The sequence below is a fragment of the Pongo abelii genome, chromosome 12 (assembly GCF_028885655.2).
Source record: "Pongo abelii isolate AG06213 chromosome 12, NHGRI_mPonAbe1-v2.0_pri, whole genome shotgun sequence".
Lineage (NCBI taxonomy): Eukaryota > Metazoa > Chordata > Mammalia > Primates > Hominidae > Pongo > Pongo abelii.
In genome coordinates, this window is record NC_071997.2 from 129,107,353 (window position 1) to 129,342,090 (window position 234,738).

Genomic DNA, 234,738 nt, shown 5'->3' on the forward strand with positions numbered 1-234,738 from the left:
TCTAGTGGGAGAAACGCATATAAAGGGAAAAATATATAAAATAACATACATAGGGAGGTGTATTTGGCCTGATCTCAGATTATTACAGGTGATTTTCTGGCTATTTGGAATTGGGTCCAAGAGTGGCAGCCTCCATGTGCCTGTGATTTGTTAATGGAAGAGATGGAGCTCTGGAGCTGAGCGTGGTTCCTGAGCTGAGGTGGAAAAGGAGTGAGGTAGCCACCAGCCGTATGTGGCTATTTAAACTTGTTAAAAATAAATGAAATCAAACACTTAGCTTCTCTGCCAACTCTCAACTTCTAGAACGAGGTGAAAGCAGGGAAGAAGTATGGATCTAGATCATTCGGAAGGTATTGACACAAGAACCGGAGAGAGAGACTCAGCTCCATCCACGAAGTGGGTCTGAACAGTCAGTAAAGGACAGGGGAGAAGCGGGCTCTCCAGGGCAGGGGCAGGACCCCCAGTGACTGCAGTCCCTGCCGAGGAAGTTTTGATGTGGCTTTGAGCCTTCCTTCCCTCATCTGGAAAGTGGAGACATAACACCCCACAAAATAGTTACAAGAATAAAATGTTGGCCGGGCACCATGGCTCATGGCTGTCATCTCAGCACTTTGGGAGGCCAAGGAGGGAGGATGGCTTGAGGCCAGGAGTTTGAGACCAACCCTGGTAATATAGTGAGACCCCATCTCTACAAAAATCTTTTTTAAAAAATTAGCTGGGTGTGGTGGCACATGCCCGTTGTCCCAGATACTTGAGAGGCTGAGGTGGGAGGATTATTTGAGCCCAAGAGTTTGAGGCTGCAGTGAGCCATGATCGTGCCACTGTACTGCAGCCTGGGCGATGAAGCAAAACCGTGTCTCAAAACAAAAAAAGAAAAAAGAATAAGATGTTATAATGTGCGTAAAAGTGCACTGTCACATACAAACAGCTATGCAGACTTCACTTTCACTCTTTTTACCTGTTACTTTTACACTTAGGCTGTTAGGTCTAAAAGCACATATTTGTTTGTATGTATTCCAGCTTATTAGAATAAATTCTCCTTAAAGACAAGGACTCTGACTCAGGTCCATTCACTAAAACCCAGCACAAGCCTGGCATCTGGAGGGCATTTAATGAATGTGATTGAATGGATGAGTGAATGAATTTTGCTTTTGTTACTCAATGGGAAACTAGTGCCTTTTCAAAATAAACTACTCATGTGTCTGATTAAATTTTTTAACCAGACTAAAGTAAATGGTGAAATATGGTTTATTAGATTGCATTCTCTGCTTAAGTCATTTAAGTTCCATGTTTGCGTTCCAAAGATTTCCATTTTTAGGGCTCAGGGATGTGTCTCTTAAGATGTACGATGGCACCTACTTCTTCAAAGGTACCCACCCACTTATGTCATCAGAACTTTGGGGTCAGGGGAATTAAGTTCCAACTGTGTCCTGAGCTTTTCCAGCCATTGGAAAAGCAAATAAAATATATCTGTAAGTGAGTTGAGGAATGTTTTACATGCTGAATGCTGAGATAAAACTGACGGGAATACAGCTCATCGTGTTGACACAACTGAGAAAAACATGTTGAAAAGAAGTAAAACAATATAAAATATAGCTAGAACTCGCAAATGATAAGTAATTTATTTTCCTCTCACACCATATTGGATCACAGAGGAAAGTGATGTCATTATTTTATTATTTATAACAACTGGGACTTAGCCATATGATATTTGGCTGAAGTATCTGGATTTCAGACCATTTTTTTTCTTCTTTTATCATTAATCATTCCTCCAGCCAAACACTAAAGCTATGGAAATGCAGAGAGCCCAAACTCACAGCTGTTGTGAGTGTTGAAGACTGGCTGCCAAATACCATGCTTGCATGTGCACCATTTGGGCCAAAGATGGTGCAGAGAACCCCGTGCAGTGCTAGCAGCAGAAGGGACGTGGAGGTCATCCAGTCCCACTGCTCATCTTCCTGGTGGCCAGAGGGCAGATGAGATGGGTGAGGACCCATTCTGCAGTGAGGACATGAGCCTCCGTCCTGACTCTACCACCTCCTAAATGCACGACTTTGAGTGAGTAATACGAATGCTCCTGGTCTATTTTCCCACTTGCCAAACCATCCTCCTCACCCTCACTCTCTTCCTCCTCACCATGATACCCCTTTCCAACAGGTGCACTACAAAGACAGAGATGGTTTGTATGAAACATTCTGCAAACTGTGCGTCACTCCATAGAGGCCAGCTCAGCCAATGGGCTCCAATTGTTGGGGATTTGTTCACTGATGTTCAAAGATGGCACAAATCACTCGTCTCAAAAGGCATGCCTTCCAGTGCTACCCCAACACGGCACTGCCCAATATAGCAGCCATTGGCCACGCGAAGCTACTGAGCACCAAACTGAGAGGTGCTGTAAATGTGAAATATACACTAGATTTGAAGGCTAACTACAAAAGGAAGAATGTCAAATATCTCATTCATATTTTTATATTGATTACACATGGAAATGACAATATTTTGATAAATCAGGTTGAAGAAAATATATCATTAAAGCTGATTGTACCTATTTTATTCCATTTCTTTTAATGTGACTACCAGGTTTGAAATTGTGTCTGTGCCTACACTCGCGTCCTTCTGGATACCCAACCTCTCTGTCACGCTGCATTTTCTCTCTTTCAATGGTGCCCACCGTAAGACAGCAGGCCCGCTGGGATAGGGTGTGTGGTTGTACCAGGCAGTCAAACCCTTGGCCTCCATCTTCCTGTTATTGGAATCTTGCCCAATAGTAAGAGCTCATCCAGCCATATCCTTTCTTGCCTTTCGTCCTTGAAACTTTTGCTGGCAATTTTTGGACTTCCTGTGGAAGGTATCATTTAAAACAAGCATCCCAGAGATATTTAGAATCTTAGAACCAATGACAGAACTGGGTGTTATGAGGTGAATTGTGTCTCCCAAAAAGATGTGTTTAAGTTCTCACTTCTGTTACCTGTGCATGAGACTTTATTTGGAACAAAGGGTGTTTGCAGATGTAATTAGTTAAGATGAGGTCAGATTGATTATGGGAGACCCTAAATCCAACAAACTGGGGTCCTTAGGAGAGGAAATACCACACAGAGACACAGACAGCAAGAGTGGAGCTTGGAGAAACTGGAGAGGCTGGCCGAGGAAGGCCGTGAATGGACAGCTAGCACCAGCAGCTGGAAGAGACAAGGACGCCTTCTGCCCAGAGTCCCAGAGGGAACACGGCCCTGCCGACACCTCAGTTTGGGAGTTCTGGCCTTCAGATCTGTGAAAGAATAAATTTCTACTGTTTGAAGGCACTCAGCCTGGGGTGCTTCATTCAGCAGCCCTGAGACATGAATACATCAGGACCGGAGGCAGAACTCCATGTATAGTCCAGCGTGCTCTCCCAGATGATAGAAAGAATTCATTTTGCAGATTCACACCCAAATAACATGTTTCTGAAAAAATACATATTGTATCAGCAAGTGCAAAATGCCAAAAGCAAAACATAAAAAGGACGTTCTGTAGAGTTCTACTTATGAATGTGTAATTGAGGTACAGAAAGCTGACCAGGGGCTCCCTGGGGCCAAGGGTAGAGCAAGGAACGAATGACAAGTGAACAGGAGGAACATCTGGGGCTGAGGAAAATGTCCTGTGTTTTGACACTTGTGGCAGATTCATGAGTATATACATTTTTCAAAGTTCTTCAAATTACACTTTCAAATAAATATAGTTTATTGTCAAATAAGTTGATAAAAATCTAAACATGGTATTACAATAAACTTTAATATTATGCTATAAATTTTAAATAAATGGTAAACTAACAGAATATTCAGTATCATGATTTGACATTAACAAAGGCACTGATAAGGTGTATAATTTCCATATGTTTAGCGTCTAGAGCGGGTGTCTATGCTGAGTCGTGAACACCATTAAACCTTGAGTTGCTGTGCTCATGGCATAGTTTTAAATTATTTTCAATTTAAGGAAAGATTTTTATGCTGAAGACAATATGAAAGAAATTGAAAAATTGTTAACAAAGAACGCACTTTTAAAATTGCATTCAGGTAATAAATTTTTATAATAACTTTTTAATATATTTATAGTTACTTTTTTCACTGTTTAAATATTTCACACCATGTATTGCATAATTCTCGTAGGTCACTTAACATTTCATTTACACTTTCTGAACCTTTTTTCACAATTGATTTTTTAATCCATTTGAAGTAACAAGTGGAAATAAGCAATGCAAACAAATCATCAAGTGTATTCATCTTTAAATCTCGTGCCTAGATGGATATCTGTCACGTTATGAAAAATGACTAAACACCAGTACTTCATCTTTAAAAACTGCTAAAAATCAGAGGTTAATCATAAATGTTCTCAGCTTATCAACAGATTAAGTAAATGATGCAAAAAAATATTTTAAGTAAAATCAGATTTTGATGAAATTTTGGCTATCCAAGGGAGTTTTTCAAAGTAAGACACACACATCCAATTTCCCCTAGCTTTGCAACAAAGACACTGTCCACCACTGGTATAAGATCTCAGGAAGATTCCTGCACCCTTTCAGCTAAACAGTGACCCCATCTACAGGACTTGCCAGTTGGCATCATGAGCCTTTGCTGTTGCCAATGATCCCAGAAGAGCTATGGCACCTTTCAGGAATAAAAAGAAGAAAAAAAAAGCTGTAGAAGGTCAGATAAGCTTTGATAAAATCTCCCTGCACATTATCATAATCCAGGAATTCCAATAAGCACGGTTAGAAATACCTTAAAGATTTTTTTTTGAAAAAACAGAAAACATCTGGATGTAAAAGGATACATTTGACAAACATAATGATCTACAATGAAATTATTTACATGCTTCTGTTTTTTCTTCCATACTACACAATTTCACTTTGCAACTGCTTAACCAATTAGAAATTGGGAGAAGGTAGGACTTAGATATTACTTGGTAACTGATAGAATGACTGTTTGCTCCATAAATTGCCAAAATTATACATGCATTTCAATGTTTATGGAATTTCACCTACTCTATTGTTACACAAGCCCAATGTGTGCATGTCAGCATTATATTACTATGGTCAGATTTTTAAGAGAATTCACATAAGATAGAATTCTTTTAAGTAAAATTATTTGTTAGGAATATCATACTGGATATTTAAAATGCATTAATTTTTCAATTGCCACGAATCCAATACCATTGAAACTTTCAAACCACCCCAGCCCCTGGAACACAGGGCACGGCTGGCCAGGACCTCCTAGGTTTGCTTACCTAAGTACACAAAACCAACCTAACCAGCTTTGGCTCTAATAAACAAAGCCTGTCATTAACACATAGGTTACCCTCCTTTACTTTGTGACTCACGGAAGTTTTACTCAAATGAGCAAGACTCTGCCCAGAACTGTGTCTCTGCTGACATTTATTTCACAGGACTTCTGAGTACAGCTATAGCTGTCCACCTATCATCTTAAAAGATTCCCACTGCTAACTGCAGTTCCTTCAGCATCTAAACAAAAGGAAATTCTTGGGCCCAACAAAGCTGATCTGATGGTTTTATCTTTGCCCTGCGAAAGCTGTGCGGCTCAACTTCAGCAGCACAGTTACCCTTCGTCACATTGATAGCCTGGCTGTAAGGAATTCTCCAGGGTGATACCACCCACAGGGGCTATCCTGATTCTCAGTGTGTCATTTTAGGATGCCTCTAATATCGTTTGAAATAAAAAACAAACAAGATTACAACCAAAATGGTGACATAAAAGCTCATTGTTTCCGTGTTTGGCAGGGAGGAAGCTAAGCTGAGTCTTGATCACAGTTAACAACTGCAAAACGGGGGCTCTTCCTTTCCTTGTTAGCTCACCGTACCAGGAAAATACAGGAGAACCGTGACCTTGTCAGAAACTGATTGGAATGAAATATAATTGGGAAGAAATATGTGTCCTTACTCTATCTAGGGAAACTAACCTACCTATCTGAAAAGTCAGACAATGGAGGCTATTCTTGTGAGTAGAGTAGGAAAACAGGCTGGGGCCCTGATTAAAGTGCATTTAGAAGGAAGCTCGGTCTGTCGAGTGACCATCATAAGCAGACCAATCAGCCTGCTCTGCTTGTCTTGTGGAAGAGCACTGCACGCCCATAACGGGGAGTGAACCCAGTTTTCATGTTTTAAATTACAAATGAGTGCAGTTTCCAAGACTTCACGTTGCCTCCATGGTGCTGGTTAATTAGGAACACCTGGATCAGTCCACACATAAATCACCCCATTTTTGAGGATTATGAAAACCAGAGACTAATTCAAAATTTCCTGCTGATCATGAGCTCTGGCAGCAAGATTCTTATATCTCTTCTTTACCCTGAATTAATACATACTCAGGAAATACAAACAGACTACAAAACAGAATATTGCTAGCTTTTGCCACAGAATTGAGATGTCATCAGCAGAGACTCATTCAACAAATATTTATTGAGTGCTAATTATGTGCTAGACATAGTTCCGGATGCTGAAGATACAACAGGGAACAAAACAGACCAACATCCCTGCCCTCCGGGAGCTGATGGAAGGATGCTGTGTCTGGATCCATCATTAGGCCCGGGGTCCAGATCATATTAGAGATAGATCCCAAATTCAAGACTATGCATTGAGCACTTTCTGAATGCTTGGCACTAAGACAAAGACCCATTCCTAAAAAGCTTATTAAAGTCAATCAAATAGCCACTATTTACTGAGCAGCAACTATAAACTCTGCTAGGCACTTTGCAGTTTATCATTTAATAACAGTGTTACATAGGTTTTATCATCCCCATTCAAACCTAGAGAGGTTAGTCAGCTTGCCAAAATGGCCAGGAGTGGATGGACTAGAAGAAAAGAGCAAGTGCAGATCTTATGTCAGAGTCTGTACTCTGTTCCCTCACTACCACCGCCTTCTACCACAGGGGTCCCCAAGCCCAGGCCAGAGACTGGGACCAGTCCCTCACCTGTTAGGAACCAGGCCGCACGGCAGAAGGTGAATGGGGGCGAGTGAGTGAAGCTTCATCTGTATTTATAGCCACCCCCCATCCCTCGCATTACCCCCTGGGCTCTGCCTCCTGTCAGATCAGCCCAGGCGTTACAGTCTCATAGCACAAACCCTACTGTGAACTGTACATGTGAGGGATCTAGGTTACGCGCTCTGTACGAGAATCTAATGCCTGATGATCTGTCACCGTCTCCCATCACCTTCAGATGGGACCTTCTAGTTGCAGGAAAATAAGCTCAGGGCTCCCACTGATTCTGCATTATGGTGAGTTGTATAATTAATTCATTATATATTGCAATGTAATAATAATAGAAATAAAGTACACAATAAATGGAATGTGCCTGAATCTTCCCAAAACCATTCCCATCCCCAACCATCCATGGAAAAATTTTCTTCCACGAAACCAGTCCCTGGTGCCAAAAAGGTTGGGGAGGGACAACTGCTCTGTGTAAAGAGTGGGGGCACTTTACCTATGCTAGCCCATAGAAATACAGTCGACCCCTGAACAACTTGGAGGTTAGAGGAACTGACTTCCTGCACACTCAAAAATCCAAGTAAATTATGGACTCCCCAAAAACTTAACTACTAATAGCCCACTGTTGACCAGAAGCCTTACAGAAACATAAACAGCTGATTAACACATATTTTTAGGTATGTATTATATACTGTACTCTTACAATAAAGTAAGCTACAGAAAGGAAAATGTTTTTAAGAAAATGATAAGGAAAAGAAAGCACATTTAGAGTTCTGTCCTGTCATTATCGATCTTGTAAGTTTATGTCTCCTGCTTAGAAGATGAATCGTCTTTATGAAGTGCTGGGTGACTGGAGCTACAGACCTCAAGCAATTCAACTTTTTCTAATAATGTCATGACGTTTCTGCTTCTTGGGACCAATTCCAGCATCACTAGAGGCACTTCCTATGGGTCCCATCGTGTTACACAACGTGTTCGATATTGCATGAAGCATGAAGAAAAATATGCGAGACCTGCAAGGATCACTTCTTACTGCAGTGAGGAACTTACTGGAGAGACAGACTTCTCACACAGAGACGGTGCGTGTCGCATGGTGCTTTCAGCGAATACTCCCGTCACTGCAACGGCAATAGAAGGTAGCTACAAAATTACCATGGTATGCACTACAGTTAACTTTATGCAGTTTTGATTTAATTTTACATCTTTATGTTTGTTACATTTTTCTCAACTATGAATGGCATGCTGTATGGTCTGTGTTTTTATGCATAAGTTTTGAGATATTTTAACTTTTTATAATAGATTTGTACATATTTATGGTAGTAAATGATAAAATAGAGTAGTATCGACATATATTTTATGCATTCATGACATCTCTAACTTTTTCTTAATTTTTTTTAATATTTCTAGGCCATGCAGTTTGTCTACAAGCTTTTCCAAATTGTCACAAATCTCCAAAAAAGTGTTCCATTACACTTATAGGAAAAAAATGCACATACATTTGGATCCACACAGTTCAAACCTGTGTTGTTCAAGGGTCAACCGGATATCCAAATTAGAAGTTTAAATCGAGGACAGGAGAGCAAAAATGTAAAACTGAAAAAGTGTTTTCAGTTGTCAGAGCTGAGAGAAGAAGGGGTACATGCTTGAGGAGTTGAGGGGGGTTATGTGTGAAGAGCTGAAGAATGAAGCATAGGAGCTCAGACTCACAGGCAGGTGAGTCGCAGTGGCTGGGGGGGTCAGGGAAGCACTCAGGCTGACGTCATACACAAAGCAAGGACTCAAGAGCCCGGATGTCATGTGGGGACAACAGGCATGCCGAGGTCAGGTGAGCAAAGTTCATAAAAGGAAAGGTGATTAAAAACACAGCTATGGGATAAACACTCTTTTTCCTATAGGGCATTTCAGAAGATAAGTCCATTAACATTTGAAAAGTGTTCAACAGCGTAGAAGGGATACACAGTCCCAGCAGCACAGCTTATAATTATGTCAAAAGGCAAAGAAAGTGCTAGTTTATCTCTTGAAAGCCAAGGTACATGCAAGTGACCCTTGTATTATTACACCCACATTCAGATGATGGCATCAACATTCTCCAGGACGGCCCCACCAAACACCCTCCAGACCCGCGATCCCCACCAGGTACTGAATTCATGTTCCCATTCTTATAACTACTTTCAAACCTGGAACAGCATCTACTCATTCAAATCCAACTCTCAATAATATAGTTATAATTTTGTGTGATATTCTGGCATTTTTTAACTCACAAGTTTGAGATAATGGGCCATTCCTCAATATTCAGTTACTCAGCTAAGTAGCCACAATATTAAACATAGAAGAACTTCAATAGTTGAGATTGTGAAGCCAAATTACTGATTTTATAAAATTCAGATTTTTAAAGTTTATGTTTGAGTCTTGCTATTCTTTTTTTTCACTCTTGTTGCCCAGGCTGGAGTGCAATGGTACAATCTCAGCTCACTGCAACCTCTGCCTCCCAGGTTCAAGCGATTCTCCTGCCTCAGCCTCCCAAGTAGCTGGGATTACAGGCATGCGCCACCATGCCCAGCTAATTTTGTATTTTTTAGTAGAGACAGGGTTTCTCCATGTTAATCAGGCTATTCTTGAACTCCCAACCTCAGGGGATCCACCTGCCTTGGCCTCCCAAAGTGCTGGGATTACAGGCGTGAGCCACTGCGCCTGGCCTAGTCTTGCTATCTTAATATATAAAATGTTTTGAAAGTACTTACACTTTTAAATAAGTATATCTCACTTTAGTCACTAGGTGTTTTCATATTAAAAATGTGTAAATTGAGCCACTTTCAAATGCTAATGGCCTTCTTTTCTGAAATACCCTATAGAAAAAAGAATGTTTATTCCATAGTCCTTTTTCATCACCTTCCTTTTATGAACTTTGCTCACAGCAAATACAGCAGATGTGATCTCAAAGGACAAATACATGTGAGCAGGTTTGCATTCCTGCTGCTCTCTCCCCAGCACCAACACAGAACAGGCTCCAAGAAATGGCTGATCAGGTCAGGCCATGCAGCAGAGCCCCCACCCCACAAGCCCAGCTCTGCCACCCTAGGACGAGGCCTGCAGAAAAGGCTACCTGGAGGACAGAGGTAGGTGGGAACGGGCCAAGCGTCAGATCTGAAAGAAATATCTGCCCCAGAGTCCAAAGCACTTGGTGCCAAGCTGTCCTCTCCTAAGTAGGATCCACCTTTCAGAATTCGGGGGTCCTGGTAAACCTGAACATAGGGTGGGGGTTTGTGCACAGGAGGGGCCAAAGTGAAGCCACATCCCCTGACTGGGACAGGCGTGGTGAGCCCTGGTATCCGGGCACTCCCAGTCCATCAACACACACTGAAGGGGAAAGCAGGCTGTCACGCGTTTGGAGCAATGACTTTCATTTTCTACATGTAGCCCCTGTTAGGTTGAGCCTAAAGCTACCACTTTACATATTTTAAACTCAGCCAAAGGGACCTTCTGTACTGGGTGAGCTGTCACCTAGCTGGATGTGTAAGCAGGCTGTGACCTACTCTTGTGCCCATCACCGAGTTTTGGCAAATCCTAGGCAGCTGACTGTTCAAACCGTGTTCCAATAAGGCAAACCCTGAGCTGTAACCAATCCAGCTGTTTCTGACCTCACTTCCATTTTTACCTCACTGTCCTTTTTCTGTCCATAAATCTTCCATCATGAGGCAGGCCGGAGCCCCTCTGAACCTATCCTGGTTTCGAGGGCTGCCAGATTCACAGATCATTCTTGGCTGGGTTTTCCTTTTAACACCAGGCTAGAATTCAAAAGGATTTTTTCAAATCACACTGTAGGAAACCCTCTTTTTTCCTTAACACTCACAGAGTTTCTACAATTCTGTTTTTGGCCCTAAACGGCCACCTGGCACAGCTGCATGGCAGAGAACAGGGATGGGCCAGGCCAGCGCTTTCCAGCTGGGACCTCAGCGGGATCCAGGTCAAGCCCCTGTCCCAGGATGAACGCTGCATGCCCAACACTCCTGGTCCCTTGCCCAGCCATCCTTTGAGAGAACAGGTGTGAGATAGGAATGTTGGGTGGTCATAGGAGACATGGGAAAATATCAAGCAGCAATTTCTCACAGCAGCAAGAAATGAGAGCTGTTAAATCAGCTACCAGAACAAGGGTAAGCCTGGGCTGATGGGACTGTAATAAACAGGAAGGGGCTAAGTGGCTGAAATGGGCTGAGTCCAACATGGCATTGGGTTTGACCCATGCTCTACCCCACTCCTAATTATATGCTCATTACCATCCGAAATCACACACCCTCCAGCACCAAGAGAGATTGGAGCATGGCCATATTTAGTATGGAAATGAGTGGCACCTGAATTCTAAGAAATCTCTGCCTTTTTCCTAGAAGACCTCATGATTATTGTACTCCCTAATAAAAAGATCCCATAAAACTAGAAATCCAGTCTCCCTAGTGCACGACTCACTCTCCCTAGCTGGCCTGCACTTCACTCTCAAGTGTGTGTTTCACTTTGCAATAAAAGCTTCTTGTCTTTGGCCTCATTCTGACTCGTCCCTGAATTCTTTCTCATGACAGTGTCAAGAATGTAGACACTGGCTGGGGCTAGGGTCTCACTGACATCTGGAGACCCTCCTGAGCCCTCTGGAAACAGATGAAGCCAACGTAGACACTGGCTGGGGCTAGGGTCTCACTGACATCTGGAGACCCTCCTGAGCCCTCTGGAAACAGATGAAGCCAACGTAGACACTGGCTGGGGCTAGGGTCTCACTGACATCTGGAGACCCTCCTGAGCCAGATGAGGGTCAACGGAGCAGATGAAGCCAACGGAGCCAACGGATGCCAACAGATGAAGCCAACGGATGAAACAGATGAAGCCAACGGAGCCAGAGCCCCCATGATGCCATAATGGGACTGGGCACTGCCTCTTGCACTGAGGACGCATTGCTCATCCCTGTGCAATGTCTTCTTCTAAGGAAATGGCAAGGCTCCCTAGATCCCACCTTGGTCTCTAATCTCCCAGTGGGTTCTTCCTGCCCACTGCGTAGACAAAAGCAATTCACTGGGACTGCACCAGCGCAGTAGAGAAATAATTGAATTGACAGGAGGCTCGCCCACGTGGGAGAACTGAGTTAACACTCAAATCAGTCTCCCTGAAGGCTCAGAGCTTGAAATTTGTATGGACAATTTGGTGGGCAGGGGGCTAAGGAATGGGTGCTGCTGAATGATTAGGGATGAAATCATCAGGGTGTGAAAACGGTCCACACCCCCATGCACGCATTCCACCTCTGGATGGGGCTACAGGATCAGCTGAGTCATGAATCACAAGTTTAGGTAAAATCAGCCTGAAAGCTCCAAACACCAGTCTTAGGTTCCATGACAGTGATGTCATCTATAACAGCAACTGGGAAAATCACAATTCTTGTGACCTCTGGCCACATGACCCCTGAGCTATAAGGGATTATGGAAACTATGCCTACATCTTAGCAGAGTTCAGGCCCCTCTCATAATCCTTACTTTATGGCCTTTTATTGGTTTTACAAAGGTGATTTAGTTTTGGGAAGGGCTATTGTTATCCTTGCTTTAAGGTTAAACTAGAAACTAAATTCCTCCCAAAGTTAGTTTGGCCTACACCCAGGAATGACCAAGGACAGCTTAGAGGTCAGAAGCAAGATGGAGTCAACCATGTCAGCTTTCTCTTGCTGTCATAATTTTGCAAAGGCGGTTTCATATCTAGCATATATATCGAGGGTTGTTTAGTACAACAAGGCCTTTAGCTAAGGTAGATCTACGAATCTGTTGAAGAATCTTAGGGAAAAGACAGCCTCTTTTTCAGATGAGTAAACTGAGGCTCAGAGACTCCAAGCTGGTTGATGAAGGTCATGCAGCCAGGCACAGAGCCGGACCTGAAACCATGTCCTCTGACTCCAGGTCACTTCTTCCCACCCAGCTGCACTACAGCTAGATCAAGAGTGGAGTGTCCACAGCCTTCCCCTCGCTGAGGCCCCAAACTCATCTTCTCCCCACAGGTACAGCCATGAACAATGACACTCAAGGACTTCAGAAAGACCAACCCAAGGCCTCTGTCCTACTTGAATTGGGTGACAAGGGGCTGGTGGGTGTCCAAAGGCCAGAACTGATGTTGTTGGATGATCTGTTAGTTTCAGGTGCCCATGGCACTCTGACCTCATGCAAATCATAAACACAAGCAAAACCTCTGCATATTCGATTTTGTCTCTAGCTGGACTAATGTAACCTCTGTTAGCACAAAAACTCAGTTCATTTCATAAGACACGAGCAGCTCAGTACAGTGCCTCACTGAACATTAGAAATGCAGGAAACAATTGAAGGGTAAAAGAGAGGCGAGAGGAAGAGGCAAACAGACAAAAATGACATGCTTCATACCACCATTGGCATTTTGTCAGAACGTGAATTGTTTCAAAATATTTTCCATTCATACAAGTGGACAAGCACACAGAGCAGCTTAGCCTAGGCTTACATTAAATTAGACTTCTATCTTGGTCTTTCTGATCTAACATTTCTAAACATCCAGAATGATTAACTCTTTTTATTTTGTGGTGAGGTTCTAGAATATAAGCAACGAAGACAAAAGGCTGGTTTACCCTTGCAAAGGAAACCTTTCTGGCTTTTTGCTCACTGCAATGTAATGTAGCATTCATTGAAATATTACATGCAGTTTGCCAGAGCAGCCCTGAATCAGAGCTAGCAATGCTTCAATGAGCCAGGGAGAGTCACAATTCCAAATTCCCTGTAGGGAATCACTGGGAGCTGTTCTGTTATTTTCTCTGGAAACCAAATATTCTTGCCCTGTCTCTCTAGAGCTGCCTGCAATTACCTCACTAAGGCAAAAAAGGCTGAACTGGAACAGAAGGACTGACCATCTCTTGTTATTCAGTCCTAGTGAAGATCTATACAGCAAGCCCTTTCTGAGAAATTTCTCAAGAGATGTTAGCCAGCCAACCAGAGGGCAGCGCCGCCTCCTCCCTTCAATTTATTGTATATTGACAGTCCATGCCAGCCATGGTCAAATGGCAGATTAAAACTCAGAATAGCAATCTGTGGTGCTAAGCCAGATGGAGATGAAAAGGTCATTTAAAACTAGAGTTAACTCACATTCTTGCGAGAGGCGGGGGTCAGGGCCGGCCCTGCAGAGAACAAGCACCGGGAAAATAGCCGTATCCCAGCGCACAGACAGCCTGAGTCCCAGGGGTCAGCAGAGCATTGGCAGCTGCTCTGCCGTGTAGGCCCAGGGAAGCAAGACCCACACTTCTGCTCTTCATCCTCCAAACAAAGGCAGCGCACCTGAGTGCCCTGAAGGTGCGAGCTCTGCACCTGCCACGTCAGAGACTGGAGCCAGGACCCGAGCTGCACGGGGTTCAGGCCGCTCACCTGCCACACACTCCCTTGGAGAGCCTGAAGCCGAGCTCCTGCTGAGGCTTGTTCAGGTTATTAATTAGCATTGCATTAGCAACGGCTGTGCATGGGGGCTGAGGGCGATTCTGTAATATTCTGTAACATAAGCAAGTCATATGACGCTTCAATCTGTCTATGTAGGTCTAAATTCACCATGAGGGAATTATAACACGGATTCTAGGTGTAGCATTTATCAAGTATGATAATGATTCTTTATAACCAAAACTAGATATACATTAAACACTAGCATCAGGAAATGCATTCATTTTTATAAAGATATTTAATTAAATTTTGTAAAAATTAAATTTTAAATTTTACTTTATTGGAATAATTTTGATTTTTGAATACTCAATTAAATTTTGCCTTTTAATTTTAATAATTTTAATTATTTTAAAAGAAAAATAGTACTATTGAAAAATATGAAAAATAACCTTAATTTTTTAACCTTAATTTATCTAAATTTATATTTTATTGGTAAAATGTTCAAATGTCCTATTATGAATGTAACTACATTTTCCTTTCTAATCCTTTAGATTAGGGATTGGTTGGCAAGCTTTCCCTGCAAAGGGCCTGCTTCACATCTGAAGAATGCATGAAAGTTGGTATTTTGCTATAAATAGAAATTATAAAAATGCAGCTTAAAGAAAAAATGGAAATAGTAAGAGAAAATATGCAGAGAGCAGCCTGTTTAGATTCTTTAAAACTGAAAATAGTAAATATGAACAGACTTTTGTCAAGCATGACCCACACAAAATTTGAGAACAGGGCATTAACAAGTTTATTTTGTGAAAATTTAACTATTGATCAAAACAGTAAATATGAGCAAGAAAATTATTCTAATCAAATCCACAATTTGAATGATTTCACATTTCCAACTTCAGTCATAAAACATATACTTTTACATATATTTTTACTTGTTTTTATGAACAAATACTGATTATGGACAAATGTTAAGAATTTTTGTTATAGTCATTAATAGGTTGGTTTATAACTTTTAAATGTTAAAAAATATATAGTGTGTGAGTCTCCATCTGTACCCCTATCCCAGGCCCTGCAATGTTGATGGCAGGCCTGTCATAAATTGCAGCAGAGGCTGTTTTCTGGATGAACACGGATGAAATCTGCGCACTCTCATCAGATTGTTCTTCCTTAAAGACGGTTTTTGATCATAGAAATCCTAAACTCAGAAGGTTTCTATATATCCCCATTGTCTCCAGTTCAAATTCCTCAAACTGACAAGCAGCGACGTCCAGTTTCTCCAGAACCTACTTTTCCTTCCTTACTTCTTGACATTCTCTATCCAAATTTTCTACTCCAGTAGACTGGCCTTCCCCAGGGCCTCCTACCCAGGCATTGCACAGCCATGCCCATCTGCAATGGCTATTCCCGCCCACTCCACCCATTTCAACTCTCAGCCCAAGGCTGCCTCCTTGGTGACACCTTCCCAACTGCCCATGCATATGGGAGACTTCTCTCAATCCTGTGGCACATGTTCTCTGTACCCCTCGGAGGTAGGTTGTTCTGTAGTTATGTTACCCATGAATAATGTCTTACTTGCCCAAGCAGATTATTTTCTTAGATTATAACCTGACATTTTTTTTGAGGCACTGATACATGCCAAGTACTGTAAGGAACTTACATTCACTATGAAAGCAAATTCACTGAACCGAATTGACAACTGTCATGGTTAAGTTTAGGTGTCAACTTGACTGGATTAAGGGATACCCAGATAGCTGGTAAAGCAGTGGTCCCCAACATTTTTGGCACCAGGAACTAGCGTGTGGAAGATAATTTTTCCATGAACCAACTGGGGGGTTAGTTTTGGGATGAAACTGTTCCAACTCAGATGGTCAGGCATTCATTAAATTCTCATAAGGAGCATGCAACCCAGACCCCTCACATGCGCAGTTCACAACAGGATTCGTGCTCCTATGAGAATCGAATGCTGCTGCTGATGTGACAGGCAGCAGAGCTCAGAGGGGAATGCCCACTTGCCTGCTGCTCACCTGATGCTGTGCCTAACTGGCCATGGACCAGTTCCCAGTTCCTACCTGGCCAGGGACCAGTATCACTCTGTGGCCGGAGGGATGAGGACCCCTGCAGCAAAGCATTATTTCTGGATGTGTCTGTGAAGGGGTGTCCAGTGGATATTAGTGCATGAGTCTGAATGGACTAGGTGAGGAAGATCACCTTCACCCAGTATGGGAGGGCACCATCCAGTCAACTGAGGCCCACACAGAACAAAAAGGCAGAGGAAAGAGAATGTGCTCACTTCTCTCACTTTTGGAGCTGAGACACTCTTCTCCTGCCCTTGGACATCAGAACTCCAGGATCTTCGGCATTTGAACTCAGGAACTGACACCAGTGGCCTCCTCAGGCCTTCAACCTTGGACTGAGATTACACCATAGATTCTCCTGGTTCCAAGGCCTTCAGACTTGGACTGAGCGACACTACCAGCTTCCCTGGTTTTCCAGCTGGCAGAAGGCCTATCGTGGGACTTCTCAGCCTCCGTAATCCTGTGAGCCAATCCCCCTAATAAAGCTCATATATAGATATCTATATTTATAGATATCTATAGATATCTATCACGTATATATAAACATATATATAAACACACACATATATATGTATATATATATATACACAGAGAGAGAGAGAGAGATACATGCCAAGTACTGTATCTATATATATTCCTATATAAACCTATATAGGTTGCATATATAAACCTATATATATGCAACATATATACATGTATGTTTATATATATATACATTTATTTTATATATATACATTTATATTCATATATCCATGTGTATGTGTGTATATGTGTGTATGTATATATATTTATATATATGTTTTATTTCTCTGAAAAACCCTAATATGATAACTGGTATCCACCACAATGCTAGAAGAACCAAATTTTTTCCACTCTCTTATGTGTGTGTGTGTGTATATATACATATATATATAAAAAGAGAGAGAGAGAGAGATACATGCATATATATAAATCTATATATATGCAACCTATATATATACGTGTTTATATATATATTTATATTCATATATATGTGTGTGTATATATATTTATATATATATATGTTTTATTTCTCTGAAAAACCCTAATACGACAACTGATATCCACCACAATGCTACAAGAACCAAATTTTTTTCCACTCTTTTATGTTCCACAAATTCCTGCTCGTCAAATCTGTGTCTTATACAAGCCAACATATTCCACAGCACCTCATAGGATGCTGAGAGCAGAGTGGCCACTCAATAAAAATGCAGTATTGTTGTAGATGTCAAAGAAAAGGAAATCATAGCTAAGCTTCTAGGTAATCATGTAAAAATTACAGCATATATGTTCATATTTCATTCTTAAAAACAAACTCCTAGACAACCTTACTCACTTATATATGATGCATACAAAATACTTATATTTTTCTGCATCTAAAATATAACAAGTCTTAGAAAATTATTTCTCAAATTAACAATTCTCCTATAAACTCATTAGAATCCTAGAAAACATAGTAAAAGATTAATTATGATATGTAGATATTATGCCATTTTTTAAAATTTCAATATACACAGATGAGACCAGAAACAGTTTAGACATCTGGTTACTATTTCTCATTGACTGCTAAGCTAATTGTGGTAAAATATGAACGAGAACTCTAAAGTCTTGACTGTCTGCAATCTGTAGGACTCTTCATTATTTTGTATAAGATCTCTCTTTGCCATAGAAATACGAGTACTCACAGTAAAAAGATAGTTTGAGATCAACTATTTCAAGATACACAGCCTTTAATCCGAAATGTTGAGTTTGCCCCACATTCAAGATATTTAAAAACTGTATCTTGAAATACATGGACCTTTGGGGAAATAAATACAAGAAGCTATATTTTTCATCTATGCAGTGGTGAGCTGGAGCCTGCTCTATGGGGCACAGAGCCAATTGCACACAGCTCTTCCCAACAGCGTGGTCAGTGATGTCACCTTGGTAGCTGGGTGTCCACGTGGGTGAGATGTTTATACCACGAAGGCAAACAAATGTTTTAGTAGGGCTTCCCACCCCACCCCCGAAAGCTGGTTGTTAAACACTTACTTTTTGTTTTTTGCCAGAATATTTTTGGTGGGTAGAAACATATGGAAAGGAGTGAAGCAATGATATAACTATTTTGAAATAACTTCAGAACTCATTAAAAAAATATATAAAAGGAATTATCACAGGGAAGTTTGTAAAAGGACAATGAGCAGCCTCAGTGACTTTTGGTTAACAAACTAGGTTGTTGATAGGATAAATACAAAGTCAGCTTTCCATGCTTTCATTGACTCATGTCTTCCACCAACCCCAACCTCTGTGTTGAAACTTTAATATTATCATTAAAAGTATAAACTATTTTTTGAGGTTTAAAGAATATGAAAAAGTGAAAACATACCAAAAATAAGCATTTTGTGAGAAATTCTATGTTTTCATTGGTTTAATTTTAAAAAATGTTTAAAGGAGATGTCATGACATCCAGGAGCTGTGCCTTGCTGGCAGCTCCTCTGCAGATCTGGGGCAGAGCTGGAGTTCCCTGGCCTTTCTACCACAGTGATATGGTTTGGCTGTGTCCCCACCCAAATCTCATCTTGAACTGTAGCTCCCATAATTCCCACGTGTCGTGGGAGGGAACCGGTGGGAGGTAACTGAATCATGGGGGCAGGTCTTTCTTGTACTGTTCTTGTGGTAGTGAGTAAGTCTCATGAGATATGATGGTTGTATAAATGGAAATTCCCCTGCACAAGCCCTCTCTTGCCTGCCACCATGTAAGACATGCCTCTTTCCTCCTTTGTCTTCTGCCATGATTGTGAGGTCTCCCCAATCACGTGGAACTGTCAGTGCATTAAACCTCTTTTTCCTTATAAATTAACCAGTCTCAGGTATGTCTTTATGGGCAGCGTGAGAACAGACTAATATACACAGCCATCAGGAATTTGCCTACTATGCAGAACATCAGAAATAGGTCAAAATATGTCACCATGAGAAATAAGAAAAAAAAAATTGTCAATTTTTTAAAATTTTGAGTATTTCCTATATGTCCTTTTTTTCTCAATTTTCAGAGCAGGGATCAGCTTAATCAGTATGTAAACTTGTTTTCCCACCTAAAAATATGAGGCAGAAACTTTTAAGCTAATGTGTGTTGATAGTGAGAGGTGAAGCCAGCTGGGTTTCTGGGTCAGGTGGGGACTTGGAGAACTTTTCTGTCTAGCTAGAGGATTGTAAATGCAACAATCAGTGCTCTGTGTCTAGCTAAAGGATTGTAAATGTACCAATCAGCACTCTGTAAAATCACACCAATCAGCATTCTGTGTCTAGCTAAAGGATTGTAAATGCACCAATCAGCACTCTGTGTCTAGCTGAAGGATTGTAAATGCACCAATCAGCACTCTGTAAAATGGACCAACCAGCGCTCTGTAAAATGGACCAATCAGCACTCTGTAAAATGGACCAATTGGCACTCTGTAAAATGGACCAATCAGCAGGATGTGGGTGGGGCCAAATAAGGAAATAAAAGCTGGCCATGGGGGAGCCAACAGCAAACTGGCTTGGGTCCCCTTCCATGGGGTGGAGGCTTAGTTCTTTTCCTCTTCAGAATAAATCTTGCCGCTGCTCACTCTTTGGGTCTGCACTACGTTTATGAGCTGTAACACTCACCACCAGGGTCTGCGGCTTCATTCCTGAAGTCAGCGAGACCAGGAACCCACTGGGAGACAACTCCGTGTGCGCCACCTTTAAGAGCTCTAACGCTCACTGTGAAGGTCCGCAGCTTCACTCCTAAAGTCAGCGAGACCACGAACCCACTGGAAGGAAGAAACTCCAGACACATCTGAACATCTGAAGAAACAAACTCCAGACACACCATCTTTAAGAACTGTTACACTCACCGCGAAGGTCCTCGGCTTCATTCGTGAAGTCAGCAAGACCAAGAACCCACTGGAAGGAATAAATTCCAGACATGATATTACTGGTAAATGATGCCAGAGTCAAACCATATCTAAAATTGCTTTTAAAAGTTATCTGGGCAGACAATGCTCAACCCCCAAGTTCCTATTCCAGCCTCATATTTTTTGCTAAGTATTTTATGCAAGCATTTAAAATGGGAAACGCTTATTATGGCAAACAAGGGATCGGATAAATCCATGATGTGCACTTACAGCTGGGCTTTCTCTGCACTTTCTTGTCAATTGTTTAGCAGAGTCACCAGATGTTAATTTTTCTAGATATACCTTTGGCATGATAAGCACAGAGACCACTTAAAGTCAACCATCCTCTTAGTGATAAATTTACCATCTCCAAATACAACTGGTATTTGACATCTGCAAATATAACTTGTGCCCAACTGTTTCTGAGTCTATTCAGCCATTACTGGTATGTCATGAAAAGACATGACACACCTATGGACAACCCCAGAAAGGCAGCAGGAAATGGCCAGGAAACCAAATAAAGCCAGCTGCCTATTTCACACATACAGAAGACATACAACTTCCTGCTCTACTATGACTCATCCAAGATGCACCAGGCACGCCCCACAGTAGCTGCAACAGTGGACACTAAATCTATGGTTTAGACAAATGAGAACTTCCGCTGCTTGCACCACCCGGTCTCTGCATTTACCCTGGTCTTCAGCACTCTTGATTTGCAGGTCCATATAACAAATTTTGTTATCTTGTCTCTATTCCATATTGACTTGAAAGTAGCTAATTACAGCCAGGAAGAGGGACTATCTGGACAAGCATCATGCAGGTGGTGAGAAGAACTAGCTGGCAGGGCAGAGCCAGAAAAAGACCAGCTGAAAAACAGCAGACCAAAGACCTGAAACACGCCATAAAACATTAATTTGTCTTTTTAGTATTCATCCTGAGTCAAGGCAATTATGTTTAATGAGGATGCATGATGCCTTTTCATAAAGACTCACATGCCAAGGGTTTACATTGTGTATAGGTGTGCATACAGGTGTGTGTGCAGGTGTGTGTACTCTGGTGTGAACAGAGCTCAGTGAAGAGATAAATCTCCACCCAGGACTCTGTGTCCCACGTGTCTGCTGCAGAGTGATTAAAAACAAACCCTGCCCTGAATTTGACTGCATTCGTGCCCGCTCATGCTGTGCCTCTGCAAAGTGGCTGGACAGGTTCCAGCGAGGGTGGATTAAGTGGGGAGAGGCATCCTCCCCTCTGATGCCTTCATCTCAGTTTCTCAGGGAAGAAAAAAAAAACTGACTCAAATCACCCCAGGAAGAAAAATAATTACATATTCTATCATTGTTTATCTTTACTTGGCAAAATCTCTCCACCTACTTCTCGAGTATTTCTTACTCTACTTATCTATTATCCTCCAAATCCCCTTATCAAAAGGGCAAAAAGATAAGAGAATGTTCTATCTTTTGGACAGACATACCTTGCCAAGAAATCAAGCTCTTTAAAACTACCTATCAAAAGGCAAAACCTAAGACATCCGTTTCAGGCAAAGATGGAGTCACAGGGACTGGATTTACTCTCTTCGCTTAAATAACTAGAAAACCAGACAAAAATGTAAGATTTTCAGACAGTTGGCTTTGCAGGACCACACTCCCTAAGCGAAGGAAACAAAAAGAGAACCCAGGATTGCCCATCGGCCACCTGGAGGAGGTTCCAGGCCAAAGGGCAGGGAGGGAACACCCAAACAGACCCCAGACATCTTGGTGAGCAGCAAAGGCAAAAGACAGAGGGTCAGGGAGGTGATGGGCGCAGAAATTTTCAGGGCAGAATAGCAGGGAGGAGGCAGCTGCCTCAGGAGCAGGCTCTGCAGAGCTGTTTGTGGATCTGCACATCCACGAGAAATAACCACGCCCAGGAAAGGCCAGCCACCATGAAGAAGCAGGCAGGTGGGTTCTCAAAGCACACATGGGGTTTGGAATAGCTCGTGTTCCTGCCAAAGTGGGAAGTCTGCATAACATACACACATAGCATACACACGTTACTGCCCCCATAGTCTGGAAGGCCCAGCCAAGTGCCTGCCTGCGGTGCTGGCTTCGTTAGCCGGATGCTGTACTTAGAAGCCTCTGCTCCAGACCCAGCCCACGGAGCAAAGGTGAGATAGTAGCCCAAAGACAGTAGCCTGTGTAGGCTGTCCAGGGAGCCATGACGTGTCCCAGCCCTAAAGCTCCACCCTGCAGGAGTGCTAGATACCCCATGGAAACTGGCCACATTATCACATCTTCTCCCTTTGCATCTCAACCATCAAACGATGATTTTTCTAAGTTAACCTTGCTCCTTCTGAGCTTTCTTGAGCAAGTTCAGAATGTGAAGCCACAGCTGCTGGTGCCCCAGCTCCAGAAGAAGAATATGGAAAGAGTTGAGCTGTGCCAGTTTTGGATCAGTGTCGCCAGGCACTTCAAACAGAAAATCAGCTTAATTCCAATAGCGGTTTATTTTTTTCGTTCAACTCACGGAATAAAATGAATGTTTTTAGAATTTGGTTCAGTTGAAGATGTAAGCACCTGACATGACTGTGAATGATACGGTAAATTCAGTTAAGACATACGGTAAATTCAGTGAAGACAAAACTGTATGTTTTGTAGGGATCTTATGAAGCTACATTTAAGTTGAGCCCTGTGCTGTGGTTTAATAATATTTTTACCAAATTTAAAAACCTATGGAAAAGAAACATACTTAGAATTGGTTATGATATGCATGTATTTTCCTAACAGCCAGAATAGAAACTGTCATTGTCAAAACTGATATTTTTTATATAGCGAAGAGCACACGAACTACAAAATGTTTTGGTAATTTTTAAACAAAAAGCAACTTCAGCATGACAATAGGCTCTTTTCTCTCTTGGCTTCCTGTTGTCTGTCCCATTGTAAAAATGTTTGCGCTTTGAAGAAACACTCTGTAAATCAAAATAAGCGTTTTACAGCAGATTAAATTTTTTTTAAGTTTTCCAAATTTTGGTTGCATTTAGTTCAAAATCAGTTAGGTTTTGATCAAATTATTAAACAATTAAACAAAACCTCCAACCATTGAAGTTTTGGTAATTTGTAATTATAAGAAAGAAAGTTTGAAAATAGGAGTTCATTGAAATTTGTTCTTTCAAAAGCAAGTGAGGCATTCAACATATCCATAGAATGAGGCGAGTGCAAGTGGATTTTGAACTTCTATAATCTTGCCTGGAAATATTTCAACTTGTAGAATTTTCTGATAGAGCACCTATTTTTAATTGGATAAGTTCATGTTTTGTACCACAATCAGATAAAACCAAGAGGCTCTATGATTTTGCAGCATATAAATTTAACAGAAAATTAAAAGAATATCAATAGAAACAACTTCTTTAATTTTGTCTTGTAAAAATATTTGTCAATAAACGACATCTTAAATGGATACACAAAGACAGTATCTACAAAAATATTTGCCTAAAATATTTACAATTTTAATATTTTTAAAATAGTATTGAGAGTTTCATACATTTAGCAAAATTTGCTCTGAGCTTACCAGGCCCCTCAGCACTTCCAGAGACGGTTCTTCCTCAAATTAAAAATCTAATAGTAGAGCATAGAGAGGAGAGTCCATGGGAGACATGAAACATTTTCAAATTTACTCATCACAAAATTCTACTTTGAAGAAGATTTCAAGAAATTTCGTAAAAAATTAAAAATAATTAGACTATATTAAAGCATATGTCTTTGGGAAAAATACCAGAGACAGTGTTAAATAAAGATAATTTTAAGACTATAATAAACACACGAGTACATATACAGAATAGTTATTTTGCTTTTTTAAAATTTAGACAACCCATATTTAAAACGTCTATTTGTTTTGCCTTAATGAACGTAGATATTTTGTATTTACTTTATATAAAAACTTGTTTTGGCCAGTCACACTAGCTCCCTCCTGTAATCCCAGCATTTTGGGAGGCTGAGGCGGGTGGATCACCTGAGGTCAGGAGTTTGAGACCAGCCTGGCCAGCATGGCGAAACCCCGTCCCTACTAAAAACACAAAAATTAGCCAGGCATGGTGGTGCACACCTGTAATCCCAGCTACTTGGGAGGCTGAGGCAGGAGAATCGCTTGAACTCGGGAGGTGGAGGTTACAGAGAGCTGAGATTGCGCCACTGCATTTCAGCCTTTGCGACAGAATGAGACTCAGTCAATAAATAAATACATAAATAAAAACTTGTAGTTTAAAAAAAAACTATCTTCAGAGGCACCAATGTTATAAAATTGATTTGGTGGTCAGGAAATCTCTTTCCCTGTCCCCGCTTCCCTCTCTCCTTTTCTCTCTCTCACTTTTCACACACATACATAAATTATTTTCAGTATCCCCTTCTCACTATCAAAAGCATCCTGGCTCCAGTGATAAGTTATATAGTCATCCTAATCACTGGCTCTGTGGAGAGTGCTTCAACTTTCCCTTCCCTCTTTCCCATAAGCAAGGGGAAAAAATACCTACCCAATGTCAGGGGAAGGAGGCTGTCATGTATATCAGTCACAGAGATTGTGGGTCTGTGGGAGAGAGTACCTGATGTGTCATCCCCAGTGAAATTGCTGTCTGGTCAGCCGACCTGCCAATCTACTTCTTGTACTTCTATGAACCAAGAGAGAACAGAATTAAAAATATGTGGCAGGTACATCACCAAGGAAACCTGCATTCCCACCATTTGTCATGTAATTTCATGGGGAAGCACTTCTGAAACAGCAGAGTAATGACCACCCAAAGCCCACTCCTGCATAAAAGTAAGGAGAATACCAGATAAAAGGGCCCAAATCACCTTTTTTGGAACTCCAGAAGTTAATCAAAACGTTACAGCTACCAAGGAGAATTTATTTAAGAAAAATAACTGAATGTCAGTAATAACAGCAACTTCTGTGACATTTTAACTTGCCTGTTCCAATCTCTCTCTCTCCAGCTCAAGGGTAGCCTTGAAAACTGGTAGCCTTATAAATACAGTAGCTGTGAAAACTGAAGCTCGGCACCCCCTGGGGAAAGAAGAGTGGGTTTGGAGCTCCCTAAGCACTCATACTCAGAAAACTGTCACTATTTGACCTGTCTGGCAGTGTTATGAAAGCTCCACTCTCAGGGCTTGTTTTTATTTGACCTCAGAGTTCTCTCTGTATGAATGGCCCTATCCCTGGGACATTTGTCAAAAACAATTAGTGGCAATTGTTTAAACATCACAGCTACCTGACATGATAATACCAGTTGGAGCTAATAAGAGTCTGACCAAAAAAGCTTTTTAGTACTAAGGAAAAACAAGGAAGTAAGGTGTTTACAGGGGGCTTTGCAAAATTCTGACATATCTTTGAGAATTGAGATGGCCATGTACATGTGCATAGCTGTATGCATGCCCAGGAAAGACCTGAGGAGGCCCTAAACCCTCACCTCTAGCTGACCTTGAGGCTCTGCACAAGCAGGAAGTGAAGGCTAAGGCAGAGTTGTAAACTCACTGCTGGAATATTGAAGGTGTGCCCCAACACACATACGGAACCCCCTCAGAATAGACTAGAGACATTGAATCAAAACATTTCAGGAAATCTCTGTTCTATCATTAGCTTAATACTAAGCTCAACAAACTCTAAGTAGAATAAACAACTCAAAGGGATCTGTACCCATACACATCATCATCAAACTATCAAAACACAAAGTGAGAATCTCAAAAACAACAAGAAGGAAGTAACTCCTCACAAACAAGGGAATCTCACTAAGATTCACACCCGTTACTAAACACTATAGTAAAACCAGAAGCTCAAAGAGAATCACCACTGGGACAGCAATCACAAAAACAGTCACCATAAGCATGAAAATAAGAAATATCTGAAAAAAAAAAGAACTCCCAAACAGCAATCCTTGGACAACATATGCTCCTCCCAGAACTTTGGAAGAAGCCTTTTGATTTTTCCCAGCCTTCCTCTGCCACTTCTATGGTAGCGAAAATAGTTTCTTTGCCCATACTTTTTTCTGTAAAAGGGAAATATGTTTCTATTGTTTCTTTTCTTTCTGGTTTCTGCTGCTCAGCTTGGAAGCCTCAGCAGACATTTCAAATACCCCTCTTTACTTACTTTCTCACTTTCTCTTGTGTGCTCCAGGTAGGTTCTGACACTGTCAGATCAGGGTGCCTTCTTTGGTTCCCTTTTTTTTCTGACACAGATATTTGTTTTTTGACATTCTTCTATAGTTCTTGCCTTATGGGATCTCCCATAGTAAGACATGTAAAATTGATGAGTTTTGATTCTGCCGAAGCATCTATTATTCAAACACACTTTGTGTGCCTTCTCAACTCTGATGTTGTATAATTCCACCAGGAAATATTTGCTCACCAAGCCTCCCTTTACCCCAGGTGAGACTTAACGTATCATTATCCTGCCTGCCTCTCTTTCAGTAGCTCTCTTGCTGTCTATACCTTTCCTTAGAGACCTAAGTCTATAAACTATCCATGCATATTTTCCAAAGGCAAATGCTAAATCTGATGCCCTGCCTAAAATATTGTATCATCTTCAATTAGTGGAATAATACTTGAAGTACTCTATTCTTAGTGTCTCGGTCCTCTCAAATCTGACTTGATATAATCCTAAGTCTTTAAAAGATGATGTCCAACAGTACTTACTACTGACTCCATGCCAGTGGCTTCAAGGAGTGTCCTCCCAGAGGCTCTTCACTCAAGAACCCCTTTAAAGAAGTAATCCATATTATCCCCTTAAACTTTCTCTTCATGTTGTACTTCATTAGGCCCCATCATTTTTCCTGATATAATAGCAACTTACAATCTTTTTCCTAGTCTTATATTTTAAAAGCAATTTTATAACTATCAACCCTAGCCTTCATTATTAAAATATTTCCTGAAATCTGAAAATATCACATACCCTCTTTCATGCCTCCCTAAGCTGTCCTCTAAGATTGCCAACTTTGTCTCAAAGAATGCTCTCTCAGTTTCCAACTTGATGACATTTATCATCCTTATTTTCCCTTCCATTTTTTCTTTTCAAATTGTCAGAAGCATTCAAACAAAAGCAACTCCATCTTGAATAGGGGTTGAGTAAAATGAGGCTGAGACCTACTGGGCTGCATTCCCAGATGGTTAGGCATTCTAAGTTACAGGATGAGATCAGAGGTTGGCACAAGATACAGGTCATAAAGACCTTGCTGATAAAACAGGTTTCAGTAAAGAAGCTGGCCAAAACCCACCAAAACCAAGATGGCAACGAGAGTGACCTCTGATCGTCCTCATTGCTACACTCCCACCAGCACCAAAATAGTTTACAAATGCCATGGCAACATCAAGAAGTTACCCTATACGGTCTAAAAAGGGGAGACATGAAAAATCCGCCCCTTGTTAATAGCATATAATCAAGAAATAACAATAAAAATGGGCAATCAGCAGCCCTTGGGGCTGCTCTGCCTATGGAGTAGCCATTCTTTTATTCCGTTACTTTCTTAGTAAACTTACTTTCACTTTGCACTGTGGACTGGTCCTGAATTCTTTCTTGTGCAAGATCCAAAAACCCTCTCTTGGGGTCTGGATCAGGATCGCTTTCCAGTAACAAAATCTCAAGCTGTAACTTTTAAATTGGCACTCATCATTGTCCATTTTTCTTATAAGTTTACTTAACCTTTTATTGCATACTATTTACTCTCTCTTAAAATTTGTTACATCCTCTCTTCACTCTCAATTGCTGACATGACTGTATGCTTCATTTGAAAATGTGAAAGCAACCAGAGAGATTACCACCATCTAACCTATGATTGTGCCTGCATCAGTATCAAGATCTCATTCTGTCCTGTTCAAACAGCAGTAGTACCAAGTGTCCATACAGCCCTCCCTCCACATTTTCTTATATCCTGTCCCTGTGGCTTTCTTAAGAATAGAAAACCTCACTCTTTCTCTGGCATATCATTCTAATAATTGCCTACAACACATTCTAGTATCAATCATTGAGAGAAGACAGAAAGAAGAAGAAAGAGGAAGCGAAGGGAAATTGAAAACCCTATCTTGAGATCCCATATCTTGGTCCAGCTGCTGCCCCATCTCCCTGCTACATTCATAGGATAATTTCTCCCAAAGTTTTATTTGTTCTTCTGCCACATTTTCTCTCTTCTCTCCTTCTGGGGCTCCAATTTTATCTGTATTATGCCTTTTCACGATGTCCACACATACCTTATATTCACTTGGGTATTTTCTGTTTTTCTTTTCTCTGTGTTGGGTTTGGATATTTTCTATTGATCTGTTCACCAATTTACTAATCTTGTTTTCTTCTGTGTTTGGTATGTTGTCACCTCCCTTTATAATTATCTTCAGATATCATATGTGTCTGTTCTAAAATTTCTTCTTGATCCTTTTTTGCAGATCCTCCTTCTTCAGTGAAAGTCTTCCCTCTATCTTCCTGAACATATTATTGTCATTTTAAAATTCTTTTTGCTAACATCTGTACACCTGTGTGATTGCTGCCTCACCTGTGTTTCTCTTGTCTGTTTAGTCTCTTGATTTTCAGTTATGTATTCCTGTGTCTCATCATACCTAATAATCTTTTATTGAATGCAAGGCATTGTATTTAAGACAATGATATCTTCCTCCAGGGAGGAGTCTCCCTTTTCTGATAAACAAGAGTGAGACTGATTATTTAATCCCATTGAGAACTAAGCCAAGAGGGAACTGGACTGCACTGTTCCTAAGACCCACCTACCTTTTCTCTCTCCTTCTAGAATATGAATTCTGTGAACACAGAGCTATTACACGTCTTGCTCATCATTTTCTTCTTTTGAGGGACAAACAAAATACTCCAAGGGGCACTGCAGAGGCACACATCAATCAGATCATTGATTCAAATTATAGTTTAAAAAGTGAACAACCAGTAAAAATAAACCATTCATTGTTCTGAATACAAAATTACAAGAAAAAAAGTTTATATGTGACTTTCACCAACCTTCTCTAATTTAGACATCAAGTTAATTCCTGAAAATACAATTACATTTTTCATATATGGCCTGCTGGTGGGCACTAAAATATTGAAATAATTTATGAAATAATTAGTTAAAAGTTTAATTCTTACCAACATAGCTTTACATCTTATTCCATTTCTATTCATTCAATTAACAGATAATTGAAAATTATGTTGATAATTGAATTGAAATAATATCTGATTGAAATAATTATCTGATAATAATTGAATTGAAAGCACCTAGCAAACATATCAGGCAACTGAAAGGAGGAAGGTAACAGATTCCAGACATAATCGTGTTGGAAAACCAGGCACTCTGCAGCCTCACTTTCTGTGGGAAATCTTTCCAATGGTCATCTTGTATGAGACTAACGTGGTAATAAGATTTCCCATATTTTAAAGTGCTTTATATGAAAAATAAAAGGTTGATATAAGAGAAAATGACTCAAAAAATGTGCTAACTATTGCAAATGCATGCTCATGTATAAACACAAAAGTGCAAGTTGGTTTCTTACCCACCAACTCCTCGATGCAGAGTGGAATCTGTATGATTTCGACGAAATCAGTAAAGTGACACAGCAGTGCTTTCAGATACAGGCACTATGTAGAGACGTTCATTAAACTGAAGAAAACAGCAAATGAGCCGCATTGGGGAGAAATATTATGTCCATGGTTCTTAGTGTTTTTGCAACTCAAAAGAAAGTTAATTCTCTCCAAGTTTTTGTTAGTGAGCACGCGGTAGGCTGACTAGAGCAGGAATACATGCAACAGCATTCAAACCTGCTCCACAGGCTGGCTTTTAGAAGACAAAAAGACTTTCCCATTTTAACAATCTCTTTCCCACAAACATGCACTAATTTTAACTATCCTATTAAAAGAGAAACAAAAGGGGCCTAATACATTTTAAAGTTACAGAAACATTCCTAAAAGCCTTGCAACGTTTTCAAGAGCTTGAGATATTGTGTCGGGGCTGTGGCATTACTGATTGAGGTTTTGGGAATTAACATGGCAATCCTGAACAATCCCAACAAATAAAATTACTTTACGGGAGAAAAAAGTCCCATTCAGCTTTTCATAAAAGACTAGTTGGATTTAGAATATATGAACACAGGTTGTAAGCTATTGAAAGTCTTTAAAGATTTTGGAAATGGGTCCACACAATACATAAAATCTGGCTATTTTCAAAAGTCCATATAAGTTTCAGAACAATCTAGAGTTAACACTTGGAGTTAAATAAAAATAAATTGTAAGGCAGACCAACTTCTAAAACACTTTTAAGCATCAGCAAAAATATAAGTTGAAACTATTGATCCTGCTGCCAATAGTTAAAACTATTGTAATAATAAATATAACAGTAAATACATTTAAGCTTTTAATATGACAATGTTGAGTGCCTTGGAGATGAAGACATTTAAGTTGCTATTGTGAATATTTAACCTTGTTGATAGCACATAAATTTTTACCAAAACATAAAGGTAAACAATCTACACCATCTTTAAATATGACTAGAACACAAACAAAATAGAGAGCTAAAAGCTATATGTGTGTCTCAGCAAAACAATCTTCAAATTCCTAAGACAAACAGAGCAAATTGAAGGCACACATAATTTGCTGAAATGAAAATCTTTGCTAAAGAAAGACTGTCAAATCTCCCCAGACTGGTAGATTATATATGTGTGTGCGTCCCTGGGAGAGATATATGTATATTACGCCATGTGTACACACACACACACACACACATGCACACACATAGTCTAATGAAGCCACATGGGTACTATTTTTTGCCTTCATAAAAATAAGTAAATAAGTTAATAAAATCCTTTTCCCAGCTGTATTAGTCTGTTCTCACACTGCTATAATGAACGACCTGAGACTGGGTAATTCATGAAGAAAAGAGGTTTAATTGGCTCACAGTTCTGCAGGCTGTATAGGAGGCATCTGGGGAGGCCTCAGGAAACTTACAATCATAGCAGAAGGGCGAAGGGGAAGCAAGAATCTTCTTCACATGGCAGAGCAGGAGAGAGACAGTGAAGGGGGAAGTGCTAAACACTTTTAAACAACTGGATCTCGGGAGCACTCACTCACTACCATGAGAACAGCAAGGAGGAAGTCCACCCCCATGATTCAATCACCTCCCACCAGCCCCCTCCTCCAACACATGGGGATTACAATTCGACACGAGATTTGAGTGAGGACATACAGCCAAACCATGTCACCAGCGAACCCTGGATTGTTTTCCTTTTCACTTTGAACTAGTTATTCCGAAGGTAAAACATTTTTATACTTTGAACTTTACATAGCAAAGGTTATCAGTACCTGCTTTTGTGACAACCTCCAAGTTACATATAAATGAGATACCTTCCCGTACACATTCCAGGAAAATATCACGATGGGAAAATATACACAGGTTTTTTCAAATTCTTCTCATTTTCTGAATGACCTTTTGGGGGCTTAATGATAAAGAACCACGTTTCATTCTTTAAAATGTTTACTAAAAAGAAATATCACCGAGAAAGGGAATAAGAAGAATATGGAGCTCAATTAGGAAACCTCGTCTTTGGCTTTCGAGAAGACACCACTGTGTGGGGCTTTAGTTTCACCCAACATGTGATTTTCTTGCTGTTAAAATGTCCATATGTGACATGGAAGCCCCACGGTTGAAGAAAAGTGGACTTCAGGTAATAACAAAGGTGGTTTTGTTAATCTACAGGTTTCCACTCCCGGGCCATCTGGAAGACATAGACAAGCAGGTTAACAGAAAACATCTTCAAGCTGTGATCTGGCCACAGTTTGTTTCTGGTTCTCTCAGGAGCTGGCATTTCTGTTGGATTCTGGATTCTGGGTGTTGTTCCTGGGAGGGGTGGGGTGGGACCTGGGACCTGCAGCACACACAACTCCTCACGGCACACCCAACGGCAACATGCCACCGTGCAGAACCGACACAGGAAACCTGGAACACTGACTTCAAAATTAGCTTTTGTGCAGTTCTGGTGGCCACTCCATTTCAGTTCATCTAAAACAACCCTTCCCATTCCTCTGCCCCTTCCTTCATCTTCTCCCCCTTCTCACTCCGCAGCCCCCATCCTGACCAACCAGCATTGAGTGTGCTGAGTCTACAGCAGTGTTTGAATCTGGATCATCTGGTTCAATCATGGTGCTGAATAACCCTCCTGAAGGTCTATTTAAGCCATCCTCCTAGTACCAAGACCACTCTAAAACTAAGCCCCAAAATGTGAACATCATCTAGAGGCAACATTTTAAATTTTTTAAATTATGTATCCATTAAGTAAAATGAATCTCTTTTATCTCTAGTAAAATGTTCAGAGTGTTTAATTTCATTTGATTCATATGACAATTCTATACTAAGGAAGATAGAGTACTGTAATAGACCTGAAATCAAATTTTATAAAAGAAGAAGCCTAGGCAACATAGTAAGACTCCCTCTCTCCAAAAAAAAGAAAAGTAGCCAGACGTGGTGGCTCATGCCTGTAGTCTCAGCTACACAGGAGGGAGGTGGGAGGATGCTTGAGCCTGTCACTGTGCCACTGCACTCCAGCCTGAGCGACAGAGCAAGACCCTGTCACAAGAAAAAGGAGGAGGAGGATGAAAAGGAGGAGGAGAAGGGAGGAGGGGAGGGAGAGTGGGGAGGAGAGAAGAAGAGGGAAGAACAGGAGGAGGGGGGTGGGGAAGAAAGAAGAAGGAAGAAGATGATGAAGAAGAAGTAGGAGGAGGAGGAGGAGGAAGAGGAAGAGGAGGGAGGGAGAAAGGAAGGAAGGAGGGAAAGAAAAACATGAATTCCAGTCCCATCCCTGCTCCCTCCAAGCTACAGGTCTCGTGTGACTTCAGGCCAGCCACCTAACCCCTATGGGTACTTCACGGTACGATGTCTGTTGGGAATTCTGTGATCTCTAAATTTGTTTCCGGCTCTAAGAAACTATGATCCTACTGTCATTGTCATTTTCCAGAAGACAACTCATGTTCAGGGAGGAAAAGTAAATCGTTCAAGACCCTGTGGTCAACAAACGGCCAGGCCAGGGCCTGGCTCTCTTAGCCCTAATCCATTCCTTCCGCAGCAGCTTGCTGCTCTAAACCACAGGCACTAGGGCAGCTGGAAAAGAAGTCATCAATAAAAGTAATTAGAAATGCAGTTTCAAAGTTCTTTTTCCAGCACTAAAATATATACTTAGAATGGAGCCAAATCAAAGTAGATGTGCTCTCTACCAGAAACTTATTAACTAAAAAATGCTCAGGATGAGATGGTGATGGATCCTATTTGATTACAAATTTCCCCCTTAAAGTGTTACAAATGTTCTAGTCAAGTCTAAAAACAAATCAAGAAGCCCAAATATGGTGAAATAATAGCTTTTCTTTCTCCTTCCATCTGCAACACTGTATATACCACTAACTGGCAGATAGTGTGAAACTGGTCTGATCTTTAAGAGGACTTGGACCATCCTAGAATCCCCGTTGCCATCTTTGTGCTAGCCGGCAAGAAGCTCAGCCAACCTGGAGTCAAGTGCAGGCCTCATCTTAGTAGGGACTCTGCCTGTCTTCTCTGGCTTGGTAATAGAAACAAAAAGACAACTACCCAAATGGAGTAACTGGAGTCACCAACATTTCTTAGTGCCTTTTGTGTGTCCAGTATGGTTCTGCTTATGGTAAGTAATTTTCCCAACAGCCTATGAGTTAATTATTATTATTAGCTCTAAACTGAGCCACAGACCTCATGTACACCCTTAATGAGGAGAGAAGCCAAATCTGTGTACTGACTTAAAAGTCCATTCTCTTAGCCACCAAAAATGTACATAGGATTCTACTGCTCATTTAGGACATATAAGGCATATATACACCTATATCGGCAAATGTATGTACAAAGATGTGTGTGTTGTGTGCAGATAAAAACAGATATGTATAATTATTATAATATGCCTTAATTCGCTTTTTAAAAGGGGGAACACGTTAGAGATAACTATGTAAACATGTGCCATTCGCAAGGTGGCGAAGTCACTCTGGAATGCCAAGTGTGGGTTGACAGTGTAAGAAGGGAAGGTCGGCCCCAACGGGCAATGATTCACCCAGTCTCGCTAACGAGCCTCTTCCCTCCCAGACTTGCACAGTTAGGGAATGGAGGAAGGAATTCCACATGAATTTCAGCTTACAATATGTGTTTAAAAACGTATAGTCTTGCAACCAAAATATGAAATTCACGATTTTTAATATTCCACCAGCATACCTCTTTAGCATAATGTGAAAAAATGTCCACTTTTATTTTCATTTGTCTTGTGATCCTTTCTAGTTTTTGACTGTTTTCTTCACAACATGGTTGACATGTTGTTCTCATGGTATTTGTTGTTTTATTTGTTACCCCTGAATCATGTGTTTCTGAGACGGTCGTGCCAGGCATGGCTACGTGGATGACTCCAGCGTCTCAGGTGGCTGCTCTTGGCATGACTGTCCTGAGGACGGCTGTATGGGGGACTCCAGTGTCTCAGGTGGCTGCTCTCGGTGTGGCTGTCCTGAGGACGGCTGTGTGGGGGACTCCGGCATCTCAGGTGGCTGCTCTTGGCATGACTGTCCTGAGGATGGCTGCGTGGGGGACTCTGGCATCTCAGGTGGCTGCTCTCGGTGTGGCTGTCCCAGACATGGCTGCGTGGGGGACTCTGGCATCTCAGGTGGCTGCTCTCGGTGTGGCTGTCCCAGGCATGGCTGCTCAGAGGACTCTTGTTCCTCAGGTGTTTGTTTTTCTTGTCTTAGTGACGATTTTTCTTGTGATTGTCCCATCGGTGGTTCTCTGTGGGCTTCTATTTCTACTGGGGTTTCTAGTAGTACAGGTGTATTTTCTTCCTCTAGAATGTCATATGATTCTTTTTCTTGTTTTCAGTAAATAAAATAAGACAAAATCACCAATAAATCTAGTAGCCACCTAAATCAACTGAAATAAATCATAAAAAGACAAACATTGCTGCTATATCATTGACTTAGTAGCGACAGTGATAATGCTAACGAAAATACTCTTCACATAGGGTATTACATGTGCAATGTGTTTTTCCATGCATTATCTCAAACAAGCATAAAATACGACGAGATAACATCAGAGAAGCTAGAATCAAAGGTGTGTTACCAAATGCTAATTACACAGACACAATCCATTAGTCATTTAAAAATTGAAAAGTCACAGGAAAGATTCTTGCTTTTTCTGAGTCAGTGAAACAGAAAAGGCATTTTTAATAAAATGAAAAAGAAAGAAATCAGAGTGCAGGAGAATCCAGAGGCCATGCCCTTCACAGTAGACCCCAACACATGAAAACCAACTTTCAGAGCTCAGGAAGAATACCCCACAGCGATCAACCTTTCACCGGCCAAACTACATTTCCCGATGCTAACATTACCTTTCCTATGGGGATGAATGCCATTTGGCAGAGGAAATTAAAAAGACGCTCCTGAAAACTGAAAACGAAACTGTTTGAAATAACATTTAAAAAGATGTCTTCAGCGAGAAGCCTTGCAGAGACTGAGAGGGGCCAGGTCACTCAGCTGACATGGAGAACTCGGCACGTTCACATACTGCCTTCCCCCAAAACCTGCTCATCCCCTTGTTTTCAGAAGCAGTGCACAGACCCAAACCAGAAACCTCAACTCCAATTTCATTCTCGCCCCCCATATCCACTCTGTGGCCAGTGCGGTCAATTTTGTCTACTCCCAGGAATCTGTCACTTCCTGTCTGGGTCCCTGGGTCCCACCCCTGCCTGGGTCCAGGACTCCACACCCGAAAGATAGAATATGATGCACACACATAATACTCTCATCCCTTTCCCTTCTCCCCCTGCTATCACAGCCACTTCTTAGAAACATAAATTTGATCACATCATCTCCCTGCTTCAGCATTACCTACAGGATAAAGAACAAAATCCTTACATTGACAGATGAGGGCATGGCGACAATGGCCAGGTGACCACCAAAGATGTAGAACTGCCCGAGACTGTGTTACCAGACAGAGAACAGCTAAACAGAGCCAGGTGACTAGTTCAGACCAAAGGGATGTGAAACATGATGTGTCCCTTCTGGGCTGAGATGGCTGGGTATCTAATGTGGCTTCCTATGTCTTTCCTTCTCCTCCTGTAGCAAACTCAGAGACCGTGTGTTGAGGACAGCAGCATGACAAAATCAAGGATCCCTGAGTCACCGTGTGGAGGAGAGCCACCCAGGAAAGCCTCCAATCCACAGTAGGCTGCTGTGATCAAGAAATAAGGATTTATTGTGTAAAACCACTGAGATTTGGGATTGATTTTTTTTTTTTTTTTTTTTTTTTTTTTACTACAAATTAGCTTTGCGTCTTCTCACTGATGGACCTTAAAAGCTGAACCTTGTCTGTATCTCCATCTTCCTCACATACTATTCCTTCCTCAGGCACATTCACTTTTTGCTCCAACTGCCCCAAACTAGTTGCACTCCCCCAATGCACCCTCACTCTTCCATGCACTTGACTAAGCTGACCTCTCTGCCCACCACCCCCTTCCTCACCCTGTCAAGTTGGCAAATTCCTACAAGCCCTTCTCAATTCATTTTTGCAATCCTCTCCTTTATAACACATTCTATAAATCGCTGCGGCCTCCCTCCCAGGCCCTGACAGTCAATCGTTCTCTCTGTGGTATATTTCCAGGGTATCCAGTACACACCTCTATTTCAACACATATCTCTCTTATGAGACTTTCTTGTCCATAGATCTGTGCCCAAACCCCAATACACATGAGCTTCTTGAGAAAAACAAAACTGAGTCTCATTCCAATGGATTCCCTCCACATTCTGGACAGCACTTGGCCCAAGGTCAGCAGTTCCATATTGTCTTTCTATTTTTAAAAAATGATTAACAGCACATGAGTCCAGCTGCCTCCGTCCACTTTCAGATTCATCTTGAACAAGGCACCTCCCCTTCTGGGTTTCAGTTAATTCTCTCTTTGAAAATAGGGGTAAAAATATGGATCTTTAGGAACGGTAGGATTAAGATGACATGACAGTGAAAGCACACTGTGAATGGAAAAAATGGATACATACATGATATGATACTCATCATCACATAAAAGCTTAAACAGAAAAAAAGGGGGGGGTTATAGAAGAAAATACAAAGACTGTCACACAGTGATGTATGACTATGTGCCAAGCAAAAGGCAGGGGCTGAGTGCTCTGAGGGCGAAGCAACCCTCTGCTAATCCCACAGGAAGACCTGCCTCGCTGCTCACACCTCATGCTAACTTAGCGCCCTCCTGCACCTGGGCATGATTCTCTGCATCAAGTCTGTCTCCCCCACTAGAGGTCAGGGATTGCGTTTACTCATCTTTGTTTCTGAAGTGTCCAGCTCAGCCTGGCACATGAAAGAAACTCAGAAAATGTTTGATAAATAAAAGAATAAAAAATAAATAATGAATGAACCAGCAGTCTGCTAGTCCCACACATAAGCATTCCCAAAAACACATAAAATTAGAATGCGCAGAATTAAAAATAGATTTAAGATATTAAAATGTATGTATATGAATATTAATATATTATGTAATATAAAATGATATAAAATATTAATATAAAATAATATTTGTGCTGTGTAAAATGCATTTTCAAAAACTTCTGCGTTTACCTTGCCTTTTAAATCCAATCATCTATGAGACATTCCTGGCAGTGCATCTGTGTGCTCTGTTGGTTTTCTTTCAGAACTCAACCTGCAACCCACCAGGCACCTGAGTGTGGCTGAAAATGTCTCCCCTAAGGTTACTCATGTGTGTCTAAAGCCTCCCATCTGAAACTTGTACTTCTTATCACAAGCTTCACGAGCTTTTCTTTACAAAATATTATAAGAATAAATGCAGTGAAAGATTAAAATAATTGAACGATGGAAAATCTGCCAAAACTGCATTGTTGACTGACAGATTGTGCCACCGTACGGTACACCAAAATCTTCATTTGTCAGCTGACCTGGAACCTGCCATATGCAAGACGGTTTAGAGGGCTCCATGCATAGTCATGACAGCATGGTTTACTCAAAGTCCACATGAGCACATGGGGAAGGCTGCCTGTCAGTGGGAAGCTTGGCGACATCCCCCACGAGGTAGTGAATCACGGGGCCTCGCAGCAGACACTTTCACTGCGAAACTCGCGGAGCGGCCACCCGCACTGTGCCCTATGTCACAGAGAAGTGTCCGTGAGTGAGCACTGGTCATAGGTTCTCTAACCAGGAAACAGAACCACTTTTTTACTCTTGCTGAGGTTCTTGACAGATACTGGAAACAAACAAACAAACAAAAATCCAGACATTAGTAAGCTGACCAAAATGTGTAAAACCATGGCATTTTAATGTAAGATCTATGGATAAAAGAATTACTGGAAAGTAACCATTTTGACTAGTTTAGGGAGCATTTAGGGCCGATTTCAGTAAAAAATACAACTATGCTTTTATTATGCAGAAAGCCATGCCAACATTATGCAAATTGTACCTTCTGAAATTACAGGGCACTGGCAGAATTTTGATCTTATTTTTCTTCCCCCAACCCCGCCGAAAAGCATATTTTACTTGAATTAGGTTCTTTCCCTTCTTCCTCACAGGAGTTCACAGCAGGCAGCGAGCTGCATGCAGTGGCATTTCCTCTGCTCTATATGAGATTTAGGAGGTGACAGGGTCTTTCCAGGTGACCAGTAAAATGCAGGTGCTGGGTGTTCTCTGCAAACAACCAGCAAATGTAAACCAGCTCGGCTTACACAGCAGCTGCTTTGTAAAATCTCAATAGTAAATAGCAGTAAAAGCAGAATACTCAGTCTAAAATGAAAAATACCAAAACTAAAAATGTACACTTACATCAACACTCGCAAGATAAAACACACAAATCCACACAAATATAATATAAATAAATGCAATACAACTTTTTCACAGATCTGCCCCATTGAACATCTTCTCCGACAATTCTGCCTTGATTTCAGGTATTGGGAAGTCCACGGGCTTCTCTGCCAATTCAGCAACTTAGCAGGAAAAGATTTGTTCTAGTCTAGATATATGCCCATAAGTGTATCTGTGTGTCAAAGTTTCTATCGGCATAATTAACACAGAAATCTTTTGTTAATAAGCACTTCAGTTAACTGAACTCAGTAGCCAAATAACAAGACTGAGGCTGTTCTGCAGCCCTGACATTTTGGCGAGTGAGATGAAAAAGACGTGTGGGAGCAGATGCGGGAGCTGACAGCTGGGGAAGGAGGAATTCGAGAAGCCGTCAGAAGAGCTGGTTGGAGAGATTAAACTGCCAACAGCAGCAGCTGGGGAAATCTGAAAATTGGAGCAGAGGGAAAAACGAACAGTAATGAAGAGTTTCAAGAGCAGGCTGGTTTTGATTACAATCGTGTGAGGTCAGAGTCCACCAAGAACCAGACTTACGATAACAGCTGGATGAGGTCAGAAAAACCACTGCCTTTCTCCACAAAGAATTTCCTCAATTGTACATTTTAAAGTATTATGTGATTTGAATATTATGTAAGTACCGTATTCGATACTCGGTTTAAAACCCAGTTTTTATTTTCATTTATTTTTGTGGCTGCCAGAAGCCCCAGCAGCTGCTAGTTATGAATTAAGATGTCAGGCTCAAATTTGTGAAAATAAATCCAATGTTTTGGTTGAAGGTATAATTAGTTTGTGAAAAGTTAGAAACCCGGAGATAGATAGCATTTAATTTCTGTATTTGGTAACTATTACCTAGGCAACTGATTTCTCTGTGGGCTAGACGTTTTTAAATAAATCAGCAAAGACCTTACCAAGTCCTTACAGGGGACTGCAAGTTACATCAAAAAGTAGTTTGAATTCACAAAATCTCTGATGGTGGCTTGAAGGCTTTCCTGTCCCCCTGTGGCCCTAGATTAACGGGTTAACCTAATAATCTCTCTTGTTTTATTCTTAAAATATAAAAATAATTCTATTTTCTGTGTTCAAACATGCTCATCATAGAAAATCTGAAAAACAGAGCAAAGCCAAAAACCGAAATAAATATAAATCATAAACCCACCATTTGATATAAGTTGTAACCTAAATAAGTCTAGCAATAGGGAATAAGAACTTAGCTCTAATTTTGTAGCCTTGGGACAAACTTCTAGATGTGGACAGCTGGTTCAAACGGCATATGTGTTTTTCAGACTTCTAAGACATACTTCAGAGTGTGACTCTCCTGAGGACACAGCCCCACAGTACCCTCTCAAATGATGTCTTTCTCTTCCACACACTTGAACCACCAGCCATGGAAGTGGGTAGGGGCCCTTCTTGCACCCACCACTGTCTCCAGATCTTTACCCCATCCTCCTCCCTAAAACCCTTCAGCCTCTTTGAAGTTCCTGTCATCAGACTCTACCATCCATCCCCCTTTCTTCTGAGTGTTGTCTACTGAGCTCCAGGCCACACCTCTTACTCTTAGCCCATGTCAGCCTTTGGTGTTTGGTGTCTCTCTCTCTCTCTCTCTCTCTCTCTCTCTCTCTCTCTCTCTGTGTCATGATCCTTGGGGACCACAATAGTTACTCAATACAAACCTTCCAATTGTGGTTTCTCAGTGCCTTGGCCTCATCACATCTGATGATCCTGCTTCTTACCACAGACCACACCCTAGACCCTATGATTACCAGGAATTCTGACCCACCTCATTCCACCCTCCCATCTTTACAGCCTTCTCCCTCTAATGCCCCACTCCAATTCTCCTACCTCATCAGCACCTCTGTGCCACCAGCCCTGCCACCATTTCACCCTCTCACCCCTGACTTGTCCACATCCTCCTTTACCAACTCTGGAGCCACTGCCTGCCCCTGGACATGCCTTCCACTTACGATCACCACCTTCAAGGGCTCCTTAGTGCCACGACATAACCCCAGGTTATTTCTCCAGTTCTTTCAGTAGCTGACTCTTCCAAGTAACTATTCCTTGTTTCCTTTTTCTTTAAAGCTCCACCTCCCCACTCCACACTCATAGTTCACGGCCCTGCCTCTGTGTATGAAAATAAGAGCGCTCAGAAAAAACGTCCACAGGCCCTACCCCACACTTCCTCGCCTCCCGGGATCTGTGTCTGCATCCTCTGCCCTCTCCTGTACTACTCCAGAGGGGCTGTCCTGTTCCTGCATAGGACCAACCCTCCCACGGCGCACGGACTCCACATGGCTGGCTGACTGAGGAAGGTCCACCCGGCAGTTATCGCCTCTCTTGATACTATATCCTCAGTTTCTTCCCCTTTAGATGAGAACAGACATGCTGTAATAGCCATGACTCCTCAAAAAGAACCCAGCCTTCACCATGTGCCTCCTCCAGAAAGAACCAAGCCTTCATCATGGGCCCCCTCCTAAAAGAACTGAGCCTTCACCATGGGCCTCCCTCCCCCAGAAAGAACCTAACCTTGACCATGTGCCCCTAGAGCCACTGACCCAGTGTGTGCTCCCCTACGGCCAAGTTCCCTCCGAGTGTTCCCTGTGCCTGGCATCTCCATTCCCACTACTTCCATTCTTTGGACCAGCTCCTATCAGGCTCATGCTCATCTTGGACCAGCTCCTATCAGGCTCATGCTCATCTTTCTACAGGAACCATCTGTTGTTAGGCTATGAATGACTTCCATTTGGCCAAATACAAGTCGGTTCTCAGCTCTCACTTTGCTTGATCAGCAAAATTCAACTCGATTGATTGAGTTCTCTGATTGCTCTAATGCCACTCCTTAGCAGATTTAGCAAAACTCCGAATACCGTTTTCAGCTGAAAAGGCCCTTAAGAGATTGGCCAGTGTACTTGTGTTCCTACTATGCTCCATGGTGCCCTCATGCTCCTCAGAGGTGTCTCAGGGGTCCAGCAGGAGGGCCCCAAAGAGACGCAAAGGAAGGCTGAAGGATTCCAACCAAACAATTCCTTTTCCTCTGCTCTGTAGGTGGCAGGTCCTTAATCATATTCCACTTCAGGAAAAAGGAGTTCTGGTGCTTCTTTTAACATTTTATTTTGAAATAATTTTAGATTTATAAGATAGTACAGTATCACAAGATAGTTGCAAAGATAGTACAGAGAAAACCAGTGTACTCTTTTTTTTTTTTTTTTTTTTTTTTTTGAGACGGAGTCTTACTCTGTCGCCCGGGCTGGAGTGCAGTGGCATGATCTCAGCTCACTGCAAGCTCTGCCTCCCAGGTTCACGCCATTCTCCTGCCTCACCCTCCCAAGTAGCTGGGACTACAGGCACCTGCCACCACACCCAGCTAATTTTGTGTATTTTTAGTAGAGACAGGGTTTCACCCTGTTAGCCAGGATGGTCTCTATCTCCTGACCTCGTGGTCCACCTGCCTCAGCCTCCGAAAGTGCTGGGATTACAGGTGTGAGCCACCGCGCCTGGCCAACCAGTGTACTGTTTAAGCAGCTTCCCCTGATGCTAACACCTTACAAAATCATGGTACTTTATCAAAACCAAAATTAACATTTGCGTGATACTATTTATCTGTTAATACTATTTAACAGACTTTATTTGGATTTCCCCCAAACTAACGTGTGTTTGCTGCCCCAGGATCCAGTCCAGGACAGCATGCTGCATTTGGTTACTATGTCTCCTAGTTACCTCCAAACTGTGACAGCTTCTCAGTCTTCCCTTATTTTTCATGGCCTTGATATTTTCAAGGAGTACCGGTTGGGTATTTTGTAAAATGTCCTTCAATTTGGGTATAGCTGATATCGTGTCATAAACAGACTGGAATTATGACTGGAGGGGGACAGTTCCACAGAGATAAAGTGCCTGCATCGTACCAAGAGTTATATTACATCTACATTAATTCATCACTGCTGAGATTAACCTTGACCACAGGTGGGTGGTGCTGGTCACATTTCCCTACCATAATGTTTTCTGATGCTTTCTTTCAAATACTAAAAATCAATGATTTTGGCTGGCCACAGTGGCTTATTCCTGTAACCCCAGCACTTTGGGAAGTCAAGGTAAAAGGATCATGTGAGGCCAGGAGTTCAAGATCAGCCTGGGCAACATAGCAAGACCCTGTCTCTACAAAAATAACAAAAATTAGCCAGGCATGGTGGTGTGCACCTGTAGGCCCAGCTGCTTAGGAGGCTAAGGTAGGAAGATCACTTGAGCCCAGGAGTTTGATGCTGCAATGAGCAATGATGGTGCCACTGCACTTCAGCCTGGGTGACAGAGTCAGATGCTGTCTCAAAAAGAAAAAAAAAAGATCTTGTCCTTACCTTTTATTTTAATATAAAAAATGAGACTCAAATAAAGCCTCAAATCAATGCCCTGCACAGTTTCACTGTGTATTAATATTAGTGGGAGTAAAACCTCTGATGGTTTCAGACTTCTTTTCACCAACTAGAAACTCAAATATTCAAAAATGATTAAACCTAGAGACAGATACGGAACAGAAATGCCGCAGGGAACTAGAGATTTCCACGGGAAGTGAGAGCCACGCTCCCACCTGAACGCTTCCTCCAGGATGTCTCCTGATGTCATTTATTTCACACAAATGCCCTGATTTTCCCTCTCTCTTTCTAATTTATTGCTTGGTGTTTATATTTGTATTCTTCTTTTAAAGGATTTCCATATTCTTTTATCTCTGTTTTTATTGCAAACCACCTCAAATCTCCTTGGCAATAAATAAAAGTTGCTTTAATAACTCGAAAAAGAGAAAGAGACCCAAGAACACCACGAGTGGGCTTGGCTGTCCTCTTCACACTTCTTAAAAGTAAGGGAATACGCCGCATTTCTTAGAAAGATTTTAAAAATTCAACCCAAATCATGCCTGTGTGAGCCTTAGAGTGGCTGGTGTCACAGATGGATTACATGGCAAGTGGAGAAGCACTTCCATTGCCTCTGGGAAGGCAAACTTGTGTATTTATGGGAATAATGGAAGCTTTGGAGCAAGACAAATCTGGATTTAAAACCTACTTTCTAGTTATGTGGCCATGGGAAAGTAATTTACCTCTCTGAGTCTCTCTTAGTTCAAATTTAGAAAACTAATACCTACCATTTCAACAGCAATCCTCACATGAGGATAAAAAGAAAGAATATAAATATGATGCTCAGCACCATTCCCAGCACATAATGTGTGATGCTCCCTCCCTTCCTCAGCCATCCTCACTCCATCCCACTTGATGGACATTTGATGATCCCCAGGGCCAGACTCTCTTCATTCTGCCCAAGTTTTTCACCAATTTATAGATTGCTCCCTCCCTTGCCAAACAGTCACTTGCTTAATAGCCCTTTGACATGTTGACAGAGCACTGGAATGGGAATCTTAAATACTAGGTTAAGTTACAGATCTTCATGGAAAACTGAGTGAGCTCACGATGATGCCAACCTCAGTTCCCTCACGTGCAATGCAAGTGACCTCCCAGGTGATCTCTGCATTTCCTCCCACAGACCCTGAGCAGGCAAAGACACCAAAGATATGTGGAGCAGAAAGATGTCTGGAGGAAGTCCCCGCTAAGCGTTTACAGTCTGAAAAGGTACACACTGTACGATTCCAACTCTGTGACATTCTGGAACTGGAGAAACCATGCAGATAGTAAAGAGACCCCTTGTAAAGTGATTACAACAGGTTCGGAGGGGACAAGGGAGTGGATGGGGGGACACAGGATTTTTAGGAGAGTGAAGCTACTCTGCACGACACCATAATGGGGAATGCATGTCATTATACATATGTCCAAACTTGTAGAATGGGGAACACCAACAGGGAGCCCTAATGTGAACTGCGGACTTGGGTGATGATGATGTGAGGGGTCAATGTTGGTTCATCAGTTGTAACAAATGTATCACTCTGGTAGGAGATGCTGACAGCAGAGGAGGCTTAGGCCAGGGATGGGGGTGGGGGGGGGCGGGAGGGGGAGTAAATAGGAAATCTCTGTACTTTATGTTCAATTTTGCTATAAAACTAAAACTGCTCCAAAACATAAAGACTATTTTAAACACAAATAGAAAATAAAGAGAGATCAGACTCTTTCAAACATTCTGTACTCAAAATCAGTGTTGTCACATAGGGGCAAACCCTGAAAAGACAGAGAAGACTGCTACTTATCTCCACTCCTTAAAGCTAATGGACTACAGCCAAGCAATGATGCCTTATGATAGGAAAGGGCTTCTGAACATCTAACCTCAGCTCTCTTCTGCAACTTACTATGTTTCTTTTTATTAAAAACTTTAATATACATTTCATTTATTTTCATTAGTCCTAATGATAAAGAAGTATTTAAGTAAGCTAGACCTCCTACATGGCTGGATAAGCTTTATGTTCATCTTTTGGCTGCAGTAACATTTCTAAATTGAGCTGATAATCAATATATAGTCTCAGTTTGGGGTACACTTCCAAAGGACGTTATGGTAGACATGCTCATAAAATGAGGCTTAAAGGTGAGCCAATATTTTGAAAGACAAGCTCTGAGCCCTGAAAGGCTGACACAATGGCAATGGAAATGGTATATGGCACACAGCACACAAAACGAGTAGGACAAAATGTGTCGGACGCAAATGAAAGACCTTCTACATGTGTCCAAAACCTCAATTTATGTGACTACAAGATACAGAAGCTTAGCACATATAAGACTCAGTGGGTAAGGTAGGCAGAATAACAGCCCCCAAAGATGATGACATCCTAAGCCCAGAACCTGTGACTATGTTAGGGTGCATGGCAAAGGGGAATCAGGTTGCAGCGAAATTAAGGCTGCCAATAAAGAGGGAGAGTATACTGGATCATCCAGAGTGCCCAACGTAACCACAAGGATCCTTAAAAGTGGACGAGGAAGACAGAAGAGAAGAGCCAGAGGGCAACGTGACGGCAAAAGAATGCTCAGAGGGATGCAGGGTTGCTGCCTTTGAAGACAGAGGAAGGGCCCACAAGCCAAAAGATGTGGACAGCCTACAGGGTCTGGAAAAGGCAAAGAAACAGATTCTCCCCAGAGCCCCCAGAAAGGAATGCAGCCCAGCCGGCAACTTGGCTTTAGCCCAGTGAGACCTGTGTTGAATTTCTGACCTACAGAACTGTAAATCATAACCTTGTGCTGTTTTAAGCCACTAAATTCATGGTAATTTGCCACAGTAGCCATTGGAAATTAATAAAAGCACTCCTGCCATCTCCAACGTCGTCTGGGGAAGTGCAGTGTAGGGAGGTATACACTAGACATTGGGGGAGAGAAACTGCATGGCTCACTCTCACCTTGAGCCCTGCGCTCAGTGCTGGGGCCACATCATCAGAGGCATTTAAATAAATGTGAAGAAAATGACTACAAATCAGGCCATATGCCGAATATTGGAGGTTCTCAGGTGTTTGACTTGGTTTGGAGAAGAGAAGACTCAAGCGGAACATAAAAGCTCTCTTCAAATACAAGATAGATCTGCCCTAATGGAAACAAAGCTTTGATAGGAAGAGTGGCAGAGCAGCCAGCTTCACTGTGTATGGCCTCGAGCGGCTTTAGTTCTACGTTATCAACAATCTCAGAGCACCCAACACTCTCCTACAAACACAAAGGTTCTTTTGAGGAAGAATGAAGCAGCGGGACCACCCATCTGAAGAGAAAGTGCAAAGGAGATGGGTAGATTGGCTACAGGATCTTGATGGTTCTTTCTTAGTCTGAATTTCAATCAGGTGATAAGCTATTTATTATTCCTTTATTCACACTGACAAAAACATATTGGAGTCTACCTTTGAATGGAATGAAAACTTGTGCTATAGGTGATTTTTCCTATGAAATTTGCTGGGAAATTCAACACAAATGTATGGTGCAAACCGACAAGAATACTTTCTTAAGCCATTTAATGTTGGCAGATGTTTCGATTTCGATATTGTTTGGCATACAGTAACCATCCAACGTCAAAGAGAGGCACAATCAAAATCAGGTGTGCAGAGGGGACTGGAAATTACATTAGGACCCAGATAAAGATATGCAAGTAGAAAGAGCCCCTCGCCATGCCAGGAGACGCTGGTTCCTGCACATGACGCAGCAGAACCGACATAGTGAACTCAAGGAAAGTCCAGAAGAGGAAAGTGAAGAAGGCAGGGCTACCTTCCATTTGCACATGGTTTTCATTTTCAGCCTTTAGATCCCTTTTCTCATTTAACATCACAACACTGCCATGTGCAGTTCCTTTTGTAGATGAGGGAAATAACATTCAGAGAGGCAGAGTGCTTTGCCTTAGACATCACAGATGTCAAGCAGGAAGAGCTGGTGTTTGATCCGAGGACTCTGACTTCTACACGTTCCACCACACACATGGCTGAATTCAATTAGGAAAGTTTGTTTGGGTGCCGAGTTCCTCTGATTAACATTTTGCTTCTCCTCTTTCCATTTTCAAGCATTTTTAAATGATTTTTTAAACTCTGTCATATGCAGCATAATGATGTTTCCATCAACAAAAGGCCACATGTACAATGGTGGTTCCTTAAAATTATAATACCTTATTTGATTGTATCTTTTCTATGATTAGATATGTTCAGATGAACAAATACTCACCATTGTGTTACAGTTGCCTATGGCATTCAGTACGGTCATTTGCTGTACAGGTTTGCAGTCTAGGCAATAGGCTACACCACATAGCCAAGGTGTGCAGTAGGCTCTGCCACCGAGGTTTGTGCAAGTCACTCTCTGACGTTTGCACAAGGACAGAATCATCTAAAAAAGCATTTCTCAGAACACATCCCATCATTGAGCAATGCACAACTGTAAGTACATGTTAAAATCCTCTTGGCAATTTTAATGCATCCAATGACAACTTTTTAGGATCATTTGGAAGAGGGCTGTCTACAAATAGGAGAAAACTACCCCAAGTTTTTATGGCTACCAGCAAGGCAAAGGAAATGTTCCTTCTCTGTGTAGTCATATGTCCAAAGCACACGATCTTTGATCACTACTGAGGAACGTCGCCAAGTAAATCCTACTTGGAATTGCTCAGAAACAATTTTACAAAACTCAAAAGATCATTTTATCAGGCTGAAATTATCTACCCCAAGAGACTGAAGAAAGGCTGTGTTTAAATCAAATGCCATACAGGAAGTGAGTGAGTTCGGCCAACAAAGAAAGAAATAGAAATTTGAGATTCTCAGAAAAGAGTTACATTTAGTAGTAAGCAAAGTATCTGAGGCAAAGAAAAATGTAGTGAACACTCTTCTAGAATTGTTTGGATCTTGTTCTGTCTAAAGGCAAAGAGTCTGGATTCAGAGCTCAAACAACCACCCCCAGTGAGTCAAGGTCAATCCCACCACAGAGCCCAAATGGACCACCAAGCCTCTGGCCCCATGGCTCCCCTTTAACCTGCCCAGCCACATGGAGTGGGGTCGGGGCTACAGGGTGCAGCTTCCTGCTCATGCCCATCAGGCTCAAGAAGACAAGAGGAAGGGCTGAACCTGTGTGGAGTTCACAAATTTCCCAAGAGTTGGAACTGAGAAGGAGCATCTAATTCCTTGGCCTCATCTTACCAATGAGGACATGGGGCCCCTGCAATCGGCCTGAGTGGATACAGCCCCTCAACAGCAGGTCCAGGGCTACTGCCAGGTCTTGTGGATGCAGGCCCAGTGCTTGCTCTCCTCTGTACCACACTGCAGTCCTAGGCATCATTTTACACCTAAGCAAAAGATCACAGAACATCACTAATGGATGAACCAAAAAAAAAAAAAAAAAACCCTCCAATAAAAGCACTCATTATTTCCAAGATCACAAGAAACACCAAGTGGCTAAGTTGTCACCTACCAAATATTTGGGAAACTGCAGAGATGCATTTAGGTAAGCTGATTGATATGTAAGCGTTCTCAGCACAAACATCAGGGCCTGAACCACCAAACAAATATTAACCATTGGGTGTTCTGTCAGCTCTCCTTATCCTTGGGTAAAATAAGACGCATATTCAGTGAAATAATTTTCTGCATGGCCAACATCCTTATCTACAGCCCAGGGCTGCCCTCACAGCCTATACGGCACTAACATTCAGATGCCCTGGCGGCTTCTTCACCGAGGGCAGCCACTTCCATTCCACAACAGAAGCTAAGACTTACAGCGGCAAGCTTCAGAAGCTGACACTGACTTAATTTCACATTATGTGTCAATAACTGATAACAGCCATCAAAAGCAGAGGTTTTATCCACCAGCCACCTAATAGGAAGAGGAAAAGGAGGGACGAAAGGATTCTGTAAGGGGTGAGAGAGAACCGAAGGCCCCGAAACCCAGAGATTTCCTACTCTGCTTGGGGTGGTCTTAATGAAAATCTTAAAAACAGCAGGGAGAATGAGCAGAAGCCTGGTTCAGGGGAGTAAATCTCTGTAGCTTTACCCAAAGATATAAAAAGAGAATTAAAAAATAAACCATTATGATTAATTTTGCTTGGAGCAGGCTGTTATCACAAGTCAAAAGAGGCTGTCAAAATAGACAGGAAAAGATTATAGGAACCGCGCAGCATGGCCAGGATGTGCTTTTGAACTGGGAACATGTGATCAGAAAGGCAGGTCGGGCACGCAACTGTGTGCTCCACTCTCCACGAGGGCCCGCCCTGCCTGCTAAACTCTGTCACCAACTGCCAGTAGCTTTCTGAACGACAATCAATAACAGTTCATCACAGAGCCAAGCTAATTTATGATCATAAAAAAGTTAAAAATTCATTTTTAACCATTCCTTAGTTGCCATATTGACTAAAATCAATGCAAAAAAAAAAAAAAAAGACATCTAATGAAGCCTTATGGAATGAGAATCCAGCCTGAAAATGCTATGCATCCGGATTCTCAGGCTCACAGCACACAAAGAAACTGAGAAGAAGCGGTGAAACGGTTGCATTGCACACACACTGCAAAAGAAGAAGGTTTCTAAAGCCAGCATCATAGGCCCTGTGCAGCGTAACCGTGTGTTCCTGTGCCAGGGCCACTGGAACTGTGAACACTCCAAAGCAAAGTAAAGCAGACTGAAAAATGATAGTGAAAATAAGTGGTATTTTTTGGTTTCTTTTGTCCCCTCTTTTTGAATACCCCTCCGCTTCCTAATTCTCAAAAACAAACAAAAATAACTTCAATAAAACAGCCAAAAATGATTCCCAGTGAGCAAAAGAAAAACTTACTACTGCCTTGAATTAAACTTCAGGGACTTCACATTGCCTTATTCTCCCAGAAAAATGAAACTTGCAAACTCACAAAATACCAGAAGGCACTGCAATGTTTCGGAAACAAGGTGTTGCAAGTGGCAAGAATTCCAGGACTTGGAAGCACCTGATTCTACAGAATTTGGTAGGATTGATGGCCACTAACAGCTGTAAGCATTCAGCAGGAAAGGTAACATGTTTTAAGTGAAGTGTGAAATGGGCTCATTCCCTCCTCCCAAATAAATCTGCCTGCTGGGCCACAATTTCTGGTGGCCTCAGACTGGCTGATTAACTTCAACAGCCCTGTGTAATGCAGCATAGTGAGAAACAGCTCAGAGACCTCGAAGGCTGTAATTGGACTAAGATGCTGTTTGGTAGAGCCCAAAGGGTCTCTGGGCACTTGGAAACAAACTAGTGAGCTTATAAAATAACTCACAGTCAGCTCCCCAGGCTGCCCAGCGCTGACATGATGAGGCAAGCCCACAGAGAGAGGGCGGCCCCGGGTGAGCGGCACCCGCCCCGCACCCAGCACACCACTTTCCTGGCCATGGAGTATAGGTGGGAAGAGGAGGCAATCTGCTTCAATTTCTGCTGTTTCTATTGTCACCTTTGTCACCAAGCACAAGACAGGTAATCACTCTATTGAGAACAATCATCTGGCAAGGTTGTTACCATGAAAATAAAAATCAAAAGGAAATGTCTACAAAGGCAGTTTATAATCTACATACATTTTTAAATTATTACGGCAGATGGTTCCATGTGTGTTTTATAAACTTAAGGCTCAATAAAAGTCTGCAGACTTTCATGTGATTTTTGAAAGTACTCAGAACTTTGACTTGAAAGGGCAGAGGAAGGGCTGAAAGGGGAAAAGAGGTACATTTTGCCCACTGATATTTTTTTCTGGGGCAAATTGTCACCTGAAGAGCATCCTTCAGTTAAAAATCAAATAACAAAAAGAAAAGAGACCCATATTCTAAAACTGGATGGACACTTCCATCAGACTTATTGGTTATGCCCAATGGGTTCTTTTCTGGTCACTAGGTGGCAATCTGGGGCCCAAATGTGCTTCTGCTCCAATGTGGTGAAAATAGCAGCTTTATATTTTAATATCTAGGGGAACCACTTTATAAACCACTTTTCTTGAAAGCAGAAAAAGCTTCTCTGATAATCTAGTTGGCATTTATCACACTGAATGATGTCTTTTCTCTTAAGTTACCAGCAAGAGGAGAAAATCAGGAGGTAAACATTCCCCAGGATTCAATGGAAAGTATATTTCCCCAACATTCAAAACAAATTGTTGAAAGATGTTGACTGAAGGAATACCAACAATTATAATGAAATTTTGAAACTGAAACCCCAAATAGCATAATGTATGATGGGTCCCAAGTAAGCCAGTGTTGCACCACCTTTTTCTCCCAGTTCACAGAAGAGAACAGCATGAAGATCACCACCCAGAGAGCTCTCACTCCAGCTTGGGACCTGAGAACCACCTGACCCTCTTGTGTTCCTGTCTCCCCGGTCCCAGGCTGCTGCTTCCCACACACCAAGTGGGCCCCCACCCCCATCCCTGCCCCTGCTGCCTCCCCTTCCATGTGGCTTTGCCTCCTGGTGTCCAACAAGGCCCAGATGTCCTCTACTCCATATGTAGCCTTCAGGCAGCTCTGAGATGATCTCTTCCCCTTCCAGGCACCCCTCACGTTAATTTAATCTGATTTTAACCAAGTCTGAATTCTTTTTTCTTTTGAGACAGAGTCTCACTCTGTTGCCCAGGCTGGAGTGCAGTGGCGCGATCTCGGCTCACTGCAAGCTCCACCTCCCGGGTTCATGCCATTCTCCTGCCTCAGCCTCCCGAGTAGCTGGGACTACAGGCACCCGCCACCGTGCCTGGCTAATTTTTTGTATTTTTAGTAGAGATGGGGTTTCACTGTGTTAGCCAAGATGGTCTCGATCTCCTGACCTCGTGATCCACCCACCTCGGCCTCCCAAAGTGCTGGGATTACAGGTGTGAGCCACCACACCCGGCCCCAAGTCTGAATTCTAAGAGAAGTCAGCCACTGTGATGGGTGATGGGCTAGGGTGTGGCTTGTCTGCCTCCCCATGAGCTAGCAGAGCTCCTCTCAACCTCTCCTTTGGGCAAGACTCCTTCTACATCTGTCTTCAAGAGGAACAAGGTTCAGTTCCTCACACATAGGTCCACTTAATAAACAACTGGAGGGAGGAAGGGAAGGGGAGAGAGGGAGGGAGGCAGGGAAGGGAGGGAGGAAGGGGAGGGAGGGATGGAGGGACAGAGGGAGGGAGGGAGGAAGGCCACAGAGATGCAATGCACATGGCATTAGGTAATCCTTACTATTAGGTAATCTCATAGGACATATTATCTCATAGGATCTTAATTACCATACTTTTTAATGGGGGCTGCAGATGCTTCATTTGGGGGACTAGATCACATCCAAGGAGATAAAGATCTTAGACACAATGCAAAGCTGTAGAAGGAGCTGTTGGGCTTTCCATTCCTACCCACAGAGAGGGGACCTTCAAACCTCAGAAGACGCAGCCTGTTAGCGAGTGCCAACTACCACGCTTCAAGATCAGCAATGTGGGAAATGACCTGTGACCTTGTGGGGCAGGGTACCCCCTTCTCTATGCCTCAGTTTCCTCATTTATAAAATATCTGATGTACATAATTAAAAAACAAATAGCCAATACCTACAAAAGATTTTTACAATTTGCAAAGCACTTTCCCAAGCATTGTATCAATTAATACTGTGATATACCATTTTTCTTCTCTTTATGGCTAATATGTTACACCAGAAAGTCATATACATGAAAACTCTTTGTAAACTGATTTTAAAACTACAATTGGAAAAAGAATTATGATAACAAATAAAGAGTCATGAAAAACTTTAAAAATTTATAATTTGGTGATATTATTATGGGGTTTTTATGGGGAGCAAGGAGGAGGTGGTGGATGGAAAGGAAGATCTTTTCCCTACTAAGTGTTCTCTGCATATTTTAAACTATATTTAGCCTACATTATGCCAGCTGTTTACAAGAGGATCTTACAAGTATTTTCATCCATGGCTGGGTTATTACAGAATATATAAATTTCTATTTCTTTGACATACCTTTTTTCTTTGTGGTGTGTCTTAAGGGCAACTGTTTCTTAAAAGACACTCGTGAATTGTTTTCCTGAAACAGAAACCATCAGTGTTAGCAGCTGATACTCTTTTCTCTGAACAATAAACAAGAGTCCTCAGGACATGAAGGTTCAGCTACTGCTGGATCCTGAGGCACGAGATTTATAGCAAAGGTTAGTCCACTGAAGATGTGAATGCACTCAACGATGATTTGCCAAGACATGAGAGCCGGTGCTAGCAGGCCACTCACCTCTCCTGGCTACAGCAGTGATCAGCTTCATTCTGCCCTGGAAGTCCAGACCAAGATATATGAAGCCCCCAGGATCCCCACTGTCTAGATAAGCTCTGCTGGTCAACCTTCAGCCTCCAGTCCAGGTTGTTGAACTCAAATCAGGTCAGTGCCATGACCATGCTGGAGACCAGGAGCTACAGACCCGTTTCATAGTAATCCCCATGGGTCACTGCAAGCTTTCCACTGCCATCCTGTCTCCCTAAACATTTTCCATATCAAAAATGATCCAGCTTTAACTTGGAAAGAAAACAACTGTAATGACAAGCTCCTGCCTTACCAATAAGAAAAAGCCAGATAATCTACAAAATTATAACTCTCTTGAACCCATCAGAGAGTTCAGGTCACAAGGCAACCAATTAGCCTGAAATCTAAAGAAAGATAAATTCCTCCTAGAAGACACAGGATTCGAGCCTGGCTTCCCTAGGGCAGGGCCTAAGAGAAAGACAAGACTGTGCCAAAGAAAGGCCTAAGAAGATTTCTGCTAAGAGTTTTGGTGCACATAGGTGACTGCAGAAGCTGCAGGTACAGGAGAGCTTGTACTCACTCCCAGGGTATTTTCTGCAGACTTCACCGATTGCTCACAGAAGAGATGAGGGGCTAGGGCAGAAGGTAAGGGAAAGTATCCCCCATGATGCAAGGCTGGAAAGGAGACCACTGCTGCAGGAAACCTCAGGGCCCTCCCTAAACCCTCCCACTAGAGGACAAAGCTTTAGCTTCTGAGAGGAAGAGAGTAAAACTAGTCACTGCCAGGGAACTGATGAAGGCCCACTGTGGCTGGAGAAGGGAATAGAATAAAACCCTCCACTTCCAGGAAAGGGGCAAGAAATCGTCTGGGTCCAGATTTTGATAGATCCTCTACTGCCAGAGAAGAGGCAGGACCACTGAGAAATCCCTACTTCCAAGACCCAGGCACAGAAATCCTGCCTAAACATGAGGCTGAAACAGAAAAAAAGAGAAACCTCAGCAGGCACCAGGCATCCAGTGACAAGTATCAGAAGTCTACAGCTAGGGAAGGGGCAAGAGCATGGAGCAAGACTGCTCTGGGGTGAGGGGCAAGAGAAACCTAGAGCTGAAGGTGGGACAGGAGCAGTGAGAAAACCTGTTGAAGGAAACCAGCCCCAACCCTAAACAGAAGGTAATGAATTTGAAGCCAGTGGTGCATTGAAGGTAGTCATAACAACAAACCTCAACTAAACTCCTCTCTAGGCTGATTCAAGCCCCCACAAAAAGGCCTAGCAGAAAAGGAGGTACGCACATTTCATGGCATACAGACTGTTTACCTCAGTTTCTACAGCCTGTGTATCAAATCCAGCCCACCATCTGTTTTCATACATAAGGGTTTATTGGGACACAGTCAAGCCTTTTCATTCAAGATTTGTCTATGTCTGCAATAAAACAGAGTTGAGTAGTTGCAATAGAGTTGGTATAGCCTGTGAAGTCTAAAATACTCCCTCTCTGGCATTTGCAGAGAAGTTTGCCAATCCCTGCTACATATGATATCAAGCTTTTAACCAAAAATTTTCAAACACATGAAAAAGAGAAAAAATAACTCACCACCAAATCATACAACAATCAATGGGACCAGATTCAGATATGATCCACATGCTGGTACTATCAAATAGGGAATTCTAAATAACTCTAATAAATACATTTGCAACTTTAGAGTGGGAGTGAGCAAGCTACAGTCCATGGACTGAATCCAGGCTTCTGTCTGATTCTATAAATACTTCACTGGAACATGCCATGCCCATGTGTTTACTTATTGTCTATGGCTGTTTCCTCACTACAGCAGCACAGCTGATGAGTTGCAACAAAGACCACATGGTGCATAGCCTAAAATACTTACCATCTCCCTTCCTGGAAAGGTTTGCCAAATCCTGCTCTAGTGGAAAAGGTGAACATCATGCATTAACTGCAGACACATAATATAAAGGGAAACAAAGATGAAAATTACAGCTGAGTTTTCACTTGAGACAATGGAAATCAGAAGTCAGTGGGAATGACGTTGATAAAGAAGTGAAAGAAAAAAAACTATCAACACAGAATTCTATACCCATGAAAATATCCTTTATAAATGAAGAAGCCTACCATCAGAGTCCCAAAATACATGGAGCAAAAACTGACTGAGTTGAGAAAAGAAATAGATAATTCAACATTAACAGTTGGAGAATTCAATATTTTACTTTCAACAACTGGGTAGAAGATAAACAAAGAAATGAAAAACATAACATAAACCAATAAGACATAGGACACTCTACTCCACCCAACAACAGCAGACTGTGTATTCTTCTCAAGTGCATACAGAACATTACTCAGGATAAACCAAATATTGGGCCATAAAACAAGTCTCAATAAAAGTAAAAGGCTTAAAATTACATGTTCTCTGAACACAATGGAATGACATTAGAAATCAATAATAGAAGGAAATTGGAAAACTTACAAATACATGAAAATCTAAAAACATGCTCTTAAATGAAAAAAAATGGATCAGAGAGGAAACCACAGAAAAATTAGAAAACACTTTGAGATGAATGAAAACTAAAACACAGTAACATTTACAGGATACAACTAGAGCAGTGCTTAAAACTAAAACACAGTAACATTTACAGGATACAACTAGAGCAGTGCTTAGAGGGAAATTGTATTAGTCTGTTTTCATGCTGCTGATAAAGACATACCCAAGACTGGGAGATTTACAAAAGCAAGAGGTTTAATAGACTTACAGTTCCATGTGCCTGGGGAAGCCTCACAATCATGGTGGAAGGCAAGGAGGAACAAGTCACACCTTACATGGATGGCAGCAGGCAAGAGAGTGTGTGCATGGAAACTCCCACTTATAAAACCATCAAATCTCATGAGACTTACTATCACAAGACCAGCATGGGAAAGATCTGCCCCCATGATTCAATTACCTCCCACCAGGTCCCTCCTACAACACATGAGAATTCAAGATGAGATTTGGGTGGGGACACAGCCAAACCACATTAGAAATGTATAGCGTTAAATGCCATATTAAAAAGGAAGAAAGAGCTCAAATCAGTTACTGAACCTTCCACCTTAAGAAGCTACACAAAAATAAAAGAGCAAACAAAACTCAAGGCAAGCAGAAGGAAAAAATAATAAAGATTAGAGTGGAAAAAGTAAAATAGAAAATTTAAAAACTAGAGAAAATTCAGTGAAACCAAAAGCTAGTTTTTTGGGAAAAAAAAATCAGCAAATTTGACAAAGTTTTAGCTAGACTGAACAAGAAAAAAAGAGAATATTAAATTGATAAAATCAGAAATGTACATGGAATAACACTATTGACTTCACAGAAACAAGGTGGATTATAAGAGACTATTATAAACAATTGTTTGCCAATGAGTTAAATAACCTACATAAAATTTATAAATTCTTAGAAAGACACAAACTACAGAAAGTAACTCAAAAAGAAACATAAAAATATAAATAAAACTATAACAAAGAGACTGAATTAATAATCAAAAAACTTCCCATGAAAAGAGAAAAAGCTAAGCACAAATGGCTTCACTTGTGAATTCTACCAAACATTTAAAGAAGAATTAACACATAATGGAATACTATTTAGCCATTAAAGGAATAAAGCACTGATAAATGCTACAACGTGGAATAACCTTGAAAACATTATGCTGAGTAAGAGAAGACAGACATAAAGGGACACATTATTTTATTCAATTTATATGGAATTTATATGGATACTGAAGGTCGATTAGTAGACTAGGGGTAGGGAATAGGAGTAACTGTCAATGGGTACACAGTTTCCCTTTAGGGTGATCAAAATATTCTGAAATTAGTTGGTGGTAATGACCATCCAACTCTGTGAACATAATATAAAGCATTTAATTATACTTCTAAAGGGTCATTTTGATGGCATGTGAATTATAGAGTTATATATATATGTGTGTGTGTGTATATAATTACAAAAATAAAGGAGATTTGATTTCTAAATACCTTTCTTCAATTAAAGGAACCAGGGCTCCTTGAATAAACAGCTGATTCATGAACAAGTAGGGTTTACCCCAGGAATGCAAGTCTGGCTCAACATTTGAAAAATCAATCAATGTAATAATCTGGTATCTCAAGCAATACACTGGAAAACAAAACCACATGTTATCTTAATAGACGCAGAAAAGCCATTTTACAAAATTCAACATCCACTCATGGTAAAACTCTCAGCAAATCAGGATACAGAGTAACTTTCTCAAGCTAATAAATGGCATCTACAAAAAATGTATATTAATCTATACATACAAAGTCTGAAAGTTTTCCGCTTATGATCAGGAGGAAGTCAAACATGTCTGACCTCAACACTCCATTCAGCATCTCATAGAAGGTGCTAGCCAGTTCAGCAAAGCATCCACATAGGAAAAAAAACAACATAATATGGTCTTGATTTACAGACAACTGTCAGGTCTCTGAGCCCAGGCTAAGCCATCATACCCCCTGTGACCTGCACATATACATCCAGATGACGTGAAGTAACTGAAGAATCTCAAAAGAAGTGAAAATGGCCAGTTCAGCCTTAAATGATGACATTACCTTGTGAAATTCCTTCTCCTGGCTCAGAAGCTCCCCCACTGAGCACCTTGTGACCCCTGCCCCTGCCCGCCAGAGAACAATCCCCTTTGACTGTAATTTTCCACTACCTACCCAAATCCTATAAAACGGCCCCATCTCTATCTCCCTTCGCTGACTCTCTTTTCGGACTCAGCCCACCTGCACCCAGGTGAAATAAACAGCCTTGTTGCTCACACAAAGCCTGTTTGGTGGTCTCTTTACACAGACGCACATGATATTTGGTACCAAAACGCAGGACAGGAGAACTCCTTCGGGAGACTGGTCCCCTGTCCCCACCCTCACTCCGTGAGGAGATCCACCTATGACCTCGGGTCCTCAGACCAACCAGCCCAAGGAAAAACTCACCAATTTCAAATCAGGTAGGCAGTCTTTTCAATCTCTTCTCCAGCCTCTCTCACTACCCTTCAATCTCCCTCTCTCCCTACCCTTCAATCTCCCTCTCTCACTACCCTTCAATCTCCCTCTCTCCCTACCCTTCAATCTCCCTCTCTCACTACCCTTCAATCTCCCTCTCTCGCTACCCTTCAATCTCCCTCTCTCCCTACCCTTCAATCTCCCTCTCTCGCTACCCTTCAATCTCCCTGTCCTTCCAATTCCAGTTCTTTTTCCTCTCTAGTAGAGACAAAGGAGACACATTTTATCCGTGGACCCAAAACTCCAGCACTGGTCATGGACTTGGGAAGACAGCCTTCCCTTGGTGTTTAATCACTGTGGGGATGCCTGCCTGATTATTCACCCACACTCCATTGGTGTCTGATCACCACGGGGATGCCTGCCTTGGTCATTCACCCACATTCCCTTGGTGGCAAGTCAATTGCAGGGACGCCTGCTTTGGCTGCTCACTAACCCCCTTCTCCATGTCTCTACCCTCTCTTTTCTCTGGGTTTGCCTGCTTCACTATGGGCAACCTTCCACCCTCCATTCCCCCTTCTTCTCCCTTAGCCTGTGTTCTCAAAAATTTAAAACCTCTTCAACTCTCGCCTGACCTAAAACCTAAGCGTCTTATTTTCTTCTGCAACACCACTTGGCCCCAATACAAACTCGATAATTGTTCTAAATAGCCAGAAAATGGCACTTTTGATTTCTCCATTTTACAAGACCTGGATGATTTTTGTCAAAAAATGGGCAAATGGTCTGAGGTGCCTGATGTCCAGGCATTCTTTTACACATTGGTCCTGCCCTAGTCTCTGCTCCCAATGCTACTCATCCCAAATCTTTCTTCTTTCTCTCCTGTCTGTTCCTTTAGTCTCCACCCCAAGCTCTGAATTCTTTAAATCCTCCTTTTCTACAGACCCATCTGACCTCTTCCCTCCTCCCCAGGCTGCTTCTCGCCAGGCCTAGCCAGGTCGCAATTCTTCCTCAGCCTCTGCTCCCCCACCCGATAATCCTTCTATCACCTCCCCTTCTCACACTCGGTCTGGCTTACAGTTTCCTTCCGTGACTAGCCCTCCCCCACCTGCCCAACAATTTCCTCTTAAAGAGGTGGCTGGAGCTAAAGGCATAGTCAAGGTTAATGCTCCTTTTTCTTTATCCGATCTCTCCCAAATCAGTAAGCATTTAGACTCTTTTTCATCAAATATAAAAACCCAGCCCAGTTCATGGCTCGTTTGGCAGCAACCCTGAGATGCTTTACAGCCCTAGACCCTGAAAGGTGAGAAGGCTGTCTTATTCTCAATATGCATTTTGTTACCCAATCTGCTCCTGACACTAAATAAAGCTCCAAAAATTAGATTCTGGCCCTCAAACCCCACAACAGAACTTAATTAACCTCACCTTCAAGGTGTACAATAATAGAGAAGAGTTGCAATTCCTTGCCTCCGCTATGAAAGAGACCCCAGCCACATCTCCAGCACACAAAAACTTCAAAATGCCTAAGCTGCAGTGGTCAAGCATTCCTACTGGACCTTCTCCACCAGGATCTTGCTTCAAGTGCTGGAAATCTGGCCACTAGGCCAAGAAATGCCCACAGCCCGGGATTCCTCCTAAGCCATGTCCCAACTGTGCGGGACCCCACTGGAAATCGGACTGTCCAACTCACCTGGCAGCCACTCCCAGAGCCCGTGGAACTCTGGCCCAAGGCTCTCTGACTCTTTCCCAGATCTTCTTGGCTTAGTAGCTGAAGACTGACGCTGTCCGATCACCTAGGAACTTCCTGGACCATCACAGATGCTCTGGGTAACTCTTACACTGGAGGGTAAGTCCGTCACCTTCTTAATCAATACGGAGGCTACCCACTCCACATGACCTTCTTTTCAAGCGCCTGTTTCCCTTGCCTCCATAACTATTGTGGCTATTGACAGCCAGGCTTAACCTCTTAAAACTCCACAACTCTGGTGCCAATGTAGACAATATTCTTTTATGTACTTTTATGCACTCCTTTTTAGTTATCCCCACCTGCCCAGTTCCCTTATTAAGCTGAAATATTTTAACTAAATTATCTGCTTCCCTGACTATTCCTGGGCTACAGCCACACCTCACTGCCACCCTTTTCCCCAGTTCAAAGCCTCCTTCACATCCTCCCCTTGTATCTCCCCACCTTAATCCACAAGTATAAGACACCTCTACTCCCTCCTTGATGACCGATCATGCACCCCTTACCATCCCATTAAAACCTAATCACTCTTACCCCGCTGAACGCCAATACCCCATCCCACAGCAAGCTTTAAAAGGATTAAAGCCTGTTACCACTCGCCTGTTACAGCATGGCCTTTTAAAGCCTATATAAACTCTTTTTACAATTACCCCATTGTACCTGTCCAAAAACTGGACAAGCCTTACATGTTAGTTCAGGATTAGCCCCTTATTAACCAAATTGTCTTGCCTATCCACCCCATGGTGCCAAAGCTATATACTCTCCTATCCTCAATACCTCCCTCCACAACCCCTCCATAACCCATTATTCTGTTCGGGATCTCAAATATGCTTTCTTACTATTCCTTTGCACCCTTCATCCCAGCCTTTCTTCGCTTTCACTTGGACAGACCCTGACACCCATCAGGCTCAGCAAATTACCTGAGCTATACTGCCACAAGGCCTCATGGACAGCCCTCATTACTTCAGTCAAGCCCTTCTCATAATTTACTTTCTTTCCATCCATCTGCTTCTCACCTTATTAAATATTTGGATGACCTTCTACTTTATAGCCCCTCCTACAAATCTTCCCAACAGGACACCCTCCTGCTCCTCCAACATCTATTCTCAAAAGGATATCTCGTATCCCCTCCAAATCTCAAATTTCTTCCTCATCCATTATCTATTTTGGTATAATTCTTCATGAAAACACACATGCTCTCCCTGCTGATTGTGTCTGGCTAATCTCGCAAACCCCAACCCCTTCTACAAAACAACAACTCCTTTCCTTTCTAGGCATGGTTAGGTACCTCCACCTTTGGATACCTAGTTTTACCACCCTGACGAAACCACTATATAAACTCACAAAAAGAAACCTAGCTGACCCCATAGATCCTAAATCCTTTAGCCACTCCTTTCTGTTCCTTAAAATAGCCCCAAAAGCTGCTCCCACACTAGCTCTCCCTAACTCATCCCAACCCTTTTTCATTACACACAGCCAAAGTGCAGGGCTGTGTGGTTGGAATTCTTACACAAGAGCCAGGACTGCACCCTGTAGCCTTTCTGTCCAAACAACTTAACCTTACTGTTTTAGCCTAGCCCTCATGTCTGCGTGCAGCAGCTGCCACTGCTTTAATACTTTCAGAGGACCTCAAAATCACAAGCTATGCTCCACTCACTCTCCACAGTTCTCATAACTTCCAAAATCTGTTTTCTTCCTCACACCTGATGTATATACTTTCTGCCCCACTCCATTACCTGTCAGCAAGCCAAACTCATTGCCTTAACTCAGGCCCTCACTCTTGCAAAGGGACTGTGTGTCAATATTTATACTGACTCTAAATATGCCTTCCATATCCTGCACCACCTTGCTGTTATATGGGCAAAAAGAGGTTTCCTCACTACACAAGGGTTCTCCATCATTAACGACTCTTTAATAAAAACTCTTCTCAAGGCCACTTTACTTCCAAAGGAAGCTGGAGTCATTCACTGCAAGGGCCATCAAAAGGCATCAGATCCCATCACTCAGGGCAATGCTAATGCTGATAAAGTAGCTAAAAATGCAGCTAGTGTTCCAACTTCTATCCCTCACAGCAGTTTTTCTCCGTCTCATCGGTCACTCCCACCTGATCCCCCACTGAAACTTCCACCTATCAATCTCTTCCCACACAAGGCAAATGGTTCTTGGACCAAGGAAAATATCTCCTTCCAGCCTCACAGGCCCATTCTATTCTGTCATCATTTCACAACCTCTTCCATGTAGGTTACAAGCCGCTAGCCCACCTTTTAGAACCTCTCATTTCCTTTCCATCATGGAAATCTATCCTCAAGGAAATCATTTCTCAGTGTTCCATCTGCTATTCTACTTCTACTATTCCTCAGGGATTATTCAGGCCCCCTCCCTTCCCTACACATCAAGTTTGGGGATTTGCCCCTACCCAGGACTGGCAAATTGACTTTACTCACATGCCCTGAGTCAGGAAACCAAAATACCTCAAACTGCCACCCTTAAGTCTCTCTTAAAGTGGATAGATGATCTTTGCTGACAGGGTACACTCCATACTTTCACCCTGATGAAGTCCTATTCTTTACTTTTATACTCACTCTTATTCTCATTCCCATTCTTATGCCACCCTCTACCTTTCCCCAGCTATCTCCACCACACTATCTATCTCACTCACTCTCTCCTAGCCGTTTCCAATCCTTCTTTAATAATTGCTGGCTTTGCATTTCTCTTTCCTCCAAAATCGCTGAGGCCTCAACTTACTGCTAAAAAAATGGGGACTCTGTATATTTTTAAATAAAGAGTGTTGTTTTTACCTAAATCAATCTGGCCTGGTGTATGACAATATAAAAAAAACTCAAGGATAGAGCCCAAAAACTCGCCAACCAAGCAAGTAATTACTCTAAACCCCCTTGGGCACTCTCTAATTGGACGTCCTGGGTCCTCCCAATTTTTAGTCCTTTAATACCTGTTTTTCTCCTTCTCTTATTCAGACTTTGTGTCTTCCATTTAGTTCCTCAATTCATATAAAACCGCATCCAGCCCATCACCAATCATTCTATATGACAAATGCTCCTTTTAACAACCCCACAATATCGCCCCTTACCACAAAATCTTCCTTCAGCTTAATCTCTCCCACTCTAGGTTCCCATGCCACCCCTAATCCCACTCGAAGCAGCCCTGAGAAGCATCACCCATTATCTCTCCACACCACCCCAAAAAACTTTTTGCCACCCCTACGCTTCAACACTGTTTTGTTTTATTTTTCTTATAAATATAAGAAGACAGGAATGTCAGGTCTCTGAGCCCAAGCTAAGCCATCATATCCCCTGTGACCTGTATGTATACATCCAGATGGCCTCAAGTAACTGAAGAATCACAAAAGAAGTGAAAATGGCCTGTTCCTGCCTTAACTGATGAAATTACCTTGTGAAATTCCTTCTCCTGGCTCAGAAGCTCCCCCACTGAGCACCTTGTGACCCCCGCCCCTGCCAGATAACAACCCCCTTTGATTGTAATTTTCCACTACCTACCCAAATCCTATAAAACGGCCCCATCCCTATCTCCCTTCACTGACTCTCTTTTCAGACTTGACCCACCTGCACCCAGGTGAAATAAACAGCCTTGTAGCTCACACAAAGCCTGTTTGGTGGTCTCTTCACACAGATGCACGTGACAACAACACAGTTGTCTAAGTAGAAAATCCCAAAGAATTTGCAAAAAGTAACCAGAAGCGGTGGGTCAAGACGGCCAACTAGAAACAGCAGCATTCAGAGACTCCCTCTGAAGAAAATCATAATAAGCATATGAATCCTTTATCAGCAGCCAAGGTATCCAGGTTCTCTCATGAGAACTGACTAAGAGCTGGAGGGAACAGGAAGAAGGAGAGAAGGAAGAACAATGCAGTGCAGCGGCCCACCTGAGAGCCACACAGGGTGGGGGAGCCCCCTCCCCCCAGCAAAGGGAGGCAGAGAGTGAGCGTGCTACCCAGCTGGGGAAATCGTGCTTTTTCCATGGAACTGTGCAACCCTCAGATCAGAAGATCCCACTCGCAAACCCATGCCACTGGGACCCAGCATCCGAACTCCAGAATGTGCAGATGCATGTACTCTTAATAGCCTCTCAGGTGGAATCTGCTTAAGCCTACTGAACTCCCAGGAGGAGGGGCAACCAGCACCAGCTGCAGCTGCCTGCTGTCTAAGCCATTTGAGCTCCTTCGGGGAGGGGCAGCAGCCAGCACTGGGACTCGCCACTGCCTAACACGCTATGCTCCCTGGGTGGGAGAAGAGTATCCATCTCTATAGCCATAGGCTGTGCTTTTCCCCTGATGGAGCCAGGGAAGCTGGATGCTTGGTCCCAAGACTGGTCCCCCACAGCCCAACACACTGGCTGTGCTAGTCTGTGGCTGGAGGGCCTCTTTAGGCCTGACCTGACCATCCTTCCTCATTAGGCAGGGCTTCCCTGTAGGAGCTCCAGTAACTCCAGCCAGAGGCTCAGGGACAAAAGCCAGATCCCCTAATGGGAGGGGTGGCCACAGTCTCTGCAGACCAGCAGACTTAGCGTTTCCTCCTGGTAGTTCTGAGAAAGAATCAACATAAAAATGCTGAAAACCCAAAAGGCCAGAGTGCCTCTTTCCTCCAAATGATCACAACGTCTCTCCATCAAGGGCACAGAACTGGGGGACAGACGGATGATCAGATGGACAAATTGACTGAAGTAGGCTTTGGAAGATGGGTAATAAAAAACTACACTGAGCTAAAGGAGCATGTTCTAACCCAATGCAAAGAAGCTAAGAACTTTGATAACAGGTTAGAGGAACCGCTAACTAAAATAACCAGTTTAGAGAGGAACATAAACAACAGGATGGAGCTGAAAAACACAGCACAAGAACTTTGTGATGCATACACAAGTATCAATAGACAAATTGACCAAGTGGAAGAAAGGATATCAGGGTTTGAAGACCACCTTGCTAAAACAAGGAATGCAGACAAGACTAGAGAAAAAAGAATGAAAAGGGATGAACAAAGCCTCCAAGAAATATGGGACATCATCAAAATACTGAACCTACAATTGACTGGAGTACCAAAAGGAGGTAGGGAAAATGGAAAAGCTGGAAAACACACTTCAGGATGTTATCCAGGAGAATTTCCTGAAGGAAGTACTAAATATGGAAAGGAAAAAACATTACCAGACACTATAAAAACACACAAGTACACAGACCAGTGGCACTATGAAGCAACCACATAAACAACTCTGCAAAATAACCAGCTAGCATCATGATGAGAGGATCAAATTCACACATAACAATAATAACCTTAAATATAAATAGCCTAATGCCCTAATTAAAAGACACAGACTGGCAAATTGGATAAAGAGTCAAGACTCATCAGTGTGTGGTATTCAGGAGACCTATCTCATATGCAAAGACATACATAGGCTCAAAATAAAGGGATGGAGGAAAATTTACCAAGCAAATGGAAAGAAAAAAAAAAAAAAAAAGCAGGGGTTGCAATCCTAGTCTCTGATAAAACAGACTTTAACCAACAAAAGTCACAAAAGAGAGGCATTACGTAATGGAAAAAAAAAAAAAAATACAACAAGAAGAGCTAACTATTCTGAATATATATGCACCCAATAGAGGAGCACTCAGATTCATGAACCAAGTTCTTAGAGGCCTACAAAGAGACTTAGACTCCCACAAAATAATAATGGGAGACTTTAACACCCCATTGCCAGTATTAAGCAGATCAACAAAACAGAAAATTAACAAGGATATTCAGGACTTGAACTCAACTCTGGATCAAGTGGACCTATCAGATGTCTACAAAACACTCTACCCCAAATCAACAGAGTATACATTCTTCGGCCAGGCATGGTGGCTCACGCCTGTAATCCCAGTGCTTTGGGAGGCTGAGGCAGGCGGATCACGAGGTCAGGAGATCGAGATCATCTTGGCCAACATGGTGAAACCCCATCTCTATTAAAATACAAAAAATTAGCCAGGCATGGTGGTGCATGCCTGTAATCCCAGCTACCTGGGAGGCTGAGGGAGGGGAATCGCTTGAACCCGGGAGGCGGAGGTTGCAGTGAGCTGAGATCACGCCACTGCACTCCAGCCTGGGCGACAGAGCAAGACTCCATCTCAAAAACAGAAAAAAAAAAAAAAAAAAAGAATATACATTCTTCTCAGTGTCACATAGCACTTATTCTAAAATCAACCACATAATTGGAAGTAAAACACTCAGCAAATGCGAAAGAACTGAAATCATAACAAACAGTCTCTCAGACTACAGTGCAATCAAATTAGAACTCAGAATTAAGAAACTCACTCAAAAGCACACAAATACATGGAAATTGAACAACCTGCTCCTGAATGACTCCTGGGCAAATAATGAAATTGAGGCAGAAATCAAGAAGTTCTTTGAAACCAATGAGAACAAAGAGAAAATGTACCAGAATCTCTGGGACACAGCTACAGCAGTGTTAAGAGGGAAATTTATAGCACTAAATGCTCATATCAGAAAGCTTGAAATAACTCAAATCGATACCCTAACATCACAGTTAAAACAGCTAGAGAGGCAAGAACAAACTAATCCAAAAGCTAGCAGAAGACAAGAAATAACTAAGACCAGAAAAGAATTGAAAGATATACAGACACAAAAAACTCTCCAAAAAAATCAATGAATCCAGGAGCTGGTTTTTTGAAACACTTAACAAAATGATAGAACACTATCTACACTAATAAAGAAGACAAGAGAGGAGAATCAAATAGACACAATAAAAAATGATAAAGGGGATATCACCACTGACCCCACAGAAATACAAACTACCATCAGAGAATACTATAAACACCTCTACGCAAATAAACTAGAAAATCTTGAAGAAACTGATAAATTCCTAGACATATACATGCTCCAAAGACTAAACAAGGAAGAAGTTTAGTCTTTGAATCCCTGAATAGACCAATAACAAGTTCTGAAATTGAGGCAGTAATTAATAGCCTACCAACCAAAAAAAAAAAAAAAAAAAAAAAGCCCAGGACCATATGGATTTACAGCCGAACTCAACCAGAAATACAAAGAGGAGCTGGTACCAATCCTTCTGAAACTATTCCAAACAACAGAAAATGAGGGAGTCCATCACTCATTTTATGAAGCCAGCATCATTCTGATACCAAAACCAGGAAGAGCCACAACAAAAAAAGAAAACTTCAGGCCAATACCTGTGATTAACATCGATGCGAAAACCCTCAATAAAATACTGCCAAGCCAAATCCAGCAGCACATCAAAAAGCTTATCCACCACAATGAAGTCAGCTTCATCCCTGGGATGCAAGGCTGGTTCAACATACACAAATCGATAAATGTAATCCATCACATAAACAGAACCAAAGATAAAAACCATATGATTATCTCAATAGATGCAGAAAAGGCCTTTGATAAAATTCAACATCCCTTCATGTTAAAAACTCTCAATAAACTAGGTATTGATGGAGCATATCTCAAAATAATAAGAGCTATTGATGACAAACCCACAGCCAATATCATATTGAATGGGCAAAAGCTGGAAGCATTTCCTTTGAAAACCGGTACATGACAAGGGTGCCCTCTCTCACCACTCCTATTCAACATAGTATTGGAAGTTCTGGCCAGGGCAATCAGGCAAGAGAAATAAATAAAGTGTGTTCAAATAGGAAAAGAAGAAGTCAAATTGTGTCTGTTTGCAGATGACATGACTGTATATTTAGAAAACCCCATCATCTCAGCCCAAAAACTCCATAAACTGATAAGCAACTTCAGCAAAGTCTCAGGATACAAAATAAATGTGCAAAAATCACACGGATTCTTTACACCAACAATACACAAGCAGACAGCCAAATCATAAATGAACTCCCATTAACATTTGCTACAAAGAGAATAAAATGCCTAGGAATACAACTTACAAGGGATGTGAAGGACCTCTTCAAGGAGAACTACAGCTTTGTTCTTTTGGCTTAGGATTGACTTGGCGATGCGGGCTCTTTTTTGGTTCCATATGAACTTTGAAGTAGTTTTTTCCAATTCTGTGAAGAAAGACATTGGTAGCTTGATGGGGATGGCATTGAATCTATAAATTACCTTGGGCAGTACGGCCATTTTCACGATATTGATTCTTCCTACCCACGAGCATGGAATGTTCTTCCATTTGTTTGTATCCTCTTTTATTTCATTGAGCAGTGGTTTATAGTTCTCCTTGAAGAGGTCCTTCACGTCCCTTGTAAGTTGGATTCCTAAGTATTTTATTCTCTTTGAAGTAATTGTGAATGGGAGTTCACTCATGATTTGGCTCTCTGCTTGTCTGTTATTGGTGTATAAGAATTTATGCAGCCAAAAGACACATGAAAAAATGCTCATCATCACTGACCATCAGAGAAATGCAAATCAAAACCACAATGAGATACCATCTCACACCAGTTAGAATGGCAGTCATTAAAAAGTCAGGAAACAACAGGTGCTGGAGAGGATGTGGAGAAATAGGAACACTTTTACACTGTTGGTGGGACTGTAAACTAGTTCAACCCTTGTGGAAGTCAGTGTGGCGATTCCTCAGGGATCTAGAACTAGAAATACCATTTGACCCAGCCATCTCATTACTGGGTATATACCCAAAGGACTATAAATCATGCTGCTATAAAGACACATGGACACGTATGTTTATTGCGGCACTATTCACAATAGCAAAGACTTGGAACCAACCCAAATGTCCAACAATGATAGACTGGATTAAGAAAATGTGGCACATATACACCATGGAATACTATGCAGCCATAAAAAATGATGAGTTCATGTCCTTTGTAGGGACATGGATAAAATTGGAAATCATCATTTTCAGTAAATTATCACAAGGACAAAAAATCAAACATTGCATGTTCTCACTCATAGATGGGAATTGAACAATGAGAACACATGGACACAGGAAGGGGAACATCACACTCTAGGGACTGTTGTGGGGTGGGGGGAGGGGGGAGGGATAGCATTAGGACATATACCTAATGCTAAATGGCGAGTTAATGGGTGCAGCACACCAGCATGGCACATGTATACATATGTAACTAACCTGCACATTGTGCACATGTACCCTAAAACTTAAAGTATAATAATAATAAAAAAATAAAAATAAAAATAAAGGAGAACTACAAACCACTGCTCAAGGAAATAGGATGCAAGCAAACGGAAAAACATTCCATTTTCATGGACAGGAAGAATCAATATTGTCAAAATGGCCACACTGCCCAAAGTAATTTATAGATTCATTCAATGCTCTTCTCATCAAACTACCATTGACATTCTTCACAGAATTAGAAAAAACTATTTTAAGTTTCATATGGAATTGAAGAAAACTCCTTACAGCCAACATAATCCTAGGCAAAAAGAACAAAGCTGGAGGCATCACGCTACCTGACTTCAAACTATACTACAAGCCTACAGTCACCAAAACAGTGTGGTACTGGTACCAAAACAGTCACATAGACCAATGGAGCAGAACAGAGACCTCAGAAATAACACCACATGTCTACAACCATCTGATCTTCAACAAACCTGACAAATACAAGCAATGGGGAAAGGATCTCCTATTCAGAAAATGGTGGTAGGAAAACTGGCTAGCCATACGCAGAAAACTGAAACTGGACCCCTTCCTTACACCTTATACAAAAATTAACTCAAGATGGATTAAAGACTTATATGTAAAACCCAAAACCATAAAAACCCTAGAAGAAAACCTAAGTAATACCATTCAGGACACAGGCATAGGCAAAGACTTCATGACTAAAACACCAAAAGCAATTGAAACAAAAGCCAAAATTGACAAATGAGGTCTAATTAAAATAGTTTCTGCACAGCAAAAGAAACACTCGTCAGAGTAAACAGGCAACCTACAGAATGGGAGAAAATTTTTGCAATCTTCCCATCTGACAAAGGTCTAATATCCAGAATTTACAAGGACTTAAACAAATTTACAAGAAAAAAATAACCCCGTCAAAAAGTGGTAAAAGATATGAACAGACACTTCTCAAAAGAAGACATTTATGTGGCTAACAAATACATGAAAAAAAGTTCAACATCACCGATCATCAGAGAAATGCAAATCAAAACCACAATGAGATACTCTCTCACACCAGTCCGAATGGCAATTATTAAAAAGTCAGGAAACAAGGGATGCTGGTGAGGCTGTGGAGAAATTGGAACGCTTTTACACTGTTAGTGGGAATGTAAATTAGCTCAATAATTGTGGAAGACAGTATGGCGATTCCTCAAGGATCTAGAACCAGAAATACCATTTAACCCAGCAATCTCATTATTGGGTATATACCCAAAGGAATATAAGTCATTCTACTATAAAGACACATGCACACATATGTTTATTGCAGCCCTATTTACAATAGCAAAGACTTGGAACAAACCCAAATGCCCACCAATGATAAGCCGGATAAAGAAAATGTGGTACATATCCACGAAGGAATACTATGCAGCCATATAAAGGAATGAGATCATGTCCTTTGCAGGGACATAGATGAAGCTGGAAGCCATCATCCTCAGCAAACTAACACAGGACCAGAAAACCAAACACCACATGTTGTCATTTATAAGTGGGAGTTGAACAGTAAGAACACATGGACAACAGAGAGGGGAACAACACACATCAGGGCCTGTTGGGGGTGAGGGGTAAGGGCAGGGAGCTTAGAAGACAAGTCAATAGGTGCAGCAGACCACCATGGCACAAGTATACCTATGTAACAAACCTGCATGTTCTGCACATGTATCCCATTTTTTTCTAGAAGAAATTTATTTTAAAAAGCGACCAGAACTCATCAATGAGCTTATCTCATCAAAATTTCAGGATTCGGGTCAATATAAAAAAAACAATAGTTTTTCTATATGTTTGCAATAAACAATAAGAAATGTAAATTTTAAGTGCCACATACAATAGCTACAAAACCAAAACACTTATGCATAAATTTGATTTAAAAAGGTCAGGATACTAAATGCTACAAAACACTCATTTAAAAAATAGACATGAATAAATGAAGAGATAGACCATGTTCATGGTATTTTATACCCAATATCATTAGCATGTAGATTCTCCCTGAATTGACCTATAGATCAATGGAATCCCAATCAATACTAGTAGGATTGCTACAGAAATTGACAAGTCACGTCTAACATTGACTTATTTGTAAAAGCAAAAGATCTGAAATAGCTCAAAACAATGTTGAAAAGGAAGAATAAAATTGGAGGTTTCACATAACCTGATTTCAAAACTGCAGTAATCAAGAAAGCTTCGGAGGAGCCAAGATGGCCGAATAGGAACAGCTCCGGTCTACAGCTCCCAGCGCGAGCGACGCAGAAGACGGGTGATTTCTGCATCTCCATCTGAGGTACCCTGCTCATCTCACTAGGGAGTGCCAGACAGTGGGCGCAGGCCAGTGGGTGAGTGCACCGTGCACCAGCCTAAGCAGGGGCGAGGCATTGCCTCACTCGGGAAGCGCAAGGGGTCAGGGAGTTCCCTTTCCAGGGGTGACAGACGGCACCTGGAAAATCGGGCCACTCCCACCCGAATACTGTGCTTTTCCCACGGGCTTAGGAAACGGTGCCCCAGGAGAGTATAGCCCGCACCTGGCTCAGAGGGTCCTACGCCCACGGAGTCTCGCTGATTGCTAGCACAGCAGTCTGAGATCAAACAGCAAGTCGGCAGCGAGGCTGGGGGAGGGGCGCCCACCATTGCCCAGGCTCCCTTAGGTAAACAAAGCAGCCTGGAAGCTTGAACTGGGTGGAGCCCACCACAGCTCAAGGAGGCCTGCCTGCCTCTGTAGGCTCCACCTCTGGGGGCAGGGCACAGACAAACAAAAAGACAGCAGTAACCTCTGCAGACTTAAATGTCCCTGTCTGACAGCTTTGAGGAGAGCAGTGGTTTTCCCAGCACGCAGCTGGAGATCTGAGAACGGGCAGACTGCCTCCTCAAGTGGGTCCCTGACCCCTGACCCCCGAGCAGCCTAACTGGGAGGCACCCCCCAGCAGGGGCAGACTGACACCTCACACGGCCGGCCAGGTACTCCAACAGACCTGCAGCTGAGGGTCCTGTCTGTTAGAAGGAAAACTAACAAAAAGAAAGGACATCCACACCAAAAACCCATCTGTACATCACCATCATCAAAGACCAAAAGTAGATAAAACCACAAAGATGGGGAAAAAACAGAGCAGAAAAACTGGAAACTCTAAAAAGCAGAGTACCTCTCCTCCTCCAAAGGAACGCAGTTCCTCTCCAGCAACGGAACAAAGCTGGACGGAGAATGACTTTGACGAGCTGAGAGAAGAAGGCTTCAGACGATCAAATTACTCCGAGCTACGGGAGGATATTCAAACCAAAGGCAAAGAAGTTGAAAACTTTGAAAAAAATTTAGAAGAATGTATAACTAGAATAACAAATACAGAGAAGTGCTTAAAGGAGCTGATGGAGCTGAAAACCAAGGCTCGAGAACTACGTGAAGAATGCAGAAGCCTCAGGAGCCGATGCGATCAAATGGAAGAAAGGGTATCGGCCCTGGAAGATGAAATGAATGAAATGAAGCGAGAAGGGAAGTTTAGAGAAAAAAGAATAAAAAGAAACAAGCAAAGCCTCCAAGAAATGTGGGACTATGTGAAAAGACCAAATCTACGTCTGATTGGTGTACCTGAAAGTGACGGGGAGAATGGAAACAAGTTGGAAAACACTCTGCAGGATATTATCCAGGAGAACTTCCCCAATCTAGCAAGGCAGGCCAACATTCAGATTCAGGAAATACAGAGAACACCACAAAGATACTCCTCGAGAAGAGCAACTCCAAGACACATAATTGTCAGATTCACCAAAGTTGAAATGAAGGAAAAAATGTTAAGGGCAGCCAGAGAGAAAGGTCGGGTTACCATCAAAGGGAAGCCCATCAGACTAACAGCGGATCTCTCAGCAGAAACCCTACAAGCCAGAAGAGAGTGGGGGCCAATATTCAACATTCTTAAAGAAAAGAATTTTCAACCCAGAATTTCATATCCTGCCAAACTAAGCTTCATAAGTGAAGGAGAAATAAAATACTTTACAGACAAGCAAATGCTGAGAGATTTTGCCACCACCAGGCCTGCCCTAAAAGAGCTCCTGAAGGAAGCACTAAACATGGAAAGGCACAACCGGTACCAGCCACTGCAAAATCATACCGAAATGTAAAGACCATCGAGACTAGGAAGAGACTGCATCAACTAACGAGCAAAATAACCAGCTAACATCATAATGACAGGATCAAATTCACACATAACAATATTAACTTTAAATGTAAATGGACTAAATGCTCCAATTAAAAGACACAGACTGGCAAATTGGATAAAGACTCAAGACCCATCAGTGTGCTGTATTCAGGAAACTCATCTCACGTGCAGAGACACACATAGGCTCAAAATAAAAGGATGGAGGAAGATCTACCAAGCAAATGGAAAACAAAAAAAGGCAGGGGTTGCAATCCTAGTCTCTGATAAAACAGACTTTAAACCAACAAAGATCAAAAGAGACAAAGAAGGCCATTACATAATGGTAAAGGGATTAATTCAACAAGAAGAGCTAACTATCCTAAATATATATGCACCCAATACAGGAGCACCCAGATTCATAAAGCAAGTCCTGAGTGACCAGAGACTTAGACTCCCACACATTAATAATGGGAGACTTTAACACCCCACTGTCAACATTAGACAGATCAACGAGACAGAAAGTCAACAAGGATACCCAGGAATTGAACTCAGCTCTGCACCAAGCAGACCTAATAGACATCTACAGAACTCTCCACCCCAAATCAACAGAATATACATTTTTTTCAGCACCACACCACACCTATTCCAAAATTGACCATATACTTGGAAGTAAAGCTCTCCTCAATAAATGTAAAAGAACAGAAATTATAACAAACTATCTCTCAGATCACAGTGCAATCAAGCTAGAACTCAGGATTAAGAATCTCACTCAAAACCGCTCAACTACATGGAAACTGAACAGCCTGCTCCTGAATGACTACTGGGTACATAACGAAATGAAGGCAGAAATAAAGATGTTCTTTGAAACCAACGAGAACCAAGACACAACATACCAGAATCTCTGGGATGCATTCAAAGCAGTGTGTAGAGGGAAATTTATAGCACTAAATGCCCACAAGAGAAAGCAGGAAAGATCCAAAATTGACACCCTAACATCACAATTAAAAGAACTAGAAAAGCAAGAGCAAACACATTCAAAAGCTAGCAGAAGGCAAGAAATAACTAAAATCAGAGCAGAACTGAAGGAAATAGAGACACAAAAAACCCTTCAAAAAATTAATGAATCCAGGAGCTGGTTTTTTGAAAGGATCAACAAAATTGATAGACCACTAGCAAGATTAATAAAGAAAAAAAGAGAGAAGAATCAAATAGATGCAATAAAAAATGATAAAGGGGATATCACCACCGATCCCACAGAAATACAAACTACCATCAGAGAATACTACAAACACCTCTACCCAAATAAACTAGAAAATCTAGAAGAAATGGATAAATTCCTCAACACATACACCCTCCCAAGACTAAACCAGGAAGAAGTTGAATCTCTGAATAGACCAATAACAGGAGCTGAAATTGTGGCAATAATCGATAGCTTACCAACCAAAAAAAGTCCAGGACCAGATGGGTTCACAGCCGAATTCTACCAGAGGTACAAGGAGGAGCTGGTACCATTCCTTCTGAAACTATTCCAATCAATAGAAAAAGAGGGAATCCTCCCTAACTCATTTTATGAGGCCAGCATCATCCTGATACCAAAGCCTGGCAGAGACACAACAAAAAAAGAGAATTTTAGACCAATATCCTTGATGAACATTGATGCAAAAATCCTCAATAAAATACTGGCAAACAGAATCCAGCAGCACATCAAAAAGCTTATCCACCATGATCAAGTGGGCTTCATCCCTGGGATGCAAGGCTGGTTCAATATACGCAAATCAATAAATGTAATCCAGCATATAAACAGAACCAAAGACAAAAACCACATGATTATCTCAATAGATGCAGAAAAGGCCTTTGACAAAATTCAACAACCCTTCATGCTAAAAACTCTCAATAAATTAGGTATTGATGGGACATATCTCAAAATAATAAGAGCTATTTATGACAAACCCACAGCCAATATCATACTGAATGGGCAAAAACTGGAAGCATTCCCTTTGAAAACTGGCACAAGACAGGGATGCCCTCTCTCACCACTTCTATTCAACATAGTGTTGGAAGTTCTGGCCAGGGCAATTAGGCAGGAGAAGGAAATCAAGGGTATTCAATTAGGAAAAGAGGAAGCCAAATTGTCCCTGTTTGCAGATGACATGATAGTATATCTAGAAAACCCCATTGTCTCAGCCCAAAATCTCCTTAAGCTGATAAGCAACTTCAGCAAAGTCTCAGGATACAAAATCAATGTGCAAAAATCACAGGCATTCTTATACATCAATAACAGACAAACAGAGAGCCAAATCATGAGTGAACTCCCATTCACGATTGCTTCAAAGAGAATAAAATACCTAGGAATCCAACTTACAAGGGATGTGAAGGACCTCTTCAAGGAGAACTACAAACCACTGCTCAAGGAAATAAAAGAGGATACAAACAAATGGAAGAACATTCCATGCTCATGGGTAGGAAGAATCAATATCGTGAAAATGGCCATCCTTCCCAAGGTAATTTACAGATTCAATGCCATCCCCATCAAGCTACCAATGACTTTCTTCACAGAATTGAAACAAACTACTTTAAAGTTCATATGGAACCAAAAAAGAGCCCACATCGCCAAGTCAATCCTAAGCCAAAAGAACAAAGCTGGAGGCATCACGCTACCTGACTTCAAACTATACTACAAGGCTACAGTAACCAAAACAGCATGGTACTGGTACCAAAACAGAGATATAGATCAATGGAACAGAACAGAGCCGTCAGAAATAATGCCACATATCTACAACTATCTGATCTTTGACAAACCTGACAAAAACAAGAAATGGGGAAAGGATTCCCTGTTTAATAAATGGTGCTGGGAAAACTGGCTAGCCATATGTAGAAAGCTGAAACTGGATCCCTTCCTTACACCTTATACAAAAATCAATTCAAGATGGATTAAAGACTTAAATGTTAGACCTAAAACCATAAAAACCCTAGAAGAAAAAATAGGCATTACCATTCAGGACATAGGCATGGGCAAGGACTTCATGTCTAAAACACCAAAAGCAATGGCAACAAAAGCCAAAATTGACAAATGGGATCTAATTAAACTCAAGAGCTTCTGCACAGCAAAGGAAACTACCATCAGCGTCAACAGGCAACCTACAAAATGCGAGAAAATTTTCGCAACCTACTCATCTGACAAAGGGCTAATATCCAGAATCTACAATGAACTCCAACAAATTTACAAGAAAAAAACAAACAACCCCATCAAAAAGTGGGTGAAGGACATGAACAGACACTTCTCAAAAGAAGACATTTATGCAGCCAAAAAACACATGAAAAAATGCTCACCATCACTGGCCATCAGAGAAATGCAAATCAAAACCACAATGAGATACCATCTCACACCAGTTAGAATGGCAATCATTAAAAAGTCAGGAAACAACAGGTGCTGGAGAGGATGTGGAGAAATAGGAACACTTTTACACTGTTGGTGGGACTGTAAACTAGTTCAACCCTTGTGGAAGTCAGTGTGGCGATTCCTCAGGGATCTAGAACTAGAAATTCCATTCAACCCAGCCATCCCATTACTGGGTATATACCCAAAGGCCTATAAATCCTGCTGCTATAAAGACACATGGACACGTATGTTTATTGCAGCATTATTCACAATAGCAAAGACTTGGAACCAACCCAAATGTCCAACAATGATAGACTGGATTAAGAAAATGTGGCCCATATACACCATGGAATACTATGCAGCCATAAAAAATGATGAGTTCATGTCCTTTGTAGGGACATGGATGAAACTGGAAATCATCATTCTCAGTAAACTATCGCAAGAACAAAAAACCAAACACCGTATATTCTCACTCACAGGTGGGAATTGAACAATGAGAACACATGGACACAGGAAGGGGAACATCACACTTCGGGGACTGTTGTGGGGTGGGGGGACGGGGGAGGGATAGCATTGGGAGATATACCTAATGCTAGATAACGAGTTAATGGGTGCAGCGCACCAGCATGGCACATGTATACATATGTAACTTACCTGCACATTGCTCACATGTAACATAAAACCTAAAGTATAATAATAATAATAATAATAATAATAATAATAATTAAAAATAAAATAAAATAAAAATAAAAATAAAAAAAAGAAAAGGAGAAAGTAAAATGTCAGATAACATAATCTGTGTTCATAACAATTCAAAGAAATCTACAAAAAAGCTACTAGAACTAATAAATGAGTTTAATGATGTTGCAGGATACAAATCAATATTTGAAAATCAATTGTAGTTTTACATTTCATCTATAAAACCATGTCATTTACAATTGAATAAAAACTATTTTGTGATACATTTAACAAAGTATATGCAAATCCATGATTTTAAAAGTATAGTACTTTGCTAAAGAAAGTGAAATGTTTTATAAATTAAATAAAGATTAACTAAGTAGGGAGATATACCATCTCCATTATTGCAAGATTCAATATTTTTAAGACATAAATGATCCCCAAATTGTTCTACAGATTCCATGCCATTGCAATCAAGATTGCAGCAGCTTTTTCCTTTTTTTTTTCTTTTTTTGGTAGAAACGGACTGATTTTAAAACTTATATACCCTGAAAAGAGCCAAAATAATCTTTTTTTTAATTTGTTGTTTTTTTTTGAGATGGAGTCTCGCTCTGTTGCCTGCTAATTTTTTTTGTATTTTTAGTAGAGACGGGGTTTCACTGTGTTAGCTAGGGTGGTCTCGATCTCTTGACCTCGTAATCCACCCGCCTCGGCCTCCCAAAGTGCTGGGATTACAGGTGTGAATCACCGTGCCTGGCCCAAAATAATCTTTAAAAGATTTACAGTACCACATTTACACTATCTCAAGTCTTGCTATAAAGCTACAGTAAGAATACTTACAATGTCTTCATTTGTAATAGCCCAGAATAAGAAATAACTCATACATCCATCAACAGAAGAATGAGTAAACAAACAGCAGTATATTCATATAATGGAATATTACTCAACAATAAAAAGAACTGATATAGGCAAAACCATGAATAATCTCAAAGGCATAGTGCTGAGCAAAAAAAAAAAAAAGCAAGCTATAAAGAGTGCATACTGTATAATTCTACTTATATGAAGTTCTAGAGTACATAAATAAAATATAGAATGATATAAATCAGAGCAGTGGTTGCCTCTGGCGAGTGTGAGGGTGGGGATTGATTGAGATAAGGCAGGAGGGAAATTTCTGGGGTGATGGAAAAGTTTATATCTTGTTAGGAATGTGACATTTACACAGGTATATGCATCTGTCAAAATCATCAAACTGTATACTTTATGTAAATTATATTTCAATAAATAATCCATTTTTAATTTGAAAAAAAAAAAAAAAGAAAGCTTCATATTGGTGAAAGGAAAAACACACAGATCAATGAGATAAACATAGAGTCCAGAAACAAACCAACACAAATACAGTTAGCTGATTATAAAAAACACAAGTAATTTTAAAGCAGAAAGTGTAGTTCTTTTCAACAAAAGGTACAAGAACAATCAGAAATTTATATGCAAAATTTAAAAAAAAATCCTCATTCCTACACTGCACTACATATAAAAATTAACTCAAAATGGGTCCTGGACATAAATGTAAAACATAAAACCAAACTTCCAAAATAAAACAGCAGAAAATCTTTGAGACTTTGGGTTAGGCATAGAAATTTTAGAAAGGACATGAGAGGCACAATCCATGAGAAAAGATTGAGAAATTGGACTTCAAAATTAAAAGCTTCTCCTCCTCAAATACAATGTTAAGAGAATGAGAAGACAAGCCACATACTGGCAAAAAAATATTTGCAAAACATCTGACAAATAATTTTCCTTTGGGAGGCTGAGGCAGGCAGATCACAAGGTCAGGAGATCGAGACCATCCTGGCCAACATGGTGAAACCCCATCTCTACTAAAAATACAAAAATTAGCTGGGTGGGGTGGTGTGCCCTTGTAATCCCAGCTACTCGGAAGGCTGAGGCAGGAGAATTGCTTGAACCTGGGAGGCAGAGGTTGCAGTGAGCCGAGATCACGCCACTGCACTCCAGCCTGGTGACAGAGCGAGACCCAATCTCAAAAAAAAAAAAGACTTTTCAAACAGAACTCTCAAAACTTGATAAAATGGAAACAATCCATTAAACAAACAGGTCCCCAAAGATGATATATGAATGGCAAATAAGCATCTGAAAAGATGCTCAATGTCATTAGTCATTAAGGAAATGCAAAGTAAAATTACAAATGAAATACAACTCCCAGAGAAATTACTAAATAAAAATGTTTTTAATTGACAAAGAAAGCTGCTGGTGAGGCTGCAGATCACCTGAAACTTCCATTCACTTCCATCCACTGTACAGTTCCAAAACTGTACATACAACTGCTTAGCAAAAGTCTGAAAGCTTCTCACACAGTGAAAAATGCATTCACTGCATGACTCAGTGATCCTACTCTTAGGTATTACACAATCTTTACATCAATGGATAGCAGCTCTTTTTAAAATATTCAAAAATTGGACCCAAATGTCCTTCAACGGGGAATTAACAAACTAGTTCTGATACAAATGTAAGATGGAGCACTACTCGGCAATTGACAGGAATGAGCTGTTGTGCACACAGATGGGTGAACCTCTCATGAACCACAGTAAGTGACAGAAGCGCGTATGCTCCGTAATTCCAGCCATATGACATTCTGGAAAGGGCAAAACCAGGGGACAGAAAACAGACCAATGGCTGCCAGGGCATGGGGGTGGCATGGGAATAGAGAGGTGACCACAGAGCGGCCCAAGAGAATTTGGGGGGTGGTGGCTGTTCCATACCTTGACTATTCTGGTAGTTATACGACTGTGTGTTCCCAAAACTTCTGGAACTGGACACCAAGAAGGATGTGTTCTACTGTGTATGAATTACAGCTCAATTTTTAAAAAGAAGATAAAATGGCCCAAGAAGGAAAGAGTGGCATGAAGTGGTGGGCTGGGTGATTCTCCTGCATATGAGAATCATAAAACTGAATAAAATTATTACAAGTATTGAAAGCACCCATGAAGGCCCTTGAAAACTCCCAACAGAAGACAGCAACACAGCAACACAGAAAGAGTCAACTGTTTACAGACTTTACTGAGAGCTATGCACCTCCAGCCCCCTGCCTAGGCACACCTCACCCACCCCTGCTGCAGCTGCCAAAAACCACAGCCTTTCTGCTCAAGGTGGCAGATGACTGTGTAAGCAGCTGAGCATCTAGAAAGGTAAGGGGGAAATTTTGGAAGTGAGAAAGCACAGAAAGGCTGAGATGCCCAATCTGATAAGGAAGATCCCGGCTCTCCTTAACCACAATTACACATTTGTATACATTTGCCAAAACTCCTCAAGTTCAAGCAGAAGTAAATTATATCCTCATGCTGTTAAAAAAAAAATAGCTTTCTGAAGAAAAAAAGTCCCAAGATAATACACTCTGGAGCTGGACAACCAAGGTGCTGGCTGGGGCAAGCAGAGCCTATGCAAGACCACCCCAACTCCAGTCATCTTCAGAACGCAGTCCAGGAATTCACCAAAGACTCCGTAGCAACACCTCACCCAACTGAAAACCACAATGCCTGGAAGCATCACCTACCCAGAAAGCAGTCACGAGCGACAAAGAAACTCAAAGACGGGCCGGGCGCAGTGGCTCAGGTCTGTAATCCCAGCACTTTGGGGGGCCGAGGTGGGCAGATCACAAGGTCAGGAGTTCGAGACTAGCCTGACCAATATGGTGCAACCCTGTCTCTACTAAAAATACAAAAAAAAATTAGCCAGGCATGGTGGTGCATGGCTGTAATCCCAGCTACTCGGGACACTGAGGCAGGAGAATTGCTTGAACCCAGGAGGCGGAGGTTGTAGTGAGCCGAGATCACGCCATTGCATTCCAGCCTGGGCGACAGTGAGAGGCTCTGTCTCAAAAAAAAAAGAAAGAAAGAAACTCAAAGATACATCACAAGCCTACGTGTTGAAGCTCACGCACTTTGTCAATGAGAATTTCAAGAGATGGGCCTCTACTCACACATTGCAGGCACTCATACAATGCGGGCACTCATACAACATGGGCGAGCTTCACTCTGTTTCCCTCCCTGCGGCAGAACAGAAGTCACATGTCAGAAAGGGGTGAGGGAAGCTGCTAGAAGTGCCCCAGTAGCAACCGTAGGGATTCCAGGGAGAGGAGAGACCAAAACACTGCAGAAAGCACAGCAGGCTGGAGCCATTTAGAACAAGACAAAACCCCAGATGCCAGCCATCCTTGAAAGCATCAAACAGTCCAGCAAAGGGAGTCACGAAGTGCAAAATCATGACTGATTCATCAGGGAACAGGACTTTACAAATGAAGTGAAGACCAGGCATGGTGGCTTATACTTGTAAACCCAGCACTTTGGGAGGCCAAGGCAGGAGGATCACTTAAGCCCAGGAGTTCAAGACCAGCCTGGGCAATGCAGCAAGACCTAATCCCTACAAAACAAAACAACAACAAAAAATTTGCCAGGCATGGTGTCACTTGCTGGTAGTACCAGCTACTGGGGAGTCTGAGGGTGCAGTACAACCCACACTCTAGCCTGGTTGATAGAGCAAGACCCTGTCTCAAAAAATAAAAATGAAGTAATTGTAGATTAATCACAGGGATATCAGATATATGAAAATTTCACTTTTGCAAAACATCGTTGCTTAAAAATGAGACAAGTGAGGCATTGCTGCATTTGCATTTTATCACACTGTTCTCACTAAAACCATTCAATTTGGCATGCAGCATCATCCGAAGCATGTGGTAAACAATTTGTAAGTCCTAATCACCACCTCTAAAATTAAACACTAAAAACGTATTTGCAAAAACCTAATTACTTCTTTTAAAATGTCATAAAATACTCTCTGAAACATTTCACAGAAGCACTAGACTGGAAATACAGGCACAAGGTGACACATTATTTGTTGCTGTTTTTTCAAGGGTCACTGCAGCTGATGCAAGGCAGCACTAATAAAGCCCCTCTTTAGACTTTGCTCCATTTACCACTGAAGAAATAGATTCTCCAGAAACATCCACCTCAGTCACACGACTCAGTATGGCGATGAGAGAATGAAGTTGCTGGGTGTTTCCTCCTATCCGCTGACAATCCTATCCATTGTCAATCACACTCTGAGCTTTTCTCCACCACCAGGGGTCAGACTCATCAACCTGGCAGGTTTTCCCGTGCGCCAGCTGGGAGCTGCTGCCAGATTCGAAGAGCACTTCTCTCCATGGTTCGCCCTAAATTACTTGGACCGTTCATGCTGTTTCTGAATTAACTGTCTGCAACTTCCACTTTCTCTTGACCACACCGCCTTCTAGAGACTGGACAGAGGGAATAAAAGGTGTCAGTTGTCATTGGCCCTGCACATGATTCTTGTAGCTGAGGGAAGGCAACATTTCAGTTAGGTGAGGGTATTTGGCAATTTTCTTTATTTTCAGTCATCCAGGTTATCAATAAAGGAAAAAAAGAAGGTAATTCTACATACATCAGTGTTCACGTTCATCTCCTACTTTAGTTTATATTTCTAAGGTATAAGTAAAAATCTAGTCTAGACAAAATAGACCTAGAAAGGAAATGGCACCAATAATTCAATAGAAGGTGCACTTTTCCTCAATCTGCATTACCATGGTTTAGGAGGCCAGAATGGGGGTAAGAGCTGGTCACAGTAAAATGTTCACTGTAAAGACTTCCTTTGTTACGAGTCCAGCACAGGTGGAAGTACTCTGAAATTACGTGAAGACCACGTCTGTTATAACAACTAATCCCTCCTCCTTATGCATCATTCATGCATTCAACAGAGAAATCATTTCCTTTTCTATAGGATAAAGGAAATGAGATCTTTTTAAATCAAAATGCTTACTTTTGATTATCAAAATTATTTATCGGTAAGATAAGACTTCAGTAAATATTGATGATAATATAATAATTTGAAAAATCAAGTGTAAGCATGACAAGAAAATGTTTCTAAAAAGCATTTGCGAAGGAGGACTACTAGGTCCTTCCTTTTTGAATTGACTGTCATCTTTAAAGTGGAGCTCTTCAGAATCAGAAACCAGGAAATTAAAAGCAGGAAATGAAATAATGGGCAAGGCATGAGGCAGAATAGAAAATAGTACTTCAATACATTAGGCACAAAGGAAGAACAAAGGAAAATAGAGCTCTTTTCTAAAAATAGAGGAAAATTTCCATTGCAGAGGCTGAAAACTAAAGAGATCCAGATCCTAGTTTTAAATTTCCTGCAAATGTCAAATATCAGCCAATCACAAATTACCTTTTGAGCACCTACTCTATGACCAGGGCTCTGCAGGTCAGTGTCACCAGCTACCAGAGAAATATGAGGTGTGGTCTCTGCACTCAGAGAACTTGCAGCCATACTGAGGGAATAATGAATAAATTTTAAACACATACCTCCAATTATGTTAATACACACTAAGTTTTTCAGGATTTCAGAAGCTACCAAAGTTTGGAGTGGTCGGGATAGTTTCACAGAAAACATCAGACATAGGTGGCGACAATAAAGGTTTCAAACAGAGCAGTGACACAATTAAAGGGGAAAACACAGAAGAGTCACCTGCATGCAAGGGTACATGGAGTCAGAAGAGTGTGAAGCCAGGGGCTGACCCGCACCAGCCAGTGCTGAGGCCATGAGAAGGGAGAGGGAGGACGTGGTGCACTGGAAGGAGGAACCTGCAGAATGTCTGGCTGGAAACAGGTGTGCAGTGAAGGGAGGCACTGAATATCAGGCTCAGGCCTCGAGGGACGGAACAGCTGAGAGAACAAAGGTGCGATTGATGGAGAAGAGGAAGAAGGTGTCTGCTGGCTTAGGACACTGGACTTGAGATGAAGTAGCATCTTGAAATGGAAATGCAGAGGCACATAAAGTCCTAAGGTCAGACTGCATGCTGCAGAAGCAAAAATCAAAGGCACCAGAGGTTTCACTGAAGAGGGACTGAAATAGCATTTGGAAACAGAAGTGGGATAAACAAGACAACTGAGATTATTTTCAGAGCCTTCAGGGTAAACCCACCCACAAAGTGAAGCAGTGAGGAGGAGAACCCACTAAGACAGGACGCAAGGTCTGTGCTTGGGACTGGAGTCAAGACGGAGAAGCCAGCACTGAGATGTGAACAACGGTGTGTCACACTGAAGAATGAAGGAGTTTGAGTCCAACAGATGGACAAGCAGTATACAAAAACAAACAAACAAAAAAAACCCAGAGGTTACAAGGATAGAGTAAATAATGAAATCATCACTGAATTCAACCATTAAAGGTGAAAGGTTACAAGAAAGAAAGGCAACACGAGAATATCGGGGGTAAAGCCACATCTCAAGGGGCTGATGAGAAAATAGGGAGAAAGTAAAATTATTATATATCAATTATTGGCATGGAAAAGCAACTGAAAGAAATCTTCACATGGAACTAGTCACAAAGCAAATGACAATAACTATTTTAGGTCAATACATGAATACAGGTGGGGGAACAAGATGGTAGGTATATATGCTGGAAAGGCCAGGAACAGCTTTTCAAAGTGGATGATGCCTCTGCTGACTGGTGAGTAGAACCAAAGTCCTGAGAGAGAGGGGAAGACTCATGACACTAACAAGGCAGGATAGACAGAGGCCCAGGGACCCTTGAGAGCTGAGGAATGAAGACATTTGAGAGGAAAATGGAGATGGGTCATTTAGGAAAGAAGGATCTAACAGTTCCTCTTCCCCCAAAATTTATGTGTTGAAATCCTAACCCCTCAAGTGATGATATTAGAAGGCTGGGCCTTTGGAAGGGATCAGCCCCTTCTAGAAGAGACCCTAGAGAGCTGATTTGCCCCTTCCACCACATGAGGACACAGGAAGAAGCCATCATCTATTAACCAGGAAACAAGCCCTCCTCAGACTAAGCCTGCCAGCACCCTGATCTTGGACTTCCCAGCCTCCCAAACTGGAGGGAATACATTTCTGCTGTTTGTAAGCCTCCAACTCTATGGTATTCTGCTATAGCAGCCTATATTCAGTATCCCCAAGTGTTTTGCTATACACAAAACAAAGAGGAACTAGTTTACCTCCGGGGCTGAAAGAAGCCATCTAACTTAAAGGTTAACCACACCTGGAATGCTGAGCAAGAGGCCATCTCAACATCTTTCCAAGGCTGAAACAGTCAAACCTACACTGTTTGCATTTAAAGTCAAACCTACACTGTTTGCAGTATCTGACTTTCACCCCAGAGTTCAGAAAAATTGCCAGAAGGCATTGAAGGACAGCTTTTATTTACTTACAGCAACCCTGGGATTGGCTAAAGATAGATGAAAGGGATGGCATGGCAGCAGTTTATTTGGAGAATTGCCTTGAACAGCATCAAGGGCTTGGGGACTAAGCATGACTTTCTATGAACGACAAACCACACTCACTTCATCTCCACACAGGAAAAACAAATGACATCTTTCCTAGGGGAGTTCTTCTGAGTTGATCTCACATAGCATTTCCGTCAAGAACTTAGGAACATGACGTTGATGGGACACTGAGGTAGGAAAAGCTCAGCTGAAGCCCAAGAGTTCCTGCCTCCCCTTCAAGGAAGGGTCGACAAGGACAGCTGAACCTCAAAGTGGGCTACACCCAGTAGTGTCCCGTCAGCCCAGGGCTGGGAGCCCAGGGGTCCTGAGGGAGGCAGGGGGTATCTGGAGAACCGTGATCAGAAAAGGAGACACACTGAGCAGAGCAGGGTCAGCACGCACACTGCAGGGAAAGGGAGGCAGCTCAGCCTTGGCGGAGTCTGTAAGCTCCCAGTACAGAAGCCAAGGAGCAGTTAACAGGGAGCCCACAAGCTCCGGCTCTGTGCTGGGCTCTGGGCCAGGGGCCACCCAGGCCAAGACTCTGATGCTAAGTAGACACAGCTTTCCACAGGGATTTGATCCCTTTTGTCCTAAACATATAAATACAACTGTCATTTTTCTACTGATGTGTTACAGTTTTAGAGATTTTTTCTTCTTAATTTCTGATTCATAAACATTAAGAAATGTGTTCTACTTCTAATATTTTCTCTTGTCATTTCTCAAACAATGACAACAGCTAATGATGACTGAGTTCTTCCTTTGTGCCCAGCACTCACCATGGATTCATCTTATGCACCCCTCCCAGCAGCCCTTCAGGGTGCTGTCACCCTTGAAGAATGAGAAAGCCACGGCCTGGGACAGGTTACATACATAGGTCACAGAGCCAGGGAGCGGCACAGACCTGCTCTCGCCCTGCTCTGCAATACCTCTGTCCACAACCTGGTACTCAAGGATATCAGCAAGAGCTTGAAGAACTCCTCCTTCAGTGAGTCCTGCTGGGATGTGATACTGTTGTTGAAAGTGAACTGTTTTCATTCTGTGAATGTAAATGCTATCACCACCATCCTCATCTCACACACGACTTCCCAAAAGGTGGTTGTGGATTCCTGGGGGTCTATAGAACCTCCCAGGGATCAGTGAAGTTGAAACTATGCTCATCATAGTACTAAGAGTCATTTGCCTCTTTCCCTGTGTGGCATTTGCATTGATGCTACAAAAACAACATCAGGTAAAACTATGGGTGCTTGAGGACTAATCAAAGCCGCTGCTCCCAGCCGTACTCACTGCCACCAAATCACTCACTTCAACACACTTGCAGTGTTTGAGAAAATGCCAATGTCACTTAAAATGGGTCCTTCATGAAGGAATGAAAATTATGAATGTTATTCAACACTGACCTTGAGCACATGACCTTTGTAATATCCTGTGTAAGGAAATGAGAAGAACTTGTGAAGCACTTCTGGTGCACATTGAAGCCACATGATTATCTCAAGAAAAAGCACTTACGTGATTGTGCACATTGCAAGCTGAACTAGACACTTGTTTCATGGAACTACTTTACTTGAAAGAATAAGTAACCTACAAACTATAGTTACTAATTCTTGGGGAGCTGGCAGGCATTTTCTCAAAATGAGGCTATTATGTCTATAAAAACAACTGATAGTATTTGGGTTGAACAATAAAATTTGAGCATTCAAAAAACTTCAGATTTGCAAAGCATGCACATGTGTTTGACAGTGTCACAATACTAAAAGTCTTTTCTAAAGATGTTGATGAAAATATTAATGTATGTGATTTTTTAAGTATTGTATAATTAAATGTGTCATACATTTGCATAACTCATTGAACATTTGCGTAACTCAAGGAACCAATGTTTTCCAAATGACCAATGCATCGTGTTGTAAAATGCTGCATGGGTAAAAATGCATTCAAAGTGCAGAATATAACAACAGATTTTAATGTAACAGGGAGTAAAAAATTCATTGATAGGGGTTCTGATTCCACATTGTAACTAACCTTTAAGAAACTATCACTTGTCAAGTTTTGGTGTAGTACCAAAGAATATCCATAATTATCAACAAAGTCTATTCAAATATTCCTCTCTTTTTCAAGTATATATTTATGTGAGATTCTTATACATCACAAGCAAAAACAGAAAGATTGCATTAAAAACATGCTTCAAGCCCCCTTGCCTATGACCTGGCCTCTGCCCCCACACCTACCACCTTTCTGCACAGCCTCTTGTCTCTGAGGAGCGCAGCAGCCTAGACGCAGTGACCTGGTCTACACCTTGCTGCGTCTCACTGTGTCTGAACCTGGCATAGAGTGTGGCATGCCTGATAGACACTGGATGCCTGCTATTTGGAATTCATTTAAAACATTTCTATTGTAACAGAGAAATGACCGAACATTTTTAAATTACAGTATTGATATTAGCAAAGAGACACTTCCATTTCCCCTCCATTCATACAAAAGCACTGGAGAGGAATAATTTCCAGTGGTGTTTCTGGCTCAGAATTGTAAGATCCCACAGACTCAGTCCATTCTGCTGATAGACGGCGGGACAGGGAGCCAGCCCGTCTGGCACAGGCGCATTTGTCAGCTGCAGGTGCACAGAGTATGTGACACATATTTGGACAGTAGTGACAAAGTCATGTGGCAAGGACGCTGCACAGGCTTCAGATGCAGAAGGTGGCACTGAAGGACATTTAGGAGCATTTTCGCCCATCCCAAGTATACAGACGGCTTGTTAAGTTCATATGCAATCTGTGCCTACAATATTTACCAGTTTGTGAAATGTATTCTTAAGTGTAAATCAAGGTGTAAATTTGCGTTTGGGTATACTGCAACTTTTTTTAAGGCCTGTCTTTTTCTATTCATTCTATTTACAAACAGGAAATGTGAGTTTGTATTTATGGAACTCTTTTTTGCAACGCCATGGATGCCCCTCCTTCAAAGATCAATAAAGACAAATCCTGAAGATGAACAAACAAGAAACAAATGCCTTGCCTTGAACGGAAATTATACAGCCTTATGGATGGAATCTCCACGCAATCTGAACGGCGAATCTCAGTTCTGAGTTACAACTCCCAGCTGCTTCTCACATTAGCTTTGTCTTGGGGAAAAGCTGCCAGGTTCCCTGAAGATATGAAGAAAAAAGGCCCCTGAACAATCTCATTTGTCAATTCAAAGTGCCTGTGGACTTTCAAGTCCCTTTCCTCTTCACGTTTAATTTTCTTTCCTTAAATTACTCATCGGAGAAGACACATTTTTTTCTCCAAAATACGGCTGTCAATTTAGGGTAACCAAGTAATAAATTCCCCTAAAAGTACCCTCGCAGAGTGTGGTGTAGGCAGCCAATAAGGATTTCTCATTAATCCTTCCCAGAAATGAAAATTTGAAATGTTACTTTTTGTGTCCAAAATTTATATTTACAACCATGTCTATGTTACCACAACCTAAACTCCAGCTTATTTGGTACCTTGCAGAAACATCATAAATTGACTATATATAAAAAATTATAATTTGAAATAATTCATATATTTTAAAGTTACAGATAGCATCTCTATAACTCATGGGGAAAACCAAGTAAATACAAACAAAATACTTTCTTTTTGTGACTACAATGGCTTGTGCGTTACGTGGTCATATTTTAATAAACACCTGCCAACCTGAGGCCAACAGAAGTAAGACAAGGGGCCACTCGTGGAGAACAGAAATGGAATCTGAAGCCCCAGACGCCAGGGGCTGGATGCACAGCTCAGAGAAGACCATCCAGCTGAACTAGCAGGGACTGTTTCTGTTTTCCCCGGGGCCTATCCCTGCTGCTTAGGCATTACAAGGCAGGCATCAAGTTCTACGAACTACTTTAATGACCTCTCACCCCACAGGAGATACCTATACTGACACTTTTAATTAAGTTTGCTCACAGCAAAATCCCATCACTGTTCTTTGTCTATGTCATAGCAGATGGCCCAAAGTAAGAATTTTGTCTATCTGCTTAAAACCAATTTTCTGTAACAGATAATATTGTGGATAACTGGTGAATTTAAAAAAATGAATTAATAAATGAATGGCCAGACAAAGGCTACTGAGTAATTGGGTGCTTCCTGAACACCCGGCTTCATCTCACCTCCTTTCCTTTTCACTGTCAAGGTCAAAAATAAGTTAGAACATACCAGAGGGACAGAGAATGCCCTGTGGCGGTGTGTCATGAGAGCACTGCCTGGATCCTGCACTCTGCCCAGAGGGCAGCTTAGAGGGGAAGACATTCTGCCAGCGGGAGGGGAGGAAGGGTGCTGGCCCAGCCCTGGCATGGCACCCAGGCCACTGCAAACAACACAGTGCTGGAGAGGTGTGAGGGTCATCAGGCCTCCAGGGGAGCTGGGAAGCAAATCCAAGTCCACTGGGGAGAGGGAAAGAGGATAAGAATTTGAGTCCTCAGCCTAGCAACCAGGAGGAAAGTAGGGAAGCTTCCAAGATGGAAGGCGAGGCGGCGAAAACTGACCTGCATCCGCTGATCTTTGTTCACTTGCTACTTCTCCGGGCTAGACTGGAACCATTTCATTTCCTTCTTCAGCACCCTAGTTGTGATTTCTAAAATTGTCATGAATACAACAAAACTGCTTCCATGGAGCCCACCATACGAAAAGGCAGATTGGTTCATCCGTGACTGTCTCTTATAAAACGCCAAGGCAATACCTTGTGTTTTATTAATGAAGAGCATTGCCCAGAGCATCTTTTTTGTTTTTAAGTGAAAATCTTTCTCCTATTATTTGAGTCCAAATGAATCTCCTATGTATAGAGGGATACAAGCTTTCTACTTCTAGAACCACAAAATTTTCTTTTTTTTTTTGAGACAGAGTCTCGCTCTGTCACCCAGGCTGGAGTGCAGTGGCGAGATCTTGGCTCCTGCAAGCTCTGCCTCGTGGGTTCACGCCATTCTCCTGCATCAGCCTTCCGAGTAGCTGGGACTACAGGTGCCCACTACCATGCCTGGTTCATTTTTTTAATATTTTTAGTAGAGACGGGGTTGCGCCGTGTTAGCCAGGATGGTCTCGATCTCCTGACCTCGTGATCTGTCCTCCTTGGCCTCCCAAAGTGCTGGGATTACAGGCGTGAGCCACCGCGCCCGGCCTAGAACCACATAATTTTCTAAAAGTTTCATTGCTTAATATTTCACCACGATCCCACTTAGTATTACTAATGACCTTACACTTCACGTTTGAGACTCCAATGTTGATCATTATTGACCTTGTCTCTTAGAGAAACAATAAAAGACTTAGCTGTGGTGATGGAGTGGTATCAACATAATAAAGAGAAAAAACAGTAAAGATACTGGGCAGGCAATTAATTTTAAAAATCAATTAATGAATCAATGCCATTTTCATTTTGTTGCAAAAATCCTGAGTCAGAGATAATGCGGGATCCTGGTTTTATTGGCATTTCTGGCAATGTTAATTAAATGAAAACCCTCCACTGATTGACTGAGAAAGCACACAAGGAGAGGAAATGATTATTATGGATCTGTGGATGCATTTCCCTTCAGTAAGACGCTGAAATGGTGTTTTCATCAGTAGCTGCAGGCGATGGAAAATGGCTGACGTTCTGAGCTTAGCATGTCTTAAGCATGTTAAATCACTTAAATATTATTTATGTCAATTGATATAAACCACCACTTTGATCATTTAAAGAGGCTGCACTGTTTTATCACTTGTCTAATAGCTAGTAGCACATCAACTACTCACTTTTTTCACCTGCTCTCATCTGGGGCATTCTGGGTAAACACTGGCAGAAGGCGCACAGTTTCTCAGCTTCCACAGAGCACCTGAAGCACGAGGAGCCTCCTTGGGAAGACCTATCTCCTTCAAGACCCTTCGTCAGTCTGGTGGATTTCAATCCTCAATGAATTTCTAAGCACACTATGATTTGGGGTACAGTAATAAAGACAAGAAGACTAAAAAGCAAAATAGACATGACTTTTTGTTGTAAGAAAATAAGCACACAACAGCACATAACATTAATCAATCATAGATAACTCCTGTTCTATAACTACTGTTCTGAAGTTACCCACTGTGTCCTATTTTCTTATGTTCTTGTCATTATGACTCCACCCAAAGTCAAAAATTTCCTAGTTTTCAACAACATGAAACATCAAAGCCTAAAAGCCACAAGAGGATCAAACCTCTCTTTCTTTAATCCTAGAATGCCCAGGCTTAGTTAAGAAATTCTGAGCAATCAGTACCTGGACAGGGAAGGAGGAGACATATAAGCAGAAGATGTGCTCCATACATAAAGTGAGCATTTAGTAGGAAAAATTAACCATCCAATGGAAAGTTGTTGAAAACTTGAATGCAAACACAAAATAACTTGGGGGATAATTGGAAAAAGGCAAAGTATTTGAAAATGACATGATTATAATTGCATGCTTCCTGAAGGATGACAGCATTAAGAGATGACCAGAATGGGTAACAGTTTCTTGAGAGAGGTGACCCACAGAACAATTAGAGGCATGGCATTAGAAAAAGAGTGAAAGATCAAGTCATAAATATAAATAAATACAGTATAAAGTTGAGCATGATGAGAATTGGTACTATTTACTGTAAGGCATTTCTTCAAGAGAAGCACAGGAGCCAGTCCTCAGTTCAAAGGAAGTCTGGAAATTGGGCAGGAAAAGGGTCTCTGGATTCCACGTGGAGTTTTGCGCGGTGCTTGGCAGTTTTTCACTCTTGTTTCTCCAATGGGCTAAAATATAAATGCTTCAAAGGCAGACAAAACCCACTATTTTTCTATCACATTGAAAACATTTGGCCAGGCAGAGTCGCTCACGTCTGTAATCCCAGCACTTTGGGAGGCTGAGGTGGGTGGACCACTTGAGGTCAGGAGTTCAAGATCAGCCTGGCCAACATGGTGAAACCCTTCTCTACTAAAAATACAAAAAAAAAAAAAAGTTAGCTGGGTATGGTGGCACACGTGCCATGCCTGTAATCCCAGCTACTCAGTTAGCTGAAGCATGAGATCTTTTGAACATGGGAGGCGGAGCTTGCAGGTGACAGAGGGAGACCCTGGCTCACAAAAAGAAAGAGAGAGAGAGAGAGGGAGGGTTGGGGGGAGAGAGGGAGGGTTGGGGGGAGGGAGGGAGGGAAAGCAGAAAGGGAGGAAGGGAGGAAGAGAGGGAAGAAAGGAAGAAAGGGAAACGGAAGAAAGGAAGAAAAACATTTAACAAAGGATGTTAACAGGCTTTGAATGTTGCCTCCAACATGCATTTAAAAGGACTTTGCTTTGATATGATCATGCATAACATTGTCATGAAACTTACAAAGTACACCTTTAAAAGATGATAGATAGACCATTTCACAAATCAATGACTATAAATACTAAAAATCTTATGTTAGGTACTTTTTTTTAACTAATAGCACATTTATTGTTGATCAAAATTATACTTGAGTTTTGAAGCCTTTGGGGGAAAAAATGTCACAATTATCTTCTTATACACGTTGCACCTGGAACTTGTCACTACGGCATCCTGTCGGGCTGCTTGGCCGTCGGAAGTGATCGATACGTTCATATTATAATCTATGATGCAAAAACACAAAATGAAAACAGCAAACTACACACCCAGTGTATTCGGAATGCTCTTTGTGGGTGTTATATTTCAGAAAGTTACTATCTGTCCAATACAGGATGGAAGTAGGATAGTTCAACATCTAGACTCATGATTTAAAATTGTAGTTTACATTTTAAAATCTATTAGTGGATAATTATGCAATCTGTTTACTTTTCTTCTCTTAAATCTATTTTTCACTATCGTCAAAAAAAATAGCCAATGAGAAATCAAATTGAATATTTGTTGCAGAAGAAAAAATAAAACTTCCTTTTTAAATTCTGATTTGAGATCAAATATTCAGAGCAGATGACATCCAGGAAGCAACACTTGCAACATAGATCTGGAAAAATTCCTCGTAAGTACATGATGCCTGTTGTTTTGTTGTTGCTGTTTTTAAAGTGAATGGCAGCTCTGCTCAAAAACGTTTAAATCTATTTCAAATAAATAAAATCAATATACTGAGAAAAAAACCTAAAACATTGAAAATATCCTCAATACTGATTCATAGTATTTCTTAAAATAGAATTTTCTATTATTTGACAAGTTCCAACCCTCTTAATACTCTACACAAAAAGTAAATTTAAAATGGAAAACAGTCCTGAAGAACATGCACAAAAGTGAGAACAGACTCTGAGCAGAGGAATTCAGGGTTTTCACTTTCTCATTTTTTTCTTATCTGCATTTTCTAATAAGTCTACAACCAACATAAATTGTTTATAGTTTAACAAAGTATTCTTAATTTTAAAACTAGTGTGAGGTATCAAAGGAGAAAATTTCATTTAAAAATATAATTAAAGTCGACTGTAAGTAAGGCATTGTGCATGCCCGATGCTGAGAAAAGGGCAAATACAAGTAAAATCTCATTCCTTCTTTTAAAGACTTTAGACCTCCATTGGAGTCATGATTAAATTAGAGAATAACAGTAACAACAGTAGATAGCATTTATCCCCAGACCACTGAGTAAGGAAAAGGCACTTTTAAATACTTCTAATCTTTACACTCATTTCACAAGTTGGAAATTATCTCGCTTTCACAGATAAGGAAACCGAGGCTCAGAGAAATGAAACTATTTGTGCACAGTTTGCATGTGGCCAAATTTGCATTATTTTCATTCCATTATGTTTGGTAAAATATTCCCTTTAAAAGAGTAACCTGTGTGCCAAACAAGTGATAAATGCTCCAAAGAATTACTTGACATTCAAACCAGATATTATTTTCCTTCAGGGACATCACTATGAACACACATTAGTTTTCCCAGTCACGTGCAGTTAGGTTGGCTGCAGAGAGTTCCAGAGGATGAATGCCACATAACAAATGGATTACACTGATTTCAACAAGGCAGTTAAGAGTGGGGAAAACCAAGTGTCTGATTTCAAGCTGAGGAACAAAAACTTTCATTATCTAGCTCAAGCACAAATAATATAAACACTATTTTAAACATAGATATGTTATACTTTTCAGGAACTTTCCAATCCATTGTCTCATTGATTCTTGAAAAGTAAACCTATAAATATGTAAAATGCTTGTTGATTGAATCAATCAAGTTACTTAACAAAGGACACCTAGCAAGTTAGTGGAAAAGCTAAAACAGGAATTCAGTGCTCTTCCAGTCACAAGGCTGCCTGCACACCCACACAAGAGGCTTCGTGCACAGGCAGGACACACCCGCACCAGAGGCTCCATGCACAGGCGGGACACATCTGCACGAGAGGCTCTGTGCATGAGGGGACACACCCACACCAGAGGCTTCGTGCACAGGCGGGACACATCGCATGAGAGGTTCAGTGCATGAGGGGACACACCCACACCAGAGGCTCCGGGCACAGGCAGGAGACACCTACACGAGAGGCTCCGTGCACAGGCAGGACACACCCACATGAGAGGCCCCGTGCACAGGTGGGACACACCCACACCAGAGGATCCGTGCACAGGCGGGACACATCTGCATGGGAGGCTCAGCGCACGGTGGGGACACATCCACACCAGAGGCTCTGTGCATAGGCAGGACGCAGCTCACACGTGTTCCCCTCCCCCATAATATGGTCAGGAATATTTTGCAAGTCAGCTATTTCCAACAATAAGAATAAAAGTAGTAATGCTAAGCAGACTTTACATATATTCTCTCCTGGAGGTTGATTTTGTTATAAACAATTGGACAGACAAACTTTGAATAGAGGAGGAAACTGAGGCAATCAGGTTTTAAGTACATCCGGCAGGTCCCGGAGCAGCCAAGGCCAGGCAGAGCTGATTCAAGTCCCCGAGGTGTGCAGACGCTGGCTTCGGTTAGGTTAACCTCCCCAAGTGTCATCACTCAGGGCTCACGTCCTTTGCGGAGTGCTGAGGTGTCTAGGAAAACTAAAGACTAAATAAATGAAACTTAACACATTCAGACAAAAATCACTGTCATCACTTAGTCATCTACCAACTCAGGATGAGAACTCAGTCCCTCTGAGGACAGAACTATTGCTGACGGCAGGGAGAGCAGCACTTCTAGGGGGAAGCACCCTCCGCTGCCAGGTGGGGTCCGCTGCCAGATGGGGTCCCCGGCCCAGCTACACATCCGCTTTCCCCAGGGCTGTGAGCACCCCACTCCCTTGCCCTCGCCAGGCAAACACATCCATCCTTAGCTTCATGGCTGGCGTCTGAAGGTGCAGCTTTTATGACTGCCCGGAAAACCTAAGTGAGTGACTACAGGTGTAGCTGGCAGATAATTCAAACGCATTTTCCAGGTTTTCCAGGCAGTCATAAAAGCTGCACCTTCAGACGCCAGCCACGTGCTGCCCTAGAGCGCTTTTTACTCCTGGTTCTTATTTGCCCTTCCCGAGGATCCATCCACCCATGTCAAAGGCCATGATTGCGCTTCTTTTCCTCCAAGTTTGTTTTCTAACTCTGGAAAACAGAGCTAAGGTGTATGACAGAGGCATAAAAGTTATATTCCTAAAAAGCACCTGACAAGATTTGGGGATCCATGGATTCTCTTGTTAGGTCTGTCTTCGGAATAGAAAACGCAAAACTACAGCATTTGTTGTTGATACAAACCTTTCTTTCAACGTCTTCACAAAGACTTGCATCTTCTTTATCCTAGTATGAAAAAACAAATACAGGAATCAACTATCACAAGGATGTTGTAAAATAAATCCTTAATCTCCCCCGCCTCTACTCAGCTTCTCGGGGAGGTCAAATTCTTTCTCATAAACATCATTCAGGAGCTTGGCGTAAAGCCTCAAGCCTCATCCTCACTATCGACTCACTGCTCTGTTCCTCCTACTTCCTTCCATTTTGTTTCCCATTCTAAATTCTTTGTTTTTATGTACATCTTTTTGATCATTCTTATGCAAAAGACAGCATGTCATACCTGTATTCTCTGTTGCACTTTTTTTTTCACTTAATATAACATCTTAGAGCTCCCATCCTTCTGTTATATGAGTCTATCTAATTATTTTCACTGCTGTATTGTATTCCATTCTACTGGTAAAACATAAGTTAATCAACCAACCCGATGGATGAAGGTTGCATTTGTTTCTATTAATAGTCATTAATATATTGTAATATATTAATATTTTTATATTAATATAACATGCACAGGATGCTCTTGGAGGAAGAGAAAATCATCACCCCAAAATCAGAGTCAATCTCCCTCTCTCTCTTTATTGAATATTAATATAACAAATATTAATAGTTGTTAATTAATATATTTGTAAGATATTCCTAGCTATCATAATAATGGTTAAAAAAAGTGCAGAAGATATTCCTAGCGATGATAATAATGGTTTTAAAAAAAAGTGCAGATTTAATTTTAATAGAAAGAGCAAAAACTCTTTTCCAAAGGGCTGCATTGATTTATACATGACCCTAATAAGAAGCATTGCTGCTTTTCTGTATCTATATTAACATAAAAATATAGCATTCAATTATCTGCAAGAGGGATATTGTAAAACAAATCCCTAACCTGGATTTATTAAGCACTCGACATTGTCAATCTGATTTAACAACAAAAAAAACCTCATTTTTATTATTTGCATTTCTTTAATTAGGAATGATATGGACATATTTCCTTATGTCTTTTGGAAATTTGTATTCTTCTTTGTGAATTTCCTGTTTGTCTTATTTGCCTTTCTTTTTATTGGGCTTTGTGTTAATGATTTATGAGACTTGTGTAAATCAAGAAAATTTGATTTGTATTGCAAATATTTTCTTCCTTATTTTGTTTAGCTTTTGACTTTATGAAATTTTCCAAAGAGAAAAGTTTGATTTTCATATAGATAAACACTAAGGCTTTGGAGATAATTACTTCTTCTGATATAGCCTTTTGAGACTCACTGAATATCCACCTTCATCTTTAGTCCCCTCTACTGGGGCCACACTCAGCTCCTGCTTGGCCACACTCCAGCCTCAGGCCAGAGGCCTTGCGATGCCCCATGCTACCTCCACTGCCACACACTGGTCGCCTGATATCTTCCAGAGTCTCTATCAAGCTCAAGATCAATTACTCCTGTGTGCAAGGTGATACGAAAGGCACTAACGATGACACCAAAATGAATTAAGTCGAGACTCTTCCTTCAGAAAATGTAAATCACTCAGAAGAGACAGGAGACATACACAAACAGCTCTAATTAAAGCCAAACTGTGCTTTGGACGGCGTAGGAAGGACAAACAAAATACTAGTGGAGGTTAGTGGAGGAAGAGATGCTCCCTGCGGAAGAAGGATCCAGAGAGCCGTAAGGACGAGGCTGGCTCTGCAGCGAGCCCTGGAAGTGAGTGACAGCTGGAAAGGCAGAGGTGCAGCAGGCATCAGGCACAGCTCTGGAGAGGCCAGAACGTGCACGGTATGCTCTTGGAGGAAGAGAAAGTCATAACCCCAAATCAGAGTCAATCTCCCACTCCCTCTTCCTGTCCCTCTCTCTCTTTATTGAATACACAAAATTACCCATGAAATTTTTATACAGCTTTTTCAAAAGTATGAAACACTTAAATACTATTTGAAAGGTTGATAATTGAGAATCAGAGAAAAACCTGAGTCACACAATACCCGACCACTCCTATGCATAACCCTTCTCTAAAGTGTCCCTCCAGAGCTGGCTACAGACCGCACGGAGATAGTTCCAAGGATAGGAAGCTCGTGTCATCCTTGGAGAGAGCCCTGAGTACGTGGCCCATGGATACATTTTTTGGCATTGCCATTCATACTTTCCATCTTGCTTTGGAAAGGGATTGAACCTTTTCAAAACCATTACACATTGCTTTACAGACTTTGAAGGTAGCATAAATTAAAAAGTGCTGCTTGCACATAAGATGTTTTAGAACCAATGAGTACAAACAAATCAAGCACTAAGAACTGGAGAAGGCAAGGCACGCTGGCTCACGCCTGTAATCCCAGCACTTGGGGAGGCCGAGGTGGGTGGATCATGAGGTCAGGAGATCTAGACCATCCTGGCTATCACAGTGAAACCCCGTCTCTACTAAAAATACAAAAAATTGGCTAGGTGTGGTGGCGGGTCCCTGTAGTCCCAGCTACTCGGGAGGCTGAGGCAGGAGAATGGCGTGAACCCGGGAGGTGGAGCTTGCAGTGAGCTGAGATAGCGCCACTGCACTCCAGCCTGGGCGACAGAGCAAGACTCTGTCTCAAAAAAAAAAAAAAAAAAGAGAAAATTCCAGTGGTCCAATGTTAAAACATTCCATTTTTAAGGATGAAAAAAAAGTTATTACAGTGCCCAATATCGTCAGAATTGTAGTGACTGTATAATTAACATGTTTAAAGTATTCTGAGAATCAGGAAGTGTCATCCAAAAGCACGGTTCTATTTTTGCTTTTGATTTTGATTGCTCCCACTTCTACGCTATTAACATACATAATTATAAAATAAATGCAGCCTGGGCTGTGGTGTGAGGAGGATCCCATCATAGTACTTGCATCTGAACAGCTTCTTCAGGCTGGGATTGTTTTAAGCGCTTCAAATGACAACACAGTTGGGGCTAGGCAAAGCAAGGAACAGGGAGTTAGCGCAGGATGGGGAGCTGGCACAGAGTTTCGGTGTGAGGAGATGAAAAGGTGTTGGAACCAGACTGTGGCCGTGACTGTGCAACATGGAGAAGGTGATTAATGCTGCTGAACTGCACGTTGAAAATGGTTAAATGGCAAATTGTATTTATATGTTACCACAAAAATCATTTGTATTTTACCACAAAAATAACACGTTTGTGATCAAGCATCAGAAATCTTTTCTACATATAGTAGTAATAGTTGTTGTTTTTCTTTCCAGACAGGAACTCTCTCTGTCACCCAGGCTGGAGTGGCACAATTGTAGCTCACTGCAGCCTCGACCTCCCGGGCCCAAGCGATCCTCTCACCTCAGCCTCCCAAGGAGCTGGGACTACAGGTGCACACCACTGCACCTGGCTACCTTTTTTTATTTCGCTAATTTTTTTGTAGAAACAGGGTCTCACAATGTTTCCCAGGCTGTTCTCAAACTACTGGCCTCAACTGATCCTCCTGCCTTAGCTGCCCAAATTGCCAGGATTACAGGCATGAGCTGCTGTGCCTGAACAACACATATTTACAAATGAAGTTTATGTCTTCTTACAACTTTGCAAGGTAATTAGCATTTTACTCCAGGATTACGTATTTAAGTAACTTCATCATAGGCAACTGAAAGCAAATCCGCAGATATTTATTAAACACCTACTGTATATAAGACACTGAATGATACATAAGTTGACAGGGCACAATCTCGGTCTTTGAGGAGGTCAAGCCAGCAATCGTATGCCTAAAAACTTTAATATAATCAATATCAAATAAACGTCATATGATTAATTTGTCAAATGAATGTACAAATGAAATGCCAAGTGAACTACCGTTCATTGAGAGCAGGGTTAGCTCACAGTGGCCTATTGGCCAGGAAGGGCTAATTGAGCCCTGCTTCTTTTTAATTGTTATTACAGCTATTATAATGCATATAAAACGCTTGCTCTTCTTGAGCCCTCAAAAACATGGGCCAAATTTTAGGGCCAATTACCTTCAACCCCATGGGTTGCTTCCCATCAACAAAGTTTTGTTTCAGTCACGTTAGAAGCAAAGATGGAGCTGTTATAACTGAAACTCTTGAGCCATCCTGCACCCCTTGAAGCAGTAGATGATGCCAACGAAGCAACAGTATCTACGAGGGACACAGTGTGAAGCCTGATACAGAAAATACCTCTTCCCGGAAGTTATATATAAATAACCAGCATGGTTCACTGGAAGAAGAAAACACATCCTTTGGAATCGCTCAAAACGGGCTTCAAATCCAAGCCCCCATCACCTCCTGCGTGACGCCGACAAGCTACCTAAACTCCCCATCTCATTGTTTTTAATCTTGTTTATTCTGCCTTCCTTAAAGATCGACTGTGCAGTGGAGATGGGACCGGGTATGTGGGAATGGCTGCGCAGTGCCTGGTGCACGGTGAAGCTCGGGATGTCTTCGTTTGCTCTCCCTGGCCTGTCTCCCGTCATTAATGCTCAGGCAAGAGAACCAAGGATCCTTGGCCCGGATACCTGAGGACTAGGTGCTTGGGTTTGCCATTGAATTCCAGTGATAGTGCTTACATTAAGAAAGACATTTTGATTCACTCTAAGAAATTAAATCTGCTACTGGCTGTTATCAAGTCACTAATATGCATGGATCCCTGCAGCAGCCTGAGTAGATTTCCGTAACAAGTCAGTTAAGCACAGATGACAAATTCAACCACCAGTGTGCACAAGGCATTGAGGAGAGAGCATAAACTCACTGCAGTCAGAAGGCCTGGGTTATATCGCTATTGAAATATGCCATTCACATAATAGCACCCTCTCCTTGAGGGTAAGCAAGGTAAGCCAGTGGCTTGTTTGCCCCTCTTAGCCTAGTGCTCTAAGACAAACGTCTGCACTCTCACTCCTGCTCTCAGAACACACTCTTACCCTCGACGGAGGGTGCCAAAGAAATAAAAAACTGTCTTTGCTCTTCATCTGACAGTCTTCCCTACTCATCCAGATACAGACAGGATACCTTTCCACAATTATCCAGGAATATGAGGAAGGAAGAATGAGCTGTTTTACAAGTGTATTCTCTTTGACTGTCTGTTTTAGATCAGAAGCTGCTTTGGTGTTTTCTAAAAAATCTGCACTAACTTCCTGAGGACCCATATCCCTTCCAACAAACACCGGTTCCAAGTTGTGTCAAGCACCGGGGGTGACCTGCATGGCTCCAGCACCCTCGCACAAGCTCCCTAGGGGCCACCCCTCTCCTTTCTTCGAGGTGGCAGCCAGAAAGCTGCAGGGCAAGTTTAAGAGCAAAAAAAAGTGACTGCTGGCAGGGCTGTGACTGTCCCCGCCTGTTTACAGCCCTGGAGGATAAACTCAGACTGCATCTCCCAGACTCAATGAATCCAGGAGCTCATTACACAGCCTCCTGTGCGACGATCAATTTACACAGCTTCCTGACTGCAGCCAAACTTTTAAAAACAAGAGACAACCTTGAAACAAAAATAAAGATCCACAGACAGAATTCTGAAAACAAACTTCTCAAAGTACACTTCTTAGCTAAAAATGATACATTTAAAGTAAATTCTGTTTTCCCGATACACATATTTTATGTGGACGATAAGTTGCATAATCTCATAGAGGACCACAGACACACACTCCCTGCCTGGAGGAAGTTTCCAGAACATCCAGATAGGAAGAACAGTGAGCAAGAACCCACACTGCCAAGCGTCCTGCACTGGCTTCCACTGCCATCTGCACATGGGCACCGCACGCCCTCACCCTCGTGCTCCCCGGCAGGACCGGCTACTGATACCACACCACAAACCACACCAGTCAGCGCCCCAGGTGTCCACTCCACACAGCCACCTGCAAGCCTGCTGCCTTCCTTCACCTCCCTGAACGTTCCCTGCTAAAAGTACATCTTGAAACTTGCTGGGGGAAAAGTTTTTAGGTTTGTGACTAGAAGTACAGTGCAAAGTAATTAGGACAAGTGTAGATGCAATTAAAATGACTCATATGATTGTCTGGCACAGGAAACCTGATCGTGTCCACGGCTGCCTGAGAAATGCACTCGCTTCCAGTTCCGTGCTGGCTTGTGTTTTGGAACCAACTTGTGATCTTGGATCCTTTCACCACCAAACATGAGCTCTGTTCAACGTGTCAGGTGCCTTAGATCCAAGCCATTAAACACAAAATAAAATGAACTCACCTTGTTGCCCTCAAAATCAGGGGTGTTCTCATGTATCTCTTCATCTTCTTTAACTATCTCAGCTTGCCTCTGGGGAGAAAATACACCACATTTTATCAACTACTTATGTGGAACTCCTTTAAGAAAATCAGAGAGCACGTGAAATAGTGTGACCTTCTAGACCACTTCTATGGGTAGAGCTGGGGAAGTCACTGCAGTTTCTCCAGATACAGAATGGCATCCACTCTGCATTTTTGTGTTTGGCTCCACCAGGAAAATGTCAACCTGCTTGGTAAAATTGCTGGAGAAACCTCTTTCTTATAAGGAGTGGCGTGGGCGCTCCAGAGACCTCTGGTCAGCAGGTGCTTTTGTAATTCTCGGGGCACCATGAGGACCCCACCCAGGGCCCTCTGCTCCCTGGTCAGCAGATGCCCTCCACAGCCTGCCTGACCTCACTCCTCATATAGCAGTGGGTTCTCACTCTCCATGGTTATTTCCTAGTTTTCATGGCACAATGGCAGAAGACAAGGAACTGTCCTAATCTGTGTCCTGGAGCCTCTCTCTGCTCTTGGGGAAAAGCATGTGGTTCTGTGGCCAAAGAAAAGACTCTCCAGGACCAACTTCCTTTATATTTCTGCAGCAGTCAGGACAGGCTGATGAGGCTGCAATAACAAGTCAACCAAGTGTGCATGCTGTACACGCGCGGCAGCTGGCCAGGGGGTGTCCCATCCCCACAGCCACTCAGGAAACCCACTGGTGGAGGCCCCGGCGCCTCCTGTTTCCTGACTGCAAAGTAAGAGAAGATGCGGTGTGGGTGCTGCACACGCGCGGCAGCTGGCCGGGGGGAGTCCCGTCCACACAGCCACTCAGGAAACCCACTGATGGAGGCCCCGGTGCCCCCTGTTTCCTGACTGCAAAGGAAGAGAAGATGCGGTGTGGGTGCTGCACACACACGGCAGCTGGCCGGGGGGTGTCCCATCCACACAGCCACTCAGGAAACCCACTGGTGGAGGCCCCAGCGCCTCCTGTTTCCTGACTGCAAAGGAAGAGAAGATGCAGTGTAGGAAATCAAACAATAACAAGCCAATCAAGCATGCATGCTGCACATGCGTGGCAGCTGGCCAGGGGGTGTCCCGTCCCCACAGCCACTCAGGAAACCCACTGATGGAGGCCCCAGCGCCCCCTGTTTCCTGATTGCAAAGGAAGAGAAGATGCTGTGTGGGAAATCACACACTGGCTCTTCATGCACCTGCCTGGAACCACTCACCTGTCATCAGGGAAAGCAGGTGGCATGGCCACCCTGAGTCACAGTGGGTAGAGAAGTGAATTCTCACTGTGTCACTAGAGCAAAAGAAATGCCATTAGTAATGAGCCATAAAGACCCAACGGCTCCTGCCAGCTGACCTTGACTGTGCAAGAACAGGGTTCCGAGGCAAGGCAGACGTGTAGGTAAGTCTTCAGTATGGCCGACCCCATCAGCCCAGACCTCAGACCTTCTGAAAACTCAGACCTAGCCTGTATGAGCATTATCTTCCTATAGCTTATGTAGAAAAGCAGTCGCGATGAATAAAACTCTATGGGGAATGCTCAAACCACATAAAAAAATAAGCTGTGTAAAAACACATTATTTTAAAGAATAATCAACATAATGTCAATCAAAAACATGTTATTTTAAAGAATAGTCAATGTGATGTCAATCATTGATTCATTCATCTATTCAGCAAGTATATAGAGGACACCCACCATACTGAATACCACAATGCCAGAAGACACAAGTGATTATGAGTACAAACAAACAAGGCCCTCAAGAAGTCGAGAGTCTTATAGGGAAGACAGATATTAATTAAATAGTCACACAAACAAAACAACTGTGGCAGGTGCTACAAGGAGAGGTACATGGAGCAGAAAGAGAATGTAATAGTATTTAACATATATGGGAAAGCAACAAAGATATCTTCTGGTAATTGACTATTAATGTAAAATCTGAAGGATGAAACAATGTTAATATATAAAAACAGATGGGAAAACATGCCTGGCGCATGGAGCAGCATGTGCACAGCCCTGTTGCAGGAAGAAGTGCCGAGCTTCAGAGTTGCTGGGGGTCAGTGCATGAAAAGCAGGAGTGACAGCAGCAATCTAACCAAAAGAGGATGCTAAGTGGGACCAGAGAGATGGTAACACAGGCAGAGAGATTCCAGACACATTTAGGAGGTAAAACTACGGAGTCCAAGATGATCTGGATACAGAAGGGTTGAAGAGGTCAGTCTCAGGAATACCTCTTCCGTTTCTCTTTTGTCTTACTGAATGGATCTGGGTGTCATTCATGCAGAGAAGAAGGCTTGAGGACAGGGGAAGGAGACCATGAGTTGCATTCTCACTCTGCTGAGCTTCAATGTCTTAGGACATCTACAGGAGGTGTTAATTCAGCAGATGTGTATATGTTCCTTGAGGTCACACACACTGACGCTGGGGTGATACAGAATTTTATATCACATAGAGAGGACATCCAGAGTGAGAGGAGAAGATGCCCTACCCCTCATCCTTGCTGAACACCAGCATCTGATGGCCTGTGAGATGACCAGAAGCCTAAGAGAAGGACAACGAGTGGCCAGAGGGAAAAGGAAGTCAGGAGTCTCATTTGATGAGATTATCTTGCCAAAGGAAGAGGGCATTGCCAGGAAAAGAGAGTGGCCGGGAGCACCAATGGGTGGTGAAAGTCCTGTGCGACGAGAACTGGGGAATGTGTTGGGTTTGGTGGCATGGAGCGGAAGAGCTGTTTTGTGCCACTACGGGCAGAAGCCTGAAGAGGTAAAGAAGAGGGGAGAAGATGGAGAAAGTGAGAAGACACCACTGCCTGCAGATCAGCTCCACACATGAGGGGAGAGAGACACACTCAGAGAGGACTGAGACCAAGAAAGAGTTGTTGTTACTCATAACAAGAGTGTTTTCAGCGTGCTCATATGCCAGCCAGGACTTGGGCATGGGAGAAGCTGAAGACACCAAGGAGGGAGAGAGAATTATTAAGCAGTTGATGACATACAGTCCTGAGAGGCTCTGAGCAGGACAGGATCCAGCATCTGGGAGGAGGGGAGATATGGGTAGGAGAGGATGGACCTCTCCTTCTATGATGAAGAGGGGGTAGATGGCACAGATTAAACATCCTGTACCCTGACAGCTGCCTAGCTCACAGCCAGAGCTGCCTAGCCCACAGCCACAGCTGCCTAGCCCACAGCCACAGCTGCCTAGCTCAGAGCCACTCCCTACCCTGTTCCTCACCAAAAAAAAAACATTCAGCCAGGCGCAGTGGCTCATGCCTGTAATCCCAGCACTTTGGGAGGCTGAGGCAGGTGAATCACCTGAGGTCCAGAGTTTGAGACCAGCCTGAATAACATGGTGAAACACTGTCTCTACTAAATACAAAAAATTAGCCAGGCATGGTGGTGCATGCCTGTAATTCCAGCTACTTGGGAGGCTGAGGCAGGAGAATTGCTTGAACTGGGAGGTGGAGGTTGCAGTGAGCTGAGATTGTGCCACTGTACTCCACCCTGGGCAACAAGAGCAAAACTCCAGCTCACAAAAAAAAAAAATCAAAAATTCAAACTTTTTTCAAATACTATTCATACATTTCAGGGGAGCCTGAATCCCTTTCCAGACACGAGAAGTAAAGGCTGATTCCTCTAAACCACCCAAGGTCAATCGCCTCTCCCTGGCTAGGGACAAGACAGGCATAGACACGCGGCAGCTTTCAGAGGGGTCCCTGGGAAAGCCTTTCCTCACCGTTTAAACGGTGCAGTCTCTCTACTCTCCCCAGCATTCCATGTCTTAGTGTGCCAGCCACAGCAGACTGCCACCTTGAGATCATGAGGAGACAAGCCCAAGGCCAAAGGTGAAGGCTTGGAGGGAGGCAGTGGAAGAATGGGGTGCCCAGCCACTCCCCGAGGCTCGAGGGGGCCAACCCCAGAGCCTCTCCCACACAGAAGGCTCGAGTCCTTCTGTTACGTGACCTGATAAACGTTCCTGATTGTTTAAACCACTTCTCTTGAAGTTTCCTGTTCCTTACAGCCAAAACATCCTTACAGATATAGTAGCTAATTATACTTTTAATTTATTCATCAAAGCCAACACCCCAAGGATCTGGTTGGCCTCCGTCTGAGTTACTCTACACAGATAAAAGTGCCAAAGCCTAAAGCTTCATTAGGTTTTTTCCAATTAAACAATTCACAGATTACCCAAGTTTAGATTGACCTTCTCCTAATTAGTCCCAATTATTTTGGTTTCTCTTTGGTTGGTGACTTATTCTTATCTCTTTCTCTGGAGGGAAATGCATTACACCCCTGGGAGGCACAATGCAGGGGGCACTGCCCTAGTTGCTATTTGAGAATCCAAGGAAAGATACTCTTCTTTTGCACTGACTCTTTGAGACTGTCTAAAAATAACCAGATTTTAGAAGAGAAGAAATGGACCCAATCCTTTGTGATTTCAGTCAAACCATGCTTCTCGCGCATCAGCTGAAGACCTGGGGTTTGCACAGCCTACTTACCACCTGGGGAAGGATGAAGCAGCCTGCTCTACTAAAATGGAATTGGCTGTGTTCAGAGTAAATTCTAGACTGTTCCCCCAAGAAAGGAATCACAGGTGAGTGTCCTGGACCTGGCAGGGTTTCCAATTGTACACATTTGTCCACCTTCTTAAAGTAGTTACAAAACTAAATATAATCTTATCACTGGAAGAAGACCTTGCTTTTGTAAAAATGTAGTACTTAAATCAGAATTTCAACATTAATGTTTTAACATCTGGGTGCCTTTTTTGCACAGATTGTAAGAAAATTGTTCCTTAACATTGGGGTAAAATGATTCGAGACTTTAGTGTAAAAATTCACTGCTCTCTGAGAATGAAAGATTATCAGGCAGCAGGCACACAGGCCACGCACCCCCGCCCATCTACAAATTCCCTCTGCTGATGGAGATGGTGGGGGAGGGGTGGATGCCAAAGGGATACATTATCTGCTATTATAACCAAAGATTAAAAAACTTTGAAAATAAATTATAATTTCTTAAAAATAAAAACTCAAGAAAGGAGGGAATGCAGCCTAGGAGGGAAAAAAAACAGAGAGTCGTTAAAGACTGGCGATAATTCACGCCACAATCACCAGTGAATCGCCTTCTCTCTGACAGCCGGCCACGCCCCACAGCTTCCACCCCGAAACCCTGTCCCTCTTGCTCCCATTGCAATTCCCACAAGCTAAGCCTTCCGTCCTATTCACAACCACTTAGTTCAGGACAAATGAGTTTCAGTGACTCTGAAGCTTCCCACTTTTATGACCCAGGTAACTGACATCACTGGATTAACTCAAGTTACCGCTTCCCTAATGCAGAACCCCAATCTTGATTCTCTCATGAGCCACAGATGAGCACCCACAGAACTCTGTGAGGGTCTCCTTGTCAAGTTTGTGCTACAAGAATGAGCTTTCAAAACAGCCAGGAGCCTTGAGACACCAGTGTGAACCTCCTAACACCTGCCCATAAGCCAGGGGCTCTGCAGAAATCCCTGTGTCCGTTGATAGAGACCCAAGTGACAGAAGCTGGAGGACAGAAAAGTGACTTGTATGATTAAAAGTATGTGTTGTTTTGTGAGTAAATTAATAAGAAAACAATTAAAGGCTGAACAAAAAAAATGAGAACATTCTAGAAATCCAAGTACAGGTCAAAATGCACAATGAACACTCATCTTGCATTGTTAGGAAGACCAACACCCAGTGACCCCAACGACCTGGCTTACCAGCTGAGCCTCTGACCCTCCCTGCTCACATTCAGTGAGGCCGTGCTCCATTCTGTCCTCCCCTGCACAGCTACAAGATGTTCCAGAACTGACTAACAAGTACTGGGAGAAGCTCCTAGATACTGGAATAAAGGAAAGGTGACAGCAAAGGGGGCTGCGGAGTCAAAGTCTTATTTATCATCACAAATTGTAAAGGTCATATGAGGCCCCTCCACAGGGGCCAAGGACGGGCCACATCCTTCATTTCTCCTAACCTGACAATGGGAGTTTAGTAACAGATATTGAAGGTGTCACAGGAAAATCGAAGCATCCTCCCACATTGGACATCCTCCATGGATGCTCAGATGCTGTGCTGTTAGTGTCACTGACCACGAAGCGATGGCCTGGGATTTGGAGGACTCTGCATTCATGAGGTTCCCTTCTTCAACCTAGAAGGCTTGACTCCAAATTCATACATTTACTAGTCGGGATGTTATATTTTGTAATATTTTATCTTTATGGTGCCACTACACTGGAGAAAGCATAATACTGCAGACACAATGAGAAACAGCATGTGAGACGCTCAGGCTAACCCACAAAGTTAAAATCAATTACTCAAAAACAGGAGACAGTATTCCAGATTACTAAAGAAGTCAGCACCATCAAGGCATAATATTAGGGCCAAACCGTCCTTCACTAATGGCCTGGAAAGTTCTCATGACATGGATATATGCACCTTTCCTGTGTCCATGGGGATGCCAGTCACCCTGACTCAGAGCCAAGAGCCTGCCCAGCAGGCAGCACAGGCGCAGAGTGGGACCGGACAGCCAGCCACCCTTGCGCAAGTTCTCCAGGCTCAGCCCACTCAGACGCAACCACCCACCCAGTCCATGACTGTCCCAGGAACAGAGGGTCTGCACAAACCACATCCTATGTTCCTGCTCCACAGGAAAGAAGGAGGTCCTTGGACAACCGCACACAGGCAAGGCCTCAACTGTGTGTCATGAAGAGTCCTAGCAAGAAAAGGTTCGTGGGCAAATAATTAGAATTAACCAAAAACTTATACATAATTTTAACTCTAGGACTTCTCTGAAACAATACACTCATGTGCACCATGATTCCCCCAAGGAGATATGAGAGCGGCGCTTCCCACGTGTGCATTTTCAAAGATGCAGAACGCAGTTTGGGCAACACCGCTCTGTCTACACGGCCTGAGCTTCATGCCTTGCCTCTGTTGATCAAGCGCATGGGATTTTCTTGTATCCACTTCTGGCAGATTTCATAAGCTTTTGTGACACACCTGCTGCATGTCAGGACCCGGCGAGTGGGAGACAAGGCGAGGCAACGTCCTCCCCGGGTGTGCGCGTCAGGACCCGGCCAGTGGGAGACAAGGTGAGGCAACGTCCTCCCCGGGTGTGCTGTGCAGGAAGGTTCCTCCCGGCACTCAGCTGTCCCCAGCACCCCAGCTGACAGCCGCTCTTTCTGCTCTTGCCACGCACGGAGGATGCAGAGGGAGGACGGCTGACCTAGCTCACCCTCAGGGGTTCTTCCTGTCCACAGACAATGGCTGAGAGTCTGTTTCTGTGTCGCTCAAAGCCACAGGACTTGTGTTAATATTGTCGCTTGACAGCGAGAAAGTTCCATTCACTGAGACTTCGCCCTACCTGGTGTGGAAAACTGCTGCACAGAAAACGCTTTCTGGAAGCCCCTCCTCTTCCACGGCTGGTGGGTGGAGCATCCCAGGGACCTGCCAGCCCTCTTCCCTCCTCTCACCTCACATTAGTGTGGGGTAATCGAATTCACTCCACTGCCTCAAAGACGATGGAAATCAGAATCACCGGCAACCAAAACTTATGAATATGCTTATTATACGCAAAGTTATGACAACAGTGTTTGTCATACGAGGATTCTGCCTGTGTTGAAAAGTTGTGTTGGACACGCTCAGTCTACAACCCAGAAAGCCACAGTAACATCCTAGTGACAACAGTACATTTGGCATACAAGTAACAGCCTAAAATGTCCTAGTTTCCTTATCACTAGAAAACTCTTAAATGGGCAATACGAAATATTTTAACTGTTAGTTTGGATTTTCAGGGAAAATGAAATCTTTTAGCCACTTTTCACATGTCAAGGAAAAGAGAAAATAATATTACTAGAAATTTAGAAAATATGACAGGACTCATAGGAAAGGTGCTCAAAATGCCAAAAAAGGAAGTGGAAAGCTAGAATATTGAGATGCAGTCTGTAACATTTTTCAAATGTGTCACAGAAAATAAGAAGTACAGCAGAAGTTAAAAAACAAAGTGCCAAAGTTAAGAGTGATCCATTCGGAGAAAGGAGTGGAAAAGTTCGCTGGATACCAGGATTTAGTGGTTTATAGTTACGGGAGCAGGGGTGGAACCTCATCTATTTTAGAGGAATAAAAATGGAACTCTAATGCTAATATTGACCTTTTAGAGAATATACATTCTTTGCTCAAAAACTAAGAATTGGAAATGTACTTGTTTTGCCTTCAGGTGGGTAGTGAAGACAAAACATGCATTTTAGGAGATCATTGAGCACAATCTGCCATTTGCCCGAGTGCTGGAGACTCACTCAGGTGCGCAGCTGGGCTGGAACCCTGGCCTGACCCCACCCCTTCTCAGAACCCTGCTCCCCACTCCTCCCTGAGGCCAGGAGGAGGGAGCAGTGCCCCAGCGTCCACCATGCACCAGTGCTGGCCGCACACTCAGGCCACCCACAGACCTGCACAGAGGCAGCATCCTCATCTATGGATAAGGAAATAGAGGCTCAAGGTTTCATAATCATGCCATCTGATCACACTGTTTACTCCATTATTCAGTCATCATTTCATAAAAAAACTACTAAGGCCTCCTCCATGCCGGGAATTCTGCGAGGTACAAGGCCCAACAGTGAGCGAGGCAGCCAGCCCCTTTCCTTATGGAGTTAGTAGCTTAGTGAGGGGATGGACACAATCGTCAAATAATGATGAAGCCAAATTTGCAGTCACACACAGTGAAGTATTAAAAGGCGTCTCTCCAGCAGAAGCTGTGGGGGAGGTGGGAAGACCGGAAAATGCTTGACACAGGATCTGAGATGAGCAGTCTCTAACTAGGAGGAACACAGAACATTCTAGAGTCCAGAGAGAATTTGCAGGAAGAGGGTGAAGGATGACGCCAGGAGCTGATGGAATGGAGTGAAGACGGCATGGACATCGGACCCCGGATACCCACCTGGTCCACAGGCACCTCCAGCTGCACATTGTGCTCCTCTTTGACGTCCAGCGCCCCTTGGGTTTCCTCGCTAGGAGTCGGTGCTTTATACACGTCACTTTCTGGGGGAAAATCACATGGACAAACTTTTGAAACCCATGGAGAAGCTGGAGTCCACTGCATATTTCCTGACCCAAACCCAAGTTACAAAGTAGGGCATCCTGGAGCTTCGGGCAGGCCACCTGGTCTGCGGTCCCAGACCCTGTTTGCCTCACCCCATTTCCCTCTCGCCCTTCCTGTTTGCATCCGCCAAGGTGCTCAGCATGGTGGCCTCGATTTTAGCCCCGTCTGCTTTTGTCTCTGTCTCCATGAAGGTCCTGGACCCTGAAAGTCATGCAATTGCTGTGCGCACCACGGTAGTCAGTCCCCGAGATGAAGCACAGGGAAGGCCTGTGTCCACCAAGCCTGGGTCCAGTTAATTCCGTTAGAAATAAATACATGCAAAGTAACCCCACTGGACAGTAAAGTAATAGAATAAATTTTAAGAAAATGCAGCTTCAGCCAGGTGCAGTGGCTCACGCCTGTAACCCCAACACTTTGGGAGGCCAAGGCAGGTGGATCACTTGAGGTCAAGAGTTCAAGACCAGCCTGGGCAGCATGGCGAAACCCTGTCTCTACTAAAAATACAAAAATTAGCCGGGTGTGGTGGTGGGTGCCTGTAGGCCCAGCTACTTGGGAGGCTGAGGCACAAAAATCACTTGAACTCGGGAGGCAGAGGTCACAGTGAGCTGAGATCACACCACTGCACTCCAGCCTGGGTGACAGAGAGAGACATCATCTCAAAAGAAAAGAAAAGAAGAAGCCAAGAGGGGAGGAAGGGTGTTTAGGAAAAATGACTTCCAAAAATGTTCAGCTGCTGCAGAGAAGCACAGGAAAGCCTCTCCCGCCACCTTGCTTTCTCCTCCATAGCCAGCCACACGACTCACAGTCTCTCACTAAGTATCCATACATGAGATGGGACATGAATGTGCCTCATTCAGAGCTGGGCACCCAGTGAGAGCTCAATGAGAGTTAGTAATAGTAGCAGAGTTGTAAAAATAGATGTAAAAGCACTTTCCAAATTATCTCATTTTAAAACCAGCTCTGAAGATCTTTTAAATGTCTCTTATACTCAAAAAGACATCTTTTAAATGTCTCTTATACTCAAAAAATACACCTAAACAATCTAGGTGGCTTTTATGTTCATGTTTCTCCCAAAAGATAGATTTATTTGTTGTTTTCTATGTCATCAGTCTTTAGGAAAGAAGATACTCAGTCCTGGTGTAAGCTGATTTTAAACACTGTATTTATCTTGGAGGCCCCCTAATTAGTGAATCCCATTGCCTTCAGCAGTGAAATGTTGTTTTTCTGCTCTGCCAACTACTGACCTACCTACAAGCTGAACCTTTTATTAATAAAGCAGACAGTTACAAGTCAAACAATATTTCTGGAGTATAAAATTTTTCTGAAAAAAAAAAAATCCCACGTTCTTAGCCTGGTAAAGTTTCAAACTGCCTACGATAGAATGAAATTGCACGTCACCTGCGCCCCTTTGGACTAAAGGTTCTGTCAATGTTTTCTTCTTTTCTTCTTTGGCATAATAAACAGAATCCTGTGTTTTAGGGGGTATGCCATCATATTTCCAAGGTTCTTTTCCTTTGGAATCCACCTACAGGACAAATGAAGAAGAGAAAGTCCATTAGGAACAGTGGGGTACAAGGAGTCTGATTGGGTTCTCTGAGTGTGGTGAGGAAGACACAAGTTCCTCAGAGGAACAGGAGGAGGAAACCCAGGCACCTCCAAGAAGCCCCACTTCAAATGCAGTCTCTTCTACTCTATTACTTGCATTCCCCTCTGAAAAACAGCAAAAATAATTCTCTCCCTCCCTCCCAGTGCCTTGGCAGGCAGAGAAGGTTAGTTCACTTCCTAACTGCAGGTGGCCTTCCTAAAACCTGACAAAATAAGGGCTTGCTTTAGAGGAACAAGCAAGTCAAAGGAGGCGCCTCTGGTTTTTTGGAGACACTCTTTAAAGCTTAATAAAAACTGCTGTTCAACAAGCATCACAAAGCCATTCCTGCTGGAACCTCTGAGCAGGATGAGAGTATCTGTGATGAAAATTAGTCATGTGGCAGTTTACTTTGGGATTGCAATAAGGGAGAACTCACATGATTTTTAATCTGTAAACAATAACAACAAAGCACAACTAGAACACAAAGTAAGATGACATTCAGATACCTGCTCCTCAGATTAGGACGTGGTCACATCGTGATGAATATGTCTTAAGGTGAAAGTATCTAAAGTCGAAAATGCATTTAACACACCCAGCCTACTGAACATCATGGCGCAGCCCTACCTTAAACGTGCTCAGAACACTTACGTTGGCCTGGAGGCGGGAAAAGTCATCTGGCACCGCCATCCACTGCAGAGGGCACGTGGCTGACAGGGAGCTGTGGCCGTCACTGCCCAGCATTCCGACAGTATCCTACAGCTTTCTACTGAACGCATGAAGCTTTTGCACCATCATACAGTCAAAAATCCTAAGTCGAACTAAGTCAGGACTGCCTGTAATTCCCTTAGCACCATCACAATTCTATCCCATAAACTATCTTTATAATACAAAATGTCTTTTTTAGGTTTTCTTTTTTTGATCTTTTCTCAAGTATTTGGAAGTGAATGCAGGCTGAAGTATATAAATAGGTATTTCTCCTGAGCTCTCTATGTCACTTCAGAAATGTCAAACTAAAAACACCTGCCTTGTACCATTAATATATTGTATATGATGCAAACTACCAGGTTTTTGATCTTTGTGGAAATTAAGGTATGAAAATAGCCCTCCAACCTTATACATGCGACCACACAAAATGTTTCTACCTATTTTAAGGAGTTTTCCTACGAGCTGAAATCATGTTATTAAGAAGAAGAAATGAGATCTTAGCAGAACTGGTCACGGAAACAGAAAATGGTATATGGTGCTTCTATTTTGGCTGGGGGTTGGGATTCTGAAAGTCTAGTTGATTCTTTTTAGCATCACTGAACTCTGGTTGTTGAGACACATTTTCCATAACTTTGGCCTCTAAGATAAAGACACCGTGTGTGTGTGTGTGTGTGTGTGTGTGTGTGTGTGTGTGTGTGTGGTGTGTCCTATTATCTCTGGAATAGTACTCAAAGGACAATGACAAGCATGCACGACCCACCCTCGTAACGAGGGCGCAGAAGCAGTTGTGACACAGAATACACAGCAAATGAGAACCGCCCACGGTGTGACCCAGCCCCCACCACCCTGGGCACTGCAATGAGATACAAACGCGGAGCCTCCACCCTGATGTGGAAAGTCGCCCAAAACGAAAGTAACTTTGGATGCAGCAGGATGGCTGGGCAAACAGGGGGCACCATGTCATTACACCAATTTACTTCTCATCTCATACCTTACCCAAGCACATGCAGGAAATGTGAGTTTTTGCAAATACCTTATTTCTGTGAAATCAGGAGCAGCACAGGTGCACCCTCTTGTCAAGTCTCGGCTCAAATCGTCCCTCTGCCCTGTCATTCCCAAGAGGGGTGCCCTGTCCCATCCCTTGCCCTTCACACTTTACCCACAGCAGCATATGTAATCCATAGACAATTTATTGATGATGTTTGTTGTGTTTTTCTTTCATCAGCAGAAGGTTAGAAGCCACCCAAGGGCGAGGATGTTGGTTTGTTTCTCCATTAATGAATTCCCAGAGCCTAGAACCATGCCTGGCACATAGCAGATGCTCAGTAAATATTTGTTAACTGAACAGGTGAATAATGCCAGCACACCTGATCACTTCCCACCATCCAAACCCTTAAGGAGGTAGCCACAGCCTTGGGAAGACATCCAAACTCCTTAACCTAGCACAGTGGTATTCATGCTCCAAGACCCACCTGTCTTCCTAGTCCAAGCCATCCTTCCCTGCACCATACCTGTGCTGCTACAGCTTCCTTCCACGTGGAAGTCCCTTCCTCACCTTCTTCTTATGATGGCTGATCCTCCAAACCCCAGCTCAAGCCTCACATCAACGGTCTTTTTGATGTGTTCCTATGACACCCTGACATAACTAACCACCGTGCTAAACAAAGAGTCAGCTCTCAATATGTGTGTGTGTTCAATTCAGCAAGCATCATAGTTGCTCAGTAAATCTCTGCTGATTTAATGAACTGAGCAGGAGGATGGAAAGACAGTAGGGAAAGAAGAGTTGAAAATCTGACATTTCTTCAGACAAGAAAATGCAGGGCATTGATAGACACAGATTCTTCAGGCCAATATCTATATCAAGTACATATTTTATCTGAACTATTTGGGAGTTTTCTTACATCATGCACCTTTGCCTCTTAGTACTTTAGAACTTAATACTGAAGACGTGGGATCTATTTAATACTTCAGAGTGTGTTTCCTCACAATAGAAACATCATCTCTTACATAATCAGAGACAATTGCCAAATTCAGGATATTCATCTGATATAGTATTTTCATCTATTCTACCATCCATATTCCGATTTTGTAATTGTCCCAAAAATGTGCTTTCTAGCATTTTCCACTCAAGAAAAGATCTGTTCAGGATTCACATCACATTTAGATGTCAGACCTCCTGAGTCTCCTCTCACCTGGAACAGCTCCTCAGACTGTCTTTCATGACCTTGGCATCTTTGAAGAATGTAGGCCTGTCTTGCATTGCTTTATAGAAAGATCTAGAGTTGGCTATGTATTAGTCCATTTTCATACTGCTATGAAGAAATACCTGAGACTGGGTAGTTTATGAAGAAAAAGAGGTTCAATGGACTCACAGTTCCACATGGCTGGGGAGGCCTCACAATCACGGCACACCTTCTCCACAAAGCAGTGCCCCTGTCCTTTCCAGCTAATGCCATCTGCAGGACATACAAATATGCTCTTCCCTCCCAAACTTCCCTGCCCTAAACTTTGGCCCAGGCCTGAGTCTGTCTTAGTCAACCTTCAGAATAGAGCTTGTTGATGAACCTCATTTAAGTGGAAGATCTTGACTTCTTAAACAGCGCAAATTACAATATGAGTTGGAAAACTGACTAAAAGAAAGCAACAAAATTTTAATTCCATGGAAAAGGGAAAATGTAATCTAACCCCAAACACTACAGGAGGACCTTACAAATTGAATCACACCCAATCCTAGTATTGCACTTACTTTTCTTAATTTTGCTCAGTTTAAACTGTCTTTTAAACGTGGAGTCTCAAAGCAGTTCACAATACTTGGGTCAGAGGAGAGCAGAGACTACATCTTTCTAGTTGCATATAATAGAGGTAAGTGATGAGAACTGATGAAGTCGATGCCTCCTCTGGTTACATTACAATTCTAATTTAGTCTGCTCATACTAACTACCATGCTAAAAGACTAAACGTCTGCAAAGGTTGCAATAAAGCAGGATTCAAATTTTATTCCAGTTTTCTATATCTGAGCAGCAGCATCCTCAACAGTCACTGAGCAGCTCTGGTGGGTGAATTCATTCATTCCCTTAATAATCGCCTACTGAATGTCTACAAGGTATCCAGCTAGAAAATACATGACTAAAGAGCACGGTTCTACCCCGGAGAGCGCAGCAGAGAGAAATACACAGGTAGCACCAAGTGCAAGTGCCTCACTTGGTTTTGTGTCCAGCCCAAAAGAGCAGAGTCCATTCTAAAGGGTGGGCTGTGAAGGATGCTGGAATGAGCCCAAAAATGGCTTTACAGAGAAAATGGTGCTTACAGTCAGACAATGGGAACAGTCAACAGTAGGACATATATTCCAGGGAGAGAAGAAAGCAGGTAAGAGTAAAGGGCTGTGAGACTAGAGACCCTGTGCAGCGTGGTGGGACTAGGGCCACCTTGGCAGGTGCTCTTGCATTGGTGACACAGAGCTGGACAAGGATACAAAAGCCTGGGTATGAGCCAGGGTCAAGGGCAAGGAGCCTTCAGTTACAGCAGACTGTAAACTAGTTCAACCATTGTGGAAGTCAGTGTGGCGATTCCTCAGGGATCTAGAACTAGACATACCATTTGATCCAGCCATCCCATTACTGGGTATATACCCAAAGGATTATAAATCATGCTGCTATAAAGACACATGCACACGTATGTTTATTGCGGCACTATTCACAATAGCAAAGACTTGGAACCAACCCAAATGTCCAACAATGGTAGACTGGATTAAGCAAATGTGGCACATATACACCATGGAATACTATGCAGCCACAAAAAATGATGAGTTCATGTCCTTTGTAGGGACATGGATGAAGCTGGAAACCATCATTCTCAACAAACTATTGCAAGAACAAAAAACCAAACACTGCATGTTCTCACTCATAGGTAGGACTTGAACAATGAGAACACATGGACACAGGAAGGGGAACATCACACACCGGGGACTGTTGTGGGGTTGGGGGACGAGGGAGGGATAGCTTTAGGAGATATACCTAATGCTAAATGACGAGTTAATGAGTGCAGCACACCAACATGGCACATGTATACATATGTAACAAACCTGCACATTGTGCACATATACCCTAAAACTTAAAGTATAATATTAAAATATATATATGTATATATTATTGAAAAGGATGTTGGAAATTATTCAATAAAAAAAAAAGAAAAAGAAAAATCCGTGACCATTCTAGGAGCCTGGTTGGCAGTGGGAGCTCCTGAGCTGGGTGACATCCTGAGCTGCGCTCACCAGTGCTGGGTCGCAGCCCGCCACGTCAGCTGTGTGGTCTCTGGTCTCTCTGAGGTGCAATAGAATGGAGATGGTGCCTGCCTCCTGGGGCTGTGCTGGGGACCACAACACTTCAGACAGGGAGGAATCTCAGAGCCAGGCTGGCAGTCGGCCAGTGCTCATCCAAATGCCAGAACGAACCTCTGTGAGTGAGTGGAACGGGTGAGACTTGACTCCGGACACACTGGCAGCCGTTGGGCATCAATGGTGGTCCAGGGGAGGGGTGTGGAGGGGCACTCTCAGGAGAATCAGTGGGCAGTGAACAGACGTAACCCAAGCACTCAAGGTCCATGTCCCCTCAGGATAAAGTCCAAACTCTTGCCACCCTCCCTCAACACTCAGCCCTTCACCCAGGCCCAGCCTGCCTCCCCATCCCCTTCCCAGGCAGCCTCACACATGCTTGCTGTGCCTCAGCTTGTCAGTTCCCCTAAAGCCCTACTCTCTCCAAAACAGCTGCCTCCTCTCAGCCACCTGGAGAACTTTCCTACACATCCTCCAAGACCCAACTCAAAGGTCGTCTTGTTCCCACACTGATATAGTTTGGATGTTTGTCCCCCGCCCAAATCTCATGTTGAATTGTGATCCCCATCCTTGGAGGTGGGGTCTGGTGGGAGGGGTTTGGGTCATGGGGGTGGACCTCTGATAGCTTGATGTGTCCTCACAGCAGTGAGTTCTCACGAGATCAGGTTAAGTGTGTGGTACCTACCCTGCTCCCCCCGACTCTGTCTCTTGCTCCTGTGTTTGCCATGTGAGACGCCTACTTCCCTTCACCTTCTGCCATGATTGGAAGCTCCCCGAGGCCTCCCCAGAAGCTAAGCAGATGTTATTCCCATGCTTCCTGCAGAACCGTGAGCCAATTAAATCTCTTTTCTTTATAAATTCCCCAGTCTCCTATATTTCTTCATAGCAGTGTAAGAATGAATGAATACACACAGCTTCCTTCCCCCAATACCCCCTCTGCACACTACAGCACGTTATGAATAGTTCCACGGCCACATGCCTTGTGGTTTTCCACTTACACAGCCATTTCTCCTTCCAGCCTGCAAGTTTCCAAGGACAGGAGCAGGACAAATTGCATGGCACTCCAGATGGCTTTTGTCAGAACAACATGGATCTACAGCAGCACTTGGTAAAAAAAAAAAAAAAAAAAAAGGATCAAAAGGATCAAGCAAGAAAACATGGATCAAGCAGGAATCCATGGCTTTCACAAGGAAGCATGCATGAACCTCACGTCTTACACCCACATTTCTCTCCGTCTCAAGTCTCAAGCCCTCCAAAATCAATGTGAGCTCTATTTACAAAAGGGACAGGTACCGCTTCTCAATTTCATTCATCTTTCTCCCCACTGAAAATGTTTTCAGAAAATGAACCTGAGGTATGTTGGTTTTATTTCTCTGTAGTGCTTTAAAGACTATTATTTTTCTCCAGAGCCTATTTCAATTAATCCAGCTATATTTTAATGCTATTATAAGAGATTGTCTAGCTCAGGCACACAAAAGGTAACCTCCCAGGGTAACTTGGGATGAGTCAGTTTGTCTAATTGAAGGACAGTAACAAACTATTTCAGAGTCAGTCCGTCTTCAGGTAAGGAATGACAAATGCTGACAGCAAAAAGTTCCCATGCAAATGTCCCAGCCCCATCCCAAGTGGGTCAAGGTCTTCTACCAATGAACCAGGCCTGCTTTGAACATTTATTAAAGTGGAAGATTTGCTAACATTGAACCTGGCTGTTGCATCCTCAGGCTGCTAAAAGATGACAATTGCGGCCTTGATTGTTGTGAGATATTGCTCCAGCCTTGACATGATTAGCCAGCAAATGTCAATTCCAAAGCATTCATTTCACAGTGAACTTTACTGTTCAGAACAGGTTATTAAAGTGTGGGTCTCAGTCTGGTACTGCACATGCCTCTGCAACTGTTTTCATGCACACACGCACGCACCTCCTTAATTTATATGCTTTACCTCCTTTTCATTACCGTTCGCTACCAACACTTGTGCTCTATGCCCAGCAGAATTTAATATTAATGTTCTGATTGCATATGTGATATAAATATAATACTTATTAACTATTTACTGATTTTTCACAGAAGCCTGCACCATAAAACATTCATTTTAATATCTGAATGCAATTTTAAACATTTATTAAATTAGCATTTCTTCTTTGGAAGGCAATAGCTATTAAAATCACAGTAAATGCAGTTCCTGTAAAACTGAATGCTATATAATGAGAGCAGCTTCATTCAATTACTTTCATTGGACAAAAAGTTCCAGTTAATTGTGCCAGACAGGATACTGGCAGACTCATAATGACATATTTTCCAATGCTCAATATTTGAATCAAGCAATAAGTGAAGTGAACCCATAGAATAATGCAGGCTATTTTCAAAGTATATTTCAGATGTGCTAATAAGTAAAACTGCATTCATGATTTTTTTTTTTTTTTTGCCATTTCCTTGGGAAATGGGCTTTTTTTTTTATTTTACTTTAAGTTCTGGGATACATGTGCAGAACGTGCAGGTTTGTTACATGGGTATACATGTGCCATGGTGGTTTGATGCACCTATCAACCTGTCATCTAGGTTTTAAGCCCTGCATGCATTAGGTATTTGTCCTAATGCTCTCCCTCCCCTTTCCCCCAACCCCCTAACAGGCCCCAGTGTGTGATGTGCCCCTCCCTGTGTCCATGTGTTCTCATTGTTCAACTCCTACGTATGAGTGACAACATGTGGTGTTTAGATTTCTGTTCCTGTGTTACTTTGCTGAGAATGATGGTTTCCAGCTTCATCCACTTCCCTGCAAAGAACATGAACTATTTCTTTTTTATGGCTGCATAGTATTCCATGGTGTGTATGTGCCACATTTTCTTTATCCAGTCTGTCATTGATGGGCATTTGGGTTGGTTCCAAGTCTTTGCTATTGTAAATAGTGCTGCAATAAACATATGGGTGCATGTGTCTTTATAGCAGAATGATTTATAATCCTTTGGGTATATACCCAGTAATGGGATTGCTGGGTCAAATGGTAGGGAAATGGGCATTTTTAACAGTGCAAATGCAAGTTCTTTTGCTAAATTAAGAAAAAAATATTTTCTTCTATTCAAAATGGAAACTGAGAACTAAGAGGCGAAGAGCTGTGCTCTCACATCTTTCAAACATTCTGGACAGTGCACCTCCAACAGATTAAATTAGAACTTCATGGCCTTGGAAGGAAGTCTGATGACAGGGATCCAGGAAGAGTAAAATAAGAGGGAAGAGAGGAGGGAGTCAGCTTTCCCTGAGACCCACAGAGGGGAGGTCCAGTCAAGCCACTTGAATGTTAGGTACAGCTGGGATTCCAAGTGCAGAGGTCAGAGGCCAGATGCCTGCTCTTAAAACACTACAGCTTTGCCTTGATGGCAGCAGTTAGTTTACTAAGGAAAAACGTCATCACACGTAGACGAGATGTCACCCACTTCACAGACAACAGTTAGATGCGAAGGAGGCCCATCCTTCTATTCCACAGAGAATCCACAATGACAATCCCAGACAAACACGGAAGCAGATGTATCCTCTGCAGGACACGCAAGGAATTTGGCTTGACATCGAAAATACTTTTATGCATGGATACCATCTCTCGTGCCTCCCTTCACTCTCATGTAATAACTGTGCTTGTCTAAAGCAAAGCAACTTCTCACACAAATGTGCAACCCAAAGTCCTGCTTCCTCCTCCTGCAGACCTGATCCCAGCTCCTGAATGCACCACCCTCCCGCCATCCCTGGATTCCTGAGGTCGGTCTTGACTTCTCCCACGTCCTCCACAGTCATCTCAAGGCGCCACATTACTCTCTGTTATTCTCCATCTCACTTCTTTGAATCAAGATTCCGTGAATCATACTGCAAACACGTAGCTATTTTATGTGCCACTAAGAAAGAAAGGAAGTGCTATTTAAAGCATGTCAGCGTGCTTTAATTTCCTAGAAGTTCTATTTTCTGCTTACTGAAGAAGCCCTTCTAGAACCATTTAGACACCCATTTTTATGACATAGCATGCTTGTACGTAAAGAAAAATGAGAAAATAACAGAAACAAATCACCTGAATACCCTCCAAGATTTTACATCCAGAGTCTGACTCTTCTGAGCCACTTTTTTACTCCGAGTCAAAGGCATCAGTGCTTCTGCATGCAGCGTGGGAAGGATGCCCCGCCCTCATCTCTGAATTGCCCCCAAGCCATTGGTACCTGAACTGCACATTTTGGTGCTGGTGCTTCTGCCCTGCAGAGTCGAAAGCAATCCTTTTGCACCACTTTCAGGAACAAAACGCACGCGAGTGTGGTTGGTTGCTTGCTGGCCACACAGCCCTCCCCTCTCAGGCTGCACACAGGTTTGCAAAGTGAATTGGCTCTTCTGTGCTCCTCTGTTGAGGGAGAGCCTATTTCTCCACCTCCTGAAATCTAGGCTAGTTTGTGACATCCTGCTGGAAGATGAGAGGCCACGTGGAAGAGAATCAAAATGCTCAACAACCAGCACTAGCTGCCAGATGTGTTGGTGAAGCCAGCTTGGACATCCCAATCCAGCGAACCTTCCGCTGAACACAGCCTCATAAGCAACCAAGGCGAAACCAGCCCAAGACCTGTGCAGCCAACCCACCGGACTTAGAGAAATCATAAACCCTTGTTGCCTGAAGCACCTGGGTTTGGGGGTGGCTTGTTATACCATGTAGATCACTGACACGGGCAGCTGCAACTTTGTGTGTCGACCTCCCTGTCTCAGGTCCTACACAAGAGCTGGCTGTCACTCTGCAAGAATAGATGGAATTGAAGAAGAATATACTCAGTTGATGGCAAATCTGCATCGTGATGTTCTACTTTTAGGCCTTTCCGTGTATATAATAACTTTTTGTTTCAATTCTCATAGAAAAATCATTTTGAGGATATTTTACACAGCAGTCAAACTCAACATGTACAGAATCAACCCCACACACAATTCAACTGAAGACACAGTCAAATGAGCAGCTACAGCCAAGTTTATCCATGAGCAACCAGCACCTGCAACATGGCTGCCCACAGGAGTCCTGAGACGCTGTCGACGTCAGATACACCTGTTCCAGGGATGTCGGGATGTAGGAACATGCCCTCCATAGAATCAACGATACACAGCATCTCTCAAGTCCCACTGCTCTGCTCCACCTGTCACCTCACTGGGAATGTCACAGTTTCTCAGGACCAGCCCCTCCCTGTCTATTTTGTTCCCTTTTCAGTCCATACAATTTATTCCATCAGTAGTAACGAGTATCAAGTAGATATAGTCCATTGTACTCCCTTGCTTAAATGTGGATCCCTGCAAATAAAAAAAATCTTCCTGGGGAGCCCAGCTCCCCTGACCCCTATGTGCCCACTGTCACAGTGCTTTCCCCCCATAGGTATCAGGTGTTTCTTCCTGACTCCATTGAGCAGTGTTGATGGGGAGACATAGGCAGATGTGGAAGTTAAACAGCTTATAGGAGAGGCATCAATGATCTGTTGGAACTGTGGAGATGGGGAGGTTGGTGCTGGTGGAATCTGGGGTGATTTAATTACTGGGATTTAATTTATTGAGCAGGAGGGCTGGGTGAGGTCTGCTAGGGTTACTCCCATGCTTATCGACACTCTGCCTTCTCCAGTCGTGGAAGCTTACACTCCACTCATCTTTGTGTCTCTCATGCTAGCAGAGTGTGCTTAGCATGCTGCCAACACCTCACCACAGCCTCGTGGACGACCAGATGAATCAACAAGTGCCCGTTCAGGCCTGATATCCTGTGGGTCACAAGTTCTAGGTCATGTTTATGATATGTTCATTGAAGGGTCAAGAAAGACTTTCTGCTTTGTATTCTAGGTACTTTTTTTTAAGCTTGCAAATTTAAAAGAAAATCCAGCATCCAATTTTAAAGAAAGCTGATACTTTGATTGGCTGATGTTATTAGAATGTGCACACCACCAAGGGTCCCAACAGCCCCCCATATTCCACAAGGCAATATCTTAATGAAAGAACACTCCTGTATTTTTTTTCTAATTTTGTACCTTCTTTTCCAAAAAGATATTGTGGCAATTCACATAGCAAATAAATAAAAGGTTCAACAAGTTAGAAATGGAAAACCTGGGGCAAGCAAGTAAAGAAACAAACACATTTATCATAAATGGCTAAGTTGCTGCAAATAATAATAAATTCCAGTCTCAGAGAAGTCCTGTGTGTGGAATTCTTTTCATTCTTAGAAACACACCCACTCTTCAAAATGAGCCCCAAAAAATTAATACTGAGTTTTAAGATAACACATCTTTACAGATGTAGACCTTTATATAAGGGACAATGAATAGAGGAAGGCATATCATTTTTGCAATCTCAATGATCATCCTTCATTCATCCATTCAACAAACACCTAATATTAAAATGTTTCTTAGAGAAAGAAAATCTAAAATAAATAAGGCGATCATTCAACTCAAGAAGCTACAAAAAATAACGAGTCAATTCAGAAGAAAAGCCTTGGCAACAAAAGCCAGAGAAGGACAACATGAGAAAGAAGTCAGACAGGCTAAGCTCACTCATGAACAGACATGCAGAAATCTCCAATAAAACTTGGCAAAAAGTATTCAGAAAAACATTTTTTAAAACATCAGGCTTAATCAGTGAATGAACTTGGATAAGGACCGTGGCCGTGAACTTGGCATGAAGACTCGGGTCAGCAGTGTCGTTATTTCCAGCAACACCACACTGCATTAGTGCAAGTGCAGAGGAAGTGCAGGCTGGGCTCACCCAGGGCTGAACACTTGCCAGGTGCATACAGTGGCTCACGGGTGAGAAAGTCAAAGCTATTTGCAGGAGAGTGATTAAAATGGCAATCATGAAATCTGAGCTGCAACAGCAGAAAAGCAAAGCCCAGGGCTACCCGTTAGTTACTGGGAAAGAAAAGACCAGAACAATGCAGACCCTCAAAGCCAGCATGTCACAGCAGGGAGGGGACTTGAGCCAGTGAGCCAGGCAGACAGGCACTGGAAAGAGTACGCGTTCAATAGCTTTGTCGAATAAAATATTAATGTCAACAGAACCACTAAAAGGCAGTTTTCGTAGGATGATCAGGGATATAGGAGGATCACGTAAACAGTTACGAGGACTGGTAAGCCCCTCTAGGACCCAGCTTCTGCAAATCTTCCTAGTCCTGGATCCTGATACCTCCTTGTCATTCTTCCTCGTGCTTTATGCTGCAACTTCAAACTGTGTGATCAGCGCACACACACGCACATATGCATCCATACACATAGGTACACAGGCATCCACACATATATGCATCCATACACACACATGTTCACCCATACACACAAATGTTTCCATACGAATACCCATGTATGTATCCATAAAAACATATGCCTCTATACACAGGCATATGCATCCACACACACATATGCATGTGAATACATACACACACATGTATTCATAGCACACGTGCACACATATGCATCCATATACACATGCATCCATACATACACATATGTACTCATGCACACATGCACACATATGTATCCATATACACACCTCCAAACATACATATGTATTTATACACCAACACATATGCATCCATACACACATCCATACAACATATGCAGGCAACATATCCATACAACATATATGCCTCCATACACACATCCACACACATATGCATCCATATGTACACACATATGTAGTCATAGGCACACAAATATGCATCCATACACACACATGCATCCATACATACACATGTGTACTCATGCACACGTGCACACATATGCATCCATACACACACACCTCCAAACATGCATATGTATTTATATACCAACACATATGCATCCATACACACATGCATACACACATATACATCCATATGTACACACACACATAGTCATATGCACACACATATACATCCCTATACATTCATACATATGCACATGCATGTGGATTCATACACACGTACTCCTGTGCACACATGCACACATATGCCTCCATACACACACATGCATTCATACATACACGTGTATGCCTCCATACACACTTATGTATTTAAATACATACATATGTGCATCCATACATACACATGCACCCATACACACATGCATATACACATATGCATCTATACCTGCATGTGCACCTATACACACATGTATTCATATGCACACACATGCTTCCACACATACACATGCATCCATGTACACATACATATGCATCCACTCACACATATGTATTCATATGCACCCACGCACACATATGCATCCATACACACACATGCATCCATACATACACACACGTCTCCACACACATGTATTTAGACACACACATGCACCCGTACATACTCACACATATGTATTCACACACACGCACATGCGCATGCAGTGAGCTGCTTCTCCCACTGCTGCCTTACTGTCAAATCTGCCTGGAATGTCCTCCCACCCACCACCAGAGCCCACTGCCACTCATGCCAAGCTTGAATCAGTTACTCTCCTCCCTGTCCCGTAAAAGTTCAAATATATTTATGTCTTCACACCTACTGGGTTGCATTATAAATACCTATGTGTGCCTCTCAGCTCTGGACTCTGTGTTCCAAACATAAACTTCCTCTCCTATTCACATCATTCTCAGAAGTGCACCTGATTTTTCTTTATAAGCCTGGCACTGATGCTGGCCCAGGAAGCTCTGTTTACAGCTTGGGCCCTCACCCTGCGCTGTGCCCTTGTTAATGCCAGAAGACGCCAGAATCAGAAACAAGTTACTTACTTGTTTTAAAAAGTTACTTACTTTTTTCTTTCTCTGTGAGTTTTTTTCAACATTCGCATACCTTCTGCAAGACAAAAGATGTTCAACTTGAAATGTAAAACCCGGCCCTAAGTTATCTCTATAAAATGCAGACTGCAGCCTTGTCTTTAGGAGGGAAGTGACCACGAGGAGGAGCAAGCTGTCCACAGAGGACACGGCTCATGGCAACAATGATTTCCCAGCCTCGGGAGCAGAAAATGCCCCAGGAATCTGTTCAATTTCCTTCCTGGAGATCAGATGGCCCATCCTCCTCCTACCACAGCAAAGAGCCCCTGTCCACCTGCTGCCCTTGCAAGTGCAGGCATCCCATTTCTAATTCCTCTTTAGTGAGGCTTTCTCCAATAGCTGCTACTCAAATTTGGAAATGCTTCTATCCCAGGATTCTCTGCAAATTCAGAGCACTTCCTTGGTCTATTCTGTGTAAGCCGCATGAACTTCAGTCTCTGAGTGATTGCATGTGGCCTCCTGTTGACCCTAAGCTCAACAACTTCGGCAAGGGGAAAAGATATTTAAGCCAGTCAGACCCGGTCAGGGCTTCCCAATGAACAGATAATGGCAAAAAGCAAAACACACTGAGAGGTGGGAAACACGTAGGAGGTAGATAGAAAGAACGACTCAACTCCACAGCCCCGCGGTGTTCCTCCTCACTGTGCTATTAGGACTATTAGCACGAATTAGGTCAATAAAATCAAGAAATATCCACGTGTGCCAGGCACACAGGTGGGACTCTAACCTAACCATCTGCCTGGATATCAAACTGCTGTGGGGTCGTCCTTGGCAGACAGGACAAAGGGAGCCTCTCTCTGCCTTGAGGTACAAACCCTAGCAGCAGGTGAACCAGAATAGGAGGAGGCCATCCCAGACGCTGTGCCCTCAGTGGAGGTTCAAGCTCTCCAAATGCAGAAGGCACTCGTACCACAAAACCTAAAGGATAGAGGAAGGCTGGCCGCCTGCATGGTGTTCAAACCATCTGTCCTGCTCCACAATGAGATGAAAAATGGCAGCTCTTTTTCTTTGCTCGAGATAATGATCATTGAAAACTTGACAAAGAACTAGCTCCAGGAAGGTTCCTAGTAAGCCCTCAAGTCATGTCCTACACGAAATGCATTTCAAACACACCCGTCAGGGCTAAACAATTGAGGATGAAGAATCCCACAGATGGGCTTCGGAACCACCCATCTCAGCACGCTTCACCTCCCTCCTGCTCACTGCTTCATGTCCATAAACACACACACAGTGGGGCACCCGCATAGCCATGCCCAGAATTACTACAAAAATCATGGCTTTTTTCACCAGGAGAGACCCACATCCAGCACAAATTCTGTATTTTAGATATGGGGAAGCATGCCAAATTAAGAAAACAAAGCATCATGCTGGGTGCATCACGGGCAGGCATAACTGTGCCTAGAATCAGCTCTGAAGCTGTTGCACATTTCAACTCCTGATCTCTAAGACTCCTGGTATCCCAGAGAAAAGCAGTGGACTCTGTGTAAATCTTGCTGTCCTTGTGAATACATCATACAAGAGCAGTTCCCCCCATGCCTCATTTTTAAAATCTGAAATTGTATCATATATTAAATAAGAATATTACATTTCACTACTGAAAAATAACCAATAGCTGAACTGGACCTATTTGGGAGAGATACTGGGGAAAAGGCTAATTTTTTTCCAAAACTCAGGAAAGAAAGGTACGAAGCATGCTCACTGTTGGACCTCACTGGGCACCCTTGGAGACTTCCAGTAAGGAAAATATTTGAAGGTCTCCAGTCCCGCAGCAACATAAAAGTGATTGTCTTGCAAATCCTTTGAGTCGCCCAAAAGATGCCCATTCATTGTAAATAATCTGTAAAAACAGAAAGAAGAAATGAGATAGAGACTTGAGGACCAGTAGCGTAGGGCTTGGGGTATTTGTGAATACACTATGACTAGTGCACGGACTGCTGGAGAAACAGTGCTCATCGTAAGCAAGTGTTATCCAAATGGGCCAATTAAACGCGATGGGAGCTGCTCTTCCAGGATTAGACTTGCTTTCCACTTTTAGATTTTTTAATTAAAGTGTATTTTTAATTATATACAAGTGCTCAGAGGCTCTTGAGAATATGTTACACTCTTGGTTAGTGTTCAATTAATTTTAACTAATAACAGCTAAAATTAATACAAGTTGGCCCACATTGTTATAACAATACTTAGAAAACAAACCAGGATTTATTAGCAAATAATATGCATTTTTATAAGCACCAAAAGACTAATATTAGTCTACTTTTTACTCAGTAATCCTTTTCAGCAGGTACTCCTTCACTAGTTTATTTAAGAAATGATACAATTAATTCAATGCTGAGCCTCTATATGCATAAGACAATGAGGTAGGCAACGCATTAGATAAAAATAAGCAAAAGAAAGTCTCTGCCTCCCCAAAGTCAGGAAGCACACAAAAGCCTACAAAGCTAAATATGACAAGAGAAGTGCAAAGGGCTAGGGTCCCAAGAGGAGAAAGGCTGAACCCAGCTGCAGGCTTCACAGAGCTGGAGGAACTTGCAACAGGGTCGGCAGGGTAGGTGGGATTTCATCATGTACAGTGCTGTGCAAAAAGCCAGAACCCAGGGCAAGGAGGGGAGCTGACAGTCACTGAGGGTGAGGTGCAGGCACAGCTATGATTGCGCAGGACAGGGGCAGTTTCCAAAGGGCCTTGAATTCTGGGGAGGAGCATTTATCATTAATTTCATCAGAATGAAGATTTCCAAGGAAGAGGGGTTAAGGGCTATGTTTTAGCACTAGTGAGCGGGCAGCTGCGGCCAGAATGTGACTGAGGAAGAATCGCCCCTGTGGGAGGAGGCTCAGAGCTTCTGCAAGAGCCTAAGATGAAGGAACGAATTAGGGCAGGAAGTGCAGGAGCAGAAGAAGAGAAGAAATGCAGGGGGCAGTGAAAGGAGGAATCTATAGAACCTATCCCTCCACAGAGCTGGGTGTCAGAGCTGCCCAGAAGGCCAGCTTCAGAGTGCTGGGCCCCACTGCAGAGCTCTCAGCTCACGAGGCCTGGATAAGGCCTGTGTGTGGCATTTCTAACAAGCTCCTGGCTGACAAGCTGCTGCTTCTCCTGGGTCCCATCACGAGAGCTGCTGCCTGAGACCGACCCTGGAGGCATCAAGGCAGGAGCCTGGGAGAGGCATGGCGGAGCTGCACCTGGGGAGCTGTTCGGCCCACCTGGAGCAGAGGCTTCCATGGGAAACCCAATGCTTGGAATTCTGTTCTCCTCCCACCGGAGCCTGGGAACAGTCAGTTCCCTCTGGTGGACTTGGACAGCCAGTGCCAGAATCCCCAGGAGTAAATCAGGAACATGCAGAAGCCTCACTAGGGAGGCGGGGGACTGACGATGGTCCTAAGGAGAGGGCGCCCCCAAAGCAACTGCTCCCGGGGGCCAAACAGCAAGGCTCTGAAGGGTGGGAACAGACAGACCAAGAATTCACACACAAATATGAAAAATGCCATCAAAGAGATGGCAGATATTCCCGGTATGAAACAAGAATATGAAACCATAAAACAGAAGCAGTAGAAATACTGATGTGAAACCCAAGTCGTGGAAAGAAAGATCACCATAGGGGTGAGTCATAGAACGGACGCGGAGCAGGTGCAAGCTACTGTTTGGAGGTAAAACTGAGGAACGCCCTTAGAGGAAAGCAGGGAGGAAGAAAGAAACAGGATCTGCAAAAGAAGAGCTGAGAGATGAGGGTGAGCAGATGTGCCAACACCGGCGAAAAGAATTTCAAAAGGAAGTTACAGTAAGAGTGGAAGGAGGAAATATGTATAGAAATCATGAAAATTAATTTCCTGGAATTGAGGAAAGACGACAAGCCACAGGTAAAAGAGTCCATGGATGCCAAAGAACAGAAACTACAGGAAAACTCGCCGGCAGACATCCAGGTGCGATACCCAAGGTCACAGAGAGCATCCTAAAGGCGCTGGGGAGAAAGACCTGGCCGCACCGCCTGGCAGGACAGGACTGACTGGGGCCTTTCAGCAGCAGCAACACAGACAGGAAAGACGCTGATATTTTCAAAATCTAAAAGGAAAGAACATTAAAGCCAGCCAGACCCTCACGTAAACAGAAAGGACGAGATTAAAATGTCCTCAGGTTTACAAGACCTCAGGAGATTCGCCACACAGACACCCACGCCAAGAACATTTTTAGAGGACGTGGTTAAGTAAGAGGAACAGCGAATCCAGGAGTTGCTATGAGAATGATGTGAAGTAAAGGTGACCAAATACAAGGACTAATTTGTGTTGTCTTTTTTAAAAAAGCTAAGATCAAAGAAAACATATTCATAACCCAAAATTCAGTTCTCAATCATAGCCATGTGATAGGGGCTGTTGAGGGGAGACCAACGGACATAAAATCATGCTTATGTTCTTGGCTGGGGAGGGGGAAGACACAGAAATCAATCAGCTCAGAATCTCCAAGGCTTGCTGACTGGCAGATGAGGGAGAAGGTGTGTGCAGTGTCCAGCGTGGATCCAGGGATTCTAGGTGCCAAGCAGAATGATGGAGCCGGGAACAGGCAGAGGAAGGCAAGGAGTGGGGCTGATGGCTTGGGATGGAGGCGGGTAGAGGGGAAAATGAGCTGTCAGCAGCTGGGTAACTGTAAAAAATGCACCTGAAAAAACTCAACTGGAATGTCTCTGCATAAACCAAAGGCATTTCAGGTTTTCCTTCCAGCAGCAGGGGTCTTGCAGGAATGAAGCTGGCTGTTTCTGTGTTCATTTGTTTGCTTCTAGGAAGTTGTGTACTTTTCATTCAGGGATGGAACTATATATAGATACCAAAGAACAGGACTCTGGATAGCTCAGTGCAGGACTTGGGAGGTGCCCGCTGAGTAGAGACAGAGCCATGGCCACCAAACTGTGGTTTAAACCCTACGGGGCCAACAAGACACCTGGCCGCCCACACGCTGGAGGAACAAACGGTTCAGGCACATTACCCTCGGACTCTTCCCTAAACTCATCTTGGCCTCATTTTCTTCTAAGAGAGGTACAAAGTCTACTCACAGGGTGAAGGTAAGTAGAAATTCCTTGGTGGGATAAGACAGGAAGGAAGTTCCAGACAGAAAGTGACGCATGCATCCATGTGAAAATGTGAGCCTGTATGTGATGTTCAGATTACACTCACACAGACATAGAAATGTGAGCCGGGACATCACATACAGAGAACGGCGGCTTTTACTGAAGTGTGAATCTCACGGAAATGAATAGCAAGAATATGGATATCAAATGAGATCATGCATATAAATCAAAGTGTTTTGCATCATAAAATGCTAAACACTAGGTATTTCTATTATTACTTGTATCAGAAAATGTGATGACTAAATGAAACAGCCATTTGCAAAATTGTTTTATAAATTGGAAAACATTACAAAAATGTCAATTATTAAATGATTTTTAATGAACCTTAAAGATTGGGGATATAGTAGAAAATGTAAATATCTCTAAATTAAACTAAATCCTTTACCAATAAACAGCCAATTTGGCTGTTTTCCCAAAATAAAGGTACAGTCTATCTTACAAGAATTTTAAAATATTTACGTTTAAAGAGCTTCCTTTTCAAGACCATGTGGTGATTAAAAGATAGATGTGATTTTCAGCTGAGGCTTCAAAATCTCTGGATGCAGGGTCTCACTGGGTACCCTGAACCCTGGACTCCAAGCTCATGGGTCTCAGCTGTTAGTTCAGCCAGTTTCCCCACTATTAAGGGACTAAAAAGCAGAGATTTATCAGACAGGGTCCCAAACTTTAAGGAGCTTAAAATATAGTAGAGGAGAGATGACAAGTCCACAAATAACCATAATCCAAGGTTGATGGGCTATTTATCAGGAAGCTGAGCCCAGGACTCAGTCTTCAGGTGGCTCCTCCAACACCAACTCCATCCCACCCAGCACCTCAACTGTCAATACCATCCACAACACTCAGATCGTGTGTCTGTTTCTCCAGCCTGACCTCTTCCCTGACTTCACACTCACATATCCAGCCTAGCGCATCCAGCGCTGATGTCCAACATGCCTCGCCAACTGGACGCATCCAAAAATTAATTCTTAACTCCCCCAAAACCTGTTCCTCCTCCCACTTCCCGCTTCTCAGGAATGGTACCGACAGTCACCCAGCTGCTCTGATCAGAAGGCTGGGAGTCTTCCTCCCTTTCTCCCTCCTCTCCCCTCCTGCACTGCCTCTCCCACCACACACTCCCCACCCCCACCCCACCCCCATCTCTCGCTCACTCATTCCTACATGAGGTTGATCAGCAAGCCCCACTGCATATAGTAATGCAGCCAGAACCTGCCTGCCTTGGCCGCAGCCACTGTGGTCTCCCCTAGATCACCTGCAGGAGCCTATCCCACCTCGTAGTCAGGTGGTGACACTCCCTGTTCAGAACCTGCCAGTGGATTCCCACCACACTCACTACCCAAGCCTCTCAGCGAGGTCTACAAGCAGCCTTCACTCCTGGGCTCAGCAGCTCCTGCCCTCCCTCACCAGGCACTGCCCTGCCACCGGTGGCTTCCCACCGCAGAGCCTGTGTGCCTGAGGGTCCCTCTGATTGGGACGATCTCCACCCAGATCACAATGCGTTTTACTTCTCTGTGCCATTCAGATGTGTTCTCAAATGTCGCCTCCTCAGAGAAGCCCGCCCTGACCAGCCCAGTCACTCACCCCAAGCCCTGCCCTGCTTCATTCCTCTGTGCCACCCCTCACGTGGCATTTATCAGGGGTCTGCTCCTGAGCATGCATCTGTTGTCTCTCCACTAGACAACGTCTGCCCTGTGAGGACCATACTCACCCCATCCCCTCAGGGCTGAGATGGAAACCCCTCAAGCTCTCAATAAATATTTGTTGAATCGATCAACAAAGAAAGAAAGGTTCAGTATGTTATGAAGCCAAAGACATCACTTCTACTTCGAGATGGGTGAGGTCAGGCCACACCCAATGTGTTCAGTGTGTGCCCTGCACCTTGCACCTACGCTGCGATTGGGCTACTCCCTGGGCCAGGCAAGACGCACAGGACACGCTGTGCTGAGCCAGAAGTGACATCCACTGGGGCAAACAGCTGCCACTAACAGTGGTGGCCAGGCTGTTCCATGACAATGGCCCACTTCACCTCCCTCAGACCTTTCACTGCCTTTGGGGTAGGGGCCTCTCTCTTTCCTAATCAGGCTAGTCAAGATGGGCAAACTCAAGTTCATGGGTCTCCATGGTCTCTCCACAATGAGTGTCACCTAAATCATGGATGCTGATGTTCAAAACACTCGCTGATGGATAAGGGACAGTTGTGCCCACGATGCAGGGCAGCATGACTGATGCTGAGCCCTGCACAGAAACCGAGGTGGGAAGCCCCTGCCTCAGAAGGGCCAGGGGCCAGCTCACAGGTGTGGGCCACGGGAACACACATGTGTGTGCCGTGTGCATGTGTGTCCCGCCCTGGCATTCATCTTTAGCTCTTAAGACATCGTAAAACTCTGCATGTAGCCACTAGGGCCATCTGTAACCGCTGCAGCCCTGGGTATCCACACCTATCTCCCAGCATTTTCCAGAAAGTTTCACTACAGCCAGGCCCTGCTTCCCTCAGGGCCCTCTCACACCTCCTCGCTCCTATGGCCAGGCCATTGTCCACACAGTCCCACTACCCCAGAACACCTCCCTTACTTCCACCACCCATTTCTTCAGTACCCAGGACAGATCCGCCGCCTCTATGAAGCCTTCTTCTTCAACTCCCAGCCGTGTGGGCCTTCTGCTCTGAGAACTCCCACGGAGCTCAAGGTCCTCCTCTGTCTCACTGGCCCGAAACCAGCACTGCCTCTGATTACAGTGTAACTGTTTCCCTTAGGGGATCCGTCTCCCAGCAAGGCCGTGTGATCCTGAGTGTCAAGGCGCATGTTCTTCCAGATGTTTTGTTTGATTGTTTATCACCTCCCAGCTCGTAGAATAGTGTATGGTGCAGAGTATATACTCAACGGGCAGTGGGAAATTGAAAACGGAGAGTGGAGATCATTCCACTTTAGTCTCAGAGAAATTCACAAGCATAGCTCATCACCTTTTCCTTCCAGCAGGCGGCACGGAAAAAATTTTCAGAATTGTCGACCTCAGGCAACTTGCCCTCTTTCATCCTCCATGTCCCCTACTCCATACTAAACATCATTCCTTTCTTAGAGTGGGTCGTGCTGGTCCCCATCCACTCCCGCTTTCCCTGGCCAGGGCCTGGCCTAGGTGAGGCACAAGAGGCCCACAGGGTGCTGATGTGAGAAGGTGTCCTCCTGCCCCGACTCCTCCGGGTCCAGTTCTTACAGCACACATCTCTTCTGGAAGGTCTCTTAGTCTGGGCTCCCCCGGCAGTGTGCTCCCTCTCATGAACATGCTGCCTTCACCGTAGCTGCTCACATGACGTGTTTCCTCTCTGCTGGGCTGCAGTGGGGCTGAGGACCGAGACTGCTCTGCTCATGGCTGCATCCCTGGCACTCAGCCAACAGCCTCTACAAGCACATTTTCCCAACCGAGATCAGCAATTGTCTCGCACAGAGACCTACAGAATTTCACTTAAGTATTTCTCTGAGCTATTTGGATACATTATGCCAAAAGTTCAAACTATCCAATAAATCAAGTAATTTTAATACCACCAAGAATAATTAGCCTGGGCAACATGGCAAGACCTCATCTCTACCAAAAAAAAAAAAAAATTAGTCATGAGTGGTGGCTCACACCTGTAGTCCCAACTACTCAGGAGGCTGAAGTGGGAAGATCCTCTGAGCCCAGGAGGTCAAGGCTCAGTGAGCTGTGATTGTGCCACTGCACTGAGCCTGGGCAACAGAGTCTCCTAAAAAAAGAACTGGTTTAGCTTCTAACCCACACAAGGAAAAGGTGTGATGGAAATCTCAGCTGAATCATATTAGCATTATCTAAAGGATGATAAATACAGAGAAATATAAATAATGTCCCAAATGCATGAGAAACAGTAGCTGTAGTTCCCATTCAAAAGTAACACACACATTGATTTTTTTAATTCTGTTCATGTGCATATTGCTTCACTCCTTCAAGCTCAGTATTTGTACTTTCTAAGCATTTCTTTTATTTCTAAGCTCTGCACCTTTTCTAAACCCAACCATAAAAAACTAATTTAAGTCCAGGAAAAAAATAAATTAGCTTATTGATCTAATGTCTTTTTTACCCTTTAAATATTCTATTCCATTCCTTACTTCTACCATACAAGAATTTTCTCTCTGACTTTCACTACTATCATTCTACATGTGATACTTAAGATTTATTCCAAGGCTGGGCACAGTGGCTCATGCCCATAATCCCAGCACTTTAGGAGGCCGAGGTGGGCAGATCACCTGAGGTCAGGAGTTCAAGAGCAGCCTGGCCAACATGGCAAAAACTCATCTCTACTAAAAGCACAAAAATTAGCCAGGCATGGTGGCAGGCGTCTGTAATCCTAGGTACTCCAGAGGCTGAGGCACGAGAATCACTTGAACCTGGGAAGTGGAGGTTGCAGTGAGCCGAGATTGTGCCATTGCACTCCAGCCTAGGCAACAGAGCAAGTCTAAAAATAAATAAGTAAATAAATAAATAATAGATTTATTCCACTATCATTTCTAACTTCTCCCAGAAGTATACACAGGTCTATCTACTGCACACAGCTTTATTTCTTCGAGCATAATACACTAATATTTATAGCTGCATTCTGGGAGCATGGAGGTATTCCCGGTATGGATTTGTGCACAAGCATCTAACTTCCACCTGCTCGTCGCCACTGCCACGAGGTTACTCATGGCTCCACTGCTCTAAACGGCTCAACAGTTTACATCCTACTCAAAAGCAGACATCAGTTTTCATTGTTGGTATCACAATTGTTGACTGTAAATCACCCTTGGATGTTTTTAATCTACCCCCAAGGGAGAGTTAACTGACAAAAGCATAAGGCAGGATTAACTGTTTCTGCTCTTCCACCACAGTGTCTACCATCAGGGGACCATCGCTGCCCATGGCTGGCTCCTCCTGACTCTCCTTGCTGCACGGCGTTTTCCCACTTCTCAGCCTGAAAGATCTTCATCTCCACTGTGCCTTCCCAGGCCCTCCCAGGGCAGTCCTTCACACCTCATTATCGCCCAGAAGCATCCCCAGGTGGATGTCTTGACCTTGCCTCTGCAGCCATTTGGCCTCCCAGTCTCCCACTTTCCCACTTCACCTTCCTCTAATCTGCACCAACAGCCAGACTCTGGGCCTGACACCACCCAACTGGCTCTGGCTTCACGTCCACACCAGCAATGGCTCTGCCTGCTGTGCCATGAGCCCCCGCCCCTGCCTGTCCCTCTCTGCCCTCACCTCGTGGACCAACTGCCCATCTGCCTTCTCCTCTCTCATCCCCAGCTGCTGAGTGTCCAAGAGCACATGCAACTGCAGGCTGGTTCCACTACAAATCTTCAGCGTGCAGTCCAGCAGGGCCCTCAACCCTGCTCGGCAGTCCTCCCATTCCATGTCCCTCCCACTGCCCCCATTCTCCTCGGTCCATTTGCAAGACACAGCCCTCTCCCTTTCTAGAGTCCATTAGGCATTAATTTGCCACCTTCCTTCCCTCCTACCTTAAAGCTTTCTGTACCTGCACCCATCCTCACCTCCACCCCTGCCTTGCAGGAAGGGTGGCTCCCCCACCTTGCACAGCTTACGATCCACCCATCCTCCAGGTCACACCCTCTTCCACCTGCTCAGGGTCTGGCTCCTATGCCCCACTCCTTCCTCCACCTTCACCCTCAGGAGAGAGGTGTGCCCAGGCCCCTCGTGTTCAGTTGTGACCATGTCTTTGTCCTGAGCCCCTCGAGCTGCAATCCCGCATCACCCGTCTCCCTGTTTCACAGCCATGTGCCCCCTACACTCCCATCTCTGCTTTCTCACCCTCCACCCACAGGACCTGGCTTCCATCTCAAAGTGCCAGTGGCCACCTGCTAACTGCAGTCAGAGAGCACGTTCTAGATCTCGTCTCCCTGGCCTCGGCCGTGGTGTTCGCTGGAAGCTGATCTGGCCCAGGCTTCCAGGCTGTGCCTTCCCGGGCCGCTGCCTCCAATCCAGAGTCTGCAGCTCTTCTGCACACCCCTCTGTGGCTTCCCTTTATCTCCCACTCCAAACTCTACCCCCAAGAACTCCACCCCCAGCTGGTTTGTGGATCCAGGACTGGGAACAGGCAGAGGGCCATGAGTCCATGGCCACAGAACACGAGGCAAAAAGAATTCAAAAAACCGCATCCAGGGCAAAGGCAGGATCAAGTGCCACGTGGTCAGATGAGGCACCAATGGGCAGGGCCTCATAGAGGTGGAAACCAGGTCCAGCATCAAGACCACGAGGGCACAAACTTGAGGCTGGAGAGATGCCGAGGAAAACAGAGCTGCCTTTATAGGATACCCAAAACCTGGCCTGTGGGCAGAATAGGGGCATAAAAAGAACGGACTAGAGGAGGATTCTTGTCTTTGTTTTAAATGGTTTGATGTTTCTGCATTCTTGTGAAAAATCTGACCACAACGGCCCCACATTCTCACAAGGTGACAAGCAGTTGATGGACGACCCCACAGGCACCCGAGCTGCCCGCCTTCTCCAAGACAGCTCCCAGGGGGTCTCATCCATACAGACAGCTCCACTGGCTACTGAGTTCACACATCCCCAATCTAAAACTCCAGCTTCCAGCTCAGTCTGCAGCCCAGGCCTGGGGATCCCACAGGCATGTCTTAGTTGATACTTCAACTTGTTATCAACACCAAAACCTGCTCCTCTACAGGACTCTCCACCTCAGAAAAGAACTCTCATTGGTGCGGTTGCTCCGGTATGATATGGGAGGAATAATAATTCTTCCAATCCATGAACATGAATATCTTTCCATTTACTTGTATCTTTTTCAAGTTCTTTCATCAATGTTTTATAGTTTTCAGTGTAGAGAGCTCTCACTTGCTTGGTTAAATTTATTCCTAAGTATTTTACTCTTTTTGGTGCTTTGGTAAATGGAATTGTTCTCTTAATTTCTTTTCCAGATAGCTTGTTGGGATTATGTGGAAACACAAATGAGTTCTGTATGTTGGTTTTGTAATCTGCAACTCTACTGAATTCTTTTATTCTAACAGTTTTTCGGTACAGTCTCGGGTTTTCTATATATAAAATCATATCATCTGCAACGAGATTATTTGACTTCTTCCTTTCCAATGTGGATGCCTTTTGTTTCTTTTTCTTGTCTGATTCCTCTTGCTAGGACTTCCAGCCTTATGCTGAATGTAAGTGGTACAAGTGGGGCACTTTTATCTTGTTTCTAATCTTAGAGGAAAAGCTTTCAGCATTTTACCATTGAGTATGATGTTAGCTGTGGGCTTCTCGTATTGGCTTTTATTATGTTGAGATACATTCTTTGTATACTAATTGGCTGAGAGCTTTGATCATGACAGGATGTTGAATTTTGTCCAGTGCCTTTTCTGTATCGAGATGATCATGTAATTTCTGTCTTTTATTCTGTTAATAAAAGTGAGGTGTAAAGCTAGGTTGTTTGAGATCTTTCTTTTTTTTTTTTTTTTTTTTTTTTTGAGACAGAGTTTTGCTCTTGTTGCCCAGACTGGATTGCAGTGGCACGATCTCAGCTCACTGCAACTCCACCTCGTGGATTCAAGTGATTCTCCTGCCTCAGCCTCCCAAGTAGCTGGGATTACAGGTTCCCGCCACCATGCCTGGCTAATTTTTTATATTTTTAGTAGAGATGGGGTTTCACCATGTTGGCCAGGCTGGTCTTGAACTCCTGACTTCAGGTGATCTGCCGGCCTCGGCCTCCCAAAGTCCTGGGATTACAGGCGTGAGCCACTGCACCCGGCCAATATAGGCATTTCTCTTTATAAAATTCACTCTTAGAACTGGTTTTGCTGAATCCCATAAATTCTAGTATTTATTTCCATTTTTGTTGCTCTCAAGATATTTTTTTATTTCCCTTTTGATTTCTTCCTTGACCCAATGGTTGTTCAGGAACGCATTGTTAAAGTTCCACATATTTGTGAATTTTCCAATTTTCCTCCTATTACTGATTTCTAGTTTTGTATCATTATGGTCAGAAAAAACACTTGATATGATTTTAGTCTTACATTTGCTAAGACTTGATTTGTGGCCTAATATGATTTATCCTGGGGAATGCTGTGTACACTTGAGAAAAATGTGTATTCTGCTGCTGGTGGACAGAATGTTCTGCAGTCTGTTAAGTCCATTGGGTTTATATTGTTATTCAAGCCCACGGTTTCCTTATTGACTTTCTGTCTGGATGATGTATTCATTGTTGAAAGTGGGGGATGATGTATTCATTGTTGAAAGTGGGGTACTGAAGTCGCCTCCTATTATTGTATTGCTGTCTACCTTTCCCTTCAGTTCTGGTAATACTTGCATATTATATATTTAGGTGCTCCAGTGACAGTTGCATTATACATTTATAATTGTTGTATATTCTTGACGGGCTGACCCTTTTAACCTAATGTGGTGACCTTCTTTATCTCTTCCTGCAGTTTTTCACGTGAAGTCAACTTGGTCTGTTGTAAGTCCAGCTGCCCCTGTTCTCTTTTGGTTTCCACTCGCATGGGATATTTTTCCCATCCCTTCACTTTCAGCCTGTGCATGTGGTTAAAGCTGAAGGCTGACCCAGATTATCTTCACAGCCACCTGGCTCGGAGCCCCTCTCTTACCTCCCACCTTCAATCCATCATCATGTCTACCACCACTGTGAGCTTTCATTCATGCAAATGGGACCCACTGGCTGCAAGACAGAAAGCCCCTTGCCTGGTCTGTAAGGTATTCATGGGACCTAAGTTCTGGCCTTGGGGCTGGCCACTTCCCTCACAGTAGGGCTGTATTTCCTATGATGACAGTGTCGTGTTCCCTCAATACACTCTGCTTGTTTGTGCCTCATCCACTGTCACAGTCATAACCACAAACCCATTTCGTGCCTATTTTGAGTGTTTTGCTAAGCACTTCACACATATTAGGACCCTTGGAAGTAGGTATTATTATTACTTCCAGTTTTCCAGAAGACAAAACATGCATCGAGGAATTAGGAATGTGCCCGAGGTAACGGAGACACGGACGGCGGAGAGGAGATTTGCTCCATATCAGACCCCCAAGCCCATGCTAGAGGCCATTACACACACTACCTCCCTCCCACATGCTCTTCTGTCCCATGGAATTCATTTCCCCCATCTCTGCCAAGACTCAATCCAAACACGAGCTCCCACAGGCCTGGCTCCTCCAGACCAACTGGGAGGCCTCATTATACCAACTGCAGCATTCTAGCAACTTGAACAGTTGGCCCACTCAATAGGGGTTTCAGGGAGCAAGATTCTTTTTTGCAATGCTGTATTCTCCACCCCTAGCACATGGTAGATGCTCAATGGTTTGTTGAATGAATAAATGAATGAGGCTGGTTAAAAGTAAGTATAATACCAAGACTGAGAAAATACTATCTGCTTGAAGAATTAAAATTAAGAGTTTATGATGAATCATTTTAGACCTTGCTGGTCCAGGCAGAAAACTCTCACAGAAAAGAATAAACACAAGTTGCCGCCCCCTGGCTGTCCTAAAGGCAAGAGTCTCCTTACTTCCGAACGCCTCCTAGAGGGAAGACTTTTTCTCCGATCATGGCCAGCACGATGTCCCAATCGGACAGACTAAATTTGGGTATAATGATTTTTGCAGGTGGAATAAATAATCTTCCATTTGTAAAAACACTGTAAGAATAAAAAGAAAAGCATCCATTAATACCTTAAGTTTGAGGGGGAAACATTGAAAATTCAATATATATATAATTACAGAACTGTAAAAACAATGAGATACACTAAGCAGCCTCCAATACTGCATACCATGTCTTATTGGGGACCTTATCAAGCTGTACAGAATGTCACAGAGCCTGGTGACAGACGCGTGTGTGTGTGTGTATACATATATATAGATGTGTGTGTGTGTGTGTGTGTGTGCTTTTGTTGTAGATGAAAACCACAACAGTGGGCTACAGAAAGAGCACTAGGAGTGAAGGTGCCTTAGGGTTAATAGTGGTTGTGAAACAGGAAAAGTTCTCCTGTCCCCCTCACAGAGCGTGACGTGGGGGTGTGGCTCCCTTTTTCAGTGCCTCACTGCTCAAACCTCTAGGGGAGGCATACAGATGGGAAGGTTCTGGGGCTCCAACCCCACAGTTGTAACATTCTGGGCAGCTTGATAAAAATCTGGGTATTTTATAAAATCTAAAATGCCCAGATGAATGGAACATAACTCCACTTTTTATAAAACATGTCTCCCACTACTATAATGGGTAAAATGAAAGAAAATTGTGTCCATTTGGAAAACAGGCAGATAATTTTGCCTTAAATAATGTAGCTGTTTTCCCTTTCTCTGGAGCCGAGATCATCTCCCAAAGAAAATACATGCATTCCTTTGAAAAATTAATAGAAACCACTTATTTCACTCCTGAGTTTTAAGACAACTTCAATATAATCTTAGGGGTGTTAGTTTATTGTTTCTACGTGTTGAGGGAGAGAAAGTGCTTAGAAGATTTTCAAAACCCGACACAAAGTTAGTAGTGTTCATGAGACTATGCCATCATCAAAGACACATGCAATAGTTTCAAACTCTTGTAATTCACATTAAAATAATGTAAAATACAAGGCGTATCGAATAAATACAAGGTGTATCAAAATAATAAATGATATCATTGATATCCTTTAACAATATATAAGCTCAACTTTGCAATTCTGGTTAATTTTTTTACATTATAATTTACTATTACTGCCATTTTTTGTCTTCCTCTCTAAATGCAAATAACTTAGAATTTGAGAAATATCTCTCTTTAGAGTAAATATAAATCTTAATATGTTTGTCACCATAAAGAGAGTCCATTTTCTCTGCTAAGGTTTTGTGGCAAAAGAGGCTTCCAATCAACCCAGAGTCCAACTTCTTCCATATTTAAGATGCTGCCCACAAGAAGTCATAAAAAGAAATGTTCTATGCAAGTTATATCAGAGTTTATCCATATGCTATTACAATTACAATAAAGATTTGCTACAATGTTTTCAACTATTGGTTTTCCTAATTGGTTTAGGCTGCAAGTTTTTCTAAATATAGATTACTAATAGGAATAAAAGTAATAAATGTTTAAACAAGGTCTTGTTATATTTGTCTCAATTTTTAAGAAATTTGATTTATAGTCTTATCCTGAGTATTGAGAAATAGGCACACCAACCTACTGCTGATGCAGCTGAAAATCAGCACAGTCTTCTTGAAGGACACTTTGGCAAAATAGATCAATGTAATATAAAGGATCAATAACCACTAACCCAGTCATCCCACACCATGAAATCCACCCCACAGAAAAGTGGACAAAGATTTAGAGGTGAAGATATTTCTCATAGAATTATGTATGAAGTCAAAAATATAAAATGTCTAAGTACGGATGACTGGTTAAATAAATTATGCCACAACCACACCATAAAGCATACAGCTGTTAAAAATTGTGTATGCAGAATTTATATCTACAGGGTAAAACGGTCAAATATAATTAATGTTGTAGACAAAAACCACAACAGTGGGCTACAGAAAGAGCACTAGGAGTGAAGGTGCCTTAGGGTTAATAGCGGTTGTGAAACAGGAAAAGTTCCCTTGTCCCCCTCACAGAGCGTGCGATGGGGGTGTGGCTCGCTTCTTCAGTGCCCCACTGCTCAAACCTCTAGGGGGGCATACAGACGGGCAGGCTGTGGGGCTCTGACCCCATGGCAGTGTCTAGGGGTAAATGTTTCCAGCTCCTGAAGCCCCAGTGGGCCTGTGTTACAGGCTGCTCTTTGAGTTTAGCTGTCTGTATAGGTGGCTTGTGTTAATCAGCTCAATTAGACCCCTGCCTTGTCGCAAGGACAAAGGGCTTTGTATCCCGGGTTCTGGCCTTGGTGTACGAGAACTGGATCACATGTGGGCTTGGAGAATGAGTGCAAGGTTTTATTGAGTGGAAGTAGCTCTCAGCAGATGGCGGAGCCAGAAGGGAGACGGTTTTCCCCTGGAGTCAGGCCTCTCGGCACCCCAGCGCTCCTCCAACTGCCCTAGCCAAACTCCGTGTCATTCTGCCGGTGGGTGGCCTGCCGGTGTGCTGGTGCCTGTTGGTGCGTTCCTCTTGATGTCCAGCCACTTGCGTGTTCCTCCACCGATGTGCTCCTCCCGATGTCCAGCCATTTCTGTCTCTGCCTTGCTAGGATCTCAAGTTTTTATAGGCACAGGATGGGGGTGTGGCAGGCCAGGGTGGTCTTGGGAAATGCAACATTTGGGCAGGGAAACAAAAATGCCTGTCCTCACGCAGGTCCCTTGCGTGGAGCCCTAGCCAGGGACTATGCCCTCCTCTCCCCAGCACTTTCCTTCCCCCTTCTGTATCACTTAAAGGGACCACACTCTTCCCTTCCCAGCACTTCTATATCAGCTGTCTCTGAGGGATGGGATAACTGGAGATTTTTATTTTATTCCTTATTCTTTTCTAGATTTCCACATTTTTATAATAAGCCTGTAAATAGAAAAATCTGTAAAATTTTTTGAATTTTTAAGATAAAGAGAAGAAACAATAATCTCTGATTTATAAACTAGGAAATGGCAAGTTCAGAGGGAGAAATGGACTTCACACATCTCTAAAATTTGCTAGTTGTGCTGAAGAATGAACATAGACCAATATCACCATGCCAGGTTTGGGGTCCGTGTTGTTCAGGGTCAGATGATCCATCTTCCAGGTAGCTGAATGAACAACTCCATCTAAAACACCCAAAACAGTTCCCTGAAAGTCTGTGATAGGTTGTGGATGGGCACACATCAAATCCCATCACTGGCAAATAAACACTGGTACATGTGAATTTTTGAATGCCTGGTACTTACTCATTTTTGAAAGCACAATTTTATATGCTGATAAAAAACCATATCCAAGATAAATTGGGTGGTTACAAGAAAAATGAAGGTACACAACAGTGCATGCAGTACACATATACCTATAAACACCTGATCACACATGGCCCATCCTAGAAAGAGACCAGAAACTGTGACACTGGCTCCCTCTGGGGGAATCACTAGAGAACTGGTGATATAAGCTGGGAGACTTTTTTTTTTTTTCCCAGATAGACCAGCAGAAAAAATTTATTGCCCTTGGAGTGGGATGCTGAATATATCTCATCATATAGTTCATCTCAATTTAATTTCACTCTCTCTCCTCTTTCTTCACACTTTGAATTCTCCTCAACTCTCTGCCAACAAAAACTTGCAATCTGATAGAGAAGTTGCACATACAATTATCTGTAATATAAATCAAACCCTTTGACAAGGGAGTAAAAACAAACAATTCCTTTTTTACTTTATTTCAATCTCATTGCTCAAAATGAATATTCAAAAATCAGGCATTTATCCAATCTGCCGTTAATGTGAAACACATTGATGTGAACTGCCAATGGTGCACTGAATTATTTATTTCTTACCAAATCTACCAAATTTCATCAGTTCAAATGTAGATTTTACTCCTTATTGACTTATTTTTCTAACAAATTAGCAGTACTGACAGGCTGAAATTAATTTTTTTTTAATTTTTAATTTTGTGAGACTTACTTTAAATGTATATCTATTAAAACTATATATTTACCATTGGCATGAGTCACTCTGTTAAATAATATGGTTTATTTAAATAAAAACTCTGAAGAGAGTTCAAAAGGCATAAAACTACTTTGTCAATGCACCTTTTCCTGTGTTGCTAATTAATTTTTAATAGTAGATAGGGAGAAAATAAAACATTTTAAACATTTAAATAGAAAATATTTCAGATTGTTTAAAATGGGAAGTAGCATATAGGTCCAGGAATGGGTTTTGGTCAGGTGGGTTGGTGATGACAGCTGCCATTTCCTCAGCACTAGCCATGAACACTTTATAGAGTCGTCTTTAACCTTTCCAGCAAATCAGTAAAGCGAGTCCCGCTCCCCGCTGACTCAGAGAAAGAATCTGGACCTCTGAGAGGGTAAGGGGTTTCCCCAGGCCACATGGAGGGAGAACCAACTGCCGAGACCTTCCCCTGCATCCACCTCCCTCTACCCACTTTTCTGTCTTCTCTGTTGAAAAGCAAGGTAGAAGGCATCAGAAATGTGCTGTTTCTCTCTGAAATATGTTGATGATGGCAGGTGGGAAGAAAGCCAGGGTCGTTTTTGTTTCCGTTGCCACGCTATCTTCAAATAGCCATGACCCGCTGCAGTTGGGTAGTAAACGGGCCAGGAACATATCGTGACATCCTGGGCTGGCCGCATGCACTCTCCCCTCATCCTGGGGTGAAGGTCGCCTAATGCTTGCTCCCAAGAACCAGGTCAAGTTCCAAGCTGAGTTGAATTGAAAAGTTCTCCACATTCGAAGTCAGAAGCCCTGGTCTTCAGAGCTGATTCTAGAACTAAATAGCTCTATCTCTGGACCTCTCATTCCCCCACTGAACCGTGAGCTCTCTGAGGACAAGCCTGCATCTGAATCTCTCGGTCTCCCCAGGGCCTGGCACCTGGGGGTACTCAGTCAATTCTGGATGGGCAGTGGCTGGGGGTACATGGATTGGTTGGAGCCAGTAGGGATTAAAGGAAAAGATGAAGGGTCTTACTCTCTTTTGGCCTCAATCTTACATTTCCGAAAGTAGAATATGACTGCCTGCCTTATCTGCTGCACAGGCTTATAATGAAGGCAAAACGAGGTTACAGGCATTTTGATTTGAAAAGCATAATAAAGAGGCATTATTCTTTAAAACTAAGGTGTCATAACAGTTATTATTGTGTTTTTCTAAACTAAGATTTTGAGACAACCTGAAAGAAAACTGGAGTGATTTAAGTAACAGTTCACTGTAATCCTAAACTTTCTCGTTGAGAACTGCAGAATTCTTGGCACGTAACAACCCCATCCATTTGGAAAATACACAATGCACGATGCACTGCAACTAAAATCATCAGGAAAAAACCTGAAACATTTGACCTACAGCAAGTTCAGAAACCATGGGCTCTTGTGAGTCTGGACATTTGCTGGTTCGTGGGGAGAAACGGCTCAGCCCTCCAGAGGAGGGAAGAATCCTAACCCCTCTGCTCGTCACAAAATCACTGCCTGCCCTGCAGAAAGCAAACATCCAGTGCCCTTAACTGCCACTAAACTCGACAGGAGAAGTCACCCTGCAACCTGAAGGGGACTCCACCACGCTTCTCATTGGTCTGGGGCAACGCATCCTACCCTTAGGACCTCCTCATCTCCTGCTCCGTTCCTCCGAGTCACCCACCTTCACCAGGGGTGGGTTTTGATCCTATGCCTCAAGACTTGCCTCTTTCTCAACCTCAAAACATTTCTGTGGGACCCCTTAAAGCAGCACAACTTCCTTCTCAGTCCTACCACCCTGAAAATCTGCTGGGAAGGGATCGTCTCCTTAATCGGGGTATTAGAATCCACTGCGTCCCCAGGGACTCCTTCCCTCTCATCTGTGTTCCCCGACACGGTGTCTGACTTGCCTAAGTTCTTCTGCTTCCCTCCACCTGGCACTCATTTAACCAAAGACTTCAATCAGCTTTAGGCAGGATTCCTCCTCCTTTGTGGATAAGAAACTCCATGGATATTAGATGTATTTGGGATGCAGAACCCTATAAAATAGAAATAGATCCTTCCGTGCCCCTCCACAAGATTTGCAAAAAATCATTTAAAACCAGAGGGACTTGAAAGGTACTGTTCTATATTTCCAATCCATGCAACACTCGCATTCCAGCCACTAAAAAGCCAAATGGAAAAAAAATATATCAGCTGATCCAAGATCTGAGATCTATAAAAAAAATTGTCAACCCAGTCTTTCCTTGGTGCCTAATGCTAACACTATCCTGGCCGTGATTGCTTTTAACACACAGTATTTCACAGTCATCATCAATGTGTGTGCTGCCTTTTTTTAGAATTCCCTACCATGAAAATTCCCCAGGCTTGTCACCTTCACCTGGGAAAATGAACCATATTCCTGGACCGTTATGCCCCAAGGATTTACTGAGGCCCCTACCTACTTCTCACACACCCTAAGTGCAAATCTGAAGGAGGTAAAATTCAACTGTAAATTCAACTGGAAACTCAACTGTAATCCAACTTGTGGATGACCTCCTCCTGTGTTCTGAAAGTTACTCAGGTGGGAATTGAACAATGAGAACACATGGACACAGGAAGGGGAACATCACACACTGGGGACTGTTGTGGGATGGGGGGAGGGGGGAGGGATAGCATTAGGAGATATACCTAATGCTAAATGATGAGTTAATGGGTGCAGCACACCAACATGGCACATGTATACATATGTAACAAACCTGCACGCTGTGCACATGTACCCTAAAACTTAAAGTATAATAATAATAAAATAAAAAATTAAAAAATTTAAAAAAATTTTTTAAAGAGTTACAACAGCTCCCTTCTGCACGCTGAATGCCTCCTTAGGGCGTTAGCAAAAAGGACCATGGAGTGGCTAGACACAAAGTTCAGTTATCCTCTCTGTGTGTCTGGTATCTGGGCTATGATATCTTGGTCACAGAGAAAAACAATCTCTACAGACCAAGTTTCTAGTCTTCAACATTTTCCTTTCCTGGAAGCAAAAGAACAATTGGGGGCGGGAAATTGGGGGTCTTGTGGGATGCGGTAAGATGTGGATGCCTAATTTCTCTCCAATTGCCTCCTCTCTTTAGGCCACGATGAGGGAGTCATCCCTGGACCCGGGAATAAGGAACCCCCTATCTAAAGACACTTTCGAGAACCTGAAGGGCTCTGTACTTTCACCCCCACCTTGAACTTCCCAATTACTCCCTGCCTTTGTCCTTCCTTGTGCATGAAGGAGAGGATCATGTCTTGGAGTCTTCTCCCCAAAACATAAAAACGTGGATTGCGAGAGCTTCACCCGAGCTCAGGAGTTGAGGCATATCTCCTGCCTGTGAGCCAGGGCTGCAACCACCAGTCTTGTCCAGGCTGCATGTCTCACTTGCAACTGGGTCGCCTATTAGACACACACATTCCTCATCCCATTCAGACCCTACAGACCCTACTGCTTAATGAGAACACAGCATTTCTCTGTGGCTAAACTTCCCTCTTATGAAATCTACTGCTTTCCCCTCACATAACCATACTACACCATCAAAGCCTTAACCCCGCCACTTGCTTCCTTTACCCGTGGTTAGTTAGTGGATGTTAGTGACACCCGTGTCACCAACATCAGATGATTGTCTCATCCTAGATTAGATTCATCAGAAACTCCTCTGCCCTAAGTAGATCTCGCTCTTTATGTCGATGGCTCCTATCTCTGGAGGGAGGGTGGGCCCTTCCAGGCTGGATATGCCATCACTAATCAGCACAAACCTCTTGGCTATCTAGCTCCGCCATGTGTTACATCAGCCCAGGTGGCTGAATGAATCACTCACTCAGGCTTGCGCGAAGACAGAAGGAATGAAGGTGAAACATCCACACTGACAGCCGCCATACCTTTGGGGCAGTACGTGATGTTGATGTGCCACGGAAATGGGGGATTTACGACAGCAGCCGGTACCCCAGTCAAATAGCAGAACTTCTGGAGGCACTGTTATTACCCCAGCAAACTGCTCTTATTAAAACTGAGGGATACGGCATAAAGAAATCAGATAAGACTTGGGAAAATAAGTGGGCTAATAAATATGTCAAACTAGAAGCCTCTTCCCCCACCGCTTGAGGAACCCACGTGGTTTCCAGGCCTTGGGACCACAGCCCTGCCTAGCACTTCAAGGTCCCGGACCCCTGGTGGGATGATTCACCCTCTGCTACAGTCTGAATTCTGTGTCCCCTCACCCCCCAGTTCATGTTGAAACCAAATCCCCAATGTAAAAGCATTAAGAGGTGAGGCCTTTAAAAGGTGATTCGATCATGAGGGGGCTTAGGTTCATGAGTGGGATAAGTGTCCTTATAAAAGAGGCCTCAGGGAGCTTGTCTGCCCCATCCATCATGTGAGGACACAGCAAGAAGGCACATCTATGCAGCAGGGAGCACCCCTCGCCAGACGCCAAACCTGCTAGCACCTCAATCTCGGACTTCCCAGCCTCCAGAACTGTGGGCAAAAATTTCTGTTGTTTATAAATTACCCAGTCTCACGTATTTTGTTATAACAACCCAAACAGACACCTCCCTTGAAGGAAACAACTTCTTCAAGATGCCTCCCAAGGAAATAACACAAGAGAGCCACATGGCCCACCCAAGTCTGTCACCAGGGTCATTGTATGTGGTTTACACCTGACTCATCCCAGAAAGGTACAAATGCAGGACATACTGGACAAACAATGGCTTGAACACTTTAGCTTTTATCCAGACCAAGCAGCTACCCCTCACTTCATCTGCCAGAAACATACCCCTAGGAAAATTCTAAACATGGACTGAGGAAGGGGAACAGCTTACCCTGGACCCTTCCTTCACTGACAAATACACTTTATCCAATTACCAGAGGCCCAGCAGCTAATACGTCCCCAATATGTCCCCACACTGATCTGCATGTTTTCTAAATGGTTAGAGGTTTTTCCACTGCCAAAATGCCTCCACGACTTCAGTTGCCAACATTTTCCTGGAAGTAATCTATCCCACTTGGGGTATCCCCTCTATAATTTCTAATGAAAGATCACATTTCACTAGCAAAATTACACAAGCAATTATAAATACAACAAATTAGTCGAAGACTCCATTGCCATTACACCCTCAGTCATCAGGCACCTTAGGAAGAGCCCACATGTCCAAAGTCCAATCTGGCTAAGCTGTCCTAAGAACTGGGTTGTCTATGGCCATGGGTGTTACCCATCCTTCTTATGACTCCCAGATCCTCACCCCATCCTCCTCAGAAACGGTTGCCCTTTGAAACCACTACAGGAAGACCATGAGAATGCCCTACACCTCCTGGCTAACAAGAGATTCCAATTTAACACAGTCTGACATCCTCAGACACTGTCAGGAGTTAACTAAATACACACAGTCCTACAATCAACAAATCAAGGCCACCTTTCCCCTCAAACTCCTTGACCAGCCTTTACACAGTTTGAAAGTATGAGATCTGGTATTTTGGAAATGTCATCATCAGGAAACTAACCTTGAACCCCACACAAGAAAGGCCTTGTGCTGTTTTGTTCATTGCTGTCAAATTACAAGGTGTTCAACCTTTGTCCATGTCTTATGGCTATATATATATATACATGGATGATTCCAACTGGAAAGCACTCCAACCAGAGATCCCAAAACACCGTTCTATTGACAGCCTCGGGCAGCAGATGACAGCCAGAGGCAGACGACTGTCCCAACAACTGTGGAACAAAGCGGATGATGCCGGGACACAGCTGGCTTCTCTCCAAGATCATGGAACAAGAGCCCACAGATTCTCCTGCCTTTTCATACTCCCTAACAGACTAAATCTTCTCCCACAATTCCTGTATCTTCCTCCCAATTGCATCAACTACTCCTCGGTCCCCCGAACCACATCCAGCCTTCCACCGGGCCCTCCCTGGTTCCCTCCATCTCGATCTGCCTGCGCTTCCCTAGTGCGGTCATCACTCTCTCCTTCTCTTGGCTCACCAAGCAGCAGATGAGACCAACAGGTGAATTCCTGGGTTTGCACTCACCGCCCCCTACCGTACTCAGTCCTGAAACTGGGATCCCCTTCATAATGGCCTCATCATACTCATAGATATGGTCCTGACAGGAAACATCCCATACACACAACCAGAGCAGTCCCCTTCTGAAGTGGCACCAAACTGTAACTTCAAGGCCCCCAAGACTGGGACTATGACATGGCCTTGTGAGCTCAAGAACACAACAGTTCATGGGAAATCAGTCTAATAGACATAGCCTGTCTGTGGGACACAGGGAATCCTCCATGTCCCTGTAGCAAGACACATTCTGTTCTCATGAAACAGGAGCTCAGTGTAAGGGCCAATCTCCCTTTAGACATCATCTTCCTTCAACACCCCATGATGTCAGCATCACAGGAAATTATCTGGCAAAGAAATCAGGCAAAGGGAATTGCTGGTTAAACAGGACTAAAAGGCCCAATCAGTGAGAAGATGATGGTTAATGTTACATTTCTCCCTTTGGGATCTACTCCCGGTTAGCCCTTCAAGCCTCTGTCACAACCAGTACAGGCAATGACCAACCCAATTATGATCACAAGGGTCATTATCGTGTGTGTGGTCATAAGACATAGAAAATGCTTCCAGCCAGTGGACGGGCTCCTGTCATGTGGCCAATGCCGACCTTCAAATGGCTAAATGTGACAAACTTCACAAAGGAGACTCAGAAACATGAGTGCTGCCCCAGCTGCTGGTCCTGAGACTTGTGGACCAAGCACTCGTGGACGGGAAGCCACCTTAAGTGGGTTCTGGAAGGACCTGCTGCCTGGAGCCAGCCTGGTAGGGTGGTCTGTTCCTCCCACTGCACCCTCGCCTGTGGTGACGGATACACTATAAGGTTACAAAGGGGATCAGCAAAGCTAGCCCCCCCAGAACTGGAAGATTCTGTCTCCTACTTAGGACAAGCTGCTGCATCATTAACCCCAGAAGTGTCAGAACTTTGCAAATGACTCCACAAAATGGACTAGCCTCAGACTGCTGACCGGAAACCAGGGAGGTGTTTGTGCACAAGTCAGTCCTCAGTGCCACCTGTTCATAGATGACACTCGAGAGGAAATTTGTCAAGAGACAGTCACAGCAAAGGCTCACACCCAAGACATAGCTCGTTGGAGGCCAAAAGAGTGAGGGCCGTGATCAACTCAGTGTACCACCGAACGCTAATGAGTAAGCAGCAAACTGTTTCTCATAAATGCAGAATGCTGGCAAACTGACAAACTGAGTATGCCACCCAGAAGGACCGCTGAGGGCAGTCACCACCCAGGCGCAAGTGTTTCTTATGATTAGGCATAATTGAAGCCTGTTAGTAATAATATGAACCTGTGATCAATTAAGCAGCTGCCCAATCGTTATCTCCTTCTCCCTGCTCATCCTACCCAATAAATAGGAAGGGCTGTGGAAGCTCAGGGGGCTGCCTTTGCTCACTAGGAGCAGGGAGCTCTCTTCTTCTTCCCCTGGTCCTTCCTTAAAACAGTTCCTTTTGTTTTTTGTTATTATTTCTACATTCATCCCTTCGTTCAGTCATAATGATGGTCTCAAGCAGTAACAGTAGTAACTGCTGTAGTGACAGTCTCAAGTACTAGCAGTGGCAGTTGGATACAATAGCTAACACAGCTTACACTCTCCAGAAAAGGACTGACTTGGATTTCCCTTTAATTTCCTCCACTTACTGGATGGTTTAGGGAGCTCCTTAAGGGACTCAGTTTCTTTATTTTTAAGAGATGGGGTCTCACTATGTTGCCCAGGATTGTCTCAAACTCCTGGGCTCCAGTGATCCTTCTGCCTCAGTCTCCCAAAGTGCCATGATTACAGGTTTGAGCCACTGTGCCTAGCCTCTGGCTTCTTTGTATCCATCCCGACGGTCATGCCTTCATCTCCTGATGCATACCATCCTCATGGGAGGGTTGTGCTCCTCGGCTGTCTCTCAGCTCCTCCTGAACGCACAGCAGCTGGAAGTAATGGCTGGCCCCTTCTCCTCAAGTCCTCCTTATGACAGGTGGTAGTTGTTCTGCAAGGAATAGATCTGCTCTTCCTCATGAACAAGAAGAGGGACTGAGTTTCGCAGAACTCTGGCCTATGACAACACTGTCCCAACTCCTGCGCTGAGATACAACCGAACTCTAGCACGTGTCCAGCAGCATCAAGCCACAGCCACAGGATGACCCCAGCCCTGCCACTAAACACCCACCTGAGAAAATCCAGGGCTGCCAGGAACATTTACTGTTCGTCCCAGCCAACACCTGAGATAGGCCCCTGACCTCTCTTTCTTAGAGCATTGACAAATATGCATCTCTTGCAATGCAGACGCGTTTCCCACACCTACGATCCTTCCCTTGAACTGCAAGCATCAGGCAGGACAGGGCCTGTCTCCCACTCTCTGGCAGAGGACAGAATCCTAACTTCCAGAACTGCCAGCTTGCAGACCAGCTGCCTGGCCACCTTCACTGACTCCCAAGGCTCATTCACTGACTCAGGGTGTTTTCCATGCCAGTATAAGTGGAATGAATGAGTGAATCCCTTCCTAAGTGACAAGGGACATCAGAGGGAACACCAGGCAAGAGAAGTGACCTCAGGCTACACAGCTCAGTCAGTGCCAGGACCAGGGCTTCAATCTGAGCCTCAACCTCCAAATCAGTGACTTCCAATCCATACACTCACCACCAGCTCAATCCCCCAGTGACCCAGTTAGGGGAGCCCCGGGCTCTCTCTCCAGCATCTGGCTGCTGCAGAACACAGCTCAACAAGCCATTCACTCCCTCACCAACTCTCCTCTTGACCAGGAAGGGTCACACCCCGCCTTTCTCTCCTGAGCATCTAAGCCTTTGAAAGCTGTCATAACTATTGTTTATGTGTTTTTATAGTGACAAGGACTCCAAGGAACATGATCAGGTTTTTTTGTGGTAGGAAGGACTCTGCACTCAGATGGATATTTGGGTCCATCTAGTGGAAATTCCAACACACCAAGACAAAGGATGGGCAAATGCTGCAAGAGTGTGTTGGTTTCTCATTGAAAAAAATAATCATGTCTGTCAAATGAGTGAGGATCATTGATGGCCTGGGTCACACACATAAAATGTGGCTTTAGGGATGGTGTTTTTGTCAAGAAGGACCCACAAACCAACGATGTTCCCTGAGGTTGCTGTACGTTCTGCAGGAAAGACATCACTAACAAAATTCAGAAATACTGTGTCTTATTATTTCAAAACAGCTCTTAGCTACATGAAAAGTGGTGTGGAAAGATCTGTGTATTTAGGTGGCCCCCTTGCGGAAGCTTAAAGTAAGGTATTTTAAAGAAATGGTCATTGAGATTTTAAGGAAAAGCGCAAGGGGCCAAGTTTGGCGAATTCACGGCCACGTTGCCTTCATCTTTCTCGTTCCCAGCCTGAGGATCTGTCGGGTGAATCAGGGAGTTTCCAGCCTCATGAGCCTCCAAGTCCTTGCCTCTCGGGACTGAGAGGGGACGTGGTAGAGGTGACTCTGGCTCACACAAGGCTGGGACCCCCACATGAAGAGCTCAGCATTCTCTGGAAACTTGCTAAAATTCCTTCCATTTAGACCAGAACGTGGTAAAATGGAAAGATGTCCATGTCAGGGCTTTTAATCACTAAAATACTAAAACATCCCAATAAAAGGACAGGGGGAAGAGCTGCCATTCAGAGAACTGCTACGCTGTGACAAGCACTGTGGGGCTGGCTGCAAACATTCCTGAAGCTAACCCTCACCACAGTGTGCTGCGGATATTCTCAGCTCTGTTTTCCACAGTGGGAGACAGCCTCAGCCTCAGCCTCAGAGTGAAGCAGCAGGCGCAGGTCCCAAGCTTGTAAGACCAAAAGCCGGGATGTAAACCAAAGTTTAGTTCAAGTCAAGTGTACCGTCTTTTTCCAATCCCAAAAACACAATGCATAGATGGATGCACACAGTGCTCACAACTATCCCCAGTGCCTCCCACTGAGCATCTCGGTGCCTGGCACTGCCAGCGGCATCCCAGGGCAGCAGCCAATGAGGTTCTAACGCACTCCGCTCCTGTAGCAACACCTGTCTTGGATGTGCTGTAGCCCATGAGGGCCTTTTGGTAGCAAGAGGTCAAGGGGTGGGGGAAACAGCTTTTAAATTTCCCTTCAACATGCTGCAGCTGCAGCTGCAACTGCTACATTAAAAAAAAAATCAAAACAAAACTTCAGAGCCTAAAACTAAGCTGTGTGTATGATGCTCTTATCTTCGCATCCCCAGGTGAACTGTTCTGCAAACAATGGCATGGTGATGGGATTGCTTTTCTTTTCCAAAATCAGTGCTCAAGTGGAAAAAGAAAAGGTAGCACATGAAGAGCTGAATCAGAGAGGAGGCGGTCTAGGAAACAGAAATCACCTGTCAGGGAGTGAGAGCACGAGACAGCGGGGGGAGGGGAGGGGAGGGGAGGGGAGGGGAGGGGAGGGGAGGGGAGGGGAGGAGGGACAGAAAGGGGGCTGAGGGGCATTTGTCAGGATAGAAAGTATTGTTTTTAGGGAGCTATGGCACAGTTTGATTTTTTTCACCCATAATATTGTACTCACTGTATATGTCGAGATATACGATGATATGTTTGCCACTTGGAAGGCACATTTATATCACAATGCACCACTGGTTTGATCTGAAAAAGGAAAAAATACACCCGAGAATTCAGTTCAAATTAGCCAACACTCATCAAATTCAACAGTGTGCACAGCACTGCCCCAAAACGTAAGGGGGGAATCCCTTTGTCAATAGAACACCCAGGGGTGGGTCCAGGAGGGATGCAGACAAAGGCAGACCAGGTGCTGGGGGAGAAGATCCCAGCAAGTGCAGCGCAAGGTGGTCTGGGGCTGAGGGCTCTGCACTGAACGTGGAGGGAAGTGCAGGGTGCGGGGGCCGGGCTGACGGGCAACGGTGCCACCAAAGGCTGCGCATCCATGCTAGGGAGGCTCCCCATGGTCCCCAAGAAGCATGCGTTGATGGCCTACTATGCCGAGGAGCTTTGCTCGCCAAGGTATGGGGCCCCAAGAATGGACATGTCACTTCTGATTTCATTACAAGACTCCAACCAGAATGTCCTGGCCAGGAGGTGGGAGCCTCTCCACCTTCTCTCCTGTTTGCTGTGAATGCAGCCTGAGAGGCCGGGCCAACCACTATGGCCTGGTGACAGCTTCAGTCTCAGGTCCACTGCAGATAAGACATAAAGGGGGAAAAGAACTACTGAGACCTGTCCCAGGTAAGAAAAGCCGGTCATCCTCACGGCCTTACTGTTTAAGAATGTGCAGAAAAGCAAATGCGGGGAGCTCTGATTGGGAAGGGAGGTTAACCCCCAACTCTGTGCCAAGTGACAGGGTCCTGGCCCCACCCACACGGCTGAGGCTCACCGAGGACACCCCAGCACCTCAGGCCTGGCCTTCCTCTGAAGAGCTGCTCCCTTGTCTGCGTTCCGTCTCTACATCCCCAGCCCACCAGGATAAGAAGCTTAGGGTCCCTTCACACCTCCCACCCCTGGTTTCCCCTGGATTGGGACCCCGTCTGCCACTGCACACACCTCCACTGCAGTCCCACTGCCTGGCTCACACACTCCCACCCCCCACGTCTCTCACTTGGACGATGGCGACATCCACTCAAGGGATCCTTGCCAGGGTCCCGATCTGTCACCTCCCACGGACACCATCGTCTTCCCGACAACACCACTGGGTGCAGTCTCCCTCCTGGATCCACCCAGCAGCCTCCTCCCTCTCTGCTCATCTCCCTCCGGGATCCACCTGGCCACCCTCCTCCCTCTCTGCTCATCTCCCTCCGGGATCCACCGGGCAGCCTCCTCCCTCTCTGCTCATCTCCCTCTGGGATCCACCTGGCAGCCTCCTCCCTCTCTGCTCATCTCCCTCTGGGATCCACCTGGCAGCCTCCTCACTCTCTGCTCCCTACACCCTCCACGTTATGCTCCTTCAGCCACCCTGGCCCCCAGCCAGTCCATGTGCTTCCCGGGGCCTCTGCTGCACAGCGAGGGCCTCTGCTCGAGCCCCCACAGCCTCTCCACCTCCAGGGCACATGTTCACTGCCCTTCCAAGGCCCAGCGCTGAGAAGCCACCTCTAAGCTGACATCAGAATTGATCATCCCCCGCAGCACTAAGCCAAGTCCATTCGGTGTCCTTCCTACTGCCTACTTCACACCCACCCAGGAAACTCCCAGCACAGACACCATGGCGTGGGCCCTACCTGCACCCCAACCCCCAGAAGGTCGGGTGGCCTGAACCTGTCAACAGGGCCTCCTTCCACTCCTAACGCTGCTAATCCATACCCTCCCCTCCAAGCTGCAGCCCCCTCTCCCTTCCCAACCCACACCCAGCTTAGCACAGAAGCGGTTCCAGCAGCTCAGCATCTGAGTCCACTGCCAACAAGGAGGTCAGGTGGGGCAAACGTGTCCCTCCCTCACTTCCCAGCCCTGCCTTAGGACTCAGCTCTTGAACCCATCTCTGCCAGGGGTCTGCTGCCTACCCACTTGCCCACACCAGTGTCAGGCCAACAACTGGGGGGCTCTGCTCCCCAAGTCAGACACAGTGGTAATAACTCTTCCTGCCTGGCCCAGCAGGGAGGGTCCTCCTGGGGCCCTGCTCCTCGACGCCCAGACCCCAGCCAGGTTTCACAACTCACACACACAACCATGAGATGAACCACTTAACCTATTAATGTTACAGGAGCTCGACTACATCGCCCCAAGTTGAGTAAATGTCATCTGTGAAAGTGCCTTGGCCAAGAACAGCACCCAAGCCAGGCACCCCAGATGCACAGTGAGAGAGAATGAGCTGCATACCTCATTAACAGAACTGTGTTTTAAAAGAGGAGAGGGGACAGGAGTTTCTCTGGGTCTTCTGTCCCTGAAGGAGACCAGGGAGGTGTGTCTCATGGGGGCTTTGGGAGAAGGGTGAGAGGAACCAAGACAGCCATAGCCACTGCAGAGAGGCCACTCTGGCACCTCCCTGAGATCCTACGATGCCTTTCGTCAGAACAGAGAGCTGCCCGAGAGGCAGCGAGAACACAGTGAATCTCAGAAGCATCCTGGCAGACAGGAAGACCCCAGGCTTTGGAATTGGTCAAATCTGAATTCGAATCCCAGCTCTACGTCTTACTGTCCTTGTGGTCTGGAGAAGCAACTACACTTCTCTGAGCAGCAGCTGATTAATTTTTAGAATGGGGATCATCGTGCGTTACAGAGTTCTTATGAGAATAATATTGAGATAACATTTTATAAAATGCACAATGCAATACCTATAACACAGTAATAAATATTCAATTCAATAAATGACAGCCCCCCACATACACACACACAAACACACAGAAACACACAGAGAGACAGAGAAGGGAGGAAGGGGGCTGTTTCGGCACCTCTATCTTGTTATGGCTCAAATAGAATTGCTGATTTTATCCATAGCCAGTGGGTCAACCCAGGCTTCCCCATCTCAGAAAATGGTGCCACCCCAGCCCCATTTGTTCAACTACAAAATCTGGGAGGCGTTCTTGAGTCTTCTCATCCTTTATGCCATCTGCGCATCTGTCAGCTCTACTTCAAAGCCACACCACGGACCTTTCACTCCTTGCTGCCTCCACCATCTCTTCCCTGCCCCGAGACAATCCTTCTCTCATGGCAAGCAAAGTAGCCTTTGTAAACACAAGTCAGAAGGCAGTGTGATGTCCCTCGGTGAGGCCCGCCCTCACTCTACCTACCCCTCACACTGACCCTCGGGCCATGCAAGCTGGCACTGGCTGCCTCTCTGCCGTGTCTCTGCACCCCTCCCAGCCTCCCTGCTCTCTGGCCATGCTTGCATTCTTGCAGTTCCTGAAACACCAGCCCATTCCCACACAGGACCTGAGCCTGGAACATACTCATGGATCTTTGTCTGGTTTGCCCCTCTTACTTTAAAAAGTCACTTCAACATCAGCTCCTCACAGAAGCCCTCCCTGCCCAGTCACACACCTGCAGTTACTTTCATCCAAGCAATTCATCCTGCCTCTGCTTTCTTGTTTGTGTATTTGCTTCCATCGTCCTTTGTAGAACGGAAGCTTCTGAGAGCAGGGACCCTGGTTGTCATGTTCAACCAAGTACCTTCAGTGCCTGAACGATGAGTGACCCCTAACCGGAATTCAGTAACTATTTCATGAAGACAAAGGAATAATGGATGAGTGAATGCTACCATGACTAGGGAAAAACAGCTCTGATGCTCTGAACAGGATTCCAGGAAAACAGAGGCCGCGGAAGAAGGCGGGAATGCACACCTGCATCCATTCTCCCCATTATCATACTATATATAAAATTATATACACCTGCATACTCATGGTAACGAAGCTAACGCCATGGGTACCAACAATGAACATGAATTTACAGACCTAGTTTGAAAACAAAACAACAGAAATTATCCTCTGCAAAATTCTGTTAAAATACAGCCACCCTAAGTACCAGCTTTCTGCTTCATTGCATAAAATTATGGAAACAATGAGCTAATTGCTCTTTTGAGGTGTTAATGATTCATTAACCCTGCTATCACCTGCCTAATTAAATAACTCCAGCAATTAAATAATGTGATTCTGGATTTTTTTTCTCTGTACTTCATAAAATAATCTCCTGAACAATGTCAAGCATATGTATCTGATGGTGATGACAGCCTCATTCACACTTGTCAGAGCCAAAGACTCACACCAGTCATCTGTCCTGAGAGGCTGAAGGATGCCATGAGCTTTAGACCTCTTCAACCAAGGCAATTCAACCAAATCTAAATCAAAGACGGAAGACTCAAGATGACCACAGGTGTATCTCCCCCAAGGAGCAACTACAGGTTATTGAATACCCACCATGGATCAAGCATTGCAGTAGACTCTTTACCTGCATTCATACCTAACCCTCAACATAACCAGGCAAAATATCTAGGTAACAAAGAATCAGAGAGGTTACATCATCTTCCCAAGAACACACAGCTATTAAGTGTCCTGGCCATGATAAGCCATCAAAAAACATTTTATTTTACTTTTTAGCAAAATGAGTCCTGAAATCCATACCCAGGTAGCTTAGTACTCAGGAGCCTGCGCTTTGGATCATCCAGGATCCCAGTACTGGCTCTGCCACTTACTAACTGTGTGGCCTTGATCAAGTTGTATAACCTCCCTGAGCCTCAGCTGCCTCCTGCATGCAATGCTAATAGCAGTAGTGCACACCTCATAAAGTTGTTGCCTCCAAAGTGAGTAACACGAAATGAGATAACGCATTGTCAAGTGTTTAGCAAATGACTGTAATGAGGATTCAGTTGATAACAGTGTATTAGTTTGTTTTCACGCTGCTGGTAAAGACATACCAGAGACTGGGCAATTTACAAAAGAAAGAGGTTTAATTGGACTTATAGTTCCCCATGGCTGGGGAGGCCTCACAATCATGGCAGAAGGCAAGGAGGAGCAAGTCACATCTTATGTAGATGGCAACAGGCAAAGAGAGCTTGTGCAGGGCAACTCCCATTTTTTTTAAACCACCAGATCTCATGAACTCATTCACTATCACGAGAACAGCACAGGAAAGACCTGCCCCCATAATTCAAACCCTCCCACTGGGTTCCTCTCACAACACATGGGAATTGTGAGAGTTACAATTCAATTGTGGGAGTTCCTCCCATGGCACATGGGAACTGTGGAAGTTACAAGATAAGATTTGGGTGGGGACATACCAAAACCATATCAAACAGCAATTACTGTGGCTTTGTTGTTTCGTCTTGGGCTCCAAAGTCCCTGCTCTCTCCACCTCTCCAATGCTGCTCCAACTACCCTCCATGAACATCCCCATGGCCCCTTCCATGCAAAATATCCAACTAAAAGCCTGCGAGAATCTAGCATCAGGAAAGGACTTCACTACAGGAGGATCTCATATGAAGCAAATTGTTCTGATCAGCTCTCATATATTCAGCACCATGCAGGATGAATTCTCAGAGAAGGCTCTGCTGAACAACCCTGCAGCAGGTGCTGCAGGGTTCCCCAAAGAGACGCATGCCTCCCTACACAATAGGAAGAATAAAAACTAGAACAGACGCAATGAAATAGAAAACGGGGGAAAAAATAGAGAAAAAAAATAGAGAAAAACAATGAGCCAAAAGCTGGCTCTTTGAGAAGTTCAATAAAATTAATAAACCTGTAGAGGGACATATAGGAAAAATAGAGAGAAGATACAAATAATATCAGGAATGAGAGAGGCAACATCACTTCAGAGTCTACAGATATTAATAGAATAAGAGAATGTTATAAACAACTTCATGCCAATAGATTCAACAACTTAAATGAAATGAACAAATTAAAAGACAAAAACTAGCAAAGTTTACTCAAGAAGAAATAACCTGAAGAGCCCTATATTTACTAAAGAGTTGAATTTGTAGTTCAAACTCTTCACACAAAGACAACTCTAGGCCCAGATATCTCCACTGGTAAATTCTATCAAACATTTAAGGAAGAAACAATACCAATTCTAGACAAGCTCTTCCAAATACCTTTCCATCAAGACAGCTGCAGGTCTGGATGGCATCACTAATAAATTCTACCAAATATTTAAGGAAGAAATGATACCAAAACCAGAGAAAGACATTACAAGAAGAAAAAAACTACAAACCAACATCCCTCTAGGAACATAGATACAAAATTTCTAAACAAAATTTTAGCAAATAAAATTCAACAAGTATAAAAAGGATATTCTATGATCAAGTGGGGTTTGCCCCGGGAATGTAAGGTTGGCTCCATGTTTGAAAATCAATTCATGTAATTCATAATATTAATAAACTAAAAATGAGAAATCATCTGATCATCTCAACAGACATAGAGAATGTCCTGCCCAGTCCAATTTAAATCCTAATCCTACATCCCATTGAGAGTTTCTCCCCTTAGCTCAAGCCTGACCCAGCTGCATGTGGGAAGGGTGCATGGTTATTTCATTGTTTCACAGTATTTTACTCTGCCTTTGACCTCCTCCTCGTCTTGGCATCAGAACAAGGGAGTGTCTAATACAACTGGAGCTACTGTCATCTGACCTCCTATGTCCTCTTCCTTGGCAGGTGCCCAAATGTGGCTCTTTGGGGAGGCAGGGAGGGTGCAGGCTTTAGTGAGTTCCTCTGAAAACCTCACAGAGACTCCATGCTGGACTGTTCCTGATGCAGAATGTTTCTGATACCTTCCGCAGCTGACTCTTGCTTCAAACCACAACCCGTTGATACAACCCCACAGACCTTTACCATGGCTGGCAATGATTCTTAAACAACTCAAGTCTGGCCACCTTCTAAGGCATCCACTTGCCTCCCAAGGAAAGGCACACACCTTTGCCACAACAACTTCCCAGAGGGGACAAGTGCAGTTTCCACAGCTGCTGCCTCCCCATGCTGTCTTCACAGGCAACACAGAGCCCACCATCCTTCAGGTGCTTTGAGGATAATGGAAGCAGGTGCCACCTCCACACTCACCTGCAAACCCAAACCCCTGGCACACGGGCTGGGTCGTCCCAAGCACACCCTCACCCTCTCAAGAGGTGCTTTACCCTGCAGCATCCGACCTAGTCCCTCCTGCAGCATCCCAGCACTCTGAGATATCCTCTGGAGCCTCACCTCTGATTTGAAGGAGCATGAGGCACCCACAGGGAGGAGAGAGAAAATGCCACAGCATTCACTACTCTCTATAGTTTCTTCATTCAATAAACTTACTAACTTACAGTCCTTATATAAGGTTTAAGGGTGATGTGGGGGGCCGGTTTGGTACCTGAAGCCTCTCTCATGTTTTTACACCTGACACTTTAGAACACAGGGAGTGTCCACCAACATTCCAAGACATCAGGCAAAGCCCCATCGAACTCCCTGTGGGATGGGCTCTAGAGGCAGGGGGATGCCTGACATGGCTGCCCCATCCCCATTATCATGACCTCCAACCCAAGTCAACTCTAATCTTCACTGTGACCCTTCAGCATACTAGAAAAGGCAGGAAAGAGAAAGACAGCAGCTCCAGCTCAGAATGAGGAAGCAGAATTACACCCAATGTGGACAGCCAGAGTCTTGGGAGGCAGCGGGAAAGAGCCCATGGAAAATGAAAACAGCTGGCTGGGTGCGGTGGCTCGCACCTGTAATCCCAGCACTTTGGGAGGCCGAGGCGGGCAGATCACAAGGTCAGAAGATTGAGACCATCCTGGCTAACATGGTGAAATACCATCTCTACTAAAAATACAAAAAAATTAGCTGGGCGTGGTGGTGGGCACCTGTAGTCCCAGCTACTCGGGAGGCTGAGGCAGGAGAATGGCATGAACCCGGGAGGCAGAGCTTGCAGTGAGCCAAGATCGCACCACTGGGCTCCAGCCTGGGTGACAGAGCAAGACTCCGTCCCAAAAAAAAAAGGAAACAGCTGCACCAAGCCTGCAGGATTTTGTAAGGCACTGAGATAGTGAGAGGTGAAGCCAGCTGGACTTCCTGGGTCGAGTGGGGACTTGGAGAACTTTTCTGTCTTACAAGAGGATTGTAAAATGCACCAATCAGCGCTCTGTAGCTAGCAAGAGGATTGTAAAACACACCAATTAGCGCTCTGTAGCTAGCAAGAGGCTTGTAAAATGCACCAGTCAGCACTCTGTAGCTAGCAAGAGGATTATAAAACTCTTTGGGTCCATGCCACTTTTAAGTAACACTCACTGCAAAGGTCCGTGGCTTCATTTTTGAAGTCAGCGAGACCACGAACCCACCGGCAGAAACCAACTCTGGACACAATAGGAAAATCCTCCACCCAGCACAGAGCTTGTTTCAGAGTGGATGCTCAGTGACGGTCTGCTCATTTCCAGTGTTAACTGCATGGCGATGAAAACTGACCCCCATCTTTCCTATGCTGCCCCCTAGTCCACAAGGCTCTGGACTTTCTCAGAGAGCAACAGCCAGGCATGTCCCAGAGCTGAACACAGGCGAGGTTCACTCCTTGGGACCAACCTGGGGTCTGGCCATGTGAATCTCATTGATAGAAACAGCCACACACTTGATTTATGTATCATGCACCCACAGAGGCACTCCCTGCTAAAAAATATAAGGAGAACTGACGCTCTCCACGCCTCCAAAATTGCTGACTCTAAGAGCCAGAGAAGCCATCCCATAGAATCAGACAGCCAGACGGTTTGTGGAGCCTGTGGTTGGCCTGGTCAGCCCCACTCAGAAGCAAGGCCTCATCTAGGCCAATCCACAGAAGAACCAAGGAGAGGAGAATACCTGCCCCTAAGATCCTGCCAGCCACCAGCCTTCCTGTAAGTACTCAATCACTGCTTCATTCATTTATTCAAGACCTACTCATAGAGGACCCGCCTCTGATGGTAGGAACTGTGCTGAGTTAGAATGCAGTGGTGGAAAAGACCAACACTACTCCTGGCCTCAGAGGGCTGGGAGCACAGAGGGACACAGACAAGTCAACAAGCAATTACAGTGCCAGGTGCCAGGGGCTCTGCTGAGTGGGTGCCATGGGTGCCATGGAAGCACGGGAGAGGAACATCTGACCCTCACTGGGGAGAAAGGAGGCCTCCTGGAGGAAGAGGCCATTAGGTTGAGACCTGAATTATAAGCAGAAAACAGTCAATTGAGTTAAACAAGGCAGGAGGAACAGCATGCACAAAACCCTGGCTTGAGGATAGGTGCATGAAGTAGCCTTTGGGAAACTGAAAATCCATCAAGGACTGGATCCTAGACACAGAGGGAGGAGTGGTGAGAGACGAGACTGGAGAAGAACGCAGGGGCCAGATCAAGAAGGGCCTTAAACGTCACGGTAACTAGTGCAGACTTCACCTCCCTGGAGCCAAGAGGAGTGCCTTAATGTATATGAACAAGGGGAGTGATGTGATCACTCGGGAAAGGGACAAGGTTGGAAGCAAGGAGACCAGGGGAAGGCATGGGACTCCTTCCAGGTGACCAAACTTGGCAGCCTCAACAAGGCTACGAGCAGCCAAGATGACAGCAGGTGAGCTGACTCGAGAGATGATCAGGAGGTGGGATGGGTGGGCAGGGAGGGACTGGGGGTGTTGCTGGGAGAGTGAAGGGTTGAGAAAAATGCCCAGGTTTCTGGTTTTAGAAGCTGGGTGGACAGTTCCATCTTCTGGAATAGGAAATACAAAATAACAATTGGGTTTGGAGTCAGAGGCCAATGAGTTCAAACTTGGACATGCTGAGTTTGAGATGTCTTTGGGACATCCAAGTGACAGTGGCCTAGAGATGTGGGTCCTGACTTTGAGAGAGACCTGGGGGTCTTTGGCACATGGATGATTATGGAAGTAATGGAGAGAATGGAGTGGGGGTGGCCTGAACTAGAAGAGAAAATGAATTGGAGAGCACCCTACAAAACAGCAGTGTTCAACAGACAGGCAATGGCAATAGTCCCACAAGTAAAAGAAAAAACAGTCATAGAAAATGAGAAGAGAAGAGCTTCAGAAGAGAAGGAAAGAAATAATTTTCTTTCCTGAGAAAGAGGACCGCCTCACCCCTAACAGCAGGGCTATGACCAACAAGGCCCAAATGTTCATCACCTGATGGATGGGTAAACAAAATAGGGTGGATCCATACAATAGAATGGAATTCAGCCTTAGAAAGGAACAAAGCCCTGATACACGCTACAACGTGGATGAACCTTGAAAATATGCTAAGAGAAACCACATGCAAAAGGCCACACGTTGTCTGAGTCTATTTACATAAAATGTCCAGAATAGGCAGGTCCTATAGAGACAGTAATTATTATTCTTCATAATATCTTCCTCACCCACCCAAGGCCATTTCTCAAGTAATTCTCCCTATTTTGTCCTACATCATCAATTATCCCTCTGCAAGTGTTACTCCCATCATCACATGACATCACATGATGTCACTTCTTAGAAAAACTCTCTTCGCTCTGTTTCCCCCTCCAGTTACCTCTACATTTCTCTCCTTCCTTTAGAGCAAAACTCATTTAAAGAGCAGTTTGTATCTCCCATCTCTCTTCTATTCCTTTCTGCCCACGACCTCCATATTACTAAATCCAATGGTCCCATCTCAGTCTTCATCTTCCTTTTCTGGTCAGCATCTCAGTCTTCATCTCCCTTGTCTGGTCAGCATCTCAGTCTTCATCTTCCTTGTCTGGTCAGCTGCGTTTGACACAGATGGCCCACCCTGTCTCTCATCACCCAGCATCCTGTACTCACCTGGACTTTCTCCAGCCCTCTCTGCTCCTTCTCACGTCCCTGCCCTCTAAGCATTCCAGGACTCTGTCCACGGAACTCCCTTTGTTCTGCCCACACTGACTCCCAGCGTGAATTCATAGTCACCAATGCCACCACAATGATCTAAATCCCCACTGTCCCTTGCCTGGATCACTGCAGCAGCCTCCTAACTCATGGCTATCAACATGGCACCCAAACACTCTTGCTCAAAGTCCATGTCACTCCCTGAACATAGGCCAGTGTCCTTTGCACCATCGGTTCTCTCTCTCAGGATGCTTTTGCCCAAGATATCTAAATAGGCAGCTCCCTCACTTCTTTGAGTCTGGACTCAAAAGTCACCTCCTCAGTGAAGACCACCTGGTCATCCTATCTAAAATCAAACAGCCCCCAGCATGACATTTCATATCCCCCACATACTCTATATTGTATGGATTTTGTTTATTGTCTGTCTCACCACCTGAAATGCAAGCTCCTTGAGGGCAGAGATGTTTTTCCTTTTTGTGCGACTGCTTCAAATAGTACCTGGTACATAACCAGTGCTCAAGAAGTATTTAGTGAAAAAACCACTGGGCTTAGTACACATACACATATTATTTGGTTTTGTGTTGCTGCTCTGGCATAATCAGCCACAGGAAAGCAAACACTTCCAAATACACAAGCATTCGGATTAAATTGGATAGATGGATGGATGGGTGGATGGATGGATGGATGGATGGATTGAAAGTTTAGGATGTTGTGATGAGCAGAATACATGCATAATTACATTTAACCCCTATTTCTTAGATATAGCCATACCCATTAACTGAGCTCAGAGAAGTTAATTTGTCCAAATGACAGAGCCGATGATATTTCCACAAAGCTATGGCACCAGCATGGCAATGTGTTGGGAAAATGAAGGATAACACACAGTGTTTGGGAGGTGTGGGAAACACCCAGTCTCACAATGGGCACAGATTTAACTTGGTATAATCTCTCAGGAGAGCAGTTTAGTAGGACATATAAAAAGGTTCTCTAAATGTCAAGCAAAAGAAGGCTGGTTTTAAAAACATATGTTATACATCTCTTAATGCAACATTCTAAATCCACTAAAAAGTATTACAGGAATATATTTATTGACATGTAGAGATTTCATGATACATCATTAAATAGAAAGGAGTTTTGAAAAAAAATGTAGATTATGCTCCCCTTTTGATTAAATAAATACATTTATAAAGCTAGGAGTATATACATGTATGTAGGTATATGTGTACATGTCAAAAGCATATGGAAAAACAGTGGTTAATCTCTGAATGATAGGATTATGAATATGTTTTTCTTTTAAATTACATATATTTTCTCATTTTTCTACAATGAGCATGAATTATAGGGTACTTTTTTAAAAATGGAAGCAGAAGCTTCCAAATGTGTTCCTGACAGGTCAGCAGCAAACGGCAAACAGTGGTCTCGCCATTGGCAAGATCACTAAGAAATACAGTGGAAGTGAGTATTGGTTCAGCCAGCCCAAAGTACTGCAGTCTAAGCTTGAGTCACCTGGACAAAGTTAAATTTTATTCTCCAGGCTTTTCAGTAAGGCAGGAAATCATGTAAAACACTTCGTTAAAATGTATATTAAGAAATTAATTTTAAAACATCCTTTGAGTTAGATTCATTGGTAGCTTCAGTGATCTAAAAAATTCAACTCAGCAAATCACATCCTTCTCTTCCATGATAAAAATGTGGTCTAAATGAACGGTACACTTGTTTAGTCCAGGATAGGCCCACTGAAAGAGCAGAATTGAAACAGATCCTTCATGGGTGAAAAAAAAACATTGAATTGGGATTCATCTGTTCCTAGTAAATCTGCCTAAATCTCTACAACTTGAGATTACAAACCAGAAATCTCAATGTTGTACTATAATAGAAGTCCTTCCATTGAAGTAAGACCAAGGACACTTTTCTCATTAAACCAACATGGCACAGTCATTGAAAGCCAAGACCCCAAGAGCATTTGTTCCTAATCTAATTGTCCTTGTCCTTCCATTTAATGAAATGCAATTTCAAATTCATTATATTAAAGTATTTTAAAAATCATTTCTATTACAATATTAAATGTATATTATGGTATTCTAATTAATTTTAAGTAAATTTCTACATAAATCAAAATCTCTTGGGAAGCTTCTTCAATTTTCCCACTAATATATTTTGATCAAAACAGAAATTCTGTGAAAGAATAATTTACAGAAGCTAGGTCTTTCTCCTCTGTATTACTGTATCACAAAATAAGGCTAAATGACTTAGTAAAACATTTAGACATTGAATTTTTGGACTTGGCAAAAGCTTATGCCACATTTAATTTGTAAAACAGTTTACACTGGTATTCAAATTGTAGGCAATCATGGATCTCAAATTTGGACAGGATGAGCTACAATTTAAAGGCATTACGAATAATAATAGCACCAACTACTTATTGAGCTCTTGCTGTATGTCAAAAGCACAGGCGAAGTGATTTACAAAGATCATCTCACTTAATCCTGCCCACATTCTGACAGATACCATTTTAGATCAATCCCTACAGATCTAATCCTGGGATGACATAACATGAATCATTTAGCCATTTCTCTATTGGTGGACATTCAGGTTGTCCCCAGCATTTTGTAATTTAAAAAGAAAATGCTACTGTAAACATCCTTAAACCCCAGTGTGTGAACAGACCAAGGCCCATCAAGCTGGAACCAGTGCACGAAGGGCTGCACATGGCTTTAACTTCCAACAAGGTCTCCAGGAGCTTTTAGGGCCGGGGCTGCACATGGCTTTAACTTCCAACAAGGTCTCCAGGAGCTTTTAGGGCCGAGGCACGCAGCTCCCCTGACCCTGGGCACCCGGGATGCAGCTGTTCTCAACTCACCCTAGAAAGAGGTAGAGCAGCAGAGGGGGAAGGCCCTCATTCTGGTGCTCTTCCTACGGAAGCTCCCCCAGCCCCTCGCATGGATCATGGAGAACCCTGTGCCCCATCCTGCTGGCTCCCTGTGTTTTCCCTGGGAGAGCTGCTTTGCACCTTCACTCAAGACACTGGGGGGTGCCTTCCGCTGCCACTGCACACCAGGGTTCTCTTTCTGTGATGTAAGGGCTTGAACATCTATCAGAAAAAATTCCTATGATGACTTCTTTGAATTAAATGGAAGAAATTCATTTAATACTAGCAAGTTGTACAAAAGCAGTCATGGGTCTTTTCCTGGGAAAAGAGTGGGAGAAATCCTGGAGTCATTCCTAGAATGCTTGATTTTAGTCCAAGCTCTACTGCAAACGAGCCACCCAACGGCAGATGGTGCTTAACCTTTCTTGAACTCTTTATTCATCTTTTAAATGGCAGGTATTAAGGCCTGCTCTGCCTCACTCACATGGTTGCTATTTTTCCATTTTTGCAGATGAGACTATAGGTGTGAAAACGTGCTGAGAACATAAGCCACACAACATTCCGTGTTAACAGAGAGGAAACTTCTGGACATTGAACACGATGGTGAAGCATTCAAGGACTGACACGACTCTCCAATGCACAGTGTGGCGTGCAGGCATCTCAGCCCTGGCTATGTGAATATGGTCACATAGAAAATTGGCAGCATGGGGGCCTCACAAAGAAACCCACGAAGTCCTAGCACTTGGCATCTCACCAAAGCATTTCTATTTCTGGAACATAATAAGCAAGGAAAACAAGCAAAGACAAGTCTCTTTTGTTGAGACAGGATTTCACTCTGTTGCTCAGGCTGGAGTGCAGTTGTGCAATCATAGCTCACTGCATCCTCAAACACCTGGGCTCAAGTGATCCTCCTGCCTCAGCTTCCCATGTGCCACCATGCCTGGATATTTTTTTTTTTTTTTTTTGTAGAGATAGGGTCTTGCTGGTCTAGAATTCCTGGGCTCAAGTAATTCTCCCAGCTTGGCCTCCCAAAGTGCTGGGATTACAGGTGTGAGCCATGGCACCTGGCCAACAAGTCTTTTAGTTCATTAAGTATTATACTGTCTCTGGGATCACAGGTGCATTCCCATAAGCCACAAGGCAGGCAAACTGTGGTTTAGTAAGTAGTAGTAATGCCATTGGGAGTGACGGGCAGCCTTCGGTCCTGTGACCGGTTAGCTCTGTGTTCTCGTGTGGGGCAGCAGGACACAGCTCTGAATCTCAGCTACTCTTACAGTCCCCTCCAGGCACAGCAGGGTTCTTGGAGTAAATCATGTGTGTCAGCCAAAGCTCTTGGTGGTGGTTCCAACTCATTCAGGGTTGGCTCCACCATTGACATGTGTCCAAGCAAATGCTTATCCTACCAAGACAAGTATTTACACAACAAACAATAATAAGTGCAAACCCTTTTTAGGGGTGACTACTTCCACAAAAGGAAATGGGGACAGGATCATGAGCATCAGGCACTTCCAGGCCATGCACACTGACATGATACTGCTCCATCCCCATGACCCCAGAGGGTGGTGTTGGGCATCTCACACACTGTCAGAAGCAATGTAAGTTTTCAGAAATATTATGGAATCCAATCCACAAGCAAATAGTAAAGAGATTAAAATAATGCATGTTAATTCTACTTCTCTATAAATAATCATTAATGTGAACAAACATGTCTTCAAAGGGTCCATTACATTATATCACTGTTTAAAATAGCAAAAAGGCAAAGGTCTGCTCAAAGAGGATGAGCTAAATAATTATGATAAACTCACATGGTGGAATAGTTTTCAGGCGTTAAAAATCATGTCCTCCTAGAGCAGGCACTAGGTTGCTGGGCACTCACTCTATGAGGCTGTAGTTACCCAAAAGAGTTTAAAAATTTTTATTTTTGCTGAGGATAATGGCTTCCAACTCCATCCATGTCCCTGCAAAGAACATGGTCCTATTCTTTTTTATGGCTGCATAGTATTCCATGGTGTATATGTACCACTTTTTTTTTAATCCAGTCTGTCATTGACGGGCATTTAGGTTGGTTCCACGTCTTTTCTATTGTGAATAGTGCTGCAGCGAACATACATGTGCATGTATCTTTATGACAGGATGATTTATATTCCCTTGGGTATATACCCAGTAATGGGATTGCTGGGCCAAATGCTATTTCTGCCTCTAGGTCTTTCAGCAATCACCATGCTGTCTTCCACAATGGTTGAACTAATTTACCCTCCCACCAACAGTGTAAAAGTGTTCTCTTTTACACTTGCCACAACCTTGCCAGCATCTGTTGTTTTTTGACTTTTTAATAATAGCAGAATGGCTATTTTGAAAAAGTCAAAAAACAGAAGTTGCTGGTGAGACTGTGGAGAAAAGGGAATGCTTATACACTGTTGGTGGGAATGTAATTAGTTCAGCTACTATGCAGGGCCGTTGGAGGTTTCTCAAATAACTTAGAACTATCATTCGCAAAAGAAAATAATCATTCTACCAAAAAGACACATGCACTCATACGTTCATTGCAGCACTATTCACTATAGCAAAGTCATTGAATCAACCTTGTGCCCATTAGTGGCGGACTGGATAAAGAAAATGTGGTACATATACACTGTGGAATACTATGCAGCCATAAAAAAGAACATGGATGCAGCTGGAGCCATTATCCTAAGTGAATTAACGCAGGAACAGAAAGCCAAATACTCCATGTTCTCACCTATAAGTGGGAGCTAAACAGTAGGTACTCATGGGTGTAAAGATGATGACAGTAGACACTGGAGACTACTATTAATAGATGGGGGAGGGAGGGAATGGGGCAAGGGTTGAAAAACTAACTATTGGATACTATGCTCACTGCCTGGGTGACAGAATAAATTATACCCCAAACCTCAGCATCACACAAGGTACTCATGCAGGGACATGGGTGGAGTCGGAAGCCATTATCCTCAGCAAACTAATGCAGGAACAGAAAACCAAACACCACATGTTCTCACTTTTAAGTGGGGGCTAAAGGATAAGAACACATGGGCACAGAGAGGGGAACAACACACACTGGCGCCCGTCAGAGAGGAGGAATGAGGGGAGGGAGAGCATCAGGAAGAGTAGCTAGAGGATGCTGGGATTAATACCTAGGAGATGGGATGATCTGTGCCACAAACCACCATGGCACATGTTTACCTGTGGAACAAACCTGCACATCCTGCACATGTACTCCTGAACTTAAAATAAAAGTTGAAGAAAAAAATATAAAATAATTTTTAAATAGCCATTCTGACTGGTGTGAGATGGTATCTCACTGTAGTTTTGATTTTCTGCACAGTATTTTTGACACCTCTCTCAATGAGAACTACTTTTATAATCACATTTTTGAAATGAACAAAGTGGAAATTCAATAATAAAAATTTTTTTAACTCTCTTGGGTAACTATAGCCTCATAGAGTGAGTGCCCAGCAACCTAATGCCTGCCCTAGGAGGACAAGGCCAACACAGGTGTGGAAATCCTGGTGTGCCTGCTCAGCATTTCACGTCTGTAGACCAAGGCTTCCCCTACTAGGAAACAATAAGTTTTGACAAGATAGTCTGAAATTTCCTCCCTGTCCTAAAATATTGCCTTTTAAATCATATCTTATTTAAATCACTGAAATATGCAAAGGATGAACCGAGACTCAAACTCTAGCAAATGTTCTCAAGGGTGATTTCCAGAATTGTTGCTTAATCCCACTCCCAGCCCCACAGAAAGAGGGGAAACAGGTACAGAGGTGTCAGGATGATCACATATCATTTCCACGCTCTTTATTAAGGTAGCCCTGAAATTCAGTGACTGCCAGAATTGCTTTCTAGTTGGAAACTTGCCCTCTCGTCCTTGGCAAGTTACAATTTAAGGTGAGTAAAGTAATAAATTTGACTTATTTTAACTGCCTTCAAGGGCAGACTCCAAGAAAGCAGCGGAACGCTTCTGGAAGCTGGTGCCTGTGAACAATGCTGGGGCTGCTGGCGTGTCCTGCGTGGAGCTCTGGGTGACGCTCCAAAGACACAGAGAAGAGCTGCTTCTGTAAGATGTGGAGGGGAAGCACTTAACTAGTGCTGGCACATTATATATATTTTACCATTTAGTCCTTATAACAAGTCTCTGAGGTATCTATTATCATCTCCATTTTACAGGTGAGGAAATTTAAGAACAGCAACATTACAACTTAGAGAAGTAGATGCCCTCAAAATAACTCACCTGTGTAATAATCCACACAATAAGTCCGTTTTTAAGTAAAAATTATGTTAAATTCTAAATATCAACAGGCTACCTGGCTTAAAACTGTGGTTTTTATTGCTTATAAAAAAGGCATGTCTCTTTAAACAAATTAAATGGTTATTTTTACTAAGAATCAAGTGATAAGAATGGTGTGATGGAATGTTCTGTCCTGTAGACCTAATAAATGTCTATCAAGTACAAAAATGTTGAGCACTTGGGACAAATCTTTAAATTTAGCATTGTAATTAGCTTCAACATTGCATAACTAAATAACTTTTCCTGAGACCTGTCTTTCCAAACCCCCCCAAAACAAAAGGAAAATGAAAACTTGAATTAATTGCACGGTGTGCCTCAAAGATGACTATCTCCCTCCGCACATCTTAGCCTCTCTTCACTGCCTTCCGCCGCTTGGTTACTTAAGTGCTTTGACAAGTATGACAAGCTTGCACAGTGTGTTCTGACTTCAAGAGCAACACATCTCTGCAAGCATTTACTGCTTCTGTAAAACTTCAATTATTCTATGCCGACATTTAAATTTTTACCAAGTTGGCCAATTGATTCCATTATTAGTTGTTAGAAGCGAACACTTACTTCCTTCAACTTCCTTATCTTTGCAGGTTTTTGGGGAACTATGTGAATATAACTGCAAAAGAAGAAAGAAGAAAACATCATTAGAAGGAAGATATTTACATAGAAAGTTCCAGACTCTTTAGAAATGAGTCCTTTTCCAGCTTAATAGATACAACCCCACAGCAATTTGGAACTAGAATCTAAAATTTTCTCGGTGTTAGAATCCACATCAGAATACAATAGCAATACTGTTGTAGGACAGTTTTCACACTGGGTACCACTGGCACTGCCCCTTGAAAGCGTCTCTTAAGTGACATTGCTTTCTCTCACATAATTTTATTAAAGAGAAACCTGAGAAATCATCTAATTCAACAGCATTTTTTAACCAGGTTGCTGAAGGCCCAGAACTGCAAGCTCATCAATGTTCCCATGACAGGCTAAGGTCGGAACAGAAACCCAGACTCTGCTCCAGCTCCTCCGCATCCCCACCGCACCCTCCTGGCTCACAGAAATTCAACACTGTTCTCCTTTTGCCAAAACTGCAAACTGGAAAAGAGTCACCAGCATAAAATGTGTCTGAGCCCTACTAACACAATTTTTTTTACTGTTGGGGACTTTTGGGACTTCCATATTCCTCAAAAATAAAATGTTTTCATGGGTAATAAGTAATACCTTCAAATTTATACCTGATACTAAGGTTTCTTCCTGATTAAAAAAAATATGTATTTGAGATTGTTATTGTTTTTGATAGTTTTAGCAATATTCAGAGAAGGGTCAACTTAGACTGGTAAATAGAAGGGGAAGAAATAACTAAGCATTCAATAGAGTCACAGACGCAGATCCCCACAGACGCAAACTGGTCAAGTAAATGATGACACTCACCAAGGGTGGTCTCAGGGACTGGTGGGGGCTGTGGCTGGGGGGACCATCCTTTCCCTTCTGAGGTGGACAGGGCCTCACAAGCCCAGATAGTGGAGATGCGCGCAACTACAACCAAGTCCTCTGAACAATCAAATCCTCTATTTTTTCCAAGGGAGACCAAAAGTTCATATTATTACATGAATTCTCCCAATTATAAAATGTTGCAGCCAACTCAAATCTTTGAAAATTGTATGAACCGAACAAAACATGGCTGCTGGCTGAGTTCAGCCTGAGCCTCTCCACTTGCTTAGAGGCCCTTGTATCCACTCTTCACTAGCTTAGTCCAGTCTTCCTGTTTTCCAAATAAATATTTTAAATTTTTTCTAAACTCCCAAATTCCATATTTGTTTATGAACATTAATCTCCCAAAGGAGACATCTGATTTTCATTACATGGAACCAAAAAATAAAATTTAACACAGAAAAAAAGCATAAAAAGATCCTACAAAAACACAAAATACTATTTATTATTTCAATGTTGCACTCCCAAGAACATACAAAAACAGAAAGGACAAATAGTTCCTCAGACAGCCCATGACCTGAGGTCTTTAACTCAGGCACATAGAGAAGCCTGCTGGGTGGGCTTGGCTTGCCCTGAGGTGGACAGGGAGTGGGTCTGTGAAGCAGAGATGGGACCATTAGGTGCAAGCTCCCTCCTGGCTACTTCCAGAGAACAAAGGAAGGGAAGAAACCACCCATGAGAATCAGTGCCAGGCACCTTACCCTACTGCATTCATTCCATTCTCCCAAGCGTATCGCAGAGTGGATGTGAAGCAAGCCTGCTTTATGGATGAGGAAACCAAGTCTTGGAGAGGTTATTTCACTTGTTGAACGTTACTCAGGTAGACAAAGCCAGGATTAAATTCCACCAGTCTCTGGCTCTGAGGCCAACATTCCTGTCATCTATCACAACTTCCTCTCCACCCACTTTTCCTCTTTCTCCTGTCATCTGCGGCTAGTTCCCAGGTACAAATGGGTGGCCACGGAGATGACAGGAAAAGGCTGGGTTGAGGAAGAACGAGGATAGTTTGATTCAAATAGCATGTTCACACTCATGTCTCAGCAACAAGCTCTAAGGTAAACAGAGTAATATTCCTAAGCATTCAAATTATTTGGGGTCCCTCCCCTAAACACACACACACACACGCACACACATGCGTGCACACATACACAACACCCTGACTTAGATTTTGTTGTAAATGTGGCTTTCTCCACAAAAGAAATATTAATTCTAGGCTTTATATGACACGTAATTGTTTTGAAAAGTAATTATTATCTTATAATATTTTGTTTTATAAAGAAAAAAATTATGTTCTTTGGGTCTCAAATTATTTTCTTCCAGGAAATGCAGGAAATGTCTGATAATAATTGGATATTGGATAGATTTGTTGGTGTTTGTCTTTTTAATGCACCATCTTGAAAACCACTATTATGAGGGGAGCTCCCGGATCACTAATATATCAACAGGCTTCACTTCAAAGTTCGTTTGCTGGTGACACAATTAGAATATTATTTTCCAGTGAAAATTAATTGAAGTGCTCAATGGCTTAGCAATTACAGAATATAAATTTCCAAGAGCTAGTTTACTTTACTAATACCAGTGAAAATCCAGTCACATTTTTCAGAGCTTTGTTCACCAAAGTCTGAATTCCAATTTCAGACTCATTGACCTAAAAAAAACTGAAGAAAAGGAACCCCACGTGCTCTCTATGTTGAAATTCACATGCAGACATGGCTCATCTATTTTACAGCAGTGAAGATGCATGGATAATAGATAATGCAAAATAACCCAGGCTGTCTGCCACACGGACCCCAACTCCCCTCCCTCTGCAGCAGGTGACATTTCTTTCCTCCCAAAAAGTAAAATAAACAGTAAGAGCACTGGGAAGAAAAACATCTCAACTTTTTCTCAATATTTTTGCTACATGTCCAAAACATTTTAAATAAACCATGAGACTCCAGACTCTCTCTACAAAACTGGAGGTACAACAGGGTCTGTTAGAAAATACCCAGCCCCACGGCAAGCGGAAAGAGTAACATCTCCCAGGCATACTCCAGGCTTCATGGCAGGTGCTTGATACATTTCCTTCCTCATTTGCTAACATGTAAAACATAGGCCAATTTTACAAGGAAATGTCTTGGGATAAAATTAAATACTTTTCATTATATATGTATTGAAAAGGACTTTAAAGTCAGTTTTTGTAGAAATATATTCTTTAATTGTAAAACAGCACTGAACACTGGATCCTGGGTAGGATGTCAGTTCTAGATATTCACACCAACTGACTAGCCTGGAAAAAATAATCACAAATCACATGGCTATAAAGGAATATAATTTTTCCATGAATTCTCATACATAACAGGATTATCATAGTAATAAATTTCAATCTGAAATACGCTAATCCAGATTTTACCTCTTAGCAACTGTGATGCCTGTGACTTATGATTTTTCTTCAGAAACAACTGAATGGTAAATTCACATCTTTGCAAATGCCACTAAGAATTTGGAACCATACACCAACCCTCATACTAAATCCTACTACTTTTTCAAAAAACAACAAACAAAACTCAAGCTGCTGATTTAATTCAGAGCATTTTTGAACTGGGAGCATTTGAAAGAAGAAAATGGAAATTCTCTCTGGGGAATCTCACTTTTATCTCAGCCCTCGAAGAATGTCCCCACACAAAGCTATACAAAAGGAGTAGTTCACAGTCAAAAAATAAGTAAACCTACAAGGAAACAGAGGACCAGGAGAGAAAAGCAACTGAGATCACAGAAGGCAGACACAGGCTGCAATAATGGGATTACAGACACAAACCGTGGGAGGGCAATAGTTTAATTAAAGGCAAGCTTGAAAATGCACGCAGGACCAAGTGATGGACACAGAGTGAGAGGGGTCACCCTGAGCGATTTCAAATGGGAACTGCCCAACCCGCCCCATTCCCAGGCCCTGCCCCCCACGCCCCTCCCCACGCCCCTCCCCACGCCCCTCCCCACGCCCCTCCCCACGCCCCTCCCCACGCCCCTCCCCACGCCTCTCTCCAAACCCCTCCCCACGCCTCTCTCCAAACCCCTCCCCCACGCCCTCCTCCACACCCCCCCGTTTCTGCCCCATGCCCCTCCCCCACGCCCTCCTCCACACCCCCCCGTTTCTACCCCATGCCCCTCCCCCACGCCCTCCTCCACACCCCCCCGTTTCTGCCCCATGCCCCTCCCCCACGCCCTCCTGGCCGTCTCTGGAGCGCTCCTGAATCGCTGCGGGCGAGGGCCCGCCCTGCCCCATAGGAAGGGACCCTGGGGGCGGGGCTGCCTCGGCTTCGCCCCCAGGAAACCACGTGGCCTGGGGCGGCCCGACGCCTGCGGCACTGGGTCCTCGCGGAAAGATGGGCGCCCTAGCCGGGAGGAAGCCTGGGGAGGACACCTGGGGAGCACGGCCCTGACCACGCTCAGACCCAAGAGGGCCGGGAGGGGCGCGGGGGGCGCGGGGGGCGCGGGGGGCGCGGGTGCACTTACTCGAGCTCCTTGAAGCGCTCGCGGCCCGCCGCCACGTACTTGCCGCCCGCCTGCAGCGCGTCCAGCCCCAGCACACGGTGCCCACGCGTGGGCGTGAAGAGGCGGCGCACCCCGAACGGGACGTCCACCTGCTCCGTGAGCTGCTCCAGCAGTGCCTCGAAGGTGGCCGCGCGGCGCCGCGACAGCACGAACTTCTTGCCCACGTAGAACGGGTCCCCGTTGCGGTACACCACGATGGTCTTGGCGGGCGTGGTGTCCACCAGCGCGGAGGGCCCGCGGGTGCCCATGGCCGCGCCCCGCTCCTCGCTCGCCGGGGCCGAGAGGCTGCGGCAGCGCGGGCAGCGACGCCTGCAGAGCCGCGCCCAGGCCCAGGCACCGCCGACGGGAGGTTCGCTCCAGCCGCTGGCGCAGGACGGGGACGGGACGGGGACTGGACGGGGCTGCCGGGCGGGCGAGGGCTGCGTGTTGACGCGACCCTGGGCGATTGTGACCGCCTGGCCGCCAGGGCGAGGGGCGCGGGGCCGGGGCAGGAGACGGGGCAACGGGGAGCCCGGGCAGGTGAGGGTCGGCACAGGGCAGGGACAGGTGATTGAGTCATGGGAAGCCCAAGCAGGTGAGGCGCGGCACAGGGCGGAGACAGGTGAGGGGGCAACGGGGAGCCCGGGCAGGTGAGGGTCGGCACAGGGCAGGGACAGGTGATTGAGTCATGGGAAGCCCAAGCAGGTGAGGCGCGGCACAGGGCGGAGACAGGTGAGGGGGCAACGGGGAGCCCGGGCAGGTGAGGGGCGTGGCGGCAGAGCTCAGGAAAAGAGGAGGAGGAGGAGGCTAGCGTGATTGTGCTGAGCGCCCCGGGACGCCCACCGTGCCTCCTCCGCCTACGCTCGCCGCCCTCCTCTGTAGAAGCGGTAGAGAGGAGGGTTAGGGAGGGACCAGGACCATCTTGACAATCAACATTGGATGGGTGCTGGGATCTGCCTCACATTTTTGAGCCTCTGTTTCTTTGATCTTAGGTTGAATTTGACCGGTTCAGCCCCAAAATTTTCTAGGACTCCTGGCCCAGAGTGGGGAATTTGAGCTTTTCCACCAGAGGAGGAGCTGTGCAGAGCCACTGGGAGCCTATGAGGAACAGTGCTACAGCCGCTGGTGTGCGGTGTCAGGCGTGTGCCATTCAGAACGCACCCTCACTGGGGTTAAGAATGATTCAGAAGGAGAGGGGGTCTTTGGAAGAATCGTTCCTACTCTGGGTAAAGATAGGCCAGTCCCCTTGAGTGATTCTAGACAGTAGGCTACATGTTACGGCTGGAAGTCCACACCGAAGGTACAGAATATTGATATTATGAGTATCAATATCTTATAATGTGCAAAAAAAAGTAGTTCCTTAGAGACCACCATTCACAGCCATAGCCAGTATGTAAGCTACCAAATGCCTCATAGCAACATTAAATACAGAGATCAGTTTGTGAGATGACCACTTTATTAAATCACTAGGTGTTCAAAACACTTGAAAAGAAGACTATGACTGGGAAATTACTGCTGTGTGTCCGACACCGGGGCTTTGTGTGTGTTAAGGGTTTGCTTTGAAGCCCACCGAGAACTTCATCATGGGCTTCTCCCGGGGCCTCAAGAGGCAGATGGAGCTGGGGAAGCCCCGGAGCCGAAGGCGGCTCACCCCCCCGTCGGGGACGATGGTGAGCCTGGCATGAGTGATGACATCTTGGAGCTCCAGGGTCAGGCTATCGAACAGATGACTTTGGTTGGGAGACAACTGAAAAGCAAGCAGATGCAGAGGTCCTAGTCTGTTAACAGGGCATGTGTGGCCGAATGAGCCCACACCCCGGGCAAACCTTTGGCTTGGACTTAACCAAAGGGGCTTTAAAATAAGTTATTAATTGATGATAATTTGGCTTTCCTTGAAAATCTGCTAGTAGGATTAGGATGCCCAAATAATGCATGAATAATCAGGCCCCAATAAACAACTGGTGGGCAACCTAAATGCCCATCAATTGCTTCTAATAGTTGATTATACATAAGCAAATTGATAAGAAAATGAAAGAAGAGATCATCTTGGTCTCTCCCGGAGATTATTTTCTATCTTTACATGGGAGCAGCTCTCACCTCCAGCCTGACCCTCTTTCTAAATCAAATAAGACACTTGTGGAATATCTCAGAGCATCCATCCTGCAGGTGGACACTCCATTATAGCCTTAAATGTGCTAGTCACCCCTTCTACAAAGTTAAACATGATGCAGAGACATGTTTCCATGTATGTATTCTGAACACCTAACAATTTTGTCCTAACAAAATTTAGAAATACAAAAGTGGAGAGAAATAGAGCCTTTCTTCTTAAAGTTTGCAGATAGGGGTTTTAAACCTCATTCATTTTACCATTAAACTGAGCAGAAACTTTGGAGTGTATCCTAATCCTTCAAAAGAGAATCTTAGGGAAATAGCACAGTCTGAGTGTTGGCTCCTAATAGCATGCCACACGAACCTTGGTCACTGGAAGCAGTGGTTTCCACTTGTGGGCCGGGAGAATCCACTTTTGCCTGATCACGTCTTCTTCTTCTTGAGTTGTCAGGATGCACCCATCCACTTTACAGCTGTCAGGAGCATTGCCTGTTGGAGCAAAACACAGCGTGATTTTCTGCCCGCATTTACACTCAGTTTGGCGTATAGGATATCATGCTTTTTTAATAAGATCAAAAACCCAGCAAAAAACAAGTCCCTGCTCTTCCTCAGCAAAAGCAAAGGTATGAAGTATGTGAGAGAAGGAACAAACCGGTTTGTGAGGCTCAGATTGCCTCATGAAATAGACATTTCTTTTTCAGAGGACTCAGAAGCCGTCCGCCATATGTGAAGGGGGCTGGCTCATTTCAATTTGAATGTATAGCGTTCTCACTTTGAAATCTGAATGTATTTGATAAGCTTCCTCAACTGCAGATTTAATTACTTGCAGACTGCTATGTGGCTCATCTGAAATTATTATGAAGCTGGAAAATATTTTCCTATGACATATTTTTTAACATGACAATCAAAAGGAAATACTGAGTTTTATGTTAGCTAGCGCTGGGCACCAGCCACACACATGTATTTGGGGATTTCTGAGTCATCTTCAGGTGAGAGTATATGGTCCTGAGATTCTTCTCTCTTTGGAATATCATAGGAATCGTGTGCTCAGTGGGGTTAGAGGACCTGGAGGGGAAGGTCCCACTCTCTTTGAGAAGAGAGAACTTCTACTGGGGCTCTTTCGGATCAACAGAGGAGGAGCTGCTAATCAAGAACCCTGGAAAAGAGGAGACTGTGGCTCACACGCCCGCTTCGTGGCCCGTCTCTTAAAACGGTAGTCTCCAGGGTGGGCGAACGTGCCCCTGGGGTGCATACGAACACAAAGAACGCAAGTAGAGAACATTAGAGCTGCTATTTCTGTTTGTCTGATATACATACATATGTATGTGTATATTAAGCTTTGTGTATTTGATATAACCTACTATATTATTGCTATAAGTGGATACTGCCATGCTCCCTTATTTCCATTACAATATGGTCATCATATTGTATGTACCAGAGGTATCCTGAGTGATTGACAGTGGTAGATTCATGACCTATTGCAGTTTTGGGTGTCTGCTTAAGTGGATTTACTGTTTGTTATCTAGTTTTAACTAAAGCATCCCTCACAAAAATAAGTAAGTTATTTTAAATCATTCATGCAGAGAACTGTGGATTAAAGATACCATAAAAAAATGCAAGTATGTATGAACAAGAAAATCCAGAACTGCCATTTCACCTGACCCTCAGTCAGCCACATTGAAAAGTAAAAACCATGGCCACATAACCAGATCTAAAATGCAGTCTTAAAAAACAAGCAATGAGGAAATGACTCCCAATTGAATAAATGGTGCTGGGATAACGGGCTAGCCATATGCAGAAGACTGAAACAGGACCCCTTCCTTACACCATATACAAAAATCAACTCAAGATGGATTAAAGGCTTAAATGTAAAACCCGAAACTGTAAACACCCTGGAAGATAACTTAGGAAATGCCATTCTGGACATAGGAACTGGCAAAGATTTCATGATGAAAATGCCAAAAGCAACTGCAACAAAAGCAAAAAAAATGACAAATGGAATCTAATTAAACTAAAGAGCTTCTGCACAACAAAATTATCAACAGAGTAAACAGACAACCTACGGAACGGGAGAAAATATCTGCAACCTATGGTTCTTTCAAAGGTCTAATATCTAGAATCTATAAGGAATTTAAACAAATTTACAAGCAAAAAACAACCCCATTAAAAAGTGGGCCAAGGACGTATACAAATGCTTTTCAAAAGAAGACATACATGCAGCCAACAAGCATATGAAAAAATGGCCGACATCACTAATCATTAGAGAAATGCAAATCAAAACCACTGGGAGATACAATCTCCCAGTCAGAATGGCTGTTATGAAAAAATCAAAAAATAACAGTTGTTGACAAGGTTGTGGAGAAAAGGGAACACGTATACACTGCTGGTGGGAGTGTAAATTAGTTCAGCCATTGTGGAAAGTGTTGTGGCGATTCCTCAAAGAACTAAAAACAGAATTACCATTGGACTCGGCAATCCCATTATTTGGCATATACCCAAAGGCATATAAATCATTCTGCCATAAAGACATGCACATGTATGTTCATTGCAGCACTGTTCACAATAGCAAAGACGTGGAATCAACCTAAATGTCCATCAATTGTAGACTGGCTAAAGAAAATATGATACATATACAACATGGAATACTATGCAGCCACAAAAAGGAATGAGGTAATGTCCTTTGCAGCAACATGGATGCAGCTGGAGACCATTATTCTTGGCAAACTAACACAGGAACAGAAAAACAAATACTATATGTTTACATAAGTGGCAGCTAAATAATGGGAACACAGGGACACTGGGGCCTAATTGAAGGTGGAGGGTGGGAGGAGGGAGATCAGGCAACAACACTTATTGGGTACTATACTTGATACCTACATGATAAAATAATCTGTACACCAAAACCCCGTGACACAAGTTTACCTGTATAACAAACCTGCACATTTACCCTTGAACCTAAAATAATAGTTAAAAGAAAAAACAGATAAAATGCCGTCTTTCCAAAATAAGTTAAAATTACCAAGACTTCTTGAAATAATTATAGGCACTACTGTTAATGATGAGCCTGGCCTTGAATTTGATATAATGGTTAGTAATTGAGTAAAGTCACAATAATTCCCAAGATATTTAAAAACCACTCACCCAGTGCAGCACACCAACATGGCACATGTATATATATGTAACAAACCCGCACGTTGTACACGTGTACCCTAAAACTTAAAGTATAATAAAATAAATAAAAAAATAAAAACCACTCACCCAAAACATGAATACAACCTGCCACTATTTATTCAAAGATGGCTAATGTGGAATACTCAATCTAGTACTTATAACATGTCACATAACAATTATAAAAGTGTAGCAACTTCTTTTGAATTGTCTTAATAATACACATATGTATTTCATAAGAAAGTAAATACAGAAGATCAGGGTTGTTTGTCCAAATATTTTTTAAACAGAGGTGTACGGTTTTAAAAATGTGTAAACCACTGCCTTAAAAGTGAAGCCTGGGGAAGAAATGGTCACTCCCCTTCCCCAGTCAATCTGCTCAAGACCCTTCTCTGTAAAAAGGTGCCTCCCATCCCTGTGCTTTTCACAGGCTCTTTTTCCAAGGGGGATGCAGAGCCTCTATGGTAAAGAGCTGGACAGTGTCATGGAATCTTGTATGACTTTGGGGGTCATCCAGCCCTAATGTGAATTTTATAGAGGAGTTACTAAAGTTCAAAGGGTTGGCTGCGCATGGTGTCTCATGCCTGTAATCCTACCACTTTAGGAGGCCGAGACAGGCATATCACCCGAGGTCAGGAGTTCGAGACCAGCCTGGTCAACATGGTGAAACCCCGTCTCTACTAAAAATACAAAAATCAGCCAGGCATGGTGGCGGGCACCTGTAATCCCAGCTACTCAGGAGGCTGAGGCAGGAAGAATCGCTTGAACCCAGGAGGTAAGCCAAGATCATGCCACTGCACTCCAACCTGGGTGACAAAGCAAGACTCCGTCTCAAAAATAAATAAGGGTCGGGCGCAGTGGCTCAGGCCTGTAATCCCAGCACTTTGGGAGGCCACGGTGGGTGAATCACCTGAGGTCAGAAGTTCGAGACCAGCCTGGACAACATGGCAAAAACCCATCTCTACTAAAAATACAAAATTAGCTGGGTATTGTGTAGAATGCCTGTAATCCCAGCTACTCAGGAGGCTGAGGCAGGAGAATCGCTTGGACCCTGGAGGTGGAGGTTGCAGTGAGCCGAGATTGCGCCACTGCACTCCAGCCTGGGCAGCACAGCAAGACTCCAACTCAAAAAAATAAATAATAGATAGATAGATAGATAGATAGGCAGATAGATAGATAGATAGAGTTCTAAGGGTTAAAGTAGCATGCTCAAAATTACACAGCTTAAACGGGGAATCCACACCGAAAGCCCAGTGTCCTCAGTCCCACTTCCATAGAACTCAGTCTTTAGAATAAACACACCAATTATAGGGTACTTCTTTATGGCTTTGCATTTACCTTTAAAATATTTTGTGTCAATTTCAATTCGAGTTATTACTCCAGGATGTGCCAATCGGAAAACTGCCCATTCACAACCCGGAACCAAGAGAATGCCATTCTCATCATTCTGGAATTCAGAAGAGAAGAAAATGATAAACGAACTTGGAGTCATTCAAGAAACCAGTCCCGAAAACCAACAGGTGAAAAAGGTTGACGTGTTTCTTTTATTTCTTACTATAGAAGAGTGTTTCCTGTGGCCTGATGTGTAAATCACTTTCATGTAAATTGCCTCTTTGCTATCATTTCTTAAATGTCTCATGCCAATTTGTGAGTTCATTGGGTCCTGGATAAGTTTTTCTAAATTTCTATGTCAATTACAGATCCCTGCAAAATGTTATATGTGCAGCAATCTTTATCTAATCCAGTCCATAGGTCCTCTAATTAGTTTGTTTTGACCTTTCAAGGCACATATTTTGTTGGTCAAACCTATACTGATACATGATGTGTGTTCAAACCTTAGTTTTGAGAAGGGAGTCTGTTCATTGATATCTCAAAGCATCAGGTGACGTGAAATCTAACTTAGGAAGGGGAGGGCGCTTTTCTGACCAAGTTTTTGGTGGGATTTGCAAATTGAAAGGCACTGTATTTTTTGTTTCACTTCATCTTGGTTTCTGTATCTCAAATTAGTTACTGGCCAAGTTAAACAGCTGCATGGACTCTAGAGCGCCCTGTCCATCACAAGTTCACATAAGTGGAATAATCCTGAGATACACAGATATTAAACATTACTAAACTAGTGGTTCTTCCCCAGATCTCCCAACACATTTATTCATAACTTTTGTATTATTAAATCGCAGCTCCTTTTGTTTCTTTATTGAAGAAACAGAGGAATGTTCCAAAACTGCATTGGCATAGCTGGCAATGACCAGTATGTTTGGGCTTCTGAGTCTCTGCCCTGATATTATGAAAACAGTGGGAAATTTGGAAAATATAAATCATAGTAATTAGCATTTAGAACAATGCATATGAGGTTTCTAAAATATGCAAAAGTTTATTTAAAAGAAAAAGTTTCAAAAAATACTTTTCAGAAAAACTTTAAACCATAGTTATTTTTAACTTCTTACTTCTAATATTGGTGGCCGGTCCAGCCTTCTTGTAGTTTCCCAACCATCCGCCATAGACTTTGCCCCGCCAGCTCCTACAGAAAATAACATTGTTTAATGGTAAACTGCATGATTTTAACTATGAGGATGAATACATTGCTGTAATTAAATTACAGATCTTATGCATCTGAGCATTGCTACATAAGTTATTTTCATTAAAGTTAATGTTTCAGTAAATTCACAAACAATCATAGGGTTAGTTAAATTTTACTTTTCCTTTTAAAGCAGCTACTTAGGCCAAAATTAGGTAGAAAAATTGGTAATGTTGACTTATTTCATGTCATAAAGGCATCAAATCCTACACATGGAAGATTAATCTCATCCACTCCTGTGCTTTGAGATGTGCCTTTCCTTTTAAATCACTCTGACCATATTGGGGTATTTAATGCCGGTACCCAGACTTCCTAAATAAGCCAGCTCCAAGAATATCATCTTACCTATTATATTGTTTGGGTGCCCAAACTTAGCATTACTAAATCCTACACAGACACCCCCAAAAGCGATGGCCACTAGGTCTGCAGGTTCTTTGGGGTCAGTTGCAGTCCAGTCTTTTTGTCCAGTACCGAATACTCTAAGTCGTGCAATTCCACCATCTGAAAAGGAAAGGTGCCTTAGTTATTGTTTGTAAAAATGGCTGCTTGTGTATCATAAACTACAGGACCCTCCTGTCTTCTCCACTGTCATCTCTTGGTAGGCTTTGGCCACACCCACCTGCTGTTTCTCAAATACAATAAGCCCACTGCCCCAGGGCCTTTGCACTTGATATTACCCTGTACAACTTTCCCAGCTCTCCAAAAGACTACTTATGTTCCTCACCTTAAAGGCACGGCCTCAGAAAAGTCTTCCCTGTCATGCTCTGAAGTTATCTCCTCCCTCCTCCATTCAGCCACTGCCTGACTCCCCAGGTTACATTTTTTTTTTTTTTTGTACATGTTCGTTTTTATTTATCTTGGATATATATACACATATATATTTTTTATCCATCTTTCTATATACATGCATACATAGGCATGTATATATATATAAACCGCACACACACACACCCCCCCCTCTAGGAGTGGGAGTGCTGAGTCACATAATAATTCTGAGTTTAACGTTTTCCAGAGTAACTATGGTATTTTACATTCCCACCAGCAATGAATAAGGGTTGCAATTTCTCTACATCCTTGACAACACTTGTTACTGTCTTTTTTTTTTTTTTTTTAAGTATTTATTGATCATTCTTGGGTGTTTCTCGGAGAGGGGGATATGGCAGGGTCACAGGATAATAGTGGAGAGAAGGTCAGCAGATAAACACATGAGCAAAGGTCTCTAGTTTTCCTAGGCAGAGGTCCCTGCGGCCTTCCGGCCTTCCGCAGTGTTTGTGTCCCTGGGTACTTGAGATTAGGGAGTGGTGATGACTCTTAAGGAGCATGTTGCCTTCAAGCATCTGTTTAACAAAGCACATCTTGCACCGCCCTTATTTCATTTAACCCTGAGTTGACACAGCACATGTTTCAGAGAGCACGGGGCTGGGGGCAAGGCCATAGATCAACAGCATCCCAAGGCAGAAGAATTTCTCCTAGTACAGAACAAAATGGAGTCTCCTATGCCTACTTCTTTCTACACAGACACAGTAACAATCTGATCTCTCTTTCTTTTCCCCACATTTCCCCCTTTTCTTTTCAACAAAACCGCCATCGTCATCATGGCCCGTTCTCGATGGTGGCTGTCTCTTCAGAGCTGTTGGGTACACCTCCCAGATGGGGCGGCCGGGCAGAGGCGCTCCTCACTTCCCAGACGGGGCGGCCGGGCAGAGGCGCTCCTCACTTCCCAGACGGGGCGGCCGGGCAGAGGTGCTCCTCACTTCCTAGATGGGGTGGTGGCCGGGCAGAGGCTGTAATCTTAGCACTTTGGGAGGCCAAGGCAGGCGGCTGGGGGGTGGAGGTTGCAGCGAGCCAAGATCCAGCCACTGCACTCCAGCCTGGGCAACATTGAGCATTGAGTGAGCGAGACTCCGTCTGCAATCCTAGCACCTCGGGAGGCCGAGGCGGGCAGATCACTCGGGGCCGGGAGCTGGAGACCAGCCAGGTCAACACGGCGAAACCCCGTCTCCACCAAAAATACAAAAACCAGTCAGGCATGGCTGCGCATGCCTGCAATCCCAGGCACTCGGCTGGCCGAGGCAGGAGAATCACAGGAGCCCGAGGCAGGGAGGTTGCAGCGAGCTCACTGCAGTACAGTTCAGCTTCGGCAACAGAGGGAGACCGAAGAAAGGGGAGGGGGAGGGAGAGAGGGAGGGGGAGGGGAGAGGGAGAGGGAGAGGGAGAGGGAGAGCCCAGGTTACATTTTATCATATCTCTTTGTTATTTACTCCAGAGCTCTAATCACAGCCTGAAATTATCTTTTTAAGTTCCTGCTAAAATCAGTCTCCAAAGCACAGAATGCGAAATCCTTGTAGGCCAGACCAGTTACCTATGTTGTTCACTTCTGTACCACTCTTGTATCGTCTCTACCTAGAAGAGGTCTGGGCACATAGTAGGCATTGAAGTTTTTTTAATTAAATGAACAACTCCAAGGTCAAACAGCATTTGGGAAATTCACCATACAAATAATGTTTCATGCTAGAAATAAGCATTGCTGACTCCCACACAGACTCAGACAAGAGAACCTTATGTTTTTATTTTTACAACGCCACCCTGCTTAGCAATGGGATTCAGAATACAAAAGATAATATTCACAAAATCAAATTGCTGCTGAGAACCACAGCAGCCTGAAATTAGGTCTGCAGAGCAGCAAATAGCTACCAAAATCAACTCACAGCATCTGATTCTAGTAGAATGAATGTTTTGTTTCTTCAAATATTAATTCCTAGAAGGTGGAAACCAAGCATTTTTAATATAGAAAATTAATTTAATCAAAATATTGTACTAAAACATGCCCTATATGTTTTTATTTTACAAATTTAGTGAAAATGAGTGATCTGAAAATTTTTTGGTAAAACAATGGAAGTCTTGCTATTTACAACAAATAAAACCAAAAACTTCATTGGCATAACACCCTAGAAAATATCCTAGAGGGAGTCATTCAGCAGGAGCTGGGCTATGAGAGTAATATCACTGCCATTCTAGTTCATTAAATATTATAATTGGCTTTAATGGTATAGAAGATATTCATCTGTTGAAAGTGAAGTCGATTTCACATTTTAAAAAATAAGATTCTTCTTTACAGAGTTAATATCCAAACTTGCTTTTAGTCACAACTGCCAAGGAATCCCAGAAATGACCCTTCATCCTCTGAGTACATCTCATTTAAACCAACCCATTCCCACCCAGTGTGTCCCTGTGACATCAGTCTGGTTTTCCCCAGCTTCCTTTCCCTTTACACCTGGATCCCAGGTGGAATCCTCATGGAGCAATCAAAGATGCCACTAAGAGGTGGGACGTGAAATCTGCATGCAGGCATTGCCCATCTCTCCTCTTTAGGCTGTCAATGCTGCCCAATTAGGAAAGAGCTTTTATGTGCTTAGGGACCCTTCATATTCAACCCAGAAAAGCAGGGCTTCTACTCAGAAACTATTTTAGACCCTCCCTCAACTCGTGAATCCTGTACAAATTGGGTTGGACATATAAAGTTGCTATTTTGGTGGATCAGAAATAGTCAAATAGAAATGTTTATGGCTCTACCAAAATACTTTTGTTATATGTATCACTATTTTGCAGTTTTTTGTTTTGTTTTCTTTTGTTTTCTTTTTGAGACAGAGTCTTGCTCTTGTCACCCAGGCTGGAGTGCAGTGGCACGATCTTGGCTCACTGCAACCTACGCCTCCCGGGTTCAAGCGATTCTGCTGCCTCAGCCTCCCCAGTAGCCGGGATTACAGGCACCCGCCACCACACCTGGCTAATTTTTGTACTTTTAGTAGAGACAAGGTTTTCCCATGTTGGCCAGGCTGGTCTTGAACTCCTGACCTCAGGTGATCTGCCCACCTCGGCCTCCCAAAATTATTTTTCTTATCTGTCTCCCACTGGGTTATTCACTTCATAAGGACAAGGACTCTGTCAATTACATCTAACAACAAATAATTATTGAGCTTCTCCTGTGTTCCCCATGCTGTGCTAAGTATCAGGTGTAAAAATATGACAATCTGGACCCACAGCCCTTTCTTCATGAAGCATACACTCTTTTGGCTCTGCCCTACACATTGTCAGGAAAATGATTTTATGGCCAGTGCTCAGTCTGTAGCTCAAAGTAGTTATTCCATAGTGTATGTGAAATTAACAAGTGGGAAAAAGGTCTGAATCTCTTGTAAGCTTTGCTCATTCATTTTCTTGCACTGTTTTTAGAACAGATTATTTCAGTGGGTAATTAATATTAGTAAACATGTGTTTAGATCTTTCTATTTTCATGTCTCACTTTAAAGCATCATAACCGAAGAAACATTGCATCTAAAATAAGGTTCCAGAGAACCACTTCTGGCATGACAGCAGGAGGAGCTTTGCTGTCCTGTTCCTCAGTGGAGCTGGTGAAATTTAGAGGGGTTGAGGGATGGGAAAACACTTCAGGTCTCTGGAAATGGTCCTAAGGGCATACAGAAAATTCAGCAACATCTATTCAAGAATATCTGCTAAAATTCAGTAAGAACAGTGAGAGTCTGCAGTATTTGAACCAACACCTCACCTTCACACCCTCTCCCAGGTCAGCAAAGTGGAGACTGCAAACAAGTGCAGCCCATGGTTGCAGGGCTGTCTTCCCAGGAGATGCAGGACATCAGGGCTTCTCATTCTGCCCCTATATGCCTGTTGCTGAGGCTAAGTCCTGGGTGAGTGTGGTTGAGAGGCGGGGGCTCCTTTATTTGACCCAGCCCTGACTCATGGGACAGGATCCTACCTTAGGCATGGCCAGGGAGATACTGGGGCTACAGTGACCCCATCTCATGATCCATAAGGTGGAGGCTTCACACTGAAGGTGAGACATCCTCAGCCCTGCAAACCCTGTAACTCAGCCAGAGGAAACACCAATCAGAGTTGCTGTTCAGCAACACCATGTTGTAGGAGGTTTGTTCCACAGGTCCCCTGGAGACAAACATCTAGCTAACCTTCCCACACCACTAGAATATGCTCCCTGGGACCTCCCCTATTCTGATGGGCAGTAATTTGATTGCTTTCGACAAATGAGGCAATCCTGGGCTTAAGGTGCCATCTAGTGCTGAAAAGTAGGCAGCTACCTAGCAGGAAATAAAATCAACAGGAAATTTATAAAGATTCTCTAAGCTAAGCTTGTCCAACACATGGGCAGTGGGTCTTATGAGGCCCACGGTGGCTTTGAATGTGGCCCAACACAAATCCATAAGCTTTCTTAAAACAGTATGAGATTGTTTTGCAACATTTTTTTGGCTCATCAGCTATCGTTAGTGTTAGTGTATTTTATGTGTGGCCCAAGACAATTCTTCTTCTTCCAGTGTGGCCCAGGGAAGCTAAAATATTGGACACTCCCTACATCTAAGCAAATATATCCAACAAAAACTGAAACAAACCAGAAAGGAAAGACTGGAATAAATAACTAATGCTTCAATGCACAGGCACAGATGTATAGCCATAAGAAACAACAGCAAAGAACTATGACATCCCCAAATGGACAAAGCAAGGAACCAGTGACTGATCATAATAAGACAGTGATATATGAACTCTGTGATCAGTAATTCAAAATAGCAGTTTTAAGGAAACTCAGTGACCTCAAAGATAACACACAAAAGCAGCTTCGAAGTTTATCAGAGAAATTTAACAAAGAGATTTAAATAATTTTTTAAAATCAAACAGAAACCTTTGAATGGAAAAATGTATTTGCTGAACCAAAAAATTCATTAGAGGCTCTTAAGAATAGAAGGAAACAAGCAGAGGAAAAAGAATCAGTGAGCTCAAAATGGGCTATTTAAAAATACACAGAGGAGAAAAAAATGAAAAGGAATAAAGATTGCTTACAAGATATAAAAAATTACCTCAAAAGACCAAATCTAAGAATTACTGGTGTTGAGGAGGGAGTTGAGCAAGAGCAAGGGGTAGAAAGCTTATTCAAAGAAATAATAGAAAACTTTTCAAAACTTGATAAAGACATAAATATCCTGGTACAGAAAGGTCAAAGAAATGGATTGTATCCAAATAAGACTACTCCAAGGCATATAAAAAATCCTAAAGGTCAAGGACAGGCTGGGTATGATAGCTCATGCCTATAATTCCAGCACTTTGGGAGGTCAAGGTGGGTGGATTGCTTGAGCCCAGGATTTTGAGACCAGCCTGGGCAACATGGTAAAACCCTGTTTCTAAAAAAAAAAAAAAAAAAAAAACAAATACAAAAATTAGCCAGGCATGGTGGTGTGCACCAGTGGTCCCAGCTACTTGGGATGCTGATGTGGGAGGATCATCTGAACCAAAGGAGGTTGAAGCTGCTGTGACCTGTGATCGCACCATTGGACTCCAGCCTGGGTGACAAAGTGAGACGCTGTCTCAAGAAAAAAAAAAAAAAAAAAAGGTGAAGGATAAAAAAATCCTAAAAGCAGCAAGAAAAAAGAAGCAAATAACATAAAGAAGCTTCAATTCATCTGACAACAGACTTCTCAATGATAACCATACAGGCCAAGAAGAAGTGGGATGACATTTTAAAGTGCTGAAAGAAAAAAATACTGCCATCCAAGAATATTGTATCCAGAAAAGCTATCTTTCAAATATGAAAGAGAGAAAATCTTTCCTGGATAAACAAGAGCTGAGAGAATTCACCACCACCAGTCTTAAATGAAATGCTAAAGTTCTTCAGTTTGAAAAAAAAAAAAAACACTAATGTGCAAAAAGAAAACATTTGAATTTATACAACCCACTAGTAAAATTAAGTGCATTAACGAACTCAGGATACTCCAACACTGTAATTATAGTGTGTAATTCACTCATAACTCTAGTATGAAGTCCAAATGACAAATCTATCAAAAATAATAATCTTTTTGTTGATATCTTTAACAGGTATTAAAAGATAGGCAATATAAAAACATGCAAATTGAGACAACATGAAGTCAAAATGTGGGAGGAGGGATAAAGTTAAAAATGTAGAGTTTTTTTTAGTTTTTCTTTGTTTATTTCTATTTTTTTCTTTGTGATCTAAGATAAGTTGGCATCTCTTTAAAATAACTTGTTATATCTATAAGATGTTTTTGTAAGCCTCATGGTAACCACAATGCAAAAACCTATAGTAGATTTGCTAAAAATAAAAGTCAATTAAAACATACTATCAGAGAAAATTAGTTAACCACTAAGGCAGAAGGAAAGAAAAGGAAAGGAAAGGAAAGGGAGGGGAGGGGAGGGGGGGAAGGAGGGAAGGGAAGGGGAGGGAATCAGAAAACAAGCAACAAAATGACAGTAAGCTCTTACTTACTGATGACAATACTGAATGTAAATGGACTCAGTGTTCCAAATAAAGGCATACTGTTGCTTAATGGACTAAGAAACAAGACCCAACTATATCCTGCCTACAAGAAACCCACTTGACCTATAAAGACACAAATAGGCTGACAGTGAAAGGATGGAAAAAGATATCTCATGCCACCAGAGACCAAAAAAGAGCAGGAGTAGCTACACTTATATCAGATAAAATAGACTACAAATCAAAGACCGTTAAAAAAAAAAAAGACAAGACACTGTGCAATGATAAATGGGTCAATTACGAATATCTATGTGTCCAACACCAGAGCTTTCAAGTCTTATATAAAGCAAACATTAATAGATCTAAAGGGATAAATAGACTGCAATACAATAATAGTAGGGGACTTCAACACCTCACTTTCAGTAATGGACAAATCATCCAGACAGAAAATCAACAAAGAAATAGTGAAGTTGAACTACACACTAGATCTAATGGACCTAACTGACATTACAGAACATTTTACCCAACTGCTGCAGAATATATATCCTTTTCATCAGCACATGGAACATTCTCTAGAATAGGCCATGTCTTGGGCCATAAAACAAGTCTAAACAAATTCAAAACAGTAGAAATCATATCAAGTATCTTTTCTGACCATAATGGAATAAAACTAGAAATCAATAATAACAGAAACATTGGAAAATACACAAACACATGTAAATTAAACAACTTGCTCCTGAACAACAAATAGGTCAGTAATTAAGAAGGAAATTTTTAAAATGCTTGAAACAAATGAAAATGGAAATACAACATACAAAAATATATGGGATACAACAAAGGCAGTACTAAGAGGGAAGTTTATAGCAATAAATACCTATACCAAAGAAGTAGAAAGACTTCAAATTAATCTAACAATGCAGCTCAATAAACTAGAAAAGCAAGTATAAACCAATCCCAAAATTACTAGTAGAAGAAAAAAATAAAGATCAGAGGATAAATAGTGACTAAAATAATACAGAGGATCAACAAAACAAAAAACTTGTTTTTTTAAAAAGAAACAAAAGTGATGAACTTTTAGCTAGACTAATTACAAAGAGAAAAGACCCCAAAAAATCAGAAATAGAAAAGGATACATAAAAAATGAGACTGGTTCTCTTCTCTTTTCCATTTGACAGACACCTGCATATTCTTATGCAGTGCCAGCCATGTCCCTGAGGCAACAAGCTGAAAATGAAGGCCAGAGTAAACAAATTTGGCCATATTAAGCACCTGGTCACCAAGGCTTCTTTTAGCTCTGGCAAAGTGGATATTGTCATCATCAATGATGCCTTCATTGACCTCAACTACCTGGTCTACATGTTTCAGTAGGCTTCCACCCATGGCAAGTTCCACAACATCATCAAGGCTCAGAATGAGAAACCTGACATCAATGGAAATCCCATCATTATCTTCCAGGAGCAAGATCCCCCCCAAAATCAAGTGAAATGACAGCGGTGCTGATTATGTTGTTGAGTCCACTAGAATCTCCATTACCATGGAGAAGGCTGGGGCTCACTTAGAGGGGTAAGCCAAAAGAGCCATCATCTCTGCCCCCTCTGCTGATGCCCCTTATGTTTATGTGGGGTGTGTATCATGAGAAGTATGAAAACAACCTCAAGATCCTTAGTAGTGCCTCATACACCACCTACTGCTTAGCCCTTCTAGCCAAGGTCATCCATGACAACTTTGGCACTATGGAGGGACTCATGACCACAGCCTATGCAATCACTACCACTCAGAAGACCATGGGTGCCCCTTCTTGGAAATGTTGGCAGGATGGCCACAGGGCTCTACAGAACATCATCTCTGCATCTACTGGCACTGCCAAAGCTGTTGGAAAGGTCATCCCCAAGCTGAATGGAAGCTCACTAGCATGGTGTTCCATATCCCCACCTCTGTGTCGTTTTGGACCTGACTTGCCAGCTGGGGAAACCTGACAAATATTATACCATCAAAAAGGCGGTGAAGCAGGCATTGGAGGGCCCCCTCAAGGGCATCCTGGGCTATAGTGAGTGCCAGGTTGTCTCCTCTGACTTTAACAGACATTCACTCTTCCACTTTTGATGCTGGGGCTGGCATTGCCCTCAATGACCACTTTGTCAAGCTTATTTCCTGGTATGACAATGAATTTGGCAACAGGGTAGTGGACCTCATGGTCCACATGGCCTCCAAAGAGTAAGAGACCCTGGACCACCAGCCCCAGCAAGAGCACAAGAGGATTAGAGAGGTTCTCAGCTGCTAGGGAGTCCCTGCCACACTCACTCTCCCACCATACTGAGAATCTCCCCCTGACACAGTTTCCATGCTAGGCCCCCTGAAGAGAGAGGGGCCCAGGGAGCCACATCCTGTCACATACCATCAATAAAGTCCACTGTACTCAGCCAAAAGGAAATGTGACCACAGAATTACAAAGATTAATTAGAGACTATTATGAACAACTACATACCAGCAAATTGGAAAACCTAGAAGAAACGGATACATTTCTGGACACATACAATCTACCAAGATTGAACCGTGAAGAAACAGAAAATCTTAATACACCAATAATGAATGATGAGATCAAAGCTGAAATTTAAAAAGTCTCCCATCAAACAAAATTCCAGGACCTAATAGCTTCACTGCTGAATTCTACCAAACGTAAAAGGAATAACTAATAACAATTTTACTCAAACTCTTCAGGAAAATTGAAGCAGAAGGAATACTTCCAAACTCATTCTACAAGGCAAGTATTACCCTGATACCAAAACCAGACAAAGACAACAACAAAAAAAGAAAACGACAGGTTAATATCACTGATGGACATAGATGCAAAAATCCTCAACAAAATACCAGCAAACTGAATTTAACAACACAATAAACAGATCACTCACCATGATCAAGTGGAATTCATTCCAGGAAGGCAAGGATGACTCAACATACATGAATCAATAAACATGATAACATGATACATCACTAACTGAACCAAGAACGAAAACCATATGATCATTTCAATAAATACTGGAAAGCACTTGATAAAATTCAACATCACTTCATGATAAAAAAAAAAACCCTCAATAAATTGGGCATAGAAAAAAAACTACCTCAAAATAACAAAAGCCACATATGACAAACCCACAGGTAACATCATATTTAACAGACAAAAAATGAAAGCCTTTTCTCTAAGATCTGGAACAAGACAAGGATGCCCACTTTCACCACTTTTACTAACATAATGTTGGAAGTCCTGGCTGGAGCAATTATGCAAGAGAAATAAATGGCATCCAAATTGAAAATAAAGAAGTCAAGTTCTCCTCCTTCACAGACAACATGATCTTATACTTAGAAAAACCTAGACTCCACCCAAAAACTGTTAGAACTGATAAACTAATTCAGTAGATTTTCAGGATACAAATTCAATGTATAAAAATCAGTACCATTTATACATACCAACAGTGAACAATCTACAAAATAAAACAAGAAGGCAATCGCATATACAATAGCTACAAAAACTATAAAATACTGAGGAATCCATTTATCCTAAGAAGTGAAAGAGCTATACAAGGAAAACTATAAAACACTGATGAAATATATTGAAGAGGACAGAGAAAAAATGGAAAGATGTTCCATGCTCCTAGATTGAAAGAATTAATATTGTTAAAATGACAATACTATCCAAAGCAATTTACAGATTCAATTCAATCCCTATTAAAATACCAATGATATTCTTCTCAGAAATATTTTTAAAAAGTAAAACTTAAATGAAAGACCCTGAATAACCAAAGCAAAAAGAACAAAGCTGAAGGCATCACACTATCTGACTTCAAAATGTGCTATGAAGCTATATAACCAAATCAGCATGGTAATGGCATAAAAACAGACACACAATAGAGAACCCAGATATAAATCCACACATTTACAGCCAACTCATTTTCAACAAAGGCACCAAGAACATGCAATGGCGAACAGTCTCTTCAGTAAATGGTGCTGGGGAAACTAGATAACTGCATGCAGAAGAATGAAACCAGACCCCTATCTAGCACCTTATGCAAAATAAAATCAAAATGGATGAAAAACATAAATCTAAGACCTAAAACTATGAAAATTCTAGAAGAAAACGTTGGGGAAATGCTCTAGGACATTGGTCTTGGCAAAGATTTGTGTGTAAGACCGCAAAAGCACAGGCAACAACCGGAAAAACAGACAAATGGGATTACATCAAGCTAAAAGGCTGCTGTACAGCAAAGGAAATAACAAAGGGAAGTGACAACCCATAGAATGGGAAAAAAATATATTTGCAAACTATCCACCTAAGAAGGGATTAATAACAAGAATATATAAGGACAACTCAATAGCTAACAACTCAGTAGCAAAAAAAATTAATTTATAAATGGGCAAACGATCTGAATAGATATTTCTCTAAAGAAGGCATACAAATGGACAACAGGTATATTTTTTAAGTGCTTAACATCTCTAATCATCAGAAAAATGCGACTCAAAACCACAATGAAATGTCATCCCACCTCAGTTGAAATGGCTTTTGATATGGTCTGGTTCTGTATCCCCACTCAAACCTCATCTCTAATTGTAATCCCCACATGTCGATGGAGGGACCTGGTTAGAGGTGATTGGATGATGGGGTGGTTTTCCCCATGCTGTTCTTGTGATAGGGAGTTCTCATGAGATCTGATGTTTAAAAGTGGCTCTTCCCCCTTTCTCTGTCTCTCTCTGTCTGTCTGTCTCTGTCTCTCTCTCTCTCTCGCTCGATCCTGCTGCCATGTAAGACATGCCTTGCTTTGCCTTCTCTTTCTGCCATGATTGTAAGTTTCCTGAGGCCTCCCCAGTCACGTAGAACTGTGAGTCAATTAAACCTCTTTTGTTTGTAAGTTACCCAGTCTCAGGTAGTATCTTTATAGCAACGTGAGAGCAGAGTAATACAGCTTTTATTTAAAAAGACAGGGGGAATAGTGGATGCTAGCGAGGATGTGGAGAAAGTGAAGCCCATGTACACTATTGGTAAGAATGTAAATTAGTACACTCACTATGGAAAACTATGAAAACTCCTCAAAAAAACTAAAAATAAGACAACAATAGATTCGTCCAGCAATCTCACTACTGTGTATATATCCAAAAGAAAGTAAATCAATATATTGAAGAGATATCTGCACTTCCAAGTTTACTGTGACACTGTTTACAATGTCACAGCCAAAATATGAAATCAAACTAAGTGCCCACTAATGGAGGAATAGATTTTAAAAGTGGTATATATACACAATGGATTGGGGATGGATACCCCATTCTCCATGATGTGATTATTATGCATTGCATGCCTGTATTAAAACATTTCATGTACCCCATAAATATATATATATATACCTACTATGTACCCATAATTGAAAATATTTTTAAAAAGAAAATGTGGTATATATATACATATGCCATGGAATACTATGCAGCCATAAAAAGGAATGAAATAATTGCATTCACAGCAACCTGGATGGAGTTTGAGACCATTATTCTAAATGAAGTAGTTCAGGAATGGAAAACCAAACATCATATGTTCTCAGTTATAAGTGGGAGCTAAGCTATTAGGATGCAAAGACATAAGAATGATACAATGGGAGGAAGGGTGGGGGGTGAGGGATAAAATACTACACATTGGTTACAGTGTACACTGCTCTGGTGATGGGTGCACCAAAATCTCAGAAATCACCACTAAAGAACTTATCCATGTAACCAAACACCACCTGTTCCCCCAAACACCTGTTGAAATTTGTTTAAGTGAATAGAAATCTGAAGAGAAATTTTTCCAAATAAAATATACAAATGGCCAATAAACATATGAAAAGATGTTCCTCCTCATTAGTCATCAGGGAAATGCACATCAAAACCACAATGAGACACCACCTCACATCCACTAGGACGACTATAAACAAATAGTGAGTGTTGGGAAAGATAGGGAGAAATCAGCACTCCTTTATGTGGCTGGTAAGAATGTAAAATAGTGCAGCACTTTTGAAAAAGGCTAGTAATTCTTCAAACAGCTAAACACAGAGTTATCATATGACCCAGAAAGTGCAATCTTAGGCATACACTCAACAAAAGAAAGCATAGGTCCACACAAAATCTTATACACAAATGTTTACAGCAGCATTGTTCAAAATAACCAGCAGATGGAAACAAGTGTCTGTCAACTAATGAATGGGTAAACAAAATGTGGTAGCGGTTGAGTATCCCTTATCTGAAATGCTTGAGACCAGAAGTGTTTGGATTTCAGGGTTTTTTTAATATTTGCATTATACTTACTGATAGAGTGTCCCAAATCCAAAATCTGAAATACTCCAGTGAGCATTTCCTTTGAGCATCATGTCAGCACTCAAAAAGTTTTGGATTTTGGAACATTTCAAATTTGGGGCTTTCAGATTTGAGATGCTCAACCTGTATATCCCTACAATGGAATATTAGGCTTACAGAAGAAGAAATGAAGTGTTAATACGTGTTACAACATAGATGAATCTTGAAAACATTATACTAAGTGGAAGAAGTCAGACACAAAAGACCAGTATTATATAATTCCTATTTATATGAAATGTCCAAAATAGTCAAAGTTATCAAGACAGAAAGTAAATTAGTGGTTGCTTCGGGATAGGGAAGATGAGGGATGATAGCTAAAGGATATGGGGTTTCTTTTTGAGGCGATAAAAATGTTCTAAAGGTATGGTGATGGTTGCACGTGTCTATGCATATGCTATACATCATTGATTGTACACTTCAAATGGGTGAACTGCATGTTAATTATATCACAATAAAGCTATTAAAAAATAAAATGAGTCATTTGTACATACCACTTCAGCTGCTAATATAGCACACTTGTGAAATCTAGTTAGGATCTATCTAACCTAATACAACTTAGTTCCACCACATCCTAATTTACTTGATAATTTTTCAGTAACCACCTATTGATGTGTGGATTAAAACAAGAATTTTCTAGAGCATAAAAAGGGGAAATTACAATCCTGAAATGCTAGAGAGATCAATTACCAAGAAGGAAAGAGCAAGTCATTTTATATTTTATAAATATATCAACATAAAATAAAGAAGCCTTGGAACTGGAGATAAGTCCATGTCACGATTACCTGGGAAAATGTTGAGTCTGATATGAGTCCATCTCTGCTGGGAATTGACAAGAAAATAGTTGTGGCCGGAAGCAGGGTTTCCTGGCTTAAGCTCTGTCATGGGAACCAAGTAACTCCAGTCGTCGGATTTTAGCTAGCAATAAATATAGAAATGTCAGCAATTGCTCTTGAAAACAATAAATTCTGTCATGCTATTGCCTCTGCAGCACTTAAGGTGTGGAGATACTTTGGAATAAAAATTAATGATGGATGCCGGGCGCGGTGGCTCACGCCTGTAACCCCAGCACTTTGGGAGGCCGAGGCGGGCGGATCACAAGGTCAGGAGATGGAGACCATCCTGGCTAACACGGTGAAACCCCGTCTGTACTAAAAATACAAAAAATTAGCCGGGCGTGGTGATAGGAGCCTGTAGTCCCAGCTACTCGGGAGGCTGAGGCGGGAGAATGGCACGAACCCGGGAGGCAGAGCTTGTAGTGAGCCGAGATAGCGCCACTGCACTCCAGCCTGGGCGACAGAGCCAGACTCCGTCCCAAAAAATAAACAAATAAATAAATAAATAAATCATGATGGATACCTAATGAAACACTTTAATAAAAACAGTACATATCAAGCCCCATGTTTAATAAAAAACAGAATAAAGGCCTGTTTTGTTTTCACTGATCAAAATAGCCAGTGGGTGATGGTGGCAGAGGCTTGCGAATGAAGGACAAGATCTCAGACCCTCCAAATGTCTTCACCTTGAGGTGTGGCGAGGTGAACATTCAAATAAAAACCAAGGCTACTGCCATGCACCATGACATCTGGGGAAATCTGTTGTCCTGAACCTTGCAACCATTTTCTCTAGGTTAGCACTTCTCAAACTAACGGCCCTGTTTACTGTTGCTGTTATTTACTTTCCTGTCTGTTATGGATCAACATTTCTGTAAGAAACAATACAAATTAATTACTAAATAAACTCAAAAAAAAAAAACAAGAATGTACCAAAACACAAGCCCTGTTTATTTTTTCCCCCAACTGTTTCTTTTATTAAATTCTCCACACACAAAAGTGACTTCAAGTTACATCAAGTCGGTATAGAAAGTGTTTAAACGCTTACTATCAGTTTCCGTATGTGCGCATATCAGGGCCAGCAGCCATTTGCAGGTGGGTGCTGGTGGAACCCTTTGGGTCATGATGCTCACTCTTCTCAGGTTGAATGAACCACTGAGACATTTGTAAGGCCATAGTGGGTAAGCAAATGATGTGGGGAGCACCAGGGCTGGGCGTCCCCAAGAATCGCCTTGCACAGTCAGGTGTGCAGAGCAGTTTCCCTATCCTCCTAATAATTGGTGACAAGACCCAATTCATTTGGGGGAGATGTACCTCAGCAATGGCTTCAAACTCCTCGGGAGTGGCTGCAGCTCCTGTCCTGATTCCTCTTTCTGGGATTTCTGGTAGTTTATCTGTAGTTGGAATGACCATTCAGGATTAAGATTAGGGTTCAAAATCAAAAGGAATCTACTCTCTTAGTGGTTTGTATGGTAATTCTCGCTTTGCAAATAACACTAAAGATATTTCGAAGTATCAGATGATCAAAGTAATAGACACACTTGTTGGAGTTCCTCAATATTTAATATAATAACAGTCATTTCAAAAAATAGTACAAGATGTTTGATACTACATTTGCTTGTCAAATAGTAAATGTCATCTCCAAGTTAGCTCAAACTTCAACAAGTTTATCACATCGCTAGAGTTTTCAAAGTTGACTATTACAAGGTCAATTCCAGAAACACCACCTCTCCCAGTGGCATCCTTAGAATTAATACTGGGGCAATTCAGAAATAGAAGCACTCATGGATAATTGAGGGGCTTGCTGAAACAATCTTACTCGTTTGTCATTGGTCATTTCCGCTTTTAGAGTAGCATCTCTCGTAGCATCATTTCCTGTTCAGGTGCCCCAGCCATCTTCAGGGAGCGGGGCCCGTTCATGTCCACAGAGCCCTATGTAGTACTGTGCACATAGCACTTCAGTGTAAACTTGCCAACCCACATTGACTTATCTTCCCTAAGTACATGTATAAACACACACATAATTGTACACTTTTTTTAAATTAATGCTAAAGTCAACATCAGATGATATCAAAGGAATAAAAATACAGGTCTGTGGAGAAAAAGTGACTCCATCTTGGATGCGAATCTGCCATGTCAATGTCTGATTAGCCTCAATGCTGTGAACACGTCCTGATTCCAACTTGATTTACTGTCCTTAGTCCAGAACGTGTCAACCTTGATGTTATCGCACAAATTAGAGGCTGTGATGCACACAGCCCTCTTCCCAGTTCTGGAGGTTGCCTTCAGTTGTCCCGCTGGAGCACGCAGTCCCTTTCCCTGCAGCATGTGAGCCCTGAGTCCAGGCAGTAACAGTGCAGATATTTACCCATCTTGCTGCCACCCAAGGCCACGCTTCTGTCCATAAGTTCCCCCAATAAAATACCCGTTACCAACAAACTGGATCTGTCGGCCTCTTTCTTTGGTTTCTTGGCTTCTTCGGCACCTGGGGTCTGCTCTGTGTATATGGCCCTTTCACAGAATACATCTCATTTATAGAGCCTGCAGGATTCATAGGTCCAGCATTCCAAGATGCAGATAGGAACCCTTGCCAAAAATGCCATAGTAGCTGCCCCCATCACACACACTGGGACAGCCCAAAGCAGGGCTGGTGCTACTCACCCCACAGCTGTCCCAGACCTGGCTCCACATCACCCGGGTCATCTGAGGCACAACCCACTCCCTCCCGCCCACCCAGCAACCTGCTCACCCATGTTCCAGGGATGATGGCCTGCCTCTGCGTGAAGCTGAAGGACCGTGGGAATGATAAAATCCATATCTGGCTGTTAACACTATTAAGCTACAAATCAAAAACCACAGAGCGCTCTACTAGGAGTCCTAGTCCTACAGCCCCATTACAATAAAGTAGCCTTAGTCAAGCTCCTGAAGCTGTCTGGGTGGTACGGAAAGTGAGCAGTTGTGGGGGTGTGGCTGGCCAGAGGAGCCATGTGACCCATAATTCTCATTTTGGGGACAGTGGTTCCTAACGCACCTTCTTCCAAGTTTGCTGCTTGAATCGACATTCGAGGAGCATAATCTCCCGTGAAGTAAGAAACGTCCACGTCGAAGCCCCGGATGACTCCTTGGATCCCCAGACTGAGGACGCACCAGTCGTGACCTGTGCAACACAGAGGACAAGAGCAGCCCCATTAGGGCCAACGCAGCAGATGCTGCATGCGAGGCAGGGCACCCCATATGCACCTGACCCACACCAGGGGCCACTTCCGTCCATCACAGAAAAAACTGTTCAGGGCGGTTCTTAGCTAATATGACTGTAGAATCTCTCATAACCTGGCTGCATGTGACCACCATTCCCCAACAGAAATCCTCAGTTCCAGCCAGAACAGAAAATGCACAGGCTGGGATCCAGGAAGACCTGATTCTGGTTCCAAATGGATCATTTCCTATGACTGTCCTTGGCAAATCATTTACCTCTTACAGTAAAGAATCTCATTTTCTCAACCGTAAATTAGGGATGCTATTAGCTTCCATAAAGCTTAGACTGAGTGTGCGATGTAGAAAGCACCTCACCAAGCTCAGCAGGTAGTAAGCAGAGCTGGTTATCCTGCGGACACTGTGTTCATTGTCCTCTCAAGCTCAGGAACTGCTACAGCACCCTCCAGCCTCCAGCCTCACCACTGGTCAGACACCTGCCTGCGTCTACCAAAGCCTTCAGAGTCTTGAAGTCAAGTCTGCCACTATGGAGTTCTTGGTCATTTGCTGCCAGATATAAACTCACCTCAAAATGTCCAGATTTGTTAGAAACTAATACTGCTTCAAGTATTGTAGAAAGTTAGAAAACTAGAAATATCGAATATTTCTGTAATACTTGAGATAGTGGCAAGTAAAAATCCAGTTATCAACCTAATGCCTGGATTTGTTTGCTTTTCTTCAACTTCAAAAGGTATATTTTGATTGAGACTGAGTAACAGCAATGAATAAAAATTGCATAAAATCGTAAAAGACAGCGGGTACAGTGTTGAGGACAGACCCTGGCCCAGTCCCCAGCTTAGCTTGCTAGCAGTGTGCCCTGGGCTGAGTCCAGGAATCTGTTTCCATGGCGGTTAAACGGGGATAAAGAGACCTACTCCAGAGGACTGTAGCAAGGACCCAGAAGATGCACGCTGCCTAACGTCTGCCACATTGCTCAGTGAGAACCCACTCTTTTTTCCATCCGCAGACCTCACCAGGGTTTTCATTTTCCCAACAAAGTGCTTCTTACCCTTTGTGCCTGGTGGGACATCAGTGACCCGGGCTCACGCTGCCCCTTCCTGATTTAGAGCCTGATGTTCAGATAAGGACATCTAAGATTACAGAGCATTCCAGGGCCCCATGTTAAAGCTGACCCAAAACGGACACTGGCTTTGCAACAGCCTCCGTTTTTAACTTTCCAGTGTCAGATGCACTGCGATGAGTGAGCCGTTGTTATTACCTGGAATCCTTTTCCTCCTGGTCTCCCAGCCATCCATCCATTTCCCAAACTCCGTATATTCATGCTCTTTAAAGCACGGGCTGTCACTCTAGGGCAAAGACACACAACAAGGTGATCACTAACATTCATGTGATCTCCTGGCTTCTAGCAAGTCCACTTCTGTCCCACAGTGCCAGAGGAACGGTGCAAACAGGGGTCTATGGGAGCCTCTGCCACCACCTCCATGCCCAGCTAGCCCCTTCCAGATTGAGGGATGCCTCCACTTTTATCATCTTCAGAGAAAGAAATGTGACTTCTTTGTGGGCCTCAGCACACAGAATTGACCACTGATAGCAGCAGGTACAACCACATCACCAGCCACTCTGTGGGCCCCACAAATGCAATTCCCAACAGCAACCTACATGGGTATTAAAGTGAGAGAGGCTGGTCGGATTTCCAAGCAGGCCAGGTAGACTATTCAATAAGGAATTCATCCAAAGTCATAGGAAGAGTAGGCTGGACGCTCAGGGTCCAGCTGAACCCACACAGCGCACTCTGCAACCCCCTGAGGAAATGCATGGTCTCTGATGCCCCACAAAGCCTCCTTAGACAGCTGAGCACACTTCATCTTCCAGAATGAGGAGAATACACACATCCTCGCAGGAGTATCATGAAGTTGGAATAGCCGACATGAAAGACCCTCGAATAGTGTGGATGCTTAGAAACTGTTGTGCTTGGTGGGTGGCCCAGCATGGGGATACTTTCCATGTTTCCATCAGTCATGCAAGGAGGATCTTACGTTACTGCTTAGGGAATCTCCCCAGGCAGGAGCAGAGGAAGGGACTAGGGGTAGCAGGGCCTGGGGTGGGGGGGATGCTCTGATGGGAACTGATGCATGAGACGCTAACCAGGGATCCCGCCAGACTCCCTGGTGTGTCAACCCACCCAGCCTCCCAGGCAGGGGATCCGTGGCCAATGGTACCCACCTTCCTGTGCCTCAGTGCTCCTCCTCTGTCAAAGGCAAACAGCCATCACGCTATTGACCGCCTCCGGCTGTTGTCAGCCTTAAATGCGCCTGGCACACAGTAAGTGCCCAGTATTTAGCGTTATACATGCAAGTTGATGGTATTTTGAATGTTATTACAATCAAATCACATCTTAAAGATAGCACACACTCCAGCCTTTCCATTACTCATCAGGAATTGCAAAACTCTGCTCTGAACCCAGAAGGAGAGAAGGAGGTACACCTCCCACTTAAACCCCAGACCTCCAAGGCCCCAAACTTTTTGGTGTTTAGTTTTGGTGGTAGGTTGATTGTTTCAGGTGTGTTGCTGCTACTGCTGCTGTTGCGATTGGACTGACACTGAATGGTGTGAGGGAAGTTGGAGACCCACGCTACTGAACCAGTGGCAGGAAAACAGCCCTGTTGTAAAACTGGCTCATGCCATGTGATGACAGATGTGTTCCTAACAAAAAGAGAAAAACTAGTCAGGTGCGGTGGCTCACACCTGTAATCCCAGCACTTTGGGAGGCCAAGGATGGTGGATCACCTGAGGTCAGGAGTTCGAGACCAGCCTGGCCAACATGGTGAAACCCCCTCTCTACTAAAAATACAAAAATTAGCTGGGCGTGGTGGCGGGTGCCTGTAGTCCCAGCTACTTGGGAGGCTGAGGCAGGAGAATCACTTGAACCCAGGAGGCGGAGGTTGTGGTGAGCCGAGATCGTGCCACTGCACTCCAGCCTGGGCAACAGAGTGAGACTCTGTCTCAAAAAAAAAAAAAAAAGAGAGACAGAAACCAAGGACTGGTCCCAGGGATAAACCCACACATGTGCACACACTTGTACAAGGATGTTTTCAATACCTGCAAAATGTCATCAACCTAAATGTGCATCAACAGGGAAAGGGGGCCATAAAATGGGCCATGATGACTTGGACAGTTATTATTCAGCAGCTAAGAGGGTGGCCTGGGTCTACACGCATCAGCACCAGTGGAATTCACAAACATGCAGTGACAAAAGCAGGTTTAGGGCCGGGCACGGTGGCTCACGCCTGTAATCCCAGCCATTTGGGAGGCCGAGGCAGGAGGATTGCTTGAGCCCAGGAGCTAGAGACCTCATCTCTACAAAAAATTTAAAAATTAGCTGGGCATAGTGGAAGTACGCCTGTAGTGCCAGTGAGGCAGGAGGATCACTTGCATCCAGGAAGTCGAGGCTGCAGTGAGCCATGACCGCGCCACTGCACCCCAGCCTGACAGCCTGATCACAGCGAGATCCTACCCCACCCCCACCAAAAAAGTGTGCAGAATGTTAAGTGCTTTGTGAAAATATGTATATAAAATTTAAAATATAAAATATCTTATATATTTATGAATATATGTGTATTTAAGTGTATAAAATACATTAGAAGAATTCTCTGCAACAGACTGAATGTTTGTCCCCCACCAAAATTCATATATTGAAGCCTAATCCCCAGAGTGATGGTATTCGGAGATGAGGACTTTGGGAGGTGATGAGGTCACAAGGGTGGAGCCCCCACGACAGGATGAGTGCCCGTGCGAGAGGAGGCTGGAGATGCCCTGCTTCCCCTCTCTTCTCTGTCACCTGAGGGTATCACCGGCAGGCGGCCATCCCAAGAGGGCCCTCACCAGACGCTGGAGCTGCCGCTGTCTCAGGCTTGGTATCAGACTTCCAGCCCCCAGAACTTCCAGAAATCGCTGTGTTTAAGCCACCACCCATCTGCAGTATTTTGTTTCGGCAGCCCCAGCAGACTAAAGCATTTTCCCATCCTACAACAGTGTTAATGGTGGAAAGGGAGGGGGCGGACTGGCACTCAACTTGGAGGTGAAAGGTGAACTTTACATTTATCTGTAATGTTATTTTTTTCAAAAAGGAGAAATATATGTGTCTCATGTGATGTTATAGTGTGACTATATATACACATATGCATGTGTGTATGTGTTTATATGTGTGTGCATATATATATATGCTCAAGTATAAAATCTAAGAAATAGTGCCCTACCCCCTCTCCCACCCCATTTCCAAGCCCACCTCTCTCTTCACAGATAATCACATCTCACTGTTTGATGTGTGCACCTTCAAACTCTGTTTTATGCTCATAAAATGTGGATCTCTCCTGTTGCCAGTGAATGGAGAGCTTGCTTTTTTTTTTGACAGGGTCTTACTCTGTCACCCGGCCTGGAGTGCAGTGGCATGATGACGGCTCACTGCAGCCTCAACGTCTTGGGCTCAAGCAATCCTCCCAGCTCAGCCTTCTGAGTAGCGGGGACTATGGGTACACACAGCCATGCCTGGATAATTTTTTTTATTTTCAGAAATGGGGTCTTGCTTTGTTGCCCAGGCTGGTCCCAAACTCCTAGGCTCAAGTGATCCTCCTGCCTTGGCCTCGCAAAGTGCTGGGATTACAGGTGTGAGCCACAGTGCCAGGCCTACCTCATTCTGGCAGCCACATAATAGTCCATATCTGGAAGAGCTATAATTTCTTTAGTTCCCTATCAATCAATGAACACTTAGGTTGGTTATCTCCTCTCCAAACAATACCAGAATGAATGTTTTCTACCTATTTTTTTTGCCCACTTGTGCAAACGATGTAAATCTGTGGAACAACTAGGTCAAGGTAGGCATGCATTTCAGTGTTTCAAAGACTGGACCTGTGGTAAAATGGTAAGAGCTTTGGCATTTAGTAACTGTGTGACCTAGAAAAAGTTAATTCATGTTTCCCTTTCTCATTTTATTTTCACTTTCTCCTGGGGAATAGGTAAGTTAACACTGTAAGGTGCCTTCTCAGGGCCATACTTCAGCTTGCTCTGGACCCAGCCAGGTCCTGCCCAGACAGAGAGCAACCACTTCACCAGGGTAACCAGATGGCCACTGCCCACAGTGGAGGCCAGTCATGCATGCTGTACGTGGGCATTAGCTCAATGTGCACATGTGTTTGTCTCTCCACGCACAAGAGTTCACATCTCCACACTGGGTATGACAGAGGAGCAGGACGCCAGCAGGGCCGCCATTTCTTCCCTATGTTCGTCAGCATTTTCTCTATTTTTTTAATAAGCTGTCCTGCACTTTTATAATTAGGCAGGTAAAACATTTCCCAGAAAATTCAAGACATAGATCCGTTTTCTTCCCAACACAAATGATGAAATTCACAATATTTGAGGACCTCAGAATTTTCCCCATGAAACAATGCAGTCCCGAATTATTTGCTCAGATCCCTGTCTCTGCTATGTTTTGGCATGAGTTCACGCTGATTTGCATATCTTTCTAACGTTCTAATATGCTAATTTGCCAGTGCACATCACATGACTCCATCCCAAATATACAGGGAGATTTTAATTAACACGGCAGCATATAGATTTCTCTACATCAACCCTTTACATTGCAGAATGTCAATTTACAATACCTTTATGAGGTTTTCTGCAGGAGCAAAAAAGTCATCTGTTGCAAATAAAATCTAGACAAAGAAAGAAAGAAAGAAAGATAAAGTAACCATAAATCTGAAACCATTCTATTTCATTCCCTAGTGAAACATTATGAGATGAAGTAAAAAGAAAACGTGAAATCACCTAGGGGAAGTGACAGAATCTGCAGTTAAGCCACGATGCCATTAAATGCTTCCATTTCATTGCCTGCCTCCTCCTTCATCTTCTCTTCCCACCCTTTTTTCTGATTCTCCTTTACCATCTGGAGGTAAGAGCACTAACATCTTACACTCAGGAAGCAAATAAACCAACTTTCTTTTTTTCATGAACCAGAGGTTTTGTGGTACTTTTACAAACAGAGCAATGACCAAAAAAGCTCTGGGTTACATATGCAGTTGGTGCCTCTGTGTTCACCCACAAGGGCTGCCATAGGTCACCCTGCAGGTGGGCTGTCCTGGTCATTCGTCCACCAAAGCCTCTGTGTTCTCCCACAAGGGCTGCCATAGGTCACCCTGCAGGTGGGCTGTCCTGGTCCTTTGTCCACCAAAGCAGGATCATTTTGAGAGTGAGGTCAATGATACTAATTGTACATCCAGAAAACAAGGTAAATCAGATTTTCCTGAGCAAAACAGGCTGTGGTCACCCCACCCAACCCAGGACTCCGTGGTCACTGCAGCCTGGAGGGCACCCTGCCCCAGGCTCTGACTCCAGCCCAGGAGTTCAAAAGGCAGGAAGGACGAGCTGTTTCAGAGCTGCCGGCTGTTTGAGTGGCAGAGCAGAGGGAAGACCTGATGTGCTGGGATTGACCTGTGCCAGGATTCAAGTGGCAGGTAGGTGGACATGTCAGGATCCCCCTTACTCCGGATCTCTCTGTGGCTCCTCAGCAGAAGCCTTCGCAGGGCACATGGGGCCTCTCCTACCTCTCCAGACTCGTGCTCCCAACTCTCCTCACAAACTCCCAGCATGTTCTTGAAACACTGAGCCACCTGGAGCATGTGGGCTCCCTTGCTCTCCTCGCAGACACCTCTGCCTGAACCACCCTGCACCTCATCCCTGCCCGCCAGCTGCTCTCCAGCGAGCTGCCTCCAGCAGCACTCGGCTGGCCCGTCCCCACCGCTCCCACCCCAATTCCCCCAGGCTACCCATGGCTGGAGTCCATGTGCTCCCCCAGCACCCTGGCCTTCTGCCAGTCACAGGGCTGGTCTGGACTTACATCTGTCTCCCTGCTAGAGTGTAGCTTCCTGGGGGCAGGCACAGGGTCTCCCCTTTCTGTACCAGACACACTGCTTCTGAGCACGGCCTGCACCCCAGCACCTCTGCACACACTATGTTTAATGAGTTCTCCAGGTGACCCTCATTACACACTAGAGCTAGAGGACCACAGGTCTAACTAGAGCCAGAGGACCACAGGTCTAACTAGAGCCAGAGGACCTCCAATCTAACCGGAGCCAGAGGACCTCCGATCTAACCGGAGCCAGAGGACCTCCCATCTAACCGGAGCCAGAGGACCACAGGTCTAACTAGAGCCAGAGGACCTCTGATCTAACTAGAGCCAGAGGACCTCTGATCTAACCAGAGCCAGAGGACCTCCGATCTAACCAGAGCCAGAGGACCTCCCATCTAACCAGAGCCAGAGGACCTCCCATCTAAATAGAGCCAGAGGACCTCCCATCTAACCGGAGCCAGAGGACCTCCCATCTAACCGGAGCCAGAGGACCTCCCATCTAACCGGAGCCAGAGGACCTCCCATCTAACCGGAGCCAGAGGACCTCCCATCTAACCGGAGCCAGAGGACCTCCCATCTAACCGGAGCCAGAGGACCTCCCATCTAACCGGAGCCAGAGGACCTCCCATCTAACTAGAGCCAGAGGACCTCCAATTTAACTCAAGCTAGAGGACCTCAGATCTAACTAGAGCTAGAGGACCGCCTGCCTATCTACAGCAGAGGACCACAGTCTGTCCTCTAGTGAAACACACAAAACCTGAGGCAGTGTTGTCCTTGCTGAGAATTGTCACCAATTTAAGATAAATTCTTTGGAAGTCTTTCTCGCTAACGGGTTTCCTTGGGCAGGCCAACCCTTCAGCCTGATTCTTGTTGATTCTTGCATGAGGTTCTCTGCACTGGTGAGAACCGTGCACGGTGCCCTTAGCACGGATGCCTTCAACCCTTGTTTGGCCAAGAGAGACCCACTTACTTTTCCTCCTACGGACTCAGATGCCATGTCCGTCAGCTGGGTGAAGTCCAGAAACCGGGTCAGTCTTCCCTCCTTTGGAGCATCAGCCATACTTCCTGGAAGGGAGAGGGCAGCTCGGTCAACCTCGGGGGTTGTGGGAGTGAGTGAGGCCCCGTCTAGGCTCCTGACGCTAAGGTTTGAGACTTTCAAAAGTCAGGCAGTGACAGAACTGGATGTACTATCAACTGGACGTACTGTCAACTGGACCTGACAGGTGCCCTCTGCTCAATGAGGTTGAACTAAAAAGAGACTTTGCTTAAACATGCTGAAATGGGGAAGGAATTAGAACATGGCTTCCTTCTAAAGTATTTAAAAATAAAATATCACTAGCTATACAAACCCTATCGCCACAAAATGCAAAATTTTATTTTATTGTTTAAAAAAAGAGATTATTTTAATTTTGAAAAGAATAACTTGCTTTTAATAGTCTTTGAAGCCATTCAAAACACATGTATTGAGACCCTGGGTGGCAGTCCCTGGCTAGATGTGGGAAACAGCAGAGCCCACCCACCCACAAGAACACCCCCACACGGGAACATCCACTGATGCGCAGGCCAGGCCACGCTCTGGAGCCAGCAGAGACTGAGCCACAGAGACAGGTCCAGCGAGGGAGATTCGGGGCCACGCGGCCATGGCGGGTCCTCACATGGGACTTAGCCCAGCTCCCCAGCACCCTCATGTTGAGGCTGAGAAAGCAGAGACTTGGAGAAATGGAAAGAGACCGTGAGGGAGGTACGGAGAGTCTAGCCTGACCCCAGGGCCTCCCTGCCCCTAAGCCAAGAGGTGGTCTTTGTTCCTAGCCCTTTTTTCTACCCCTCATGGTGAAAGAGAAAAACTACCCAAAAACATCTCACTAAGAATTATATTCATTCACAAAAGAAGGAATACAGTCCATGGACATGAGAAGTCAGCTCTTCCTTGAAATTACAGGAATATAATTAATTCTAAAATACCATTTTGTCGATGAAACGGACACTCTTTTAAAGCAAACAGGCACTTCCATAGTGGTCAGGAGCATGAATGGGAACAGCCCCTCTAGGGTGATTTGGTGACACCTGCGGGCCGGAAGGTGCTCCCGACATCCTGATTCGCTGGTTCTTTTGTGCTGAAGCCCTCGTGCTCACCGGAGTCTCCTCCTCCTGCGCCCTCATCCCCTGGTGATGTCAACCAGTCATGGCTCCTGAGATCATCCACACTCCAATTATCCCCAAACGCATAGCGCCTTCCCGACATGAATTTCCATCTGCCAACTCAAAACACCTCCCCTTGGATGTGGAATCAAATCTCAAAGCCGACAGGTCAAAGCCTCAGCTCTGGCTCTCCCTCAGCCTGCCCCATCGCAGCCTCCCACCTCCGGGAAGAGAAGCCCCATCCTCCTGGTCGCTCCAGCAAAAGCCTTGGCGGCACCTTCAGACCCCTTCCTCACACCCAGTCTGTGCAGCATCCTGTCCACCCGACCTTTGGCCCCAGAACATGGAATTATCTTTTTTATTTATTTATTTTTGAGATGGAATCTCCCTCTGTCACCCAGGCTGGAGTGCAGTGGTGCGATCTTGGCTCACTGCAACCTCCACCTCCCGGGTTCAAGAGATTCTCCTGCCTCAGCCTCCCAAGTAGCTGGGATTACAGGTGCCCGCCACCACACCCGGCTAATTTTTGTTTTGGGGGGGCGGTTTTTTGAGACGGAGTCTTGCTCTGTCACCCAGGCTGGAGTGCAGCGGCGTGATCTCAGCTCACTGCAACCTCCGCCTCCTGGGTTTAAGCAATTCTCCTGCCTCAGACTCCCGAATAGCTGAGATTACAGGCACCTGCCACCACGCCTGGCTAATTTTTTTGTATTTTTAGTAAAGACGGGGTTTTACCATGTTGGCCAGGATGGTCTCCATCTCCTGACCTCGTGATCCACCTGCCTCGGCCTCCCAAAGTGCTGGGATTACAGGCGTAAGCCACCGCGCCCGGCCATAATTATTGTATTTTTAGTAGAGATGAGGTTTCACCATGTTGGCCAAGCTGGTCTCAAACTCCTGACCTTAGGTGATCCACCTTCCTTGGCCTCCCAAAGTGCTGGGATTACAGGTGTGAGCCACTGTGCCTGGCCGGAATTATCTTCTAAACTGTCTGAGAAGGAAGGAAGTGTATGAGGGCAAAGGTGAAGCGAGATGGGTGTGTGCTGGTGACCATCATTACTGCTGGACAGTGGGAACATTCAGGGACCATCTGATAGGTTTACCCACCTGGGGTATGTTTGAAACTTTTCACAATCAAAGTCATACACATGGCCAGGCGCGGTGGCTCACGCCTGTAATCCCAACACTTTGGGAGGCTGAGGTGGGCAGATCACCTGAGGTCAGGAGTTCGAGACCACCCTGGCTAATATAGAGAAACCCCGTCTCTACTAAAAATAAAAAATCAGCCAGGTGTGGTGGCAGGTGCCTGTAATCCCAGCTACTTGGGAGGCTGAGGCAGCAGAATCACTTGAACCCAGGAGGCGGAGTTTGCGGTGAGCCGAGATTGCACCACTGCACTCCAGCCTGGGTGACAGAGCAAGACTCCATCTCAAAAAAAAAAAAAAAAGTCATACACATTATGCATATTACACACTCACAGAGGCAGAGAGGGAGAGGAAAGACACCGGCACTATCTTTCTCCTGGGTGATGAAATATCCCCAACACATGTGCCTCTGCCTGTCTACAGGCTGTCCTTAGCCCAACCCCAGAGCAAGCTTTCAGAAACAAGTCCTTCCCCGTTCACTCAGAATGAAAGCTGCTCTGCTCACCTGGGCCACAAGCACGTCCCTCACTTAGGGCCCTTTCCTCTCTGTCCTGCCTCTGAGACTTTGCAAAGGTGGTTCCCTCTGCCAGGAATGCTCTTCCCCACACAGCTGTGTGTTTGCTCCTTGCCTCCCTCCAAGCTTTTGCCTGACAATCACCTCCTCAGCAACACCGCCCTGACCTCCTATTTACAGGTCAGCCCCCACGCCCCCCAGACATCCCAACACCCCTTACCCGGGCCCACCTTTGTTCCCAAATAATATGAGCACACATGCCACTGCTTCTCTATAATATTTATTATTGTCCGGACACAGTGGCTCACACCTGTAATCCCAGCACTTTGGGAGGCCAAGGCGGGCAGATCACCTGAGGTCAGGAGTTCAAGACCAGCCTGACCAATATAAAGAAACCCTAATAAACTAAATATACAAAGATTAGCCAGGCATGGTGGCGCATGCCTGTAATCCCAGCTACTCGGGAGGCTGAGGCAGGATAATCGCTTGAACCCGGAAGGCGGAGGTTGTGGTGAGCCGAGATTGTGCCATTGCACTCCAGCCTGGGCAACAAAAGTGAAACTCAGTCTCAAAAAAAAAAAATATATATATATATATATTTATTTGTTTGTTTGTTTATTTATTTATTTATTTATTTATTTATTTATTATCTGCCTTTCCGGATTAGATGCACACTCCACACCAGCAGTAAGTTTTGTTTCGTTCACCAGTGTGTCCCTAGTGAACCCCCTAACATCTACTGTGCGTTCACAGGAATGTCGTGTGCTGTTAATACAGTTTATCTCATTTCAGTCGTCAGAACAACCTGTGATTTTGGTATCATTCACATCCTACAAGTGAAAAGGAACGCATCTTTCAGAGATCAAGTGAATTGTCAAAGCCCACAGCTGCAAAGTGAACTATATGGCCAACCGCGATGTATCCAAACGTGACTGACAGCGGAAAACCCCTGGAAGAGCACTGGAGCTCGATGAGTGTCACGGGAGTGTTGGTTAAACAAACTCCACCTGGTTCTGTGCTCATTCATTCAACACCGTGTGCTCCCGGATGCGCAGACGCCGTGCCCGGGGCTGAGCATGCATTGCTCTTCAGCGGCTTGTGTTGCAGTGGAGGGGACAGACGAGGTGGTGACCATCCCAGGGAATGCTGTGACAGAGGCCGCCTCGAGGTGCAGCGGGGGACTGAAGACACACACTCAGTGAGCTCTGCGGGCTCAGGAACCTCCCTTTAGGGGTGGATGCCAGGCCTGACGGTATAGGGAAGGACAGACAACCAGGCAGGGGAGACCACTGGTGCAGGCATGGAGGCCAATGTCCAGGGAACCACAGGAGCTGATGGTGCCTTTGCTAGGACCCATATTGTCCAATCTGGAAGCCACTGGCCACACCTGGGTATTTAACAAATTTAAACTTCAGTTACTTGAAATTACATAAAACTCAAAATCCAGTTCCTCCTTTGCTCTGGCCACATTTTGTGTGCTCCCTAGGCACCTGCGGCCTCCCTGCTGAGCAGCACAGGTGTGGAACAGGCCTGTCGTCTAAGAGAATTTTACTGGACTGTGCTGGAAAAGCTCCGAAAAGATTATGGTGCAGAGCTCACCCACCACCGTCGCCCCCACCATGCAATGCAGAATTTAAAATGGTGCTAAACCACCACACAGACACACAACCTACAGACTGGCTGGAATTAAAATCGCTTCTTCACAGAGCTCTTAGCAACATTGCGGCCCACTCATCAAGCCTGGGTGATGCTAACTGTGCAGTGCACTGTCTACTGTGTCACAGCACAAGCCTGGCTGGACATATATATTTATTATCTGCCTTTCCTGATTAGATGCACACTCCATGCAGGGAGGCTGTGGGTTGAAGGGTGTAGATGCTGAGGCTGCAGCGTGGGCGGGTTACAGACTAAGCAGCCTGGCTTTGGCCTGTGGGTCTCGCCAAGTCCACAGGCTCCCCCTGCACACACCCCTTCATCATCGTCCTCTGCTCCATGCAAAATCACGCAGTGCTGGGCCAGTCACGGGCACACAGCAGAGGCTTGCCAACTGTGTGATACGCTAAGTCATTACAGAACACTGGATACACCAACGGTCCTCTGGAAACAGCTTAACTTTTTCCCCATCAGCTCCAGCAAGCTCACTATGCCCCGGTACAGCACATTCAGGCATTTTGCCTAAGTCAATAATGTTCCCTCCCAGCCACCCCCCTGTGGTGGGAGAAGCCAGGAGTCCTGGTAACATGGGGCATGACCCACTCCGTCTCTACTGATCAGCTTCCCTGGGAAGCAGAGGGCACTGGAGGTGCAGGCTGGCCTTTTGTGTATACAGTCTTTCATCTTTTCCTTTGGTGTGCCTCCAATAACCTACACAGAACATTCCAACTTACACACATATACCAGAGGCTGTAAATTCAACAGAGAAAGAGATCAAAAGAAAGAGAAAAGCATTTACACCCTTTCTCAAGGTACCAGCAGCCTCCATCCTTCACTCTGTGTAGCCCCACCCCACTGAAGCTCACACACAACTTAGACAGTAAAACACTTCAATTTCACCCAGCAATCCCATTACTGGGTATATACCCAAAGGAATATAAACAGTTCTACTATAAAGATACATGCACGCGGATGTTCATTGCAGCCCTATTCACAATAGCGAAGACATGGAATCAACCCAAATGCCCATCAGTGATAGACTGGATAAAGAAAATGTGGTACGTATAGACCATGGAATACCATGCAGCCATAAAAACGAAGGAGATCATGTCCTTTGCAGGAAACTGGGTGGATCTGGAAGCCATTATCCTCAGCAAACTAACGCAGGAACAGAAAACCAAACACCGCACGTTCTCACTCATAAGTGGGAGCTGAACAATGAGAACACATGGACGCAGGAAGGGGAACATCACACACTCTGGCCTGTCGGGGGTGTGGGGAGGAAGAGCATCAGGACAAATAGCTAATGCATGTGGGGATTAATACTTAGGTGATGGGTTGATCTGTGCAGCAAACCACCATGGCACACATTTACCTATATAGCAAACATGCACATCTGCACATGTATCCCAGAACTTAAAATAAAATTTACAAAAAAACACTTCAACTCAGTACTTCAAAAAAAAAAAAAAAGGGAAAAGAATGCTCCCTCTGGAAATGTTTCTCTTTGGGAAATAAATAAAAGCTCGTCTTCAGAAAACATTAGTCAGTGTAGCGATGCCATCTACAGCTGATGCCGTCAAGCAGACAGGCCCTTTCCAGGATCCGTCTCGCTGCGACAGGCGCCACCCGGGGTCAACAGGCAGGCTGACTCATCAAACCTGTTATTCAAACTGGGTGAACACACTTTCCTTAAGCTCATTACAAATATTTTTGTATATATTTGTATATATTTGAGGTGCCATTTGTGGTACCTCAAAAATCATAACAGTTTTCAAGACTAAGTTTGTGTTTTCAAATGAAATCTAGCATTTGGAAACATCTGGTTTGGGGGGGGTTTGGTTGTTTTTTTGTTTGTTTTTTTTTTTTTTTTGGAGACACAGTCTTTCTTTGTTGCCCAGGTTGGAATGCAGTGGCACAATCATAGCTCACTGCAGCCTCAAACTCCTGGGCTCAAGCGATCTTCCCACCTCAGCCTCTGAGTAGCTGGGATGACAGGTGTGCACCACCACACCAAACCATATTTTTACTTTTTTTGTAGAGACAGGGTCTCACTATGTTGCCCAGGCAGGTCTTGAACTCCTATTTTCAAGCAATTCTCCCACCTGAGCCTCCCAAAATGCTGGGATTACAGGCATGAGTCACAACACTGGCCCGAAACATCTGCCTTAATTGGCAGAAATGAATTTAACTTGGGGTGAAAAATTCTCCATAGCCTTTGTCCTTAGCCTTCCCACAAATTGACGTCCACTCACTGACCCCTGTACCTGCAAGCTTCTCTAGAGAACAGGAGTTGTAAAGAGAGCTTTTCAGCAGCTTCCAAGAAATATTTCCTTAAACTATTTTTATTATTCTCTTGGCCAAGCTCCATTTGCGGTTGAGACCCTGCTACTCGAATGTGTTTAAAATGTGTTACCTTGAGATAAAAGCAAAACAAACAGACGCTTGTAAAATCCTACAGAGAAGGCACCATAGAGATAAGTTTCAAAGGCACATTCACCTCCGGTTGAATAAACCGCTTCCATTTAATAGAAGCAGCAGGGGTGGCAAAGTGGTGGCAGGGGCATAAAATTCAGCCACCGTTTGCTCTGCAGCCTCTCGTATCCTTTTCTACTACTTTGTCTTTAGGCAAAAAAGACAGACCTTTAACTAAGAGAGATGCCCCATCACGAGGTGCTGGGCACGAGGCTCACATGGTTTGGTGCTGGCAGTGGGTGTCTAAGTGTTCCATGGTTGCGCTGACATGGGAACCACTTGCCATATGTGGTATTTAAATTTAAATCTAATGACATTCAAAATCCAGTTCTTCAGTCATATGAGCCACATTTTACGTGCTAGGAAGTTACATGTGGCTGATGGCTACTATACTGAACAGCACAGAAGAGATTTTCCATCATTACAGAAAGTTCTGCCAGACAGCACAGGTGTGTGGTTTTACAAAGCATGTTTGTGCATGTTATAGAAAAGGATCCATTATTTCAATATCCTTTCTTATTAATGACCTTAGAGGTAATAACAATTTTTAGTAGTGATCTTGGAAATTTTCAATAACCATTTATCAATGTAGGAAACCCTCAATGACGCTGCAAAACCACCTATTTGGCTACTTACCATTGAAGACCTACTGTGCACCAGGCAGATACTGTTTCTGACATAGAGTCTTTTTTTTCCAACTTTTAAGTTCAGGGGTACATGTGCAGGATGTGCAGGTTTGTTCCATAGGTAAATGTGTGCCATGGTGGTTTGCTGCACAGATCCTCCCATCACCTAGGTATTAAGCCCAGCACCCATTAGCTATTCTTCATCACTGATGCTCTCCCTCCTCCCGACCTCCGACAGGCGCCAGTGTGTGATGTTCCCCCCAACATGTCTATGTGTTCTCCTTGTTCAGCTCCCACTTATAAGTGAGAACATGCGGTGTTTTGTTTTCTGTTCCCATGTTAGTTTGCTGAGGATGATGGCTTCCAGCTCCATTCATGTTCCTACAAAGGACATGATCTCATTTTTTTATGGCTGCATAGTATTCCATGGTGTATATGTACCATGTTTTCTTTATCCAGTCTATCATTGATGAGCATTTAGGTTGGTTCTATGTCTTTGCTATCATGGATAGTACTGCAGTGAACAGGTGCATGCATGTGTCTTCATAATAGAATGATTTACATTCCTTTGGGTATATACCCAGTAATGGGATTGCTGGGTACAATGGTATTTCTGCCTCTAAAACCACCTTACAGTGCGGGCACTATGTTTCCATACTCTCCATGGAAAGTGAACTCATGTCTTCCTCTGACTCCGAAGCTAGTGCTCTTCCATCACACTGGGGGTCGCAGCCTTGCCAGGCCCCCCAGTAATAAACACTTCACAGGTATATATCCCCTCGCCACTGCAACACAAAGCAGCTTCAGACGTTACATAAGTGAATGAAGACAGCTGTGTTCCAGCAAAACTTTACTTATGGACACTGAAATTTGGATTTCATACCAGTTTTATGTGTCAAGAACTACACTCTTTTGAGAGTAGGGTGACTGCAGGCTACAGGAATGGATTGTACTCAGGTAATGGACACCCTAAATGCCCTGGGCTGATCACCATTCATCATATACACATAACACACTTTCACATATACCCAATACATTTGTAAAATAAAAAATTATATATAAAAAAAAGAATATCAGGGGTTCTTCATGCTGTAACACAGGTTCTGCTGCAGGTGGTGCCTTGAAATTAATCCCTATATCTCATCAGCCATTAATTCCTAAAGCATCCGCTCGTGACTAGGAATGTGCTAATTACAAATGACCTGCCTGCAGGGCCTTGGAGTAAACACTTCCACCCTGTGGTGAGCAGGATGTGCTAATTACAAATGACCAGCCTGCAGGTCCTTGGAGTACACACTTCTGCCCTGTGGTGAGCAGGGTGTGCTCCAGAATGCGTGCTCCCTAATCCTGAGACCTGTGTATTTCTCACCATATATGCAAAGCAGAATTTGCAGACATAACAAAGCCACAGACCCTAAGATGGGCCTGGGTAATTCTGGACGATCTGGGTGGGCCCAGCATCATCACACAAGGTCTTAAAAGCAGGCGACTTTCTCTGGCTGGAAACAGAGAACTGTGGAGCAGAAAAGGAAGTCAGAAAGAATCCAAGTGTGACTTTGAATCAGGCTTCAGAAGAGAGAAGCCACATCATGGCTGAACTCTGAAGCTCAGGGCTCATGGGCAGAGACTTGAGAGAGGCCTTGGGAGGTCAGGGCAGCCCCTGCTGCTGCCAGCAAGGACAGGGGACCTCAGTCCCACCAGCTCGAGGAGCTGGATTCTGCCCACAACCCCAGCAAGGCAGATGAGGATGCTCCCAGAGCCTCTGAGGGGAACCCAGCCCACCTGTATTTTGATTTCAGCCTCCTGAAACCCAGAGCAGAGGGATTCAATGAGCCTACCTGGAGGTCTGCCAAACAGACCATGAGATCAGAAATCTGCATTCTGTAAGACACTAAGGACCTGTAATAATAGCAATATGAAACTATAATACACACCTAGAGCTTTTCATCCAAACTTCTCAACAACCAAGAAGAGTTATCAATCACTACCAAAGTGAAAAGCATCGTCGGAGAGGTGCTAAGAGGTTTAGGCTGAGAGGGGCAATGACCCTTGACAGCTTCCCAAAGCAAAGACTTGCAGCATCTTTTGTGCCTGGTTCACAAGCCCAGGACACTTAACCTGAATTGCAGGGAACAGCCCCAGCGCTGGGGCTCATTCTTTTCCCTCCAGCAGATGGTCCTGGGCCCCAAGCATTTCTCCTAGAACATCGAGCTCCTTTTGTTTCACAGCAGATCCAGCCCAGGCAGCAGCCCCAACAGGCCAAGCTTAATTAAGGCCTTCCCTGAACCCCTGCTTGAGGCTTTTCTGCCAACGACCCAGCAGCTAAATGCTTGGGTGCATTAAGGTCAGATCCCTGGCATGGTTTTCAAAACATATGTGTACCATGAGCCAGGAGCAGAAGGAAGGGAACTGATGTCTCTAAGCATGAACTCTGTAGCTCCATATTTGTTCCCATATCTCCCATACTCCAAGCCTTGGAGTCACACATTATTATACCCATTGCTAAGAAGCTCAGAGACGGGATGGAAGCTCTCAACCAACATCATCCAGCTAATGAACAGGGAGGGGGTCGGGTTGTGAATGCAGATGAGTCCGACCCCAGGCCTATGCTGTTTGAAACCACAGCCCCTCTCACTTTATTATGGAAAAAAACAGTGTTAGATATAAGTTCTAAATTTCTCTTCAAATAATCAATATGTCAGTATGTTCAATTCGTTGCCTTCTACTTTTAAACTTAACTTCCTCATAAAGCAACCTTTTTTGATCACCTGCTCCACCCTGACTCATTCCGATTTCCTGCTCCACCCTGACTCATTCCGATCACCTACTCCACCCTGACTCATTCCGATTTCCTGCTCCACCCTGACTCATTCCGATCACCTACTCCATCCTGACTCATTCCGATTTCCTGCCCTGCTATAACCATTTTTCCCATCAAACCACTCACCCCATCACGCTCTTTAAATTAGCCAATCGGAATTAGTTTAGCCTGTGCGGTCTAACTCTAGCCAATAGGGGAATGACACAGCAGCAGGGGCCACGTGCCTCAGGAATAAGAACCCCTTCCCCTCCCTTGTCCAGGTGTGCGCTCACCATTGCTCCATCTGTGAGGGCACACCCTTCTATAGAAGTAAATGGTCTTGCTGAGAAGAAAAAAGAATTTATATTCAAGTGCTGTTTCTTTTGCGGCACCGAAACTTTATTTATAACAACAGTAAAGGCAGCATCATCTCCCCAAATATCGCAAAATTATTATCTGTGTTCTCCCCATGTCTTAGCCTATTTGTGCTGCTGTAAAGGAATGCTTGAGGCTGGACAATTCATAAAAAAATGGGATTTACTTAGCTCATGGTTCTGCGGGCGGTACAGAAAGCACGGCACTAGCATATGCTTCCAGCGAGGGCCTCAGGCTGCTTCCACTCCTGGTAGGAAGTGAGGGGAGCCAGGTGCAGACACCATAGGGCAGAAGAGGAAGCGTGGGAGGGACGCCAGGCTCCTCCTAACAAGCAGCTCTCACCAGACTAACAGAGGAAGAACCGTCTCACCACCTCCAGAAGGGCGCCAAGCCATTCATGAGGGATCCGCCCCCATGACCCAGACTTCTCCGGCTGGGCCCCACCTCCAACACGGGGGATCAGATTTCACCATGAGGTTTGGGGGGACAAACATCCAAACCATAGCACCCCACAACTTCAAAGGCTGTTATGTGAAAAGTCTCCCCACCCCTAAGATAAAAAAATGTGAGAAAGGAGAGAGACCGTTTAAAGGTGGGCCTCCAGGCCACAGCACAGGCCCAACCAGTGTCTGCTGTGAAAAGGGCCGTGACATTTGTCTTTCCTAAATTTCTCTCCTCAGCCACAAATCCCAAAAGTATCCACAGTGGCCCGTGCTGTGCAGGGCCCCGTGGAGGTTCCCGAGATTCCAGGCAGCCAAGAGCTGGCGGTATAAGGGGCCGTTATCCGCCCTGGTGGAGGTCACAGCTCCACGACTCTTGCGCCATGAGCTTGCTGAGCTCTCTGCTCACTGGTCCCTGCCGTTTCTGTTGATAAAATAGCCAAGGTCTAGGCAAGAAAGGAAGGAGCCACGTGACCTCGGCTGAGGCCACCAGCTCAGCAGCTCACAGTGCTCAGACAGCCTGTTGCAGCTGCTTCTGAGCCCATTGCTACAACCCCTCCCACTGCCTGCTCAAGGGAGCTCTTAAATACATTTTCTGCTGTGGCTGAGACCAGACCCAGGGTCAGCTCTGATGTTTGAGGAACATGCTAAAGCTTTACCTGCAAATTTCAACTTAATCACCACATATGACGAGCATTATCATGGGTTATGGCAAGGCAATGAGGCAATGACTCTCTAAAATAGAGTCATGAAATTTCAGGCAGTCAAGTGGTGTTCACACTATTTTTTCTTTTGAGATTAGCCTTAAAATAAGAAAAGACATGACCAGGCAAGTCTAGGAAGCACAAGAAAGAGAGACCTTCCTCTGACAAGCAGGGAAGGCTGTGCTGATGGAAGAGTTATTCCCTCATAAAGAAGAAAACCTTCAGGGGCTTTGTCATCACTGTCAATAAGTTCCAAAGGAGGCTTTGGCCAAAAGTACGAGATTTATGGTGAAATAATAGAAGCAGTTTGTTCAAGTTTGGGACAAAATTAGAGTGAGCTTGAGCAGGGACTCCGAACAGCCCAAGGCCAACTGCACGAGACCCCTGGCTACCAGCAACTCTTGGTGTATATTTACATTTGGTTCTACTTTGTGACTCTTGTTTTGAATATAGGTTTACTTCACCATGTCCTTAGTTGTTTAGATTTTTTTTTTTTTTTTTTTTTTTTTGAGACACGGTCTCACTCTGTCATCCAGGCTGGAGTACAGTGGCGTGATCTTGGCTCATTGCAACCTCCACCCCAACTCCATCCCAGGCTCAAGCAATTCTCCCATGTCAGCCTCCAAGTAGCTGGGACCACAGGCACGCACCACCATGCCTAGCTATTTTTTTGTATTTTTGGTAGAAATGGGGTCTTGCCATGTTGTCCAGGCTGGTCTCAAACTCCTCAACTCAAGCAATCCACCCACCTCGGCCTCCCAAAGTACAGGGATTACAGGCAAATGAGCCACCGTGCCCAGCCTCTTTAGATTTTTTTTTAAAAGGCCAAAGTCACATGATTTGAAACCAAACAGAGCAGTGACCAGAGCCCAGAAGCCTGACCCGCCTCTGGGGCCCCTCCAGGTGTTTGGGCCACGCCCGATACCAACACAGTTCAACGGCACAAAGTGGCGTCTGCCACCATCTACCCTCTGTCACCTTCCAAGTGTTGAGGGTTTGCTGCATTACTGAAATTCATCTCTGTCACCCTATTCTTTTGGCAAAGCCAACCTTAAAAATAGCAAGGTATTTATAAACCACACTCCAGCTCACCCAGGAGTCAGAAATCCAGTATTCAGAAATGAATCTCTTGCTCCCCAGAAGCCAGCCAAGGTCCCACGGTGCTTGAGTGCCAGGTCAGAGAGAATGTATAGGGGCCTGAGGTAGAGACAGAACTTTGCAGAGATTGGCTGTGCCTGTATGATGTCACAAGGGTTGCAAAGAAATTGGCTGTGCCTGTATGATGTCACAAGGGTTGCAAAGAGATGGAAGTCACAGGGGAGCAGCCCCTCCCTGGAGAAGCCAAGCAGGCCTCTGCAAGACCCTCACACAAGGCCCGAAGCCAGACGTGGTCCCTGCTGGTCCCAGGGCCCTTCCCTGCCCCTAACAAAGCTGCCTCCGGCCACTGGCCTGGGCCTGAAACCCCCACCTTCCTGGTCTGGACAGTAACCTGAGTTAAAGTTTTATCTCTAGATGTCACCTATTCACTAATCATTATTAACTCAAAAAACACTGAGCACACCCAGCAGTGGGTCCTGACCTACTAAAGAAGACAGGGGCCCTTGGGAGGGTTTGGCTAGGGCCCCTCAGCCCCAGAAAAAGTAAATACACACAAAATTTTCATGGAATTTAAAGAAGTCCACAGATGCTTAAGAAAGGGCACCTTGCCAAGCGGATGCTAGGCCCGTGGCATAAAAAACAACACATGCTGCCCGCCTTCAAAGGCCCCACTGTCTGCAGAAGAACTTTCCATGCGGAAAGAAACAGCTGAGCCCAGCTTCGAGGTGCAGTAACAGACGTTGCCTTGCTGTGCCACAGCCACCCTGCGGGGCAAGCTCTCCACTGTGCAGATGAATCAGCTGGGGCCTTGAAAGCAGGAAAGCCACCCGAGGTCACCTGCAGGGAGGGGCTGAGCTGGAACCAGAACCCAGCACCGTGGATGGCGCACACAGGGGCCCTTGGGGCTCCAGAAAGACAACCTGCGTCCCAGGGAGATCCATCACCCACATGCTCCTTTTTCCTTCCCAGGTTTTCTTTCCCCAGGGCCTGACTCGGCCTTCTCCTCCTGAACTCCAGCTTTCCCAGAGGAAAGCAAAGCCATCTGAAAGGCCGGCTCAAGGCCACCTCCAACTGGGAACCCCACCCCCAACCCCAACCCGTCTCTCAGCCCTGCCACCCAGCCGTAGTTAGGACGCGTCCAGCGCCTGTTGTCTGATCTCAGCTCCCCCAGCCTTTGAGTTCACGTTTACACATCTGTCTGCCCATCCAGATGAAATTCTTTAGGAACGAAACCACATCCTATGCTGCCTTCCGTAGCTGACTGTATTTTAATTAATTCACGCACGTGGCTTCGTCCCTGGCAGTTCTTGTCACCCGTGACTTCCCCGCCACAGCAGCGCAGTGCCCCTGCTCGCCACCTCGGATCAGTCACAAAGCTCACAGTGCGGAGAACAGAAGGGCCTATTTTTATCCTTGTGGTTTCGCTAAGCCTAGGCCGTGGCACAGATAAAGCCATGGAAGAAGGCACCCTGACCCCTGCCCTCCACACCCTGACCCCTGCCCTCCACACCCTGACCCCTGCCCTCCACACCGTGACCCCTGCCCTCCACACCCTGACCCCTGCCCTCCACACCCTGACCTCTGCCCTCCACACCGAGCTGGCTCCTACTATCTAATGTGCTTCCAAATCACCTAGGAGCTGGTTAAAGTGCAGATTCTGACGCTGCAGATCTGAGATACGGCCTGAGGCTTGAGATTTCTCCAAGCTCCAGGGCGATGCTGGGGCTGCTGGGCCATGGCCAGAGGTTGAGCACAGGGCTCTGCCAGCTAGCTGCCCCATCCGACATGGCAGCCACTAGCTATGCTAAATTCAATACTTCTCTAACGCTAAAATCAATTTAATTTAGTGAAGTTAAAAGTTTGGATACTCTGTCTTATGAGGTAAGTTTCTAGTGCCCAACAGCCACATGCGGCAGAGGTGACAGGCTGGGCTGCACAGCTACAGAACTTTCCATCGTGGCACAGCAGACGTCCTGTGGACCCATCTGTGGGGCGAGAGGAGAACAAGAGCTGACAGAGAGGTGGTCCCAGAGCAGTGGCCTGAGCCAAACATGAGGCTGTTCTTGGAGCTCCGTAGGGGCTTCAACATTCCTGCCTTGGTCCTGCCAAGACATGAGGATTCTCATGGAAAGGGCTGGAGCGCCCTCAGAATAATGCCGCCATCCACGGCCTCCCTGGGCTCCCAGGAGGCAAGGAGATCAGCCTGCGATGATGGAGGTGCTGGATCCCTGGACGGGCTCCTCCCGACCCCTGTGCAGCCTCTGGCTGAAGTGGGTGTCCCACTCACTAGGTGGGGACCTGATGTTGAGGAAATGTCCGCTCTTCAGGCACAACAACCTCCCACCTCTTCTTCCCCCCGCCCCATTCCAGTGGGAGCTCGCTGGCTCTGCTGACAGCAGGCCACCCACTGCCCCCGCTGGAGCGGGCAACAGGCTTTGCAGTGCTCCAGCAGAAGCACAGGGGCAGCGCTCAGGGGCTCCAGCAGAAGCACAGGGCGACACTCACGGCCTCCAGCAGAAGCACAGGGGCAGAGCTCAGGGGCAATGCTTGGGGCTTGTCTTATGGCTCCAGCTGCAAGAGGCTAGTGGTTTCCTTAATGCTGTCCCTTTAATTAGGCAAATACTTAAAACTTGTCATTCTAAGGCTGGGCACAGCCTTATAATCCCAGCACTTTGGGAGGCTGAGATGGGAGGATCTCTTGAGCCCAGGGGTTTGAGACCAACCTGGGCAACACAGTGAGACCCCATCTCTGAAAAACAAAATTTTTTTAATTAGCCAAGCATGGTGACACACACCTGTATTCCCAGCTACTTGGAAGGCTGAGGTGGGAGGATCACTTGAGCCCAGGAGTTCAAGGCTACAATGAGCTGTGACCGTACCACTGCTCTCCAGCCTGGGCAATAGAGTGAGACCCTGTCTCAAAAAACAAACAAACAAACTAGTCATTCCTTTGACAGTCACATAAGCTGTGCATGTTTTCCATGTTGCCCACCCTCATACAACACTCCTGGGACACATGTGCCAGCCTGGGCAGGGCAACTTCAAGGTGCTGGGCCCCCTCCACCTGCATCCATGCCCGATTCTTCTCCCCAAATGTGGGTGGAGCCCAGTGGCTCACTTCTGGTGAACAGGACACAGCAAAGGTGATGGGTGTCACTTTCCAGGTGAAGTTCCAGAAGCCTGTGACTTACATCTTGACCGCCGCCTCTGCCTTTTCTCCTTTATTGCCCTGAAGGAGCAGCTGTCCTGGTGCAACCTGCCCTGCAGAGAGGCCAGCAGCCAGCACGGAGCTGACCCCACCAGTGACCTGGAGAGTACACGAGGAAGCAGGTCCTGTCCGCAGAGGGAGGAGAGCAGCCCACGGACACCTCAACTGCAGGCTGAGAGAGGCTCCAGGGAGCGGCTCAGGCACTGACCACAGACACAGGGAGGTCATGGATGCTGCTCTAAGCCTCTAACTCGTGCTAGCTTGCTGTGCCGCATTACACAGCCAGTGCAAAGCGCTTCTTATCCATGGCAACCTTTGCCTGAAAACAGTCATGTGGTCCTCTTTCTGCGCCTTCCAGGCAGAGTTGCAAATGCCCTGTCTGTGACATGACCCCAGGGAAATGGGGCATGGAGTCCAGAACTGACTGAGAATACGTTTCTTCCACTCAGCTGAAGGGAAACACGCAGAAAAGACAGTCACGTTTCCTGCACACCTGCGGGTTCACTGAGAGTCACACGCACTGACTGTGTCATCCCAGAGCTTCTGGCAGTGTCTGGCTCATGACAAGTGCTCAGGGAGTGTGTCTTGAGCTCTTCAGCTTCCATCAGATGATAACCTGAATGTGTGGGTCGGATGAACTAGATTTCATCTAGAAAAAGCACAACCCTAAGGAGCGAGCTTGGGCAGCCTCCTAGACAGCCCCAGCGATCCTCACCTCCTGGCACTCACACGTTGGTAAATCCCTTCCGTGCTGAGCAGGGCCACCCAGTGCAACCAGCAGGGCCTTACAGAATTGGCAGAGTGTGGTTCCGAGGCTGCGCCATCAAAGCCACTGCAGCCATTGCTTTTCCTCCCGTGTGGGGGATGCAGCGACAGTCCCAGTCCACCACCTCTCCTCACGCCCACACCCCTTTGCAATGTGACGTTGCAGCTTCTCCCATCAAGGGCTCTTGGATCACTCACATGGAGGGAAGCCAGCTGCCTTGTCATAGGGTCATGCAGCAGCCCTCTAGAGAGGCCCATGTGGCAGGATCCAAGTCCTCCTGCCAACAGCCAGCAATAACTTGCAGGCATGTGAGCAAACCACCTTGGAAGCTGATCCTCTGGCCCAGTCAAGCCTTCAGATGAGACCGCGGCACCAGCAGATATCTTGAGTGCAATCTCTTGAGACTCCTTGAGACACAACCACCCAGCAAAGCTGCTCCCAAGCTCCTGGGCCACAGGAACTATGCAAGCTAAGATCTATTAATCATGGGATAATTCGTTACACACCCATAGATGATGAACCCAGGCAGGGAAGCCTGATGGGGGATGAGGGATGAGAAAGGCTTCGAATAAGACTGAGGGCTGCAGTGCAGGGGTAGCAGGAGCAGGAAAGATACACAGGACATGTTGGAATAGGCTTGGCCCTCACCAGAGTCTTCCCTCAGCTCTGCCACACACCATCATGACCCACGGGATGAGGCAAACGAGGTGACCTTGAGGTCATCAAGGATGAGCAGAGCATCTCGGTGTGGCCTGGCAGCATCCTCGTGGTACCTGAGCCCAAGAGCAATGCCAGAAACTGTCTTCTCGACACCCACTGGTGCCACAATCTCCCAACAAACTGTGATGGAATTTTTTAGCAGAAGGACCTACCCCAGCTCACAGTGTCTGGCACACCTTCAGGGAAAGAGGCAGGGGCTGGATCATAGCTGGCAGGAGGCGGGTCCACTTGGGCCACCAGGCCTTCAGTTCAACACATGCCCAGTCCTTGCCGATCACCTGGAGTGCCCTTCCCTCTCCTCTCCAAATCCTGCCACAATGGATGTCTGTCCTGATTCTGGCCACATCTGAACTTCCTTCACACAAGCGGCAAACTGCAAACGTGGCCACAGTCCCCACACCCCTGTGCAGTGGAACTCCACAGCTTCTCCCGTCATGGGCGGAGTCTATTTCTTGACCCCTGGGCTCACCTCATGACCAACTTTGGGCACAGAAGGAGACAGAGTGATGCTCCAGCTCTGAGCGGAGGCTTCGGGGGGCCCTGTGTGCACCCACTCTTTCTTTTTGAAGCAGCGCCAAAATGCTGCTGCCACCCTGCAGACATGCTCAGGCCAGTTACTTGAGGTGAGAATCTGCAGGCTGCAGACAGGCCTCCCAGCTGAGGCACTGGAGACCAGCCACCCCACCAGCTACCCAGAGACACCAGAGTGAGCCCAGCCAAGACCACAAGAACTGTCCAGCTTAGCTCAGTCCAAATTGCTGACTACAGAGTTAAGATGAATGGTTAAATGGATGGTTATTATTTAAAATCACAAAGTTTTGGCCAGGCGTGGTGGCTCACGCCTGTAATCCTAGCGTTTTGGGATGCCGAGCCGGGCCAATTGCCTGAACTCAGGAGTTCAAGACCAGACTGCGCAACACGGTGAAATCCCATCTCTACTAAAACACAAAAAATTAGCCGGGCGTGTGGCATGCACCTGTAGTCCCAGCTACTTGGGAGTCTGAGGCAAGAGAATCCCTTGCAGTGAGCCGAGATCACGCCACTGCACTCCAGCCTGCTAAATGAGTGAGACTCCATTTCCAAAACAACAACAACAACAAAAAAAAATCACAAAGTTTTGGGGTGGTTTGTTACACAACAAAAGCTAACTGATATACAATGTTTGGGATATGTCCATCCTTAGGAAACACATTTTTTTCCCACCATAGAAATGGAAAAATATGTGCTTCCCAGCCTCTTTTGTATCTAAGGCGTGGACGCCTACAAAGCTTCCATGTAGAATTGTGCGGATTGTAGATCTATGAATAGTGGCTCTGGATTTGTGCAGTGCACAACTTGTGCAGGCCCACAAAATGGCCCCGAGCTCTAGGTACCAGACAGACCGGCTCCCAGGCTCTGCATAGGAAGCTAGTGAAATGCAAACACAGCAGCACAGCCGCTTCCATAGCAACAGCGGGCAGCCTAGCAACCACCCGCATCTGCTGCGGGCATAAGAGGGGCCCTTGCAGGCCGTGGTCGGCAGCACGATCCATGGGAGGGGCCCTTGCAGGCCGTGGTCGGTGGCATGATCCATGGGCTTTGTTCCCTTCCACATGCCCCGAGGCGGGGCTCCGGGCCTCCCAGAATTCCTGCGAGCTCCCAAAACGCTTTCAACAAATTCCCTTTGTGCTTAAATTAGCCCGACTGCGATTTTCCTGTTTGCAACTAAGAAACGTGTGGTTCTTGGTTCCGAACTGCTGAACTGAGCCGGGTTGTGTCTGGTGACCTCAGCCCTCACCGGCCACAGACCCCGATGGGCCCACAGGGTAAGCGAAGTGCACGGTTTCCATGCAGTGACCTTGAGTTGCCTTCTACAGCGTGGGCAGAGCGCGAGAGCAGTTTCAGGCCTAAGGGAGGAGGAACATCCGGATGAATAGCTGCCCGTGAATAAGGACGACTGAGAGCCACGCGACATCTGTCAGGCACCTGGGCCTGCCCCTGACGAAACGCCGGGCATGTTTCCCGCCTCCCGGGCCGATGGAGCTCTGCGTGGGGTGGGCCCAGCCTCCACCGGGAGCTCGTCTTTGCCATCAACGGCCAGGGTGACTTTTCTTTCTCCTGACTGCTCTTTCGGTCGTCAGGTCTATGTGGCTGCTGTCACCACAGGGACACAATGTGAACTCACGCGGAGCGAGGCTGGGTGCTTTCTGAAGAGTCTGACACCTCGGCCTCTGCCTCCTGCTCCCGCCTGCTCTTTGTTCTTTCTACGCCTTTAACTCGTCTCCCTTCCTACCTCATGCACACACATGCACACGCACACGCACACACACACACACACACACACACACCATCCAAAAGAATTCCTGCAAGCATCCGCGGCCTGAGCGCCCTCCTTGGCTCTGCAAACCTCCCCGCGCCTGTGTGGGCGCCGCCCTTTCCCACTAGATGGCAGTATGGAGCCACGGATCCGCAGCCACCGCCAGGCAGCCCCAGGCTGCGTCTCTGCGCTCATGCATCTCAGCCCACGCTTCAGAGAGGGCTCTGAGAAATACACGCGTGCCAGCTTTCCGGTCAAGCCTCAATGCAGCACCTAATAAATCCCGGCTCTCTCCTTAACCAAACCGTTTTCCTCCTCCTTTGCAGATCAGATTCTGCAGTCTACACAATAGGTCCCCTCCTCGAAAGTTACGGGAATTAAATCAGGGCAATGGTTCTGACTTCACGCCCAGTGTTTATAGCCCCTCACGTTTGCTTTAAAGCGAGCATAATCCTACACTGCTGAATTAACCAGGTACAAAGAAAGGCCCCGTGCGCCTTCTCTGTGCCTGCTATTAACTCAGACTCCCCTCCATAAAGCCTGGTGGAGGGGCTGCGGGGTGGGGACTGCGTGACCGTGGGTACTCCCATGCGAGGGGTAGTGTGGAGGCAGAGGTGTTTGTAGCCAAGCTCCTCGGCTGTATGGGGAGAAAACTGAGCCCCAGACAGGTGCGAGACGCCCCAGGAGCAGAGCATCTGGAAGGGAGGTGCACACACTGCTGACCCCACAGAACTACGGGGCAGGCGGCTCCCAGGGCCCACACGTGTTCACCAGGCCGAGGGGCTTCAAGGTGCTGCTCGCGCTGGAGCTGCAGCTGCCCACTTGCCCAGGCCTCACCAGGCTTCCACCTGACAGTCACCGTGCTGTGCCGTTTCTCTCACCCAGTAGCCAGCAGACAGCGCTCAGCATCGGTCCTGGCAAGGCAGGGTGCCTGGGTCAACTCAGGGGCCATCAGCCCGGTGGCCGGCCACAGACAGGGAATCCTGGCTGCCCCGACAGCCCTGTGGATGCCACTCCGGCCCCCAGGAGGAGCAGTGGGAGCTCCTGCAGGAACCTGGAACAGGGCTTTGCTATCTAATTCCCTAAACCCCAGAACCCAGAGAGTGTTCCCTCCTCCAGGAGGTGTCCCGGCTTCCTCTGCCCTCTCAGCCAGCGCTGCCCTCTTCCCTTTCAATTGAGGGCACTGTGCAGCCAGTGCCAAATAGCTCTTGTCTTCTGGCAGAATCAGGCATAAGAGGGGAGAAAGGGGTGAAGACCCACATATGACGGTTCCGTGCCTTTCAGGGCACTAATGCATCACGTCCAGTTCATGACAGAGCAAATTTGGAAAATGTCTTAGATGCTGCTGAACAGATGTAGCTGGGGAAGCTACAGGCAGCAAGTCCTCGAATTGTTTCATCCAACCTTGCTTCATTGTAACACTGATGAGGAAAAACACTGAGTCCCAGCCCGGGCCACCGTCTGCGGCGTCTGCTTTTTCTCCCCACGTCTGCGTGGGTTGTCTCTGGGCACTCTGGTTTCCTCCCGCGTCCACACGTGTGCACGTGAGTCCCTGGCGTGTCTGCACAGTCCTTGTGTGAGTGCGGGTGTGTTGCCCTGTGATGGGACAGCATCCTCTCCAGGGCTGGAGCCCACCCTGCACCCTGAGCTGCCAGGTCAGGCGTGGGCCACCCGCACCCCTGAATCAGAATCACTGGGTAACACGGATCTTATTTCTATTAATCTTTCTTAAATGTATGTGTAAACCACATTTACTTCAGTATTTAATATTAGAAG

At 44.1% G+C, this 234,738-nt stretch overlaps 2 protein-coding genes and 1 long non-coding RNA gene across 10 annotated transcripts; 1 reads left to right on the forward strand and 2 right to left on the reverse strand.

The window, feature by feature from the left end:
- Positions 1-31,233: 31,233 nt before the first annotated feature.
- On the reverse strand, positions 31,234-179,984 carry DCDC2C (doublecortin domain containing 2C). Of its 7 annotated transcripts, none has more exons than XM_054548428.1 (12): positions 179,533-179,958; positions 175,120-175,171; positions 156,717-156,793; positions 142,114-142,242; positions 129,190-129,327; positions 127,467-127,509; positions 113,492-113,618; positions 111,932-112,032; positions 102,963-103,031; positions 96,797-96,838; positions 53,557-53,620; positions 34,555-35,225 (listed from the first exon to the last, which is right to left on the reverse strand). In XM_054548428.1, exons 1-12 carry the CDS (start codon positions 179,817-179,819, stop codon positions 34,762-34,764), a joined length of 1,593 nt encoding a protein of 530 aa, XP_054404403.1. In that variant the 5' UTR covers positions 179,820-179,958; the 3' UTR covers positions 34,555-34,761. The 7 variants fall into 7 exon arrangements, with proteins under 7 accessions (XP_024098300.1, XP_054404409.1, XP_054404403.1 ...); XM_054548429.2 differs by lacking the exon at positions 34,555-35,225 and adding an exon at positions 38,317-38,621 and having other exon boundaries at positions 179,533-179,951; XM_024242532.2 differs by lacking the exons at positions 34,555-35,225; positions 53,557-53,620 and adding an exon at positions 31,234-32,084 and having other exon boundaries at positions 179,533-179,984.
- A 192-nt stretch (positions 179,985-180,176) lies between these two features.
- Positions 180,177-186,449, forward strand: LOC129057777 (uncharacterized). Its single transcript, XR_008522548.1, has 4 exons — positions 180,177-180,255; positions 180,543-180,850; positions 185,432-185,602; positions 186,199-186,449. It is a non-coding gene; the product is annotated as an uncharacterized LOC129057777 (long non-coding RNA).
- ALLC (allantoicase) lies at positions 180,989-227,480 on the reverse strand. Of its 2 annotated transcripts, none has more exons than XM_063713794.1 (12): positions 227,258-227,480; positions 212,977-213,071; positions 210,763-210,813; positions 206,364-206,451; positions 204,924-205,049; positions 203,207-203,286; positions 201,845-201,977; positions 187,748-187,903; positions 187,272-187,345; positions 186,166-186,274; positions 182,024-182,148; positions 180,989-181,297 (listed from the first exon to the last, which is right to left on the reverse strand). In XM_063713794.1, exons 2-12 carry the CDS (start codon positions 213,064-213,066, stop codon positions 181,097-181,099), a joined length of 1,233 nt encoding a protein of 410 aa, XP_063569864.1. In that variant the 5' UTR covers positions 213,067-213,071; positions 227,258-227,480; the 3' UTR covers positions 180,989-181,096. The 2 variants fall into 2 exon arrangements, with proteins under 2 accessions (XP_063569864.1, XP_024098301.1); XM_024242533.2 differs by lacking the exon at positions 227,258-227,480 and adding an exon at positions 225,967-226,121.
- Positions 227,481-234,738: the final 7,258 nt, after the last annotated feature.

Coding starts and splice junctions, on each gene's coding strand:
- DCDC2C (XM_054548428.1), bottom strand. CDS start 179,819: ATGGGCACCCGCGGGCCCTCCGCGCTGGTGGACACCACGCCCGCCAAG. Junction 127,510..129,189: donor GTGCCCAGTGAGGTCCAACA/GTGAGCATGCTT, acceptor TTTGTCTTGCAG/AAGGTATGCGAATGTTGAAA. Junction 53,621..96,796: donor GTGAAGACGTTGAAAGAAAG/GTTTGTATCAAC, acceptor TTTCTGTTTCAG/GAAAACAATTCACGAGTGTC.
- ALLC (XM_063713794.1), bottom strand. CDS start 213,066: ATGGCTGATGCTCCAAAGGAGGGAAGACTGACCCGGTTTCTGGACTTC. Junction 206,452..210,762: donor CTGCAGAAAACCTCATAAAG/GTATTGTAAATT, acceptor TCTTTGCCCTAG/AGTGACAGCCCGTGCTTTAA. Junction 201,978..203,206: donor AGTTTGAAGCCATTGCTGAG/GTACATCTCCCC, acceptor ATTTATTGCTAG/CTAAAATCCGACGACTGGAG.